General features: G+C 40.2%; 2 protein-coding genes and 1 non-coding gene across 3 annotated transcripts; 2 read left to right on the top strand and 1 right to left on the bottom strand.

Moving 5' to 3' along the window:
* Nucleotides 1–60,838: 60,838 nt before the first annotated feature.
* On the bottom strand, nt 60,839–71,260 carry PURG (purine rich element binding protein G). The gene is made up of 2 exons (XM_055134050.1): nt 71,196–71,260; nt 60,839–71,041 (listed from the first exon to the last, which is right to left on the bottom strand). The coding sequence occupies exon 2, from the start codon at nt 71,033–71,035 to the stop codon at nt 70,016–70,018; it is 1,020 nt and encodes a 339-aa protein (XP_054990025.1). The 5' UTR covers nt 71,036–71,041; nt 71,196–71,260; the 3' UTR covers nt 60,839–70,015.
* Nucleotides 71,261–71,742: 482 nt separating this feature from the next.
* Nucleotides 71,743–268,073, top strand: WRN (WRN RecQ like helicase). Its single transcript, XM_055134049.1, has 38 exons — nt 71,743–71,979; nt 103,194–103,404; nt 105,693–105,751; nt 118,164–118,265; nt 119,511–119,623; nt 128,825–128,970; nt 129,381–129,529; nt 138,942–139,091; nt 140,504–140,576; nt 141,694–141,808; nt 149,596–150,013; nt 151,049–151,129; nt 154,005–154,140; nt 157,526–157,601; nt 159,620–159,687; nt 159,945–160,053; nt 168,306–168,374; nt 170,167–170,249; nt 173,702–173,808; nt 194,871–195,058; nt 197,825–197,999; nt 207,032–207,213; nt 212,039–212,140; nt 212,611–212,703; nt 217,598–217,739; nt 228,323–228,493; nt 228,576–228,658; nt 229,206–229,287; nt 230,053–230,126; nt 232,802–232,877; nt 234,158–234,270; nt 236,788–236,902; nt 241,097–241,225; nt 244,239–244,401; nt 250,752–250,963; nt 256,368–256,487; nt 258,483–258,576; nt 259,929–268,073. Exons 3-38 carry the CDS (start codon nt 105,749–105,751, stop codon nt 259,931–259,933), a joined length of 4,317 nt encoding a protein of 1,438 aa, XP_054990024.1. The 5' UTR covers nt 71,743–71,979; nt 103,194–103,404; nt 105,693–105,748; the 3' UTR covers nt 259,934–268,073.
* LOC129401376 (U6 spliceosomal RNA) lies at nt 142,901–143,004 on the top strand. Its single transcript, XR_008628301.1, has one exon. It is a non-coding gene; the product is annotated as a U6 spliceosomal RNA (small nuclear RNA).
* Nucleotides 268,074–288,358: the final 20,285 nt, after the last annotated feature.

Below are 288,358 nucleotides of genomic sequence, written 5' to 3'. Positions count from 1 at the left end.
CCCCCTCTCTCCCACCCTCCCCCTGCCTCCATAGCAGGCAATTTCCCCCATAATCTCGCTCTACTTTTGGGCGTTATGGTTTGCAATACAGATACTGGGAGGTTATCATGCTTGCTCCTTTATCTACTTTTAGCACACATCTCCCATCCCGACTTATTCTTCCAGCCATCATTTTCTTAGTGATCCCTTTTCTATTCCATCTGCCTTCTCCCCTCCACTCAGGAAAAAGGCTTCCAGCTATGGGGCAATCCTCCTGGCCCTTGTATCTACTGTCCTTGGGTGTCAGCCTCATGTGATGTTATTTCATACTTCACAAATGAGTGCAGTCCCTCTATGTCTGTCCTTCTCTTTTTGACTCATTTCACTTAACATGATACTCTCCATGTCTATCCATTTATAAGCAAATTTCATGACTCCATCTCTCCTAACAGCTGCATAGTATTCCATCGTGTAGATGTACCAAAGTTTCTTTAACTAGTCATCTTTTCTAGGGCACTTGGGTTATTTTCAGATTTTGGCTATTGTGAGCAGTGCTTCAATGAACATATAGGTACAGATGTCATTTCTAATGTGCTTTTTTGCATCCTCGGGATATATTCCCAGAAGTGGTATTGAGGGGTCATATGGAAGCTCAATTTCTAGTTTTTGAAGGACTTTCCATATTGTTTTCCAAAAAGGCTGGACCAGTCGGCATTCCTACCAACAGTGAAAGAATGTCCCTTTTCCCCCACATCCATGCCAGCACTGGTTGCTTTTGTTCTTTTGAATGTGTGCCAGTCTCTGTGGTGTGCATTTTAGATGATTTTAAATGAAAATCAAAAGGGTGTATCAGTATTTCCCAAACCTTGGCCAAAACGGAAAGGAAAGAGGAAGATGGAGAAATAAAGGGAGAGGGGTATTTGTGAGAAAGAGAGATTGCGTGTGTATGAGAGAAAGAGAAGAAGAGGGTCGGCCATGTGCAAGGCAAACGCCCCACCCGCTGTGCTATTGCTCCAACCCCCACACTCCCTTCTCCTTTCCTTTGCTCACAGGATGCCGTTTTTTTAGCAAAGGGCTTTGTTTACCCTCCCCCCATTCTGTGAAGGCACTTTAGTGAAGGTGAATTTTCCTTCTGTTCTAAAGAGGATAACAAGTTCCTTGCTTGATTAATTAGTGCATTCCACCCCTAGATATGATAACTGGCCTAGGAACTGACTGTGATTCGAGCTAGACCATAAACTCAGCTGCAGAAATTTTCTTGGGCCCACTAGGGAGAGTGGTCTTCTTTTCTGCTAAGGTTGCTATGGAGATAGAATATAAGCCTGGAGTTGAAAATGACCATTTAATTTTTTAAGAGTAGGGAGAGCCCCCCAAGCAGTGCTCAGGTGGCCTGGTGGCCATCCCAGTGGTTCTCAGGTTGGCTGGAGGTCCAATATATGGGCCGAAGAATGTGATGCTGCTCAGGGGTAATCCAGGCATCCTAGTGGTAATGGGAAGTCTCCAGGGTTGCCCTTGGAGACCCTATGATGCAGGTGACCAAACTTTTCTTGGCTTATACTGTCTGTACTATCACTCCAGCACCCCCACCCCAATTTGGGGAAAACTTGCCTGAGAATAGAACAGAGAAATACACAGTCACTAGATGAAGTAAAATATCATGATGACATTGTATTTGTGAATCTAGCTGTGCCTGAAATTGAAAGGGAAAAAGTTCTTTGAATTTTCAGTTAGATGAAACAATACATTCTTTTTCGAATACGCTGATCTGAGTTGCTTTTCTTGCGCTTGAGAACCACAGAACTCTAATCAGTGTCTTTTTCTTTCTGTTGTTTGATTTCGCTCACCTGTAGTATTTTTATTATTACTACTTTGGTTTGGGGGCTGCACCTGATGGTGCTCAGGAATTTCTCCTGTTAGCCAAGGGTCAGTCTTGCTAGCATTCAGGGGACCAGTTGGAAATGGGAACCACGCACAGGTTCCCCCACCTGCAAAGCACATGCTCTGGCCCGTTGAGCTTTGGTCCGGGTCTGAATATTTTTATTAGAAGTGTAACCTTTTTTTTTTGCTTTTTGGGTCACACCCCGAGATGCACAGGGGTTACTCCTGGCTAATGCACTCAGGAATTACTCCTGGCGGTGCTCAGGGGACCATATGGGATGCTGGGAATCGAACCCGGGTCGGCCGCATGCAAGGCAAACGCCCTACCCGCTGTGCTATCGTTTCAGCCGCAGAAGTTTAACCTTTTTTTTTATAGTGGCAAAACACATGAAATTTATAATTCTAACTCTTAGAAAGGGTACAACCTGTGTGTGTGTGTGTGTGTGTGTGTGCGCTGCCACATCCACTGTGCTTAGGGATTACTCCTGGCTTTTTCAGGGTGAGAGAAGTCCCAGACACATTTGGTTGCCGAATTGAAGAGGCTTTATTAAGCAGAGCCGGAGAGCAAGGTCTCAATGCAACGAACAGCCCTGAGCCCAAGTCTAGGCAAAGTCTGAAACATTTCTTATCACATTCTGCTCGGCTACATCAATCAATTTTTTCATTAGTGGGAGCAAGCAAGCACAATTACAGTAGAGAAGCTAGATGCTCACGGTTAGCGTTACACGGTTAAAGGAATTTCTACTTGGCAGCTGAAAAGAGCAGCAATAGCTACTTAGTCTGGACCCCAGTTTTCTCAGGGCACCCTGTCCCTGCGTCCTTAGCCATGTCATCTGCTTCCTAGCTATCTTTTAGCAGCCACCTTCTGTGCTAACGTTGCCTTTCTGCTAACTTTGGGTCACCTCATCACATCTCTGCACTCAGGAGTCCCTCCTGGTGAGCTTGGGGGACCATATGGGGTATCGGGGATTGAGCCTGGTCTATCCGCTTGCAAGGCAGGTACCTTACTGCTGCACCATCTCTCCTACCCCCAAAAGGTAAAATATAGAGGAAATATTAATAGTCAAATGTTGTACAACCACTATTATAACAATTTCGCACAACCTTTAAAAACATTTCAGCCAAATTTTCTTCTTTATAAAATTTCTATAAATTATTTAGTCATTTTTAGTTATTCTAGAAGAAAGCAATATGCAAAAAGAGTTTATAGAAGCAATAGCCCAACCTTGCACCACTTTGACCATTAGTCCTTCAACTGTGAAGGACTGGGAAAAAGACATCAGTCTTTAGCAGAATGTTAGTGATGTAGAAAATTTCAATACATGGAAAGCCTTATTAAGTAATAAAACTGGACTAAGACTCAAAATAAGTGCCTGATGGATGAATAAACATTATTGGTTGACCATTACCAAGTCAAACTTCTGAAGTCCTTCATAGTATAGTTTTCTTTCTTTTCTTTGCTTTTTTGCTTTTGGGCCACACCTAACAGTGCTCAGAGATTACTCCTGGCTTTGCATACTCCAGTCGCTCCTAGTGTGCTCAGGGACCAAATGGGATGTCGGGAATCAAATCTGGTTGGATGTAGGCAAAGCAAGCACCTTACCCGCTGTACTATTGCTCCGGCCCAAATGCTACAGTTTTCAATGTTCTCACTATTTTCAGTCTTAAAAATTTCTTTGAAAGCATTTTATTTCATTTTAACCTTTATTTACCCCTTCCTTTCATTTTTTGTTATTGCTCCTCTCAGAGAGCCCGGCAAGCTACTGAGAGTACTGAACCTGAGTGGCAGAACCTGGCAAGCTACCCGTGCATATTGGATATGCCAAAAAACAGTAACAATAAGTCTCTCAATGAGAGACGTTACTGGTGCCCACTTGAACAAATCGATGAGCAAAACGAGATGACAGTGACAGTGACAGTGACAGTTGTGATGATCAGGGCTCTACCACAATCTTGGTTGTGGTGCTCATCAGAGTGGACCAATTTGTTATGGCGTTGGGGATCCCAAGCCACAATGCTGCCAAGGTTGCTCTCCGTCCGCTTATGGGGTAGTTCCAGGGATCAAAGTCGTGCGCCATGTCTGCACAGTAGGTGCTCTCCTACCCCTGGGGCCTCTTGAAAATATTGTAAAACTTGAGAAAGATAAAACAAACGCAGAACAAAGAAAATACAAGATACTGGAGGATTTTCTAGTATAATTTTCATCTTGTATACATATTAGAAGTAATAAGATGGCTTCTTGGCCTGTGGGGGCAGAAGATGGGGACCATGGGGAAGAGTTTAAAGAAAGCTGATGAAGACACTGTCTTAGGTATGTCGGGTACACCAGTACACCCTTCCAAATCCTCAGGCCTTATTGTTTTCCAATTGTGGGGGACAGGGCTTGGTTTGGGTTACCCTCCAGAAGTGTTTGGGGTAACACCCAGAGAGATGTTCGAGGTTGCTCCTACAATGCTCAGGGTACTATGCAGGCTAGGGATAGAACCTGGGACTCCTGCCTGCAGAGCAGGTGCTCCAAACCACTGTGCTGTCTTTCTGGCCCTAGGAGGCAATATTTTACTCCTTCAAACATGCCCATTTCCTCTCTTCCCATTTTACTCAATTCCCCCCTCTCCCCTGACCGATTTTTTCTGCTTCCTTTTCTATTTCAGACTTGTGTTCTGTATCAGGGACAGTGACAGACACCACTTTGGCATGGCCCCTTCTCAATTCAAAGTTTATTCAAGTAAAGAATCTTCATAATAGCCTAAAGGAACTCATAATTCTCCTTTTCTTATGACTCATTACCCAGAAGTTCAGAACTCCTACCCCTGTGCCTGAAATTCCTTGTACATAGTGAATAATTGAAAATCCAATCCGCAGACATTCTTCAATGAATGAGAGAAAAATTAAAATGAATTTAATTGCAATTTTTTTAGAACTTATTTTAATCTTTATTGGTGGACTTCAGATAGCTCATAAAAGGACGTTACATTACCTTCTTTACTTGCAAAACGAAAGCAAGAGCAAATCAGGATTCTATTATATTAGGCTTGATTTCATAAATTATCACAATACAAAAAGTTAATTACAATTTTTGTTGTTGCTTTCTCTTCCATACCCAGTGATGCATAAGAGTCACTTCTGTCTGTGCTCAGGGCTTACTCTTGACTCTTTATTCAGGGATCACTCCTGGCAGTGCTCATGGGATCATGGGATGCCAAGAATTGAACCAGGGTTAGCTGTGCATTCAAGGCAAGTGCCTTAACTACTGAACTATCTCTCGGGACTCCAAAATTCTTGTTAAAGGTGAGTTCAATGTATTTGGAATATTTTTCAAGTTTTAACTAAGGATAATGAAAGGAACTGGTGATTGAAGGCAATTAAGAGCAATTCACAATAACTGAAACATCTCTCTTGTTTGTTATCCTATATACAATGTTTTGTGATGTTGGGAATTACTTGTTGAATGCACATTTGTTCAGTGTGTTACAGATGTTGGAGGCTACCATACGCCTGTGTACAGCATGAAGGTATTCCATGAAAGTGTAAATAATTTTTGAAGTCCTTTACTCGATTGGTCTTATGTCAATAAATCAGAATTTAGAATCAATAAAAGGTAGTAAGCACCTTATTGAAGCTTCTTTTTTTAAAAAACAAACAAAAAAAACCCAAATTTACCTTTTATTGTGTAGTACTTCCCAAACTGTGCTTATGGAGTTTAGAGTTTATTCTTGGTGATTCTCGGTCAGCCAGGCCTGATGGTTCAATGGTTCGTGTGGGATGTGGGTCCCATGTGGGCCCAATGGTGCTGGGTTCTCAGGACTATGTTCAGTGCTGGGGGTTTAGCTGTGATCCTTGTACCTGCAAGGCTGTGCCACTGAGCACTGAGCTGCCTCCTTGGCTAAAGCTTCGCTATTTTGAGGATAGAGATTAAAGAGTGGTTTTAGGAAAGTGAGTGTTGGCTATGGACTCCAAAGGCAAAACTGATATTTGTAAGAAAGTTGACAATTGTTGTTTTTCTATACATTGATTTAAAAAGTATGTAAAAGTACACAGTTTTAGAAAGCCATTGTTTGCTTGCCGCTCCTGGAAAACACCACTTGACCTATTCTCCCCAGTCCAGCCTGGAGACAGTATAAACTACAGACACCCAATATCTGGGGCCCAACTCAAGCTTTGTCTTTGTGAAGTGGGAATCGTGAAAATGAGTGTCTGAGTAGATGAGATGATGAGGAGGACTTTAATGGAAAGGTTATGCACAGTCAGGGCTAGGATTGGCTTCTGGGCAAGTCCATGTTCCAGCCAGAATTGTAGCTGAGAGAGTTGTTCTTCGGAGAGAAGGAGATGAATGGCATAAAAATGCAGCTTAGTCCTCAAAAAAGAAATAAAAATGGCCAAAAGTCCCATGAAAAAATGCTCCACATCGCTATCATCAGGGAGATGCCAATCAAAACAACAATGAGATATCATCTCACACCACAGAGACTGGCACACATCCAAAAGAACAAAAGCAACTGGTGTTGGCATGGATGTGGGGAAAAAGGAATGCTCTTTCACTGTTGGTGGGAATGCAGACTGGTCCAGCCTTTTTGGAAAACAGTAAGGGCATTCCTTCAAAAACTAGAAATTGAGCTTCCATATGATCCCGCAATGCCCCTTCTGGGAATATATCTTGAGGGTGCAAAAAACACAGTAGAAATGACATCTGCACCTGTGTGTTCATTGTAGCACTGTTCACAATAGCCAGAATCTGGAAACAACCCGAGTGCCCGAGAACAGAAGACTGGTTAAAGAAACTTTGGTACATCTACACAATGGAATACTATGCAGCTGTTAGGAGAGATGAAGTCATGAAATTTGCTTATAAGTGGATGGTCATGGAGAGTATCATGCTGAGTGAAATGAGCCAGAAAGGGAGGGACTGACATAGAATGATTGCACTCCTTTGTGAAATATAAAATTACATAATGTGAGGCTGGGTTGGAGCAATAGCACAGAGGCAGGGCGTTTGTCTTGCACATGGCCGACCTGGGTTTGATTTCTCCGCACCCCCCTCGGAGAGCCTGGCAAGCTACCGAGAGTATCTTGCCCGCATGACAGAGCCTGGCAAGCTACCCTTGGAATATTTGATATGCCAAAAACTGTAACAGCTCTCACATGGAGATGTTACTGGTGTCTGCTCGAGCAAATCAATGAGCAACAGGATGACAGTGACAGTGACAATATGAGATTAACACCCAAGGACAGTAGACACAAAAGCCGGGAATATTGCCCCATAGTTGGAAGCCTGCTTCATGAGCTGGGAAGAAAGCAGCTGGAATAAAGAGGGGTTCACTAAGTCAATGATGGTTGCAGGAATCGTTCGGGATAGGAGATGTGTGCTGAAAGTAGACAAAGGACCAAACGTGATAGCCTCTCAGTATCTGTATCGCAAACCATAGTGCCCAAAAGGAGAGAGAGAGAGTATGGGGGATGTGTCTGCCATGGAGGCAGGGGTGGGTGGGAATGGGGGAGGGACACTGGGGATATTGGTGGTGGAGAATGTGCACTGGTGGAGGGATGGGTGTTCGATCATTGTATGACTGAAACTCAAACATGAAAGTTTTGTAACTGTATCTCACGGTGATTTAATAAACAAACAAACAAAATCATGGAACACCACTGATTAGTTAGAGGTGTCCTTGTAGACACAATCCAGTCGTTTAGTAGATACCTCTTAGTGGCTTATCACAATAAAATAGGTTTCCGTAAGCCAGAGGAAGAAGGACACTAGAGGGATGATATCACTCATATGTGGTAAAATTAATGAAAAAAAAGGAATAAGGGAAAAATAAAGAACAGGAATAGGCAATCGCCACACATAATAAACCTCTGGATTCTGACACAGATCTGTGGTTACTCAGTGGGTCTGGGGTGGAGTAGGGGTTGAGGAGGGATGGAGTGGTCTAGAAATGGTCCTAGAAGTGAGAAAGAACAGTGATGGAATGTCTTTGGCACTTTGGTGGTGGTGAGATGCAGACATTGGTACACTAAAAACTTAAGCATCAGTTAACACCAACTCGCCCAGTAAATCCTCAGACAATGACTTTAGTGATACCACAGTGACATATAAAACCAATGATCACAAATTGACTTTTATTGATCTATTTTTAATAATTTCATTTGCTTTTGTGTTGTAATAAACAATAAAAAGTAAATTTATGCCTGCTATAAATAAATAAAAGCATAGGCATTAACGCTAGCATTCACCATACCATTTACATGCTAATGAAGTAATATTCAGCTCTATAAGGCCCAGTTGAGTGGTTTGATTTGGCAGGTGGTCTTCCTCTGACCTGCTGAGGTACTGGCTGTGCTTACTTGAGATTCCAATCTCCTCTGTTGCTTCTTGATTTATATTTTGGTATGAGTTACTGTATCAGAATCAATAATGTTCTTTAACAGATAAATCCTCAACTTCCCGTAGCTTTACTAAGTAATTTACTTTCTGTCCACATAGAATCCAATCTGGGATTTCTAGATGAAGAATAACCAAACGTAATATTTTGGGACTCCAAATTCTTCTGTCTTGGTTCCACTCAAGGCTTGGAGCTTTTTCCTTTCAGGGACTACAAAAATGGGAAAAGAGGAGGGAATGTGTCTGGGTAACTTTTTTTTTGACACACCAGGGGGTGCTCAGGGCTTCCTTCTGGCTCTGTGCTCAGAAATCACTCCTGGTGGGGCCCAGGGGCCCATATGGGGCCAGGGATCAAGCTCAGGCAAGGCCAGAACCTAGCTCCTATAGCATTGCTCTGGGGCCCTGGGTGTTTTGTAAAAATAGGATTAGATTTCACATATCACATATCGCATTTATTCATGTTCCATTTAATGACATTCACTCACTTGGCCACAGCCACATCCAAAGAAGGATGGAGAGGTCCATCATTGTGCCCAGGAGGAAGTAAAAGGTGAATATTTGGAACCAGCAACTCATGTTGATCACAAATCCTTGGAAACTGTCTACTTCCATTTTCTTTCTTTTTGGGTAAAAAAATTAATTCAGGAAAAATGTTAAATATATGTTGGTGGGGCTGGAGCGATAGCACAGCAGGTAGGGTGTTTGCCTTGCATGCAGTCGACCCGGGTTCAATTCCTTCGTCTCTCTCAGAAAGCCTGGCTTGCTACCGAGAGTATTTCGCCCACATGGCAGAGCATGGCAAACTATCCATGGCATATTTGATATGCCAAAAACAGTAACAAGTCTCACAATGGAGATGTTACTGGTGCCTGCTCGAGCAAATCGATGAGTAATGGGATGACAGTGATACAGTGATGTGACAGCACATATGTTTTATGTATTTATGATTTATCTCCAGTAGTCCATGATGAAGGCATGTTCAGGGAGGTTTCTTGCTGCTGTGTCTTCATCTGCTATAACAGGACACAGCAGCGCTTTACGCACACTTAATAAATAACCATTGAATAAAAACAATTCAGAGCTTAATTTATCCAGTACCTTCCTTGTAGTTCAGTCCATTTTCTTTTGTTTCCTGTCCCTTGAATGTCTTTTAGATTGCCAGCTAGGCCCTTTCCAGAGAAGTCTTTGTCTTGGGCTGAATTTAAGTGTGCTTCTTTTCTTCCTTCTCGGCCGTCAAGCGCTTGGGTTGAGATGGGACCTCCAATGCCAATTTACCAGAGGTGGGCAGGAGACAAGACCCGAGGGTGTCAGTAACCAAACTGTATCTTATGGGACATGTCATTATGTTGTGTGCTAGACATTACTTTCTTCTTTTTACTATACATAGATAGTTCCATCCAATATTCCAACTTTGTCTTAGGTGTGTTTAGGGAAATAAGAATGATATGTGTATGCCAGGGGTAATTGGAAGAGGCTATTAACTGTCCAACTGAACCCAGTGTCTCTATGATAAAAGGGTAGTGTAGGATAACATTGGCTTGTACTTTCTGCCTTGCCACAGGGAGCTTAGGTTTATTGGGTTACTCCCATCACAGTGCTCCCATTCCTCTGTGCTTAGTTATAACCTCTTTCTTTGTGCTATGCTTCCCCAACTGGCCAATGACCTTTATCTACTAATCAGACTCTGTTAATTTGTAAATATTGTTTTTCTCTTCTCCTTAAGTTCTTTGCGTAGTTAATTCAGAGCAATGTCCTTTTTGTATAGACACTGGAAGACAGTTAATGCTATGCTTTTGTAACTTGGGAGTTAATGGACTCCGAATAATATTCACTCCTGGGCATCTGTTCTCTTGACTTAAGCCTCAGTTGTCCTTACTTCCTAGCACCTCAAAAAGCAGGGTTCTGACAAGGGACTGGATGAACCCAGGGCAAACTGTGAGCTACCCTGGCATCGAAATGGGCCAGGCCAAGAGCCATAATACTTAATGATAAGTTAAGAGCATGGTCATGGACAAAATCTGTCATGATCCAAAAAGTAATAACTGAATTAGGGCACTGCTCGGGTTAAGAAAGACTGATCTGACCTGAGCACTGTAGTCTGAGATCTATAGTGAGATGTCCCCAGGAGAGCCACCCTACAAGCTCAATGTATCTCTTATTGTGCCTATACAAAATAACTAATATTAAGAAGTAGAATCAAGATCTTAATTAAGATGTTAAGTTATTGGACTAAGGAGAGGAGGAACACCTAGGTGGTATTTCTGCTGTTGAGCCTGATCAGTGGGCCATCAGGAAGGGCTTTGGTATGTTGATTCTGCTACCCACAATGCGGGGGAGTTGGTGAGAAACTAGGGAGAGACCAGGCTGCAAGAGGGAGTGCGGAGAGATGAGTGGGAGAAACAGGAGGAGACGGGAATGAGGGGCAGTGTGCGACTAGAACGAGGGGCTTATTGAGACTGGAACAGGCGCGTGGGGAGAATGGAATAAACAGCAACCAATAACCAACCAGCCTGGCTCTCGTTGCCTCCTTCGTCCGCCCATGGCATCGGCTGTCCTGAGTGGGCAAGTGGTGCGAGGGAGCCACCGGGATCCCCCTAGCCACTTGGAGATAACACAGGGCAGCATGAGTTCCTGTCTATGGAGTTACTGTTTTCTCTCCCAGCTTCCTTTGCAGCTAAACGTGCCATATGCTTAATGTACCCTTACAGAATAAACAGACTTGATCTCTGCTTCTTCTCACTTGTGTAAGAACATTTCAAGTTTTAAAATAATTATTCTTTCTTCTTGCCAGCTGCCGGGAACAGTGAAGATCACAACGAACTTAGAAGTCTCACCTGGAGCCCTTTTGGCGCGGCTGCCTCTCGAGCATGATAGAAGAGCCCAAAAGAGCGCCCTTGGACTCCAGCAGCCCACTGAAATAATTCCAGAATGTGAACTGAGACCTTAAGCCGGGCTTCGACAGTGGGAGCCGGGTATTCCTCAATTTTCTTAACCTCTCTCTCTCAACCCCTTCCTCCTGAGCACAGCACAGCCTCCACCGCTTTTTGAGCACAAAATGGAGAAGCCAAGCCAGCTGAAACGGGGCGTGTGGGAGACCTCAGGGGGCCGGGGGGGCGGTGGCCTCCGCCCACCTTGGATACTTAAACCCAGTTGAACCACGTGTGCGTCCCTTTTGGTGCAGCTGCCACTCGAGCATGATAGAAGAGCCCAAAAGAGCGCCCTTGGACTCCAGCAGCCCACTGAAATAATTCCAGAATGGGAACTGAGACCTTACGCCGGGCTGCAACAGTGGAAGCCGGGTATTCCTCTATTTTTTTTAACCTCTCTCTCTCAACCCCTTCCTCCTGAGCACAGCACAGGTTCCACCGCTTTTTGAGCACAAAATGGAGACGCCGAGCCAGCTCTCTCTAGGTTTCTCCATCTTGTGAGCACCATAAAAGGGTAAAAGTTTGTAGTGATGTTATTTCTGGCTGTACTTTCCCTGGACTTTATACAGAAACCCAAAACCGCGCGGCCGATACTGCGGCCATGCGACCTAATATCATCTAATCATCAGCAATATGAAATGGTTCCTTTTTAACAGGTTGAACTTTGGGGGGAAATCCTAACAAGAATAGGAAGTCTTTTGCTGAAATATTGAAGGCAATCAAAGTGGTAGCCATCTCTCTAGACTGAACTAAGCCATATCCCCATGCCGGCTGAGAAGAAATATCCTTCTTTCTCGGAAAGAAACGCGGCGTGGCGTTAACCATAGTATGATGTCCATTAAGCAAACACAGACCTGGTGGCATGGGAATGGGATATAAGGGAAAAAATTATGTACATGGAATAGCGGGACGCTGGTGGAATCTCGAGCCGGAGCCGATACCAGCGCACTACTTTTGGTTCCAGAAACTGCTTGCAGATATTCTACTAGACTATCAACTAAGCCAGAGCCCCACGCCGGCTGATGATGGGAAATAACCATTTCTTTCGGTTTTTTTCCCTTTGTCAGGCAGCGTGGCGATTACGAAACAGGCATGAACTCGGTGGCGCAGGATGAGGGGGGAAAAAAGAAAAGTTATGTAACAAACAGCGGGACTTAATATCTCTACATTCTCAGCAACGGAGAACTATCAAATGCTTCCTTGGCAGTAGGACTGTCTTTTTGTTTTGGGGGGGAAACCCCAGCAACAATAGTGAGTTGTGTGTTGAAACATGGAATGTAATCAAGATAAAGCGTAAATGAAGTGAAACTTATCACTTACAAGGGCGGGGACTGGGGGGGCGGGAAGGCGTGGGAGGGGGCGGGAGGTATACTGGGGTGGTTGGTGATGGAATATGGGCACTGGTGAAGGGAAGGGTGTTTGAGTATTGTATAACTGACATAATCCTGAGAACTATGTAACCCTCCACATGGTGATTTAATAAAACTTAAAAAAAAAAAAAAAGAAGTCTCACCTGGAGACCTCAGAACAACTCTAAGCCTGGGACCTTCATGCAAGGCCAAGTGAATTGATTTGATAGCCAGTCATACCACTATTCTGTATATTTACAAGCTACAAAAGCGAACTTAAAATATTTCTTTAAAAAATTTTCAAACTCTTTCAAATAATTATGTGTTTCAAGAGTGTGATGTCCACTTGGGCTTTTCTTGTAATAGAGTAGGGTGATAAAAATCATATGCTTTGGGGATCAAACTGCTTTGGTTTGAATACCAACTTTTTTGGGGGTGGGTTTTACATTCAGCAGGGCTCAGAGCTTACTCCAGGCTCTTCACTCAGGGATTACTACTGGCAGTGCTTGGGAGACCATGTTGGGTAACAGAGACTGAACTTAGGTCTGACATGGGCAAGTCAAGTGCTTAATCTACTATATTATCTCTCCAGCTACCCCACCCCCCGCTACTGTCACTGTAACTGTTATTCCGTTGCTCATTGATTTGCTCGAGCAGGCACCAGTAACGGGGTGAGACTCTCCATTGTGAGACTTGTTGTTACTGTTTTTGGCATGTTGAATACGCAACGGTAGCTTGCCAGGCTCTGCCATGTGGGCGAAATACTCTCGGTAGCAAGCCAGGCTTTCTGAGAGAGACGAAGGAATTTAACCCGGTCGACTGCGTGCAAGGCAAACGCCTTACCCGCTGTGCTATTGCTCCAGCCCTCCACTATTGTACTTACTAGAAATCTGGGCTGTTCTCACTTTCATTCTCTTCCTCTCTCCCCCCCTCTCTCTTTCTGGGTTTTTATTCTGTGTGGAAAAAGCAATGCTATCCAGATGGTTATTGTAAGTATAAGATTAAATAATGTAAAGGGCTGGGAGGTATTTAAGAAATATAATTGGCTGCATTCTTTTATTCTAGAAATCCTTATCTATTGATAGCTTTGGCATACAAATATATGAGTTTATTATAGAGATGAGAAATTTACAAGTTATTACTTGTAACTTCTCTCACTCTTTGATCCTTTCATCCCTAGATAGTATTCCTTTCTGTTTACTATATCTTTCCACCTTTCACCATGGAAATTTCCTTATCTAGTGATGATTCTTTGTGTGTGTGTGTGTGTGTGTGTGTGTGTGTGTGTATGTCTATGTGTGTGTGCATATGTGGCAGTGCTCAAGGATTACTCCTGGCTCTGCTCTCAGGGATCACTCCTGGTGAGGCTCAGGTGACCACATGGATCCTGGGGGTCAGACCCAGATCAGCTGTGTGCAAGGCAAGCACCTTGCCCATTGTACTATCTCACCAGCCCCTCTAGTGATGAAATCTAAAAAAAATTTTTTTGCATCACAAATGGACTTTTCTATTTCAAAATAATCTTTCTCAAGCACTGATTTGTGGACTATAAAGCAACAGAATGAGAGATTAACACCAAGGATAGTGGAGATAAGGACCAGCAGGATTCCTCCACGACTTGGAAGCTGGCCTTACATGCTGGGGGAAAAGGCAGCTGAGATAGAGAAGGGACCACCAATCAAAGGGTGCTTGGAGACCTTACCTGATATGGGAGATGTGTGCTGAAAGTAAACTTTAGACCGAACATGATGGTCACTTAATACCTTACTGCAAACCATAACATCCAAAAGGAGAGAGGGAATAAAAGGGAGTGTGCCTGCCACAGAGGCAGGGGGGTGGGGGGTGTGGTGGGGGTGGGAGGAGGGATACTGGGAACATTGGTGGTGAGAATGGGCACTGGTGGAGGGATGGGTTCTCGACCATTGGATGACTGAAACATAATCGTCAAAGTGTGTAAGTCTGTAATTTTATCTCACGGTGTTTCATTAAAATTAAAAAAAATCTTTCTCAAATATCTTTTCATTAGTAGTGCTTAAAAATAGTACTTAGCCATCATATCAACAAAAGAAAAGACAAAAACCATATGATCATATTAATAGATGCAGAGAAAGCATTTGACAAGATCCAGCACCCATTTATGATGAAAACTCTCACCAAAATGGGTTTGAAGGAAGTTTCCTCAATATAGTCAAAGCCATCTACCACAAACCTTTGGCAAGCATTATTCTCAATGGGGAAAAACTAAGAGCCTTCCCTCTAAGATCTGGGACAAGACAAGGATGCCCACTCTCACCACTTCTGTTCAATATAGTACTAGAAGTACTTGTAATAGCAGTTAGGCAAGAAAAAAATATTAAGGGCATCCAGATAGGAAAGGAAGAAATCAAGCTCTCACTATTTGCAGATGCTATGATACTATATTTAGAGAACCCTAAAGTCTCTACCAAGAAACTCTTAGAAACAATAAAGTTGTATAGTAAAGTTGTGTTGCTCTCTTCTGGGAGCATTGTTTTATAATCTCTGGATCTTGGCTGTTGATGGGATTACACGATGCTGGGGGCAGTTTGTGGGTGTGGCTGCCAAGCTACTGGAAAATGGGGGTCTGGGTGGAGAAGGCCCAGTCCTGATCTGAGCAGGCTTGGATATTTCAGCCCCAGGTCCCGCACACCTGGGTTCTTCTGCCGGTTCCTTCGTGCGTGAGGCTCATCCAAACATGTGGAGAGGGGCCTTGAGCATGGTTGTGGCTGGGTTCCGGAGTCTTCAGCTGTTGCTGGGTGCTGGAGGTCTTTGGCCCTCTGAGAGGCCCCGGTGAAGACAGCCAGGTGCAGGGGCACGAGACTCTGTCTTCACCGGGGCCCCTCAGAGCAGGGTGGGTTGAGTTTCCCTCCCTGCCCCAAGCAGAGCTCCAGCAGCCGAAGACCTTAACTTAAACTTTAAGTTTTAAACTTAAGAGATATAAAAGATATATACAAATAGCTTGGATTTTGTACATTTAGGTCCAAGGGCAAAATAAACTTACCTTCATCCAAAAAGTGAATTTGGTTTCAAATCAGCCTTTCAAGGTAAAAATGAGCAGAGGCTTGAGTTTTAAGAAATATTTTTTTTTGTTTGCTTGCAACTGATGATTTTGCTTTGCTCCAGCAAACTTTCTACCATTTAGTGATGAGAGTGAGCGAGTCCTGAATACAAACTAAACATTTACCTTCTTCTTTTGCTTTCTCATCGACCCGCTGATAATGTCCAGAAAAAAAGAGGGTATTGTCCCAAAATAAAAGGAGTCAATCCTTGCTGTGTAATGACTGTTCTTGTTTTGCAGCATTTTTCACAAAGAAGAAACACTGGTTGAAAGGTAAACAAGTTTCTTCCCCATTGTTTATTTCTTTATAATACCCCAAATGATCCGTTAAAAGACAGTGGGTGAAGGGGAGAAGCTAATGGATAATTGCCCTTACTAGATCAAATGATTTTTTAATGAACTATCTGCAGTGAATGGTTGGTTTTGATTGGGTGGAAACAGTTTAAGATTTTCAGATATACCACAAATAGTCTTGGCTGTTCTCAACTGATGATGATGGTGGTAGTGAGGATAGAAGATAGTACTGTTTTAGGGCTGGAGCAATAGTACAGTGGGTAGGGCATTTGCTTTGCATGAGGCCGACCCGGGTTCGATTCCCAGTATTCCATATGGTCCTCTGAGCACTGCCAGTGGTGATTCCTGAGTGCAGAGCCAGGAGTAACCCCTGTGCATTGCAGGGTGTGACCCAAAAAGCAAAAAAAAAAAAAAAAAGATAGTACTGTTTTGTATGTGGGTTTATAGCGATAGCACAGCAGGTAGGGCGTTTGTCTTGCATGAGGCTGACACAGGTTGGATTCCTCTGCCCCTCTCGGAGAGCCCGGCAAGCTACTGAGAGTATCCTGCCCGTACGGCAGAGCCTGGCAAGCTACCCGTGGCATATTTGATATGCCAAAGACAGTAAAAACAAGTCTCACAATGGAGATGTTACTGGTGCCCGCTCGAGCTAATTGATGAACAATGGGATGACAGTGATACAGTGATAACATGCCAGTATTATTCTGTACAACACTTAATGCCAACAAACAAATGGTATTAGCACTCTTATTTGTGTTGTAGTTCAGTGAGGATATGTCCATGACTACACAGTCATGGGTAGCTAAACCTAAAGTGAACCCAGATTTGTGAATTTCAAAGTGGACAGGCCACTGAAGAGCTCATTATTGTGATTATATTGAAATAATCTTTCAAATTATTTCTATGAAAATACATGCCAGTAGTAAGAAAAAGAATAATAGCAGCTGCAAAATGCCTGAGCAACAAATAACCCCTTCCCCCAAATAGTCATCTTTAGAAAACACATAAGTATCACATTTTAACCCATTTAGTCATATTTTGAAGAAACTGCAGAAGATGATTTTTATGTCTGAAAGTACCAGGAATTCCATCAATTTATTTAAACACTCAAAGCATGTGTAAAATTTTTTATGATGATAATGCTGATGTGGTTAGGCGAGGGTCAAAGCAAGAAAAGAAGCTTGGAATGAGAGTGAGAACTAATGTATTTTAGTAGATAATATTCAAGGAAAACAGACCCTTAAACTCTAACCACAGAATTAAAATTGCCAAAAGCAGGGCAAAGGGACCCATGACAACAGTGGACATGTACTGGCACTTCGGGGGTGGATGTAGTATGACAGCATTGAACATGTACATTACATTCTTGCAAACTATTCTTACCTCAACAACAGAAAAAAATTAATTAAAAGAAATATTATAATTTGGGGGGCTGGAGCGATAGCACAATTGTTGGGCTTTTGCCTTTCACGTGGCCGACCCGTGTTCGATTCCTCCACCCCTCTCGGAGAGCCTGGCAAGCTACTGAGAGTATGGAGCCCGCACGGCAGAGCCTGGCAAGCTACCCGTGCGTATTGGATATGCCAAAAACAGTAACAATAAGTCTCTCAATGAGAGATGTTACTGGTGCCCGCTCGAACAAATCGATGAGCAACGGGATGACAGTGATTGACAGGATTGATTATAATTTGGGAAAGCCAATACATTGCTTAGAAGTTTTATATAAGTATAATTAGAGTAATAAAGTAACAAATTATTAGGTTACCTAGCAAGGATATATAAAGAAAAAAGGAGATGATGTATGAGATGTGTTTAGAAAGCCAAGCAGGAAGTTACTGTGCTGATATATATCTTTTTGCTTGTTTTTTGTTTGTTTCTGGTTTTTGGCCACACCCAGCAGTGCTCAAGCCTTAATCCTGGCACTGCATTTAGGGATAACTTCTGGTGGGCTCAGGAGACCGTATGGAATGCAGGGCATCAAACCTGGGTTGACTCTGTGTGAGGCATAAGCCTACCTGCTCTTCTATCTCCTCAGTCCCTATGCTGGGGCTGAACATGTGAACATGTGTCAGATATATTTCAGTTTGGTGGGGGTGGTACTTCCAAGTGGTACTGAGGAGGCTCAAGGACCCTGCTAGTGATTCTTGACCCCAGCAGCTCAGAGCAGGGCCTGTGGATGCCATGATGCTCAGGCTCCGTGGTGATGGGATACTGGGTCACCCCAACGGTGCTGAGGGCCTTTAGGACTGCACCTGTGATGCTCAGGGGGACCATGGAGAGGCAGGAATCAAACTTGGTTTGGGTGCATGAACCACTATCTCTGACCATATGACCTTCTATTTTCAAAGAAGTACATATTTTTCCATCTATTTGATGAAAATACCTTACAGGCAACTTTCCCCTTATGTCTTACTTAATGGGTCTCCGCTTCTCACCATCTCCACAGCTGCTCACATTCAAGTCACCATCATTGTTTTTTCTGGGTTACTACATAAGCCTCAGAACAGACATCTTTGCTTCTGCCTTCCCCTCTTGAAGTCTAGTTGCAATCAAATATGTGTTGCATCATGGCAGGTCTAAAACTCTCCAGTAGCTTCCCTTTATAGAGCAAGAGAAGAAATCCTTACACCAGTAAAAGTCCTTACACTTCTTCTACAAGATCTTCCCTGTTTTACATCAGCTCCTGGTTCTTGTGTTGACTATTCCAGTGAACACTGACCTGTCTGTGGTTCCTGGAACATGGAGGCACCATTGCTGCCTCTAGGCCTTCGCAGTTGCCTTGTCTGCCAGGGAATGCTTTACCCACAATAACCATCAGCTTCTTCTCTTCACTTCATCTTTTTGCTGAAACTCAATGTATTGAGGCATATTCCCTGGGGGTTAGGATTAGCAAGGGTTCCAGGACTGCCTCTGCTTCTTAATCTGCTTTCTTTTTCTGTCATTTCTAGCACTTTTGGTCACCTATCATCTACTTTGCATGGCAGAGCCTGGCAAGCCCCCGTGGTGTATTCAATATGCCAAAAACAGTAACAATAACAGGTCTCATTCCCCTGACCCTGAAAGAGCCTCAGTAGTTGGGAAAGACAAGTAAGGAGAGGCTGCTAAAATCTCAGGGCTGGGACGAATGGAGACGTTCCTGGCTCCCGCTCGAGTAAATCGATGAACAACAGGATGACAGTGACAGTGATACAGTGATCATCTACTTTGTTTATTTTCTCCCTATTCTAGACTGTAAGCCTTTGAAACAAGCACAAACTGTTTAATTTATTGTCACATTTCCAGGACATCACTGTGTCACTGTTCGTCTTCCTGTAGTCTTCCAGGACATGAAAAATAATAAATAACTGTTTCTTCTTAAGAACACAAAAGACAAACAACACTTTAGATGAGTTGGGTTAGTTCCGTAGGATGGATCTATAAGGACATAATCTTAGGTTAAGAGAATGCTTAATATTTAATGTTCTGCCTAAAGTTGTTAGAGCATCTGGGAAGATAGGTGGGAGGGCAGGAGGGAGGAAGAGAAAGAGAGGAAGAGAAAGCAAGAAAAGTGAGCAAGCAATAATTTTTTTGGTGCTCAGAATTTGCTGTACAGCTATTTTTGGTTCACCTTATCAGTGATGAGTTAGACGATAAATGGGTAAATGTGGGACAATGTGGCCTTAAAGATCCCTTTTATCGCACTCCGACACCAAAGTTTGGGGGCACGGATATTCATTGAAGCCAAACTTGTTAGACGGCTGTTGTCATCTTTCCCAAAGAACCCACATGCTGACCCGGGAGGTGGTTAACGAGTTGGAATACATGCCTTGCCTTTAGGAACCCTGGACATTGCATAGTCACCCAGGCCCTGCCATGAATGACCCCTGAGCACCTACTGAGCCCCCAGCACCTCCCGAAGCAATAACACACTTGGGTGTGATACCAAAGCAACAAGAGCAAAGGCGCTGCGCTGCTCTGCAGGCCAGAGACTTAGAGCAGTATCAGAATAGAGGCAACACTAACTTAAAAAACAAGTAAAGGAAAGTTTAATGATGTTAGTCTTCTCATATCCAGCAGTGCTGAGGCCCGGTTGGTGATGGAACATCAGGGCTTGTCCAGTGGAGACATGCCCTCTCTCTGCTGAGCCACTTCCTCACTCTAGAAGCACACTTATTTTGAAATGGAAACTAGGATGAGTATAGGTGATGATTGAAAATATTAAACAGAAGATCAAAAACATACTCCTGGACACCCCTGAATGGCTGCCACTAAGGTTAAGGGGCCTGCAAAAGAGCCTAACAAAGCTCACAGTGATGCTACTGTCACTTCGGGCTTTTGGCAAAGAGAAAAGGATAAGCCCCAAAGGCCTGAGTGCTTGTCTTAGTAGTTTCATTGAAAACACACCTGATGATAAAAGTACCCACCCCAGGACAGAGGAGGAAGGAACCTAGGAAAAAGTGAGGAGAGTTAGGGGTGACTGATGGGAGAGATTATTCCTGCCTGATGCCCTGCAGGCAGCTGGCAACTGATACCATCTTATTCCCATTTCCTTCCGAATAATGGCAAGCCCAGGAGTTTGCCTTATTTATGAGACAACGGAATATTCTTATTTTAAAATGAGGTTTTTTTTTTTAAACTACAGTTTGGTATTTGATTAAAGAAAATCTATCACTTCATTAGTTTTCCAAGTTCCCACTGTTTTTCAGTCCTTCAGAAATTTTTGCTTGGTGAATGCATTTGAACTATGAACTTTTCATAATAATCATGAATTTTCAGAAATGGAGAACTGTGTTGTCAAATTTAAGGAAAAGAACGTGTCATATTTACTTTAGCATTTATCTGTAATTATCATTTTCTGAACTCAAATTACTCAGCTGTCTATCAAAATTTGCAAAGAAAAAAATCTCTACCTTGGCACAATCAAAATAGGATATTTTGATAAATAACTAAATTATATGTTTACCTTCAGTACACCTATTCATTACCTCATAAAGAATGTATTTAATTCTTTGAATATTAAAAAAGCCTTTTTTAATAAATGAACTACTGGTTCATGATTCAACATGAACGAATCTTGATTCCTTTTATATGAGATGTTCAGAATGGGCAAATCTATAGAGTCACAGGCAAATAGGCAAATCTATTTGTAGATAGTAGAAATGTGGTTGTGAAGAGGAGGGCAGGTTAAGGGTTAAATTTGCCTTTGTAACTGCTTGGATGCTTTGAAAGATGTTTTCACGACCTACCGACCTACCTACCGCTGGGCAGGAAAGGGTCACCAAATGGGCCAACAAACTGCTCTAGGAACTGTAAGCAAACATTTTCGAGGAAACAGTTAACAGTAAACAAATGTTGAGATTAGCAAATTAAGTGACCTATGTGTGATTCCCTTTGATCCAATAGGTGTGATTCCCTTTTCTCCCCCAAAAGGATACAAAAACGGTTTGATTTTTGAGTTCCAGACCCTGAGCTGTGCTGGTTTTCAGGCACGCTGCAGGGTCACCGACATGTTGGCTTGAATAAACCCCGTGTGTTTGCAGAGAGTTGTCTCAGTCTCATTCCTCCGGCCTCCCCCAGGTAGAAATCTGCTAGACCTTAACAGTTGCTTTGAGCAGAAAAATCAGTGGTGGGGGAGCTGTCCAGGTTGTAAAAGGGAATTGATCGCCAATGGGTAACTGTTTCTTCTATAAGAGATGAAAAGTTCTAAAATTAGAGTGGGGGCTGGAGAGATAGTATAGGGGATAAGGCACTTGCCTTGCACGTGACTGAACATGGTTCAAATCCTGCCACTGCGTGGGGTGCCCCAAGCCTCTATGCTGATTCTTGAGCATAGATCCAGGAGTAAGCCTTGAGCACTGTCAGGTGTGGCCCCCAATAGCAGCAACAGAAAAGTTAGATGGATAGTTCACCAGGCTGGAGCAGATGCTCTGTGTACAAGAGGCCCAAGTTCGATTCCTGGTACCATATATGGCCTTCTGAGCACCAGAGTAGTCTCTGAGTACAACCGGGCATGGTCAAGTCCCTGAAAAGAAGAAAGGAAATAAAAGTCCCTGAGAAGAAGAAAGGAAATAAAAATACTGAAAGGAAGAACCAAAGAAGGAATTTTAAGGAACTAGCAAGAACTTTTCTTTACAAACTTAGGTTGTTGTTGAGACTGGAGAGGCAGTACACAGGGTAAGACACTTGCCTTGCACACAGACAACCTTGAACTCTGAGCACCACCATGGACAATCCTTGAGCACAGAGCCAGGAATGATCCCTGAGCACTACTGGGTGTGGTCCAAACGTTAGCCCCCACAACTACTATCGTGATGTTTGTTGATACCTTGTAGCTTCCTTTATTTCCTTTTAAACTCTAACACATTTGCAAGGAGGAGTACATACTACTTTAAGTATTGACAGAGCAAAAGCACAGTTACATTCAAAGTGACTCAGTGGTGATACATGGTACTGTTTATATCTCATCTTCAGAAATGGAACGTGGCCAGTGATTTCAAATCCAAATGCAGGGTGCAATGTTTCTGGCATAAATAACAAGTGAGAATCTAAATGACTGATGCTATGCATGTAGTTTTAGCTCAATCATTGAGCCATCTTTTAAAACAGAAACTATAGCATAGAGAAAGAAATTATATTTAAATAACAATGCTCCATCTGTAGAAAAATCAAAGCTGATTACACTAACCCTTCATTTTCTCTGTCCTCATTGTCAAGAGCCAAGGCAAGTTGAGAGGGATGCATCCCTCTGTTTGAATATTTTTTTCTCTATCTACCAGTTGTACAATGAATGAATAAATATACCCCCCCAAAAGCTACATTAAAGAAATCAGTTATGTGAAAGAAAATAACATAGTGTCTAGAGTATGGTGAATATGTGATGAATAAATGATATAGTAGTTTCTTGATAAATAGGAGAGGGTGTTTTCTGCTAAGTGAAAAGCAAACTTCAACATGAAGCTCTCAACTAATATGTGATTACTACTTCCCCGGATGAAAAACTCAGAAAAGAATTAGTAATTTTTTGTATTTAGATGTTTGTGCATTGGGGGCAGGGGAGAGAAAACAGGGTATGCAAGGAGACTATGTATGGAGAAAAGAACATTCCATATGCTTGGTAGGTTGTGGGTCTTTTTAACCTTTCACTTTCTGGTCTCCGTTGAAAACTGTCAGGTAATTTTAAAATTTTTCACTTTTCTGCTCTGAGACCTATAAATCAAGAAGTTATAGAAGCAGTGTCCTGAGAGACAAGAATGTTTTTCAATTTTACAATCCCAGGCTTCAGGCTGATTTGAGAGAGGGAATGAGTGCAGACACATCCCTCCAAATTGTCTTAACCTGCAACAGGGCGGGGAGAGAGAAAGATTAGAAAATGCAGAGAAAACATACAGCCGGTACTTAAATTTCATTGAACACCCACATCTTCCTTTCTGTTCCTCAAGCACAGAGCACCTTAAATCTTACACTTATCAGAATGATAAAGCAGTTTAACAAAGGGGTGTGTTGTGACTTATAATAAATCCCTGAATTTAATCTGCCTTGATGTTAATGATGTGATTTTTCTAAGTCCCTTTTGTAATGGCTGCCAAATTTGCTTTAGAGATTATTGCTCTTCTTATGCACAGTGGGAAACTTCTTTGTTATATAGTAAAATGGACCAAAGGCATCTTTCCAAGTGTAGAATGTGGTGTACCCAGAACCTGAATCCCTTCGGGGCATTGCTGTTCCATGTCACTGGTGGGAAGTGTAAGTGACAAGGACATGTCCTTTACTTTGAAGAAGATACGCTCCATGGGCCACTGACGCGGAGTTCATTGCTGATATGATGGGCCCTTAAATATCTGCTGGACTCATGTCCTCCTTGTCTGGAATGTGTTCCAGCAAGGACCCTGACATCCTCACTACTTATTCTTCATCTGTTGCAGTTGCAGTCAACCTAATGACATCTAACGGCCCAAAGTGTGTTTCGGCAGAAAACCCACAGAATTCAGTAGTGAGTTAGACTGTAATTTGGAAGCATTAAATAGCTAGCATAGCCCTATCACAAGAAGATAAAGGGACACTGTTGTCTGGTCTAAGAGAACATGAACTTATCCATCTGTCTACCTGAAGACCAGGGCGCTAGGACAGCAGGTAGGGTACTTGCCTTGCACACGGCTGACTGGAGTTCAACCCCCGGCCTCCCGAACAACCCAAACCCTGGCAGGAGTGACCCTTGAACACAGAGCCCAGAGTAATCCTTGAGCACTGTCAGGTGGGGCCCAAAAACTAGAGAGAAAGTGAAACATGTACTTAAAATGTGACCCAGCCTCTCCACCACTAGTTGTTTACTAAAGAGAAAAAAAAGCAAATGTACAAAATACTTGAACTACTTTTTGGGGAGGATTTTACTTTTTAAGAGTAAAGGCTGGAATAATTCATTTCCACCGAAAGATTTATTCACTGTACACTGTATTACTGTCATTCCGTTGTTCATCGATTTACTCGAGTGGGCACTAGTAGCATCTCTATTACACTTAGCCCTGAGATTTTAGAAGCCTCTCCTTACTCGTCTTTCCCAATGATTGGAGGCTCTTTCAGCATCAGGAGAATGAGCCCTATTGTTACTGTTTTTGGCATATCGAATACGCCATGGGTAGCTTGCCAAGCTCTGCCTGTGTAGGCGGGATACTCTTGGTAGCTTGCTGGGCTCTCTGACAGGTATGTATATATTTGTTACTGTATTTGGGATATGAATACACCACGGGGAGCTTGCCAGGCTCTCCTGAGCAGGCAATAGATTCTTGGTAGATTGTCAGGTTCTTCAAGAGGGAGTTTGGTTTTATAGTCTCTGGATGTTGACCACTGATGGGATTACATGGCACCGGGGGCAGTCTGGGTGTGACTGCCTAGCTTCTGGAAAATGGGGGATCTGGGTGGAGGAGGCCCGGTCCCGATCCAAGCAGCCTTGGAGATCTCGGTCCCAGTCCCGCACATCTGGGTTCCTCCACCAGCTCCCCCATGTGTGAGGTTCGTTGGAACGTGTGAAGAGTGGCCCTGAGCATGGCTGTGGCTGGGTTCTGGAGGTCTTCAACTGTCGAGACTCTGCTGGTGGTGGGGAGGGAAACGTAACCTGTCCCCTCCGAGGGGCCCCAGCGAAGACAGTCAGGCACAAGGGAAAGAGACTGCATTGCTCTCTTCTGCTCTCTTCTCAACTATATATATATATATATATATATATATATATATATATATATCAATACTATAAATTTAAACACCATTGTACGCATTTTACCTAAACTACAGTAAGAAAAGAAAGTGAGATTATGAAGGATTTTTACTAATATTTTTAGGTACTATTTGATTAAACATATATAATCTGGCCAAACTTGTCTGGGCAATTTCTCAAGGGCTAATGTGCCTTCTCGGCAAACTGGAGCCTAGGTTTGGTCTCCAGCACTTCACTGTCCCTTGAGCACTGCAGGGAGAGACCCCTATACTCTGAGCCAGGAGAAACTCCCTGAACACCACTGGCTATGATCCAACTCCTCCCTATAAAAATATTATTTTCGTGATCAAGAAAATTGAGAAACTTTTATTTTTTATCATTAATTTTGTTTTGGTTTGTTTCCAAGCAGTGCTCAGAGGGGCCAGGGGTCACTTCTGGAAATATTTGGCTGATTTGTGGACTGACCCGAAGGGTTCTGCTTTGCCCAGGGGTGCTGGAGGCACCCAGTCACACTGGGTGGTGCTGGAAGGGCCATGCAGAGTTGGGAAGCTCATGTGGATCCCTGTGTCTTCAAGGCCTGGATGAGCCCTGGCTGCTGACTATCAAAGAAACAAATGAGCAGAACTTGCTCTTAAAAATAGCATATAACTCGTTCTTAAAAAGAATCATTTGGTTACATTACAATGAGTCTGAATTTCTGTACAAATTTATGTAGGTTTGATTTTTAAATATTTTAATTTCAACATATAAGATATGATGATATGAGATATTAATACAGTGAAAATGTTTTAAAATTCTCAAATTGGTTGTTTTTTATTATTTTGGGGGGTTAAGGGTTGGGTCACATCTACCCACCCTCAGGGCTATTCCTGGTTTTATGCTTGAGAGTGACCCCTGGGATTGTTTGGGGATCATGTATCCTGCCAGGAGTTAGCCAGGGTTGGTGGCATGCAAGGCAAGTGCTTTGTTTCCTGTGTTATTGCTCCAGTCACTAGCCTTTCACAATGAAAACTTTTTTTTGACTTTTTGGGTCACACCTGGCAATGTTCAGGGGGTTACTCTTGGTTCTGCACTCAGAAATTATTTCTGGCGATGGTCAGGGGACCATATGGGATGCCAGGGATCAATTCTTATCAGTGGCTGCAAGGCAAAAGCCTACTGCTGTGCTTGTGTTCCATCCCCAACAAGGAAATTTTTGACACCTGAGCTTCAGTGTGTGTGTGTGTGTGTGTGTGTGTGTGTGTGTGTGTGTGTGTGTGTGTGTGTGTATAGTTTTATTTATTTGGGGGTCACAATGGTGCTTGGGCCATCTGCGTGCTTGACCCATTGAGCTGTCTCTCTGATCATAAGAGTGCTCATGAGCATTATAATGTTACTTTTCAGTTTATTGTTTGTTGTTAAGTCAGATGCCAATTAGGCTACTTCTTCAATTTTGAACATAAGTATCAGAACTGTACCTTTCTTAAACTGAGCCAAGTGTACATAAGATTTCATCAATGATTGGTGTAGTACTCTGCAACTATAGACACCGATAGCTCAAATTAAAATTATTTTTCTTTTTTGGTTTTGGGGTCACACCTGACAGTGCTCAGGAGTTACTCCTGGCTTTGTGCTTAGGGATCACTCTTGGTAGGCCTTAGGGGACCATATGGGATACTAGGGATTAAAAGATTTTTTTCATCAGTGGCTGAAGATGAATTCTTTGTGATCACAAGTGTCTTCAGGCAATGGGGTAGCAGTCATTGACAACATATCTACTGGCACCTCTGCCCAAGGGTAGTAAACCTGGGGCCGGAGCGATAGCACAGCGGGTAGGACGTTTGCCTTGCACGCGGCCGACCCGGGTTCGATCCCCGGCATCCCATATGGTCCCCCAAGCACTGCCAGGAGTAATTCCTGAGTGCAAAGCCAGGAGTAACCCCTGAGCATCGCTGGGTGTGACCCAAAAAGAAAAAAAAAGGGTAGTAAACCCAAAGTGCCACCTGTTCTGAATTCCATCATGGAGTTCCATCGTTCCGTCACAGTTCTTTCATGGCCGTGGTGCAAAGGGAGGCTCACTTCAGAAAGACCTGGGGCTCCTCTGAAGGGCACTTTTGGAGAAAGGGCTCCCATTGGCTTTGCCCAAACTTCTGTAGACACATACAGACTGCAGTCTGTCTTCCCAGGGATGGATCCACATTGGCCAACACTCCCCAGAATGTCGCCTGCTCTCTATTCCCCTCACCAGCCTTTGATCCTACTAGCCATCCAGGGGTGGAAGATGTTAGCTTAGACATCCAGGAGTGCAGGATGTTAGCCTAGAAACAGGCACAGAGAGTGGCCAGCACCAGGTAGACTCACACTCTGAAGATTTCTCTGGTCCAGACCTGGGGAAATATCCTGGGGGTAATGTTATTGCAAAAGAGATGATTTAGGCATTTGAGAGGCTATTGAGAGAACACTGTCCTCAAAGAAAGCAGAGTTGGCTGATTACTACTAAGCTTTATTGATGCCAGCAGAGGGATAAAGAGAGGCCCAGAGACTTTAATAAGCTGGAAATGGCTAAGCATGAGAGCCAGAGGGTCCTTTGGGGCAGCTGACAGAGGCCCTTACCTTGGTCAGGAGGGAGAGTATAGAGTTGAACAGGCTGAAGAGTAAATCAAATCTCAGAGATCTGTCACTGTCATCCCGTTGCTCATCGATTTGTTCAAACGGGCACCAGTAACATCTCTCATTGTGAGATTTATTGTTACTATCTTTGGCATATCCAATACGCCACGGCAAGCTACCGAGAGTATCTAGCCTGCCCGTCAGAGATCTGTAGATGTTGGAAATTTAGTCACCACAGATCTTTTAGAGCAAGGTCAAAGTACTGGTCGTACAACATAGTTTGTGCTTCCTGTCCACACAGTTCTGAGCTTTGCTGGGATGGAGGATTTAATGCCTCAAATGGAACACAGGGTGGAGAGTGAAGACATGCAGATGAATGGCCCTTCAGTATATTGTCCCTGCAGGATTCTCTCCTCCTTGCCCTGCTGCCCTAGATCCTTTAGATGCGCAGGGAGCCTGTCTTGCGTCAGACCTAGAAGATCTGCAGAGACCTCTCCGTCATCAAAGCCATGTACTCATTTAGTAGTCACTCTGTCCTATGGCAAAGTTGGAATTCCAACTTACCTTGGACAGCAGCAAGTTGGGAAGGATTAAAATTACATATGATATACCTATCATGAGAGCTAGAAGAATTAACAAGCATATACTAAACACTGGTAGGAGTTTGGACTACATTTGAGTACTGGATAAAAGCTTTGACTTGAACTTTTCTGAGGACACAAGATTTTATTCTTTGGCAAAAAGCTCAGGGGATGGAGCACGTATGCTGCAAGGTGTTTCTGAGTTGCTTTCAGTCAGAAAAGATTCTGCACAAATTTGGGTTGCGGTACAAGCAAAAAAAACAATATATATATATATATACATATACATACATATATATATATGTATATAGGTTCCTCTGCCTCTGGGAGAACTTGGCAGGCTACTGAGAGTTTCCTGCCTGCATGGGAGAGACTCGCAAACTCCCCATGTCATATTCATATGCCAAAACCAGTAATAATGATGGGTCTTATTCCCCTGACCCTGAAAGAGCCTCCAATATGGCACCATTGGAAAGGACAAGTAAAGAGAGGTTGCTAAAATCTCAGGGCTAGGACAAATGAAGACAATATTGAGACCACTCGAGAAATTCGACAATCAACGGGATGACAACGATGATGATATATGTATATATGCCTCTCAGAGAGTCCAGCAAGCTACCTAGAGTATCCTGCCTGCAAGGAAGAGTCTGGCAAACTCCCTGTGGCATATTCGATATGCCAAATACAGTAACAATAACAGGTCTCATCCCCTGACCCTGAAAAGACCCTCCAATTGCTGGGAAAAATGAGTAAGGACAGGCTGCTAAAATCTCAGGGCTGGGATGAATGGAAACGTTACTGGCACCTACTCGAATCAATCAATGAACAATGGGATGACAGTGATACAGTGATACAGGGGTACAAGCAACACTGCTCATTGATTCTTAAGATCAAAGGAAGGGGAAGGGGACTAAGGAAGGTGGGAGTTCTGGAATGTCTCCTGTGAATTTCCAGGCTTCTGACACTTTAGTAAAGTTTTTTTTTAGTGGGTTCAGTGTTCAGGAGTTTCTCAGGGTATCATAACTAAAGTTAAAACAAAGCATTGGTACATCTTGAGTCTCTAAGGCAGCTCAGCACTCTGTTCAGTTTGGGCTCTGGAGAGACGCTCATGCTAAGATTAAAATGTTGTCTGGCTCGGTACTTGACATAGAGAGCTCCTGTTCTGAATGGGGTCAAGGGAAGAAAGGGTTGGGGAGGGCTGGAGTCCTGCGGCTTGGACCACAGGGTTGAACAGCGCTTGTCGGCTTTAGAAATATCAGTTTTTGGGAAATGTACATTGGGCAAAGCTCTTGCTCTGGTCAGGCCCCGAGGTGAATCCCTGGTATGAAGAATAAGACCAGGCCAAGCAGCAGAGAATCAGATGCCTTCTGAGAAACAGCTCTTAGCATGCTCCTGGGTCCTGGGGATGATGCATGCAGACTGCGGTACAGCTGCCTGAATGCACCTGCGTTCTTTTGAGCCTTCTGAGTCATGAAGTCGCATGACCATAAAATCGCTCTTCACTGTGACCAGCATTCCCCCCACACCAACTTTGTTTACCTTTGGCAGGAACTGATCAAAGGCCTGACAGAGCTGAGTTGAGAGATAATACCCTGATTTGGGGCTGGAGTAATAGAACAGCGGGTAGGGCGTTTGTCTTGCACGCAGCCGACCTGGGTTTGATTCCCAGCATCCCATATGGTCCCCCGAGCACCACCAGGAGTAACCCCTGAGCATCGCTGGGTGTGACCCAAAAAGCAAAAAAGAAATTTAATATCTTGATTCTTCTTAAGCAGAGAAACTGGCAGAGATTTCCCCAGAGATGAATGTGAAGTGGAGAGCCCAGGAGCATCCCACTAGCTCAGACTCAAAAAAAGAGAACAAAAGGTTGAGCATACCCCAGGTCCCATGCTAAAGTGCTGCAGAACACCTTCGGCTGCAGAACACCAGGACCCCTATATTTGCACTTGAACTGGTGCGGTATGGACAAAGACACCACACCAGTTCATGTGCAAATATGGAGTAGGCACTTGCTGGCTTTTATCTCTTTTTTAATTCTAACCCATTAAATCCTAAGGCTTCATTTCCCTCCCCTCAAGCTATCTCTGTTAGAATCTCCAAACTCAGGATGCAATGGGGGGTAGCTTTGAGGCCTCCCTCCTGCCTCCATATTGGACAGCAGAAAAGGGTCAAAAGTGTAGTCGTGGGCCAGAGCTGTAGTACAATGGGTAGGGCGTTTTCCTTGCATGCGGCTGACAAGGTTCAATTCCCAGCATCCCATATGGTCCCCCCCAGCACCGCCAGGAGTGATTCCTCAATGCAGAGCCAGGAGTGACCCCTGAGCATCGCCCGGTGTGATCCAAAAAAGAAAAGAATGTGGACTCTTGTTGGGCTTTCAAGGACACTGAGCCATGGGCCCACATTTGCATTCAGTGTTAGTTCCCCATGAGGTGGGAATGACCTCTCCAGATCAAGCCAGTAGGACTAGACTATAGGTGGCTCTGATGCAGAGACTTCCCAATGCCCCTTCTTGTACTCAAAATGCAATATCCTCATCTTCACCCTACGGTCACAGGGGGTCCCTTCCAGCCTGTGGATAGAGGCTGAAAGAACCTGAGCTTGGTTTGGGAGTGCAATGGGTAGAAGCTGAGAATAGAGTGGGGGATCCTGGCTTTAAAAGGTTGGAGCAGAAGGGATTATCTTCCCAGTGGGCAGAGTTGAAAGCCACATACCCGCTCATACACTTGATATGGAAGAAGTGAAGATATTTCTAATTCCTGGGCAGTGCTTGTTGGCCTGGAAATTTGGTCAGGGGCATGGGAGACGGGGACAGAGAGATGTACAGGAGAGGCATGTGGCTGGACATAGGCTGGGGTTGCCAACGCTGCAGAATTTTGTTACGGTGTTAATATCCCTCAGAAAGTTTGTACCAGGGATGGGGCCTGAAGGACCAAGTAGACAACGTGACATAAACTAATTGACACAAATCAGAATGTCGCAGGCAAATTCAGAACCAGCATGATCGATACGTGCATAAAGCAGCCTTGTTCCTGCAGACAGATGCAGCCCCCAGGAGACACACTTCATGTGGAAGGTGGAAGAAAGACACCTATGATGTGAGTACCACACCAACTCAGAGCCGTCAGTTTCACAGAACACAAGAACAGCTTTCTATAGGCACAGCCCAAGGACTGTGCATGGAGGCAAATTCTACAAGCAGAGGATGTAACCCTTCAAGACAAGGGTTAGGTATTAAATGCACTGGATCTAGTGCAGTGCATTCACTAGCAAGACTGCATGCATCCTGAAATCGAGATAGAAGCAGGGTGGCCTCATTACCACCCAATGGGGAAGTTTGTGCTTCCTGTCCCACATGGCACTGGACATTGCAGGAGGCATGTTCATACCAAGAGGCACAGTCAGGACCCATCGAACAAGCGAGAGCTGCCCCCAGGGCCCTTTGCACTACTTTGCCTGGGAACAAACAGGTTAGGTGAAGGGTCACTGTGTGGTCTCCAACAATTGGCCTCATTGCTAGGCAGAAAGTGTGCTGCTTAGAACAATGGGAACAAGCAAGAACGCATGCGAAATCCACGCAGGCACCTCTGGCTCCATCCCTGCCCCATAGAAACTGCCTAATCCGCCGGGCAGCAGCCATGGTCTGTGAGGCAAGAGATTACTGTGAGCTCAAGGGCACTGCTTCATTCCACAAATGTCACTTTCCCCAAGTTTTCGACACAGAAATATACGCTGCTCCTCCAATGAAGGTGAAGAGGTTGACTTCTGCAGTAGAAGCAGGAGCTGGTAGGTAGGAGGAAAACACATCTCTGGTGTTTTCCGTTTCAGGGAGCATAATGGACTCTGGACCAGCTGCTTGGTTCTAAATCCATGGACCTGAGAACTAATTTGCCTCCTTCATTCTTCCCTCCCTAGTTTCCTCTTTCTTATTCTTCATAAGGCCCGACCTGGAGGATCTAACAGATCCTTCTCAATTTTCATTCACTAGCATTTACCCTAATAAATAGCATTCACTAGATAAATCGTTTTCATCTAATTCTACCTTGATGTTTATTTCATGCTGTATACATGCTGGTGGATGTCTAAAGCAGAGAGGCAAACACATCAAGCTAGTGACTGCCAGGAATGCCGAGCAGAGAGATTCCTTGTGATGGTGTAAAGGTGTGTCATGAGGGGAACCCTGCAGGACCTCCTGTTAGCTGCTACTGCTGAAGCAGGATACTCCCACCACCTCTATCAAGAGTCATATTGAGGGGTACTGCATTCGAAACATATATATATATATACAGTTTTATAATTAAGTTACATTTATTTAAAAAATTTTTTTATTAGTGAATCACCGTGAGGTACAGTTACATACTTATGAACTTTCGTGTTTGCATTTCATACAGTGATTGTTTACCCATCCCTCCACCAGTGCCCATTCTCCTCCACCAATGATCCCTGTATCCCTCCCACCACCCCATCCCATCCCCCACCTCCCCACCCTGCTTCTGTGGCAGGGCATTCCCTTTTGTTCTCTCTGCTATTGGGTGTTGTAGTTTGCAATAGAGGTATTGAGTGGCCTTCATGTTCGGTCTATAGTCTACTTTTAGTTTGCATCTTCCAACCTGAAAGGGTCCTCCCAACATCCTCTACTTGGTGTTCCCTTCTCTATCTCAGCTGCCTTTGCCCCCAGCAAGTGAGGCCGGTGAAACTTACATATATATTAAAATTTTTTTTTTTTAATATTTTCCTTTTCTGGGTCACACTTGGCGATGTACAGGAGTTACTCCTGGCAGTGCTCAGGGAACCATATGGAAGGCTGGGAATTGAACCCGGGTCGGCCATATGCAAGGCAAATGCCCTACCCGCTGTGCGATCACTCCAGCCCCGAAACTTATATATTGTTTTTCTTTTTGGGTCACACCTGGCGATGCACGGGGCTTATTCCTGGCTCTGCACTCAGAAATCACCCCTGGCGGTGCTCAGGGGACCATATGGGATGCTGGGAATCAAACCCGGGTTGGCCGCGTGCAAGGCAAACGCCCTCCCGCTGTGCTATCGCTCCAGCCCCCTGAAACTTATATTTTTAATTAAAACATTTTGAGGAGGCCTACCCCAGTGCTGCCCAGGGCTGACTCGACTGAGTGCTCTGGGATTGCTCCCAGTAGTGCTCAGGGGACCATGCAGTGCCAGGGATCAAACTTGGGACTCTTTCATGAACAGTACATATCTTAGTCCCTTGTGCTATCTTTCCAACCCTTTGATTTTTTTTTTAAAAAAAATCAAAGTTCAAAGGAAGGGGAACCAATGCCCACCCTTGGAAATGCCAAGCCTGATGCCTCAAGTCGACAGTTTGGCACTTGAACTGGTGGTGCTCAGACATCCCTAGGACTATGCCTGGTGCCCACAAGGTGCTGGAGATCAATTTAAGGGTTGAATAGGTGAGACAGGTGCTCTGTCACTTGAGCTTCTCCCCAGACTGTATGTGAAAGTTTTGTTAATGATGAACTGATAATTTATCTGGTAGACCAAATAAACAATTTTGTGATAATGATTATCATTAATACTGACAGAAAATTATGTAATAAAATGGCACAGTGTGGACCACCCACAGAATAAGGCATCTCAGGCTGGTGGTGCTGTTCAGGATCTGGGCGTATTCACAGGTGACCAGAGTTATACTCGGTGATGCTCAGGTGTCACTGACATGCCAGGAATCAAACTCAGGGCTTGGGGCTTGCAAGGTATGTGCTCCCTGGCCCCACGGTGTTTTCTTATGATGATCTTGTTTAAAAGGAACATTTTTTGTATTCACCCAGAATGAACTAACAAAACCGTGTTTCTAAAAAACAAACTGAGGGCCCACACTGTCTCCTCCCATGCCTCATGAGTCTTCAGGAGTCATATTTTCATTCAGTCTTTTATGAGGGCAAACATTAAACTTTGGGAAAAATTTAAGTCCTAGATATTACTCACAGGATACAGGAGATCATAATGGGAGATTATGTCTAGCGTTGTTGTGGGTATGGAACTTATGGTTTATTCAAATAGATATTCCTTGAAAGAGAACATAAAAATCTTTTAGAAAAGTGCTTCATGGAAGTACTTGAGAAGATATACAAAGAGATATCTGGGAAGAGGCTGGACATGTGGTTCATGTGGAGAGTCCCCAGGTTTGATCTCTGGCACTGAAACAAACAGAAGACCCAGGTTGGAATGAAAATGCTCATACTACATTGATATGGAGCTCTATGCCTTCATGACAATGCAGCTTCATGTATCCAAGTGTTGTGATTCTTAGGGCACATATTAAATTTCAACATCTTAAAATCGACTGCATGGATTTAGTTATTATGATATTCTGGTATGTTGATGATGTCAGTTTGCCCCAGGAAAGTTTAATTTGCACTTTCTGTCTTCACTTTTTACAGGTGGAGTGGAACTTTTTTTGTTTTCCCTTATGGCTTTGGTTCTTATCCAATGGTGGCCAGGGCTTATTCCAGGCTCTTAATTCAAAGATCATTTCTGGTGGTGCTTGGGGACTATATCTGGAGGTTTTATGTAGTGTTGGGATGCAAGGCGAGTACTTTAACCTCTCCCTGTATTATCTCTCCAGCTCCTGGAGCGGAAATTTTCATGAACTATTAGCCACTGGGTCTTACATGTCAATTGAGTTGCTAAAGAAGTTTTGTAGGCATATTTGTTCCCATGTATGTTATCTCATGATTTGACAGGACAATAAAACTTTGCTAATAAAATCATAAATAGAGACACCCAACTGGCACATTTTTTGGTCATTTCAGTGTGTTTATTTCCAGTCCTAACAGGTATGCTTTTATAGATCCACTATAAACTGGATTTTAGAAAGCCAAGCAGTCAGAATTTAAATTCTGAAAGATGCCACACTCTTGGGAGGCACAAAAAAATAACACAATGAGCAAACACAGAGTAATACCAACTCTTGGTAGTTAAAAAGGCCCACTAGAACTGCCCTGCTTTCTGAAAAATAATCAAGAATCTAAAATAATCACACATATAAACCAGTTTATTAGATTGTCAGTGATACTTTGAGACAAATTCAAGTTGTTTTATTTTACTTCATATAAATAAGAGGAAGGAAAGTTTAAACTTCAAGCTTTGTTCAGCATGTGTGCAGTTAGCATCCACAAAAGCACCATCAGAGATGAAAGAATTAGCACCACAGAATTTTAGGACCTAACTGTTAACATGCATCACTGAAGAACTTTGAACATGAAAACTGTAGTGTTCATGGTATGATCTCTCATAAACAATACAAGGCAATTTATGATTTGTTTTCATACAGTACAATACAATCACCAATCAATGAGAATTTTTAAAGTACAACACAGGACAGAAAACACTTTGTACCCTGTTAACACTAAAGCAGTTACAGATTTAAAAACGTGTTTCTTGTCAGAGGCAGTGGGTTGAAATGATCCCTTCTCCTCTACTTTTAAATTCAGAGTTGAATAGTTACATGATCTCTTAAGAAAGTATTTTCAAATCTATATTTTTCTACCTCAGTGCTGACAAGTGGATTTCCTTTTTCTTTTTTTGAAAATGGAAAGGCTTGATGAATTCAAAATAAAAGAAAAGGAAAACCTGATAGAGTCAAGGTGTACTCTGGTGTGCTGGAAGATATTCCACAAAAGAGCAGTTTGAAAATAATGCCAATGGTGTTGATAACTGTCTTCCTTCCTGTGGACGAATGTCAAGTACAGAAGCCTTGCATTCATGATGAATTTTGGTTAATTTTTTTCACCAAATGCCTTTTAATTTGAAGTGTAACATGAGAGACTTATTCCTTATTCCTCAACTGTTTTTTTGGTGTCAAAAGGTTGTTCCTTATGCTGGATTTGACAACAGTGAAAAGGGTTGATATTCCCCTGTATTTAGGGTAATTTGTGAGCTAAAGAAAAATATTAATTTAAATTAAGCACATATGAAATCTTAAGGGGAGTCTAAGTATTTTTCCCAGTATAAACCCATAATGAGTAACATTGAAAACCTTTCTGTTTGAAAGCATGTAACAAACCCTCAATTTAAAGTTGTGTCTGGACCAATTTTGGCATGGTAGAAGATACAGTATAAGAAATATGAATAAGACTAGATAGATACAGGTATATTCAAATCTCAATGCACTGGTGCCAAGGAAAAATATTTTTACTCACCAAGAGAAGAATATACCTTGAAGCATCTATGCAGACACATGAATCAATCATGTATCTGCCCCACTTCTAATTCTGGAATAGTGATAACAGGGTCATTCAGGAAAAAGTACTCACAGTATGGCAGCGATTTAATGTCATATATATTAAACAGCAAAACATTTTTGAAAATAGAATTGGTTCTATACGGTCAGTTTACAATTCACCATTTCTATACTTGAAATACATGCATTTATTTGTTTTCCCAGTTTTAGAAAAATCTCACTAGGACCAACATCTTTCAGAACAACAATCTAACATGAAACAAAACCTTCCATGGAAAATATTTAGCATCACAGAGGTTTAAAAAACTGTTATTCAGCATCACAAAATACCCAGTAGAGCTACATTAACGATTGTTCATGCCATAACATTAACACACCTTTGGGTTAATAGATATTATTTATTATTTTAGAAAGAAAACAAAGAAACAAACCAAAGAACTGACATGGAATTTGTCTTTAATCTCTTCTAGGTAACAGAAGACTTTTAATCTTAACTCTTTTCTGTAGCATGTATTAATGACAGCAACTATGAAGCAGCATTTACACTTATTAAAATATTTAAAACTGCTGATTGAAAAATGGCCACCACTGAGAAAGAATGAATAAGTGAATTTAGAAGAAAAAAGATTTCATTTTCAATGGATGCCCCAATATAAAGAAGCAAGTTTGATAAAAGTCAGCTTAACCTATAAATGTTAGAAAGATATAAGGTCTAATTTAAGACAAAGTTGAACTTAAAGTATTATTCTTTTTCTGCTGAATCAAATGGTATGAAACTGCTACACAAAGCAGCATGTTCACATTACTGATTTAAATAAAAAAAATTTAGCAGGCATGACTGATTTAAGATTATAAGAAATAAAACTGTTTTTTTAATTTCTTAGGGTTCCAGAAAAAAACTCAACAAAACCAAAATTAGTTTTGATTGCTCTTATACTTGATTGACACTTCAACACCAGAGAGTACTAATTAAAAATAAGATTAAATAATCTGTCTAAAACTTTTCAATGAAAAGACCCCAAAATTTTCATTTTTAACCTTAAGTGATTGCACACCAATTGGACTCAGTGTTTTGCAAAGATCACATTGACTTTTGTTACCCTTGAAATTTATTTCTGTATTATTCATTGGCTATAGTACATAACCTAACTTTTTGCTAAGCTGAAAGTCCAAGTTATCACTTCATAAGAAGTTATAGAAAAACAAATAAGTAGAATAAATTTATAAAAGGGTAAAGAAGATGGGAATTTCGGCAAGTTCTATACAAATAGCTTGTTCAAGGTAATAAAGTGCCTTCATTTCCAAGTAATCTATTTTTCACTAAAACATTTTAAGGCTTTTATAAGAAACCTAACATCAAAAATTTGATACTACATGGGTTTCAACAACCATATAGTTGAAACTGTTAATGAGCACAATTTCATATTATAATCCATATGAGATATTTTTGACAATTAGCAGCTTGAAATTATAAAATAGAATGATTAGTTATGAATTTTTTTGTGAGGAAAGGGGAAGATGGATAATTTCCAAGTGCTGGACAAATGACTGAAATGTGACTTCTAGTGAACAATCTAGCTTATGTCATAATACACAGCAGCCAAAACTGAAAAAATACAATAGAATATTTAATCCCATGGCAAATAAAGCCATCACGTCATTCATGAATATATTCTGTTATCGTCACATTTTAAATGATTGTGCAGCATTAAATGAAAAAGGACACAGACACTCTAAGATAAGTTCTTCAAATGCAGGCACAAAGAATATTTTTATTGCAATAGTTTATGCATAATTCTTTGATGTCAACATCTAATATTAAAGCAGTTATATTTGTTTTCATTTTGCTTATGCTACCCAGGGATGTATAACAGTAAATACTGGTAATCTAATGAAAGTTTATATTACAGTGCTAATCAAGGAAATTTTATTTCTTCTTGTCATTTCTCTTTGGAAGACAGAGTATGTTAAGCATAGTTGCATACTTATTTTGTCAGATCTAGATCTTTTGATAAATTCTGGTGATATACACATCAACTACTCAATTGGCTATAGTCAATAAAAAGTAATAAAATGTTTTAAAATGCTTTCTCAGATATTTAGTTATTTTGGTCAAAAGAATGACTAAAGTCAGGCACAAGATCAAATGGTCATGACACTTAAAATGCTTCTCTAGTATCCACTGGACTGATGTCTTTAAATGAAAGATTTTTGAGATTAGGATGGAGGAGGAAAGCTAACACTCATTGCGACAATAGTTTCAATCAAATATTTCATATAATTAGAAAAGCAGGAAATCTCAGCAGAAAAAAAGTGCCAGTCTTAAAATTGGATTTGTCTTGAATTGAAAGCCTAGTAAAAGTAATTTCTGGAAATTAAAAACAAAAACCAAAATACAATATAAACTTCTATAAGTGCACATTTCTTTACCAAAGTGCCACAAGTGACCACACTTATAGAAAAGTAGCACATGTAATGTAAATGTGCTAGGTTATACTTAGTAAAGTCAAGTCTTTTTCATGATGGCATAGTATGTTGTTTCACAAATTTAACACAAATATATGTAGGAAGATGAACTGCAATTTTCTAAAAATAGTATAGCATTGTTTTAAACATAACTTTTAAGAACCTTTGTCATTATGAAGATATAAAGCCAAACATAGTCAAAATAATCCCATAAACATATGAAAACTACAAGGAAATTTTAGTAATACTTTGTCTTGCAATGCAGAGATGGCTTATGCCTCTTAAAAGAAACATCAGCTTAGTTATCTTGCTTTTAAACTGACTACATTTTATACTTACTCTCTTCAATCACTGAAGTGATAATTTTTGAAAATAGTATTGAACACAGAGGTTTCTAGCCTTAGTTGGTCATTCTGTGTAAGCAGAACAAAAATGTTTGATACATCCGTTATTAACTTCTATGCTTCTAAGTCCTTATTATTCTCAATAGGAAAGCTAAATGGAAATGCACAGAGATAATGTAGTAAGGACAAAAGGATGTTATGGACCAAAGCAATGATATGAGAAACAAACAATAAGCAACTGTGTGGAAGTTCTCCATACTATTCAGTTCAGTAAATCAGAGGAAGACTGTAGAACACAAAAAATCTAATTTAGTGATGTAAATTTAATTGCATTGATAATTACATGAATATGCTAAAAATACATGAAATACACACAGATTAAAATTTAAATATTACCACCCCCACCCTTATCTCTTAAATAGCCAAAGTGATCCTAGGGGAAAGAAAATTGGAGTCATCACTTTTCCCAACTTTAAACTGGATGACAAAGCTTTAGTGATTAGAACAGCACAATACTGGAATAAGGACAGACTATCAGATCAATGGAATAGAACTGAAAACCTAGAGACAGATCTGCAAGTATACGGACAGCCAATCTTCGATAACGAGATATGCATGATACCCGATCATTAACAGCATTGTAAACCACAGTGCCTAAAAGGAAAAACAGAAAAAGAAAAAAAAGAGCCTGCCAGAGAGGCAGGCTGGTGGCAGGAGGGAAACTGGGAACAGTGTGAAGGGAAGTGGACACTGGTGAGGGGATTGGTATTTGAATATTGTATCCTTGGAAGTCATTCAATTGTCCTGCAATTTTGTAATTACTGGCAGTTCAACACATTTTTATTTAAAGAGAAAAATAAATGAAAGGAAAGGAAATGAAGAGGCAAGGAAAGTCTCTTCAACAAGTGGTGAAGTGGTGTTGGGAAAACTGGCTAACCACATGCAAAAAAAAAAATCTCAGACTCTTTCCTAACACTATGCACATAAGTCAAATCAAAAATCAAAATGGATTAAAGACGTTGATATTAAACTTGAATCCCTAAGTTTCACTGAGGATAACATAGACTCTCATGATCCTAAAGGTATCTTTAAGGAGTGAACCCATTGCCCAAGCAAACAGAAACTAGATAAATAAATGGGACTATAGTTTCTGCTTCATGCAGCAACCAAAACAACATGAAGTTTTTACAATCCCTCTTGCTAACACACAGATATTTTCTTGACTTTGCAGGGTGAGATAACTGTATTTACCCAACTTAACTCTTCTAGCAGTCTTATGGCTATGGCATAAATACTGAACACACGTGCTGGAGAAATTGTACCTCAAGAATGGGGCTTGCCTGGCATATGACCTGACTCTGGTCCATCCTGGCTTCTGAGCACAAAGCGAGAAATAGGTTTTGAGTAATGCCGAATGTTGCCCAAACATTCCATCTCCCCTCAATTACTGAACAGATCCATGAGAACCATTCCTACCATATAATTTAACTCTGTTCTCTATTATTCAACATTTTTACAGCACTTTTTGTTTTCAACAGCTCCACAATGAATTATACTCAAAATTTTCCATTTTATCTCTGAAAGGGAGATAAAGTTAATAAATTTATTGTGCAGTGCACTATGTAGCTTTTCTGAGGTATAAGATATTATCTAGAAGAGCCCTGTGATATTTTTCTAGACCATCCTCAGGATCAAAGACTGACTCTCCTCTGCTGTATAGATCTAGACCTAGGAAAGTGTTTAGTATCTACTGTATGTAAATAAACGTGCCGATTAAATGAGCGAGAAGTGAGATGAAGGTAAACAAGATATAACCCTCTAAATATCAACCCTCATTTGTGGCCCATTCCCCTTCTCCCAGCTGAATCAAATACGCTATGCCCTCTGACCTCGTGGTGCAACTGACCTCGGTAGCTCATCTGACCACAAAAATGCTGTGTCTACCCACTCATCCTTCACTTAACTGAGCAGTGACACTCACTCTGAAATCACAACGCAAAGCCCAGGTGGAATATGTCCCCTAGAAGATCAACACTACTGTACTATTACTTGAACAACTCCTCAAACTTAGAATTAATCACCTTTCTTTTTGCCAAGCGCTTGCATTTGACAGATGATTCTTTTCTTAAGCTAATCAGGTATAAAAAGTCAAGAACATGATACGCATAGCTGCAACCTTTAGTATGAGTCTGGAGAATATCAAAAGGAAATGAAAATAATTACACATATAAAAAAAAAGACCTAGGGACTAGGGATTCTCCAATCTTGTGGAAATCAATACCAGGAAACTTAAGATCCTTGAGCAATAGCAATTTAGTGAACTGGACGAATACTGAGGTCAGGCTAAATAACATGTAAAGTCTTTTCTAGCTCTAAAACTCTATTTTGTGCTGAATGGTTCCTATTCTAATAAAGTGAGAATAAAAAGTACTACAAATATATTCTACGTTAGAACAAAAACTAAAGTCAAGCTGAGAAGTTTGACACTTCTGGGTGTGACCCCAAAAGCCAATAAATAAATAAATAAATGAAATTTTGAAAAAAGGAAAGCAGATTTCCAGGGAGACACTGAGTGATTTTATTTCTGAAAAGGGGATGGTAGGCCAAAGCTGTTTGCAAACCTCTGCCTTAGAGACTAGGTTTTACCAATGAAGTACAATTCGTGACCTCATTTCCAGTCTCAAAGAGAGGAACATGGAAGAATTCCTTGTAAAAATGGAAATATGGTTTCAAGTCACCTCTGTGGAAAAACAAATAGTTATAACATTAAATCTGAACCTGTAAGTTGTTGTATATTTTAATCAAAACAGCAATATTATTTATAAAATTACAACTGAGAGGGAACAAAAACATGAACAATTCTACAACTAACAAGGAAAAATCTAATTTTGGCTAACTGGAACCATAAAATCATGAAAGGAGAAAAGACAATTTACTCTCAGCTTCGATTTCTGCTAAACTAAGAATTTTCAAAGTCCTTCAAACAGAGTATGCTCAGTGACAATCAGGCTTATAATTTTTTATTTCATAACAGAAGACCTCTTTACCCTTTTAACATTAAACTGACATCATAACTCAATTTCAAATGGGAAAAGGGCCATATTTTCATTTTCCCATATGGCAACAAGCATTATTGACAGTTGTTTAAAATTAATTACTACAACTAAAATGATGAGCTGCCTAGAGAATTCATGCATACTGCTCAAAATTACTTAATCATCTTTATAGTTTAAAACACATATCCTTGAGGCTTCGTATGATCACACTGCAAGCCTCTTTATGGGTTCTACTGTACTAATGAGATTCTCTTGGCAATTCAAATGTAACTGCCTTCTTATGTGACGTAGGCCAACTACTACACTAAAGTAGGTCATGTTAAAGGGAAGTTTCATTTCAGTATTTCTGGCAGCATCAGAATGAAAAATACAAGAATGGTATAATAAATTAGTAGATGTAAGAGAAAATAAGTATGAGATGGGAAAAGAAAAGTATGTGCAGTTAATGGTGAGCACAAAGGATAAAGAAGCAAGAAAAGAGTGGCAAGCATTGCTTAGTGGGTGAGTGAGCTGTAACCTCAAAAATACTCTCTCAGAAAAGTACCTGCCATAGAGGCAGGCTTGGGGTGGGGGTTACGTGGGTATTGGTGGTGGGAAAAGAACACTGGTGGAGGCGTGGGTGTTGGAACGTTGGATGGCTGAAAATCACGAAAACTCTGTAACTATATCTCATGGAGACACAGTGACTCAATAAAAAAAAAAAACAAGTATTTTAAAAAAGGAAAAAAATACTCTCTCCTTTCATTTGAGGGCCTTTTCCCTTCGACCTCATATATACACTGCAGTCCTATAACTTTTTCCTTGCTGGATCTGTGGAACATTGAAATTCACATGCTAAATTTCCCTACATATAAGAAAGTGCTGACTGTATATTATACTGGTATGTGTATTGTACTGGCATCCCGGGAATTCTGTTTCTGTAGCTTTGTATTTTAGTGTCTTAAAGCAGAGATAGTAAGGCCTGGGTGGGCCTTGAATTCAACAAAGGCCAGTTTGATTTTCTCTTTTATTAAGTTATATCAGAATTCAGACAACTTTTGGTAAGAAGAATTCTCTTGAAAGAAACAAAAAACAGTGAGAATTCACCCTTTAGATCTACCTATACAAAATTTACTATAGCTCCTTAGAATCATGACATAATCTTCACTTAAATTCAGAATTCATTAAATCCTGCTGAAAATGGCAAAAAATTAGTTAATTAGAACTTTAGAAAAGCACATGCAATTTGATGTATCTTTCACATTGCCTTCTTTCATTTATACAATCTTCTAAGGAATTAAAGATCAAAGTGAGTTTCTAATAATAATTGAGTTTAAAAGGTCACTGTTATATGTGTCAATATATTGATAAAAAATAAAAACACTCTAGTCGGCATGTTTTGATAGTTGATATCTCATAAGACACATCTTCTTACTAGATTTCCCCACACTCATTTACTTTCTAAATTCAAAGCAAAACTGCAAAGTGAAAAAGAAAAAAACCCAATTACAGTTCAATAGGTATTACAACTATAGATGTGCCCTTGGCCAGTTTTCAGCAGAATAATCTTGAGTCTTCCAAAAGACTACCCCTTGATGATACAATATTATTTTATTAATTTAAGCAGGGTAGTCTGAATGTTAGTACTGTGACTTAAAATTAACAATAGAGGGCATTTTGTTCTCTCCATTCTTCATACAGGTTTGCTGCATGATTTTTATAGCAGTATTATGTCAGTTAACATATTCAGCAGTGAAAGAAGCCAAAAGTAAAAAAAAAAAAAAACAACCAAAAAACCAGTGTGTTAACTTACATGAAACTGCAGAATAGACAAAACTAAGTTGTAGTGATAAAAATCAGACAAATGCTTGCTTTTGGAAGTCAGAGTGGAGTGGGGGTGTTTGCTGGGAAGGGGTGAACCAGAACTGCTGGAATGAAATGTTTTATGTCTCAAAATTCATCAAAAGTGATTGAATGGTATATTAAGACTTTCTTGTATGATTAAAAAAATTCATCTTAAAACCGTTTCTTTTACAGTATCCCATAAAAAGCAACAATCTCCTAGAAAGGGATCCATGACTAATTCTACACAGAGGATCTGGATTTTATAGCAGTGGAGTGAGCCAGGACAGGTTTAAGAAGATAAAGAAGATAAAGTCTCCTACAAAATGTATTGGCCTCCAGAAAGGATATTAAAACAGCTTATGTTTCAAAAAGAACTCTATAATGCTTTTCTGTAGAAGACATACAGATATGAACACATGAAAAAAACGTTCAACATCTATCATGCAAGTAAAAAGAACACCAGTAATAATGGCCTATGTCAAAATGATTGGACACAATGAGTGTTGGCAAGGATTTGAAGAAAATGTGAATCGAAATAGGTTCTATGGGAAATAGTATGTCTGTTCCTTAGAAATAAAAATTAAAATACTCATGAATCAGCAATGTGGCTTCTAGGTAGTCACCTAAAATATGAGAATACTAATCCAAAAAATGCTGCTTAAGGCAGCATTATTCTCAAGGGCTAAAACATAAGTCAATCTAAATGCCCACCTACAGATGACTAAAGAAGCTGAAGTATTGATACTCAACGGAATGTTAAAAAAGAGAAAAATGGAAGGAACCTGACATGATTATCTTAAATGAAATGAGTAAGGAAGTGAAAGACAGTGACTGGGTTGTTTCAGTCATATGTGAAATCTAAATAATTCAAAACAAAGTGGCAAAAAACCCCCAAAATAACCAACAGACCTCTGAGACTTGGTGAAATCTCTTATGGTTACCACGGGAAGAAAGGACTGGTGCAATAAATGCACAGAGCTGTGCATAGTGCAGGCACTGGTGCCAAGTGCCACGAAGCCTATACACACAGAGGAGTAAGGCTCTAATTCCGACATTCCTTAAAATGTTGAAAATTAATAACTTGATAAAAGAGGGGGTGGTATATATACATTATAGAAGAATAGGCTTTTCAAGTCAGATTATCACATAAAAAATACTAATTTATATACCAGCATAAAAAACAAACATTAGAATTTTGGCTTAAACGCTACTCAAAAGGGATCCTGGCAGTTTGGCCTTCACTCAAGTTTCGCCAGATGAGTGAACACTGACAAAGCAGTAGTACAGTACTAGCTTCAAAACAGGAACTTAAACCTCTAGGTGGGGGGCTGGAGAGAGAGCACAGTGGGTAAGGCACTTGCCTTGACACGCAGCTGACCCCAGGTCAGTCAATTCCTGGCACTGAATATGGTTTCCTGAGTGCCTCCACGAGTGACCCTTGAGCATATCCAGGAGCAGCCCTGAGCACCCCAGGTATGGTCAACAAACTGGACAAAAAAAGCTCAAAAGCCAAAACAAAAGACCAAAACCTTTATGTGGAAGGAAACACAATTTTATCCATGCTACTTTGTGAACTGTCATTTATCACATTCTAAAACTACTTTGCAAATGATCACCTCACCCCCTCAAATTCAAAAGCTCACAGGCCCAGTCACTTTAAAGAAATGCATTTGGAATCAAAGTAGCCAATAGATCCCCAATTACCTACAGAAAGAAACTATTACACCCTATGATAATTCTAAAAAAAAAAATGAAAAAATCAGTTAGTGAATAGTGGAGAATTCTATGGAGCAGAGGAAAAAACAGCAATGACCTGAATAGAATTTATCTGTAAGTGATGTCAACTATTCATGGAAAAAATTCAAACTGTAATCAAAATTCAGATAGCAATTTCTCCTACTTAATTCTTTTTTTTGTAATTCCAATTTGAACCTGCCAAAGAATTACATGTTCTTCCAAATCCATCTAAAATATGTGATTTACCACTCATCAACATCTCCATAAGATTAGAGGGCCAAAAAGAAAAGGAAAGTTTGCAATTTCCTTTGAAAACAAGCTCTTACATTGTTTGGAAATAAAACAAATAGGAGGAAATGATACATATTTTTTTCCTTAATGTTTTCAGAGCATAACACCTGTTCTATGGGAGGAACCAGATGAATTTTGTTGAATAACTAAATGCATGTTCTCATTTTCCTTAATTTGCTGTTTCTTATGTCACATAGTGGCTTCATCCTACGTATAAAAAATTCAATGTGGTTAAATCCTGGGCATATGGTCCCTTGAGAACCACCAGGAGTAATTCCTGAGCACAGAGCCAGGAATAACCTCTAAGCATTGCCAGGTGTGCCCCCCCCTCAAATAAACAAAAAGGATTCAATGTGATTGAACAGAAGATGAATAGGCGCATACTGAATTTTTCTATATAAAAAGAAGACACCCTACTGGATGGGGAGAAAATATTTGCACACAAGACATCAGATAAAGGGCTGATATCCAAGATCTACAAAGCGCTGACAAAACTCAAGAACAACAAAATCTAATGGCCCCACTCACAAATGTGATGAGGAGATAGACACTTTCCTAAAGAAGATGTAGGGATGGCAAACAGAGATATGACATATCATTGTCATGCATGATCAGAGATATGCAAATCAAAACAACACTGAGTTATCATCTCACACCCATGAGAAGGGCACATATCAAAAAAATCTGGAAACAGCCAGTGTTGGCAGGGCTGTGGTGAGAAAGGAATGCTTACCCACTGTTGGTGAGAACATCATGGAAAGAAATATGGAGATTTAGACCTCCCCCCATTTCCCTGTCTTTCTGGGAATTGATGGCCATTTCACAAACTGTCTCTAGCTCCCTATAAACTCATTAATGGCCATGGTCCAGACACTCACATAAATCTTGGAAGAGAGCCACAAGCTTCAGAGATAACTCTGGATACAAAAGTCATCACCAGTTGTATCACCTTATTTAAAATTTTAGAAGTCCTGGACCACATGCTGAAGATTTTATACTCTACTCCATTGGTGTACCATGAGTAGCACACCACATTTGATGGGTTGTAAAGTAGAAGGCAACTGATCTCTCTAAAAAAAAAATTAGCATACAAGGCTCAACGTGTAACAACATGTTAGTGATCTCTTATACAATGGTTCCAGGGTGAGATACAACAATCTTCACACATTTTCCTCTGAGGAAACTTTTTTGGATCATTTTTAATGGATTATTCATAACAAACAATACAAAATAAATTATTTAGGACCCACTTTTGGGGGAGGCTGAGGTGGGGATGGGAAAATCCAAAATAATGGTGATGGGAAGGTGTCACTGTGGTGGGATCGGTGTTGGGATATTGAATGTAATAAATTATTGTGAACAACTTTAAAAAACAAAAGAAATATGGAGATTGGGTTCACATGAGAGTTCTATCCTTAGGTTTTGAGAAATCTCCATATTTCTTGGCATCTACTTCCAAAGAACAAAAACATTAAGTCTAAAAGCACACCTATGTTCACTACAGCACTTGCTACATAATAGTCAGGATATGACCAACAAACCAAATGCCCAAATAAGAATGAATGGATCAAGAAGGTGGGATATACAAGCACAATAGATTGCTATGCAGCTTCAAGAAAGGGAAAAAAATCATGAAAGTTTCATAAAATGGATGATATTATGCTGAGTGAAGTCAGTAAGAGGCAAAGGAATACAGAATGATCTCTCTCATGTGTGGGACTTAAAGATACACAGCAAAGCAGCAAAAAAGGGCTAAAGGCAACATAATGGGGGAGTTGATCCACAGAACTGAGTGTTGGGGGGCTTAAAGGGAGAGGTTTTGGTGTTCTTGGAGAAGGGAGTGAATACAGTGATGATGGTATTGGAATTACATGCCTGCGAAACCATCATTAAGAGTATTGTAAATTATAAAATCTCAAATTACTACTTTTGACATAAAATTGCACAAATAAAAATTGTTATGTTGTAAAACAAAAAACTGATAAAAGATACTCTGAATTTAAAATATTACTTTTAAAAATTCAATTAAGACCAGGGGATGTGGCACAACGGAAAAGTGCATGCCTAGGTGAGAGTTGGTTTTGATATCCTGCACCATCAAAATAAAAGATTCAATTATATTTAAGGACATTATTTGCTTTCTTAGTGTGAACAGAAATAATAAAAACTAGAGAATTCATGGCATAAGTAGTTGAGATGCTTCATGTAAACAAATTAATACTTCTGAGATACTGAGAGCTCCTAAGTATCAGAGGAAAGTAAAACACTAAGTGTTAAAAGAAAAACATAGGGGCTGGAGCGATTGCACAGCGGGTAGGGCGTTTGCCTTGTACGCGACCGACCTGGGTTTGGTTCCCAGCATCCCATATGGTCCCCTGAGCACCGCCAGGGATAATTCCTGAGTGCAGAGCCAGGAGTAACCCCTGTGCAGAGCCAGGTGTGACCCAAAAAGAAAAAAAAAAAAAGGAAAAAAGAAAAATAAAAACATATTCATAACAATATAAAATGAGGGGAACAGTTTAGTGTGAATATGATGGTCTGTCAGAGATCTTCTGTGGGCTATGGTGACAGTGGTACAGAAACTAAATCCAGGGCCTCACACACGGCCTGAACTTTTATCACTGAGTCCCAGCTCCAGCTCCATGGAGCTTCCTTTTGTATCTGGAAACCTAAATTATAATTTAATGATTCCTTTAATATCCTGAAACCAAGAGGGAAAATATATATTAACTCTCAAAAACTTAAAAAAATTTTTTTTTCCTTTGGTTTTGGGCCATACTCAATGGTGCTCAGGGCGTACTCCTGGCTCTGCACTCAGGGATCACTCCTGGTGGGCTCAGAGAACCATATGGGGTGCTGGGGTTGAGCCTGGGTCAGCCACATGCAAGGCAAATACAGCCTTGCCTGCTGTATCATCTCTCCAACTCCTCAAAAAAATTTTTTTCTAGAGAAAAAATGATCCACAATCTTGTAATCATGTTTTTAACTTTGAAATAAACAGGTGAATTTTGGCTGAGAGAAGAAAAAGTTATTGAGAACTTGATATTGAACGGTGGAAGGATCACTTAACAAGGAATAAAGTTCTGAACTCACCCGTTAAATGATTTTGAACAAGACACCTTCAATATTTTTTTTTCCTGTTATACATGTCAGGGATATAATTCCCCAAACTTCTGGGGGCCAAGAGGTAGCTCAAATGGTTAGAGTATATGACCAGCAAGCCAGACGAAGTCCCCTGCATGCACGACCCCTGTCCCTGCCCTCTTCATCACAGGTTGAGGTTCTGCTAAGCCAGAGCAGCAGCGCACAGCCAGACGAAGCAGGGGAGGCCCACGTAGCTGGGCTGAGTATTACTGGGAGGGATCCCCAGGCCTTCTGAAAATGTCTTGGCACTTCCTCTTCTCCCCCCAAAGAAAACACCTTCAGGCAAAAACTTCTTATTTAGACAAGAAAATCTCAGATTGTCAAGTCACTATGAATACTTATACCCAAATAACGGAGGTAATCCTTTTAGCATTGGGGAGAATTGGTCCCCAAATCCTGCCAACTGCCTAATAATCACCTTTTCAAAGAAATGGCAACAAAGCAGCTCTGATTTCCTCCAGGAATAAAAATGTGCTTTGATATCCCTTAGTCTGTGGAAAGCTTTTTCATTTTCTTAATGATGCCTTTTGATGAGCAGAAAACTTTAATATTGATGAAGCCTTATTCATAATTTTCCTTCATAGCTGTGTTTTTGTTTCCTGTCCAAGAACTTTCTGCCTACACAGTTTTGCATTTTCACATTTGACTGAAAACAACTTAGTGATTATAACCAGCCGAACTCCCTTGCTACTGTTAAACCCAAGAAGTCCTGGGTAGAAGGAGGACCTCTTCCAATATTGCATAATTTTGTTAGACTTTCTGAGGAACCATTCAATTTAAAAGGTAGGGAAAAATATCCCCACTTTTTAAAAATTGAATCAATGTGACATACACAGTTACAAAGTTGTTCATGATTTGTTCATGACTGGGATGATTGACCATCCCTTCATCAGTGCACATTTTCCACCACCAATGTCCCCAGTTTCCTTCCTGCCACTCCCCAAACTCCCCTGCCCTGACACAGCCTGCCTCTATCACAGATACTTTTCTTCCCTTTCTTATGTGACAGAAAAATCGCTAGTAGTTTCATGTATGTTAACACGTTTTATTTTCCATAAGGCTATAGACTGACTAGAAGGTTCTGTGCGGGTATAGAAGTTTATGTTTTGTTATTGATGCATCCCTTGTACCTCATCCAGAACGCAGTGAGTCACTAAGTATAAACCAAATGCCAAAACTGACTGAACTTTCCTAACAACTCTATAAAGTTGTATCATTTGCCATGGCTTACACAGTGAGTGACAAATTGGTGCTGAACATCGGACTGACTAACACCAGAGTCTGTTTTCACTACTATGTTGTGGTGGGCCACTGAGATTACTAGATAACTCCGTAGAGACTTGTGTACAAATATGGTTGTAATTATTGCTGTTGCTCAAGGGAATAGAGGAAATGGGTAAAAGCTGTTGCTTTACTCCTCTCAAAAGAAAAACCAAAAGTGGAACTTATATTAATTAAATTCCCTTTTTACTATTCTAGGCATATTAAATATTTATCATCTTTGGAGGGGGGCTTGGGGAAACATCAGGTGGTACTCAGGGGCTTCTCCCATCTCTGTGCTCAGCGAGGAACCGGTGGTGCTCAGGGACTAGATGTGATGCCAGGGATTTGAACCAGGACTGCAGATCCAGCAGCCTCAGCAAGGCACGGAAGGCCTCACCTTCTGTACTTTCTCTACCATCCCGTTTTATACTATAATTATGTAGCACTGTGCAAAATGATTGAACGTGAACTTTGATGACTGAAGAAATAGATAAATTCAAACTGCATGAAGAAGTTAGAATTTGGCCTGCTTATGTCTCAGTGATGCTACAAAACCCTGATTAGCTAAGAATGCCAGAAACCAGGTCATTTATTTAACAGCAATTCTTAGCCAACAGAACTCTGCTCACAATACTTTTGATGGCATTTCATTTTGAAATACAATTGTTTATAGTGTGTATTATTTTTATTTTCTGCTTTGGCAACTACACCATGTCAGGCATGATGAAAGTTTCTGTATATGAGAACAAAATGTGCTCTAGTGTCTTCACTGTTTATTACTGTGATTTAAGTGTGTAACGATGTAAATGAAGATGTGGGTTCTTGAGCTAATCTTATAAAAACTGAGACTATCCCTTTTAATCAGATTTTGAGGAAATTTTCTTCGAGCTTATTAGTTGGTCATTTGTCTCTTGTTCCTAGAAGAGTAGGGAAATTAGTCAACAGTTATTAGCTGAACTTAAAGTGCAAACGAAGCAGTTTCATCACAACTTTTTAAAATACAATTTTCTAACCACTGCTCTGCAGTGCAGGTATCATGATGAGACTTGTCACAGGACAGAAAGGAACTGGTATTCTAGTTAAGATGAGGTTCTGAAAGGTTCGCTATCCTGGGAAGCTCAGGTAGTGAGGTTATTGATCAGAAGAGAGGATCAAAGATTTTAGAACAGCAGCAGAGAGGCTGAATTAGGCAAGTGATTTGTGTCCTGACACGAGCACCAATATAATGAGTTGCTCTGTCCTCTGCCAGGGCCAAAACTGGTAATAAATGCAGAATTTAGCCTGAAGTTTTGACAAATCCAGGGAAATACTTTGAAAGCATTTCAAAAAAAGCCAATTTAAAGTATCCATTAAAAACATTTTAAAATCCAATGTTGATTTCAACTTTACCTTTACAATTTCTAGTGCCATCATAAAAGCAATCCATATATTTTTAAATTTTATTATATCAGGCATATAATATATCAGGTACACTTAGGGAGCTAAGAGACTTACAACATATCATTTAGCTTGCCTGGGTCTGTTTTTCTCACCTGCTAAATCAGACTAATGACACTGAATTAAGCAAACCTAAATCAGTAATTTTATCAGGATGAAATGACAAATACCATGTAAAAGAACTCTGAAAACTATTTTTAATTATAGGTAAGCTATTATAATTTAAATCCTGTTAATTTTACAGAGAACTAGTTCAGTTCCTTACTTAATTTCCTTTTACTAGCTTACGAGTTCTTTCTGCAGTTTAATTTTACTAGTTTAATTCCTTAACCCAATTTACTTAATTTGAAAACATTTCAGAATTAACTACTAGTTAAGGAAAAACTTTCAGGACAAATGGATCATTCGTATCAGTAATTGATGGAGTTTATATATTAATGACTCTTGATTGCAACATGCCAATAGTGGCAGTTATTTATGATTTCTCACTTATTAACAGGGTAGAATCAGGCTTATTTTCTTTGGCTATGACATTGATTGGTAAGATGTTTGTTATTGAGGCCACTGATGGAATCTTGTAAAGCCAGGCATTTGTGAAGATACTGTGTATATGATGAGAGTAAGAAAATTAAAGAAAACTAAAAATCTCGGGCAAGGGGTGCAAATATATGATATGAATGTCATGATTCGTTATCTTCATTATCCTCTTCCCAACTCCCTTACACACAGAGAGATTATATTTTAAGATTAGACATCTTTATGATGAGCTCTGATGGAGTTGCACAATTATCAGTGATCTAGTGTCATTACCAATGGGATATAGTAGGCACAGAGATGAAAAAGAATTACTATTTTCAGCCTAGAGCATCAAAATAAATTTGGAATGAAAAGAATTATTTATTGAAAGTGTGTTGTGTGTAGTTCTCCAGATTTCATTCATGAAATATATTCTGAGAACTACAACAGAGTGTGGGTAAATCTCATTTAAAGGAAAAGTTATTAGAGGGAAAAATAACATGTAGTACATAGTAACAGACAGCTTCAGACACACTTTTCACATATATACCAACACTGTTTAACATATGAAAGTGAATCAGATGAGAATATCTTTTACATTAAAATGTAGCCTTGGCCTGGCACAGAGGAGCACTCAATACCCACTGAGCAAAAAGAGAAACAGAAGTATCTATGAAGCAAGGGAAAGAATATTTCTGAAGACAAGTGTATAATGTACAGGAAACAAACAATTCCATGTTTGCCTACACCTTAATTTATAACTCATTTTTGAAATAAAAATAATATTAGTTATCAGCTTTTAAAATGACCGCTTTCCATACTTGTCATTTTGATTTATTCTTCAAAGTCTGTGATCCTAAAACCACATGATTTCAAGACAAAAGGGAAAAAAAAATGGGGATGCTGCAGCAATTTATGTAGTCATAATGTTAGGTTAAAAGGGGGAAAACAAAAATAACAGTCTCTGAATTTAAACTTCATTTCTAGTTTAATAAAAATATCTTCATTAATATTTTTATATTGGAACTATTTAAAATGTAATATATTTAAATAGTTTAGATGTTATCTAAAACAATATTGTGGGCCACCTATATAAAGAGCCACTTAATGAAAACTTTTGGTATACAGAGTCAAAAGATAAGTTTTACTGAGATTTCAAATCCAAATATCTGTTAAGTTTCTATCTTTCCACCCAAACTGATAAAAGTCATATGAGATTTAGAGGTTCACTTGTGAAAATTTGAGAGGGAAAATCACCCATGGCAAATTCAGGTTAGAAAGATTTAGATTTTGGTTGTGAAATCTTAGGGGGTTTGCAACAGGAGGTTGTTAGATATCAAGTCATTCGTATTTGAGCTCAGGAGGTGGGGGAGAAACAGGCATTCCCAGTAATCACTGCCCAGGAAGCTCATCAATTTGATGATGCTTAATTTTAGATAACATACTTGGATTTATGTATTCAGTCTCCATGCTTAAAGTTAGTCCTAGATATTACCGTTAAGAACAGAACTAAAAAAATCATCATTCCATGGTATTATGATGAATGGTATTAAAACTAAAGCAATCTAACTGCAAACTGGCATGGAACAAAGAAAGGCAGCAATCCAAATCCACGAAAACCAAGGGCTCTAGAAAACTTGGATTAGAGTAAAACAAAAAGGTTTATTTTGGAATCCTCTTCTGAGCTACAAGTCAGAATTTCTTAAGATGAGGAAAAGAAGCTGCAATTTTAATATGTTGTATATACTAATGACTGAACTAAATTTTAAAGGGAGAAACTGGTATCATTTGAATGAAGATTAGAATTTATTAGAGGCAAATATAGAGTTTAAAGCTTAAGGTGGGGCTGGACAGAATCTGGAAAAACCCCGAGTGCCCTAGAACAGATGACTGGTTGAAGAAACTCTGGTACATCTATACAATGGAATACTATGCAGCTGTTAGAAAGAATGAGGTCATGACATTTGCATATAAGTGGATCAGCATGGAAAGTATTATGCTAAGTGAAATGAGTCAGAAAGAGAGAGACAGACATAGAAAGATTGCACTCATCTGTGGAATATAGAATAATAGACTATAAGACTAACACCCAAGAATAGTAGAAATAAGTACCAGGAGGTTGTCTCCATTGCTTGGAGGCTGGTCTCTCATTCTGGGCAACTCAGAGAAGGGAACACCAAGTAAAATGTGGTTAGAGGTCATGTGGGGGAAAGATGATGCGGGCCCAATATAGACTAGAGACTGAACACAATGGCCACTCAACACCTTTATTGCAAACCACAACACCTAATCAGAGAGAGAGAACAAAAGGGAATACCCTGCCATAGTGGCAGTGTGGGGTGGGGGAGATGGGACTGGGGAGGGGGGGAGGGATGTTGGGTTTACTGGTGGGGGAGAATGGCACTGGTGAAGGGATGGGTTATCAAACTTTGTAAGGGAGAAACATGAGCACAAAAATGTATAAATCTGTAACTGTACCCTCACGTTGATTCACTAATTAAAAATAAACTATTAATGAAAGAAAAAAGGTGGGGCTGGAGTGATAGCACAGAGGGTAGAGCGTTTTCCTTGCATTCGGCAGACCCGGGTTTGGTTCCCAGCATCCCATATGGTCCCCAGAGCACCGCCAGGAATAATTCCTGACTGCATGAGCCTGGAATGCACTGGTTCATTGGGGTTGTTGGGTGTGACCCCAAAAGCCAAAAAAAAAAAAACCTCTCAAAACTTAAGGGTATCATGGCATCCTGATGACATGGCACCAAGGCATTCTCGAGATTCTATACTATTTGAAAGGAGGGACTATTGGATTAAAATAATTTCTTTGAAGTATTTAAGAAACACATCCTTGGCATGTCACATGCAGTTTGTGCTGCGAGAGTGGGCTGTCTGGATAATCTGGAATTTTGAGAGCACCAATGAGAACTTTTATAGTTCCAAACCAAGGATGACAAATAGCAAATATTTGGCATGAACAGTTATTTTGTTCCCTCTAGATGCAGATTTAAAGTTTTCAGAACAGTATTTTGGGGCAGCCTATCAACTGTATCACCAAATAAGATGAAATTCATTTGTCATACTTCTCCAGGCACCTAGTTGGAAGCACAGAAAGGATTGTCTTTATAATTGTATACACATACAGTATTTATTTGTAGTAGTAACATTTCGGGCTGGAGTGAGCACAGTGGGTAGGGAGTTTGCCTTGCACACAGCTGGCCTGGGTTCAATTCCTCCATCCCTCTTGGAGAGCCTGGCAAGCTACCGAGAGTATCTCGCTTGCACACCAGAGCCTGGCAAGCTACCCATGTTGTATTCGATATGCCAAAAACAGTATCAAGTCTCACAATGGAGACGTTACTGGTGCCCGTTCGAGCAAATGGATGGACGAGCAACGGGACAACAGTGCTACAGCAACATACATTAGTTAAATATTTGGTAATGTGTTCATGTTTATAGTCTTTGTTGCATTATCTTTAAGCTTTTCAGATTTCTTTCACAAAGGTATTATATGTGCAGTGGAACTTAAGACATGGTAGAGAATCGTGTGAAAGGAGAGGAGACTGTGAAGAAGCGACAGGAAAACGTGACCTTTGAGGTTATGAATTAAGTTTCATATTGGGTCATACTAGATCCCGAATTTAGATATGACTGCCACAGCTACCCTTCTGTCTCTCTAGAAAACAATAACACTTTTTGTTATTCTTTTGCAGCCATAATCTATTTACTTGGAAATATTCTCAATAAAGAAAAGGTAATCACTGTTCTTTTTTTTTTTTTTTTTTGCTTGTTTGTTTGATTTCTGGACCACACTCAGGGGACCATATATGGTGGTAGGGTCAGCCCATGCAAAGCCGATGGCTTAACCCTTGTACTACCTCTCTGAAGTTAGTGAGCTTCTGTTGTTTCTATCTTAAGATAAATTAGCAGGGCAAGGGGGGAAAAAAAGGAGAATGAAAAATTTATTTGCCTCAGTTTTTTTTTGGTATTATTATTATTTGGTGGTGGTGGGGGAGTAGGGGCCGCATCTGGCGATGCTCAAGGGTTATTCCTGGTTCTGCATGGGGACATCAGATGGGATGTCAGGTACTGAAACCTGGTCGATAGCATGCAAGATAAGTGCCCTACTGGTTGTATTATCTCTCCAGTGCCTGCTACAGTTTTTAAAATAAAATCTGGATTTTTGGTAATTTACTTCATCATTGTGCGTCTTTTCAAGTAAACTCATAGCAGGGAATTTAAAACAGCAATATAAGACTTATTACTTTTGTTTGTTTGGGGCCATATGTGGCCGTGTTCAGGGCTTACTCCTGCCCGTGCTAGGGGGTCATTCCTGGAGGAACTCAACGGACTAAATGCAGTGCTGGGGCTCAAACTAGGGCTGGCTGCATGTAATACAAGTGCTTTAGCCCGTTTGCCTCTCTCTGGCCCCACAACTTATCCTTTTATGAGAAAAATATTAAAATCAAGCAATTTTTAGAGATTTTCATATGTAAAAATGAAGTTAATTTGCAGGATAAAACTAAACTCAGTTTGGAGGACACATTTTATAAAACTTAACCAATTTACTCAATTACTAAAGCTCACAATGACTGGGAAACCAGTCATTGTCTTGAAATAAAAGCAGCAGGAGGAACTGATATATTTTCTTCCTTAATGTTCTAAAAACACTAAAAAAATTGAAATCATACTCTTTTTAATTTTTCTGTTCGGGGAATCCCCAGGGCCTCACACAGACAGCATGTGCTTGATCCTAGAGCCAGACCCTAACCCAAAGCCATATTCAATTATTCAGCTTCGTATACTGACAAAAGACTCAAATATAAAAGTTCCAAGTATTAGTCCCCCCAAAACTTGGCCTCTCAGACTGGAAAAGAATCAACAACAATACAACAGAAATAACACTGTACTTGGAGTGTGTCCCAGTATTAAACTGGAAGCGACCATAAATCTTCATTGTCTGAAGCCTGGCCAGATTATAATTCAAAGATATTGTTGTTACTCTTTTCAGGTTTGTGGGTCACACCCAGCTGTTCTCAGGATTTATTCCTGGCTCTGTGCTCAGGGATCATTCCAGGTGGTGCTTACGGGACCATATGTGGTACCAGGGATTGATGCTGGATTGGCCACAGGTGAGACAAGTGCTTTAACCCCCATACAACTTGTTCTCTGGCCCTAACTTCAAATTTCTAACCTGAAAATTAAATTGTAGATACAATACGAACAAGATAACTTTAAATATTTGTTGCCTCTAATGAGCCTTTCAATTACACTTTCTGTGTCAACAATTAATCTTTTTCACGTTGAAAATTCATTAATTATTTTGCAGCACTAATTAAAAAACAGTAGTTGGAAAAAGAAGTTAACGAGCTTGTAGGATAGTCAAATGTCTATTTGTAAATTAATTTAGTATTTCCTATACTTGTGATCTACTAGAATACAGTTATTAAGAGGTCATGTATAGTCATATTAACAATATAATATACATATAAATATTAATTTTGGTTACCACATAAATTACAGTATACCCATAGGTTGGCAAGCATAAAATTATTTTTAAACATTATATTTTCAGATAATATCTCTAAATGAATATTCAGGTAAAGTATTTTAAAATTTAAATCAATGGGTCCAAAATTGTTATCTGAAAAAGTAATTTAATTACCCTAGTTCATAGTTCCTTTTCCCTACATGTTAGATATGACACAGGAAAATAGTGAAACAATTATTTTAAAATAAATGTACATATTTTAATGCTTGTAAATCTTAAGAAATAATGGTAGTATAAGTCTTACTTTATTTATGGTATAGTTAACCTATTTTTGTAATAATGAATTATTTGAGTTATCTGGTGTATATCTCAAAATGTAAAACTTAGGGATCAAGGTCACTTCAATTACTAGTATTCACAAAATCATGTATTAAAAATTCTTAAATACGTAATTCACTTTACTAAGATCACACATCAGAATCATTTAATTAAAAATGTTTCAGTCCCCTTAAAATTTAAAGTTCAGTTTTTCCTATAAAGGCTTTATAATTGCTAATTTCTATCAGAAATATCTTGATAGCTGTCAAGAAATCAGAGTGAATCAGACAGGTTATATGACAAAATTATTAAAAGATTTTTTTACCTAAAATCTAGTCAATTAATTATAAATCGTGTCAAATGTTTATAAACTCAACACAGAATAAGCTATACTCACTCTTCTTTCTATTAAGATGTTACAGTTGTTTTAAACGTCTTCACTCCCTCGTTAGCCAAAATAAAACCACATCAGCTTAAATAGTGGTTCTTAAACTGTGGATGCCAGACCGGTAGCATCAGCTCATCTGGGGATGTGGCAGAAATGCAAATACTTGGTCCTTCTTCAACCTCCCCAGACCCTTGGGGGCGGGGGCAGTCATGTCTAGTTTAATAAACCCTCTCAGTGTTTCTTAATCATGCTAACGTTTGAAAATCACTGGGCTAATGTCAAAATACATGTATCTATAACTAGGGTAGTCCTCTCAGCTTTATCCCACTGGAGTAATGAAAGAGGGCCTCCAGCTGAGCCAGCAACCCCAGGGACAGAGTTCGCCAGGAGAGCTCACCTTGCATGTATGAGGCCCTGGATTCATCCCCTGCCTCTCACCTCCCAGGCTGGGAGCAGGGGAAAGAATGAATCAATGCAGGAAGGATAAGATGGCAGAAAAAGTTGCAAAAATCAGTAATGTTCATGAAATTTATTTTCAAATCAATTAAAAATAACTAATTGTGTTAGATTCATGAGTATACACACACACACACACACACACATATATACAGTGAATAATGATTTGTCTTTAGATGAGATTATCTAATCATCTGATTGACACCTTTACTCTTTTTGAAATCTGAAATAGAAGTAGAGGTTTCCTTCTGTAAACTGTACTAAGAGCCAATTAAATTGTATTTATGAGCACCTTTTCTTTTTTTTTTGTTTTTGGGTCACACCCGCAATGCACAGGGGTTACTCCTGGCTCTGCACTCAGGAATCACTCCTGGAGGTGCTCAGGGGACCATATGGGATGCTGGGAATCGAACCCGGGTTGGCCGAGTGCAAGGCAAACGCCCTACCCGCTGTGCTATTGCTCCAGCCCCTATAAGCACCTATTTTGACCAACTAGATAAACTTTCATAGAAGCAAATGTCTCTTGCTAGTTTAAACTCTACATATAGGGATATAAATCCCAGTAATCTAAAGCAGATGCTTATAGTGGTGATTGGGATATATTATGCGTTGTTAGTTGTGGGGGGGGCAAATTTCAGTTTGGCCTGAGTAGCTCAAAGCTTTGTCAATTCCGGTTTAAAATGCATTTTTCTCTGCAATATTGATGGATTTCTATGTCTGAAAAATTATAATAAAATGGGATTATAAATGGGATTTTGTGAGAATTAGAAATAGTTGTAAGGGGAGTAGCAATGCTCAGTATATGGCTTAATTAACAGTTTTAAATATTAGTAATTCTTGATTATTCTTCCTTTTTTATCACTTTCTCTCTAGAAATAGTCATAGTACATTTTTTTCTAGATTTTAAATTCACTTGTTAAATTACTTGTAAATCATCCTACTCAAATTATTTTTTGAAGATGCACTGTATATTGAAAAAGCAGACCTTTTGGTACTTATTCCAAGTAAAACATCGAAACTTTTGTATGGTAATATGGTGAGGGTTGAGGTTAGTTGAGAAGCAGTAGCCCTTCCATAAACAGTAGTGTTTATAGAATTCTTTCAAAGGGCACGTCCTAAACACTCAAGGGGTAGCATTTAGTCTTTTTTATTCTGTTTCATGTATCACCTGAATAACTGACAGCTGGTCATGGGACTGTGAGGAAAAGTTCTTCCCCACTTCCAAAAGAGTACAGGGCACAGGGAGGAAACCAGGGAAGGGGGTTATGAGGAATGAAGTTTGCAGCTAAGTTTTTTTTAAACCTGATTATAGTAAGGTATGCTATTTTTGACTGCTATTAAACAAGATAATATTCTATAATAAACTCAGCTGAATTATTAAATATACTTTCCCATCGAAATTCTAGGGTGAATCCTTAGTATTAATCATATTTCTAGTATGAAGAGCTAAAAAGAAAACTGCAGTTTCTGAAGAATATTATCAAATGACTAGGAATGCTTCAAATCTTTGTATCTTCCTCATTCTTAATTCATTAATTTATGGTTCTGTGGTTTTATTCTGCTGACTAGTTTTGGCACTTAGGTGGATTCTTTTGGTAATGTTGACTGGAATGTCTGAAATTTATGTAAGAAATTTTATACAAAATGGCAAGGGCAAAGCACTGCTTAAAATATTCTTTTATATCCTGCTTAGATTTCAAACAATACTGAAGAAGCAATCAAAACCCCCAAATATCAGCTGTTTCAAGGAGAAGAGAGAAAAAACATTTCTCTAAAATTTGTTAAGAGACCAATCTGATTACTAGGGCTGAATCACCTCCAGGTCAAAGATTGTTCTTAAGTTGAATGCTTCTGCCACGGAATTTTGTATATTTTGGAATATTATGTGAATTTATGTACATTTTATTAGGTTTTTTGAAATTAACAAAACACATGTGCATAACCACTTCAAAATACACTTTGGTTTCTTAAACACTGTTTTTGGTAAACAAATAGGCACCCAAAAGAGAGATCTGGAAGAAAATGTCACTTTTTAAAAGTTTTCTGTTGACGGAGGCGGTAGCCTGGCATATTAGACGACGGGGCACCTAAATAAATGCCTCTAAGACAAAATCCTTGTGTCTTGCCTCTCTTCCCTTCCAATAATCAGCTTTTGCAGCTTTTGCAGTTTCTCAAGCTACACACACACACACACACACACACACACACACACACACACACACACACACACATGCTCATTTAGATGTTTCATCTTTGTATACTCTAGAACTTTCTTCTAAAGCAGGACAGTGTCCATAGCTCACAGTCCCTACTTTCCTTATTAAACGTCATTATTTATATCGGATGATGCTAACTAGAACTAAGCAAATGGGACCTAAAGCTCTATTTGCTTTTTCAGTCAGTGTATTATTAAGCAATGCCATTTTATTTCAGGTACAATGACATTTTAGGATGTGAATTATTTTTAAAAAGTATTTTACCATGCAGGTTACACACACACACCGCCACACAATTATTGCCATGCCAGGAATTGAACCCAGAGCCTCAACACACGCAAGGCATGTGCTCTACTGCTGAGCCACACCCAGCCTGCCTTGCAGAATAGAAATGATTACAGAATGTGCAGGAAACAAGTGATGCTACTTCCGAAGAATGAGATTGAGCAAGATTTAATGTAGATAATAAAAGTATTTCTTATAAAAATTAAATCATAGGAAAGTTATATCATTAGTATCAAATAATTTGGCTTTAATACAGGACTAGAAACAAAATTTTATTTAGTGTGGCTAGAGACACAAACATGTCATGAACCTTACGCTTCTATATGTTTTTTTGAGTGTTACCATGAGTTGCTACATTATTTGGGTTATTTTTAATATAGAGTTCACTTTACCTTTCCAATACTGGCAATCTCCTATTTCCTTTCACACTCCAGATACTGAATATTTAAAGTTTAGAGGACAGAACCTTAGCTATGAGTATAATGGTGTTCATTTTTTTACATTGGGAAGTCATCCAACAAAAGTGAAATGATCCACAAAGTGCCAAATTATACAGAGGCAGATCAGGTGTTTTTCTTTCTCAAATGCTCTTTTAGGATTAAAGAAGCAGGATTTAGTGTTGAGACTGACTAACCTGCTCCATTTGTTAGACTGATTTCTTCAGTTGTAGGCAAGCAAGTCACTCCCTTTTTCTTCCCTATTTCTTCTTTCACATTTGTAACTTTGGGGTTACAATTACAACACAGAATCCTGAAGAAGAGTATTCTTTTACAGAACCATTTTCTTCAAGGAAAATAAAATATCAAGTATTTGGAGTGAGTCTCAGATAAAAGATATTTTGATTTTAATCAGATCAAGTAAGATAATCTGATTTAATTTGAAAAAGATAAAACCAACAAAGCTTTTCCTTCTTAACCTTATATTCGGGGCAATTATGACTTTAAAGTACACTGAGCACTTTTCTTAGGGATCACATTCTTTGTCTCTACCCCTACTATTTCCTGGACACAACAAACAATGAGTAGAATAATATTCAGCGAAATTAAACATGAGGGAAAATGAAAACTCCTATTCAAACATAGAATGCAGTTACATTAAAGCAGAAATTGTACCCCATTTATATGAATTCTTTCCTTCATATTCATCCCACAAACTAACTTCGTGGTAGCAGCATTAATTCATTATGATACTTTTTATTTACTGTGGATGCCACTGGCCACATAAGAATAGCATTTTTTTCCACAAGGGATATTTAAAAGAAAATAAAGTTTAGAAAACACACATTATTAGAAAGCACTAACATGGGAAACTCCTTAACAAAGAGAAACTATCACAATATTTTTAGCCTAAATTAGAACAAAACTCATTCCTGAAGATGAATTTACCTTCTGTTGATCCCTTTTAATAAGGAGTGATACACAGAAAGCATTTTAAGTAAAAACAAATACTTAGATATCTTTAACAATGTTAAAGATACATTACAGGATAATAATTTATTCATCATTAAAAGAGCAAACTTTTACACTTTGAAAGTATGTTTACAAGGATCCTTATCTTCTATTAACACCTCTCTCATTTTACAAATAAAATCATGCCACCAGTTATGGAAATATTATTCTCCAGTTTAAACCAATGTTCAATTTTAAAAACATTTTCACACTTTCATTAAATTCAGAAACAAGACTTAAAAATTCTTCCTCAACCCACATATTCTTTAGATATATGTTTTTTGATTTTTGTTTTTCTGGTGGCCTGTCCAGGAAGGTTTTGTATTTTTAAAAACTGTAGTCTATAGTTGCTTAAATTTGTTATTACATAGTATCCTTTGGGATTCAAATGGGAAAAGGATCTTTAATTTTTCAAGTTTTTCATGGTGGCCGTTAGAAAAGTGACCTTAATAAATACAGCCCTGATATGAATAGAGAGAACTATGATTTTTTTTTTGAGGAATGAATTGAGAAGCAATTAAAACAGCTTTCTTTACACTTGCAGGAATAGTTATTGAGATAACTTCATTTAACAATTATGGCACTTGCTATCTTATATTCCTCCAAGAGAGAATAGAGGTGATTAATTGTACTTGTACTCTCATAGCTTCAAACTTCCATTCTTTCCCCAAATCACTTTAGTACTATGTGATCTCAGGAATCTGACATTCTGGTTCCCTTACTAGTGTTATTCCCCTTTTTTCATTTCTGAGTTGTTTAAATTGCCAAATGAAGTATTCACTATAACCCTCAGAAATATAAAAGCTCATGTCCATAAATCAAGTCAAATGATTTCAAGTCATACAATTTTTTTATAGTTCTAGTATTCACTTGTATTCATAAAGGCAAGGTCTTTGGATAAAACCAATATGAACAGAATTGCAAAAATTAATTGAAAGTGTTATTTTGTTAAAGCTTTTAAGCAAGTTCTTTCATTAGAGAACATAGTAAATCTACAATAAAACTTAAGTTAAATAATATCCTGACTCTCCTGAACTGTAATACTTCAGGAAAAAGACCAATACTTGTTTTGAAGGAAAGGGTAGTTAGCAAGGCATGGCGGTTAAATAGTTAAGGGAAAGTCAATCTTTATACATTTTAAATTAATTTTTTGGTGGGGGGATGGCACTGGAACTTTGGTGGTGGATACGGTGAATCCTATACACTTATAAAGGTGTTAAGCTACACCCCTAAAATTCTATGATATTGCAAACTAATGGTAAATCAATGAAAAGGAGAAATTTAAGTATCTTATTTTAAAGAAAATACCAATGGGGTTCATTCAAAGTTTTCTTAATGTTGTCTTCATGTAATAAGATACTTCAAATTAACATGGTCAAGTATAGTATAAGGCAAAGTAAAATGTAAATGAAAACTTAATTTAAAATGACAAATCTAGGCCAGGGAAGTAATTCATTGGTAGAGTTTATGCCAAAAAAAATCTAAAATAAATATTAAGAGAAAGAGGACAGTGTACATGTTTCATATGTATGTTTAAAAAGAGCATATGTATATATACATAAGTTTATATATGCAGAGTAATTCTAAATCATACACAAAAATTGGTAAGACTGGTTGCTACTTTCCACTGTTGCTCATCTGTGACATTTGAATTTTGTACGATATATATATTTCCCTGTTCAAAAATATTTATTAAAAGTCACTACTAAAATAAATTTAAATTATTAAAATTTCATATCGAATTAAGAAAAAAAGACTATTTTTTGCATTATACAAGAATGAGTACAAAGAGTATACTAACATATATTGGTTTTCTAGGATCCACATACATAAATTTGGGTTTATTTGTGACACAAAGATGTATCTAAAAACTGAACATTAGATTGGGAAAAATTCATTTTCTCTGTACCTCACTGCTACAGCATTGTGGACCATGGATTGTCTCAACAGCATGCTAATGTCCTTATTCTTTTTCTCTGATAGACTAGCTATTAGTCACCATAACTTTATGAAATAAAAGAAAGCTTTTAGGAAACGTCAGAAAGATTTTAAGTATATTAATTGGCAGTGACAATGATCACACCCATATTATTCTGTTAGTACAGAATCTACTTTAACATCACTGTGTGGTATGCTTTAGATTTGATCCTGCCAAAGATGTTTGGTGTTCTGGTAAAGAAAGACTTCAAACTACATGGTGACTAAGCAAAGCCCTTACATAAAACTTTGAATGAATAGGATTTTATAAATAGTTTCAATGGAAGACATTTGGAAATAAGAAGACAACTCACACTTATGAAAAATTATTTTCAGAAAACTACTTGAATTTCAAATTAAGTCCTATTCAAGTAAATATTAAAATAAACCATAAGATCTAAAGGAATTATAATATACACACAGCTTTCAATGGTAGCTGCTTATTAAAAATTAAGTGTTTGAGGGTGTATTCCAATTTTATCCTCTTCAAATTGTGCAGCTTAGGTCAACGTTTATTTTACTGAAAATATCTGCAAAATTACAATACCAATACATGATTATATTAAGATAGGATGACTATATATAATGTACTCTTATCCACAGATATAAAATGAATGCAGTAAATATAGCATACTCTTGATGAATTGTTAGTACACAGTGTTTCTTAGTAAATTACATACAACCTATTATTAAGCAACGATTATCTAGTTTTCAAATGTACATCTTAGGAAATTTCAGGATGGAGGGATATACTAAATCCCCCAATACCCTTTTTGGTTGGTGAAAGTTAGCTCTTTTGCAAAGTTTGAAATAGTATCAGATTTAGGCTTGTTCTTAGGCTCCTGACATATTCTAAATTTGAAACTTATTTCTTCAGGCAAACTTTTTCTTAAGGACTCCACATCAGCCAACCATACTTTTAATTCTAATACAGTATCATGTATTGTCTTTTCATTAGGAAACACATATTAACAATGAAGTAGAATCATTAAAAAAAATTGTCAGCACAAATTCCCAAAATTAACTTTCAGGGTACTATGGGGAGTTTCAACTAGATATAGTTTCAACTGTTACACTAATCTGGGCTAGAAAAAGTTCTTTTTTAAAAAATGATCCTAGTCCTTAAGAATACAAATATGAACTCTACTTTAAAATTCTTTGTTAAATGTATTGGGATTTGTTTCCAAAGCATTGCCTACCCTTCTCCATTACACTGATTTCATGGAAACTTGTTACTACAGCAGTTCCAATATGAACATATGCATGCAAGAGATCATCCTACAGTCTACATAGTTACTGAAACACATCCCACCTGTCAAGTGGCATAAATGTACATCTTCTATATACAAAAGGTAAAGTGCATTATTAAATTAGTGAACTGACAGATTGTCTGCCTGGACCATATAGCTTTCAAATAGACAAATGTGAAATTCTCCCATTAGAACCAATTGTTTCAAGAGGTTCCAACTAGCTTTTCCACCCTGTCATTTATTTTTTGGCCATGCTCTTTAGTGCAAATAAGCTTGTGTTTGACTCAAGTTTAAGGGACATGGCAGTTTGGGGCTTTAACAAGGAAAATTATAAAATGTGGCAGAATTTTAATACTTTTATAATACATTGCATCGTTTGCATATAAGCAACAGATAAGTGCTGCTTTCAACTGCTAGGAGCAGACTGCCAACTATTATGAGGAACCCGTTTCCAAATTTCATACTATTAGCTTATACTACTATAGTTTTGAGTCTGTACCACATTATGCTCGGATTATTATGTGCAAACATCATCAGTGTTTTAGAATTATACAGTGAACTAGCAATTTTGGTTACTACGTGAATGTTCATTTTAAACTTCTAACATCCAGTTGCCTGAATACTTGAATGTCTTCAAGGCAGGGATCCTATCATTTTGAAGAATACCACGTACACTGGTAACTCCATTTATATTACAAATGACAATAAATAAAATGTATATTGCACAGCTAAGAATAGTAGCTTATTTTAGAAGATACATGGCAGCACATGTCCTAATGCCAGAGTTTTGAACAGGATCTCACTTCGTTATATGGCTAATGAATGACTGGGAATTTTAAGCATCAAAAAACAACCATCGAATCATTGCATTTTTCAATGACTACATTGACTGAAAAAATAGAATAAAGGACTGGCAGAAGGCTTAATGATTCTAAAGTATCGTCAACCGTCAGAATATACTTATCGATCTATTTAATCTGTAGTTTTGAAATGGTAAATACTTAGAAGTATACATACAAGGTAGAAAAGTTGGCTACTTAAGTAATGCAAAATTAAGCTACTAAAATTTATATATAATAAATTAAGGATATTTGTCTAAGTCTGACATAGTATGTATGTGTGTATATATATAACACATATATACACATATGGATATATATAGAAACACATACTCAAATGTTATCAGACTAAGAATGAAAAAATAATTTAGGCTTCATGGATATTATTTTAAAAGGGAAGGTCTTACGAAACAGAGTATATAGTCACTGCAATAGTGATAGGAACACTCAAATACTGGAATATTCACAGCTCCAGTTTGCCAAATTCTGACAGGTCGATTATTATCAATAGGCACTATGATGGGCAGCAATAACAATCAGTAGTACAGTAATTCAAGTGCACACCACTCCTTCATATCGCAAAAAACTACTTTTTATCAAGCCTACTCAGCTATTTTACAGTTAGGACAGTTAAAAGATCCTTTGCTACTTTTAGAGTCTCAACATCCACCATGTGCTATTAACTCTAGGACTAACTTTATCTTCCAACTTTCAGTTGTTCCATAGTGATGGTCCATGTTAAAATGAACTAAAGAGATTCCTTCAAATCACTTGAGGAAACGTGAATAGAAACTAAACCAATACCAGCTGACATGCTGGGTGATTGCTCACCTGTTTTTAAGCAATACTATAAGTGAAATTAATTTTCTTAACCCACATCACAAAGTTTTCTCAGTGATCTTCCTTAAATGTATTTGGGAACAAAGCTCTGAAGTAAAAGAAGACTATGAAAATAATTTTGAATTACGAGCTACATTCTGATCTCAATCCACGCAGCCAGCTCTAATCAATGAGAGCTATATTTGGGGGCTGAAATTAGCTTCTGGCTCTTAAACATGATTAATATGGATGTATTGTGTGGGAGACAAATAAAGCCAAGATAAAAGACAATAATTTCCTTCAGAATAAAATGTAGCTCAACTGATAAAATATTTGTCCATGAACATAGGGTGGGTTGGTACACATATACACAGTACCCACTTGTCTAAAAATTTGCTTAAGTTTGAAGAATTTCTGTGGCTCTTCCTGAAAAAAAAAATAATTTTTTTTAAATATAGGTAAATGGGTGAGTCTTGTGCAAAGTAAACCATTTTAAGTACCATAAAGACAGCACCTTGGAAAATACCTGAATTTTTCTTGCAGATATTTTCATAACCAATCTTCAAATAATATTTTCCCCGGGCTGAAAATTTATATTCCAAATGCTTTTTTTTTTTAGAAAAAAAAAGTTTTGATCCCCTGCTAGTTCCTCCCCCCCCACACACCCCATTAAAACACTTGTAAAAGCCAGGCTTGAACTGAAGTGTTGACGTGACTCTATGGGTAGCAACTGCAAAAGTGCTACTGAAATATATTACTACAGATGCATTTTTGTATCAGTTAACTGGTGCACTAACCCCTCTGAAATAGTGCTAAGGAAGAAGCATATAATACCTCGAGTCCATGATATATTTTTTGGGAAATAAAAATCTCTCACAACTTTCAAATTAGCATGAAAAACTGACACAAAGATTTCCATAGCAAAGCCATAGGGTAGCGCCTCCCACTCGACAGGGACGTGAGAAGTACAGACGGAACTTTGGGAAGCCAATGAACACACATGGTCCAAGAAACAGGAGTGAAGGCGGGTTGGGGACTAGTCTGGGATGATCGAGTCAAACTCTCCCATGGCTTTGCTATGGCGACTACCAACTGTGGGTTCCCACCGCATCTGCCAGCTCTGACTCTGGTAACGCTAGGACCGGCCTTTCCATAGTACTGGTTAATACTCAGTGATTCAACGGACAATCGACATATCTCTGACGCGTTTCCATCACCAAGCGCGCTCCGTGTTCAAAGTCAGCTTCTGCTTCTGCGGCCACTGCCCTCGGGTGAGTTTAGCAGCTTCAGTGGAGTAAGGGGAAGTTTTCGGGGGAAGCTCGTGAGAGAGAGACCCACATGCCCACGGCAGGTCTGTTTCTTTCTCTCTCAGGGTCACGGCCTAGTGCAATGAAGACTTCACGCGGTGGTGTGGGGCGTCAGGACGTCTCCGGGCTGGTCTCAAACGCTGGTCCGGAGCGGCTGGGGCGGCTCAACTAGCTCGGGAGGCTGTTGGTCCCTGTCAGATTCAGCGTCCAACGGGTGGCGTGAGAGCCGGGCTTCAGGGGGCCAGGGCTAAGCCGGGGTCTCACTGGAAAATATAGATATAAAAAAAAAAAAGGAAAAACTTCTTCGGATGACTAGGGATCAGTACTCCTGGCTAACAGGAAGTCCTTTTCCCGATGACCAGGGGTCGGTACTCTTGGCCAAGAGAAAGAACTTCTTCAGATGCTGATGGGTCAGTACTCCGGGCCAAGAGGAAGATCTTCTCCAGACGACTAGGGGCCAGTACTCCGGCCAACAGGATGACCTTTTCCAGACGACCAGGGGTCAGTACTCCTGGCCAAGAGGATGACCTTCTCCAGATGACCAGGGGTCAGTGCTCTTGGCCAAGAGGAAGACCTTCTCCCGACGACCAGGGGTCAGTGCTCCGGCCAACAGAAGATCTTCTCCAGATGACCCGGGCCCGCACTCCGGCAAGGAGGAAGCCCTCCGGACGACCCCGGGCCAGCACCCGCCTGCCGCGCTAGCCGGGACAGCCCTGCTCGTCGGCGCCCGCGCCCCCGCCGTCGCCGCCCGGGTCCCGGCGCGCGCCGCAGAGCCGGCGCATCTCCTCCTCGTAGCGGATGAAGTTCTCGCCGAAGCGCGTCCAGGCGCGGAAGGGCACGGTGATGGTGTTGCGGTAGGGCGGCCTCACCTCACTTACCTTCAGGAAGACGCCGTACTTGTTGGCGCCCACGTCGAAGTAGAAGCGCTTGTTGTCCACGCGCAGCGCGGCGCCCTCGGGCAGCGGCGGCTCGCGGCGCGCGCCCGGCTCCTCGGCGTCCGCCTCGCCATAGTCCTCGAGCAGCTGCGCCAGCGCGTCGCGGAACTCGATCATGCCCTGCGCGGGCAGCACCACGGTGGGCTCGGCGCCCGGGGGCCCCGGCGGGCCCGCGCCGCGCGCCGCCGCCTGGCGGATGCGCAGGAAGCGGCCGCGCTGGTTCTCCTTGAGGTCCAAGAAATAGCGGCGGTGGTCGCGCTCGATGCAGTCGGTCTTGAGCACGCCGCGCGGGGGCCCGTCCGAGCCCGGCGAGCCGGGTGGCGAGGCAGGCGCGGGCGCGGCGGCGCGGAGGCGCGCGTCGCGGCCGGGCGCGCGCAGGCCCAGGCGCGCGTAGTGCTCGATGAAGGCGCCCAGGCAGCCGCGCAGCTCGGCGGCGGCGCGCAGCGAGAGCGTGAGTTTGCTCTTGCGCAGGCTGTCCTGGCGCCCGCGGCCCACCCACACCTCGGCCACCTTCAGGAAGCGGCCGCGCGGGCTCTGCTTCACGTCCAGGTAGAAGCGTTTCCTCTGGATGTCCACGCGCTTCGAGGCCAGCTCCTGGATGTCCGCGGCGCCCGCCGCCGCCGCCGCCGCCGGCGGCCCGGGGGGCGCCGCGGCCGCGTAGTGCGGGTAGCGCGGGGGCTGCGCGGGCGGGTAGAGTCTACTCCGGCCCGGGCCCGGGCCCCCCGCCGTCTTGCCGCCGCGCCCGCGGCCGCCGCCGCCGCCCCTCCGCCGGGCTCTTTCCATCTTCAGCTGCAGGCGACAAACAGACACACGGGTGGGGTGGGGGAGGGCGCGGGACCCCTGCCCGGGACCCCGCCCGGCCCGACGGTGGCGGCGGGTCCCGGCCCCGCGCTGCCCGCTCGCGCCGCCCGCGCCGGCCCCGGCCCCGCCGCCGCGCACTCACCTCGGCGCCGCCCGCGTCCTCATCGCCGCCGCCCCGCTCGGCTGCCGCCAGCTCTCGGCCCCGCCGCCGCCCCCCGCCTGCTCCCCCGCCGCCGCCGCCGCGGCCGCTCGCGCCGCCCTCCACCCGAGCAGCGGGGCAGGGGCATCGCCCGCGGCGCCCACCCCCGCCGCCGCCCCTCCAGCCTCGGTGCCAGCGCAGGCCGGCTGCGGCGGGGAGGGGCGGGGAAGAGAAGGAGAAAGGAGCGTGTGCGCGTGGAAGTGTGTGTGTGTGCGCGCGCGCGCGCGTGTGTGTCGGGGGTGCTCGGCGGCTAGCGGGGGGCGCGCGGGCGACCTCGCCTCCTCCGGCACCGTCGGCTGCGGGGACCCGGGGCTCTCGCGCGGCTCCGCGGGCGGCGCCCGGGCCGGAGCCCAGAGCGCGAGGCGGGAGCGCGCGCGGGGGGTGACAGCACAGGTGCGATGACGAGCCCCGGCGCGGGGGCTGCGCCGGCTTTTCCAGCTGAGGCCGCCGCTGCGGCTGGGGCGGCCCGGCGGGACTACACTTCCCGGCGTGCTCTGCGGCCGCCAGCCCACCTGCGCACGTGCGCCGCGCGGCCCGCCGGGCGCTGGAGGGGCGGGGCCGCAGCGCGAGCCGGGTGGCGAGGGGCGGGTCCAGCCGGAGCTGCGTGGGCAGCGACGCCTAGCCGGGCGCTCAGCCAGCGCGGGAACCCGCCGAGGTTCGGCGTGTGTCGGGGTCGCGCCCGGCAGGAGGGGCCTTGTCGAGGAGGCCGCCGCGCTGCTCAGCTCCGGTAAATGTCGCCCCCGTTCCCCCGTCCCCCGTCCCTGCCGCCGGAACCGCGGGCGTCCGGCAGCCCCCGGGCCCGGGCCTTCCTGGGGATTCCGAAGTCCCGTGCCGCCGTCCCCGGCGGGGCTGCGGGCTGGTTGCCGAGGGGGTCCCGGCCCGAGTCCGGGAGCCTTGCGGGTGGCCAGCGTGGCCGGGGGAGAGGCCCAGCGTCCAGGGCGGGCCCGGGACCGACGAGCATGTCAACAGGTGCGCTGTGTGGACCCTGGTGTGCCCGGCGCGCCCTCCGTCGCCCGGCCCGGCCCTCTCCCGGGTGCTTTCTGGGGGTCCGACTCGGGGTCTCGCCGCCGCTGCTCCTGGAGCCCCCCCATCCCCCCCGTCGGGCGGCACTGGCGCCTGTCGGTCTGCCCCTCACGTACTCTCGGTGTCCTGGAATGACTTTATGGTTACTTCTGGGAGTTGGTCTGTGGACCCTCCCGGCGTGCGCTCGGGACCCCACGGGACGCGGGGACGGAACCGGGGCTTGGCTGTGTGCGAGGCGGCGCCCGCCCCGCGGCCCCGTCTTCCTGGCCCGCAGGCTCACTTCTTGGAATCCCGATGCCTTGCTTTTACTCTCTGAGAACCGCTGCCCCCCTCCTTTCCCACCCGGGTGTCTCTGTAATAAAGGAGGGGGTAAGAGCGTAAGGGTCAGGGCCGCACCTAGACGGCCGCGCTGCGGAGGTCTGGAGGTAGTTTTTAATGAAATTTCATTTTTTAATAAAGTTGTTGATCTGCCGGTTTACTACACGTAGTGTATTCCAGCATCAGTCCCACTACCTTGCGCCCTCCCATCACCATTATTTTCAGTTTTCCCAGCCACCCCTCCAGCCTGCCCCTATAACAGGTCCTGAGCAGTTTATTGCATATTGTTTGTTACAAACGATTCGCTAAAAATGATCAAAAGTTCTTTTCTTAGAAGAAAGCGTGGAAAATTGTTGTATCTCACCTTGGAGCCCTTCAGCCCTTCTGTGAAGATTACTAACGTTCCAGGTTAAGTCTTCTCTGTGTCTCTATCTTGTTAATCGAGATTGGTTCCATTCTTTACATCGCATCCAGTGTGGTGTGCTACTCGCGGTTTATGAGTGTCGTAGAGTTGGAGATGTTGTGCGGTTGCTAATGCGGCTTTGTGTTCTAGGAATTTAAAAATGTTGAATGGGGTGATACATTGGAATTAATCTTTTTACTGGGTGGTGACTTTGGGTATGCCTGAAAGCTCAGCCTGGTGTTGCTGCTACTTGTTGATCTCTCTCGAGATTTATATATGAGCCTCGGGATCACGGCCAGTCACTGAGTTTATTTGGCTCCAGAGGCAGGTCATGGGCATGATTGCCAGGCTTCCGGAAAAACAGGGCGATGCAGGGAGGTAGCCCATCCCCAACTCCATGAGAGCCTAGAAATTTCAGTCACAAAACCTGAATACCTGAGCTTTTCAACAGATTAATTCTGGATGAGGCAGGTCATGGGCTTACCCCACCCCTCCTGGAGTACCCCAGGTGACTGGTGAGGGGTCCGGAAGCATCTCTGCGTCCTGAGATAGTTTTTGAATAGAGAGCTGAAGGACCTGAGTGCTAGCTTTCTGATCCTGTGGGGTCAAAGTACTGCAGAGTCTCAAAGGGGGCTCCTCTTAGTTGGTGTTCAAAGAGGTCAACATATGAGAGCAGAATAAGATAGTCAGAAAAGAATTATAGGAGATGAAATCAGACAGGAAAGAGCACAGGACAGACAGTATAGAATTTTGGAGGCAATTTTGAAAATTTGGGTTTTCATTTTGAGGGAAATGGGGAGTTACTGAGGTGTTTTGTTAGAGAAAGACAATAATCTGAATAATCTAAAACTATTGTGGTTAGAATATGTATAACAAAAATGGGCACTTTAACTTTTTGACTTTGCCATGCCAGGAATCCAAAATAGGGCCTCCCACATGCAAGGCAAGTGCTCTGCCACTGAGGGAGAGCATCTCCAACCCTTAACATGTTCTTCTGCGACCCAGATTTTACTCGTTGTTTTGTACAACTATCACTACTTTTTCTTTCCTTTTTTTTCTTAATTCTTTTTTTCAATCACAGTGAGGTACAGTTACATGGTTGTTCATGATTGGGTTTTAGTTATTACATAATGTTCCAACACCTGTTCCTTCATCCCATTGCTACTATTTCTGGTCGGGTGTTCATTGAGATTTTAAAACTATATTCCATCATTTTCTCATGCTGTGAATCAAGTGTATACTCCTTTGTATGTAAAGTCCCTTGATCTTGCTGCTTTCAACCTTTTGTTTTTGAGTTTTGTGGTTACAGTAGGTCTTGAGCTGTTTTTATTTAGGTCTATTAGCTGGAACATTCTGGACCACATGAATCTGAATGCTTTTACTCATCAACTCTGAAAATTTCTCCTTTATGATTTCTTTGACTAGTGGTTCTTCATCTAATTCGCTTTCTTGTTCCCAAGAGACTCTGATGATTCTTTATCGTTTCTCTTGATAGTTCTCTCATGTGCTTTTTATTTTATTTCAGACTTTTTCTCATTTTCTGTTGTTTTCTCGAGGACTCCTACATATCATCTTATAATTCACCGATTTTTTTTTTTTGGCAGCTGCTGTTACTCTGCTGTTAAGGCCTTTCATTGTTTTTACCTCACCTGTCAAACTCTTCACTCCTGTCTCCTCCTCTTCCTCTTCCTCCTCTTCGCTCCCTCCACCTCCCCATTCCTTCTTCTTCCTTCTTTTTCCTCCTCCTCCTCCTCCTCCTCCTCCTCCTCCTCCTCCTCCTTTGTGAGATACAGTTACAAAACTTTCATGTTTGAGTTTCTGTCATACAATGATTGCACACCCATCCCTCCACCAGTGCACATTCTCCATTCTCCACCACCAGTGTCCCCAGTATTACCACCGCCCTCCCCCTTTATTTTTGCTTTTTGGGTCACACCTGGCAATGGTCAGGGGTTACTACTGGCTTTGCACTCAGGAATCACTCAGGGACCGTATGGGATGCTGGGAATCGAACCTGGGTCAGCTGCGTGCAAGGCAAATGCCCTACCTGCTGTACTATAGCTCCAGCCCCATCTGCCACCCCCCCCCCCCCTTTTAACTCTCCCCATTCCTCTGTGGCAGACAATTCCCCTCATACTCTCTCTCTACTTTTAGGCATTATGGTTTGCAATATAGATACTGAGAGGCTAACACGTTTGGGCCTTTATCTACTTTCAGCACACCTCTCCCATCCTGACCTATCTCTCCAACCATCACTGACTTAGCGATTCCCTCTATTCCAGTTGCCTTCTCTCCCAGCTTACAAGGCAGGCTTCCAACTATGGAGTAATTCCTGGCCCTTGTGTCTACTGTCCTTGGGTGTCAGTCTCATATTCTGTTATTTGATACACAAATGAGTGTAGTCATTCTCTGTCTGTCCCTCTCTTTCTGACTCATCGTTTTATCTCTTCTGATTGCAGTTTTCTCGTTTCTGCTCTCATGCTGTCCTGTACCCATCTCATAGTTTTCTTGTTCTAAAGTTGTTATCAGAGATGTAGAGTTGTTTGGACTTGGTGGAGTTTTCTGGGCTATTACCTTCACTCGCTGGGCTTTTACTCTAATCTGTTTTGTCTGTTGCTGCATGGGAGTTTGTGATTATTTGTGTTCTCTGCCCTGCCCCCCAACCACCAACCAGCACACAGACACAAATACAAACACATCGGGATTCCGATGGCAATAGCATTTTTCTTCACTGTTGAACCTATCTTAGCAAGCTCTTCTGGTTCTGGTTTGTTGTTTTAACTTCTGGGTGTGGATTACAGAGTATCTTTCAATATCATTGTCCTTTCTTCTCCCTCTGGCAATAATTTATTTTTCTATGATTTCTCTCCACCATCATAGTCTTAGAGGATTTTTCTGTGGGAAAAATGAATTGGGCTAGGAATGAGTTACTATTAGCCTGAAGTGGCTAGGGATAGAGATAAGTACGAGTCTGGTTTACAACAAGAGGTCCAAGTGTGTGCCCTGAGAGGTCAGGTAACATCTGTGTGTAGTTCTAGAAACTATTAGAAATGATTCTGGAATAGAGGCAGCATCCAGTGGACACACTTTTTCATTTGATGTGGGTGCTCATCATCAGTGGGTGGCACAGGGAGGTAGATCAGTGCTAGGAGATCTATCTAGAACAAAGAGGCATTCTGTTAGAAGGGGACCCACCGGTCAGAGGCATGAAAGATGCCAAAACTTTTCCCATCACTCCAAACTCTGTTGCCAATTAAGAAAGCGATGATCCTCTTTGCCCCTCTCCTCAGTCCCTGTGAACTTCTATTTCATGCTCAGTAAATTTGCCTATTTCTGATAGGACTGTAGCGATAGCACAGCAGGTAGGGTGTTTGTTTGCCTTCCACGCGGCCAACCCGGGTTTGATTCCTTCGTCCCTCTTGGAGAGCCCGGCAAGGTACCGAGAGTATCTCGCCTGCATGGCAGAGCCTGGCAACGTACCTATGGCGTATTCGATATGCCAAAAACAGTAACAACAAGCCTCATAATGGAGACGTTACTGGTGCCCGCTTGAGTAAATCGATGTACAGGATGACAGTGCTACAGTGCTACATTTTTGATAGTATATTTAAGCAGAATCATGTTTTACTTTGATTCTGCTTTATTTTGCTTAGTCTAATTCCTTCAAGGTTCATGCATGTTGTGTTTGTATTAGAATTTTATGAGCGAGTACTAGTTAACTGTGTACCTTGTGATGGTTTTATTCTTCAATGTGTTCTTCTCTAACCGCCCCACCTCCCACTTCTGGCTATTATGAATAACAGTGGTGAAAAATAACTATAAAATATCTGCTTCAGAACTTGTTACCAATTCTTTCGAGGATGCAGCTCAGAGTGAACTCCTTGGATAGTATGATGATTCTATGCTTAGCTTTTTGATGAACTGCCAAACTATTTTCAACAGCTGCAGCACCATTTTTACATTCAACCAGAAATGTTTCTAGGGTTGCAGTTTTCCCACATCTCAAAAAGATGTTTTTCTCATTGCTTTTGTTTTCCGATCTCCCACTTTTTTTTCTCCCCTTCTCCTTCTCCCTCTTTCCCTTCCTTCCTCAAGTGGTATATTATTATGGTTTTGATTTACATTTCTTTAGCGACTGAAGTTGAACATTTTTTTTTTATTAGTGAATCACCATGAGGTACAGTTACAGACTTACAAACTTTCATGCTTGCGTTTCATACGATGATCGAGCACCCATCCCTCCACTTGTGCCCATTTTCCACCACCAATAGTCTCAGTATCCCTCCCACCACCCCCACTCCGTCCCCCCTGAACATCTTTTAAGTTCTTTATGATTATCAGTATATCTTCTTTAGAAATATTGGTTGAAGAGTGGACATTGATATTAGGGGAAGATTTCAGTATTGACAATGGGTGTCCTGATGTGAACAAGTAAGTGAAGCAGAGCATAGGCGAGATTATTGGAGGAGAGCTAGTCAGAAAACCATCAGTACTTTGATTCACTCGAGCGGGCACCAGTAACGTCTCTATTACACTCAGCCCTGAGATTTTAGCAGCCTTTCCCTACTTGTCTTTCCCAACCATTGGAGGCTCTTTCAGGGTCAGGGAAATGAGACCTATCGTTACTGTTTTTGGCATATTGAATACACCATGGGTAGCTTGCCAGGCTCTGTCGTGCGGGTGGGATACTCTTGGTAGCTTGCCGGGCTCTCCAAGAGGTATGTATATATCTTTTACTGTATTTGGGATATGAATATGCCATGGGGAGCTTGCAAGGCTCTCCCAAATGGGCAATAGACTCTTGGTAGCTTGTCATGTTCTCCAAGAGGGAGAACAAGGCTATTAGATGTTGGGTGGCTGCAAAGCTTCTGGGAGCTTGGTTTTATAGTCTCTGCATGTTGGCCGTTGGTGGGATTACACGGCGCCGGGGGCAGTTTGTGGGTGTGGCTGCCAAGCTACTGGAAAATGGCGGTCTGGGTGGAGAAGGCCCAGTCCCGATCTGAGCAGGCTTGGAGATCTCAGCCCCGGTTCCCGCACACCTGGGTCCCTCTGCTGGTTCCTTCATGCATGAGGCTTGTCTAAATGTGTGGAGAGTGGCCTTGAGGATGGCTGTGGCTAGGTTCTGGAGGTTTTCATCTGTCAGGGCTCTACTTGGGGTGGGGAGGGAAAGGCAACCCGTCTTGATCAGATACTGTGCATCGAACATTGTGACCTCACTGGCCAGTAGAGGATAAGAAAAGTAGATTCTAGATATAAATGGGTGTAATACCAAGGAAGATGGTGGCAGTGACGGTCCATTAACTCCCAATTACAATATTATTGATTTGATTTCTATCCAACAATATAATTAGATATTGAATTATATTTGGTGATGTTGTAACTCATTAACCCTTCATGAATTTCTGTTTTTATTAGACCATAAGGTAATTATTTTCATTTTTCTGTTGTTGTTGTTAGGTAACATTGTATATGGTAACATTGTATATGATATTGTAAATGTTATTTTTATGGGTAAATGTTAACATTTTTATAGGGGTACCATTTTACTATTCACACCAAGTCAGAATGTCTGTAATCTCTCCACGTCCACTGTCCTGCTGCACCCTTTCTTAGCCCATTCCTCTTAAAGGTTTATTATCACTAACTGTTGTTCCTACCCTTTGTTTCTTTATATGCCACATATGAAAGAGATTTTCCAATATTTCATACTTAGAAATTTATTTATAAATTAAATAATTTCATACTTAGAAATCAGTTCTAAAGGTATGATACGAATGCCTAAAGTTATATACATGCAAGGGTATTCATAAAACAGTGTGATAAAATTTGCAAGCAGCCTGTCATCAATAGGGTATAGTTAAATACATGATGAGAAATAAAGTACATGTTTTTCTTCTTCTGACATCTTTCACTTTTCATGACCCACATCAATTTTCAGAATTGTATTCTGTTGTGCATATATACACCAGTTCTTTATGTGCACATCTGTTATGGGCATTTGAGTTTTGGATCTTCCTTATTACAAAGATCATGGTAATGAACATTCATTCATCTTTGCAAAGTAGGATCCTCTACCCTCTTCCCCTTGGGGTAAATATCTCGGAGTGGAATTGTTGGATCATATGGCAGATCTAATTTTAATGTTTCCGAAGAATTCCCATATTGTTTTCCATTGGGAGCGGGCCAGTTTTCATTCAGACCAACAGTTTCCTCACACCTCGCCAACACTTCATGTTTCTGGCATGGACCTGAGTAGGGTGTGTGTGTGTGTGTGTGTGTGTGTGTGTGTGTGTGTGTGTGTGTGTGTGTGTGTTTTGTTTTGGAGTTAGAGCTGGCTGTGTTCAGGGCCTGCTCCTGGCTCTGCACACAGGGATCACACCAACAGTTTCCTCACACCTCGCCAACACTTCATGTTTCTGGCATGGACCTGAGTAGGGTGTGTGTGTGTGTGTGTCTGTGTGTGTGTGTGTTTTGTTTTGGAGTTAGAGCTGGCTGTGTTCAGGGCCTGCTCCTGGCTCTGCACACAGGGATCACACCTGGCAGAGCTTGGGGCCCTTATGCGGCCTTGCCTACTGTACTCTCTGTTTTGTAGGAGCAGCAGGGGACTTATAAAATTTTTCTTAGTTGTCAGTTTGAAATGCTTCACCAAGGGCTTATTACAGTGCAGCTCTGAAAGAAGTTGTTTTATTTTTGGCTTTTGGTATAGGTTTCTTCTTTGACTTCTCTTATCTTTCAGGACTGTGAATAATTTATCGATGAGAAGACAGGCAGAGAAGCTGGAGTATTCTATAACCTATTAATTTCATACTTAGAAATCAGTTCTAAAGGTACGATACGAATGCCTAAAGTTATATACATGCAAGGGTATTCATAAAACAGTGTTATAAAATTTGCAAGCAGCCTGTCATCAATAGGGTATAGTTAAATAAATGATGAGAAATAAAGTACATAGAATTCTGTACAGTTTTGAAAATCAGATCAAGAAGTGGTGACATTTGATTTTACGTATCTCATTTTGTTGTCCACAGAAATGCTTTTCTGTAGCAACTAATAAAAAAATCCCAAATCAAAACTGCTACAGAAGTTAACTTTTTTTTTGCTTTGTTCAGTGGGGTGGTTTGGGCCATTGTGTGGTGCTGGGGGCTCTGGGAACTTCAGGGACTGGCATATATGGTGCAGGTCAAAATGGCTCAGCCGAATGCAAGTAAGCACCTTAGCCCTTCTACTGTCTCTCCTGTTCCAGAAAGGAAAGGTCATTTACTAGCCTACATATTGGACATATCCTGAGCCAGGGGGACCTTTCAGCAGGTTCTGTTAGGGCTCATCCAGGTCTCAGAGCTCAGTATGAGTTCAGTTAGAATAGCTGAGACTCTATTTTTTAACTCTGTGTGTGGACTTCTTGAAGAAGGCATAGAGGTGTCTTCAGGGAGGTTTATTGCTTTTCTTTTTGTTTGGGTTATGCAATTATGATGAAATATTTATTGTTCCTTATGACCATTTATCACAGATTAGCATTTACTTTCAAATTAACTATAATAATTATATTCTCAGTTGCAAAAGACTTTAGGGATTAGGTATGCTTGTTTCATTAAGACCAATTATAAGAAAGCTTCGTGTTACTAACTTGCATTTCTAAAACATTCAGAATTGTGAAATACCATGGTTATTTATTTTCTGATACCCTGCTCAACTTCACCCCTCAATCCTACTTCTTTCTCCCTACCTTTCATCTTATTATTATTTTTTTTTTGGAGGGAGCACACTCAGCCATGCTCAGGGTGTACTACTAGTGTTGTGCTTAGAGATCACTTCTGACAGAGCTTAGGGGTCGACATGGGGTACCTGGGCTTGAGTGTGGATTGACCATGTGCAAGGCAGGTGCTTATGCCAATCATTGTACTGTCTTTGTAGCCCCCTGCCTTTCATCTTATCCTTAGGTAACAGTTTTTAGTCAGTGTCCATTGGTTGGTCTTTTTTTTTTTTTGTCTGTTAATTTTATATCCTTATATTGCACATATAGGTGAAATCATCCAATACTTTTCTCTTACCTTCTGGTTTATGTCTCTTTGCATAATTCCCCTGAGCTTCATTTTGCTGCGGATGGCAAAATTTCATCTTTTTAAAAATAGCTGAATGGTAACAGATTGCATAAATCTATTGCATATTCTTTATACAATCATCTAAATAAGCACTTCTAAGCATTTGCTGTATTTCATATATTAGTAAATAATGCTGCATTAGTCATTGAGGTGGATATTTTTTGAGGATTTTTTTTTTTTTTTTGGTGTCTCAAGTGTTCTCATGAGGTTGGGGATTTCTCCTAGTGATTCCCAGAAATATTTTCTTATATTAATGTTTTCATATTCTTTTTATAGTTGCCTAAAAGTGGGATTAATGAACATATATATGGTAGTTCTATCTTCAGCTTCTTGAGTAAACTCCATAGCAGTTTCCAAATTGATTTACACTTAACAGTGCACGAGAGTTTCTTGCTCCGTACACTCTCTCCAACACTTGTTATTGTTTTTTGGTTTTTTTTTTTTTAAATTTTATTGAATCACCATGAGATAGTTACAAGCTTTCATGTTTGGGTTACAATCACATAATGATCAAACACCCATCCCTCCACCAATGCACATTCCCCACCACCAATATCCCCTGTATATACCCCCCTTTCCCACCCTCCCCCTGCCTCCATGGTAGACAATATTCCCCATTCTCTCTGTCTACTTTTGGGGATTATGGCTTGCAACACAGACACTGAGAGGTCATCATGTTTGGTCCGTTATCTACTTCCAGCACGCATCTCCCATCTCGACTGATTCCTCCAGCCATCATTTTCTTAGTGATCCCTTCTCTATTCCATCTGCCTTCTCTCCTCCTCTCTTGAAGCAGGCTTCCACCTATGGGGCAATTCTCCTGGCCCTTGTATCTACTGTCCTTGGGTGTCAGCCTCATGTGATGTTATTTTATACTCCACAAATGAGTGCCGTCCTTCTATGTCTGTCCCTCTCTTTCTGACTCATTTCACTTAGCATGATACTATCCATGTCTATCCATTTATAAGCAAATTTCATGACTTCACCTCTGCAGAGTATTCCATTGTGTAGATGTATCAGAGTTTCTTTAACCAGTCATCTGTTCTAGGGCACTCGGGTTGTTTCCAGATTTTGGCTATTGTGAACAGTGCTGCAATGAACATGTAGGTATAGGTGTCATTTCTACTGTGCTTTTTTGCATCCTCGGGATATATTCCCAGAAGTGGTATTGTGGGGTCATGTGGAAGCTCAATTTCTAGTTTTTGAAAGACTGTCCATATTGTTTTCCAGAAAGGCTGGACCAGTCGGCATTCCCACCAGCAGTGAAAGAGCATCCCTTTTCTCCACATCCATGCTAGCACTGGTTGCTTTTGTTCTTTTGAATGCAACACTTGTTAGTGTTGCTTTGGATGGAGCTATGAGATAACCTCATGATCACTCTTTATAGGTTTATTTTCATCTGTCTGTCAGGCATCTTTACCTCTTGGAGGGAAGTGATTATTAACACAGTCTATTTTAGAATTTGTTAGTTGTTAAACTGTATAAATTCTTCATATATTGTGGATATAACTCCTTATCAGATATATGATGTACAAGTATCTTCTCCCATTTAGTAGACTTTTTGTTCTGCTTATGTTTTCTTCTGTGTACGTCTTTAAACTTATTGTAGTTTTTTTTATTATGGATTTTCTTTTCTATTGGTGTCAAATTCTCCCAAACATTTCCAACAATAATATCTTGAAACATTTCACCTATGTTATATAGAGGTTTTAATCCATTTTGAATTCATTTTTGCATAGAGGATTATAGAGCAGTTCAGATTCATTCTTTTTTTGGATTGGGGGTTTGGGGCCACACCTGGTGATGGTTAGGGGTTGCTTTTGGCTCTGCACTTAGGAATTGCTCCTGGGTGCTTGGGGCTCATTTGGGATGCTGGGAATCAAACCTGGGTTGTCTGTGTTTGATCAGATGTCGTGACCATGTGTGGTGCCGGGGATCGAACCTGTGTTGGCCTGTGTGTAAAGCTAATGCCCTATGTGCTGTGTTGTTGCTCCAGCCTAGTTTCATTCTTTTGAATGTGACTATACAGTTTTTCCAATAATACTTAAAAAATTGTATTTCCATTGCATGGCTTAAGACTCTGTTGTAAATTAAATATCAATAAAGGTGCACTTATTTCTGATTCATGTCTTTATGTTCTAATACTGTACCAGTTTATGTACTGTCACTTTATTCTACAGGTTCTTTGTTTTTGTTTTGTTTTTGGGCACACCTAGCAGTGCTTGGGGACCATATGTGGTGTCAGGGATTGAACCTGGGTTGGCCTCATGCAAGGCAAGTGCCCTACTCACTGTACTGTTCCTTTACCTTCTTATTCTGTAGTTTGAAGTTAGGTGTCATGATGCCTCCATTAGTTTTTCTTCCTTAGGTTTGCCATAACCATATGAGGTCTTGTGATTTCATATAAACCTTACTATTCTTTATTCTATAAGGAAAGTTTACGTTAAAAATGTCATTGGAATTTTGATTAGTATCATAATAATATGTATGTTAGTTTTAGACAAAATGGAGATTGGGTTAAAAAAAAAAGAATCTTCAGAATTAAAGCACAATTCCAAAAAGTAATTATAACTTTACTCAGTATTGGTCACTCATAACTTAGATTCTAGTCTCTATTAATTCAGACTCTATAAATTCACGGCCGCTTCTCCCAGAAGGGAGCATAAGGGGGCGGTTGAGAGCCCTCCCCACCCCAAGGGACCCAGCTCTGACAGCTGACCTCCACTACCCCACAGCCACCAAGCGTCAGGCCGTTTTCCACACGGTCAGGCCAAGCCTCACACATGAGTGAACATATTCCTGGACTGCATCATCATAAAGGGAAATATATTTATATGTATATATATGTATATGTATGCCTTTTGGAGTGCCCGGCAAGCTACTGAGAGTACTGAGAATATCCTGCCCACATGAAAGAACCTGGCAAGCCCGCGCTCTCCTCCCCTCCATTCGATATGCCAAAAATAGTAATAATGACAGGTCTCATTCCCCTGACCTTGAAAAGAGCATCCAATCATTGGGAAAGACGAATAAGGAGAGGCTGCTAAAATCTCAGGGCTGAGACAATGGAGACATTACTGGCACCTGCTCTAGTAAATCGATGAACAACGGGATGACAGTGACAGTGATTAATTCAGACTACATTAATTCTCATAGATGCATTGCCTCTTTTGTTGTATTTATTCCTAAATTATTTTGGATGTAGTTGTAAATAGGATTGCTTTCTTAATTTTTCTCATCTAAGAATGTAACAGATTATTGTATGTTATTTTGTTATTATTTATTTTTTATTGTTCTATTATTTATTTGAACACCTGAGTGCTCAGTGGGCCATGTAATGCTGGGTATCAAACCTAGGTCTCTAGCATGAAAACTATGAATACTGACACTTTCTTCCAGGCACCTATATATTGATTTTATAACCAGCCAATTTACTCATTGTTGGTAATAGTTTCTTAATAGAATCTTCTTTTGAAAATATTAATTTTATTTTTATAAAGTTGTTCACTGTGATTTATTACATTCAGTATTCCAATAGCAATCCCACCACAATTACACCTTCCCACCATCATTATTTCCAATTTTCCCAACCACCACCCAAACCTGCACCAATAGCAGGCTCTAAGTAATTTAATGTTGCTTCTTATGAATAATTCACTAAAAATGATCAAAAAATATTTTCTTAAAAAAAATTTGAGAAGATTGTTCTGTCTCACCCTGGAGCAGTTGAACCTCTTGTATAAGAGATTACTAACGTGTTGTTACAGGTTGAACCTTGTGTGTTAATATTTTCATAATCGAGATTAGTTCCCTTCTACTTTACATCCCATTCAACATAGTGTGCTAATCCTGGTATCTTAGTGGTATAGAGTATGAGATGTTGCTCCAGGAATTCTAAAATTTTGAATGGGGTGATACAGCTGGAGCTAAATTTTTAACTGGAAGGTGACTTTGGTTATTTAGTTATAACATCGCTACATAGTGAGCTTTACTTCTTTTCCTGTCTGGAACCCTTTTATTTCTTGTCTAATTGCATACATACATACATATATATATATGTATATACACAGAATTATATTTTGTATTAAAATGTTTCAGGGGTTGGAGCGATACTACAGAGTAGGGCGTTTGCCTTTCACGCGTTCAATCACCAGTATCCCATATGGTTCAATCAATACGGGTTCAATCACCAGTATCCCATATGGTTTCCCAAGCACTGCCAGGAGTGATTCCTGAGTGCAGAGCAAGGAGAAACCCCTGAGCATCATCAGGTGTGACCCAAAAAAACAAAAAACAAAACAAAAAAAATTCAATGCTAGCAACTATTGATAGTCTTTTTTTTTTTTTAAAACCTTGGCACGTAAGCTAGAGAATTTGTCATCTTAATACAGAGTTCTTTTTCATTCTTTTGTCGGCATCTAATACCATATGTATATATATTTTATTGAACTACTAATTTAGCCTTCTATTGATACAAGTACTTTTGCTATTACAAACTGATATAATGAACTTTTTAATTTGTGTTTTACTGTAGGGTGTATAATCGCTGATTTGAAGAATATGGGATTTATAATTCTGATAACTCATACGTAATGTCTTTTTATGCAGAGTTCTTATCACCTGGGCAAAGAGAGCTAGTACAGGGCTAAGATGCTTGTCTTGTAATTGGCAGACCTTGGTTGTACCCCTAGCGCTGTATGGGCCCCTGAGTGTGTGTAAAGCAGTCTCTGAGCATCTCTGTGTGTGGTTCACAACCCCTTCTCACTCTTTTCCCCATCCCCACAGAAGTGGTGAGACCAGATTTTATGCTATTGTAAACACTGTATGGCTAACTTCTTCAATTTTTGCTGATACTGGTAAATTGGCATTATAGCTAGTCTTGCTTGGCTATATTCATTTATTGAATTATTCTTTCTTAAACTTTGGGGCTGGGAGATAGTTCAGTGGTTATGGTCCGTGCTTAATATGCTAGTTAGTGATCAGGGTTCAATTCCCAGTGCCAAGTGCAGCCCTTGGCACGACAGAGTCTATACATGACAGAGATATCCTCAGCACTGCGGCCTGGGCAGTAAGTATCTCATCCTGGGACACTTACACTGATCCACATGCCCAGTTGGTTGAGAATCACTGGTAGGCTCCTGACCCCTCCCAAATTAATATTTAAAAATTATACACACTATTCCCTGCATACCTGCATATGTGGATTTCTGTATTTACTTGGATATATATATGTATATATATATATATATTTTTTTTTTTTTTTGGGGGGGTCTCTCATGCTGTGCTCAGGAGGCCTACAACCCTTCCTGGAGATTCTTGTGCAGCTGAGCTGGTGGCTCATTGCTTGTGCTGGAAAATGTGGTATTGTGCATGTCTGGCCAGGGACGACCCACCATCCTGATGGTGCTGGGCCATCAGTACTGCACCCTGCAATGCTGGTGGACCTGTCTTGTGCCAGGGATCCAGCTGGCGTCGCTGGCATGCTAGGCATATACCTTAACCCCTGAATGAAAGTCTGAGGTTTGGATATGCTTTTATATCAATTCAATATATGCATTTTTATTTTTGTTTTTATTTCTTGTTTTGGAGGCCACATGTGGCAGTGCTTAGGGCTTACTGCTTAGGTCTTCCTCTGGCTCTGAGCTCGTGGATTACTCCTGGCTGGGCTTAGGGGACATATACAGTGTTGGGGATTGAATCTGGTAGGTCACAAACAAGGCAAGTGCCCTATCCACTGTACTGTCTCTCTTGTCTTCCATTTCATATTATTTCATTCACTGCTTTATATTGATTTCTGTTTAGCTAGTGAGGTCTTAAAAAATTTCTTTTCACTACTCAAAATGTTTTATCTTCCTTGGGAACTGTAATAAAAATTTATGTGGTTCAATGAAAATTGGCTGATATTTTCTCTTTGTCTTGTATCTTGATGTGTAGGTTTAATATATTTACAGTTTTGAAACTATTCAGGAATTCAATGTGTCTCACATAGTCCTTTTTGGATGTCTTAGTAAGCTTTTCAGGTTGTCTTTAAAATGAATTTTCCATAATTTATGTTAGACTGTTCCTAGGTCAATTGTCATTTTTGCTATTACTAAGTTCAGATATCAATTATATTATTCTTTTATTTTATTATATTGAATCACCGTGAGAAAAAAAATACAAAGCTTTCAGGTTTAAGTCTCAGTCATACAATGATTGAACCCTCATCCCTTCACCAGTGCACATGTTCCACAACAAAGAACCCCAATATACCGCCCTCCCATCCAGCCCCCACCTAAGTAACTAATGATCTTCATTTTATTCTCTGTACTTTGAATACATTCAATATTTCAATAGAGAACTCACTATTATTGTTTGGAATTTTCCTCCAACAATCAGGCCTGTTGAAAAGGCATCATTTAATAATTTCATTGCTGAGAATGAAGATTCTATGGATTTCTGATATTTTGGATTTCTGATATTTTAGTTCAGTTCACAGTCTAGATGCATGTCTGTAAGAAGCCGCTCTGGGTGCCAAAATGGATTAGAAGACCTCTTGGATCATAGTCTGTACGAGCAGAGGGTCCCATGAAATTATTCTTGAATCCCCCCAAATGCCTTGATTTTATGCTGAATTTGGTTTATGAACCACCACTATGGTATGGGGAATATGATTATACTTACCAGTTGTATGAAGAACCATGGGAACTGGGAGAGAATGCAGATTGTTTGAACCACATTGACCTCACAGGTATAACTGGTCATTGTCTGTATTAAATTTATGTTTTTGCAAAAAGGGTACAAGGTGGAATGGATTCTGGTTAGGCACCCATCAATGTTTAGTTTCTAATGAGTCTGATAAAATTTAATCGTAGGCTATATAAAGTAGCAGTAATAAATATAAAAGGAAAAACAGGCAGCCTAAGCAAGTTTTAAATTGACTTACTTGAAAATGTTCTTTGTAGTTTCCCAGTTTATAATGGTTTATTTCAGCTGACTGGCTGTAGCTACTTACAGAACAGAGGAAATTCATTAAAAATAATGAATTATTCAGTGGGATAGTGAAATTCAGTTATAAAGCACTTTACTATGCTGTGGATTCAGTTCAGGTCAAGTCATTTTCCTGGTTTATGAGGAGTGCAGCTTCTCACAGTGACATGGCATAGGAGACTGTCTCCAGTCCTTTGTTAGTAGCATCTGAATGGTACTTTATTTGATATATATATATATATGCATATATATATATATATATATATGGTTGGTTTCATTGACGCTTTATTTCAACTGACTTTATTTAATTTAAGATTATCCTTTATGTAACAACTATTAAGTCAAAACGTGTAATACAATGTCTGATTGTTAGGAAGCTTGATAGGTACTCATGAAGAAATAGTTCTCTCTCCTAAAATAATTAATATTGATACTTTAAAGTTTTAAATTTTGGAATGACTTATGATACCAAGCCAGATGTGAATAGGGTTTTTTTTTGTTTCTTTTTTTTCCTTAAAGCTTTTCTAGTTTGCTCCTTTGTGTTATTTGCAGGGGACTTAAGCTCAGCAAAAATCTAGCAGTAAAAAATAAACTCTTAAAAGTTTAATTAGGGAATTTTGTGGAATTATGAGGACTCTGTCATGGGGTCTTTGGTTCTTTTTTTGTTTTCCTCTCCCCTTCTATTCCTATAAGCTCTTAGAAAAATAAAAGGGAATTCTCAAAAATGGTACAGATTATCTTGAAAGTTATTTATTGGGTATATAACTATATATACATTATAGATGGGAAATATAGCTATATAAAAGCATATATGAACACATATATGAACAGAATGCTAGGAATAATATCACTATATCACTGTCATCTCGTTGTTTGTTGATTTACTCGAGCAGGCACCAGTAACGTCTCTATCACACTCAGCTCTGAGGTTTTAGCAGCCTCCCTTACTCGTCTTTCCCAACCATTGGAGGCTCTTTAAGGGTCAGGGGAATGAGACCTACTGTTACTGTTTTTGGCATATCGAATATGCTACGGGGAGCTTGCCAGACTCTGTCGTGCAGGCGGGATACTCTCGATAGCTTGCTGGGTTCTCCGAGAGATATGTGTATATCTTTTAAGGATAATATAGTCAAAAGAAATAAAAACTAAAGTTCATTGCATTCTTAATTAAATTCCAAATATGACTGGAAGTTACTTCTCAGTAAAAATAATGTAATTTTATAACTGAAAACCAAAGTGTCTAACAGAATCAAGGGGTTGATAAAAAAATTGAATTGCTAAAACATTGAACTGCTTTGGTTTTATAAGCTTTCTGTGGTAGATTATTTAAAAACACTTATTAACACAGTCTTCTGTTACAGGACTTCTTTTTCTAAAATTTTTTCTTTCCTACACACCTGGAAATTTAGGTAAATATTAACTGTTAGATGAATATTAACTGTTGTAAGTTCTAGTTTGGAATCTCCTAATTATAGTTTGTATAGTAAGTATACCTCTTAAGTAAACTTAGAAAATAGGTATATGCTGAAATTTATTACTCCTTTTATCAGATCCAGTATTTTTTTGAATACATGAATCAGTTTTATTTTCTTCATTTGAATTTGGATCATTTAAAATAACATTTTACCTTTAAAGTTTATCATTTAAAAGCACTTAAATGCTTAATTAATTTTTGATAAATGTATATGGTTGGTCCTGTTTGTGTAGTTGGTATTTCTGTGTGTACCCACAAATTCCTGGTTGTGTTCAGTATATACTAAGGAATGAGGTATAATAGCAGGAGAGGATCTATGGGAACCATAGGAACTGGGAGAGTACTCTAGCAAATTTCTGTTCACATATGACTACAATTTAAAAGAGGTGATATTGCCACCTTCCACTGCCAGGGGAAAGACAGCCACTATGTCAGGGGACCATGTAGACCCCAGTAGCCTCCCTCTCTTCCCAGCCTGTCTGGCAGCTCCAGCAGTTAGCAGCTGCCAATTTAAACTCCAACTCAGGTTTGCTGACTGGACTAGGAATGTTTGTATGACTATTGTACTTCATCCACCTCACACACCCTAAGTGCAGGTGGGAAACCACAGGCTCTTATCAAAGCCCCGATACCTTCATAAAAGTCCCAGAGAAATTATACCTACACCTGTATGTCCACTGGAATACCTTTACAGGGCAATGGAAATAGTTTAAATTACAGAAATATAAATAGTAGCCTGTAAGTGTGAAATAGTGCATTAGGTCAGTACTCAGATTATCAGAAATTTAGAGCTCCTTTCTCAGCTTCCACAAACCCCTGAGAACAAAAAGAAAACCAAGTAATTCAGTAGATGGGAACAGAAGTCAAAATAAGTCCTTGAGCACTTCAGAACTCTTAGCCTACATGAGGAGGACCTCAAATCAATAATATTTCAATGTAATGACATTGAAAATGAAGCAGTCATTGACAGTGGAAATCAAGTAATCATCAGGAGAGAAATTCAGTCAACTCAAAGAAGAATTGATTCAAAGTATGAAAGTATACATAGAAATGGAATTTAAATTTGCTAAAGACAATAGCAAGTCACGGGAAGAGAATTCTATGTGTGGAGAACTTTATCAGCAATTTTGAAGACAAACTGCAACTCATGAACAACAATGATGTGGTAGAGGATAAGAGGTAAAAGAATAAAAAGAATATAAGATACCTAATAGACAATAGCCAAGAAGAATCATTTTCGAATAATAGGAATATTCGAGAAAGAGAAAGGTAAGGAATGACTGACTTGTGAAAGAGACAATAACTCAGAATTTTCCCAGTCTTTAGAGGGAGGCTTCTACACAGATTCAAGAGGTCCAAACAAAATAAACTTAAACAAAACAACCCCAAGACAACTTGTAATCAAAATGGCAAAAACCAAAGACACAGACTACTTAAGACATCTAGAGACAAGGGAATTGACAGAAGAATCACAACAGTTCTCCCACATGAAATTGTACAAGCAAGAAAGGAGTAGAATGACATATTCAAGGTACTGAATGAAAAAAACTTTTGCACCTAGAGTTCGCTATCCTGTAGAGCTATCATTTGCATTTGGGGAAGGATAAAAGTATTATAGACAGTGTTTGGTAGAACTAAACCAACTATACAGGAATTACTGAATGGCTGTCTATGAAAAGCAAATGCCAGTAGCAAAACCAAGCTAACTCTCATAGACAGAAAAACAGCTCTTAATGGCAATAATCTCTCTTAATCTCAGTGGATTTAACTTTTCAATTGAAAGACATAAAATGACTGGATGGATCAGGAAACGCAATCTGTGTATTTGCTTTTTATAGGGAACACACTTAAATTAACGGAATAAACAGACTCAGAGGGAAAGGGTGGAAAACAGTCAGACGAGTCAGTGGTAGACAAAGCTGGAACACCCAATACCAAACAGTAGCCAGTGAGAGCCTGAAAAAGCTGGAACACCCATACCAAATAGTCCTCAGTCAGGTCAAGAAGTACTCAGTCTGAACAAAGTACTTAGAGAGAGGGACAGATAATGCTTAATAGTGAAGGGAACAGAAGATCGAGAAGTACTACTCTATGCGCCAAATGAAGGGTCAGAAAGTCTATAGAACCTATGTTCACAGACCTAAAGAAACAATTTGACCAAAAACACAATAATAGTGAGAGATTGTAATTCTCCTCCTTTGCCATTAGATAGTTCAACTAGACAGAATATCAGGAAAGATGTAAGAGCCCTAAAATAGGAGTTAAAAGAACTGGGAGTTACTTGACATATACAGGACCCTTTGTTCTCAAAAGCTAAATATGCATTCTTTAGTCCATCTGGAATATTCTCCAGGATATGTCACATAATTGGTCATAATTCAAACATACTAAATTTGTGAATATAGAAGTTATGCTGAGAATCCTCTCAGTGCCATAAAGACAGAAATCAGTCATGTAAAAAAGATAGGGAAAAACTCTTCAACAAGTAGAAGCTAAACAAAACACTGCCAAACAACTGGATCAAAGAGGAAATTAAGGAGGAAATAAAAAAAAAAACACTCCTGAAACTAATGAGAATAAAGAAACAATCAGAATCTGTGGGATACATCAAAATCTACTAAGTCAATAATTCCTAGTAATGGAGTCTGTCCTATATTAGGAAAAAAGAAAAAGCTCCAATCATTGACCTGGACACATCTTAAACACCTGGAGAAAGAACAACAAATGAATCCCAAAGGTAGTACAAGGAGGGAGAAAATAAAAATTAGATCAGAAATCAGTGATACAAAAATCAGGAAAACAGTGCAATCAGTAGGATGAGGAGCTGGTTCTTTGAAAGAATAAATAAGAAAGACAAACCTTTGGTTATACCTTGCATTTTTTTTATATGATCATATGATTTTTACCTCGTGAGGAGAAAAAAGAGAAAAAGCCCCAGTAAGTCAGGTCAGAGACAGGAGAAATAAAAACAGACTCCTGCAATTCACAATATGGGAGGTTACTATGAGTAACTTTATGCTGTTAAGCTGGAAAACCTGAAAGAAATGTGTAGATTTTTATAATCATGTAGCACTGTAGCACTGACCTCCCATTGTTCATTGGTTTGCTTGAGCGGGCACCAGTAACATCTCCATTGTGAGACTTGCTGTTACTGTTCTTGGCATATCGAATATGCCACGGGTAGCTTGCCAGGCTCTGCCGTGCGGGTGGGATACTCTCGGTAGCTTGCCGGGCTCTCTGAGAGGGATGGAAGAATCAAACCTGGGTCGCCACGTTCAGGGCAAACACCCTACCTGCTGTGCTATCGCTCCAGTACATGTAACATTCCAAAGTTGAATGAGGAGGAAATGGAGAACCTGCACTGGGCAATGACAAGCAAGGAAATGGAAGCAATCTTTAAGAATCTCCCAGGAACAAAAGCTCTGGTCCAGAGGGGTTCATTGCTAAATTTTATCAACTCTTCAAAGAAGACTCACCACCTTTACTCCTCAAGCCTTTCCAAAATACTGAAGTAACAGGAATCCTTCCTAACTGATTTTGTGAAGCCAACATTATACTAATATTCAAAGTAGATAGAGTGCTTTCCTGGGTTTGAATCCTTGTTTGTTGTGCTTTCATACTTTTGGTTGCAATGCTTATCACCAAGTGTTCGATTGCACAGTGCTGGACATTGTACCCTTCTGGCACTGGTGATCCAGTGACAGTGCTGGCAGGAACAGTACTGGCAGGAGCAGTGTGGAACTGTGCTGGGGATCGGACTCAATGCTCTTCCACCTTCAAGGAAGGGGCTTTCTCACCGAGCCACCTCTAAATACCTGAATTGACACTTTTTGACTATGACAGAGTCTTTTTTTTTTTTTTTTTGCTTTTTGGGTCACACCCGGTGATGCACAAGGGTTATTCCTGGCTCTGCACTCAGGAATTACCCCTGGCGGTGCTCAGGAAACCATATGGGATGCTGGGAATCGAACCCGGGTCGGCCGCGTGCAAGGCAAACACCCTATCCACTGTGCTATCACTCCAGCCCTGACATAGAGTCTTTGAAGGAAGGAATTTGGAATAAGATTACTAGGTTAGGTACAAAGCTTACCTATAGGGCAATACAAACTTAAATTTTTTTTTTTAAATTTTATAAAGTAGTTCACAGTATTTGGTTATATTTAATATTAAAACACCAATCCCACCACCATTACACTTTCCCATCACCATATTTCGGATGTTTCCATCCCGAACCCCAATCCCTGACCCAAAGCAGAACCAAAATAATATATTTGTATTGTTTGTTGTGAAAAACCGCTGAAAATGCGGTATTCTTAGAGAGTGTGAAGAGTGTGAAGATTCACCCAGGGGCTATTCAGCTCGTCTATAAGTTTGTTATAAAAAATATATTCCCTCTAAGATTGACTGCCTCCTACTTTGAACCCCACCAAATGTGGAGCAGTATTCTTGGGGGTATGGGAAGGGTGTGTCCAGGAATAGGTTTATTCTTGGGTGAGGCTGGCCCGAGTATGGGGAGCGACTGCGAGCATGGTGGCGGTTGAGTTCTGGAGCTTTTCAGCTGCTGGGACTGGGTCCCTTGAGGTGGGGAGGAGTCTCACCTGCTCCCCTCTTGGGCGCCCGGAGTGAAACAGCCCGGCATGGGGTCAGAGGCAGCATGGTTATGCTCCCTTTTGGGAGAAGGACATGCAATCTTCGCAATACAAACTTTGGAGAGGGTTTTTTTTTTCTTTCCCATTTGATAAACGTAGTCCCATAGTTAATAGGTAAGAATTTTCAAGTGAACATGTAATTTCATTGAGCCTGAGGGTTTTTGTTTTTGTTGTTGTTGTTGTTGTTGTGTCTTTTTGGGTCATACCTGACATTGCTCAGGGTTACTTCTGGCGGTGCTCAGGGGACCACATGGGATGCCAGGAATTGAATGTGGGGCCGCCATGTGCAAGGCAAATGCCCCGCCTGCTCCTGCCCCAGAATTTGAGTTTTGATAAACAGAACCGGTGAGCCAGATAAGGTCCCTAATGAAATAACTCTCAGATGAACTTCTGCTTCTAGATGACCTTGAAAGTACATACTACCCTCTCTTTGTCTTCTGAATTTTAGGCAAGTTTTCTTGATACAAAGCAACACTGGAGCCCGTGTTTTCTGACTTCTTTCTGCTCTGCCTCCTTCCTTCTTCATAGTGTAATTTCTAGAATGAGAGCAATTGACTAACCTTTGCACAATCAGCTAGCCTTTATAATTAGTCTTCCTTTGTGCACAGTGGTAGTGATGAGTTTTCTTCAAAAACAGTGTGAGACTCTGTGCATATACTTGTAAAATTTGCATGACTGCTGAAACTGAGAATTGAATTTGTGCTTTTATATCACAGCTATTCTTTAATGACCGTTTACTAGCAAATTTTAGGATAATCGTAAACATTCTTGCATTTTTTTGTAATGAGAATTTCCAGAATTGTATTTAATCTATTTGCATTTATATAGTTTTTATTTATATATATTTTAATTTTAACATCATGATTTGCGGTCGTGCAACATCTTATGGCCTAGTTCTCCCTCTGGGAGAGCCTGGCAAGCTACTAAGAGTGCCCTGCCCACATAGGAGAGCCTCGAAAACTCCCCATGGCGTATTCATATACCAAAACCAGTAACAATGATGGGTCTCATTCCCCTGACCCTGAAAGAGCCTCCTGTGGGGCACCATTGGAAAGGACGAGTAAAAAGAGGCTTCTAATATCTCAGGGCTAGGATGAATGGAGACGTTACTGAAACTGCTCGAGAAATTCGACCATCAATGGGATGATGATGATGATGAACATCATGATCTACAAAGTTGTCTATAATCTACAGTTGTCTTGGGCATTCAGTGTTCCAACACTCATCCCTCCACCAGTGTGACCTTCTATTCACCAGTGCTCCCAGTTTTCCAACCCCCTCCCCATCTGCCCTTTTAATAGACACAAAGTTGCTTCCTGTTTATTGTTACAGCAAAGTGACAAATGGAATTATTAAAAATAGATCAATAATAGAATTTTTGATAATTGCTATAATTGAGCTTATTGGTGCTAGTTGATCTTATCCTCCTGTATTACAGTTTTCGCTTCCCGAATTCGGTGGGCTCCTATGCCACGTAGCCATCAAATTTGCAGTGCTCTGGTGGGGTCATCAATACTATGAAATGTGGAGGAGTTATATGACTTCCAGAGCTGTGGCGTTGGGCAGATTGAAGAGACTCAGCAGTGAAGTTGAGCTGTTTCTATGTCGGAGGATGGTTGGAGCTGCTGGTACTTCTGGCAGGAAGGGGAATCTGCTGTCCCCAAGTCTGAGAATGCCCCAGAGTCCTCAGCCCGGAGACTGGTCCACCTGGGACAGTTCAGTGGCTTGGCATCTCTTAGAGATTGTTGTAGAGCAGGGCCATTTTTATGCTGGAGGATGTCAGGTGTGGAAGAGGGCTTCTGAGCCATTTGGCAGGGAGGGACATCTGCCATCTCCTGTTCTGAGAAGGACCTGGAGTTCTCAGCCTGGAGACTGGTCCGCCTGGGACAGTTCAGTGGCTGGGTCTATTGGAGGTTAGTTGTGGGGCTAGGCTGCTTCTCTGCCAGAGGATGTCAGGTGTCGATGGGGGCTGCTGGGCCTCCCAGCGGGGGTAGGAATCGACCTTCTCCAATTCTGAGAAGACCCAGAGGTGTCAGTCCAGAGATCTGTGTACCTGAGATGATTTAGCAGTTTGGCATCTTTTCCTATGCTTATGTATTTTGAAAAGAAATAGAATCAAACCAATTTAGGTATCACTGTATCACTGTCATCCCATTGATCATCAGTTTGCTTGAGCATGCGAAACCAATTAGGTAGGAACTAAAATTTGTCTACATTAAATAACATAATTTTACACATTGGACTGCTTTCTAATATTTTTTTCTGGGACTTGATTATGTTCTTTTTTACTCTTTAAAAAATTTTTTTAAAAAGAGTTGGGATACTTTAGTCAGTTTAACCCTCAAGATGTTAGGCAAGTCAGTTACCATGGTAACAGTAGATATTAATTTTCTTAGAGAATTTAGGAACAGAGATATTTCTGAGCTAATTTATTGGAACCAAACTTTTCATGAAGCTGTTATTAAAGCCTGCTCATTCTCTAGGGCAGGGCTTTCTAACTTTTTTATGTGCCACCTTTTTTTACCCAAGAAATGTAACAGGGTGAGTACTGTGGTATCACCTCAGATTAATTATATTTTATTTTTTGAGTGTTTGGTTGTGCCTTCAGAAGCCTTTTACTGTTTCTGGGATTCTTGTGTGCCATGTACGCAGTTCTATGACCTCATGGGGTTCTGACCCACGGTTTAAGAAGCTAGAATCTAAAAACTACATGTTGTAAGTGGGGAAATGTGCTTTTAAAATAAATTCCTGCTCTCCAGAGTGAAGCAGCGTGTAGTTCAAAAGTGATGTGATTAAAAAGCTATTTCGTCTTAGCTTTTGGAATGTAAATGGCCTAATTTTCCTGAATCCAATAACTGGAATATTAAATCTTATTGGTATGATCTGTTGACCTGAACCAGAAGCTTCAGTACAAGTATGTCCTGCTGTCTAATTGCTCTCAGATAAAATCACTAGGATGAGTTACTTTCAAATCATAATTTATAATTTTGGCAGATAATATCAAAGTTTAATTGGCTAATATTGCTAAATGTGTAGTATAGTAAGTCCACTTGTTTATCTATTGTAAAGTTCGTTTTGAGGGCTGAAGAGATAAGTGGGCAGGGCACTTGCTTGCATGCAGTTGACCCGGGTTCCTTCCCTGGCACTCTATTGTTCCCCAGCATTACATTGAGTGATTCCTGAACACAGCCAGGAGTCATCCCTGAGGCCTGCCACATGTAGCCCAACCCCTCCCCCTGCAAGTAAATTTCATAACAAGTTTATAAAAAAGGCTTTATCAGAATTATACGTTAGATCCTTTTATTGGTTTTGGGGTCACACCCAGTCCTGTTTAGGTTTTACTCCTGGTTCTCTGCGCAGAATTACTCCAGGAGGGGCTAGGGGACCATATGTGGTGCCAGAATTTGTACCTGAGTCCATTGTATGCAAGGCAAGTGCCTTAACCCCTGTATTATCTCTGGCCCCTTGTCAGATTTTTTAATTGTCTATTATGGTGATAAGAAATAGCGGTAGTGGGTTAATAGTAGCATTTGACCTGTTTGCGCTTAGGCATTTTGACCATGTTTTATAGCAGGACTATGGGAAACTGACCAGTGGGCCTCATATGACTTGTTACTTGTTTTCATACTGTCAGTGAACTAGATTTTTTTTTTTATTTTTAACTGATTGAAAAACATCAAAATAGTATTTTGTGAACTATAAACTTTCACTTTAAAAATTAAGATTTTAGTGCCTATAAATAAACAGTGTCATTGTTTATGACTTTGTGCTACACTGGCAGGTGTATATGGTTATAATGGGGATAATATGGCCGATGAAGCCTGGATTATTTTCTTACAGAAAAAGTAACCTTGATTGTTCACATAAAGAACCAGTCACTTTTCGGGGAAAATATTCCCTGGCTTCCCAGGGAAGTAACTGTTCTTTCAATTTGGCCTTGACTCTGCTTGAACACATTAATTTTCATACTAGACCATCAAACTAATCCTTTTAGCATTCCGACTGTAAATTATATAGTTGATCCTGATAGTTGGTGAACTGGAGGAGCTGGAGCAGTGCTCCGCTTTGGGTGCATAGGTCTTAGAATTCTGAATTTAGGAAAGTAAATAGCTTAGTGGATGCTAGCATGAGTAACAGCTGTCATGAAATGTGGAGGGAGGAATGCTCTTGACCTTATGCGTTTGACACTGTAGTCTTGAAAGTAGGGGGTAAGGGGAAAGACGTGTACTGCATTATTAGAGTAATTCACATTTTGTTTCCCTTTCCTAGGCCCCCAGTCTGTTTTCTGGATATGCCACTTGAAGGAAATGCCATTTGTTAGCCAATTTCTACTCTTTTGCCATCAGTCATTTTGTAGTTTACCTACAAAAAACACATCCAAGTATTTCAGTCAAAGAATGACTTATGAAGTGGTATCAAATTAAATTTCTCAGGATACCCACATCAGTTGCTAGTGATTTGTTTACAGGGAGGTTACAAAGTTTGGCTTCTAAGTACTCAGTACAGTAGCCAGGATATGGAAACAGCCCAAAGGTCCAGTGATAGATGAATTAAGGAAGTTTTCATGTATATATTAACAATTGAATACTCGATAGCTGTAAGTAAAGATGAAGTTGTGCAGTTCACTGCAACTTGGATGGAACAGCTTCCAATTTTTTTGTTTTGTTTTGTTTGGGGGCTACCTTCAACTGTGCTCAGGGTGTCCTCCTGGCTCTGTGCTCAGGAACTACTTCTGGCGGGCTTGGGGACCTTAAGGGGTTCCAGGGATTAAATCTGGTTGGCCACTTGCAAGGCAAGCACTTTACCTGCGGTACTGTTTCTCAACCTCTGGAACAACATGTTAAAAAAATATATCGGGGGAGAAGGATAAATGTCGAATGATACCGTAACTCATCTGTGGTATGTAGAGAATTGAAGGGAATGGATAGTATCTAAAGAAGACAAACCTTTAGCCTTGGAACACACAACTAAGAATGCAAAGCAGTAGAGTAGGGAGGGCAGGGGGATGGCAGAATTGTAAAGGCTGTGGTTGTGGCTCTTGGACACTTGGGTGAAGGTGCAGTAACCGTGTACATCAAAGCCACAAACATTACGACTATATAACCATGTTACCTAAACTTAAAAAAATATATATTTAGCCTCTCAGGGGGAGAGATGGACATTAGATAGAAGATTATGTAGTTATACCATTTTCCCCTTTCTGTTGAAATAATAGAAGATCTGGCATTCGTGGGCTCCTACTGACTGTTGGTAAGACTTAGCTGGAACGAATGCGAATGAGTGGTTTCTAATCTCTGTTGTAAGAGAGTGATCAGGGGTACAGGCAATGCAAGATTTTGATGGTGTACATATTTCTGTAGTTCTCAGAAATGTATTTTATAGCCAAAGATTTAGAACAGATAAAATTGTACGTGAATATTTATCATGTAGATCCTGTTGCAAGTTACTTGATTTCAGTAACACACAACAGTGCCTCGGGAACACAGTTAGAGTTGTATTGTGACTTTGTCAAGTATTTCTTCTTCCTGCCTTTCTTGTTAGAAAATTTCTGATGTTATGTCTCATGTATGAAGTTTTGGGTTCCTCTCTGGAAAGTTTGACAAAGAACTTTCTTCAAATGCAGAGCAGGAAAACTAGTCTTCAGTAGGAAACTTGCCGCAGGGCCAAGAGTTCGGAGATAAAATAGGGAAGGAGAAAATGGTGGAAAGGAAAGGTGCCTGCCACAGAGTCAGGTTTGGGGTGGGAGAGAAAGTGGGGACATTGGTGGAGGGTTGGGGATGCTGGTGAAGGAATTAAGGCTGGAACATTGTATGCCTGAAACTCAATCATAAATATCTTTGTAACTTTGTAATTCATGGTGGTTACATTAAAACAACAACAAAACCATACCTAAAACTTCCCCCAAGAAGTAAAAGCTACATGGTGTTTTAAATTCTAGGGGCTGGAGCAATAACACAGAGGGAAGGGCGTTTGCTTTGCACGTGGCTGACCCAGGTTCGATTCCCAGAATCCCATGTGGTCCCTGAGCACCGTCATGGGTAATTCCTGAGTGCAGAGCCAGGAGTGACCCCTGTGCATTGCCGAAAAAAAAAAAAAAAGCAAAAACAACAACAACAGCAACAGCAACATAAATTCTTTATAAACAGATTTAATTTCAAATATATTTATTTTCTCTTTGTAAGATCTGACTTTCCAACTAAAGCGTCCAGATGACTTTCCAAGTGATCTGGTTCATGAGTTAAACATAATGGTGACAAAAAGCAGTAATCAGACAATAAAGGATAATCTCAGAATTCAATTTGGTGTTTCAGTTGTTCTCCATCTTTCTAAATCAAGTAATCAAGTAAAGCAGAATTATGAAACAAAATACTCTGATCCTTTTTTAGAAAGCATTTTAAACACAAGCTTTAAGTGTTCGAGGTGTTTTTTTTTGTGAGGGGTGCACACCTTGCAGTGCTCAGAGTTACTCCTGGTTCTGTACTCAGCGGTCACTCTTCATGGTCTCTTGGGCCATATGGATACTGGGTCAGCACATGCAAGGCAGGTGCCTTACTCACTGTACTATTACTCTGGCCCCTTATGTAATTGAGATTTTGAAAGCAACTTTGAGTACAGAATATGACAGCTTTAAAAGCATTAATAGAATTGAATATCAGGCTGAACTTTAAAAATAAATTATAGGATTATATAATTAATCTGAGATACCTTACATATTTGCCAATTTTTGTATTTTCCCCTTTGCCTCTAGTTTGTGACCAGTGAGGTAAAGTAAATGAAAAAGTTTTCACTTTCAATCATTCATTTAGAAAATGTATTAAAAATTTGTCGAAGACAAAGGTAACATTATTCAGAGATGATTTAATGAAGAAAGGTGTTTGTTGTACATCAGTGAACCCATAAATGTTGGTAATGGTCCTCAGAAATTGTCTTGAATCCTTGGAGAAAAATCCGGAGAAAAATGCCTGTGAGAACATTATTTACTTCCTAAATTAGTTCTAAAACAGATTTGTGAAATGTCCGAAGTGAGAAAAGAGTTTTGTTTGTTTGGGTGCTAGAGAGTGAATCCCGGACCTCATGCTTGTGAAGCATGCGCTCCAGGATTGAGTTACAGTCCCTGACTAAGGAAAGAATATTTTGGAACATACAAGATACTAGGTAAAGAGTGGGTATTTGGAATGGATAGGAGTAAGGAATGGGAAGGAATAAAGTGTTCACATAGAGTTCAATACAAATAAAGCAAAAGATACTCTCAATCATTTTCTTCACAGAAAAGTTCTTCTATATTAATGTTTGCCTGTAGTTCTAAATTCCATATTAAATAATGTCATAGAAATGGTGAGTCTAATGAAATCCAGCTGCTGTGGATGAAGAAAACGATTTCATTAACTGTAATATTTTCAGTTCAAAGGAAGACTTGTAAAAAGGAAAATTTCTCTTTGTGTGAATGATTTATACTCTGCATTATATTAAATAAGGGTATTGACCTCAAGGAACAGTCTCTTGGGACCAGGAAATAGCTTAGGAGTCTGGGCCCTATGTTGTGTATGCACAAGGGCTAGAGTGTGATCTCTTGTGCAGTATGGCTCCCAGGACACCACCAGCACTGCAGGACCTGAGCAGCACTGATTGCCATGCCTCTGCTTTGAAGTATCTGCCAGAGTATTGTAGAGTAGACCCTGGGCGCTCACGCTCTGCTTGGAAGGTGCCCACGAATGCTGTCCTTAATGGACATCCTAACAGTTAACTTAAAGAGCTGTGATTATGTGAAAAATGTTTACTAACACAATTTATGGATTCAGATTAAAAATTCAACTTTAGAATAATTTGCCCTGAATTTAAAGCAGTTTAAGTTTAAAATAGTTTTAGACTTTGTATTTCATTCTTGTTATATGGATATAAAAGAAGTAATCTGACTGGGAGTGGAGAGGGAGCTCAACTGGCTATAGTACATACCTTGCATATGGGTGACTTGATTTCAGTCCCTGGCATCATAGGGTCCCCACGTCATTACCAAAAGTGGCCCCATAATACTGAGCTGTGAGTAGCCCCAATTTCTCATGGTGTGTCCTCCACCACCCTGAAAGAGTAATGTTAGTAGAGCAAAATCAGTGTGTACCTGCCCAGGGAGAGCCTTGCCATTATGTTGAAATACTGGTATGAAAAAAGTCATGTGGCTGAAGAGGTAGTACAGCGGGTGCATGCCATGCATGCCACCAACCTGGGTTTGAGTCCTGGCATCCTGTATGCTCCCCTGAGCCCACCAGGAGTGATTCCTGAGTGCAGAGTCAGGAGTAACCCCTGAGCATCACAGGATGTAGCTCAAACACTAAAACCAAAATAAAAATAGTCATCTGTATGTAAAATATATTTACATTACCATCTTTCTTAGTGGGCTGGAGCGATAGCACAACTGGTAGGGTGTTTGCCTTGCATGCGGCAACCCAGGTTCGATTCCTCTGCTCCCCTCTTGGAGAGCCCAGCAAGTTACTGAGAGTATCTCGCCCGAACGGCAGAGACTGGCAAGCTACCCGTGGCATATTCAAATGCCAAAAATAGTAAAAACAAGTCTCACAATGGAGACATTACTGGTGCCCACTTGAGTAAATCGATAAAAATGGGATGACAGTGATACAGTGATCTTTCTTAGTAGAAGAAAAGGAGAAACTTTCAATTTTAAATTTTTTGAATTTAAGCGTGCTTGAGTCACAATTTAATTGTTGGGGTTGTAGTTAATAGTAAAACAGGAGTTATTAGTCTATTGGGGTAAAGCTTTCTTTTTTTTATTTGCTACCACTTGTGCTAATGAAGCTTCTTTGTTATAGTTGCTATGAAGAAAAAATTTCAAAAGGCTTAATCAGGAATTGTTGTAGCAATTTTAAGCATAAAACCTATATACAAAAGTTAAAGTCGTTTGGACATTGTACAGTTTCTAATTAAAAAAGTTGGAAAATTGTAATTTGTAATAAATAGAATAAATTTAATTTTTTTTTATATTTACACTTCCAGATTTCCTTCTGAATATGCTGTAAGAATACTTGCATTTGCTGAATGTGCCATGAAATTGAAATTGTTGACCACTGGTCTAGAGATGTTTACTTATAAATGAAGCCAGCAATCAAGAATCATCATGTATTTGAAGAAAATCAAAAGATATCAAGCCAAATAAGCCATATTGTTGACCCTTTGAGAAAAAATATTTCTGAATAATCAAAATACTGTAAGTAAAATGAGTGGATTCTATAGGAAACTTTGTTATAATAACTGAAAATGATGGGGAAAGGAAAGTTGGAGGCTGGGAATGAAAACATAATTCCTTAAATATTTAATAGGATTACTGTGGTAGAACAAATATGACTGAAAATTACAGTATCTGTTGAGTGAACTGAGTAACTGATGGTCTTAGGAAGCCCACCGAATTTTTTACATATTAAAGAACTCTGAGTGGAACTGTGTCTATTGGGTGAGTGTATTAGACATCTGTGAACAGATGAGTATTTTCTTAATGCCTCAGTAAAATTCTTTTGATTTGCTCTTTTTAGTTTCCTTTTTTTTTTTTAAATTTTTATTTTATCACTATGTGGAAAGTTACAAAGTTTTCAGGTTTATGTCTCAGTTATATAATATTCAAGCACCATCCCTTCACCAGTGCCCATATTCCACCACCAAAATCCCCAGTATACACCCCGCCCTCGCCCCCCACCCCCAACTGTATAACTGATGAATTTCACTTCATTTTCTCTTTACCTTGATTACGTTCCATATTGCAAAACAAAACTCACTATTGTTGTTGGAGTTTCCCCCCAAGAAAGACAGCCCTACTAAGGAAGCATATGATAATTGGTTTTCCATTAAAAGATGGTATGTTTTCAGATTTTAGAAAAGGTCGCGCGGCGGCCGCGCGGCTTGGATGTGTCCCAGTCCCGCAAGCCGGAGCCGTGTTAGTTGCTGCTCAGTGTCGCCAGGGCTCCATCTGGAGAAGGTGTGCAGGCGGCACCTCCTCCGTCCGGTTCCCCGGTGTTGCTGGCCCGGTTTCGGGTCCGGAGCATTTCTCAAGCCGCGTTGCTCACCGGAATGCCTGGCCTTTTCTCTGTTGAATGTGGCAAGATGGCGCCGAGGGTGGGTCGAGGGCGTGACTTCTGGCGGCCAGGACCACTTGGAGGTTGGGCTGGCGCCGCCCCACTCCAGTGGCCCCCCTCCCCCCCCACCCCCCGCGGCTCGGGTCTTTTTAGTTTCTTGAGGATCCTTTAGCGCTGCTAATTGCTGATTAGGTAGAGCTACAACAAAGTAAAAAACAAAAACAATGGTCCACCTAAGAAATTGAACATCTGTGGAAAGAAGCTGATAGAGCCTCTAGAATAGGAAAGTTGTTAAAGCAGGTCTTGAAATGGAATTAAAAATTTTATAATAGAATAAATAACCACCTTTAGGGAAACTCAATTGGAGCATGAAGAAATGTCCTGGGAAATGGAGATGTGGGCAGAGTGGGTTCTTCCTGAGTGCTAAGAGGGAAGGATGTGTTTTAGGATTTTGTGGATGACTGCCACATCCCCCGCAACCCACCTTCCCTACTACAATCTGTAGGGATTCTGATTCTGTTTCTGTCCACATTTTTCCTTTTTGTAACAACACCATTCATATTGGCTTAGGAACCACTAATGAATGGCTTCCTTTAAATTTGATTTTCTCTGCAAACTCTCTGATTCTCTGTGTCCAAATCAGACCTTACTCCAAGGTGCTGGAAGTTAAGACTCCAGCGTATTTGATTTTGAGGTGGTAGAGTTGTGTTTCTTCTCAGAACAAGAGGAAATTTTTCTGATTAAATGGTGAAAGACATTTTTTCCCTAAGGACTCACTGATCTTGAGGAAGTTTTAATGTGTGTCCCTTAGACTCTTTAAAAAACAAAAATCCTTAAACTCTGGGCTTGGGAGAAAGGATTTGTTTATAATTTAAAAAAGTGCCAGAAAAACATTTGCAGTATTAAAATTTGAACCAGAAACTTAAAACATTTGAGTAACAACGTGGTGTGGGAGAGAGAGAGCATTAAGTGATTGGCTTACACACGGGGACCAGAGTTCCACCCCTAGCACTGTAATAGGGTTGCCTGAGCACCACCAGGAGTGATCCCTGACATAGCCAGGTGTGCCCCAAAGATGAAAAAAGAAAGAAAATGGATAAATATCAAAAACAAAATCACACCAAACTCCAATTATGAGAACAACAAAATGACTGTTGCCAGAAGATAAGTGGGTATGGGGTGGGCAAAGTGTGTAGAGAAGGTTATTGGTATGTTGGTGGAAACAACTTTTTATTGGAATCATAATATAACACATATAAACATTGAATTATGCTCTATAACTGGAACATATATAATGTTATGAGTCAATGTTACTTCAATAAAAATTTCAAAAAAGAAATAGAAGACTGAAACATCTACAAACTCCTGAGAGATTGTTACATTCAACCAAACTTATCATCTTCCTATTCAAAAAATTCTACTCATGCAGGGGATTATGGTCCACCTGAAGAACAGTTTGAAGTTCTCTAAACCAGTGTCTCCAAAATGGTCAGTACTACGCCTAGCATGTACTGGGCCCATGAAGTATTTGTGAGATGGGAGTTGTAGCAGCATTGGTTGCCATTGTGGAGTGCTTCCTGTTTGTTCTCTCTCTCTCTCTCTCTCTCTCTCTCTCTCTCTCTCTCTCTCTCTCTCTCTCTCTCTCTCTCTCTTTTATTGACTCACCGTGAGATAGTTACAAGCTTTCATGTTTGGGTTACAATCACACAGTGATCAAACACCCATCCCTCACCAGTGCACATTCCCCAACACCAATATCCCCGGCATATCCCCTCTTTCCCACCCTCTCCCTGCCTCCATAGCAGACAATATTCCCCTTGCTCTCTCTCTACTTTTGGGCATTATAGCTTGCAACACAGACACTGAGAGGTCATCATGTTTGGTCCATTGTCTACTTTCAGCATGCATCTCCCATCCCGACTGATTCCTCCAACCATCATTTTCTTAGTGATCCCTTCTCTATTCCATCTGCCTTCTCCCCTCTGCTCATGAAGCAGGCTTCCAGCTATGGGGCAATCCTCCTGGCCCTTGTCCTTGGGTGTCAGCCTCATGTGATGTTATTCTATACTCCACAAATGACTGTAGTCCTTCTATGTCTGTCCCTCTCTTTCTGACTCATTTCACTTAACATGATACTCTCATTTGTTCTCTTAAAGAAGTTCGATTTCTTGGAGATGCTGAGTGATTTTTTATTTCTTGGAAAGGGTTGGGATAGAAAGTCATAAATTTGGGAACCTCTGAAGGCCTAAACAAATACTTAAGCCCCAGTAGAGATTGAAGGATAATGTAAAACATCATGAAGAGTATAGTGAGCTCCATAGATAATGTGTGATTATTTATGTATTTATGCATGTAGTAAGGATTCTTGAAGTATAAAATATTAGGAAATTTGTTAGACTATAGCTGAAACCTTGTCAGCAAAAAACAGCAGTTAGAAAGATGGAACACATTTCTAGAAATTTGCTTTGCTAGTTAGAGGGAAAGTACAAATGTGGGGTTCTGGTCAAAGGTAGCACTGTAGCACTGTAGTCCTGTTGTTCATCAATTTGCTCGAGCGGGCACCAGCAACGTCTCCATTGTGAGACTTTCTGTTACTGTTTTTGGCATATCAAATACGCCATGAGTAGCTTGCCAGGCTCTGCCGTAAGGGTGGGATACTCTCGGTAGCTTGCTGGGCTCTCCGAGAGGGATGGAGGAATCGAACCTGGGTCTGCTGTGTGCAAGGCATACTCCCTACCCGCTGTGCTATCACTCCAGTCCTTGGTGAAATGTATATGCTTAAATTATTTTATTTAGAGAGTACAGTATTGTAGGATAGGAGAATGTTAAACTTTGACCTTGACAATGAGGAAGGTCATGTTGAAAAAAGTGAATGATTTCAACAGGTTTTAAAATCATGGAAGATTAGTATGGGGAGACTGAAAAAAGTAAATACTACTCAAAGTAAGGTGAGAGAGAAAAAAAATTCTTAAAATGTGAGTCAGATGAATTTCTCTATTGAAAAAGAGACATGTCCAAAGTGGGCTATGCAAAGCAGAACAAAGTAAATAAAAACAAAAACCAGAAAGCAATAGCAACAGAAATCCCATGTCTGTCAACAGTTGCTTAAAGATAGCATTAAGAAATTAAAAAAAAATCTTTTAAAATATAACCACAAGAAAATTGTTGCTCGGATTGAATTATAAACTATTACAAATAGCTCTTGTATACAGTGACCTGTGTCCCTTCAAAGATTAATTTTTTTGGTGGGGGAGGGTTGGGTCATACCCAGCAGTGCTCAGGGCTTCTTCTGAGCTATGTGCTCAGGGATCACTCCTGGCATTGCTTTGGGGGCCATATGTGGTGCTGCGATCTAACCTAGGTCAGCCATGTGCAGGGCAAGTGCCCTCCTTGCTGTACTGCCTTGTGTTCCACCCAAGAATAATCTAAATTTAATTATTAAAATCCTTAATGTGTGTTGAATGCTTCCACTGCAGATTAGCCTATAATTTAAATTATATTTGCTTTAGTTACTTAAATTTTGGAGGGCCATGCCTGGCAGTGCTCAGAGCTTACTTTTGGCTCTGCACTCAAAGATCTCTCTCAGTAATGCTCGGTGGACCGTATGTGGTGCTGAGGATAGAATCTGAGTTGATGGTGTGCAAGGCAAGTGCCTTACCTCTGTGCCCTCTCTCCTGTCCCTTAAAAGTTTTATTTTTGTTTTTGTTTTTTTGTGCCACAACCAGTAGGGAACTTGGGGCTACTTTTGATTCAGTGTTTCGGGTTATTCCCAGTCGTGTTTGGGAGAGTATGTGGTGCTGGGGGTTGAACCTGGTGCTCCACCTGCAAGGTTGGCACTCTGGCTTTTTGTTTGCTATTGATCAGTCCCAGGACCCAAGGAAATTTAATAAAGATGTTTGGTTTGTTAGCAAACGTATTTTCAAATTCTTTGCTTGGAAGCACCTAGAGAGGTTTTGTGTGTGTGTATTAAACAGTACTTACATCTAAAAATTGGACATTTTAATTAAAATAACATTCTAGGTGGCTGTAGGGGAGAATTATTGAAGTTTTCCATTTTGACAGTGTGAATGAGTTATTTACATAATTCCAGGATTTTATAGTTGATTTTATAGAAATGTATATTACTTGTAGAAACTTCAAATTTCTGGCAGTTTTGCAAATGGTCTACTCTGTGAATAGCAAATCTTGTCTTTTAGGTTTATTAAAATATATTTTAAGATGATCTGTGTGCATCAGTCTCTTACTGCTATTGTGAGTGTGTTTGAATTTATGGCAAGTAATAAGCGTATTAACAAGCAGTAGCATTTATAATATTTACTGTTAATAGAATGCATTTTATATAGTATACATATTTTATCTTACTACTGATGATACAGGACGGGAGCGATAGCACAGCAGGTAGGGCGTTTGTCTTGCATGAGGCCTACCCGGGTTGATTCCTCTGTCCCTCTTAGAGAGCCCAGCAAGCTACTGAGAGTGTCCCACCTGCACCGCAGAGCCCGGCAAGGTACCTGTGGCATATTTGATATGCCCAAAACAGTAACGAGTCTCACAATGGAGACGTTACTGGTGCGCGCTCGAGCAAATCAATGAACAATGGGACGATAGTGCTACAGTGCTACTGATGATACAAACGGTAACACCAGGATTTGTGTTGTCAGTTTTAATTCAGTAAATCATAAATTTTTTATCCAATGCCACAGTTTGCTGATGACTATTAGTATAGATGATATATATGAGTCCCAGACTTTCAAATGTAGAATCATAATTATATGTTTTTTCTGTATTAGAGCATGTTATACTTTGGATTAATGGCTCATTTTGGATGGATGCAGAAAGAAAAAGAAAAAGAAAAAAACTGCACAAAGGAAGCTGTGTTGTTTTGGAACCTTGGCCCCTGCCATCCCCCCCTCCACTTTCTACCCATAAATTATCATTTTCTTTTTTTTTTTTGTTGGCAGTGTGCAGGCAAGCACCCTGTCCACTATACTACTGCTCTGGCCTTGATTTGAAATACATTAAAATATATTTTGAATTTCTCATAGGGATTTTAACAAAAAAAAAACCCAAATGTGTTGTTTATCATATTTTTAACATATTGAAGCCTTCAATGTGTTTATTTTATTTTTAGCTCAGATCAAAATTTATTCTGCCATCTTTTTATTTTTTTTTACTTTTTAAAATATTTTTTTATTTTTTTTAATTAGTGAGTCACAGTGAGGGTACAGTTACAGATTCAAACATTTCATACTTGTTTTTCCCTCATGCAGTGTTCGGGAGCCCATTCCTCCACCAGTGTCCATTCTCCACCACCAATGAACCCAGTATCCCTCCCACCCCCCCAATCCCATACGCCCCACCTCGCCTCTGTGGCAGGGCATTCCAATTTGTTCTCTCTCTCTCTCTCTCTCTCTCTCTCTCTCTTTCTCTCTCTCTCTCTCTCTCTCTCTCTCTCCTTTTGGGTGTTGTGTTCTGCAACAGGGGTATTGAGTGGCCATCATGTTCGGTCACTAGTCCACTTTCAGCTTGCATTTCCCTTACCACGCGGGATCTCTAATCACATTTTACTTAGTGTTCCCTTCTCCATTTGGTATGACTTTCCCCCAGCGTGTGAGGCCAACTTCCAAGCTATGGAGCCAACCTCCTGGTATTATATACTACTATTCTTGGGTATTAGTCTCCTACTCTGTTATTTTATATTCCACAGATGAGTGCAATCTTTCTATGTCTGTCCCTCCCTTTCTGGCTCATTTCACTTAGCATGATACTTTCCATGTTGATCCACTTATATGCAAAGTTCATGACTTCATCTTTTCTAAGAGCTGCATAGTATTCCATTGTATAGATGTACTAGAGTTTCTTTTTTTTAATTAATTTTTTAATTTTTAAAAATTTATTGAATCACCGTGAGATAGGTACAAGCTTTCATGTTTGGGTTATAATCTCACAATGATCAAACACCCATCCCTCCACCAGTGCACATTCCCCACCACCAGTGTCCCGGGTATAACCCCCCTTTCCCATCTACCCACTGCCTCCATGGGAGACAATATTCCCCATACTCTCTTTCTACTTTTGGACATTATGACTTGCAACACAGACACTGAGAGGTCATCATGTTTGGTCCATTATCTACTTTCCGCGTGCATCTCCCATCCCAACTGGTTCCTTCAGACATCATTTTCTTAGTGATCCCTTTTCTATTCCATCTGCCTTCTCCTCTCCACTCATGAAGCAGGCTTCCAGCTATGAGGCAATCCCCCGGCCCTTGTATCTACTGTCCTGGGGTGTCAGCCTCATGTGATGCTATCCTACACACCACAAATGAGTGCAGTCCCTCTATGTCTGTCCCTCTCTTTCTGACTCATTTCACTTAGCATGATACTCTCCATGTTTATCCATTTATAAGCAAATTTCATGATTCCATCTCTCCCAACAGCTGCATAGTATTCCATTGTATAGATGTACCAAAGTTTCTTTAACCAGTCATCTGTTTTAGGGCACTCTGAGTTGTTTCCAGATTTTGGCTATTGTGAACAGCGTAAAGCCCAATTTAATACTTTCCACTGACAACAAATTTACATGAACTATCTCAGATACAGAAAATCTGCAGATAAGAAAAGGAGGCAGTAGGGAATTAGTGGCACATATCAATTAGTGGCAGAATCACAATTTAAACTCAGACCATTGGAATCTGGAGCCATATTGTTAAACACATCCCTCCCTCCTCTCATAAATGAGGGATGTACTAGAGTTTCTTTAACCAGTCATCTGTTCTCGGGCACTCGGGTTTTTTCCAGGTTCTGGCTATTGTAAACAGTGCTGCGATGAACATATAAGTGCAGATGTCATTTCGACTATACTTTTTTGTTTCTCCAGGGTATATTCCCAGAAGTGGTATTGCTGGATCAAATGGAAGCTCAACTCCTAATTTTTTGAGAAGCGTCCATATTGTTTTCCAAAGGGGCTGGACCAGTCGGCATTCCCACCAGCAGTGTAGAAGGGTCCCTTTCTCCCCACATCCTCTCCAACAACGGTTGCTTTTGTTCTTTTGGATGTGTGCCATTCTCTGTGGTGTGAGATAGTATCTCATGGTTGTTTTGATCTGCATCTCCCTGATGATTAGTGATGCAGAGCAGTTTTTCAGGTGCCTTTTAGCCATTTGTATCTCTTCCTTGGAAAAGTTTCTGTTTATTTCTTCGGCCCATTTTCTGATGGGGTTGGATGTTTTCTTCTTGTAGAGTTCAACCAGTGCTTTATATACCCTTGATATCAACCCTTTATCGGATGGGTATTGGGTGAATATCCTTTCCCATTCTGTAGATTGCCTTTGTATTCTGGTCACTGTGTGTTTTGTGGTGCAGAAGCTTCTTAGTTTAATATAGTCCCATTTGTTTATCTCTGTTTCTACTTGATTGCTTAGTTCCGTGTCATCTTTGAAGATACCTTTAGCTTCAGTATCATAAAGGGTTTTGCCAACCTTGTCTTCGATGTACCTTATGGATTGTGGTCTGATGTTGAGGTCTTTAATCCATTTTGATCTGATTTTTGTGCATGGTGTCAGGTCGAGGTCTAAGCCCATTCTTTTGCATGTGGTTGTCCAGTTATACCAGCACCATTTGTTGAGGAGGCTTTCCTTGCTCCACTTCACATTTCTTTTTTTTTTTTAAATTTTTATTATATCACCATGTGGAAAGATACACAGATTTCAGGTTTATGTCTCAGTTATACAATATTCAAACACCATTCCTTCACCAGTGCCCATATTCCACCACCAGAATCCCCAGTATGCCCCCGCCCCCCACCCCCCACTGTATAACTGATGAATTTCACTTCATTTTCTCTTTAACTTGATTACGTTCCATATTGCAAAACAAAACTCACTATTGTTGTTGGAGTTTCCCCCTAAGAAAGACAGCCTTACTAAGGAAGCATTTGATAATTGGTTTTCCATTAAAAGATTGTATGTTTTCAGTTTTTAGAAAAGGTCACGGTTCGGATGTGTTCCAGTCCCGCAACCCGGAGCCGTGTTAGTTGCTGCTCAGTGTCGCCAGGGCTCCATTTGGAGAAGGCGTCCCAGGTGCACCTCCTCCGGCTGGATCCCTGGTGTTGTTGGCCCGGATTCCAGTCCGGACCATTTCTCATGCCGCATTGCTCACCAGACTGCCTGGCCTCTTCTCTGTTTAATATGGCAAGATGGCGCCGAGGGTAGGTCGAGGGCGGGACTTCCGGCGGCCGGGGCCATTTGGAGTTTGGGCTGGCGCTGCCCCACTCCAGTGCCTCCCCGTGGTTCGGATGTGTTCCAGTCCCGCAACCCGGAGCCATGTTAGTTGCTGCTCAGTGTCGCCAGGGCTCCATTTTGAGAAGGCGCACTTCACATTTCTTATCAAATATTAAGTGATCATACATTTGGGGTTGTGTGTAGGGATATTCCACTCTGTTCCATTGGTCTGTGGCTCTGCCTTTGTGCCGGTACCATGCTTTTTTAATTGTTACCACTTTGTAGTAAAGCTTAAGGTTGGGGAGGGTGATACCTCCCATCATCTTTTTCCCAAGAATTGTTTTAGCTATCCATGGGCATTTATTGTTCCATATGAATTTCAGGATTTTTCGATCCATTTCTTTGAAGAATGTCATGGGTATCCTTATAGGGATCGCGTTATGTCTGTATAGTGCTTTGGGGAGTATTGACATTTTGACAATGTTGATTCTCCCTATCCATGAGCAGGGGATATGTTTCCATTTCCTCATGTCCTCTTTTATTTCATGGAGTAGCGTTTTATATTTTCTTTGTAGAGGTTCTTTGCTTCTTTAGTTAAGCTGATTTCAAGGTTTTTGATTTCCTGGGGCACGATTGTGAACGGGATTGCTTTTTTCATGTCCCTTTCCTCTGTTTCATTGTTTGCATATAAGAAGGCCATGTTTTTTTTGGTATTGATATTATAGCTGCGACTTTACTGTACAGGTCAGTTGTTTCTAAGAGTTTCTTAGTAGAGCTTTTAGGCTTCTCTAGGTATAGTATCATATCGTCTGTGAATAGTGAGAGTTTGACTTCTTCCTTTCCTATCTGAATGCCCTTAATTTATTTTTCTTGCCTAATGGCTATTGCTAGTACTTCAGTATTGTATTGAAGAGAGTGGTGAGAGTGGGCATCCTTGTCTTGTCCTCCATCTTAGAGGCCCTCAGTTTTTCCCCATTCAGGATAATGTTAGCCATAGGTTCGTGGTAGATGGCTTTGACTATCTTGAGGAAAGTTCCACTAAAACCCATTTTGGTGAGAGTTTTCATCATGAATGGATGTTGGATCTTGTCAAATGTTTTTTCTGCATATATTCATATGATCATATGGTTTTTATCTTTAGTTTTGTTGATATGCTGGATTATGTTGATTGATTTCCGAATATTAAACCATCCTTGCATCCCCGGAATGATTTCACTTGATCATGGTGTATGATTTTTTTGATGATTTGTTGGATTCTATTTGCTAGTATTTTGTTGAGGATCTTTGCATCGGTGTTCATCAGGGATATTGGTCTATAGTTTTCTTTGTTAGTGGTCTCTTTCTTTCCTTTTGGTATTAGGGAGATGTGTGCCTCACAAAAACTGTTCGGGAGGGTTCCTGTCTTTTCAATTTCCTGGAAAAGCTTGAGGAGAACTGGCAACAAGTCTTCTTTAAACGTTTGGAAGAATTCGCAGGAGAATCCATCTGGACCTGGGCTTTTATTTTTGGGGAGACTTTTGATTACAGTTTTGATTTCCTGGATATTTATGGGCCTATTCAGGTATTTCAAGTCTTCTTGCTTCAGTCTTAGGAGATTGTAAGAATTAAGGAATTCGTCCATTTCTTTTAGATTCTCTTGTTTTGTGGCATACAGACTTTCAAAGTAGTCTCTGATGATCTTTTGAATCTCCTTGGTTTCTGTTGTGTTGCCCCCCTTTTCATTTCTGATTTGATTTATTAGGGTACTCTCTCTTTCTTTGTGAGTCTTGCTAGCGGTTTATCAGTCTTATTTATTTTCTCGAAGAACCAACTCTTTGTTTCATTGATCTTTCGGATTGTTTTTCGGGTTTCCATATCATTAATTTCTGCTCTAAGTTTTATTATTTCTTTCCTTTGATCTGGTTTGGGTTCCTTTTGCTGGTTCTCTTCTAAGATCTTGAGCTACGAAGTCAAGCTATCTATATAGGCCCTTTCTTCCTTCCTGAGGAATGCTTGCAGAGCTATAAATTTTCCCCTTAACACAGCTTTAGCTGCGTCCCATAGGTTCTGGTAGCTTGTGTCTTCATTCTCATTTGCTTTGAGGTATTTTTTGATTTCTTCCTTGATTTCCTTAATGACCCACTCATTGTTCAACAGTGAGTTGTTTAATTTCCGGGTGTTTGATTTGGCTCTCCGTGTCTGTGTGTGATTAACTTCCATCTTCAGTGCATCATGGTCTGAAAAGATAGTTGATACAATTTCTATCTTCCCAATTCTATTAAGGTATAATTTGTGGCCCAGAACGTGGTCTATTTTGGAAAATGTTCCATGTGTGCTGGAAAAGAATGTGTATTCTTTCATTTTGGGGTGGATGGCCCTGTATAGGTCTATTAGCCCTGTCTCCTCCATTTCTTCCTTCAGAGCCATTGTTTCCTTGCTGAGTGTTGTTCTTGTCCACCTATCCAGAGGTGATGAGGCAGTGTTGAAGTCTCCAACTACTATCGTGGTGCTAGTTATCCCCTTTAAATTCTGTTAGGAGTTCTTTTAAGTATTTTGCTGCTTGTTCATTAGGTATGTATTTGTTTAAGAGTGTGATTTCTTCCTGTTGTACATATCCCTTGATGAATAGAAAATGGCCTTCGCTGTCTCTTCTGATCTTTTTCAGCTTGAAATCTATGTTGTCGGATATTAGTATGGCCACCCCAGCTTTTTTGAGGGAGTTGTTTGCTTGCAGAATTGTTTTCCATCCTTTGACTTTGAATCTGTGTTTGTTCTGGCTATTCAAATGTTTTTTTGTAGGCAGCAGAAAGTTAGGTTTAGTTTCCGAATCCATTTTGCCACTCTGTGCCTCTTGATTGGTGCATTTAAACTGTTAACATTGAGAAAAATTACTGTCATGGGATTTTGTGCTATCTTTCTGTAGGGTTTGTTGTTCTTGTAGGGTTTTTCCTTGTCTTATAGTAGTCCTTTTAGTCCTTCTTTTAAGTTTGGTCTTGAGTCTATGAAGTTCTTGAGCTGTTGTTTCTACCTGAAATAATAGTGCATGGTTCCTTCAAGTTTAACTGAGAGTTTAGCCGGGTAAAGTATTCTTGGTGAGGCGTTCATTTCATTAAGTTTTTTCACTATATCCCACCATTGTCTTCGGGCTTGGAAGGTGTCTTCTGATAGGTCTTCTGTGAATCTAAGGGGTGCTCCTTTGTATGTGATTTCCTTCTTTGATCTTGCTGCTTGCAGCATTGTGTCTCTATCCACGGCATCCATTATTCTGACTATGATATGCCTTGGGGATTTTTTATTTGGGTCCCTTTTAGCTGGCACCCTTCGGACTCCTTGGATCTGGATGCCCACGTTCTCTAGCTCTCGGAATTTCTTAGCAATGATGTCTTTAATTGTGTGTTTTTTTTTTCATTTGGATTGGTTCCCTGTGCTTCTGGTACTCCAATGATTCTTATGTTGTTTCTCTTGAGGTCATCCCCTAAGACTCTAATTCGTTCTAGAGCCATTTTGAGGTCTTTTGCCATTATTTTTGTTGCCTATATGCTTTGTGCAGCTCATCTTCAAGCTCACTGATTCTGTCTCCGGCTGTAGTCATTCTACTATTGAGGGCTCCTGCTGAGTTTTTTCTTGCATCTACTGATTCTTTTAATTGTGTCACTTCTGTTTGTAGCTTTGAAATTTCTTCTCTCATTTCTTCCCTGGATTATCTTGGTGGACCGTTCCAAAGCTGCATCCATATCCTCCCTTAATTTATTGGATGTTCGTTTCATAGTTGCTTTGAGTTCATCAACCATCTTTACGATTTCCTCTCTGAATCCTTTATCTGAGAGGAGGTTATATTTCTGGGAAGTCCCTGTTAAGGTTTCTGAGATCCTCTCTTCCATCTCTCCTGGCGGTGGGGATTTTCGCTGTTTCTTCATGTTGTTATGGGCTTTGCTGTCAGGCACACTTCCTTAGCTTGTGAGGGGCCTCAGTTGAAGACATGGGCTATGGTCTCTTTACAAAGGACTTCTTCTGCAGCTTGATGTGTTCACTGGGGAAGAGGCGGGGCTCAGGATGGCGAGAAGAGGTGACTGCATAAATTATAATTTCCCCCCCCACAATCCTGGTTGAGATCTTTTTCCCTATCTCATGAGGTAGCTTACATTGCTAGCTGTTAACACTTATCTTGCCAGTGCTTAAGAGTGGTAGAGTTTGTTATGTATGGAGGTTTAAGTGGCTTAAAATTTTTCTTTCCTAATTATTTTTATCCTATTTGTGGGTTTATATTTAGCAAAATGAACAATTAAACATAGATACTTGCTGGGTGGTTAAAGATTTCTTCATAGTTCGTATTCCTAAATATTAAATGTAACAGGTTACTCCCAAGTCATAAAAATTTGTTTTGCCCATGTCTTACCATAGAATATGAGGGCCAGAAAGATAGTACATCAGATAAGGTGCTTGCCTGGCACTTGTTCAGCCGGGTTCCATTCCTGGCATTCCATAATGTTCCCAAGCATCACCAGAAGTGATTCCTGAGTGTAGAGCAGCAGTACAGGAGTGACCCCTGAGCACAACCAGGTGTGAGCTCCAGCCCCCCCACCCTGCTCAAAAGCAAAAACCAAAACAAAACCAAGACAATATTAGTTGGCTAGTATTTCATTGTGTTCATGTGTCACATCTGCTTGATTCCTCTTTTCTGTCACTGGGCATTTAGGTTGTTTCCAAATCTTGGTCATTATGAAGTATTGAAGAGAACATAGATGTGAATATATCTTTCCAATTAGTGTTTTTGTGTCTGTTGGATGCATAACTAGGAGTAGAATTTTTGAATCTATTTTTAATTTTTTTGGGAAATGTTCCTATTTTTCTGAGGATCTGACCAGTTTCCATATTCACCCAATGTATGACGCATGGGTCAGTCATTTCTTCTTTGAAACAGCACTTGATGTGTTTGGTCTTTAGATTCAGGGCACTGTCATAGTTGTGAAGTGATACCTCAGTGTAGGTTTTTGTTTTGGTTTTTGTTTGGGGGCCACACCGTTGGATCTCAGGGCTTACTCCTGGCTGAGTGCCTGGATTCCTCGTGGTGGGCTCAGGACACCAGGGGGGATCACTGAACCAGGGCTGGCCACATGCATTCAAGTGTCCTACCCTCTGGACCCTCTAGCCTGCCATGTTGTTTTGGTAATGGTCATAAACATTCATTTTTATTATAATTTAAGTCACCTGGTTATACTGGTGTTACTGTTAGAGTTCATGGTTTTGAGTATAAAGTTAATGTATCTTGACCATCCCCAAACTGCCCAGACTCTGCACCACTGTCCTTGGGTCACTTCTAGTCTGCCATTTGCCCTCTAAAATCCCTTCCCTAGCTGCTTGGTAACCTTGGCTTTTTAGAATGTGCCTCCTGGCCCTCTGTATGTATAAAGGAGACTCATTTTAGAAGAAGAAACACTAAGCACATAGTTACTAGATCTAGAACATGGCATTTGTTTCTCTCTTTTATATTCTAGCATGCGCTTTCTCTCTTTCCCTACCCTGTCTCTTTAAATTCTAGCTCTTTTGATCTATACTTGGGCTTGGAGATAACTTTCCTTAAATATGTGTGTTTCGTTCTTTAGCTGTTTTAACAAGCCTGTCCTCAGGTTTTTTTTTTTCCCCCCAAAGATTGCTCGTATTTACTCACAAAGTAATTTTGTTTCTGGATTTTGCAACTAGAGCATTTCCATGATGAGTAAAAAAAAGGAAACAGCTTCACAGCGGAGACTTCCTGAGTGGATGTCTGTGCAGAATAAGAAATGTGATGTAGAAGAGAAAAAGGTATGGAGTTTATCAATTAACTTTACATCCTAGAATTAACTTTGCTAGTAAAATGAGGCAATGCTCACTTTGTAATCCTCAATTAGTACTTGAATTAGAATCGTTATTAGGCGAATGAACCATAATCTAGTCATTAAATCGCATAGATTTATTGGGGTAGAGCAATAGGACAGTGGCTAGGATTCTTGCCTTGTATGAGGCCAGCCTGGGTTCAATCCCTGGCATCCCATATGGTCCCCTGAGCACTGCCAGAAGTAATTCCTGAGTGCAGAGTAATTCCTTGAGCATCAATGGTTTGGCCCAAAAGCCAAAAAAAAAAAAAAAAGTTTTAAAACCCATAGGTGACTATAAATGAGATTAAAATAGAATTGAGTTTGCAGTAATAGTTCTTTCTCTTATTTCCCTCTTGTCTTGTTTGTTTGGTTGACCTTACTAATTTGTTCTAGCTCAGGTAATAATTTAGGCAGTATTGACTTTGATGAATTTTGATAATTAAGACAATTTATGTCCTCAGATTTAAGATCTACCTCCCAGTCCTCACTGTTGTCAGGCAACATTATTACATTGAGAAGAGTATATAACTACATAAAACTCATTATTTAAAAAAATTTTTTTTTATTAGTGAATCACCGTGAGGTATAGTTACAAACTTATGAACTTTCATGTTTGCATTTGGTTTACATCCCTCCACCAGTGCCCATTCTTCTCCACCAATGTTCCCAGTATCCCTCCCATCATCCCCACCCCTACCCCCATCACCCCACATCTGGGGCAGGGCATTCCCTTTTGTTCTCTCTCCTGTTGGGTGTTGTAAAAAACTCATTAATTTAAGTGAGCTTTTGGGCAGGGTGTTTTGGGTCACTTCCCCTGGTGCTGGGGGTATTCTTGGCTCTGTGTCCTTAGGCATGATTCTGAAAGGTGCTCAGGAGCCCCTGTGGATGCTGGGGATAGAGCTGGGGTCAGTGCTTGCAAGGCAAGTTCTCCTGTATCTCTTGCTCCTAAGTAAGTGCTTTTATAAAAAACAGGATTAAGACTTTTTGGCAAACGAACTTCTTAGAAAAATAATTTCACTGTGGAAAGCTTGATTTTGTTACATGGTTTTTATGGCTTCATTAGATACAAAGAAATACTTGAGAAAATTTAGGATTATAATTTGGGTGCTTCTGTAAATTCTTTTATTATGTTGAACTTTTTTTATTTAATATGGACTTACCTATTTCTTTCCAAAATTCTCTTTAACTCAAGTTATCTATTCAGAAGAGTGTTTTTGAAGATGATCTCCCCTTCTTAGAATTCACTGGATCCATTATGTATAGTTATGAAGCAAGCGATTGCTCTTTTTTAGCGGAAGATATTAGGTAAGAGGTTTGCTTTTTTTTTCTAGTTCTATTTCATTTTGGAACCTTAGAAAAGAACTGTTTTAGTACTATTTGCAAATGGAGGTGTATTTAAGAGATGGTGATTTCTACATTGTAGACTATTACTGATGAGTTTTCATTTCTGATAATAGAACTTTAAATCACTGAGTTAAATTTGTAATATACTTTTTATTTATGTCTTTCTATGTATTGTAACTTTTTGAGTTTTCCTACCTAAGTTGTTTATAGAACTAATCAGCACATTATATTTTACCAATTTAAGGGGAACAAGGCAAATATTTAATTTCTAAACACCCTCTTATATATTTCATTAAAAATTCAACACAGTATTGAATAATGATTGTGATTGACTCTTACATTTAGTTAGCAACAATTACAGCAAATAAGCCAACGAACATTGGAAATGGTTGCTAGTAGTTTTAGAAATTGCCTTGTCAAACTAGGATTTTACAGTAATTCAATCTAAATCTCTTGGAACAGTTCCAAGTAAATGTAACAAGAAATTCATTCAAAAAACAAAAAACAAAAGAAGGGGCTGGAGCGATAGCACAGCGGGTAGGGCGTTTGCCTCGCACTCGGCCAACCCGGGTTCGATTCCCAGCATCCCATATGGTCCCCTGAGCACCGCCAGGGGTAATTCCTGAGTGTAGAGCCAGGAGTAACCCCTGTGCATTGCCGGGTGTGACCCCCCCCCAAAAAAAAGCAAAAAAAAAAAAAAGAAATTCATTCAAATCACTGTCACTGTCATCCCGTTGCTCATTGATTTGTTCGAGCGGGCACCAGTAGTGTCTCTCATTGAGAGACTTATTGTTTTTGGCATATCCAGTTCCCACGGGTAGCTTGCCAGGCTCTGCCGCGTGGGCTCGATACTCTCGGTAGCTTGCTGGGCTCTCTGAGAGGGGCGAAGAAATAGAACTCGGGTAGGCTGCGGCTAAGTCAAGATACAAAATATAATCAAACTCATTGTTGGTGAAGACTTCCTAGGAAGGACACTAAAGGGATATCAGTCAATTTCTTGACATTTTCTAAGAACTCAGAGAAGTGGAGAGAATGCCTACTAAAAAGAAAGAGAAACTTGAAAATAGGGCAAAGGTCAGCTATACGACTTGGGGTCCCAGCGAGTGCTTGCAGCCATGTGCCCAGACTGTGAACTAAGCTTTTGCTCCACGCCAGCTAAGGGGGGAAATATCCTTCCTTGGTTTTTCTTCCCTCCGGGAGGAATCGGTGCGGTGTCCACCATGTTATGGAACTTTTAGAGAGGTATGAACTTGGTGGCGCAGGAAAAAAAAATGTGTGTTTTAAATGTGAAACAGTGGGACGCTCGGACAGTCTCAGGCCGGGGCTGGTACTGGCTCGAGCTCCGCCGAGACTCAACCCAGGTGGCCATGCCTTTGCACAGCCACCTAGCTGCTATACGACCAGGATCCAGAGCCAGCTATACGACTTGGGGTCCCAGCGAGTGCTTGCAGCCATGTGCCCAGACTGTGAACTAAGCTTTTGCTCCATGATGTTCCAGGAAGGGAAATGATGCTATTTCCAACTTAAGTCTCCCTGGACTTAATTACTAAAATACAGAAATCCTAAACCGCGAGGCCGAGCGACTTTATTTCTCTTCATTCTCATCACTGGAAAACTAATTATCAAATGTTTCCTTGTCAATAGGGCTATATTCTTGGGGGATAAACTCCAACAAGAATAATGAGTTCTATCTTGAAACACCAACAACAATAATGATTTTTGTGTTGAAATAAGGAATGTAATCAAGGTAAAGAGAAAAGGAAGTGAAATTTGTCAGTCTGTGTGGGGGGGGTTAGGGGCTGGAGGCTGATAGGTATACTCCTTTTGTTTTGTTTTGTTTTATCTTTTTTAGGTGATGGAATATGGTCACTGGTGAAGGGATGGGTGTTTGAGCATTGTATGATCAAGACATAAGCCTGAGAACTTTGTAACTTTCCATATGGTGATTCAATTAAAAAAAAATCTTTTATGACATTAAAAAAAATAGGGCAAGAACAGATGACTGGTTGAAGAAACTTTGGTACATCTATACAATGGAATACTATGCAGCTGTTAGAAAAAAATGAGGTCATGAAGTTTACATATAAGTAGATCAACATGGAAAGTATCATGCTAAGTGAAATGAGTCAGAAAGAGAGAGACAGACATAGAAAGATTGCACTCATCTGTGGAATATAGAATAATAGACTAGGAGTCTAATACCCAAGAATAGTAGAAATAAGTACTAGGAGGTTGATTCCATGGCTTGGAGGCTGTTCTCTTATTCTGGGCAACTCAGAGAAGGGAGCACCAAGTAAAATGTGGTCGGAGGTCATGCGGGGGAGGAGTGACGCGTGCCGATTGTAGACTAGAGATTGAACACAATGGCTGCTCAATACCTTTACTGCAAACCACAATACCTAATCAGAGAGAGAGAACGAAAGGGAATACCCTGCCATAGTGGCAGTTTGGGGTGGGGGGAGACGGGACTGGGGAGGGTGGGAGGGACCCTGGGTTTACTGGTTGTGGGGAATGGGCTCTGGCGAAGGGATGGGTTATCGAACTCTGTATGGGGGAAACATGAGCACAAAAATGTATAAATCTGTAACTGTACCCTCACGTTGATTCACTAATTAAAAATAAACTATTAAAAAAATAGGGCAAAGGTGACAAGGCCCATTGTGAAAAAGAAATAAAAACCTATATCCCATGTAAAAAGTTAAGTCCAAAGAATTCTGTATACCAGGAGCGATCCCTTTGGTCTAATTTTTGTTTGTTCAGAGTAGCTCATAAAACATAAAGGAGAACATCCTAACTTACTCATCAGTGATGCTGCAAGGAAAGTGGGAAGGATGTGGAATAGCATTCCTGCACATGACATGCAATCTTGTGAAAAGAAGGCTGCTAAGCTGAAGTAAAGATACAAAAAGCATGTGGGCTTGCCTTGCATGCAGCCAACCAGGGTTTAATTCCCAGCATCCCATTTAGTTCCCAGAGTCTGCCAGGAGTGGTTCTTGGTATACTCCCCTACAAAACAAAAAAGATAAGGTGCATAATAAAAAGGATAAGGTGCATAGTAACTTAGTTTTAGCACAGCTTTTTTTAAGCCCTTGCTAAACATTTCTTGTATATAATTCTATTTTCAAAGAGTAAAATTGAAATGTAAAACCGTATAAGATGTGCTTTTAAACTGTTCAGTGTCCTTTTTCATATAGTTAATACACTGCTCCGTGTGTCTTCAGATGGTCTTGTTGTGAAACTTAGGGAACAGGAAAGGACTCGGAGGGCTGGAGTCTTGCTTTGCATACAGGAGTCCCAGTTCAGTCTCCAGAACTTCATGGGCCCCCAGCTGACAGAAATAACCCTTGAGCGCTAAGTAGAGCTCAGTAGTGCTCACAACAAAACAAAACAAAACAAAAAATAAAACATAGCCTATCTTGTTAGCATGTTTAATAGTTAACTCTGTCTGGCATAGGATGGAGGTTGTAAACTGGCATAAAATTTAAAGCAGGTTCTTGTTAGTGCACAGTACAGTTTTATCTGGGAGCTAGGTTTTGCTTTGGGCTTGGGTTGATTTTTGCAGAGCTGGGAGGGAACCCTGGGCCTCACACATGCAAGGCAAGTGCTCTATCCATTGATCTACATTCCACACTTCATGGTAGTATTTTTTTAAATGTTTAGTTGTCTCTAATGCAGTTTATATGAAATGATTTTTCTCTGAACTGAATACCATGCAGTAATTGCAAAACAAACAAAAAAACTTGGCACTTGTTATGTTGACATTCTGAATGCTTCTTCTAAGTAAATACAATTTTAAAAAATTAGTATTTTTTTTTCATGGGTCTGAAATGTTTTTCCTTTTGGGATTTCCCAAGTGGTACTTAATCTTTATTGAACTCACATTGGCTTATTACACCTATAAGTTTCAGACATACAGTCTTACAATTTGCTATCTGAATATCTTAATCCCTTAGAATTTTTTCAAATATCAGGGCTGGAGCAATAGCACAGTGGGTAGGGCATTTGCCTTGTGCGCGGCCAACCCGGGTTCGATTCCCAGCATCCCATATGGTCCCCTGAGCACTGCCCGAGGTGATTCCTGGGTGCAGCGCCAGGAGTAACCCCTGTGCATCTCCAGGTTTGACCCAAAAAGGAAAAAAAAAAAGAATTTTTTCAAATATCTCAATTCGAATTTTTATTCTCCTCATTATGAGATATAGTAGGTATATGGATGAAAAATTTTTATCAGCTAATTATATGAAAAGATAAATACTGTAACACATGTGACCCAAAATAGGCAAAGCAAAAGACTAACTTTCTCTCAAGAAGAAAAATTTCAGGTCTGGGAGACAAGACAGGGGTAGAGTGCCCTGACCTGGGCCTGATCCAGGTTAGATCCCCGGCACCACACAGTTTCTTTTTCGGGGGCTGAGCGGCACCCAGGAGCCTCAGGGATTACTCCTGGTTCTGCACACAGAAATTACTCGTGGTAGTGCTTAGGGGATCATACAGCATGCTGGAGATCGAACCTGGGTTGGATGTGTGCAGGACAAGTGCTCTACCCACTCTACTCTCTCTCCTGACACATGGTTTCCTAAGTCTATCAGGTACAACCCTGGAAGCCCCAGAGCATCACTGAGCACCCAACACCACAAGGGTGCCTGGGTAATTCCTGCCACTGCAGGGCCCAAGCAGCACCACATCCTTACTTAGGCTCTGGTACTGAAACATTCAAATATTTTTGGAAATTTTTCTACCTACCCATTTTCTTTTATTTTTTTGATACTGGGGATTGAATGTAGTGTCTCACATATAGAAGACTTGTGCTTTGCCCCATTCCTGACTCCTATAAGTTAAAAAAAAATCACGAATCAGGAATCACGAAATCCCGTTAATCACCGATTTCTCGGGCGTGCTCAGTAACATCTCATTTCGTCCTTTCCCTGAAATCTTAGAAGTCCATCTCGACTCGGCCCTCCTAACCTAATGATGTTGCACTGGGGGCTCTTCAGGGTCAGGGGAATGAGATTCAGCTTGTTACTGGATTTTGCATATAAATACACCATGGGAAGCTTGCAAGGCTCTCCCATGTGGGTAGGAAACTCTCAGAAGATTGCCAGTTTCTCCCAGAGGGAGAAGTAGGCTAAAGATATCTTGAGGCCACTTTGCTTCTGGGAGCTTGCTTTTAAGTCTCTCTCTGGATGTTGGCCGTTGATGGGATTACACACACCTGGGTTCCTCTGCTGGTACCTTCATGCGTGAGGCCTGTCTGAATGTGTGGAGAGGGGCCTCCAGCATGGCTGTAGCTAGGTTCCTGTGGTCTTTGGCCGCCGGGAGCTCTGCTCGGGGTGGGGAGGGAAGCTGGAGGCCATCCCCTCCGAGGGGCCCCAGGGAACACAGCCAGGAGTTCGAGCAAGAGACTCTCTTATAAAAAAAAAATAATTAAAAAATTATTTTAAATTGGATTGAAAGGGAGAGAGAAATTAAGTTGTTTGTTAATGGTTGTAGTCTGGAAATAAAATTCAGGTGTATTTTCCCCACTGTATTCATATGATCAATTTTGGGTCTCAGACATGGAACTTAATTTGTCTCACACACAAGGTAAAAATCTGTTATTTGTAATTATATAATACAACTGTTCTCTCCTTAGCATTGTTACACTCTGTGATACTTGTCATGGGAGAGGGTTGAACTACAGTTAATTGTGCTCTATGACTATTCCTGGTTCTCTGAACCCATTGTGATGCTTTATGGACCATCATGTGGTGTCAGGGATCAAGCTAGAGTTAGCCACAGGCAGGGCAAGCACCTTACTCCCTGTACTGTTTCTATGGCCCTTTCCTGCAACATAGCTTAGTGTAATACAGATAAGTGATTTGAAGAATGTAGAGTTGATAAATTGTGTTTTAGGAATTACAGGCAAATCCTGTTGATGGTGGGGTTGACCACATTATTTTTAGTTATTGTTGGTATAGCCTTTACACAGTGCGATTGTGCTCTGCCTCTGCAGTGTATTTGTCCTGATTGAGGGCCTCGTTGAGTTCTTTTGTGTATTTTAGGGTTTTGAGTTTTATTTAGCTGGGGCCAGCTCGAGTGCCCCAGCTAACAGTGTTTGCTGGTCAGTAGGGCTCTCGCCCGTGGTGGGGTTGGGGAGCATCCATGCGTTGATGGGGACTGAACTTAGGGCTTTGTACATGTGCAAAGGTTCAGCATAGTCAGGGATTGAACCAGGGGCTCCTGCATGCGGCCCTTGAGTCATCTCCTTGTCCCTTTTGTACTTTCAAAAATAATCTTTCCTCTAGATTCTTTGTGTTTTTTTTAAAGTCTGAACACTATTTGGTCCTTTCATAATGTCCACTAGTAATCTCCTTTTCTAATTTTTATTCTTTGTAGTTATTTTTTATTAAAATATTTTTATCCTATTTATGTTACACTTTTCTGCTCTTTGTCATGGGTGGCAGTCTTTTCGTTTATTATTTTTTTTAATTGTTCATTGTAATTTTACCTTGTGAAATGAATGTTGAATTTTGTTATCATCAGAAAAAGGGAGGAGACCATTACTCTATCAGGTAGTTAAATTATTGAAAGATTGATTTTTATTTTGTAACTTATTATTCTTTTTTTTTTTTTTTTTTGCTTTTTGGGTTACACCCAGCGATGCTCAGGGGTCACTCTTGGCCCTGCACTCAGGAATTACCCCTGGCCATGCTCAGGGGACCATATGGGATGCTGGGAATCGAACCCTGATTGGCCGCATGCAAGGCAAACGCACTACCCACTATGCCACCACTCCAGCCCCTGTAACTTATTCTTAATTCAAAATATTTTTGGAGTTCTCCAGTTATGCAAGGAGGCCCTGGGACCCTTCCCTCCATATTCAGGCTGGCCAGGCAGGCCTGATGGGTCATTGTTAGGGCCTGGCTCTGTAGTATTGTTCCAGCATGCAATCCTGGGACCACCAGTGCCATGCCTGGAGGTATTTAGGGGGGCACTTGGTACAAGCGTTCAAACTTGAGGACTTGCAAGTGCTACGGATGCTCTGGCCCTTTCGAATATTCTCCCCAGTTCTTGAGATTTATTTCTGAGTTTTGTTCTATAGAACCAGTCTGCAGGGTAATAAAATTAATCTGGGAATAATTTGACTCTGTAATAAGATACAGCCTTTCTAAAGTCTTTGTTCAGAATTTGAATGCCTCTTCCTGCTTTGCCAGCCTTAGGAGTTGTTCGGTAGAGGTCTCCTGGTGCTTTTTGTCCGGCCCCCTGGTTTCATTCTGCGCTTGGGTGTCTTTTCCTTGTTAGCTTCCCCCTACCCAGAGCTCCACCTACAACTATGTTTTAGAGCTCCTGAGTCTCTGATTATGAAACCGGTTTCCTCAACTCAGCACTTTACTTGGTATTCTCTCTGTTCTCTTGTCTGGAATGTGTTCTGGGCAGAAGGCTGGTACAGTGATAGGGATTACCCTTTGCAGAGCACATATTCCTGTGTTGACCATTGTCCATTGTTTGAGAACTCTGATTTATATTTGTGTAACACGCTTGTTCATAAAAGAAAGGGATTTCTGATCACTGTTACTCAGTATTGGCTCAAAGCGATGGTTGAACTAAATTTAAAAAAAATTTAGAATGTAAAAATATGTGAAGTAAGCAAATGTGAATGATAATCTAGAATAAAATAAAATTCTGCATTGTTCATACTTATTTTTATTAAATATTAATAATATTTCCCATAAATTTTTAAGAAATGCAACACTGGACCAGAGAGATAGTTCAGGGGTTATGGCTTTTGCCTTGCATGAGGGTGACCCTGGTTCTATTCCTGGTATGTGTATGGTTCACCTGGCAGAGGTGACCCCTGAGCACAGAACTAGGTGTATAAGTCCTGAGCACTGTCAGCTGTGGTCCAAACCCCACCTTCCTTCCACCAAAAGAGACATTGAAATACAACTCCAGCCCAGTATGTCCTTTCTGATCTTCCCCTCTATAGTTCTTCGAGACAATTGCAATAGGAATTAGTGTTTAGCATTATTTTATGTACCACATACAATAATTTCATGTGATAGTTAAAATTTATCATCAAAATTTCATATCCATAAATATAGGCTATATTTTCCATTTAAAAACTTACAAATTACTTTTAACCTATATAAATAGACTCATCTTTTTGATTCAATAGTTTGCTTTTCTGAGAAAATTTATTTTCAATGTATGTAGTTCAACTTTAGCCTTTATATAATACACCATTGTTCGATCTGGCTACAGTCTGTTTATTCTCTTCTGACAGAAATGTTATCATTTGCATTTTTGCCAGTAAGGGCAGTGTTGCAATGAATATTCTTAAACATTTCTGTCTTTGTGTGTACATACAAGAGCTTCAAAAATCTATGAGAAAAAAATGCCAGGGCATAGTGTTTATGTACCTTAAACGAGATATTGTCAAAGCTTCTTTCTAGAGCATTTTATCATTTCATATTCACTACTACATGATGTGCCCAAATAGATATCCTTTTTATCACTTGATAATATAAAATATAAAGCTCTTAATTTTTGCCAGTGGATTTCTTTGAGCTGATCGACAATTTGGTTCCTTTTTTTCTCCTCCCTCTCCTTCTCTTCCCCCTCCTTTTCTCTCTTCCTCTTCAAGATCATTTGTATTTTTCTTACTGAATTTCGGGGTGGATGGGACTCACCGGTAGTGCTCAGGAGGCCGGGGGGCCTTTCCTGGCGGTTCTTGTTCAGTGAGTGACCGGAGGAAGTGGTGCTGGTCCGCCTTGCTGTTGCCATGCTGGAGTAGCTATGCTGCACTGGTGCTGCCTGGGGCCTCGGAGCCACGCCGAGTGGTGCCTGGTGGTCTCTAGGCAGCCCCTGGTGCATGCACGGCACGTAGGCATGTGCCTTAACCCCTGTGCTATCTTTCTGACACCTTCTTTTTAAAAAATAGGGCAAGGGGTTGAACCAGCATCTCACATATGAGTCATTCTTGTTTTCTTCCACAAAGCCACATCCCAGTTACCTTAATGACCTTTTAAGAAATTTATAATATTTTTTTTTCTCGGGGTTTATTATCAGCTATATATATCACAGGTGTCTTGTCAGTTTTTTCTTTAAACTTTTTGAATGATGTCTGTAGTTCGGAGGAAGTTAAAATTCTAATGTAGTTAATTTTTGGTATTTTTCTTCCTTTAGCAAGAGTCTATCGGATGGACATGTGGTAGGATTTGATATAGAATGGCCACCAGTATACCGCAAAGGGCAACTGGGCAAAGTTGCACTCATTCAGTTATGTGTGTCAGAAAGCAAATGTTACTTGTTTCATATTCCTTCGGCATCAGGTTGGTATTCCTTTTGTTTCATTTCAATAATATTCAGTATGGATACTTATTAATGTAATCCTTCTAAAATTAAGCTTTCAAATTAGTTGGTGCTTCTTAGATCACCTTGTTTTTATTTCAGTATTTGTGTTCTACCTGATTTACTCACATTTATGATTTTTTTAGATGTTTGATTTATCTCACCAAAATGAATGTTATTTCTGGTTTGGAGAGGTAACATTTAAGTCGGTTGCTGTCTTATCATTTAACAACAGCACTTTTTTGTTTTAGATAATAAAAATACTCAGCATAAATGTATTTATGAATTTAAACCTACCACACAAATTTGGATACAAGCTTAAAATGTGTAAGAAATACAAAATAAATTTGTCCTATTTGATAGATAGTATGTAATAACAGTAAAATGTTAGTTTTTCCTCAGGGATTAAAACTGTTGCTTGAAAATGAAGCAATTAAAAAGGCAGGTGTAGGAATTGAAGGAGATCAGTGGAAACTCCTACGTGACTTTGATGTTAAATTGAAGAGCCTTGTGGAACTAGCAGATGTTGCCAATGAAAAGGTATTAGTAATCTACCTTTGTTTCAAGATGTTACTTCTGCATGAGTATTAGAATTTTTTTTTAACTGAATAACTAGTGATTTATTTCCTAATATGATGTAGAATTTGTAGAATGGGTCCAGGACTGTGACTTCACTTAGTGATATATTTTTTAAAAATTTAATTTTAGGCACCTGGTTTATAATATTGTTTTTTGCTTTTCTTAATTCTTTTTTTCATTTTTATTTTTTAAATTTTAATGATTTACAAAGTTGCTAGTAGTTGAGTTCCAGGCATACAGTAATTCAATACCAATCCCTCCACCAACGTTCCCAGGTTCCCTCCCCTCCCAGCCCTCACTCCAAGGCCACCAGTCAATTTGACAGGCGCATCGCAGAGTTTCAGCGGTTCCTGCTTAGAGGTCATGTTTTCAGTTCTATTGACTGTGTTTGGATAGATAGCTATATACCTCACTCTTATCACTGGCATAATTGAAGTCCTGATGCCTGTTAACTCTTTACTTCTTATTCTCTTCTTTATTCTTAATTTTTTTTTTTACTTCTGTGTTCATCTCTTCTCTAAACACTGGAGCCAAGGATGACATAAGTATCCCCCCTTTACTACAGTGTTTTCTCATCCAGTATTCTTTATTCCACAGATAAGTAAGCTCAGCTTCTGTTTGTCTTTGTTCTTCTTACTTCACCCAACTTGATATCTTCCAGTTCCAACCTCGTTGCAGCAAATTGTATAATTTCATCATTCCTTGCAGCTGCATAGTATTCCTTTTTTTTTCCCCCCCCACAATGATCAAACACCCACCCCTCCATCAGTGCACATTCCCCACCACCAATATCCCGGGTATACCCCCCTTTTCCCACCTTCCCTCTGCCTCCATGGCACATGGCAGACAGTATTCCCCATACTCTCTCTCTATTTTTGGGCATTATGGTTTGCAACACAGACACTGAGAGGTCATTGTGTTTGATCCGTTATCTACTTCCAGCACACATCTCCCATCCCGACTGATTCCTCCAGCCAGCATTTTCTTAGTTATCCCTTCTCTATTCCATCTGCCTTCTCCCCTCTGCTCGTGAAGCAGTCTTCCAGCTATGGGGCAATACCCCTGGCCCTTGTATCTACTGTCCTTGGGTGTCTGCCTCATGTGATGCTATCCTAAACTCCACAAATGAGTGCAGTCCCTCTATGTCTGTCCCTCTCTTTCTGACTCATTTCACTTAGCATGATACTCTTCATGTCTATCCATTTATAAGCAAATTTCATGACTTCATCTCTCCTAATAGCTGTATAATATTCCATTGTGTAGATGTACCAAAGTTTCTTTAACCAGTTGTCTGTTCTAGGGCACTTGAGTTGTTTCCATATTTTGGCTATTGTGAACAGTGCTGCAATGAACATATAGGGACAGATATCATTTCTAATGCCAGGCATAAAAGTCAGATCAAAGTGGATTAAAGACCTCAGTATCAGACATGAATCTATAAGGTACATAGAGGAAGATGTAGGCAGAACTCTCCATGACATTGAAGCTAAAAGCATCTTCAAGGATGAAACAGCACTGACCATGCAAATAGAAGCAAACATAAACAAATGGAACTACATCAAACTAAGAGGCTTCTGCACTTCAAAAGAAACAGTGACCAAAATACAGAGAGAGCCCACAGAATGGGAAAGAATATTTGCTCAATACCCATCTGGTAAGGGATTAATATCCAGGATATACAAGATACTAGTAGAATTGTACAAGAAAAAAAGCTCCAACCCTATCAAAAAATAGAGAGAAGAAATGAACAAGTTTCCTCAAAAAAGAAATACAAATGGCCAAAAACACATGAAAAATGCTCCACATCGCCAGTCATCAGGGAGATGTAAATCAGAACAACAGTGAGATATCATCTCACACCACAGAGACTGGCATGCATTCAAAAGAACAGAAGCAACCAGTGCTGGCGTGCATGTGGGGAAAAAGGGACCTTCTTTCACTGTTGGTAGGAATGCCGACTGGTCCAGCCTTTCTGGAAAACAATATGGACAGTGCTTCACAAACTAGAAATTGAGCTTCCATATGACCCTGCAATACCACTTCTAGGAATATATCTTGAGAATAATCTCTTGTTAAGCTGATTTCTTGGTACTTCATTTTTCGGAGGCACCTTTGTGAATTGAATTGTTTTTTAGTATTTTTTGTTGATATGGTCCATTAGTTGATTTGTACATATTGAACAAGCCTTGGTTCCCTAGAATGACTCTCTTCTGATTTGGTAAATGATCCTTTTGATACTGTTGTTGGATTCATTTTGTAAGATTTTGTTGAGAATATTTGTTTCCATATTCATCAGGGACATGATCTGTAATGTTCTTTTTGCTTCTGCTTTTGTTTGTTATATTGGCTTCATTGAAGCTGTTAGGATGGCTGCCTAACATTACTTTGGAAGAATATTTGAGGAAATTAGGTCGTAATCTTCGATGGTTTGGTTGATTTCACTAGTCATCTTGTTTGGATCTTGATTTTTGTTGGGGAGATTTTTAATTACTGTTTCAATTTTCTTATTCATGCTTGATCTGTTTGTCTCTTCCTAATTCAATTTTGGGAGATTATAGAGTTCTAAAATTTCATCTATTTCTTTCTAGGTTCTGAAGCTTAGAATCATAGTAACCTCCTGTGATTTTTTTTTAAATAAATTTATTTATTGAATTACCATGAGAACAGTTACAAAGCTTTTTGGTTTAAGTCTCGGTCATACAATGATGAAACACTCGTCCCTTCACCAGTGCACATTTTCTACCACCAAAAACCCTAGTATACCCCCCATGCCATACCCTCCCCCTACCTGTGTGTCAGATGATTTCCACATTACTCTCTCTCTACTTCAGTTACATTCAATATTTCGACACTAGACCCACCATTATCATTTGGGATTTCCCCTCAACACTCAGACCTGCTGAAAATGCAGCATTAGACAGTTTGTTTTCTATTGCTGATTATGAAGAACATATGATGTTGTAACTGAGTGGTTTTGGAATTCTGAAATTTTAATAATTAACTCTGGAGGGATTTCTGCCAAAAGCTGCTGGGTTCCGAGTTTCACTTGTGTGTCTCTGGGATCTGGTCGTTAAACAGCTCGATCAGTAGCCGGAGGGACTGTTCGTGGGCAGTGACTTGGGGTCTTGTTGGGGCGGGGGAGGACAAAGACTGGCTCCACCCCATCCTGTGAGGCCCCGAGTGTCTTGTCAGTGCTGGCCCATACCTGACTATCCACTGGCCTCTGGAAGATAGGAGCCACCGAGCCACCAGGGGAATAGGCGGAACCTCCTGTGATCTTTCATATTTATCAGATGTCTGTTGTAATTTCTCCCCCTTCATCTCTGTCTGATCGGTTTAGATTTCTCTTTTTACCCTCCTGAGTCTCATGAAGGTTTTTTCAATCTTGTTTATTGATTTGAAAAAACAAGTCCTGCTTCATTTATTCTGTATTGTAGTACTGATTTCCGTATCATTGATTTCTGCTCTCAGTTTTTATTATTTCCTTCCTTCTACTTTAGGATTCATTTTTTATTCTTTTTTTTTCTAGTTTTCAAACAGTGGGGTTAGGCTATTGATTGCAGCTTTTTTGCTACTTCCATGTCAGCCTGTGTTTCTGTATTCTTTCCTTGTAGCATTGCTTTACTGACTGCCAGAGTGTATGGGCGCGCATGAACCTCTTGGGATACTTTGCTTTTGGTATTTTCTGACTTGGGTTGGCGACAGTCTGGTGTTCCCACTTGGGGACTTCCTTTGTAGCATGAGCCTGTGGACTGCATGGTAGCTGGAACCCAGAGCCAGGGGTTGTGGTGGAGACTGCTACAGGGTGTCACTAGGCTGACACCCTATTAGGCAGAGCTCCCGACTGCCCCCAGTCAGCGCGAGGTGTGGTTGCACCTGCCTGCCTGGAGGAGACCTGAGACTACATGCTCCTAAGTTCCAACACGAAACTGAGTTCTGTGAAAAGTCTCAAACTTGAACCTCAGCACAAACCTGTTCAGTGGGGTGGTGCCTGTCAGGGTGGAGTCAGGACTGCAACCCTCTCTGGACTGGCTGCATCCTGCCTGTGCCGTGAGCACAGCCCCCGGTGTGCTGCTGTGAACGTTGGCATGTAACTGATATTCCTGTGTCTTTCATATCCATACCTTTCAGTGTGGCACCAGCATGCTGGGCTTGTGAGTCCCTCTTCTTCAGTCTCTGTTGCGCCCTAACCCCCATGGTGGGAAGCGCTTCTTAGCCCTGGTGTCATCTGCAGGTCTGCTTTCTTCAGAGTGAATTTTCTACCGAGATGGCTGTTTTCTCTCAGGAATTTCCTCAGCGAGGCCTCTTGTGTGGTACCAGGCTCTCTTCAGCTCCTGTGGGGTGCTGGGCTTCATTGCTGCGTTCCTGGGGACGTTTGTGTGTTCTCTGTGTTGGTGAACTCTTCCTTTGTGGATCTCTTGGCGCTCCTTGTTTTAGGCTGTGTTAGGTTCTATCTTTTGAGGTGGAGGGTGAATTAATATAAACTGTAATTTTTTTTGACAATAAAAGAGTTCTGATGCCAGTGTCCATGTGTTGAATGTACAGACAAATCATTTTAGTCTTTCTTCGTTTTGGCAGTCTAGTTCGTCCCCGAGCTTTTTTCAGCCTCTCTTTGCTCATCTTTCTTTTTTTTTTTTTTCTTTTTGGGTCACACCTGGCGATGCACAGGGGTTACTCCTGGCTCTGCACTCAGGAATTACCCCTGGTTGTGCTCAGGGGACTATATGGGATGCTGGGATTTGAACCCGGGTCGGCCGCGTGCAAGGCAAACGCCCTACCCGCTGTGCTATCTCTCCAGCCCCTTTGCTCATCTTTCTTAATGCTGCTGTATTGGGGGCTCTTCCGCTGACAGGTGAATGAGGCCAATTGTTGTTACTGTTGTTGGCATATCGAATATGAGACGGGTAGCTTGCTAGGCTCTGCTGTGCGGGCGGGATACTCTCGGTAGCTTGCCGGCCTCTCTGAGAGGTACGGATGTTTTTAGGGCAGCCTCCAGTTGCCCTTAGACGTGTTACCATGGTTCACACCATGGAAATAATAAATAATAAAATGATTGTCTGTACTTTCAACGCATGGTCACTGGCATCAGAAGCATCCATCGAGGACCTGATAGTAGAAGCACAGAAGATCAAGTACGACATCATTGGTCTGACCGAAACGAGGAGACATCAATCACATCACGCCATCCATTTTCAACACTGGAGAAGAATTGTTCCTTGGAACATGTGACAGCAGAGGCGTTGGTGGCGTTGGTGTCCTTGTCGACACGAACTTGGCCATGAGCATCGATTAATTCGAAAGCCTAACAACCCGAATTGGATGATTACGCTTGAATAGATGTGGCTCACTGCCTGCAGATTCTATCTTCATCGTCTATGCACCAACTTCCAACTATAATGAAGAAATTGAGAGGATCTACATGGAACTGGAGAAGTTCTATAAAGAAGACTACTCCTTCTACAAGATCATTGTTGGTGATTTTAATGCCAAGATAGGTCCGAGAAGGTCGCCCGAAGAACTCCACATTGGGACACATGGCCTAGAATGGAACAATCAGGGTGAGAGACTGTCTGAATTCATCGACCAAGACCATCCATGGTAACTCACAGTTCCAGAAGGCCGAATCTAAACGCTGGACATGGGAGTCTCCCGGTGGATAGTTCCACAATGAAATTGACCACATCATATTCAATCGAAGGTTTTGCCTGACACGATGTCGCTATTGTCCCAAAATTCCAAACGGGATCGGACCACTGTCTCCTTCGTGCAAAGTTCTACTTCACAGAGTGGGGAGAAAAGTCTGCAAAATTTAAGTCTAAGAAGGCAACTCCCAGAATGACCACCAACTGGGAGCTCTTTGGCACTATTGCAGCATCGTAGGAAGATGCTGTCCTTGACAATATTGACGAGGGATACGATCGACTGGTTCAGCACCTCCATGTCTGTGCAAAGAATGGCGAGAGTGAGAAAGCCACAAATAGATGCCTATCTTCGGAAACTCTCGAGCTCATTTGTCAATGTGGTTTGGCGTGAGCCTCAGGTAGCCACAAGCTAACGTCCCAGCTCACAAAGCTGTGCAGAGATGCGATAAAGGAAGACCTCAAAGAGAGAAGAGCAGCAGTGTTTGCCAGTGCAGCAGAAGCCGGGAAAAGTATTCACAACGTTCGCCTTTCCTTCGCCAACTACAAGACCAAGATGACTGCCCTCCGATGTCCCGATAGATCTATCACATCCTCCAGAAAGGCAATGGAGAGGATTATTCCCGACTTCTACTTGGATCTCTTTGACAGCCATGTCCACCTGCCCACATACCAAATTCCACAGGATGGATATGTCGTTCCCAACGTTCTCCCTTCTGAAATCCAACACGCCATTTCATTGGTAAAGACGAGAACAGCACCTGTTCCGGACAAGGTCAGACCCGAACACCTGAAGAATCTGCTGCCAGTACTCATCAATACACTGGCCCAACTCTTCACATGCTACCTGTCTGAATGCAAGGTTCTGTCTCAGTGGAAAACCAGTAGGACTGTTCTGTTGTACAAGAAGGGAGACATCCACGACATCGGCAACTATCGCCCAATCTGCCTGCTGTCTGTCGTCTACAAGTTGTTCACTCATGTCATCCTGAATAGAATAGGCAGAACACTAGATGAAGGACAACCATGCAAGCAAGCCTGGTTCCGAAGGGGATTCAGCACGATAGATCATATCCACACAGTGACCAAACTCATTGAAGTTTCGCAAGAGTTCAAGATGCGGCTCTGTCTGACATTCATCAACTTAAAGAAGGCCTTCGATTCTGTTGAGATTGAGGCGGTCATCGAAGCCCCGGCCAAACAGGGCGTTCAAACTCAGTATATCAAAATCTCTTTGAGCTGTATTGTGGATTTACCACCAGGATCTCATCATTCTACAAGAAAGTGATCATTGGTGTAAAGAGAGGGGTGTGGCAGGGTGATACCATTTCACCGAAACTCTTCAGTGCCGCCCTCGAGAACATCATGCAATGACTGGAGTGGGAAGGAATGAAAGTGAAGATAGACGGTCGGCAATTACACCACCTCCGCTTCGCTGATGACATCGTTCTCATAACACCAAACATTAGCCAAGTGGCACAAATGCTGGCCGACTTCGACCACGACCACGAGTGTGGAAAGGTTGAATTGCAGCTGAATCTCAACGAGACGATGTTCATGAAAAACGAACTGGTCCCTGAAGTTCCATTTGCTCTCAATGGAACGAACCTCTCCGAATGCAGCAGCTATGTGTACCTGGGTCGAGAAATCAACATGAGGAACGACTTGGTGCCAGAACTGCGCAGGAGGAAGAGAACAGCGTGGAATGCATTCAAGAGCCTCGAAGAAGTGGTTAAGAGAACGAAGAACCTCCGACTCCGGGCACATCTTTTCGATTCCACCGTTCTTCCTGCACCAACATATGCCTCAGAGACCTGGGCCCTACACAAACAGGATGAGAATGCTATTAGGGTATCCCAAAGAGGAATTGAAAGAGCTATGCTGGGAATATCATGTCTCACTCAAGTGAGAGAAGGAATCCGGAGTTCTGACCTCTGTCGATGGTCAAAAATCAGGGATGCTGTCTTGTTTGCCAAGGCATCAAAAATCAGATGGGCCGGTCATGTAATGCAATTCAGAGACGACCACTGGACTAGAGCTATTACCGACTGGATTCCACGGGACGTCAGAAGATCTCGTGGCCGCCCACCAATTAGATGGTCAGATTTCTTTGTCAAATCCCTGAATGAATGATTTGAGGCTCTTCCTGTTCCTGGAGCAAGCAGATATCATTGGGCTGCACTAGCACGCGACAGGGACAAATGGAGACGTTACTGGCACCCGCTCGAGCAAATCAAAGATCAACGGGACTACAAGTGATATAAGTGAAAAGAGTTCTGAATGAGTATAATAAAAACTTTTATTGTAAGACATTCCCTTAGTGTGTGTGTTTATATATATGTATATATATATATGTATATATATATATATTTTTTTTTCCCATGTCTTTGGAAGGGGGGTTTCTCCTAGTGTTAGGTTCCTAAGGACCTCTCTGCAGTAGTTCACAAGCCAGGCCAAGGTTTCATTCTGGGTCTGGCTGTGTGGTGCTCTGTGGGTGCACTGGTCGTGGGGCAGCCAGGCTACTCTCTCTGTGGTGCTGGGCATCGAACTCTGGGCCTCGCATAGCACATGCCCCTGATCCCTGTGCTGTCTCCTCAGCTCCATCATGCATTTGCTTAAAACAACAGCTCTTTGCCCTGAATATTTGGTGCTCTTTCACTGAATTAAGATTAAGATGTTATATTTTAAGTTCATCTCTTTAATTCATTTATACCACTACACTTAACACTTTTTTTTTTAATTAAAGAACCATGGTTTACAAGGTTACTGACAGACTGACAGTTGAGTTGTAGGTGTAGAGTTATTCAACACCAATTCCTCCTCCAGTGTCTGTCTCCCTCCTCCAGTGTCTGCCCTCCTTCTCCAGTGTCCACTCCTCTCCTCCAGTGTCCGCTCCCCTCCTCCAGTGTCCGCCCCCTCCTCCAGTGTCTGCTCCCCTCCTCCAGTGTCTGCTTCCCTCCACCAGTGTCTGCCCCCCTCCTCCAGTGTCCGCCCCCTCCTCCAGTGTCCACCCCCTCCTCCAGTGTTTGCCCCCCTCCACCAGTGTCCACTCCCTTCCTCCTGTGTCCACTCCCCTCCTCCAGTGTCCGCCCCCTCCTCCAGTGTCCGTCCCCCCTCCAGTATCCACTCCCTTCCTCCTGTGTCCGCCCTCCTCCTCCAGTGCCCGCCCTCCTCCTCTGGTGGCCACTCCCCTCCACTGGTGTTCCCACATTCCCGTCCCACCCCCAGGCCCCACTCCATCCAGCCTGTAAACTGGACTGGCACATTGCAAAGTGTCAGTCGTTGCTGCTTAGATATGCAGTATAGTTTTTTAAGGGAAAGCATATAGAGCTCTTGTGTGTTAATCTTAAGAGATTTGACCATCAGTTTCATTACCTGTATTTCACATATTTTATTAAGGTAGTCATTGAGTTATATTTGAATGTTTAGCCATATTTTAAAGTTGCATGAAAAGTCGCAAGCCTCCCAGTCTGTTTAACTTTTTAAACAGAATAATACTTTTGTAATCAAGTGTTTCAATTTCTATGTTCAGTAATTTTCAGAATTATATTCTTGTAATGTGAACTGCAGATGAGGTTTTTAGTAATAGGACATTTATTAAGGACTGTCCTTGACTTCTAATTTGAGATCATGTTTTCAGGGTGTTTTTTTTTTTTTTTTGGTGGCATGGTCATTTTGTAGTATTTCAGAATATCTCAAAATAGAAATAATTTTTGTGTATTTATTACTTCTAGTTGAAATGTACAGAGACATGGAGCCTCAATGGTTTGGTTAAACATCTCTTAGGTAAACAGCTTCTGAAAGATAAAGCTGTTCGCTGTAGCAACTGGAATGATTTTCCTCTCAGTGAAACACAGAAGCTGTATGCGGCCACGGATGCTTATGTATGTATTTAAAGATCTTAAGGAGATGATGTGGTCTTCAACTCTGTAATAAGTTACATTGGGGAAAATTTCTTGTAATAGTGGCACAAATTCAACTCAAATATTTTTAGTGAACTTGTTAAAAATGTTTATGGAGAAAATATACCTGATATTTTTCAATATTAATTGAAAAGTACTAATCAGTCAATTAATTGATTATTATAAAGCCAAAATAAATCACAAGTAAGAAGTATAAAATCTCAGGAAACATTAAAGGCTAATGAACTCAGACTGGAAGCACCTAAAAAGCTTAAGTCAATTTATTAAATTACACAAAGATCTAAATATATTCATTTAACCATACTAATTATGAGAAATGAAATTAAATGTGTAAAATTTTCTGAAGCACAGAGGGTATTGATGATATATTTAATTTATAAAAAACTACCATAAACATAGTTATAAAAGTTTCCATGCTGAAACTGACCTTATTTCAGTTTATATTTATGTTAGAATATGATAAACATTTCCAAAAGTGTCTCCACATTTAGTTTTCACACTGCTGTTAGTTGGAAGTATTTTCAGATTTACATATTCATACATAGTGAAAAGTGGGTTTATCTTTACATATAGCACTATTGTTTTTTTCCAAGGTGAAATGATGATTTCCCTTTTACTTTTATTCATAAAAATTGTAAAAACAAATTCAAGCTTTGTAGTACTTAGAGTAGCTTGATTTGCTCATTCCTGTTACTAGTATGTAGGTGGGCTGTTCATATGCTGACCCAACATTATCACCTGACCTAATAAAATATAGTGAGTAAATTGAAAGCAGATTTATCCTACTTGGTTAATTTTTAAAATTCTTATTCCAATTTGCTTTTTTGTTTGTTACTAGGGCCACACCTGGTGATACTCCTGGCTCTGTTTTCAGGAATTGCTCCTGGCAGTTCTTGGGGGATTATATGGGTTGCTAAGGATCAAAACCTGGTCACCTTACCTGCTGTAACTATCTCTTCTACCCTAATTTACATTTTTGATACTTGTTAAAAATGATTTTTTTGTGTGGGACTGGGGAGAGAGAGTACAGCAGGTGGGGTGCTGGCCTTTCATGGGACAGCCCAGGTGTGATCCCTGGCAACATAGCTGGTTCCCCCAGCACCACTCGGATTGTTCCTTGAGCACAGAGCCAGGAGTAAGCCCTGGGTACATCTGACTATGACCCCCAAACCAAACCAAAACCAAAAAGAAACTAGAAAGGAAAAGTTTACACATTCAATTTCATTTCTCATAATTAGTATGGTTAAATGAAAATATTTAGATCTTTGTGTATTTAATAAGTTGACTTAAGCTTTTAGGTGCTTTCTTTTACTGAAGAGACAAACAGTTATAATTTGGTTTATACAATACTTTCCTCTTTATTTTTTCTGTAGGCTGGTCTCATCATTTATCAAAAACTGGAAATTTTGGAGGATGATGTTGCACAAATATTTTCTATAAATAAAGGTATATGAAATCAAAATAAGACTTGTTTTTCACTGAGATCTGCAAAAAACATGTATGTGCATGCTAAGTTTTAGTAGTATTACAACTTCTTTCATTGTTCAAACAGTGTTAGTATTAGCATGAAATCAGTCTGGCCAAAAGCTCAGGGCAGCAGTTTAGATATTTGTGGTAAGTCAGGATTATGCTGCATTTTATTTTGACAATTGGTTATCATTAGTCTTCCACATTGGGGCTTTGGGCTTTGATAATGCAGTGATGCCACCCCTCTCTCTCAACTGAAGATTATATACCTATGCTATAAAGATTTAAATTGTATAAGCTACTTTATATTATTTTGGTTTAACTATAAATTTTCACCAGGGTAAAATAACACTGCTGTTCTCTCAGAAGAATGGGTACTCCGCTTACCTTTGTGTTTAGGGGAATTACAGAGGATAAAAATCTTGAATGAATGAAAAGATATTATTTTGAGATCACATGATAACAATAATGTGTAGTAGCAAAAGGGTATCATTTTATATCACATGCTTTAGAAGAGATAGATATTTTGAAGGACTAAAGGATAAGAGGAAATTCTAAGTAGGAAAGGGTTTGGAAAAGACAAACAAACCCTTGTTTGTTTTTTTGTGGTGTTGAAGGAGAATGACTTACCAGACAAAATGAACTTGAACATCACAGATTAGGAAGACTTGCTTTATATCTTAGTGATATAATGAGAACAACAAAGAAATGCTGTTAGGTAAGTTATGTTTTCCAACCTGTTTAGTGAGTGACAGCCTATGTGGTGGTACATTGATTTCTAATTTTGAAATAGTGCAAATGGGTTCAGATTTTCACCTCAGCCTTTTCCTGGTTTGATACATCTACTGGGTTTTTAATCTGTGTGAATGCAAATCACTTGTAATTTATTATAATATTTAAATAGCAGATATTTGAAAGGGGGTTTGGGAATAGGATTAGTAAGACTTTAGGTGGAATTCATTTAAGGAAAGAAACTGAAAACGTGACTCCCTTAATGATGTGGTAAAATATGTTCAAAAATATTTAAATATGTTAAAAATGTCTTTGCTGTGTGGTGTAAAAGTTGATATTGGTTATTTATTTATTTTTTTTCCAGAGGAGGAACTACCAGCCCACAGTGTGAAGAAACAGCTGACTTCCATGTCCAAGGAGATGATGGATCTGGCTGAACACCTTCCTGATACTTTAAGCAAATGTGAAGACTCACAGAGGTTATTTATTACCTATATAAAAAAATCAATTCTGTATGTTCTTATTGCATTTTCTTACATAGGGAGAATTACTTTTCATTCATGTACATTCACATAATGTGCTTGAATATATACAGAGACTGTTGTTATATGACTTGAGAAATATCTTCCCATTCGTTAAATTGTGCACCTAAAGCTTGAAAGCTTGTCTGTCTTCCTTTTTGTATAGGGCCTCCTCAGGGATGCTGGGGGTGGGATGTGGGGACCATTTCTGGCATGGCTTTTGGGACATCGTTCTGCAGTGCTGCTGGGGCCTGGAGAAGCCTGTTCAGGTGCTCAGGGGGACCATATGGGATGCTGGAATTCGAACCAGGTCGGCCTCGTGCAAGGCAAACTCCCTACCCGCTGTGCTATCGCTCTAGCCCCTCGCATACACAAGGTTTATGTTCCAACTTTTTTTTCTCAGGCACCTCTGTTTGCTTTTTAGGATGTCTTATGAAAAATAAAAATTGTAAGCATGAAGGAAAAATATTTAAAATCAAAATGGTCTTTCCCCCCTCTTTATATACATCTTTTATTTAGTTGTATTTATAGATTTGTCACTTGAAACTTACAAATAAAAGATGTTTTTATACTTAGTAGCTCCATTTTTCTACTTGATTATTATTTAAGAGTTATACATAATTAATTGCCTATTAAAACAAGAAACATTTTATTTTAAACTTTATTATAGCTAATGCTAAACCTTGGCCTATGGTTCTGTGTAACTCACTCTTTTTGGAAGCAGGCCTTACCCTGACCTCAATTGTGGAATAATTTCTTTATTAAATCTAAAGGAAAGGTTTCAAGCAGTGAAAAGTTATAATGTGCGAAATTTTCAGTCAAAATCTTTGTAGAAATTTAAAGCAGTTGATTGGATTTTTTTTTCTTTTTTGCTTTTTGGGTCACAACCGGCGCTGGCTCTGCACTCAGGAATTACTCCTGGCGGTGCTCATGGGACCATAGGGGATGCTGGGAATCGAACCCGGGTCGGCCGAGTGCAAGGCAAATGTCCCACCTGCTGTGCTATTGCTCCAGTCCCAGTTGATTGAATTTTTATGAATTTCACTTGATGTGCTCCCTTTGGCAAAACATACACTAAAATTGGAACGATACAGAGATTAGCATGACCCCTGTGCAAGGATTACACACAAATTTGTGAAGTGTTCATGTTTTTATTGGTTAATAAAAAATTATTTTAAAAAAAGAATTTCACTTGAGGGCTGGGGATGTAGCTTAGCAGTAGAGAAATTACCTTGGATTTGTGAGATCCTGGGTTCAATCCCTAGCATTGAAATTAAACAAAAAACCAATGTCACTCTGACTAATGCAATGTTAATGTTCTTTTTTTTTTTGTTTGTTTTGTTTTTTGGTCCATTTGTGCCTTTTATTTTTATTTATTTAATTTTATTTTACTTTTAATCTGGAGAGGATTTTTATTTCATTTTATTTATTTTTAAATTTTTATTGAGTCACCATGTGGAAAATTACTTTCAGGCATAAGTCTCAGTTTTACAATGCTCAAACAACCATCCCTTCACCAGTGCACATATTCCACCACCAAGAAAACCCCAGTATACTTCCCACCCCTCCCATTTCGGATAAATTTCACTTTACTTTCTCTTTACTTTGGTTACATTCAATATTCAACAAAAAACTCAACTATTATTGTTTGGAGTTTCCCCGCTAGACTCAGACCTGAAAAGTCGCAGCCGCGCAGTTTTGGATTTCTGTATTTTACTAAGTACAGGGAAATTTGTGGCAGAAATCGGATCATTGCAAGCTTGTGCCTCTCATTAGTGGTCCTCATAAGCTGGCAAGGAAAAGGTGAGAGAGAAAAACCTTTCCCCTTCTGGGCAGACATGGGGGCTTAGTTCATAGTCTGGAGACATTACTGCAAGAAGCTGCCGGTACCAAAAGTAGTTTAGCTAGCCTCTGAGATCATTCTCATGCAGCTGCGGAGAGGCCAAACACGTGTGGCACTGGGGTCACATCTCGGCGGAGACAATGTATTCTTTTTTGAATGGACTTTCTGATAAACTTTTTGGAGGGGGGTGGTTGGTAGGGAAGACACACTGACTGGTGCTCAAGGCTTACTACTGGCTTTGCATTCATTGATCATCCCTGTTGGGGGTTTGGCCTGGGGATTAGAAATCCCTGTTGGCCATTTGCAAGGCAAGCTTTGTACCTGCTGTGCGTATATTATTCCAGCCCAGGTTCCCTGTTGACCTAAATTGTGAAATTATAGGTTGATATGGAAATTCAGTTCTTTTAAGATGTTATTTTAAGATATTTTTAAGATTTTAGGAATTTCAGTATTAGAATTTAGTGTTAGAATTTTTAGATTTTTGTTTTTGTTTGGGTGCCACACTTGGCATGCTCAGGGATCATGCCTGGCAGTGCTCAGGTCTACATGTGGTTCCAGATATTGAACCATAGTTGTTGGATATCATTGGTTTGTCTTTTCTCCCTTGCCACAGAGTTTGGGTTTATCTGGTAATAATCTCTAAACAATTCTATACTACATTGGTATGTCCTGCTCCCCTTGCCACTGGGAGCTTAGGTATATCAGTCATGCCCATCAAAGTGCTCCCGAGTCACTCCCATTCCTTTGTTTTTCTGTAACCACTTCTACCAGTTTATCTTCTCTTCCTCTAATCAAACTCTGTTCTGTTCATTTGTAAGGTCAGACCTTGCTAGGACAGTGAACTTGTATTGTAAGTTAATATTGTCTTTCTCCTCTCATGTCTTTTGAATAGTTTACTTTAAAACAACATCCTTTTTGTATGGACAAAGAAAGACATTTATTAATATGCTTTGGTAACATGGGACTTAATTGGCTTTGAATATTATTCACTCCTGGGCATCTGCTTTCTCGACTTAAGCCTCAGCTGCCCTTACTTCCTAGCACCCCCAAAAGCAGGGTCCCGATGAGGGACAGGACGGACCCAGGGCAAGCGGTGAGTTATGTGCTACCCTGGCATCGAGATGGGCCTGGCCAAAGAGCCTAATGTTAACATATTAACTATATGTTAAGAGATTGGTCATGGACATGTCATGTCATGATCCAGAAGCAACAACGAGACTAGGACCCTGCTAGGGCTAGGAAAGACTAATCTGGCCTGGGCACTGTAGTATGAGATCGAGGTGACCCCCAGAGAGCAATTCTATAAGCTTAATGCATCTCTTGCTATGTCCATACAAAATGATTTATAATGTGAATACTTATATGTTAGTTGGACAAAGAGAGGGGAGACACACCCAGGGGATTCAGCTCTTGGGCAGATGTCCTGCTGAAAGAGATTTTGTCCTAGTGAAAGCATCCCCTAAGAGATAGAACTTTACCCCCTGTGGATTGTAACCACACCTATGCATAAGCCCAGCATCCTGGCCCCAGATGGGGGGTGGGGATTTAAGGTGGCTGGATGAGGGGGCTGGGGGCGAGTTCCAGGGCAGATCCAGAGGAGAAGGAGAATGAAGTAGGATCGGGGAGGAAGAAGCAGGAGGAGAATCTGAGGAGAATGGAGATGGGAATGGAATAAACTGCAACTGAGACCAACCGGCTTGCCTCCGTTCCTTCCTTCGCCTGCCTCATCATCGCCATCAACCTCCCCGGGGTGGGGGAAGCGGCTGTAGACTACTGAACGCGGGTGGCGGGAGAGACAGCGCCATTGCCCTGTGCCCTGTGCCTGGCTTGGTGCGGTGAAGCGCTCCTCGCCCCTTCCTTTTTCTTTTTTGTGTTTTTACACAATAGTCAGCCACATACCAAGTTCCTAAACCCTTGTACTGTCTCTTTGGCCCCAATTATTTTATTTTTTTTTTTTTTGCTAAAAACTACTTAATTTTAAAAATAGTTTTGCTTTTGCATTTGTTTGCACTGTAGATTTTGTTAAGCTTGAGCTCAACTTTGGCATGTTGTTAATGGTGCTACTTTCAGTGTGGAAATGATTTGTGAAATAACTTAGCACTTTCAATAATTTATTCCTACAAGTACAGATTTGTATTTGAATCATTAATCTAGGACCTCCAAATATCATGTTAGATTTCATTAGATTTTGATTTTAAATATAGAAAAATGACAACAGTCAAGGCAAAACATTGTTAGATATAAAACGTGTCTCTTCCCAGGCCAGCATTGCTTGGGCCACCACCAGGCTAGCCTGGAAGTGTTTGTGGGGTTTGAGCTTGGGACCTAGTGAACGCAAAGCTCTTACCCCCAGCCAGATGAGCTAGTTTCTCAGATCCAGGATACCTTGTTTTGTTCTCAAATGATTTTCCTGTTAGGTTGTTTGGTTTCAAGCTAGTTGAAATTGATTTAAATATAAGGATGTACAGTTACTTAGTTAAAAAATGTTAATTAGCAACAACAGTTAAAGAGTTAAGAAATTAATTGTAGGGACTGGAGAGATAGTACAGTTGTTAGGGCACTTGCATTGCACAAGGCCCCCGTGGGTTTTATCCCTGGAGCCCGTATGGTCCTCCAAGCCCACCAGGAATGATTTATGAGCACAGAGTCTGAATTACTTCAGGATGTGGCCCCCCCAAAAAAAACAAAAAGAAATTGTGTATACTAAGACCATAACTGCTAATGCCACTGTGATAAAATAAAAAACAAAAACTTTATAAGTCAGCTATATATAAAAAACAAAACTAAGACATAACTGAACTATTATTATAATTAAAAAACAAAAACTAAAGGGTCCACCAAAAAATTCATTCATTATACTAAAACATCTTTTTTATATTTTCTCATTTGTTGTATTTGCCCACGATAGATAGTAATTTTTCTCTTCCAAAGTATGTTTGTCATTTTAATAGTTTTGAAGATGTGAAACAGCATCATTTCCTTATTATAATATAAACTTTGATATGTTACAGCTGAGACTGTAATGTTACTTTCGGTATACTGAAAAGGGTAAAATATGAGATAAAATTTTTCTTCTAACTTAACATGAATTATATTTGGTTCCCAATCTTTTGATTTGCTTTATCAGTCTTTCACTAAGTGTAGGTCTCCTCTTTGGAGTTCCATAGAGAGCTTCTTATTAAAACTACACCTGCAGTTCCATTTTTTACAACTTTTAGTTAATTTCTTTAAAATGTATTGGAATCTTAGGACACTTGAGGATGTGTGAATGAAGACTGCTGGGAGTTTTAATTTCTTCTTTAAAGTTTATAATTGGTTATGTTACTCAGAAAAAGTAAATTAAGTATATTATTTAGAAAAATGTAAAGCCTCTTCCCGACCGCGAGGACGGGAGAGGCAGACTGCAGAGCTGACCTGGGCACAGTTTTCGGGCCGCAGGTCACTGTCCGCCGTGCTGGAATTGAAGGTTCCACTTGGCCGTGAGCAGTTTCCACAAGGAGCTGGTCTAGGGTGGACGTATGCGTGCAAGTCGAGCTTGGCATTTGGCTGTGGCAAGGCTTGGGTCATCTGCAAAGGTCTCTGATGACCTCACCTGGTCTGTGGTAGCAAAGAGCCCCTTGGTCCTTCTCACTCATGGACTTATTTTAGCAAGATGTGAGAGAAACAGACTGTGTAAAAGACAGCGGGGGGGCTGCGGTGGGGGTGGGGGGCGGAGCCATAGTACAGCGGGGTGGGAGGGCGTTTGTCTGGCACACACGGCTAACCTGGGTCTGATCCCCGGCATTCTTTTTTTTTTTTTTTTTGCTTTTTGGGTCACACCTGGTGATGCACAGGGGTTACTCCTGGCTCTGCACTCAGGAGTTACCCCTGGCCATGCTCAGGGGACCATATGGGATGCTGGGATTCGAACCCGGGTCGGCCGCGTGCAAGGCAAATGCCCTACCCGCTGTGCTATTGCTCCAGCCCCGATCCCCGGCATTCTTTATGGTCCCCTGAGCACCGCCAGGAGTGATTGTTGAGTGCAGAGTCAGGAGGAACCCGTGAGCATTGCCAGGTGTAGCCCCTGCTTCTCTCCCTCTCCCATACACACACAAAATCAGGTTTCATAAAACATTGCCATACAGTATATTATTTACAAGGGTTAGAATTAGCCTCACACTATTTACATAAGGAAAATAGTTCTGGTCCTTTGTTGTTACCTTTCACGTGACGTTTGGACACAGTGAGGAAACATGGCAAACTTCTGGAAGGTTCCTTTAACTGGCTATTGTATAAATAATAGTCCCATCACAGAAGCAGCGATAGTGAGCCCGGACCATTCCCACTTTGGAACTGTAGTTATTTGGGGTGGAATCCACTGGTCTGTTTGTTAGAGTGCTTGGGAAGAATGCGTCCATTTACTGTCTAGAAAAGATGGTCCATTTACTATCCAGAGAATGGAATGGTGAGTATTTCTGCTGCTTTTTTTCATGCATTTTTTCAGTGTATTGATATGAATATCAATATATATTGATATGAATATGAATAGCACTGTAGATCCTGGCAAGATCCCTGGGACGTATTTGATATGCCAAAAACAGTAACAATAACGGGTCTCATTCCCCTGACCCTGAAAGAGCCTCCAATACGGCAGTATTAGGAAAGATGAGTAAGAAGAGCTGCTAAAATCTCAGGGCTGGGACAAATAGAGACGTTACTGCCACCCGTTTGAGTAAATCGATGAACAACGGGATGACAATGATACAGTGTTTTGGGGTGTGTATGTGTCATGTGTGTGCATGATTTTTAAAAACGTTTACTTTAGGCACTTGATTTACAGTAAGGTTTCTTGCATAGAACATTCCAGCACCAGTTCCTCCTCCCATTGTGGACTTCCCTTCCCATTGACCCAGTGTGTCTCACCACTACACCCCACAGCCCCTCCCATGATAAGCGTCCCACTGAAGAGCAGTTCTTAGTTTCTGTTGTCTTTGGGTGTATGCCCGTTTCCTGCTGTTTCTTTATATGCCTTATAACTGAGAGATCATGCTGTGTCTGTCCATCTCCTCTGACTAGCTTCGTTCCGCATGGTACCTTCCAGATCCATCCACATAGCAGCAAATTGCAGTTGCATGAGTTCATCATTTTTTCAAGCCAAGTAGTATCTGTTATATATATGTACCATAGTTTATCTAGTTATCAGTTCTTGACACTTGGGATGTTTCCAGATTTTGGCTATTGTGAATAGTGCTGCAGTGAATATAGAAGTATGGATGTCTTTTTTTTTAACATTTTTTATTAATTTTTTTATTTTGCGAAGTAGTTCACAATATTTGATTACATTTAATATTCAAACACCACCATTACACCTTCCCACCACCATATTTCAGATGGTTCCAAAGGATGTCTTTCTGACTAAAGTTTCTTTGCCCTTGGGGTAGATGCCACGTAGTGAAATAGCTGTATCAGCTTCTAGTATTTTGAGAAATATTCCTATTGTTTTCTAAAGAAAAGTATTCCTATTGTTTTCTTTTTCTATTTTTTTTTGTAGTCACCATGTACCTCTGATTATATTTATATTTAACTTAATTACAAAAATAACAGTGTAATAATTAAATTGGATGGGACCAAACTCTAGTGATACTTGGTAAGCATATAGGTCACCTATTGGTAAGCATACAAGTCACCTTTGGCATTTCTACTTGTATAGCATACAAGTAGATAAACCAAGCTGAACTAGGAAGTAAGCTATCAGCTAGCTATGAGCAGATAGTTTGCATTAAGAAATGAAAAACAACTTTAGTCCCGTATATTCTTTAAGTGAAACTCTATTTAGAAATATTCTACTTACTAAAAACCATTAAACTGTACCTGTATAGTGCAATTATTGCTTAATTATCCTTCTTTTTTCTTTTTTTTTTAGGATGTGTTTACTGTTAAAGGATATTTCAGAAAATTTATATTCATTGAAAAAGATACTATTAGGTTCTTCTGACCCCAAGACTGAACTGCACCCCAGCAGTAATTTTAGCTTATTGCCAGTGGAGAATCCAGTTGTTGGTGAAGTATATCAGAAGCAAATTAGAAAACACAAAATTGTTAATAAAGTTGAAGATGAGAAATCTCTTGATAATTTAGTTGAGCATAATGCAGAGAATATATTTGGAGATGAAATAAAACAAGGAGAAAATAAATTTGAAGATCGATTAGAAGACCAATCAAAAACAAATACAGAGAGAACTTGTTTGATGTCATTAGATATTACAGATTATGAACTCCAAATTTTGGAACAGCAGGCTTCAGAAAAAGTTTTGAGAGATATTACTTGCAAATCTCCTGAGGTACTAAATAAAGAGAAAACACTTTTCATTCACTGCTAGATATTGGTTAATATATGTATGTATATCATTATATGCATTTTCCCCCCTATAGTAGACTGGTAGTGAATATTTAAGGCTTTTCTATCCACAAGCTCCTTGCTTTAACTACTCAGTTCTTTCAATGTGGTATAAAAGCATAGCATTTTAAGTAGTTTAAAACTATTAGACAATTGCTATGGCTGGAGCAATAGCACAGTGGGCAGGGCATTTAGCTTGCACACAGCCAACCCAGGTTCGATTCCCAGCATCCCATATGGTCCCCCAAGCACTGCCAGGAGAAATTCCTGAGTGCAGTGCCAGGAGTAACCCCAGAGCATCGCTGGGTTTGACCCAAAAAGAAAAAAAAAAGCTATAGACAATTATAAAGAGATGAGCCTGTGTTTCAATAAAACTTTATTTACAATAGCAAAAGATTGGCTAGATTTGGTTTTCATAGCTACAGTTTGTCACTTCTGACTTGGTATGAAAAGTAGAGTCATAAAATGAAAAGATTGTATGGTGTTAGAGACTTTCATTGTATTAGCTGTATAAGCATTTCCCCTGCTTTTTTTACATTATAGAGTTTCTCTATTTGTGCATTTCCCTTCCCCTATATCTACTAGTATTCCCTTTTCCAAGGTTATTTTTTTTTTTTGAGAATAAATTTCCTCAGGCAGATTTTTATTCACTTGCTACTTTTAGAGTCTCTCTCTCTCTCTCTCTCTCTCTCTCTCTCTCTCTCTCTCTCTCTCTCTGTCTCTGTCTCTGTCTCTCTCTGTCTCTCTCTCTCTCCCCCTACCCCGTTTACTCCCTCCCTCTTCTCCCCCACCCTCCAACCCTCTAACCCTCTTCCCTGCCTTTTTCCTCTATCATGTAAACACATAAATGTCTGTTAAAATTCATCTGTTTAAGAAGTGGTTATTTTACTATGTATTGTGTAGGAACTTTGTAGATAAAAGGTTATAGAATAATTTATGCTTGACATTAATATTTGAAATATTTTCTTTCTTCCCGAAGCATTTGTCTTCCAAGAGTAATGAAGAGGATATGTCTTATGTAATTGAAAGCGATGAAGATTTAGAAATTGAGATGCTCAAGGTATCTTTAAAACTATGAAAAATTACTTGAAGTGCTTTCCAAAGAACATTTGATGAAGTAAAATGTTACTTAATTTTAAACTAGCTCCTGAGTTAATTCTGTTTTTTTATAAGACCTGTGGGTTTGCTAAGTTGAGTTGTTAGCTAATTTTTATGTACTAGAAACTATAGTAGGCCACTAGATTCTGATATTTTCCTGAGAGTGTCTCAACTCTCCAGTACTGAAATATGTCACCTTTCGTTTTCATTCATATATATTCCCTTTCAAAAACAAAAACAAAACATGCAGATCTCCTTTCATTTGTAAGTTCTTTTTTGTCTTAGGTTTTATTAACATCGATATTTTCACAGACTGGAGTGATAGCACCGCTGGTAGGGTGTTTGCCTTGCATGCGGCTGACCTGGGTTGGATTCCTCCGTCCCTCTCGGAGAGCCCGGCAAGCTACTGAGAGTATCCTGCCTGTATGGCAGAGCCTGGCAAGCTACCTGTGGCGTATTTGATATGCCAAAAACAGTACAAGTCTCACAATGGAGATGTTACTGATGCCCACTCGAGCAAATTGATGAACAATAGAATGACAATGTAAGAGTGCAGTGCAGTGGATATTTTCACATTTTATTTATTTATTTAGGTTTTTGGGCTACACCCAGTGGTGCTCAGGGGTTACTCCTTGTGCTCAGTAATTACTCCTGGCAGGCATCATAGTTTGCCCTGTGTATACTTTTTATTATGCATCTTTAGGTCAATGTTACTTTTAATTTTTGAAATGAGCTTTTTTCATTTTTTTCAAATAAATTTATTTATTGAATCACTGTGAGAACAGTTACAAAACTTTCTGGGTCATACAATGATCAAACACCCATCTCTTAACCAGTGCACATTTTCCACCACCAAAAACCCCAGCAGACCCCTCATCCCACCCCCTCCCCCTACCTGTGTGGCAGATGATTTCCACAGTACTCTCTCTGCTTTGATTATATTCAATATTTTGACACCAGACCCACCATTATTATTTGGAATTTTCCCCAACAATCAGACCTGCCAAAAAGGCAACTTCAGATAATTTGTTTTCTATTGCTGATTATGAGTAGCATATGATAGCTATTATGACAATAGCAGCCGCGCGATTTTGGAATTCTGAAAATTTAATAATTTAGTCTAGAGATATTTCTGCCAAAAGCCGCTGGGTTTCGATATTCGTTTGTGTGTCTCTGGGATCATGGCCGTTAAGGAGCTTAATAAGTAGCAGGAGGGGCTGTTGGTGGGCCGTGTCTCCGTGTCTCATGGGGCTGGGGAGGAGAGGGACCGGTTCCACCCCTATTCTATGAGGCCCTGCATGCGTCACTGCTGGCCCGAACCTGAATGTCCAATGGGCTCTGAAAGATGGCGACCACCAAGCTGCCAGGGGCAGTAGGTGGAGGGACCACACCTTTCCCCACCTGGGGTCCCGGTGCTGGTGGCCTAATGGGAAGTCCACACGAATTTCCTCCAAAAGCGGCTGGGTTCTGAGATTTGTTTGTGTGTCTCTCGAAATGAGCTTTATTTTTGAGACGAGTAGTGGATCGTGATTTGGAATGTGGTTTCTGAGTTTAGATACGGTATTGAAGCTTGTCTTTCTCCATGTACTAGTTGTGTGACCTTGGGCAAGTTTCATAATTTTTTTGGATACATATATTTTTGTCGTCATTATTTACTACACGTGAAGTAGTGAGTCCAGAGATTTAGAATTTTAATTTAGATTTTAATTAAAATTAATCAATTAGATTTTAGATTTTAATTCAGAAGTATTAAATATTAGCAGTTATAATATTGAATAATATGAATGTCTTATTATATTCCTGTACTGATTAACCACTTCCCTGAGAAGTACTGTTTAAGTAGTTCATTTATAGAATCTTGTGAACTTTCACAAATAGGTATTATATATTAAACTTCTTAGAAAGCAAACTGAATACCCTTATGAGAGGACTTTTAAAAAGTAGACTTAAATAAAATAATCATAAACATCTTTTTTTTAGCCAGCATGAATAAGTATGCTTTAAAAAGGATGTCTTTTAATGTCAAATTCAAGTGTTAAGTTTAATAAAGTGAGATATGATAATTATGTTTTAATAATTCTCTCACTTTTTAGTAAAAATTTTAGAGATAAAACAATTCAGATATACCAGTTTTTAAATAGATAATCTTCATTTAAGGGATGAAAACATATAATGCCAAGTCAGGATAAAAACAAATATTTGAAATCTAAAATTATTTGAATCTTTCTTTCTCTTTGTTTTCATTTTTGGGCCATACTTGACTGCGCTCCTGGCTTGCTCTGACACTGTGCTCAGGTATCACTCCTGCTGGGCCACTAGTCATTTAACCCAGATCAGCTGCATGCAAGAACTGTTTCTTTGGCTCTGATCCTTATTTTTCCTAATTCTAAAAATGTATTTTATCACTTGCATATAGTTTAAAGTTACAAATTGCTCAAAATCAGTTTGGCTGATATGTTATAGATATAGAGAACCTTATTATAAAACTGATATCAGAACCCACACTTGCCACTTGGATTGAAAACATTGATGATAAAGAGAAAAATGTTTTTTAAATGTTCTAAATTCAAATTTTTGCTTGCTTCCTCAGGGTTTGCTGTATTCTATTAATGAACTTTGTTCATGCTGGAAGTATTCCATCTTTGGCCGTGTGCCGTGAAATTGTTCTTGCGCACACATTCAAACTGGAGCACATGTGCTCTTTTGTGTATTGCTTGCACATCTGCCAGCTCTGAATGAAATTGTAGGCTCTGTTAATAATGCTCCTTATGTATTTAGTGAAAAAAGATAGGACATTGTCAGTGGTTTTGCTTATAACATTTCTTTCAAACTTTCAGTCTTTAGAAAACCTAAACAGTGACACTTTGGAACCAGTTCATTCTGAATGTATTGAGATGGAAAGTAATCTGGATCTTCATTTTGAAGAAGAGGATGATGAGGATGAAGCGATTAAAGAGGAGGAAGAAGACATCGGTAAACACTTTAATTTTGAAATGACTTGTTGTAAGTGATTTCAATTTGATATTCAGTTTCAAACATTTGGGGATCCTGGATTTGGTAGTACGTATTTAATTATGGTTAAATATTTATAGTTAAATCCTATATTAAATTTATATATTATTAAATAATTTTTAATGATATGTATTTTGTTGTTGGTTTTGCAGGGGCCTCACCAGGTTGTGCTCAGGGATTATTCCTGGCAATGCTTGAGGGTCAATCAATCTGGGGTGTCAGGAATTGAAACCTGGTTGGCCACGTGCAAGGCAAGCACCTTCGCCACTTTACCTGCCACACGATCTTTCTGGTCCCGATATGAAACTTTTAATTATGTATTTTGTTTGTCAAATCCAGAGATCATTAATATTTCATTACTAATTACTTGTGTTAAATGTTACCTGTGGTTCAGTTACAGTGTATTCTAAAAGCTGAAATAAGTGTCATAAAATCAGATAGGAAACCTGATTAATTTTTTATTATGTATGCAAACTGTAGTAAAGAACTTACTAAATGACCCTCTCATTATTAAGGTTTAGTGATAGTATCCAAATGGCAAACTGAGACTGTAGTGTGTAGAACCATAGAAATATATTTTGTAGGTAGGGAGTATTATGAAGATATTGAAAAATGATTTTTTCCTTGTTTTCTTGTATTAAGGTCAAATATGGTATCTCCTAATCAGATTAGTTTTCTTTTTCAAACTGGTAAAGGTTTAAAATATAATGATAAATTTTATTTGTTTAGAGATGGATTTTTTTCTTTAGGTAATGTTTTATTTTTATGAATATGTTTTCCTGGTTATTGTGAGCATGTGATCAGTAAAGATCAGTGGAAATATTTATGGTGCACTTTCCTCCCTCTTTATTGTTCTTCATTATTTTGCACCATTATGAAATTCCAGGGACTTAACTCCGCCCCTCTGTGTGTTTAAGCTCATCACACACACCACCTGTGCCCTCGTCCTCCTCTACCGCCCCCCGTGGCCCCTCTTCCCAACCCTCTTGCCCTCATTCCAGTAGCGCTATGGTTTTTACAAAGCTTAGGAGTTAGTTTTGCTGGGATTTGGTAGCTTGCATACTTTTGTCCTTAAATCCTCAACATTTGAATGAAATCATCCAGTGATTGTCTTTCCCTTCTCATTTCACTTAGCATATTTCCCTCATGTTTCATGGATTTTGTTCCCAAGTAGTTCATTTCTCCTTCCAGTGGCGGGGGTGGTAGAATTCTAGGTACACCGCCGCTGCTTTGCGTGTTGATGACCATTTAGGCTGACCCTTGTTTGGACTGTTGTGAAGAATGATGCTGTTAACATGAAGAGATAAAATATCTTTTGGAATTGGTGATTTTATATCTTTTGCATAAATGCCCAGGTGTGGTATGAGTGGATTATATGCTATTTCCATTTTAATTTTTTCATGAGTTTTTGTACCGTTTTCTCTAGCGGTTGCTACATGTTATATCACTTTTGGAAGTGGCTCAGAGCTGTTTTTCTTCACGGAACCTGCCAATATTTGTTGTTTCCTATTCTTTTTGAGATAGGTAACATTATGATATTAGGTTAACATAAAGATAAGTTATATTTATTTTTTGCTTTGCTCTTTTTCGGCTTCTTCTGCACACTTGATATAAAGTAGACAGTGAGAATCAGTTGAGTAAAACTAATGTAGCATTGTACTATGCATTTAGATCTTTGATCCGAAGTTTTTTGGTACAGTGGTGGTTAATAAAATCAAGATTTGTATTCAGATTTTTGTGACACTGTTGTATTATTAAATTTGGATTGGTATATTGATTACCATGGTTTTGCTTAAATGTTCATTGATTTTTGCTTGAGTGAACACCAATATCATCTCCATTGTGAGACTTGTTGTTACTGTTTTTGACATATCGAATATACCACGGGTAGCTTGCCGGGGTCTTCCTTGCAGGCGGGATACTCTTGGTAGCTTGCTGGGCTTTCTGAAAGGGATGGAGGAATCAAACCTGGGTCGGCTGCGTGCAAGGCAAACGCCCTACCCGCTATGCTATAGCTCCAGCCTGCTTAAACGTTAGCATCTAGAAATATGGGGAATTACATAACATCATCTTTTCATAGTGATAGTAAATTGTGAGCCAAAATAAAAGTTCTGATCATTAATATTAAGTAGTAATCAGTGTTCACCTGCAGTGATGACTGGTACACAGAGAGACAAGTTGGTTGGATTTCAAAGGTAGAAAATAGGGCCTAGAGAGGTAGTACAGAGGTTCAAGGAACTGGCATTCCTAGAATTTGGCCACCCCCCAGTTTATTTATTTATTTTTTTAAATCTATTTTATTGAATCACCATGTGGAAAGTTACAAAGTTCTCAGGCTTATGTCTCAGTTATACAATGTTCAAACACCCATCCCTTCACCAGTGCCCATATTCCACCACCAAAACAAAACAAAACAAAAAACAAAACAAAACCAGTACACCTCCCACCCCCCACCCCCAACCCCACCTGCATAACTGATACAATTCACTTCATTTTCTCTTTACCTTGATTACATTTCATATTTCAACCCAAAACTCACTATTGTTGTTGGGGTCTCAACACAGAACCCACCATTCTTCCTATAGTCTACCGCCCCCAAACACGGCCCTATTGACAAGGAAACACCCGACAATCAGTTTTCCACTAATGAGAATGAAGAGGTACAAGGTCGTGCGGCCGCAGTAGTGGATGTGCGGTTTAGGATTTCTGTGCTTTAGTAATCAAGTACATGGAGATCCAAGTGGGGAATTTCATTTCCCTTCCTGGGGCTGCATAAAGCAAAAGCTTAGTTCTCATTCTGGGGACATGGCTGCAAGCACTTGCTGGGTTCAGAAGTAATCTAGCTGGCTCTGGATCTTGGTTGTTCAGCAGCAAAGCGGCCGTGCAAACACATGGCCACCCGGTTTGAATCTCGGCGGAGCACGAGCCAGAGCCGGTACCAGCCCCAGCCCAAGACTGCCCAAGCGTCCCGCTGTCTCAAGTTCAAAACACATTTTTTTTCCCACGCCACCAAGTTCATACCTGTTTAAACGTCCATAAGATGGCGTAAGCCACGCCGCTTCCCCCCAGAGGGAAGAAAAACCAAGGAGGAAGGATATTTCCCCCCTTAGCCGACGTCACCCCCAGTTTAATCCCTGGCACTGTGTGGTCCTCTGACCATTCCCGGGTGCTGGTCCTTAACTCTGCTGAGAGAGTGCTGGGGCTCGAACCTGAGGTGGCCGTGTGTAAGGAAAATGCCTGGCCTGCTGTACTGTTGTTCTAGCCCACACAGAATTCTTTAAACAAAGTCACTGAAATAAAACTCTGTTCTCTGAGATTTTAATATAAATGTCATTTCATTTTTTAGACCTTTCATTACCAGAACCTAGTGTAGAGCAAGTTACTTGCCTCAAGACCTACTTTGGCCATTCCAATTTCAAGCCGTGAGTATATTCTCATTAAATAATTATTGCATTTACTATTTCCTTCACAAAGGAGAAAAGGCAAGTAATTTGTTCATTTAACAGTAAAGCACAGCTTCACTCTATATTAGCCATGCTATGTTTTTTCTTTAAGCGGATACAAAGTTATTTTTAAGTACTAGTTCTCTAGAGTTCTGGGTAGAAATTGGTTTAAAACATTAACAGATGATTTCTAATTTAATGATGATGTTCTTTCATTGAGTATATTTGTGTGCCTGTTTTGTACTTCTTATTGTTCAAAGTGTGCTGGTTGATGTTCATAAGAGAACAATTTGAAGAACAATTAAAATCTTCTGAATTTTAATATAGCAGTTTTTATTTACAGATCAGGGTCATTTATAGTTATCAAATGGGATGAATGAGAATGAGCCCCCAAATAAGTATATTTGAATAAAGTTAGTAAGGCATTTGCTTTTCATGCAGCTGACCTGGCATCTCATATGGCCCCCTGATGCCACCAGGAGTGATCTCTTAGCAAAGAGCTAGGAGAGAGCTTTGCTGGGTGTGGTCCAGAAAAATGTAAATTTTTTGGCAAGATGTTTTCTTTTCTGGGAATTTAGTTCACAGAAGTATTAAAACAATTTTTTTTGTAAAGTTTTAATTTTATTTTTTAATTCTTTTCCTGGGCCATACCTAATTCCAGAGTTTAGCCTGCAGAACTCTGGGAATACTCCTTTTTTTGCTCAGGATCATTCCTTTTGGGGGGCTATATGTGGTGCCAGGATTGTGCCCATGTTGGCTGTGTGCATGGCAAGCATTGTACCCACTATATTCTCCCTAACGCTAGGTCTTAGTTTTTTTTTTTAAAGTATTAAGCTATTTTCTCTATATAAAAGAGAGCAGAGAACAGTTAATTCAGAAGTACAAATCAATGAATTTTAATACATTATCTGATTTAAAACTGAAATGTACATTATCAGTTCACCAGAAGATTGTCTTTCTAATTGATTTTTTTTCTCTGAATTTTATGAGGGGGAAAATTCAAAGATGCAGTAAAATTTTAATAATTTTTATTTGCCATAGATAGCTGTGTGTTATGGATCTGCATGTGTTTTGGGGTGCGTGTGTGCGTGCGTGCGTGCGTGCGTGCGTGCGTGCGTGCGTGTGTGTGTGTGTGTGTGTGTTTATGTATTTTGTCCTCACAAGCAGTGTTCAGGGCACCCAGTGGTCCTTTCGATTCAGTGCTTGCCGGTCCAGTGCCGAGACGGAGGTTGCCAAGCTGTTGGGCTTTGGGGCTGGGAGGCGGTCAGGGCCTCTGGAGTCACACCTGCGGCCTTGTGGTGGCCCTGGCTGGCAGTCGACTATATTTTATCACATACCCATCAATGTGATGAATCCATTTATTTCTTTAGTCATTTCTTAACTTTTCCAAGATTTAAAATGTGGCTCTCACAGCAGGTCGTCGATGTTAGTGCATTCCCCATTTCCCCCGTACTTCCTTCAGATTATACCTCATTTGCTGTCATTCAAAATAGTATTTTTCCTTACATGTAAAATTTAAGTATAAGTGAATGTTTTAACCTTATCTGTATATTTTCAAGTCTTAAGTGTACATGCATACACTTACATAACTCAAACCTCCATCAAAATATAGATTAACCCAGAACATTTTCTCATTTCTCTTTATGTAAAAGTCATTCCTTTTCCTGGAGCATTTCTCTTTATTTAAACTGATGAATTTAATGGCTATTTAGTATAAAGCCTGACATTTATTTTATATTGTAGATGTATATATGTATCTCTGTATATGTTAAAATTTAATACACGGCCAATGAAAATGCATAATTGTTCCGTTAGTTTTAATAGGATCGAGCAAATAAGGCACTCTGTTTCAGGGTTCCAGAGTTCATCATTTTATATAAAAGTTCATAAATGTAAAAGAAATTACATTAGGGAAAGGGAAGAAAACTGAACACATTTCAGCTTGTCCCTGGGGTTTTGTTACTAAGACAAAACAGCTTTTGCTTTTCACCCTCCAGTGTTCAATGGAAAGTAATTCATTCGATACTGAAAGAAAGAAGAGATAATGTTGTTGTCATGGCAACTGGTAAGTTGTACTTAAGCAAATAACCTAATCCTGTAAAAAATAAAACTTTAAAGATTTTGAAATGCTTTAATCTTTTCCTAAACTCTTGAAATATAAATATGATTGGTATGAAAGGTAGGGGAGAGTAGACCAAGGAGATGCTCAAATTTGTGGGTCTTAGTAGGTTAGTCATCATTTTATTTAAGTATAATGTAAGGAAAAACCAAAATACTGAAGTTTCATTTTGATAATCTTGGGTGCATTGTTTTCATTTCAAGGGTATGGAAAGAGTTTGTGCTTCCAGTACCCCCCTGTTTATGAAGGTGGGACCAGCCTTGTCATCTCGCCTCTTATTTCTTTGATGGAAGACCAAGTGCTCCAGCTCGAGTGAGTATTGTTTCATTGTCACAGTGTCTTTTTCTTTTCCTTCAATGAAGGAAACATCTGATTGAGCTGGTTAAAATATATCCCAGAAACACATTTCTGTAAAGATGCCTTTCTCTTTATTTGAAATAACTGGCCCACATGGAAAGGCGTTCTTCCTCCTTCCAGAGTCTACCTGGAAGGCGGTGCTCTCGAGCCTTCGGGCCTCACTGCTGACTCTCGGCCTTCAGGCTGATAGTTCAGTGCAAGGAAGCAGTGCTCGGGACCCTGGCATACCCAGGCACTGGGGGCTTCCAGGGCTGTGCCTGCGAACAGCTTCCTTTTTTAATAACTTTTTAAAAAACTTGAATCATAATTTCAAAATTATGAAGTTATTCATGATTTAGTTTAGTGTTCCAACACCAGTCCCTTCACTGGTGACGATGTACCTCCACAGGTATCCCATTTACCTGCCTCGGTGGCAGGCTCTTTCACTTTAGCTTTCTCTCTCCTTCACAGTGACCACTTCCCTCCACAGTATTGTATAAATACCCTCTCATAAGCTGTCCAACCACCAGTGACAAGTTTCCTACTGTAAACCCGTTCTCTTGCCCCTTGTTGTATTGCCTTTGGGCATTTTGTTATTCGCCCACTGTTTATATCTGGCACATGAAAGAGCTCATTCTATGTCTGTCTCTCTCCAGCTGAATAATTCACTCCTGGTAATAGTCTCCAAGTCCACCTATATAACAGCAAATTGCATTTCATCTTTGCTTTTAGCTGAGGAGTATTCCATTGTGTCTAGGTATACCACAGTTTCTTTATCCAGTTGTCTGTTCTGGGGCACTTGGGTTGTTTCCATCTTTTGGCTATTACAAATAGTACTGCAATGAACGTAGGAGTTAACAGATACCCTTTCTGCATTGCCTGTGGGCCTTTGGGGTTATATTCCAAGCAGTGATCGGATTGCAGTGACTCCGGAATGGAAACTGAATTCCTACGTTTTTGAGGAATGTCCATATTGATTTCAAAAAAACTGGACCAGTTGACATTCCTACCAGCAGTGAATAAGAGCCCCCCTCTCCCACCCTGCATCTGCACCAGCACTGGTTGTTGTTCTTTATGATGTGTGCCAGTCACTGTGGTATGAGATGATACCTCATTGTTGTTTTGATTTGTAGTTCCCTGATGATTAGTCATGCAGAACACTTTTTCATGTGCCTTTTAGCCATTTGTATTTCTTTGAAGTTTCTCTTCATTTCTGCTCCCCATTTTTTGATGCGGTTGGATTTTTTTCTTCAATGTATTTGCCTCTGTGGTTTCTGGGGTTTATGTCAGGCTTGGAAAGAACTTTGCTATTATGGTGCTTTCATTCAGTGATGTTTGGATGCTTGTCAAATCTTAAACTCGCAAGAATACAGTGGCACTGGGTTGCAGCGCTAGCCTCCTCTGTGTATTGCCAACTCTGGTTCCATCCCCAGCACCATGTGGTCCTCTGAGCATCACCAGGAGCAACCCCTGAGCACTGCCAGATGTGATTCAGCTCCCCTCACCCCCAAATAGAATGGCATTAGATGCGAAGTAGCAGAACTCTCCTTATGTTTCCTGGTGCGGGGGCAGGCATGTGGCTCAGTGGTAGAGCACATGCTCTGTATGTGCAAGGCACTCACTGCGTATGTTCCCTGGTACCCACTCCTCAAACACACAAACCAAGAAAAATCCTTCATTTCCTGGTGCTTGTTTTGTAAAGAAAAGTAAACATATACCACCGTTGAAAAACCAGGGAATTATATCTCCATGAGGTTTATGTGATTGTAGTGTTGTAATCTATTAGGACCCATGTCACTTTTTTTCTTTTTAACTCTTTTGGCAACCTCTTACTGTCTGGTTCTCCCTCTGGGAGAACTCAGCAAGGTACTGAGAGTATCCTGCTCATACGGCAGAGCCTTGCTCAAGCGGGCACCAGTAATGTCTCCATTGTGAGACTTGTTACTGTTTTTGGTGTACCGAATACGCCATGTGTAGCTTGCCACGCTCTGCTGTGTGGGCAGGATATTCTCCGTAGCTTGCCAGGCCCTCCGAGAGGGGTGGAGGAATCAAACCCAGGTCGGCTGTGTGCAAGACTAATGCCCTACCCGCTGCGTTATTGCTCCAGCCCACATCTAAGGGTCATCATCATCCTGTTGATTGTAGAATTTCTTGAGCGGTCTCAGTAATGTCTCCATTTGTCCTAGCCCTGAGATTTTAGAAGCCTCTCTTCACTCGTCCTTCCCAACGATGCCGCATTGGAGGCTCTTTCAGGGTCAGGGGAATGAGACCCAGCATTGTTACTGGTTTTGGCATATGAATACACCATGGGGAGTTTGTGAGGCTCTCCCATATGGGCAGGAAACTCTTGGTAGCTTCCAGTTTCTCACAGAGGGAGAACTAGGCTATAAGATACTGCAGGCCTGGGGAAGACAGCCAGGCGTGCGGGCAAGAGACTCTGCACCGCTCTCTTCTGGGAGTTTGCTTTTAAGTCTCTGGATGTTTGCCATTGATGGGATTGCACGGTGCTGGGGACAGTCCCTGGGTGTGACTGCCTAGCTACTGGGAAATGGAAAATCTGGGAGGAGGAGGCCCAGTCCTGATCCGAGCAGGCTTGGAGTCTTCAGCCCCGGGTCCTCTGCTGGTACTTTCATGCGTGAGGTTCATCCAAATGTGTGGAGAGGGGCCTTGAGCATGGCTGTGGCTAGGCTCCGGAGGTCTTCGGCCACCGGGAGCTCTGCTCTGGGTGGGGAGGGAAGTTGGAGCCCATCCCCTCCGAGGGGCCCCGGGGAAGACAGCCAGGTGCGAGGGCAAGAGATTCTCTGAGTCACTCTCTTCTGGGAGCTTGCTTTTAAGTCTCTGGATGTTGGCCATTGATGGGATTGTACGGTGCAGGGGACAGTCCCTGAGTGTGACCGCCTAGCTATGGAAAATGGGAAATCTGGGTGGAAGAGGCAGAAAATCCATCTAAGGGTATGGATTTTTAATTCTATTCCATTGATCTGTGGGTCTGTCTTTATTCTAGTATCATGCTATTTTATTTTACTTTTTTCTCTTTTGAATATTTATTTCCTTTTTCTGAATCACTGTAAGATAAACCCTTACAAAGCTGTTCATGATTAGATTTCATGATTAATCACACAGTGTTCCAACACCCATTCTTCCACCAGTGTACATTTCCCAGCACCAGCATCCCTGGGTTCCCTCCCCCCCCCATACCTCCCACTCCCCTATGGCAGGCATTTCTTTCTCTCTCTCTCTCTCTGTCTGCCCTCTCTCCTCTCTCTCTCTCTCTACCTCTCTCTCTCTCTCTCTCTCTCTCTCTCTGTGTCTGTCTGCCTTTTTGTCTGTTTCTTTGTCTCTCTGCCCACTTTTGGGCATTGTGGATTGCAGTCTTGACACTGAAAGGTTGCCAAGAATATCCCTTTACCTACTTTTAACCCTCAGATCTTGTCCAGCCTGATCAATCCCTGCTATTATTGTCACACTGGTCTCTTCTCTATCTTACCTACCCTCAGTCTGCCATACACTTATGGTTAGTTCCAACCGTTGACCAGTTCTCCTAGCCTATTTTCCCTGGCAATGAGTATTAGTCATCTACTATATATTATTTCTATATACCACAAATGAATGCAGTCTTTCTATATCTGTCCCCCTTCTGACTCATTTCACTCAGTATACTGTGCTGTATTTTTTTTTTTTTAATTCTTTTATTGATTCACCATGTGGAAAGTTACAAAGCGTTCAGGTTAAAGTCTCAGTTATACAATGCTCAAACACCCATCCCTTCACCAGTGCACATATTCCACCACCAAGAATCACGATATACCTCCCCCCTTCCCTCCACCTCCCCAGCCCCCCACCCCGCATGTGTAACTGGTAAATTTCACCTTACTTTCACTTTACTTTGATTACATTCAATATTTAAACAAAAAAATTCACTATTATTGATTTGGAGTTTCTCCCCCCTAAAGTCGATCTGCTGAAAAGAAAGCATTTGGTAATTTGTTTTCCATTGCTGAGAATGAAAAGATACGAGGTCAGGAGGCCCCACTAGCAGCAGCATAGTTTTGGATTTCTGTATTTTAGTATTTTAGTAACTAAGTCCAGAGAAATGTCTGCCAGGAATTGCAACATTGTAAGCTTGTACCTCTCAGCTACTTTATATTCCACATATGAGTGCATCTTTCTATGTCTGTCTCTTTCTTTCTGACTCATTTCACTCATCATGATACTTTCCATGTTGATCCACTTATATGCAAATTTCATGACTTCATGTTTTCTGATAGCTACGTAGTATTCCATTGTGTAAATATACCAGAGTTTCTTTAACCAGTCATCTGTTTTGGGGCACTCTGGTTTTTTCCATATTGTAGCTATTGTAAACAGAGCGGCAATGAACATAGAAATATAGATGTCATCTCTGCTATACCTTTTTGCCTCTCCGGGATATATTCCCAGGAGTGGTATTGCTGGGTCAAATGGGAGCTCAATTTCTAACTTTTTGAGAATCTTCTATATTGTTTTCCAACAGGGCTGAACCAGTTGGCATTCCCACCAGCAGTGAAGGAGTCCCTTTCTCCCCACATCCATGCCAACACCGGTTGCTTTTGTTTTTTGGGATGTGGGCCAGTCTCTGTGGTGTGAGATGATATCTCATTGTTGTTTTGATCTGCATCTCCCTGATGATTAGTGATGTTGAACATTTTCTCATGTGCCTCTCAGCCATTCGGATTTCTTCTTTGGAAAAGTTTCTGTTCATTTCATCACCCCATTTTTTGATCGGGTTGGCAGTTTTCTTCTTGTGGAGTTCAACCAGTGCATTGTATATCCTTGTTATCAACCCTTTATCGGATGGGTACTGCATAAATATCCTTTCCCATTCTGTACATTGTCTTTGTATTTTGGTCACTGTTTCTTTTGATTTGCAGAAGCTTCTTAGTTTGAGATAGTCCCATTTATTTATCTTTGTTTTCACTTGCTTGGCCAGTGGCGTGTCAGCTTTGAAGATACCGTTGGCTTCAATGTCGTGGAGGGTTTTGCCGACCTTATCTTCAATGTACCTTAGGGATTCTGGTCTGATGTTGAGGTCTTTAATCCATTTTGATCTGATTTTTGTACATGGTGATAGATGGAGGTCTAAGCCCATTTTTTTGCATGTAGCCGTCCAGTTTTGCCAGCATAATTTGTTAAACATGCTTTCCTTGCTCCACTTCACATTTCTTGCTCCCTTATCAAAGATTAGATGTTCATATATTTTGGGGTGTATGTCAGAGTATTCAACCCTATTCCATTGGTCTGCAGCTCTGCCTTTGTTCCAATACCATGCTGTTTTAATGACAACCGCTTTGTAGTAGAGTTCTTCGAGAAAATAAACAAGATTGATAAACCCCAATAAGACTCACTAAGAAAGAGAGAGAGAGAGAGAACCCTTATAAGCCGAATCAGAAATGAAAAGGGGGACATCACAACAGAAACCAATGAAATTCAAAAGATCATCAGAGACTACTTTGAAAATCTCTATGCCACGAAACAAGAGAACCTAGAAGAGATGGATAAATTCCTCAACTCCTATAATCTCCCAAGGCTGAACCAAGAAGACCTGGAGTACCTGAATAGTCCAATTAACATCAAGGAAATTGAAATGGTAATCAAAAGTCTTCCCAAAAACAAAAGCCCAGGTCCAGACGGATTCACTAGCGAGTTCTTCCAAACATTTAAAGAGGACCTTTTGCCAGTCCTTCTCAAGCTTTTCCAGGAAATTGAAGAAACAGAAACCCTCCTAAACAGTTTCTATGAGGCTCATATCTCCCTAATACCAAAAGCAAACAAAGACACCACAAAAAAAGAAAACTACAGGCCAATATCCCTGATGAACACAGATGCGAAGATCCTCAACAGAATATTAGCAAATAGAATTCAACAACTCGTCAAAAAGATCATACACCATGACCAAGTGGGTTTCATCCCGGGGATGCAAGGATGGTTTAACATCCGGAAATGAATCAACATAATCCATCATATCAACAAAAGAAAAGATAAAAATCATATAATCATATCAATAGATGCAGAGAAAGCATTTGACAAAATCCAGCATCCATTTATGATGAAAACACTCGCCAAAATGGGTATAGAAGGGACCTTCCTCAATATATTCAAAGCCATTTATCACAAGCCTATGGCAAGCATTGTTCTCAATGAGGAAAAACTAAGAGCCTTTCCTCTGAGAACAGGGACGAGACAAGGATGCCCACTCTCTCCACTTCTGTTCAATATAGTACTGAAAGTACTTGCAATAGCGATTAGGCAAAAAAAAATTTTTAAGGGCATTCAGGTAAGAAAGGAAGAAATCAAGCTCTCACTATTCGCAGATGATATGATACTATACTTAGAAAACCCTAAAACCTCTACCAAGAAACTCCTAGAAACAATAGACTCGTATAGTAAAGTTGCAGGCTATAGAATCAATACCCAAAAGTCCATGGCTTTCCTATATGCAAATAATGAGAGAGAAGAAAGTGACCTGAGAAAAGCAATCCCATTCACAATTGCGCCTCAAAAAATCAAGTACCTCGGAATCAGCTTAACAAAGGAGGTAAAGGACTTGTATAATGAAAACTATAAAACACTACTTCAGGAAATAAAAGAGGACACGAGGAAATGGAAAGACATCCCCTGCTCATGGATTGGGAGAATTAATATTGTCAAAATGGCAATTCTCCCCAAAGCATTGTACAAATTCAATGCGATCCCTATAGGAATACCCTTGACATTCTTCAAAGAAATGGAGCAAGTGCTCCTGAAATTCATATGGAACAATAAGCCCCCACGAATAGCTAAAGCAATCCTTGGGAAAAAGAAAATGGGAGGAATCAACCTTCCCAACTTCCAACTGTACTACCGTGCTGTTTTAATTACTACCACTTTGTTGTTCTGTTTGAAGTTGGGGAAAATGATGTCTTCAGTCTTTGTTTTCCCAAGAATTGTTTTGACTTTAGACGTGAGGATATTGTTCTATAGGAATTTGAGGAGTGTTTGATTGGTTCCTTTGAAGTATGTCCTGAGTATCCTTATGGGGACTGCTTTGAATGTATATGATGCTGGGGGAGTATTGCCATTTTGATGATACTTCTCTTAGTCCATGAGCAGGGCTTATGTTTCCACTTCCTTGTGTCCTCTTTTCTTACCATTTGTAGTGTTTCGCAGTTCTCTTTGATTAGTCTGTTCATCCCGTTTATGTTAATCTGATTCCTAGGTGTTTGATTTTTCTCAGATTCAGCTGTGAGTGAGATTTAAAAAAAAATTTCTCTCTTCATTATTTGCACATAGAAAAGCTATGGACTTTTGTATGTTGATTTTGTAACCTGGCACTTGTGGTTTCTAGAAGTTTCCTTTCTTTTCCGAGTTCTTTGTAATGCAAGGTTACCAGTTGGTCTCATCAGGATTTTGCTTAGAAAACATGTTGGTAGTTCACTTTGCTTATCCCAAATTCTTTCTTCTCTTTTGCTCATTAACTTGGTAGGAAGTAAATATATGAAAGTTAACTTAGAACAAAAAAATGTTTACTTTTATTTTTTTTACTGCCTTGACTCATTATTATGATTCATTTGCCAAATGGCATAACATTATATATTTTTAAGCATTTTATTAAAGAACCATGATTTACAAAGTTAATGATAGTTGAATTTTAGACATACAATGTTCCCACCTCCAGTCCCAACTTCCCTCTACCAGTGTTCCTCCCCCCCCACCAGCCTGCCACCTAGACAGTCATATTGTAAAGTTTGGTTGTTGTAGTTTGGATCTGATGCTTTCAGTGTTGTTGAATGAAAAACTTTTAAACTTCTTTTGTTCTGATTTGCAGTCTTTTTGTTGTTTGTTTGGGGCCACACTTGGCAGTGTTCAGGACTTACTCCTACCTCTGTGCTCAGGGCTTATTCCTGGTTGGGCTCGGGTCACCTTATGGGGATGCTGGGGATTGAACCTGGGTCAGTCATCTGCAAGGCAAATGTTCTACCATCTGAACTATTTCTCCAGCTTGGAATCTTTTTGAAAAAAATCTTACTATAAAATTTATCTTCTAACAATAGTCCTTGAAGGAGTTTATCAAATTAGTGAGTTACAAAAGGAGTAAGAAGTACAGACAGAATGTACATTATTTTATTTTTTTTCATTCCTTCTTAAGAATGAAATTAGTTCGTATTTATGATGTATACTTGACTGTAGAATATTTCTTTTTCTTCTTACAGAATGTCCAACATTCCAGCTTGCTTTCTTGGATCAGCACAGTCAAAAAATGTTATAACAGATCTTAAATCGTAAGTGTGAATTTATAGGGTTTATATGATTACTACGTGATTATGCGTTTTCATGCTTTTTTTTATTATCCAAAAATCCATATTCTAAAATCAGTTATATTCAGGTCTTAATATTATCTGTAAGATAAGTTCTGTAGACAGAGATTTGTAAAATTTTGGTTTTAGTGAGAATTTTAAAAACTTTATTTATTTTTGTTTTTTGTTTTTGACTGGATTAAACGACTGCGTTTTTGCTACGCACCTTATCTTTACAACACTGTCTTTTGGGGGTATATAGTTGACAGGGCTTGCCATATTCAAATATTTTTTAAGATGGCAATCTACCTGTCCAGGACAGGAATTAATCTTTTTAAAGTAAATTTGTTTTTCTAAATTTTATTTTATTTGTGTAAAGTTGTTCAAATATTTGATTACATTTAATATTCAGACACCAATCCCACCACCATTATACCTTCTGACCATCATATTTCGAATGTTCCCATCCTGAACCCCAAACCCTGCCCCCAAAGCAGAACCAAAATAATTTATTTTGTATGGCTTGTTATGAATAACCCATTAAAAATGATTCAAAAATGTTTTTTTTAGAGGAAAGTATGTGAAGATTGGTGTATTTCACCCAGGAGCCATTTAAAACCCTTCTATAAGAAATTAGTAACATGTTATTAAACGTTGAGCCTTGTGTGCTTATATCTGTATAAATATATTTCCCCTTTAAGATTGATTGCTTTCTACTTCAAATTCCATCAAATGTGGTGTGCTACTCTTGGTATATCAGTGGTGTAAAGTATGAGATGTCCAGGAATAGATTCTCTCATGGGCAAGGCTCATCTGAGTGTGTGGAGAGCGGCCGTGAGCCTGGTGGTGGTTGAATTCTGGAGGTTTTCGGTTGCCGGACCTGGCTCTTTTGGGGTGGGGAGGGGCCTCACCCGATCCCTCTGGGCTGCCGCAATGAACAGCCTGGCATGGGGTCTGGAGATATGTCTGTGGTGTATCCTTTAAGCAAATTTTACTAAATTTTATATTAAGGGTTCACAAATGATGTGTAGTCCTCATTCAAAGAAATTAGCTCACTCTTAGGAAGAGAGACTGGAATTGGGTGTTCAAAGTATATTAGGTTTCTCTTTATTTATAGTTTCTGTGTGCCTTTTTCAGTCTGTTCTCCTAGAATGTAAATAGACCCTGCTTTTTTTTAGTCACAGAATGTGACTCTGCCACTTCTCTTTTACATATCACAACCCTCGTACCTGGATGAGATTGTTTCTTGGCAGACCTTTGGGTTCTAGGACAGAGACTAATTGGCTTGGTTCTGGTATGGTGTCTTTTCTGAGCTCTCAGAATCCACTGGAGAATTATGGGTGTTGTGCATTTGCTCACGTTGAGGGGCAGGGATAGGTTAATGGCTTCATTGTCAGAGAGGGCTGAAGGTTTCTGGGTGGATTGCTAACACATTAAAAGGTTCACTGTAGGTTTGTGTATTTAATTAAGCTCTATACCTTTGGAACTTGATTGCTGGAAGTCAGAACCTAATTTCTAATGTCACCTTAATTCTGATTTGTCCTGACAGTATTGCCTTTTTAAATTTTGATGTATGAAGGGAAATCACAGAACTAAAATATGAGGCTACTACACACATGCATCATTATGTTCAGTTTTCAGTAAGTGACATGATGTGCTATTTAAAAATGTATCAGTCTTAGGGATTTACAGTTGTAATTAGGAATTTACAGTTGTAATTTATTGAATGATTGCTTTTATAAATTGTAGTATATTTTTACTTCCTGTTTATTTTTAGAGGCAAATATCGAATTGTATACATAACACCAGAATTCTGTGCTAGTTACTTGGACGTACTCCAGCAACTTGAATCTAATATTGGTAAGGAGCCTAAAATCTTAAAATGTCGTAAAGATTTTATTGATTTAAATTATCCTTTAAAATTAAAATCTATGGATAGATACTAATTTTTATTTCTCTTCAAGTTTGCTTCAAACCTTATCTCCTCTTGTATACTCTTAACAACGTAAGTCTGAAAGGTTAATATCAAAATCTGTTGTAAATTAATGCTAGTGTAATAAAAAATGGAAATAAACATTATGTCTCTAGGAAATTTCTCTGATACTGCTGGTGTCTTTCCTGTTTTATCCTGTAGGATTCTGTTATTTTCCTGCCACAAAACTTAGATTCCTGTATTATAATTGGCTAATTACACTATTTGTTTTCGTATGCTAGACTTAATAAAACATTCCAAATGAACACTACCATTCTTTTTTATTTATATTTGCAGTGTAGTACCTGGCATATAGTAGTAGACAGTTAAATGTATAATGAAAACAATTACACACTGTATTCTTTTAGTATATGTTAAAAACCAAAAAAGAATGAGAGCAGAAATTATCATTTGATTAAATATATTATGAAAGAATGTGTTCACCAGATGTTAAACTTTTTTTTTTTTCAATTGAATCACTGTCAGATACAGTTACAAAACTTTCATGTTTGAGTTTTTGATGTTAAACTCTTACTGTCAGGTTATATATTTGTTTTTATTTTTTATATATTTAATTTTTTTCTTTTTGGGTCACACCCAGTGATGCACAGGGGTTACTCCTGGCTCTGCACTCTGGAATTACTCCTGGCGGTGCTCAGGGGACCATGGGATGCTGGGAATCGAACCTGGGTCGGCTTCATGCAAGGCAAATGCCCTACGTGATGTTCTGTTGCTCCAGCCCCTATATATTTGTTTTTAATGGAAAAAAAATCTAATGTGTCTTATGGATTATTTCATAGGTTTCTTATTTTGTTTTCTTTTACTCTATGAAATTAGTAATTTTAGTAAATTCTAGTTTAGTTGTATGTTTCCTTTTAGAATTATGTATTCCTCGTAATCATGAATTACCTTTGTTTTTAGAAAAGTGTTTAGAATATGTTGTGTAACTAACTTAATAACCATAGTGATAATAGTTTTACAGTATTTTTAAAAACAGCAATTTTTTTATTCTACTCTCTTTTATGCTGAGCCCTGTCTTTACATTTTGGTAACAGATATGTTTACCATCTAGATAGGGGCTACCCACATTGGTTGGCTCAGTGGTTGGGGGTCACCTAGGTCAGCACAGTGCCTTTAGGGGCAGTTGGGGAACCCAACACAGGGCCTCCCAGGTGCTCGTTATGTGCTCTGCCACTTGAACTATTTCCCCAGTGCCTACTTTTCCACGTGTGGGGGAACTGAGGCTGAGAAGCTGACCAAGCGGCTCCAGGAGAGGCAGGTAGTGCATGGGGAGCCAGTTCTGCATTTGGGCCGCCTGCTTTGCAGCACTTATATTTCTCAGATCAGTCTCAAATAATGGTCATTTTCTGAAGGGATGTTTTTGTTTTTGGCCCAAATTGGGTTTTTTTTGGCTCATGTTTTAATTTAGTAATTGAGGACAGAGGTAATATTGTTTTTACTTTGAAAATCAGTTTACTGTAGAATGTGTGGGTGTTGTCCTTTGTCTTCAGAGCATTTCAGAGGATCTCTTGTGTGGTATGATGGGATCAATCATGGGGAGTGAGTGATACACTTAACCTTAATAGATATGATATTTATCTAGTAACTAAAAAAAATTTCTTTGACACTTAATCCATGATATAAAATTGAAGATATTACCAAAAAGGATAAAAAAATTTATTTGACACCTAATCTATGATACAAAATTGAAGATATTACCAAAAAGGAGTAGAACAGCTTTTTATTTTTTTAAAGGTCGGTTTTATTTTATATAGTGTTGTTCAAAGGGATGGTTTTGAGGATATTATATAAAGCAGATATTTATTTCTGTGTGTAATTTATGGACGGGAGTGATACCATAGCGGGTAGAGCATTTGCTTTGCACACAGCTGACCCGGGCTCGATTCCTTCTTCCTTCTCGGAGAGCACAGGCAAGCTACCGAGAGTATCCCACCCTCATGGTAGAGTCTGGCAAGCTCCCTGTGGCGTATTCGATATGCCAAAAATAGTAACAACAAGTCTCAGAGTGGAGACATTACTGGTTCCTGCTCGAGCAAATCGGTGGACGACAGTGCTACAGTGCTACAATAATTATGAAAGCTGGAATCCAAAGGATATTTTTCGAATTATGTATAAATTATTTTTTCTTTTATCTTTATTTGGATTACTTATCCTTTCTTTACGTGTAATATATACATATATGATATATATTCTGCATCAGTCTCTTCCGGGAGCTTTGTTTTATAGTCTCTGGATCTTGGCCGTTGATGGGATTACACAGCACTGGGGGTAGTTTGTGGGTGTGACTGTCAAGTTACTAGAAAACGGGGGATCTGGGTGAGCAGGCCCAGTCCTGGTCTGACCAGGCTTGGAGATCTCAGCCCCGGGTTCTGCATACCTTGGTTCCTCTGTCGGTTCTTTCATGGGTGAGGCTCGTCCAAGCATGTGGAGAGTGGTCTTGAGCATGGCTGTGGCTAGGTTCCGGAGGTCTTCCACTGCTGGGTCTCTCTTGGGGTGGGGAGGGAAACTCAACCCATCCCCCTCTGGGGTACTCTGGTGAAGACAGCCTAGTGTGGCTTTTTGCCATCATGCCAGGCTGTCTTCGCTGGAGTCCCCTCAGAGGGGGGTGGGTTGAGTTTCCCTCCCCACCCTGAGCAGAGCCCTGGCAGCCAAAGACCTCTGGAACCCAGCCACAGCCATATTCAAGGACACTCTCCACATGCTTGGACGAGCCTCACCCATGAAGGAACCGACAGAGGAACCCAGGTGTGTGTGGGACCTGTGGCTGAGATCTCAAAGCCTGCTCAGATCAGGACTGGGCTTCCTCCACCCAGATGCCCAGTTTTCCAGTAGCTTGGCAGTCACACCCACAAAGTCCCCTGGCACCATGTAATTTCATCAACGACCAAGATCCAGAGACTATAAAACAAAGCTCCTGGAAGAGAGCAACACATTTTTTCCTGGAGCAAATATGGCCGTGCGACTTCTTTATTTCTATTTTTATTTCTTTTTAATTTTTATTATTATTTATTCCCCCCCCCCCGCCTCACGGCAGAGCCTGGCAAGTTACCCGTGACACATTTTATATGCCAATAATAGTAGCAACAACATGCTGTTTTGTGTTCCTGGAGTGAGCACACGCCAATTAGGCTGCACTGCATGTGACAGGGACAAATGAAGACGTTACTGGCGCCTGTTTGAGCAAATCGATGAACAACGGGATGACAGTGATACAGTGATACAGTGATGATATATATTTAACCAAAGAAATTGACAGATTCATATGAATTTGTTCTTTTTGATTTTAATTTTCCCTGTTTCTGTTTTTCTCTTTTTATAGGAATCACTCTTATTGCTGTGGATGAGGCACACTGTATTTCTGAGTGGGGACATGATTTTAGAAATTCATACCGATCTCTGCACTCTCTGAGGAGAGTATTCCCCTCGGTAAGCTTTGCCAGCCTCAGTGACTAGGAGTGATGTGCTTAGCAGAGAAGAGTCCTGCATTACAGAGTGTCCAAGGCTGAGGACGTCTCAGTTAAGAGTAGATAAATGGATGATGTTAGCTAGAAAAAGATTTTTTTAAAAATTCTAACCCTGGTCTCCTCTTAATGGATGTAATTGATTTAAGAATACTATAGTGCAGGGACTGGCAAAGATTTTATGGAAGAGTTAGAGAATAAAATTTTAGATTTTGAATCACAAAGAAATGCTTTCTTTTTACAACCATTTAAAAAGTTTAAAACTGTACTTTGCTTGTTTAACATTGAAAAAAACCAAACCAAACCAAGATATGGGTCTGGTTTGACTTATAGAATCATTTATTCCTAAAAACTCCGGTTGGCTTCCGTTCTGTCTCAGTGATGTCTCAACCCATGTGACCTTCTGTTGTAGGATATTGGGAAGGCAGTGTACTCCTCTTTGCATCACCTTCAAAAAAATTTAAAAATTGAGCAATTCCAAAGAGGTTTTAATGCAGCTTTTACTACTAAAATTTCTGTCTTTACTAATTTTAATGAATAGCAAAGTTTCACAAGAATGTTCTACATGAATTATTTATCTTACAGGAATTGTTTGAATATTTGCAACATTTTTTTCCCTTAAAATTTCTACGAATCTTGAAGTCGTAGGAAATAGTGAAAAGCAGAAAGGGAGGTCCTGTATATCCTTCACCCAGTTTCCTTGGTGAGGTTTTGCTTGACTCTAGTATGATATCAAAACTAGGGAGATGGCACTGGCAATGTCTCCACAGATTATTTATTTATTTATTTATTTTTTTATTAGTGAATCACCGTGAGGTACAGTTACAAACTTACAAATTTTCGTGTTTGCATTTCACTCATATAGTGATCATTTACCCATCCCTCCACCAGTGCCCATTCACCTCCACCAGTGCTCCCAGTATCCCTCCCACCACCCCCACCCCATCCCCCACCACCCCACCCTGTCTCTGAGGCAGGGCATTCCCTTTTGTTTTCTCTCCATTTCGGTGTTGTAGTTTGCAATAGAGGTATTGAGTGGCCATCATGTTCGGTCTGTGGTCTACTTTCGGCATGCATCTTTCAAACTGAATGGGTCCTCCCAACATCCTCTACTTGGTGTTCCCTTCTCTATCTGAGCTGCCTTTTCCCCCAGCATGTGAGGACAGTTTCCAAGCTGTGGGGCTCCTGGTTCTTGCTACTACTCTACTACTTCTGGGTGTTAGTCTCCCATTCTGCTATTTTATATTCCACAGATGAGTGTGATCTTTCTATGTCTGTCTGTCTCTTTCTGACTCATTTCACTCAACATGATACTTTTCATGTTGATCCACTTATATGCAAATTTCATGACTTCATCTTTTTTAACAGCTGCGTAGTATTCTGTTGTGTAGATGTACCAAAGTCTCTTTAATCAGTCATCTGTTTTTGGGCACTCAGTTTTTTTTCCAGATTTTGGCTATTGTAAACAGTGCTGCAATGAACATACAAATGCAGATGTCAATTCTACTATACCTTTTTGCCTGACTGGGATATATTCCCAGAAGTGGTATTGTTAGGTCAAATGGGAGCTCAGTATCTAATTTTTTGAGAATAGTACATATTGTTTTACAAAAGGGCTGACGACTGGTTCATTCCCACCAGCAGTAAAGGAGGGTCCCTTTCTCGCCACATCCCAGCCAACACCAGTTGCTTTTGTTCTTTTGGATGTGGGCCAGTCTCTGGTGTGAAATGATATCTCATTGTGCTGCATCTCCCTGATGATAAGTGATGTAGAGTATTTTCTCATGTGTCTTGTAGCCATTCGGATTTCTTTGAGAAAATTTCTGTTCATTTCCACCCCTCATTTTCTGATGGGGTTGGATGTTTTCTTCTTGTAGAGTTCAACCAGTGCTTTGTATATCCTTGTTATCAACCCCTTATCAGATGGGTATTGGGTGAATATTCTTTCCTATTCTGTAGACTGTCTTTGTATTTTGGTCACTGTTTCTTTTGAGGTCAGAAGCTTCTTAGTTTGAGGTAGTCCCATTTGTTTATCTCTGTTTTCACTTGCTTGGCCAGTGGCATGTCATCTTTGAAGATACCTTTGGCTTCAGTGTCATGGAGGGTTTTGCCAACCTTGTCTTCAATGTACCTTATGGATTCTGGTCTCATGTTGAGATCTTTAATCCACTTTGACCTGACTTTTGTACATGGTGTTAGGTAGAGATCTGAGCCCTTTTTTTTTTTTTTTTTGCATGTAGCTGTCCAGTTTTGCCAGAACCATTTGTTGAAGAGGCTTTCCTTGCTCCACTTCACATTTCTTGCTCCCTTATCAAAGATTAGATGATCATATATTTGAGGGTGTGTGTCAGGATATTCAACCCTGTTCCATTGGTCTGGGGCTCTGCCTTTGTTCCAGTACCATGCTGTTTTAATTATAATCACTTTGTAGAAGAGATTGAGGTTGGGGAGGGTGATTCCTCCCATGTTCTTTTCCCAAGAATTGCTTTAGCTATTCGTAGAGGCTTATTGTTCCATGTGAATTGCAGGAGTGTTTGCTCAATTTTTTTTGAAGAATGTCAATCCTTATAGGGATTGCATTGAATTTGTACAATGTTTTGGGGAGTATTGCCATTTTGACAATGTTAATTCTTCCAATCCATGAGCAGCGGATATCTTTCCATTTCCTCGTGTCTTTTGTTTATTTCTTGAAGTAGTGTTTTGTAGTTTTCGTTGTACTAGTCCTTTACCTCCTTAGTTAAGCTGATTCTGAGGTATTGATTTTCCGAGGCATGATGATGAATGGAATTGCTTTTTTCATGTCCTTTCTTCTCTCTCTTTCTCTTATATTGGAAATCCATGATCTTTGGGGTATTAATTTTATAGCCTGCACCTTTACTATACAAGTCTGTTGTTTGTAGGAGTTTCTTGGATAGAGGCATTAGGGTTCTCCAAATATAGTATATCATCTGCAAATAGTGAGAGCTTGATTTCTTCCTTTCCTACCTGAATGCCCTTAATTTCTTTTTCTTGCCTAACTGCTATTGCATGTACTTTCAGTACTATATTGAACAGAAGTGGTGAGAGTGGGCATCCTTGTATTGTCCCTGATCTTAGAAGGAAGGCTCTTTTTTTTCCCCATTCAGAATGATGCTTGCCGTAGGCTGGGAGTAGATGGCTTTGACCATATTGAAGAAAGTCCCTTCTATACCCATTTTGGCTAGAGTTTTCATGATAAGCCAGTGCTGGGTCTTGTCAAATGCTTTTTCTGCATCTATTGATATGATCATTTGGTTTTTATATTTTCTTTTCTTGATATGATGGATTGTGTTGATTGATTTCCGAATGATAAACCATCCTTGCCTCCACGGGATGAATCCCACTTGGTCGTAGTGTATGATCTTTTTGATGAGTTGTTGAATTCTTTTTGCTAATATTTTGTTGAAAATCTTCACATCTGTGTTCATCAGGGATATCGGTCTGTAGTTTTCTTTTTTTGTGGTGTCTTTGTTTGCTTCTGGTATTAGGGATATATGAGACTCATAGAAACTGTTTGGGAGAGTTTCTGTTTCTTCAGTCTCCTGGAAAAGCTTGAGGAGAACTGGCAACAGGTAGGTCCTCTTTAAATGTTTGGAAGAATTCACTAGTGAATACATCTGGACTGGGCTTTTGTTTTTGGGAAGATTTTTGATTACAGTTTCAATTTCCTTGATGTTAATAGGACTATTCAGGTATTCCGGGTCTTCTTGATTCAGCCTTGGGAGATTATAGGAATCCAGGAATTTATTCATTTTTTCCAGATTCTTTTGTTCGTGGCATACAGACTTTCAAAAGAGTCTCTGATAATCTTTTGAATTTCTTTGGTAACTGTTATTATATTCCCCTTTTCATTTCTGATTCTGTTTATTAGGATTCTCTGTCTTTCTTTATGAGTCTTGCTAGTGGTTTATCAATCTTGTTTATTTTCTCAAAGAACCAGCTCTTGGTTTCATTGATCTTTCGAATTGTCTTTTGGGTTTCCATGTTGTTGATTTCTGCTCTAAGTTTTATTATCTCTTTCCTTCTGCCTGGTTTGGGCTCCTTTTGTTGGTCATTTTCTAAAATCTTGAGCTGTGAAGTCAAGTTATTTATGTGGGCCCTTTCTTCCTTCCTGAGAAATGCTTGCAGGGCTACAATTTTCCCCTTAATGCGGCTTTGGTTGCATCCGACAGGTTCTGTTAGTTCGTGTTTTCATTCTCATTTGTTTCCATGTACCTTTTGATTTCTTCCTTGAATTCCTTCCTGACCTACTCATTGTTCAACATTGAGTTGTTTAATTTCCAGGTGTTTGATTTGGCTTTCTGTTTCTGTACATGATTAACTTCTTTCTTCAGTGCATCATGGTTGAAAAGATAGCTGGTACAGTGTCTTATCTTCCTGATTCTGTTGAGGTATGTTTTGCAGCCCAGCAGATGGTCTACTCTGGAAAATGTTCCATGTGCACTGGAAAAGAATGTGTATTGTTTTTTTTTTCTTGTATATAAAGTCCTGTATAGCTCTGTTAGCCCCCTCTCTTCTTTTTCTTTCTTCAAAACCAGTATTTCATTGCTGAGTTTCAATCATTTTGATCTATTCAGAGGTGATAGGGCAGTGTTGAAGTCTCTAACTACTATTGTGTTGCTTGCAGTGTCCTTAAGGTCTGCTAGCAGTTCTTTTAGGTATTTAGCTGGTCCCTCATTGGGTGTGTACACATTTAGGAGTGTGATTTCTTCCTGCTGTACATAAATCTTGATTAATAAAAAATGGCCTTCACTGTCCCTTCTAATCTTTTTCAATCTGAAATCTATGTTTTCCGATACTAGTAAGGCCACCCCAGCTTTTTGAGGGAGTTGTTTGCTTGCAGGATTGTTTTCCATCCTTTGACTTTGAGTCTGTGTTTCTTCTAACTGTTCAGATATATTTCTTGTAGGCAACAGAATGTTGGGTTCAGTCTGAATCCATTTTGCCACTTTTTGCGTCTTGATTGGTGAATTTAGACCATTGACATTGAGAGAGATAATTGTTATGGAGTTTTGTGCCATCTTTCTGTAAGGGTTTGTTGTGCTTGTAGAGGTTTTTCTTGTCTTACAATAGCCCCTGTTGACCTTCTTTTAGATTTGGTTTTGAGACTATGAAGTTCCTAAGCTGTTGCTCATCCGCAAAATAGTGTATCGTTCCTTCGAGTTTGAATGAGAGTTTAGCTGGATAAAGTATTCTTGGCGAATTGTTCACTTCATTGAGTTTTTTCACTATATCCCACCACTGCCTTCAGACTTGGAGGGTTTCCTCTGATAGGTCTGCTGTGAATCTAAGGGGTGCTCTTTTGTATGTGATTTCCTTCTTTGACCTTGCTGCTTGCAGTATTGTGTCTCTATCCATGACGTCCATCATTCTAATATGATATGTTTTGGAGTTTTTTTAATTAGGGTCTCTTTTAGCTGGCACCCTTCAGGCTCCTTGAATCTGGATGCCTGCATCCTCCAGCTCTGGGAACTTTTTAGCAATGATTTCTTTGCCTGTGGCTTTTTCATTGGGGTTGCTTCCCTGTCCTGGTTCTCTGAGGATTCTAATGTTGCTCCTCTTGGAATCATCCCCTAAGACTCTGATTCGCACTAGAGCTATTTTGAGTTCTCTTCCTATTGTTTGTTGTTGCCTATAGGCTTCCTGCAACTCATCTTCAAGCTCACTGATTCTGTCTTCTGCTGTAGCCATTCTATTGTTGAGGACACCAACTGAGTTTTTTATTTCATCTACTGAATACTTGATTTGTGACACTTCATTTTGTAGCTTCTTTATTTCTGCTCTTATTTCTTCCTGTATTTTCTTGGTGTCTGTTCCATTGTTTCTTTCATCTCTTCCTCTAATTTAATGGGTATCTGTTCCGTAATTTCTTTGAGTTCATTGAACATCTTCAGTATTTCATCTCTGAATTCTTTATCGGAGAGGTCATGTTTGTGGGAAACACCTATTGAGGCTTCTGGACTCCTTTCATCATCCTCTCCTTGTGGTGTGGATTTGCACTGTTTCTTCATGTTGTTGTGGTGGTATGGAGGAGTGACCTTCAAGATCACTATCTCAAGGATTCTGGCTGGGCTCGGTCGATGGTGGTCGCCTTTTTATTTTCCTCTTCTAGAACATGTCCTTCCTCTTAGATGGTCCTCTGTTCCTTACCTGAGGCCTCAGGTGATGCTTTCGGAGTGTGTGCTTTTTTACATTGGGCTTGTAGTGCTGCTTGTATTCATTGGTGTTTTGGTGAAATTGGAATAGACTAGCGGCTTATTGGCCTACTGGGCTGGGGATAGCTAGGATGTTATTCACGGATTTAGGTAATGAAGACTGAGATCTAACAACAGATTGCTGGATTTGAGGAAAGTAACTTTGGGCTCTAAAAGAGGCCACGCCCACTTCTTTGGAGGCCTCGCCCCTGCAACATAGGCCACACCCCTTGCCCAGCTGTAGCTGGTTCAGAGGCGCTGTCTGGGACGTGGGAAGTGCAGGTTGGGGGAGGTCCCCTTCCTGGGCTGGAAGAGAAAACGGCTGCGGTGCTGGGGAATGGCGTGCTAGCCAAGTGGCAGTCCCGGGCTGGGGGCGCCACAGATTATTCTTGTCTCACCAATTGCACAGATACTCCTGAGTCTGTGTATATGTGTGCTGTTCTGTACAATTTTATGTGGGTTTGTCTGATGCTATTGAAATAAAGATACAGGACTCTTCCATTAACAGAAGGCTTCTCGAAACTGACATTTTAGGCCACACCTGTCATACTGCTCTCTCCACCTTCAGTCCATGGTGATCTCTAGTTCTTTCTCTGTCTATAACTTTGTTACATCAAGAATATTACATAGATGAAATCGTGCAGTTTTTTGTTGCCTTTGAAAGTGACTCTTTGCACTTTCTTGAGTTCATTCAAGTACTGATGTCTGTTTAAGTTTGTTTTTCTTAATTGCCATCTTAGTATGGGTTCCACCATCATTGGCTTAACCATTCACCGGTAGATGAGCTTTTTATGGTCTTGCAAGTCTGGGGCTCTTTTGAATATCACTGCCGTGAAAAGACACTTATAAGCCAACAGCATTTATTTATTTATTTTTGGCTTTTGGGTCACACTCAGTGGTGCTCAGGGGTTACTCTGGGTGTAACTCAGGGAATATATGAGATGCTGAGGATTGAACCCAGGTTGACTGCATGCAAGGCAGATGCCCTTTCTGCTGTACCACAGCTCTGACCTCAAGTAATTGAATAGTTAACTTGTGAACTAGAGATTGTTCTTCTTTTGGATATATGCCTGGGAATGTCATAACGAGGTTGTTATAAGTACATGATTAATTTAAGAATTTTCATTTTTATTTTTGTTGTAACGTTGACTTTTATTACTGTGTATGTTTTTGTTTCCTATCTCTTCAAGAGTGTATTAATACCATATCTGCCGACAATTTCACTGACCACCCACCACACTTCTCCAGACACCCCCTTCCCTGGTCTCCATTCCCACTGCCCTCCGGAGGCCTCCATCTGCATGCAATCCCCAAATTTAATATTTTGTTTATTCCTTTGCTTTGTGTCTTTAGTTCTGCACATGAGTGAAATCATCTGATGTTTGTCTTCTGATTTATTTCACTAAGCCTGATTCCCTCAAGTTCTATCCATGTTGCAAGTGCTGACTTCATCTTTTTTTAACATAACTGAGTAATATTTTCTGGTTTGCATATACTCTAGAGATTTTTAATGGACACTCGTTGGTGAAGTAAACATATAATTCTATATCCGTTGTTTATTATTGAGGGCAAGTTATCTTGAGCTCATCCACATTTTTTATTTTGATGTTCCCTACCCACATTTTATAATTTTGGTGTCTAATTGCTTCTTACTGGTTTTATTTTCAGTTTATAGGCATTCCTTTTGTTTCTCTTGTGAGACTGGCTTAGTAGAGATGAATTCCTCTAGCCTTTGTTGTTTTTTTTTTTTTTTAAATGTAGGAGTACTAGTATTTATTCAGCCATTTATTAAGCTGATTGAATTGTGAGTGAACTCCACATTACTTTTTTTATTCAGAATGTTAATTTATTTTTTATTACTATTTTTTTAATCACCGTGAGATAGTTACAAAGCTTTCCTGTTTCAGTTTCAGTTATACAATGATTGATCACCCAACACTCCACCTGCACATCTTCCCACACCAGGGTCCCCAGTATTTCCCCCATCCTGCCCTGCCCCCTCCTATATGGCAGATAATCTTCCCATACTCCCTTTTGTATTGCTTGTTATGAATAGCATAAAAAGTTGTGTGGCCTTGAGAGTAGCCGTGTGCTCCTGGAATTCTAGAAGTTTTAGATAATTAGGGTCTGGAGAAATCTCGGCAGAGAGTCGCTCAGTTCGGACATTTTTAATTTTTAAAAAAATTTGTTTTTATCAATTTATTTACTGAATCACCAGGAGAACAGTTACAAATCTTTCAGGTTTAAGTCTTGGTCATACAGTGATTGAACACCCATCTTTTCACCAGGCACATTTTTCACCACCAAAAACCTCAGTATACCCCCCATCCCTCACCTTACCCCTACCTGTGTGGCAGATAATTTCTACATCACTCTCTCTCTACTTTGATTACATTCAGTATTTCAACACCAGACCCATCATTGTTATTTGGGATTTTACACCAACACTCAGACCTGCCAAAAAGGCAGCATTAGACAGTTTGTTTTTTGTTGCTGATTATGAGTAGCATCTGATGTTGCGGCTGTGGTAGCGGCCACACAATTTTGGAATTCTGAAATTTTAATAATTAAATATAGAGGGATTTCTGCCAAACGCCACTGGGTTCTGAGATTTGTATGTGTGTCTCTGGGATGATGGCTGTTAAGCAGCTTGATCAGTAGCCAGAGGGGCCGTTCGTGGGCAGCAACTCATGGGACTGGGGAGGACAAGGGCCGGCTCCACCCCCATCCTGTGAGGCCCTGAGTATCTCGTCACTGTGAGCCCATACCTGACTCTCCAGTGGCCTCTGGAAGATGGCGGCCACCGAGCCATCAGGGGGAATAGGTGGAGGGACGACACCTTTTCCCATCTGGGTTGGCCTAGCACCAGTACCCAAATGCGAAGTCCAGATGCATTTCTGCCAAAAGCTGTTGGGTTTCCCTATTCCTTTGTGAGTCTCTGGATTATGGCCATTAAGCAGCTTGTTCAGTAGCCAGAGGGCTCAGAGATTCTTTTGTGTGTCTCTCCATCATGGCCATTAAGGACCTTAAGTAGGAACCAGAGGCAGTTTGTGGGCATTACCTCCAGAGCCCCATGGGGTGGGGGGATGGGGGATGAGAAGGACAGGCCCATCCTCTATCCCTTGAGGCCTGGACTTTGTCTTCACTGAACCCACATACCTACATTTCTTATTGGGTTCTGGAAGTTGGCAGCTGCTGGGGCTTTAGGGGGCAGGACAACGCCTGCCCCTTTTGAGGCACCCAGTGAAGTCGGCCTGGCTCAAAGTCCAGAGGCATCTCTGGGGTGAGCTGCTCGGTTTGGAGATTCTTTGTGTGTCCCTGGATCATTGCCCTTGTTTCCATCTTTTCCAGAGAAATAAACTATTGGCATATGCCCTACGGGGCACTCCTGCTTGCCCTAACTGCAACTTCTGATCTCTCTAGAGATTTTTGGGTCTCTGAAGTAAGGCCAATAAATGAGCTTGTATGGCTGAGTCGGAGGTGGTTTGTGGGCGTGGCTCCCACATACCTTTAATTTCTGGGTAAACTTGGTCCCAAGTTGTTGGGTCTGGCCAAAGGCTCAGCAGCAGTTTTGGGATATCTGGAAGTCTGAAGGCACCATTAGGCTGCTGATGCACCCGCCCCACAGGTACAGGTTGACCTGCTGGTGGCACCATACCCCCAGCCTTTGTTCTTGTAATTCCTTTATCACTCCTCAACTATGAATGATAGTGTAGCTGGGACAGTATTTTTTATTTAGTTTACCCTTCTGGTCTGTAAGAATTCTCTGCCATTCTTGGTTGACTTTCTCTCCCCCACCCCCCCTTCCAGTTTTAGGTTTTGATTACGGTTATCCTGGCTCTGTGATTGGGAGTAGCTTCCAGATCAAACCTGGGCCTCCTGCATTCAAGGCATGTGTCTTTTTGAATGTTTTTTTTTTTTTTTTCTAGTTTACTATCTCAGCTTCATGTAATTAACTTCTTAATCCTCTTTTATTTTTAAGTTTTATTTATTTATTTACAAACTTGGTCACAGTTTATTACATTCAGTATTCCAACACCAATCGTATTCTATTATTTTAGTTCAATTCTTGTGTTTTTTCTCTTTGATTTTTATTTGGAATTTGCTCATATTTTCTCTGTATTTTTTTTTAATGCTAAGTTTGTTCTTCTACTATTCTAATTTTAGTGAGCATGATAAAGAATATTTCCTTGCCCCACACTTGGAAACTGGCCTCACATGCTGGGGGAAAAGGCAGCTCAGATAGAGAAGGGAACACCAAGTAGAGGATGTTGGGAGGACCCATTTGGGTTGGAAGATTCGAACTAAAAGTAGAGTATAGACTGAACATGAAGGCCACTCAATACCTCTATTGCAAACTACAACACTCAAAAGGAGAGAGAAGAAAAGGGAATGCCCTGCCACAGAGGCAAGGTGGGGTGGTGGGGGATGGGGTAGGGGTGGCGAGAGGGATACTGGAATCATTGGTGGAGGTGAATGGGCACTGGTGGAGGGATGGGTAAACGATCACTGTATGAGTGAAATGCAAACACAAAAGTTCATAAGTTTGTAACTGTACATCACAGTGATTCTCTAATAAAAAAAAATTAAAAATAAATAAATAAATATATAAAAAATAGAATATTTTCTGAAGGAGCCAGAGCTTTAGCACAACAGGTAGTGTGTTTGCCTTGTATGTGGCCAACTGGGGTTTGTATTCGGCATTCTATATAGTCCTTCTGGCACTGCCAGTGGTAATTACTGAGTGGAGAGCCAGGAGTAAGCCCTGAGCACTGCCCCCAAAACGGAAAAAAAAAACAAAAAACAAAAACCAGAGTATTCCTGTGTATTCTTCTTCAGATGGTTCAGTTCTGTTGTATTACAACATTCCCCAAGGGTTTAGTCTTGATTCCAAAATTGGGTGAATTTATCTGTCTTCTTATTTGGTTCTGTACTCTGTAGTTATTGCTGTGAGTTAGGCTAGAAATGTTTCCTTCCCAGTTTCATCAAAACTCGTTGTTTCATAAGTCATCAGAACTTGATGTTAGAATCCAAGGTTTCAGATGTTGGGCTTTGGATGTTTGCCCGAGACACAGAACTTCCTGTTGAAGCAGAAGCCTGCTCCACCATCAGAGTGGCTGGAGCTCTAGAGGGGTGTGGCGGTGAGGGTAACCCTGCACCCTTTCTGTAGGGAGGAGACCAAAAGGTAGTTGTGTAGAGCCGGGTGTACAAGCCTGGGCCTCTGTGGCTCCGTGAGCAGAGGCCGCTGTGAGCTGGAACCACTGGGAATTAAGGCAGACCCGGCCAGAAGTGCTTGGACTGGAACCTCAGAATGCAGCGGACTCCTGAAGGTCCTGCAGGCAGTCCTCGCAGCTTACCTTAATGCAGAACCTCTGGTGTGCCGTGGGCCAGGCTGGCTCTGTCTCAGCCCAGGGAGCCCCAAGAGGGAGCCTCGATGTGTCTTCAGCCCAGAGTTTCCACAGTCAGGTCTTCCCGGAGGTGCCCTTGCCATTCTCCAGGGCGGTGAGTCCTGGGAAACCCACAGAAACACGCTTGTGTTGGGGAGCTTGCTCAGTGGGTGCTGGCATTGGTGAGCCCCGGGATGGACTTGGTGCTCCCAGCAAGTTCTCTGGTTTCCCTGAAAGGAATGCGCATGCTGCTGCTGGCTTGTGCGTGTGGCCTGGTGTTCACTAGGACCCACCAGGTACTTCGGAGCCCCGACAGAGGGGTTGGAGATGTGTCTTTTGACCTGAGTGCCTGTTTTATCTTCACCAGTGTTCCTTCCACCAGTGCACATGCTGTGCGGACAGAGAGCCAGTGGGTGGGGAGTCTCCATATTGTCCTCTCCTCCTCCTGCTTCTCACACTGAGGCTTCAGTTTCTCACAGTTCCAGTGTGTCTGTGTCCCTTCCAGCGAACCGCTCCCTTTGTGCTCAGATTCAGGATTTTTGCTCCCCAGAGTTCTGATCTCTGAGGGGAAGCCTCTCCTTTTCTTTTTTTCTTTTTTTTTCTCTTCAAAAATGATTTATATAAACTTAAGTGCATATTTTCATTTTACTCACTTTTTAAAAATAATCTCTGGTTTTAATCATTTTCTATTCAGTTAACAATAGATATGGAACAACAGTATCCACATTTTTTTTAATTTTTATTTTTTTAAATTTATTCTTTTATTGAATCACCATGTGGAAAGTTGCAAAGCTTTCAGGTTTAAGTCTCAGTTAAACAATGCTCGAATACCCATCCCTTCACCAGTGCACATATTCCACCACCAAGAATCACAGTATACCTCCCCCCTCCCCCCACCTTCCCAGTCCCCCATGTGTAACTGGTAAATTTTACTTTACTTTCACATTACTTTGATTGCATTCAATATTTCAACAGAAAACTCCTATTATTGATTTGGAGTTTCTCCCCCCTAACGTCAACCTGCTGAGAAGAAAGCATTTGATAATTTGTTTTCCATTGCTGAGAATGAAGAGATATGAGGTCGAGAGGCCACACTAGCAGCTGCACGGGTTTGGATTTCTGTATTTTAGTAACTAAGTCCAGAGAAATATCTGCCAGAAATTGCATCATTGTAAGCTTGTACCTCTCAGCTACTTTATATTCCACATATGAGTGCAATCTTTCTATGTCTGTCTCTTCCTGACTCATTTCACTCAGCATGATACTTTCCATGTTGATCCACTTATATGCAAATTTCATGACTTCATGTTTTCTGACAGCTACGTAGTATTCCATTGTATAGGTACACCAGAGTTTCTTTAAGCAGTCATCTGTTTTCGGGCACTCTGGTTTTTTCCATATTGTGGCTATTGTAAACAGAGCGGCAATGAACATAGAAATGCAGATGTCATCTCTACTATAGCTTTTTGCCTCTCCGGGATATATTCCCAGGAGTGGTATTGCTGGGTCAAATGGAAGCTCAATTTCTAACTTTTTGAGAATCGTCCATATTGTTTTCCAAAAGGGCTGAACCAGTCGGCATTCCCACCAGCAGTGAAGGAGAGTCCCTTTCTCCCCACATCAATGCCAACACCGGTTGCTTTTGTTTTTTGGGATGTGGGCCAGTCTCTGTGGTGTGAGATGGTATCTCATTGTTGTTTTGATCTGCATCTCCCTGATGATTAGTGATGTTGAACATTTTCTTATGTGCCTCTCAGCCATTCAGATTTCTTCTTTGGAAAAGTTTCTGTTCATTTCATCACCCCATTTTTTGATCGGGTTGGCAGTTTTCTTCTTGTGGAGTTCAACTAGTGCATTGTATATCCTTGTTATCAACCCTTTATCGGATGGGTACTGTGTAAATATCCTTTCCCATTCTGTAGATTGTCTTTGTATTTTGGTCACTGTTTCTTTTGAGGTGCAGAAGGGAAGCCTCTCCTTTTCTGCATGGGAATGAGGGCACACTCTTCTCCCGTTTCGGTCCGGAGGGCTGGGGCTCAGCCTTGCACTCCCAGGAAGAAGCTCCGTGTCCCCGAGCCTCCTCCCAGCCTTAGCTCATGGGGCCCAGGAATGCCCCAGGCAAGACCCTGTGTGGCTCCCCAATGGTTCACATTGCCTTTCCTTGTGGAGATGATCATCTTTGAGTCTCCAGTTTATCTAATTTACTTTTTCCCGAGGCAGGTTTTCTGTGGAGAGGAATTGACTCTGGGATCCTGCCAGTTTGTCGTCCTGAATTCGTGCAGACCCATGTTTAGTTTTTAAGAAGCCAAACTCTTCCAGCTTGCCAGCAGTGTGTGAGGGATCCAGTTGCTCTCCTGCTTCACTCACATTTGGCATTTCCACCATTTTTAATTTTAGTCGTTTTGATAAGTGTGGGTTGTTATTTTGTGTGTTTAATTTGCATTTCTTTAACAGCTAATGATGGTGAATATCTTTTCATGTGCTAATTGCCTCTGATGAAATGCCTGACCTAATTTGATTTTTTTTTACTGTTGAATTTTAAAGAGTCTTAAAAGTATATTGTATAAGGGCTGGAGTGGTAGCACAGCGGGTAAGGTGTTTGCTTTGCACACGACCAACCCAGGTTCGATTCCCAGCATGCCATATGGTCCCCCGAGCACCGCCAGGGTTGATTCCTGAGTGTAGAGCTAGGAGTGATCCCTGTGCATTGCCAGGTGTGACCCTAAAAGCAAAAAACAAACAACAAAAAAAACAAAAGTATATTGTATAAATGAAACCTCAGTCACATATCTAGTTTGCAAATGTCTTTTTTCCAAGTCTTTTCACTCTCTTCACAATATTGTTCACGTGGCAAACATTTTTTTTAAATTTATTCTTTTATTGAATCACCATGTGGAAAGTTACAAAGCTTTCAGGTTTAAGTCTCAGTTATACAATGCTTGAACACCCATCCCTTAACATTTTAAGTGGAGGAAAAAAAAAGTATTTCTTTTCCTTCACAAATTGTGCTATTCACCTAGCCTTGAATCCTGAAGACTTTGTCCTATATTTTTTTTCAAAACTCTGTTTACTAATCTTTTTTATCAAAGCCCATGATCTGTTTTGAGTTGTTATATTGCCTTCTCGAGTACAAGGTGTGAGGTTTTAGTTGTGATTGGCTTTTGGGTGCCTGTAGATTTCCAGGTCTAACCACTTGCTGGAAAGAGTGTCCTTCTTTAATCTGGAAGAGTGTGGGCTCAAGACAGGTCCCAGGGAATCCAGCAGCTCTTCTGTGGTTCTCAGCCAGCTGACTGGCAGTTCAGTGTGCAGGCTGGAGGACGTAGTACTGTGTGGGCCCTGCAGTGCCAGGATTACTCAGGCCACGCCAGAGGTGCTCAGGGACCTCTCCAGGTCCGCACCTGGGCCTGCAGGTACTGCCACCTGTGATGAGTGGGATCCGACAGTCAGCAGCATGCGAGGCATGTCCCTAACTCCTATACTGCCTCCTTCTCCACGGCTGACTTTCCATGGAAGAATCCCGACATACTCGGTATCTCTGTACACAGAAGACCAGCAAGCATCTCAGTCAGACGCAGAGCATCTCAGGTGTCTTCCAGATAATTCTCTCTACCCAGCTCTGCTCTTACCTCAGTCTCTGTCCGTCTCTTGGAGTCTCCACTCCACCTTCCTGCTCTTGTGTCACATTTGGAATTACTAAGTCTTTTTTCCTCCTCATACTTCATCCCACATTTAAATTCATCCCAGTATTAGGAAACCTCATGGGGCCAGCAGATGTGTCCATAGAGCATCTAATCACTTCCCTCTTGGTCCCTGCCATTGCAAGGACACAAGCTACCATCTGTCTTCACCTAGGCTATTATTGTCATCCTGCGTTTTTTGCCCTTTTCCTCCATCACTCTAAGTAACATCAGAGAGATGCTTTTTAAATATGTCAGATAGATCAGATCTACTGATCCAAACCCTCAGCTAGGAAGTCTTTTCATCTTAAAAGCATTATTTCTTTGTGTGTGTGTGTGTGTGTGTGTGTGGGTGGGTGGGTGCTGAGGATTAACCTAGTTGTATGTAAGGCATGTGCCACCTCTGAGCCAAATCTCTAGCCTTTTCCTTTGCTATTTTATTTTTGATTTTTTAAATTTTTCTTTTTTTTTTTTTTTTTGCCTTTTGGGTCACACCCGGCGATGCACAGGGGTTACTCCTGGCTTTGCGCTCAGAAAGTACCCCTGGCGGTGCTCAGGGGACCATATGGGATGCTGGGAATCGAAACCGGGTCGGCCTCGTGCAAGGCAAACGCTCTACCCGCTGTACTATCGCTCCAGCTCCCAATTTTTAAAATTTTTTTATTTTAATTTTTCTTTTTCTTTTTGGGTCACACTCAGAATGCACAGGGGTTACTCCTGGCTCTGCACTCAGGAATCACTCCTGGCAGTGCTCGGGGACCATTCCTTTGCTATTTTTTTTTTAAATGTACTTACTGTTTTAGTTGCTGGTCACATTTTATTAATTGTGAGCTCCTGCTAGAATATTCTTTGTGTGGAGCAATTTGTTTTTTTGTGGTTTAGCTTAAGATAGCACTTGAAGCTTGGTAGGTTCTCAGTAAGTAGTTGAGGAAAAATTTTCTCATTGCAGAGAAGTTCCTTCCTCACCTAAGAAGTTGGAGGTACAGTGGGACAACTGCTGTATAGAGACTGCTTATTCTAAAGCAAATACTTTAAAAGAAGTATCAAATAGAGTTTCTGCCCTAAAGTCACTTTATTGGGTAAAATAAAATGAGTCTCATATGAGTAGGAATAGTAGTGTCGGCTAATGAACGTATAATAATCGAGAAAGATGAATAATGTTAATAGATTTGTAATAGAGCAAGAAGGTATTTGGTGAAAGAATCTGGGTGTATTATTCCTTGAGGATGGCTTTCCATTAATTTAGAGTGGGTTAAAGTAAGCTTGTGGTAACTGGGAAAATTGCTTTCTATAATCCTTTACCAGGCATTTGATTTCTAGAAAGATTGCTTTAAATATTTTATGCAGTTCTTAAGCACTTTCAGTTTTGAATAAAATCTCATATTATGTCTCTCTGGTTGTGCACTCTACTGGGTCATTTTCATTTCTTGGGAGGATTTCATACAGCACCAGGTGCTCATGAGAGATCCGCCCTGACCCGCCCCGCCCCCCAAGGTGTTTTTACTGAGTGGTGGAAAGTGCCACCTGGTGGTTGTGGACACCATTTCCTTTACTGGTCTCCGTGCCTTCCCTTCGTCCACTTCTAATTACACTTGGTAATTTTACGGTGCTGAACAGCAATGCTTCACACCATGTTACTTCATTGGGCTTAAAAATAGCAGAGGAATCACCAAGCCATTAGCATGAGGATTCACATTTGGAGAGAATTGGTTAAAATGAGTCTTAAGAATTAGCAGTCAGACTGAAAACTCTACATCAGTCTTAAGATTTTAAACAATTCAAATAATAGGAACTGTGGGATCATGAGTTATGTTGGTTATTTTCCATGACCTTTTCTCCAGACCTTTCACAGATACCATTATATACTATGCCCTCAGTAACTGTGGAATGAGTGAATGAATTAATGCTATGTGACACGAGGGAGTACAGTTTGAACTAGCAGCATGGTCCAAACTTAGAAGCAGATGGAGTACTTATAATTCCCCGAATCTGTGGGTTTTATGCCATTGAAATATATGAGTATAATTACCTAGTCATATATACATATATACTTATATGATTTCTCAAATTATACTTACAAGATTAATTTATATTTTGTTTCTTGTTTTAATAAAACTTGGAATTAACAAACATTTGCAAATTAAAAAAATAAGAGCTTCATGAGTTAACTTGATATTCTGCTAGGTGACAATTTATCATTCAAATTTGTTTGCTTTGTTTGGAAATTATTTGGGTGTTTTGTTTTATGCTGCATCTGACCCCAGAAGCCTAGGAGGTTGTTCCTGATGGTGCTCAGGAGAGCATACAACACTGGCGATCAAATCCAGGCCTCCAGTATGGAAAGCATATGCTTACCCCCTGAGCTGCCTGTCTAGTCCTCCTGCTGCTGGAAAGGGTGTAAACCATTACAAATTACACTCTAATGACAACATAAACAGGGAGTGTCTCTCACCAGTTTGTATGGCCACTTTTCTCCTAACAAGCCAGGTTCTTATTTTTCATTTTACTGTTTTTTGTAAGGACAACTCCCAGGGAAGCTTGGATGCCACCAGGACTCGCCTAGTAATGCCTGTTCTAGAGGGTGGTGTCCTGCCATGCCAGGGCTAGACTTGGCCTTACATGCCAGGCAGATGCTGTACCATATGAGCGATCTTCCTAACCCCAGAGCGTTCTTTTTCTTTTTTTTTCTCTTTTCCCAAGATTTTTTTTATTGAATCACTGTGAGATAGACCCTTTCAAAGCTGTTCATGATTAGGTTTCAGTCATATAGTGTTCCAACACACCCGTCCCTCCACCAGTGTACATTTCCCAGCACCAGTGTCAGGCCTTCCTCCCCCAACTCACCCCAGCCTGCCTCTCACAGGCATCTCTCTCTCTCTCCCTCCATACCTCCCCCCCCCTCTCCCCTTCCCCCTGGTTTATAAATCTTAAGTATTATAAAACACCACATGGTTTTAAGTAAAGAGATTCTGTTCTGTCTAAAAATGTTTAGAACTTCTGAAGTGAATATAAGCAATTATTGCTTACATTTTAATATATTCCATTATTTTGTTTTCCAGTTGTGGAAGTGTTTCTTTTTCGTTTTTTTTTTTTTTAAAATAGATGCCCTTCTCAGTAATGCTTATGCCTCAGGCCAGCAAGGGTCTGGCTATATTTGGGGGCTACTGGAACCCCACCTTGTAATGCTAGCGGTGAGGGTTGGTGAGAGTGGGAAGCTGAGCTTGTGGTCTCAAAGCCTTGGGCTTATTAAGCTCCTACTATCCCACTAAATTATATCCCTGGCCTGGAAGCAGCATTTAAAACCAACTTTCTAGATTATTGGAGGTGAAAGAGTAAATTTGTAATTTTTCATTGTCAGTAGATCACTGAAGTAGTGATTTCTATTTTCTTATGTCCTAGAGCAGCAAAGTGGGTTTTTTTCCCTTTTGTTTTTGCACCACACTTGGGGGTGCGCAGGGCCTCCTCACGGCAGTGCTGCTGGGGCTCTGACCCAGGACTCCAGCACAGAAAGCAGGTGCTCCAGCCCTTCGAGCCACGTTCACCAGTAGAAGAATTTTTAAGTTAGAAATTTTAAGTCATGGACTCTTACCCGTTTCTAATTTTGGTGAAAAATGGAGGCCAGTTATGGTGGTTTGCTTTGCACGTAGCAGACCCAGGTTCGAATCAGTATTGAGCACTGTCAGGAATAATCTGAGCAGAGATCCAGTAGTTAGGCCTGAGTATAACTGGATGTGGCCCAAAATAAACAAAAAAAATTCTCTCCCCAAATGCATTGTCAGGTCTCGGAGTGGGCCCCTGTGCCTGGAATTCTAGCACAGATATTTTTTTTTTTTCACTGCAGTGACACTATCCAGGATTGCAGAACTTCTCGAATGCTTACTAGAAAATATGTCTAGCACATTACATATTTTATCTGTATTTTTCCTGCATTTGATCTTCACAGAGACTATGATATTGTTACTGTTATTGTTGTCATTTTATAGATGGGAAAAGCATAGCTTAGAGAGTGAAAGAGAAAACGCAATCTCACATCTTCTTAGTGACAAAGATTGGATTTAAACTTGAGTTATCTGATTCTAAGCCAGATTATTTTCAGTGTTATGCAGTATTTTTCCTGACTTTTCAGTTAACTTCTTCAATAGTAATCATGTTTCATTTAAAAAATGAATTTCCTGCCAGTGTATATACATTACATTTTGTGGGAATAAATGAAGCACTCATCCTGAGCTCTTTTTGGTGTGGGGGACACACACAGCTGTGACCAGGGCTTACTCCCAGCTCTGTACTGCAGAGTTGCAGGATATCTGGTCATACTGATAGTTTTTCCATTTTCAAAAGTACTTTCAAATTGTGTTACTTTACTGAACTTTGAGACACCCTCCTCCTTTTCCCCGATACACACTCACTCTTAGTTGTCGTAGTGTCTGGGTGGTGATGCTGGGGATTTCGGTGTCAGTGTGGCTCAGCATAGGTGACGTTGCTAGGGAACTTGTGGACTTCGCTCAAGGAAGGCGTTTTACTGCTGAGCCACACTCCCAGACCCTTAAGATACTTTCTAGTTAAAAAGAACTGTGTTAGTTGTAAAAGTAGTTTAAAATTTTAAATAAATTGTGTCTTGTTTTCCAAGTTCTATAACTGCCCTTTTGCCAGCTGTACATAGGATCTCACTCACAAGACACTCGCATTGACTTTTAAGGCAGATGCCCTGTGTCTCAAGAACTCTTCAATGAATCTTATCTACTGTATGCTTAATGGGTCAGAATTATGTCAGAAACTCATTTTTGGCTATAGATGACTTAGGAACAAATTTTAAGAGAATTGGTATTTTTTTTCCCTGATTTTGAAGTGTGAGAGGTTACTTAGCCCGCCCGAAAAATCGGTGATTAACGGGATTTTCGTGATTCGTGATTTTGAAGTAATAGCATAGTTGGTTTTAATTCCCTGTGTTAAGAGGGACAGAGTATTGTCTAGTTAAATGATGTTATTTTGCTTTAGAATTTTTAAAAGATTACGTATTCTAAAGATTACGTATAATGTACAAGAGTTTTCTGTGTACCTACTTTGCTTCCTGTTCAGGGAAATAATGTTGAAAACTAATGATAAAAATGAAAAAGTCTTATTTTAATTCTCTGTACTGTTGGTTAAATAAGATGCTATTTAAAAAAAATTATATTGATTTATCATTAGTTTTCAGCATTACATGGGACTAGAAATAGAGCACAGTTCTGGTTGCTGGAGGAGTAAGTCATAAAGATTTTTTTTTAATGTGTAGAATGTTACGATTAACATAGTAAAACTAGAAAGAAATAATTTGAAACTTTGTTCCTGGATCTGAGAAGCCATTTATCAGTATATGAATCAAAAAAGAAAACTCATTTTGCATAGTTAGATTTTCATTGAATTAAATAATTTATAATTTGTGAATTACATATTAATTAAAATACAATATCATTTTATTTATACTAGCATTATAAATGTTAAAATAACATGGAGAGGTTGTTAATATGTATGCTTAGTTGCAACAACGTAAATCATACTTAGACCTCTAAGTATTATTTTATGACTTGATTTTATTCAGAAGACTTGAAATAATTCAGAAGTTTCATTTCTCTTTAAAAAGCGAATTAAAAATTATTTTTGACATAGCACCACTTATAATTGTCTCATTAGTTTCTTTGTAAAAAGACAGTAGAAGTTTTGGGAACTAATTAGCTACTTCCTTTTTGAAAAAAGTGGTTTTTCTTCCTTTAGGTACCAATTGTTGCACTAACTGCCACAGCAACTTCTTCAATCCGGGAAGATATTATTCATTGTTTAAAACTGAAGGATCCTCAGATTACTCTTACTAGTTTTGATCGGCCGAACTTGTACTTAGAAGTTGGACGAAAAACTGGCAATATTTGTCAGGATCTGAAGCAATTTCTTGTCAAAAAGACAAGGTGAGATTTCATATTGATGTTTTAATAACTTCTTATTTTACTCTTTCTTTCAAATACATATTTATTTCCCTGATTTTAAATGTTGCCTAATTTTGGTTTAAGTGAAGCATGGTGTTATATAATCAAGATGGTGACTAAGGAAAAGGTCTTAATCATTTTAATGTTCTATACTGTCGCTTAAATAAGATGCTCCTTTTTTATTGATGTATCATAATTTTCAATATTATAGAATGTAAGCAGGTACAGTGTAACCCGTCTCTTCTTGTAAAGGTTTACTACATACATCACCAGAGGTCTAGCACCGTGCCACCAGCAGAAAGACCCCCTGTCTTTACCATACTCTTTCCTTTCGCTCTGCTAATCAGTACAGTTCCCAGCAAGGCTCAGAGTCAGTTTGTTTGCTTTGGTTCAGTTCATTGATCTTTCTTTTTTGTGTCTGTGTGTGTAATCCAGTTTCTTTTAATGTAGGAAGTAGTCTATAGTCATAGTATTAATTCATATACTATAATACTATAGATACATAGAGCAGAGCTTGGATATTTGAGTCCTGTCCCTCAGGTACAGCCACTGTTGCTGTGCTGGCCTTTAGCGCCACGGACATCTCTCACTCTATACTGGATGGCTTCATAGTCCCAGTTTTGGTTGATGTTAATCCAGAAATAGTTTCATAGCCTATTTTTTTTTCTGTGATTGTTCTCCTTTTATTTAAAATATTGGGGCTGGAGCGATAGCACAGCAGGTAGGGCATTTGCCTTGCACGCGGCCGACCCGGGTTCAATCCCCAGTATCCCATAGGGTCCCCTGAGCACCGCCAGGGGTAATTCCTAAGTGCAGAGCCAGGAGTAACCCCTGTGTGTCTCTGGGTGTGACACAAAAATGTATGAGACATTACAATATTTAATATTAATATCAATGTATGAGATATTGCAATATTTATATTTTGGCAAAGATTTTCAGTTTTTGAAAGTATTTTTAAATAGCATTAAAATAATTTATATATTTTTTAATATGTTTTTTTCTCCATAAAATTAGTCCCTTGTGACTTTATATGGAAAAACATTTGGGCACTATCAAAAGTTGCTTTGAGTTTATTATTTAATAAGACTCTTAGAGTGGAATTGCTAACTAATTTTTCTTGCTTTATTTGGTTTCCAAGGACTTTGCCATAGCCCCTCTTAAAGATTTTATATGCATTCAGTTTTAAATGTTGGCTTGACATTTGAAAGTCTGAATATATACAATAAGCATTAGATTATCTTTCATTATAATGGTTTTACTGTGAATATATGTGTGTATATATAGCTTTTGATGTTTTTTATTTTTATAAAATAGATTTCTAAAATCAAAATTGGATCAAAGGGTATACCCATTAAACAATAAATATAATGACCTTTTGTCAGTCTAAAATAGTATACATTATTTGATATTGATTAGGATAGCATAAATATGTTTCTATAAATGAATTTTTTTGGGGGGGATCACACCTGGCGATGCACAGGGGTTACTCCTGGCTCTGCACTCAGGAATTATCCCTGGCGGTGATCAGGGGACCATATGGGATGCTGGGAATCGAACCCGGGTTGGGCGTGTGCAAGGCAAATGCCCTACCCGCTGTCCTATTGCTCCAGCCCCTATAAATGAATATATTGAAGAATTAAGTATTCTATGGAAATCTTCATTTATACTTAAGCTTGGTTTTCTAATATATTTCCTATAACATAGTCTTTAGTTTACTTACAGTATCTTTGAATTATAAAATAATCTTTCTGTGAATTCTTTTCTTTGTAATTAACAAATCTAGACATGACTTTGTGATCAAGATAGAGTAAAAGTAATATAACAAATTTTATTCACTTTTCTATATAGTTATTTAATTTTATCACATAAAATAAGAGTGCTAATCTAGTGCTTTGCATTTCTAAAAGTATTTGTATCAGTGGTTTATAAGTTTTTATTAAGGCTTCAGCTTAAGGAAACATGTTTCTGATTATAAGTTTAATTTGCACCAAAGATGCGTTGAATGCTTGGGTGGTTTAACACATTTTTTCCCCCTCATTTGACTTTCCTAATGTTGTTTGGTATTCTTTTTTTCTTTTGGCTTTTTGGGTCACACCAGCAATGCACAGGGGTTACTCCTGACTCATACACTCAGGAATTATTCCTGACAGTGCTCGGGGGACCATATGGGATGCTGGAAATCAAACCTGGGTCGGCTGCGTGCAAGGCAAATGCCCTACCTGCTGTGCTATCACTCCAGCCCCCCATAATGTTTTAAAATTAAATATAGTTAAGTTTGTCATTTTTTTCAATTTTTTGTTTGCTTGTTTTGGCCTCCATTTGACAGTGGTCAGGACTTACTCCTGGCTCTGTGCTCAGGGATCATTCCTGGTGGAGCTCGGGGGACCATGGAGTGGTGGGTATTGAACCCGGCCACTGCCTTTAAGGTAAGCACCTTACCCAGTGTATCTCTCCAATCTCTGTAATTGTTTTCTATATGCTTGAGTATTTTATTCTTTTTGATTTTGGGCCACACCTGGCAGTGCTGAGGGTGTATTCCTGGCTCTGCACATAGGGATTACTCCTGGTGGGCTTGGGGGACCATATGGGATGCTGGGGCTCAAACCCAGGTTGGCTGTGTGCAAGGTGAGTGCTCTGCCCACTGTACTATTGATCTGCGTTGAAATTTAAAACTTGTGAAAAAATAAAAATAACGTAAAACTAAAACTAGTCTAAATAATATATATTTGTGTGTTTTTTTCCCTTTAGTTCTACCTGGAATTTTGAAGGCCCAACTATCATCTATTGTCTTTCTAGAAAAATGACAGAAGAAGTTGCAGCTCAACTTAGGTTGCTGCAGTTAGCCTGTGAAACATACCATGCGGGCATGAATATTAAGTCAAGGAAAGAGGTGCATCATAAATTCATGAGAGATGAAATTCAGGTGTGAGAATCAATTATCATTACTCCATATACCACATCATAGATGTGGTTATTTCTTTAATAATTATTTGCCAAATCTTTCTTGAATACTTTGTAAGTGTGTGTTGGGCATAAAGAAGTGTGTTATATAATATGAACAGACTGCTTTGGATTAGGACACACTGATTAGATACACGTAGGTTGCTAGTTACTAAGTTAGGTTGCACAACGGGGATGGTCCATCTAGAAGATGTAATTTGCGTAGAGTCTGAACATGTGGATAGAAGTTTGTCCAGTGTGCTAGGAGATGAAGTGATGAGGGAGCAGTCATTGGTACTAGGTTTCCAGGAAGAGGCCTAGCAGGTGCCGAGGCTCTGTGATACTAGAGTGCACACTTGATTTAGAAAACTATGAGTAGTTTGGATTGTGGGAGGGGAATAAGAAGTCAGAATGACAACATAGTACTGTAATAGTTAAAACAAAGAGAAAGGATGATACAAGAGAAAAGTTGCATGAAATAGTTGGCCAGGTTATAATGGCCTTAAAACTTGCAAAGAGGCAGGCAGGAATTGGTATTAGATGCCTGTCATTTTTCCAGTCTGTGTACCTTAGAGATTCTTAATCTAAGTGAGTTATCTAATAGACATAGCAGATTTAATGAGAATAATTCATGTTGAAATTGATGTGAAGGAGAAAGGGTTCCTAGGGTCTCCTTATCTCCAAGATAATATTCCTTTGGGCTCCCAGTAATCCTCAGACCCCTATAGAATATTATTTGAAAATCCTCATGACAGAGTTTTCTGTTTTTGAACAAGGTCATGCCATTATGGAAGCATAAGGTTTCAGCACTAAGAGGGCTGACTTTGAGAGGGAAGTACTGGAGGGATAGTACCAGTGAGATGACTGTGAGGAGTTACTGCTGAGATTATTGTAGTGATCGCACTGGTTCAGTGGGTTTTATTGAACAGAACATTTGAGAGGATGTCAACTCAAGCCACATGGATGGGTTTAAGGCAGCATCTTCACACTGTCAACACTGTGTCCATAACCTGTCCCTGTGGGCAAGCCTTCCTCTCAAGATCACTTCTCTTAACTAACCTTAAGCATTTTCTGTCCAATTTCTTCTCTCTCTGATCCTCCCTCTGATATGTGGGGGTAGTCTATCCGCACAAATAAACAAGTTAATTTTGTTTAAACAGCTTCCCTCAAGTGTGTTTTATGCGCTAAATAATCATTGTTTGATGTGTCTTGTTGTAAGACATATCTGCATGAAAACGTCTTTTCTCCAAAGATAGGATCATTACTCCAATTGTCTTGAATAGAGATTTTGTTAAAGATTATTAAATAAAGTCTATTAGGTTATTTAATCCATTTGCTGTATCCAATCAGTGATTGGACTTCTTCAATACGATTTTTCCCCTGTTTTATAAAAATTAAATCACAGTAATAATATACATTTACAAAGTTGTTCATAATTGGCTTTCATTTATATGGTATTCCAACACCCATCACTTCACCATTATACTTTTCGCACCACCAATGGTCCCAGTTTCTCTCCCGTGCCTCCCATTCCCCGCCTCCATCCCCGCTCCTACCACTGTGGCAGGCATGCTTCCTCCTTCCCTCTCTTCCTCCCTCCCTCTCTTCCTCCCTCCCTCTCTCCCTCTCTTTCTCTCTCTCTCTCTCTCTCTCCCCCCCCCCTTATAGTTTGCAATACAGATAATGAAAGGTTATCAGGTATATATATCCCTTTACCTGTGCCCTTTTCTTCCCCATTCACTCTTGTGGCAAGCTTCCAACCATTGACATGTCCTCCTGGCACCTATTTACCCTCACCTTGGATGGATTTATATATATATATATATATATGTATGTATGTATATTATATATCTTTCTGTATTATCACTGTCATCCTGTTGCTCATCAATTTGCTTGAGCAGCATCAGTAACATATCCGTTGTGAGACTTGTTACTGTTTTGGCATATGGAATATGCCACGGGTAGCTTCCCAGGCTCTCCAAGAAGGGTGGAGGAATCGAACCCGGGTCGGTCTTGTGCAAGGCAAATGCCCTACCCACTGTGCTATCGCTCCCACAAATGAATGCAGTTATTCTATACCTGTCCCTCTTTTTCTGACTCATTTCATTCAACACGATACTCTACATGTACATCCATTTATAAGAAATTTCCTGAATTCATTTTTCCTAACAGCTGCATAGTATTCCACTCTAGAGATGTACCATAGTTTCTTTATTAAGTTATCAATTCTTAGGCTCTTGGGTTGTTTCCAGATTCTGCCTGTTATGAATAGTGCTGCAGTGAACATCGAGGTGCAGATAACATTTCTGCTGTGTGCTTTTGGGTTACCAAGGTATATTCCCAGAAGTGGTATTGCTGGGTTAAATGGGAGCTCAATTTCTAATTCTTTGAGGAATGCCCATATTGTTTTCCAAAAAGGCTGGACCATTCAGCATTCCCACCAACAAAGAATGAGAGTCCCTTTCTCCCCGCATCTGAGCCACCTCGGATTGGTCCTCGTTTGGATGTATGCCAGTCTCTGTGGTGTAAGATGATATCGTATTGTTTTGATTTGCATCTGCCTTAATTTTTTTCACGTGCCTTTTGGCCATTGGATTTCTTTTTTGAGAAAGTTTCTGTTCAATTTCTCTCACCATTTTTTTTATGAGGTTGGATTTTGTTTTTTGTAAAGTTCTACCTGTGTCCTATATAACTTTGACATTAGCCCTTTATCAGATGGGCATTGGATGAATAATTTTTCCCATTCCATGGGCTGCTTTGTATCTTAGACGCTTAGAAGCTTCGTAGTTTCATGTAGTGCTATAGCACTGTTAGCACTGTTGTCCCATTGTTCATTGATTTGCTTGAGCGGGCACCAGTAATGTCTCCATTGTGAGACTTGTTACTGTTTTTGGCATATTGAATACACCACTGGTAGCTTGCCAGGCTCTGCTGTGCAGGTGGGATACTTTTGGTACCTTGCAGGGCTCTCCGAGAGGGACAGAGGAATTGAACCCGGGTCGGCCACGTGCAAGGCAGATGCCCTCCGTACTCACAGTGCTATTGCTCTGGGCATTAGTTTTGCGTAGTCCCATTTATTTATCTTTGCTTTCACTTGCTTCATCAGTTGTGTTTCATCTTTGAAGGTGCCTTGAACTTCAATGTCATGGAGGGTTTTGCCTACGTTTTCTTCCAGGTACCTTAGGAATTCAGGTCTAATATTGAGGTCTTCAATCCATTTTGATCTAAGTTTTGTGCATGACATTAGAAAAATGTCTGAGTTCATTTTTTTGCATGTAGCTCCCCAGCACCACTTGTTGAAGAGCTTTCCGTGCTCCACTTTACATTTTTTGCTCCCTTATCAAAGATTAAGTGATTATGTATTTTGGACTCTGTGTCAGGATATTCAACTCTATTTCATTGATCTGCAGGTCTAATTTTTTCCCAATACTATGCTTTTTTAATCACTACCACCTTTGTAGTAGAGTTTGAAGTTGGGGAAGATGATGTCTCCCATCTTCTTTTTCCCAAGGATTGCTTTAGCTATTCGTGGTGGTTTATTGTTCCATATAAATTTCAGGAGTGTTCGGTCTATTTCTTTGAAAAAAGTCATGGGTATCCTTATAGAGATCGCAGTGAATCTATATAATACTTTGGGGAGTATTGCCATTTTTACAATGTTAATTTTCTCAATCCATGAGCAGGGTATATGTCTCCATTTCCTTGTATCCTCTTTTATTTCTTGGAGTAGTGTTTTGTAGTTTTTCTTTATGTAGGTTCTCTAGTTCCTTAGTTAAGATAATTCAGAGGTACTTGATTTTCTGAGAAATAATTGTAAGTGGGGTTGCTTTTTTTCAATATCTCTTTCTTTTCTTTCGTTATTTGAATATAGGAAAATCAGGGACTTCTGGTATTGTTTTTGTAGCTTGCCACTCTACTAATATAAATCTATGGGCATTAGGAGCTTTTTGGTAGTGTCTTTAGGATGCTCTAAGTATAGTATCATTCCATCTGCAAAAAGTGAGAGCTTGGCTTCTTTCTTTCTTATCTGGATGCCTTTGATATCTTTATCTTGCCTAATAGCTATGGCAAGTACCTCTGGTACTATATTGAATAGAAGTGGTGAGAGTAGGCAACCTTATCTTGTGCTTGATCTTAAGAGGGAAGGCTTTCAGTTTTTCCCCATTGAAGATAATGCTTGCTGTGGGCTTATGGTAGATGGCTTTGACTATATTGAGGAAAGTTCCTTCAACTCCCATTTGTTGAGAGTTTTCATCATGAATGGTGCTAATTCCTGTCAAATGCTGTCTCTGTGTCTATTGATATGATCATATGGTTTTTACCTTTTCTTTTATTGATATAATGAATTACATTGATTGACTTGCGAATGTTAAATCATCCTTGCATCCCCGGAATGAATCCCACTTGGTCATGGTGTTTGATCTTTTTGGTGAGTCATTGGATTCTATTTGCTAGTATTTTGTTGAGGATCTTTGTACCTGTGTTCATCAGGGATATTGGTCTGTAGCACTGTAGCACTGTCGCACTGTTGTCCCGTTGCTCATCGATTTGCTCAAGTGGGCACCAATAACGTCTCCATTGTGAGACTTGTTACTGTTTTTGGCATATTGAATATGCCACGGGGAGCTTGCCAGACTCTGCACTGTGGGCAGAATACTGTTGGTAGCTTGCTGGGCTCTCTGAGAGGGACGGAGGAATCGAACCTGGGTCGGCTGCGTGCAAGGCAAACGCCCTACCTGCTGTGCTGTCGCTCCAGCCCATCAGTCTGTAATTTTCTATTTTTGTGGTGTCTCTGTCTGCTTCAGGTAGGAGGGTGATATTTGCCTCATAAAACTGGGAATGTTTCTGTTTCTTTATTTTCCTGGAAAAGCTTGAAGAGGATTGGCGGTAGGGCCTCTTTAAAGGTTTGAAAGAATTCACTAGTGAATCCATCTGGGCCTGGGTTTTTGTTTTGGGGAAAACTTACTGCTTCAATTCCCTCAGTGGTGATGGGTCTATTCAGGTATTCCAAATCATCTTGGTTCAACCTTGGGAGGTTATAGGAGTCCAGAAATATATCCATTTCTTTGAGATTCTCTTGTTTCATACCGGAAAGATTTTCAAAGTAATCTCTGATAGTCTTTAGAATTTCTGTGGTTTCTGTTGTTCCCCCCTTTCATTTCTGATTCAGGTTCTTAGGGTTCTCTCTTTCTTTGTGAGTCTTGCTAGTGGCTTATCTTATTTATTTTTTCGAAGAACTAGTTCTTGATTTAATTGATCTTTTGGATTGTTTTGGATTCCATTTTGTTAATTTGTGCTCAGAGTTTTAGTATTTCTTTCCTCTGCCTTGGTTTGGGACCCTTTCGTTGGTCATTTTCTAAGATCTTAAACTGTGAAATCCAGTTGTTTATGTGGACCCTATCTTCCTTCCCGAAATGCTTGCAGAGCTCTAAACTTTCCTCTTAACATGCTTTTGTTGTGTCCCACAGGTTCTGGTGGCTTGTGTCCTCATTCTTGTTTGTTTCCAGACATCTTCTGATTTTTTCTTTAATTTCTCTTTAACTCCTGGTTGTTCAGTAGTGAACTGTTTAATTTCTCTGCTTCTGTTTTTTCATGTGTGATAAACTTCCACTTTAAGTGCATTAAGGTCTGAATATATAGTCAATACCATTTCTATCTTCTTTATTTTATAGAGGTATGCTTTGTGTCCCAGCTTGTGGGGTATCTTGAAGAAGGTACCATATGCATTGGAGAAGAATATGTATTCAGCTTTTTGGGGATGAAAAGTTCTGTATAGATATACTAACCCTCTCTCTCCCATTTCTTTCTTCAAAGCCAGTATTTCTCGCTGAGTTTTAGTCTTATGATCTCTCAGGAGGTGACAAGGTGGCATTGGAGTCTCCGGCCACTACTGTGTTGCTGCCAGGGCCCTCCTCAGTCTATCAGCAGTTGCTTTAAGTATTTTTCTGACCTCTCATTGGGTGCATATATGTTTAGGAGTGTAATTTCTTCCTGATGTACATGTCCCTTGATTATTAAGAAATAGCCTTTGCTGTCCCTTTTAACCCTTCTTAGCCTGAAATCTCTGTCATAGGACATTAGTATGGTCACACCGACCTTTTTGAGAGTTGTTTGCTTGAAAAATTGTTTTCCAGCTTTTGACTTTGAGTCTTTGTTTGGTCTGACTATTCAAATGTGTTTCTTGTAGGCAGCAGAATGTTCGATTCCGTTTTATAATCCATTTTGCCACTCTGTCTCTTAATTGGCACAGTTAGTCCTTTGACATTGAGAGAGATTATTGTCGTGGGGTTTTATGCCTTCATTCTATAGAAATTTGTTGTATTTGTGGGTTTTGTCTTGCCTTACAGTAGTCCCTTCAGTCCATCTTTTAGGGTTGGTATTGATTCTGTAAAGTTCCTGAGCTGTTGTTTACCCATGAAGTCATATATGATTCCTTCAAATCTGAAAGAGAGTCTAGCTGGGTAAGGTATTCTTGGTGAGGCATTCATTTTATTAAGTTCTTAACTATATCCCACCATTGTCCTTGGGCCTGGAGAGTTTCGTATGATAGGTCAGCTGTAAATCTAAGGGACGATCCTTTGTATGCAATTTCCTTCTTTGATCTTGCTGCTTCCAGTATTGTATCTCTGTCTCTGACATTTGATATTCTGATTAGCATATGTTGTGGGTCTTTTTATTGGGGCCTCTTTTAGCTGGTACACTTTGGGCTTCTTGGATCTGGATGCCTGTGTTTCCAGCTTTGGAATCTTTTCAGCGATGATTTCTTTAACTGTTGCTACTTCATTGGGGTTGTCTTCTTTCCCTTTTTAACTCTGATAATTCTGATACTGTTTCTTTTGAATTCGTCCCATAGTTTGAGGTCTTTTTCCATCTTCTGTTGTTGCCGTATGCTTTCTGGAGAGCATCTTCAGGCTCACTGATTCTGTCTTTGGCTGTTGTCATCCTCTTGTTAAGGCTATCCATTGAGTTTTTCATTTAATCTACTGAGTTTTTTATTCATGACATTTTTGTTTGTAGTTTTCTTATTTTTGCTCTCATTTTTCCCTGTATTTTATTGGCTGTTTGTTCCCCTGTTGCTCTCATATCTTCCTATCCCTGTGTTTTCTTGGATGTCTGTTCTGTTGTTTCTTTGAGCGCATTGAACATTTTCACCATTTTATCTCTGAATTCTTTATCAGAGATTTTGTGTGTGGGTATTCCATGCTGGGGCTTCACTCCTACTTCCCCTCCTCCCCCCTCCCCATGGTGGGGTTCTGCGCTGTCTTCCCATAGTGCCTGTGGCAGCCTGGGGGTGGTGGGGTGGTGGTCTCTTTTTTCCCCTTTTAGGATATTTTCTTCCTTTTTGATGTTCCTTTGTAACTATGTGAAGCTGCTTTGGAGATGGATCTTAGGGGTTATATTGGGGGAGTTTCTACTGAAAAAGCCATGACCTTCTTGTTTCCCTGTGGGTGGGATATAGCAGAGTTCCACTGGTTTGAATTTTACTCATTTGCCTCCTAGAAACTTGCCGAGGGTCTGCACAGCTGCTTCTGTCCCCATAGCTGTTCCTGAAGCTCTCAATAATTTTTTTATGGTACTCAAATGTTCTAGTTTTTTTATTCATGTTCGTAATCCAAAGAATGAAATTGTTCTGTATTGTTTAACGTAAAAGTGCCTTTCCTCATTTCTTCTGTATTTCTGTTTTCTCTTCTCAACTCCTTTAGTCTGTTCTTTTGAGGGTACTACTGTATCTTGAAGTAATTTGTTTATATTAATATTATTTTGTCTTATTTGCTTATTAGTTTTCAGGATTATTTATTGATTTCCTATTTATGAGAGGTGAAAATTTAGCCTTCACATTTCTTCATGCTCTCTTTTCTTCAGTTTATTTATTTTTTTTTTTGGGTGGGGGGGATTTATACCTGACTCTGCACTCAGGAATTACTCCTGGCAGTGCTCAAGGGACCATATGGGATGCCAGGGATTGAACCCGGTCAGCCATGTGCAAGGCAAATGCCCTACCTGCTATACTATCACACCAGCCCTGCTCTTTTCTCCTCATACAGGCATTTCCTACCCCCTTTCCTCCCATTATTGATATCATAATTTGGTCTGTGATTAATTAGCAAAATATATAGCCAACATGAATATAGATCTTCATATATATTCAATGTATATTCAAACAAAAGCATATTAAAATATATTTATAAATGTGTTTTTATGTGTTTTACTCATAAACTGCATAGTATATTATAGTTAATTTTCTTGCACTTTTGTGTCTGTATTACTGATACAAAGAATTTTGTGTGAGTACTTATCACTAATTCTTCCCTAAATTTCCCCTATCATTGAAACATAATCCTGGTGTTTTCATGTATTCTATATATATATATATATATATATATATATATATATATTTAAATGCAGAGACAGGGTCTGGAGTGATAGTTAAGGGATTAAGGCACTTGCCTTATTTGTGGCTGACCCTGGGTTCAGTACAGTCTCTGGCACTGCATATGGTCCCCCTAGCACAACCAGGAGTGATCCTAGAACACAGAACCAGGAGTAGCCCCTGTGCACCACTTAGGATGGCCCACAACTCCTCACAATATAAATTTTAAAAGATACAAAGGCAGATTCATCTTTTCATACTACATCTTTAATGAGCTACTCCCTTCCATTGTAGAATAATAATTAGAAAATATTAAAGTACTGTGAAATCAGTTTCTTCATATTGGGCTAAGGTTCTTGATGTGTAATAGTCATATGTTATATAATAAATATTTAAATTTGATATCTTATATTCATAGAGGATTCACTTTATTTGCTAATTTTTATATTGACAGAAGCCCTGTTTTCTGGTGACCAATCTTTGCAAATTTTGTAGATAATTATTTTATCTATAATTGGTCAATAAAATTATTAAATTCAGTTTTATTGTATAGAGATTAGTTAATGAACTAATTATTCTAACCAAATAAATATAAGATGTTTAGTTTTGAAAAATTTGCCAAGCTGTGTTATTTTTTTTCTTAGTGCATCGTAGCTACCATAGCTTTTGGAATGGGAATTAACAAAGCTGACATTCGCAGAGTCATTCATTACGGTGCCCCTAAGGAAATGGAATCGTATTACCAGGAGATTGGCAGAGCTGGTCGAGATGGACTTCCAAGTTCTTGCCACCTACTCTGGGCTCCAGCAGACATTGCTTTAAATAGGTAAAGACTTTTTGTTTGCTTTTACCTGTACAGATTTCTTTCTGTTCATTTGAAAATATTGGGAAGCAGGGGGTTAAAATAAAAATTTTGTGCAGGTGGATTTAAAGGCAAATGTATACAAGTGCATTCAAAGCCAAAACAGCTTAGACGATATCTGAAAACAACAACTGTGTGGTGTTGATGCCCAGAAGTGACGACCTTTCAGTCATATGTCATTTAGTGTAGAGTTGTAACTTACTCAGAGCCATATTGGAAACATAACACAATTCCATGGGCTGCTTTGCCAGGGTGGGACACTTTTCTCTGCATTTCCTTTCAGGTTTTTTTGTTTGTTTGTTTGTTTGTTTTTCCTTTTTGGGTCACACCCAGCGATGCTCAGGGGTTACTCCTGGCTCTGCACTCAGGAATTACTCCTGGCAGTCCTTGGGGGACCATATGGGATGCCGGGGATCGAACCCGGGTCGGCCGCATGCAAGGCAAACACCCTACCCGCTGTGCTATCGCTCCGGCCCCTCCTTTCAGGTTTTGATATGTGCTCAGCCATAGTTATTTCTTATGCCACTTATTTTGTTACTATTTGTTATTCATTTTAGTTTAACCAATTATTTTGATATAAATTGTTATTAATATATCAAATGACATACCAGATTCTAGTTCTTTTTACCATTTGTTTTCTTTTTTCTGTAAGAAGCCAGCTGTTCTTGACCAAGAGTGACTAGCCATGCTGCGCTGTACTAATTGACTGCCATGGAAAAAAAGATTGTGTTTGGTATTGAGTATGGGAAATGCATTTTGTTTAGGCACTAAGCAGACTTGAATGGGGGGGATTGAGGTTGCACTTGCCCTGGCTGTGACTTGAGAACCATATAGTCCCACAACAGAACTGGGGTCAGCTGGGTGCATGGCAAACACCTTACCTCTGAAGCAAATTTTTTGTTGACACTTTCATGATATTTATATTGAAAAAGAAAATATCTTGCCAGCATTATTTGGGGAGGCTTTAGCAACTGATTTCCTCATTTTCAGGGAGAATATTTCTCATCTTTGATAGCTCAAAATGCAAGGGTGAGCGCATGTGTTTTGCTTACTGGAGCCCTGGGTTCTGTCTCTGATGGTGCATGGTCTATTGAGCAGCTACTGGGAGTAACCCCTGAGCATCATTGGGTGTGACCCCGAAAGAAAAACAGAACATAACAATTGCAGGAAAAAAAGTTTCTATGTAGCAGTTGATAGGCTTGCTGGAATGAGGTATTTTCAAAGTGCACTTCAGTGTATCTGAGTAAGTTGAGCTCTTGGATAGACAGAGCATCCCATTTTTATTAAATGGGTAAGAGCATTTAATGTAATTTTACATTTTGTTTTTCATTGTTACTGTTTTTTGAGTGCCTTCCTTCTTTACAGCATTATACTCTTTTGCTGGGAAGGAAATCAACTGTTTTAAGCCTGTTTTCATAGCGATTATAGCACTGTAATGAGAATGGCAGATAGTAGAATCACAAGCTATATATACAAGAATTTTATCCTCTTTTTGTGATTGAAAATTTTAGTGGAGTTTGAAAAAAAAGTCATGAAAATATAGCTGGAGCAATAGCGCAGCAGGTAGGATGTTTGCCTTGCATGCTGCCGGCCTGGGTTCAATTCCTTTGCCCCTCTTGGAGAGCCCAACAAGCTACCGAGAGTATCTTGTCCATACAGCAGAGCCTGGCAAGCTACCCGTGGCGTATTCGATATGCCAAAAACAGTAACAACGAGTCTCACAACAGAGATGTTACTGGTGCCCTTTGGAGCAATGGGATGACAGTGATACAGTGATGCAAATATATACATAAGTTACAACTATTAAATACTGTGAAAGAAAGATATATTGAATAGTAAGTGTAAATAATGGGTGCATAGTGTTTACCAAGTTAGACAAGTCAGATAACGATTTATGTATATTTTTAAAGGAAGTGATAGTTAAGCCAAAATTGAAAGAACTGTGAGGATTCTTTAGTTTAAAATATGTTACGAATGTTAAGCTCCTCCTGAGTAGTCAGTAACTTTTGTTTCTTACCGTAAACTAAGGAGTGTTCTTAAGTAGGATAGTTATTTTTGTTTTGATTCTAGTGTCTATATTGTGTTTTATAATGAATTTTAAAATAAAATTATTGGAATAACCCAGAGCTGTGCATACTGCTGTTAAATATATGACTGTTAAACATAAATCAGTTCCTCCCAGTTTTGCTTTTGTTTGTACATTATGTTAAATGTGCTGAAGACACAGCAGCCTGAGTTTCGGATTGTGGCTGTGAACATTCAGTCAATACAGTTATTGTTTTGTGTCTCCAAGATGTTTATTTTCTATTTTACTTGGGGGGCTGGGAGCCACTAGGGTACTCCTGGTGGTTCGGGCCTGGTGTTTTTGGTGTGTAGACCCTCTGGGCCTAGGGCCATTTTGGTACTTATGGGGCCCCCAGGACACACCCAGCAGTGCTGGAGGCTATTAAGGCTATGTCCAGTGATGCTGGGGTGGAGAATATACAACTATAGGGATTAGACCTTTTACATGACAGACATTTGTTCCAGCCCTTTGAGCTATTTCCCTGCTCCTCAAAAGAAATTTTAAATGGTTGTCTCATTGAGATGTAACAGGAAGGACAGAGATCAGGTGTCCAATATTTGTGCTGGTAAGCTGATACTTGAATGTTTAGTGTAGACAAGTAATGTTTTACATACATCATTTTATTAGAAGTTAATTATATGCTTAATTAGATTTAAAAAGAATTGACAAAGGTTGTGTCATTCTTGTCAAAAACCAGTTAAAACAGCATTTCAGACTAAATGAAATTGCTGACTTTTAGCTGAGAAGGTTGTTGTCATCAAAAAGATTTTAGAGCTTTCTTATGCACGAGTCTGAGGACTGAGTTTGTTCCGAGTGGTTCAGTCATCAATGTATTGCACAGTTTTACATTTTTTATCATAGAAGCAAAGTCTCAGTGTTTGCAATTGCTATGATTTGGACAGTCAAATCTAATAAAAAGATACTGTTTATTTTAAAGGAATACTCTATAAGATAAAAATTTACTTTTCAAGCTTCAGCTAATTTTGATATATGATATTATTTTTGAAATGTTTTTTCTGGTTCACTTATTTTCATTCTGTAGAATATTATACATTAGCAATTTTAATAGTCCCCACAGAAGAATAAATATTCATTTTGATTTCCTGCTAAGAGACATTGTAATTTAAAAAAAAAAAAACCTTACACTAATGAGGTAAGTTAAATATGGGTCATCTCAGTAAAAGAGGATCTAGTTCTTCCAGTGTATTTTTTCTTTGTTGTTTCTATTCGAGGAGAATGTGAGCTAAATTGAGAAGCAAAGCAAAAAGATAACTAATTCTTATTCCTCAAGGTAAGAAAATTGAGATCAGATGGTTTAATCTAGGAATTAGAATCAATATTTGCAAGAGAGTTGGAGAAAAAATACATGCAGTTCATGGTAGTTGGTGTCAAGTGATGAGAATATCTTGACCAAGAGCTCCCCTGTGCTGAGATTTTCCAAATCTGGCTGTAGAGAGATCAAAAAAGCTGGAGCTAAGACTTCACATCATTATGTGGGACTCAGGGATCAAATATCCAGGGCTCTGTGCAGGGCACTGTAGCACTGTCGTCCCGTTGTTCATGGATTTGCTTGAGCGGGCACCAGTAACGTCTCCATTGTGAGACTTGTTACTGTTTTTTGGCATATCAAGTACGCCACAGATAGCTTGCCAGGCTCTGCCTTGCGGGTGGGATACTCTCGGTAGCTTGCCGGGCTCTCCAAGAGAGACAGAGCAATTAAACCCGGTCGGCCACATGCAAGGCAAATGCCCTACCCACAGGGCATGTTCCTAAAATTAAGCAAAACTGAAAAAGTAAACCACGATTTTTCAAAACTTACTTAAATGTTGCTCCCCATTACTGTTTTAGAGTTCTAAACTTTTAGAGTTCCACGGAATATTGTTACCAGAAGGTTGAATGGTCAGAATGTTAGTAAGCAATTTCTATTTTAATAAAGAGTAGTATCACTTAATTATCACAGGGAAAGCATTGTTTTCTGTAGAAATCGCTGAAACCTGCTCAGCTCACACCTCTCTTTATTCTTGGAAGGATATACAAAACTGTTTGAGAGATTGTCTTTGGATATCTGGTACTCATGGAATTTCATGACAAAAAACAATAGGGACACAATGAGTTGTATCAGTGCTAACTTGTTAGAAGAGCAAATACATATCTAGTGTTATTTGACTATTTAAAATAAATTTAGTACAGTGAAAAAGTGATTAATAATTGAAGAAGAACCTTTCGTTACTTGTTACTTTCATTACATCATATTCTGTGATATCCTTGTTAGGCAGGAAGATAGATTTTTGAGTTTGAGAAGAGCTAATGGGGTGAAGGGTCATATTTATGTTTTAGTCTCTTTCAGTATTCTTTACATAATTGGAAAATATTTTTTAATGTAAAATAATCCCTTTTTATTGAGAGATGGTAAAAATTCATATATAGTAGAAAGATTACTCAAAGCATATAATATATAATAAATGGGAAAAAATGTAGTTTACAGTATTTTTTTTTCAGGGCATATAAAAAACTGATTTGAATATTAGGTGGAGTTCTTTGAAAAATAATTTTAATAAAGTCATAAAAATGCTTGTCTCTTTTGGAAGTCATTGACTTTTTGGAAGGGGACATAATAACAGGTTTGTGGATGTGACAGGTTTTGAAAAATAAAAAGTGATAAATGAAAAGTGATAAAACAATTAATACAATGTTATGTATTTCTGTGATATTTCTAATCGACAGGAACCGCCTTAATGAGATAAAAGATGAACAGTTTCGATTATACAAATTAAAGATGATGGCAAAGATGAAAAAATATCTTTATTCCAGCAAGTGTAGGCGACAGTAGGTATTACTTACTTTATTTCACCAAATGACATGAATATGTAGATGGTGATTTTTTGTTGTTGTTGTTTTGTTTTGGGGCCATACTAAGTGGTGTTCAGGGTTTACTCCTGGCTCTTTGTTCAGGGGTCACTCCTGGGGCTGTGGTCAGGGACCCTATGAGATGCCAGGGACCATATCGGATGCTGGGGTCTGCTGCTTGCGAGGCAGGTGTTCTTCCTGCTCTGCTGTCGCTCCAGCCCCTACAGATGCTGATCTTTTAAGAGAAAAAAGTTTGTAAAACAGAAGTATTTAGGAGCAATATTTTACTAATGTTAGGTATGTGCTGAAATTGTTTTTAAATGCAGAAGCCAAATAATGAGATCTCAGGTGAATCAATTAATGATGATTTTTATCTCATTATTTTCAGCAATGAATTTAACATGTATGTTTTTGTTCTTTTATTTAATTTAAAATTTTCTCTTGGGTAGAATCATCTTGTCTCATTTTGAAGATAAACAACTACGAAAAGCCTCCTTGGGTATTATGGGAACTGAAAAATGCTGTGATAATTGCAGGTCCAGGTAAAGATTGCTTTTTTGCAAATAGATAATTCTAAATGCCTTTGTTTCCTTTTCAATAGATTTTAAATGATTTTTTGTTACCTGATACTTTCCACAATTATAAAACAATTGATTTGTATATTTAAATAGAAGACAAAGGCAAAAATATTTTTTGTTTTATAAATAGATAAATAAATGAAATACTCAGATTCAGTAAAATTTTCAATAGCTATATTAAATGTAAATCATCTAAAAACATTCTGTGTGAAGGCACAGATTGGTGAGCGAGTTAAAAATACATTTTAACTGTATGTTATCCACAGACACACATATACAAGCTCAAAAGAACTACAGATACAATTATGCAGGAAAATTTAAAATAAAAAGGTAAAAACTACAAGCCATGAAAACACTAATTAAATAAACTTGGGATTTTGGGGCCCATTCCAGGGTGTCCAGGAGGCCTGGTGCCTCATTCTAGCTGTTCTTGGAGGTGGAACGTGAGGGTCTCGGGATTGAGTGCTGCTGCCTCTGAATGCCAGGGATTACCCCGCACACCTTAGTGGTCCTTGGGTCTCCAGGGTTCCTTTCAGCAAAAACTTGGGGAGCTGGAGAGACGATACAGGAGTTAGGCATCTCAGTTCTATTCCCAGTACCTCGCCGTCTTCTAAGGACATTACCCAGTGATGAAAGGATAATTCACCAATGTGTGAATAGTGTTTTAGAGAAATTCATACTCAGACATACTCATGCACATGAGCACACACAGATGCAGTTGTGTGGACTGACAAATCTGGTTGGGCAAGAAGGCAGGAGTGTTGGACAGGATTTCTGCTGTATTCGTGGGTCACAATTTCTTGCTCTCCAGTAAACCTCAGGCATTTTAAAATAATGGACTCTCACTTTAAAAGATTACAGCATCATGATGACTTCAGTATCATCGTTAAGTAACCAACAAAATCAGTAGGAAATTGATAAGAAGATAGAAATGAACAGTTACCAGTAGACTGGATTTAATTGCCTGGTAAAGATCTCTTCAAATAACAAAAGCAGAATGCATTTTTTTTCAGTGATACATGGATAGCCTTCATGAAAAATAGAACATATTCTGGGCCATAAAATGATCCTTTAAGAAATTTTAAGTTATATTCTTATAAAATATTTTTCTAACTGTAAAGAAATGAAATCAGAAACCAGTAACCGAGAGAAAAAACAAAGTCTCAAACAAACAAATAGTATGCTACTCAGTAATCTAGTAAATCTTATAGTATATTAGAAAATATTTGAAGCTGAATGAAATTAAAGTATGAAGTAAGTGGGGTTGTTTGGATGAATGAAATGAAATAAAATGAAAGTATGAAATAAGTGGGGTTGTGGATTGGCAAGTTACTGAGAGGAAAATTTACAAATAATTGAAAATGAAAGTGCAGATAATAAAAGCTTTATACTTAACTGCACTTGTAAGGTGTCATAATCTATTAACAAGAGAAGCATTAATAGATAATCTATTTATTTATTTTTTTTAGATAATCTCTTAACTGTGATAAATAGTTCTTTTCCTAAGAGCACAGAGTTGCTCTAAACACAAAATTAAGATACCTTACAGATGTATAAAACACAAGTTGATAGACTGCCTGAAAGGAATCAACAAATTCACCATGAATATGGGAGAGTTTGTTGGAATTTTTAGTTCATTGTAGATTAAACTACTAATTAGGGAGCTGTAGAAAATTTTTCCAATGTACTGAACAAATTAGATTTAACATGTAGTATACAGAACTCTATGAGGCAATTAGAGCAGTGTATCTTAAATTTTTTTGAGAGTATAATGTTAACAGTATTTCAATACTGTTAAAAATGATTTCTCATGCACATAATTTCAATACCACACCCATCACCAGTGTTGCCACCTCCCAGAATCCAGTGCCCTTCTCTCTTTTAATCACAAGTCCCCTTCCCCCCACCTTGCCCCGCCCCCTACCTACTCAGTTGTGTTGGTCAGGTCTCATGTTTCTTTGCACCTTTGCTGCTATTTGTCTGTGTACCTTAAGTCCCACGTGTCAAGAGAGATGGTTCTGTATCTGTCCCTTTCCTTTGGACTGACTTCACTCGGCATGCTAGCCTGTAGCGCTGTCCATGTGCGGCAAAAGACGTCCCAAGCATACGTGAGCAATTATAAGAAAACTGAATAGAATGAGGATTGACAGACTGGCCAACTCCTTTTGCCTGTGTCCTAGGAATAAAGTCACTTGGAGCTCAGGCGTGCCTTTTGTGTTGTCTGTGGCTGTTTTTACAGGACTTAGTAATGTAAACAGATAAGTGACTTACAAAGCCTCCACTCCATACCGCCTGGTCTTTTATAGGAAAGGTTTGCTGGGCCCGAGAGGTTGCTCAGTGGTTGGGCGCTGCCTTGCCTGCTCAGGGACCTGTGTTCAGTCTTGGCACTTCATGACTTCCAGAGCACTGGGTGTAGCCCTTTCAAGCTTGCTTGGGTATCACTTCAGGTGCTCCCTGAACTTCAGGAAGTCTCCTCCTCTTCTTGCCCCTTTGCCTCCAAAATGATTTCTTTTTGGATGAGGTTTTTTTTTTTTTTTTTAAGGTTTTATTTTAGACACTGTGGCTTACAGTGCTGTTAATGATAGGGCTTTAGGCATAACCTAGTCTTGTGGCACACCTTCTCCAGGCATCCCTTTCTTTCCGTCCTCATCCCTGTGTTCCCTCCCCTTCTGTCCCTGCAGCTGTTCCCTGTGGTGAGCTTCTGACTGAAGGCCAGTTCTGTTTCTTTTTCTTTTGGGCATTTTTTATGCCCCCCTTTTTAAAATTTCTATCCCATATATGAGACAGATCATTCTGTATCACCCTCTCGTTCTGTCTGGCTTCACTCAGCATGATACTCCCCAAATCCACGGTTTGATCTTTTCTTCTAGCTGAGTATAGTACATTCCATTGTGCAGATGTACTATAGTTTCTTTAACCAGTCACCTGTTCCTGCATGGTCTGATTCCAGATGTTGGTTATTGTGAACAGTGCTCCAGTGAATGTAGGAGTGCAGGTGTCTTCTGAATAGATAGAATTTTTTCTTTTCTTTTCTGACTCTTGGAGTAGATGCCCAAATTTGGAATTGCTGGGTCATGAAAGTTCAATTTCTGGTTTTTTGAGAAGTGTCCATATTGTTTTCTAAAAAGTCTGGACGAGTCAATATTCCACGAGCAGTGAATGAAGGTCCTTTTTTCGCCCCCACAAATTATGCCAGTGCTAGTTATTTTTATTCATGGTGATATTTGCCAGTCTCACTGGTGATCTTGTATGTATTTTCCTGATAGGTGACATAGAGCATTATTTTATATACCATTGGGATATCTGTGTCTTTTTTGAGGAAGTTTCTGTTCATGATTGAGCCAGGAATAAGCCCTAAGCACATCAGGGTATGACTCAAAAACAAAAGTCAAGTTTTTTACCCTTTTTTCTAGACACTTAGTGTTTTAAAATTTTCTACTCTCGATAAAAATTTCACATTTTCTGACTACATTGCAGTTAAATGATAAGAAGGGCATAAACACAAAATTCTTATTCATTTGAAAGTTACTTTAAGTAAATCCTCAGAGGAAAAACTCAAGCTGGAAATAAAAACATCTTTAGAACTTAATCATAATTACAATAATGCTGAAAAAACTTGCAAAATGGTGTGTTAGGTAATACATTGTGGAAATTTGGCAGTTTTTAATAGTCTTGTTAGAAAAAGAAAATTAACGAGCTAAGTATTTTACTAAAGAAGTTAGAATAGGGAAATAAATCTAAACATAGTCTTCTTCCTGCCATACTATTTCTTGCATAGGAGAGTTGTTTTTAGGTAAGAAAATATTTTTATATAAATCTTTTATTAGTAAACTTAGCACAAACACCTAACATTTACAAATATTCATCAAGGGGGCTATTTTAGCTGGTACCCTGCTCTTGTTTCTCTGCTTGTTGGAAATTTCCCTCTTCCTCCATGTTTTTATGTGCCTCCTCTGATTCTTGTTGTAGGGTGCTACTCCCACAACCAATCAACAAAGCACACCTGTGTAATATTATAGGGTGTATTTCATGTTTCAGATGTTTCACTTGCTTTTGGATGTGATCTTTTTTATTTTTATAGTTTCTGAAGTAGTTGCAACATCTGTGTGTGTGAGTGTGTGTGTGTGCGAGCGCGTGTGCACGTGTGTGCGTGTGCATGTGTGTGTGTTCCTCCCCAGTGATGCTGCTTGGGGCTGGGAACTACTGCCTCCTCTTCTCAGCCTGTCTGTGTAGACCTGATGATTAGGTGCTTGGGCAGTGATGTGGTGCTTTTGGGTGCTGAGGTTCTAGGAACCCCAGGGTGTTCAGAGGCCATGAGGTCTATGCTTGTTGCTCAGGGGCCTTGCGAGGCTGGGATGGAACAGAAACTTCCTCACAAAAGACACAGATAGCCAAATGGTATATAAAATAATGCTCTATATCACATATAAGGAAAGAATAAAAGAAGAAAAATAAATATTGTTTCTAAAGCTTGATGCTTGGACTAAAAAGCCTTCTTTAGAGAAGGGATCACTAAGTCAATGATGGCTGGAGGGATAGCTTGGGATGGGAGATGTGTGCTGAAAGTAGATAAAGGACCAAACATGATGGCCTCTCAGTATCTGTGTTGTAAACCATAATATCCATAAGTAGAGAGAGAGGGTAAAAGGGAAATTGTCTGCCATAGAGTCAGGGGGAGGAGTGGGATGAGAGGGGCGGCGGGGAATGGGGGAGGGACACTGGGGACATTGGTGGAGAATGTGCACTGGTGGAGGGACTGGTGTTTGATCACTGAAACTCAAACATGAAAGTTTTATAACTGTAGCTTACTGTGATTCAATAAAAAAAATAAACCCTCTTAAATATTGTTTTTATTTAGATTAAATTCTTGCTTTGCAATTGATGATACAGAGGAGACTCAACAGGACTTTGGTCCACAAGCATTCCAGTTATTATCTGCAGTGAACATCTTAGGAGAAAAATTTGGAATTGGCGTTCCAATTTTGTTTCTCCGAGGATCTGTAAGTATATCCGTGAGTCAAAAATTAGCTGTATTATGATGACAGCTTTGCTTTACTTCCTAAGAACTCTTAGTCAAACTTAGAGTTTAACTCTAAGTTAAACTCTTAGTCTTAGCTTAAGTTTCAGCTAAGCTCAGTGTTCATTACTTTTGATCAGGTCTGTGTATTTCATATGGATTGCTGTTTCCATGTTCCTGCCTGATGTTCAGCTCAGTCCCTCAATCTGGAAGCATTGTATTCGTTTATTATTTTGCTGTTGGATGAATGAATCCCTAGACTGATTTTCTGAGGATAATTAAGAAAAGTTAACTTTCATTGTCAAGGAACAAATAGAACAAAATTGGATTTTTTGGTATCCTGAATCATAATGAGTTGGTGAGGGCTTGTGAAGCAAAACTTTTAATTTTAGTGATTATGTGCAAATATATATGTTCAATAAAAATTATTTGTAGTATTTTTCCTTTTATAAAACTTTAATTTCAGTGATTATTTGAGAGTAAGTTCAGTAATAATATTTGTGGTATTTTTTCTTTGCTTTTGTAACATTTCTTATTATAAATCTTTTAAACTATAAAAATATTTTCTTTTGCTTTACCGATGAAGAGTCAGTTCAGCTACTTTTTTTCTCTTTTTGGGTCACACCCAGTGTTGCTCAGGGGTTACTTCTGGCTCTGCACTCAGGAATTTCTCTTGGTGGTGCTTGGGGAACCATATGGGATGCCGGGGATTGAACCCAGGTCGGCTGCATGCCAGACCATATGGGATGCTGGGGATTGAACCCAGGTTGGTTACGTGCCAGGCAAATGCCCTGCCTGCTGTGCTATCACTCCGGCTCCTCAGCTACTTTTTTTAGGACTGGTGTGTCACTCAGAGTTGTGGGTACAATATGAATAAGTCATGATCTTTAAAGTCAGAGTTTTTCCAACAATAAGGTATTATCTCTGTATTATCTACAGAGACTGGTAGACATAAAAAAGAACTAGAACAACTAGGGCTGGCATAGACATGGGGAGAAAAGGACTCTCTTTCACTGTTGGTGGGAATGCTTACTGGTCCAGCCTTTTTGGAAAACAATATGGGCATTCCTAAAAAAACTAGAAATTGACCTTCTGTGGTATGACCCTGCAATACTCACTTCTGGGAATATATCTTGAGGGTGCAAAAACACAGTAGAAATGACATCTGCATCTTTATATTTATTGCAGCATTGTTCAAAATAGCCAGAATCTGGAAACAACCTCAGTGCCCAAGAACTGGTTAAAAAAACTTTGGTACATCTACACAATGGAATACTATGCAGCTGTTAGGAAAGATGGAGTCATGAAATTTGCTTATAAGTGGATGGTCATGGAGAATATCATGCTAAGTGAAATGAGTCAGAAAGAGAGGAACAGACATAGAATGACTGCACTCATTTGTGGAATAGAAAATATCATAATATGAGATTAATACTTAAGGGCAATAGAGACAGAACAAGGAAGATTGCTCCATGGTTGAAAGCCTGCCTCATGAGCTGGGGGAGAATGCAGCTGGGATGGAGAAGGGATCACTAGTCAGTAATGGTTAGAGGGGTCACTCGGGATGGGAGATGAGATGTGTGCTGAAAGTAGACAAAGGACCAAACATGATGGCCTCTCATTATCTGTATTTCAAATCGTAATGCCCATAAGTAGAGAGAGAGAGCAAGAGGGAAACTGTCTGCCATAGAGGCTGAGGGAGGGGTGGGATAGGGGGGGATTGGGGGATACTGAGGACATTGATGGCGGAAAATGTGCACTGGTGGAGGGATGGGTGTTTGACCATTGTATGATTAAACTCAAACTTGAAAGCTTGAAATTGTAGCTCCTGGTGATTCAATAAAAAAAGTCAGTTTTTGTGTAGTGATATTTTTTCTAGGGGGAAGTAAAATCCCCAACAGACATGTATATTGGGTTTTTGGTTCACACCTGACTCTGCTCCGTGATTACTCCTAGCTCCATGTTCAGAGTTCACTCTTTTTTTTTTTTAATTTTATTGAATTTTACTGAATTTATTGAATTGGGGTTGGAGCGATAGCACAACAGATAGGGCATTTACCTTGCACGTGGCCGACCCAAGTTCGATTCCTTTCTCCTCTTAGAGATCCTGGCAAACTACAGAGAGTATCTCGCCCACATGGTAGAGCCTGGCAAGCTACTCATGGCATATGCAATATGCCAAAAACAGTAATAACAAATCTCACAATGTTACTGGTGCCCACTTGAGCAAATTGATGAACAGTGGGATGAGAGTGATACAGTGACAGTGATTATTGAATTACCATGAGATAGTTACAAGCTTTCATGTTTGGGTTACAATCTCACAATGATCAAACACCCATTCCCTCCACCAGTGCACATTCCCCACCACCAATATCCCAGGTATACCTCGCTTTCCCACCCTCCCCCCTGCGTCCATGGCAGACAATATTCCCCATACTCTCTCTCTACTTTTGGGCATCATGGCTTGCAACACAGACACTGAGAGGTCATTATGTTTGATCTGTTATCTACTTCCAGCACGCATCTCCCATCCCGACTAATTCCTCCAGCCATCATTTTCTTAGTGATCCCTTCTCTATTCCATCTGCCTTCTCCCTTCCTCTCATGAAGCAGGCTTCCAGCTATGGGGCGATCCTCCTGGCCCTTGTATCTGCTATCCTTGGATGTCAGCCTCATGTGATGTTATTCTATACTCCACAAATGAGTGCCGTCCTTCTATGTCTGTCCCTCTCTGATTCATTTCACTTAGCATGATACTCTCCATGTCTATCCATTTATAAGCAAATTTCATGACTTCATCTCTCCTAGCAGTGCATAGTATTCCATTGTGTAGATGTACCAAAGTTTCTTTATCCAGTCATCTGTTCTAAAGCACTCGTGTTGTTTCCAGATTTTGGCTATTGTGAACAGTGCTGCAATGAACATGCAGGTACAGATATCATTTCTACTGTGCTTTTTTGCATCCTCAGGATATATTCCCAGAAGTGGTATTGTGGGGTCATATGGAAGCTCAATTTCTAGTTTTTGAAGGACTGTCTATAATGTTTTCCAGAAAGGCTGGACCAGTCGGCATTTCCACCAACAGTGAAAGTGTCCCTTTTCCCCTACATCCACATCAGCGCTGGTTGCCTTTGTTCTTTTGAAAGTGTGCCAGTCTGTGTGGTGTGAGATGATATCTCATTGTTGTTTAGGTAGCTAAAAGAAACAATGGAAAGCAATGCCAATAAAATATAAGAGGATTTGAAGGTAGAAAAGCGGAAAATACAAGCAAAATTACAGACGGAAATGTCAGACATCATAGAGTTCACTTTTTCTAGTGCTTGAGTGACCATATGTGATGCTGGGGGTTGAACTGACTGTGTGCAGATGGCGCTTTACTCTCTGTCCTAGGTCCCTGGTCCCGGAATATATACTTTCTGACTTATGTTTTTTGTAAGGTACAGCCAAATATTATATATTGGTATGAGTTGAATGAATTAAAAGTAGAGCATGGAATCCTTTCCTAATAGGTATGCTTGCTTCAAATATTCTTAAAGGTTAAGGTTGAGATTCTCACATTGAGGTCGAATTCTTAAAATAAGCATTTATTTGTGAATACTCATATTTTATGTAAATATTTTCTGAGTATTTTGTTTAGGAAGGTAGATGCTATTTATGAAATATTTCTAATGAAATTTATTAAAATCTTGTTAACTTTTTAGATATTATAATGTTTTTAGAGAATTTAAATGGAATTTGAAGTTTTGTCTTTAACAAGTTTGAGTAGAAATTTAATAATAGAAATATTGCCTGAGGAGCTTGTTTTTAGCTGCTCTGTGTGTTACTGTGATTTTTTTTTTTTAGATAAAGATTCTGAGTTGCAGAGGATAGATTTTTATTTCACAGATCTCAAATGTAATTGAGGTCTCTGAAAATTTTTTTCTATTTCTGTGATCTTTAAAACCAGTGTATCACAGTTAAAAGTATAATTTGTAAACATTTTTCTTTATTATTCTAAAGGATAGTTTTTTATTTCACAGGTCTCAAATATGATTGTGATCTATGAACATTTCTTCTATTTAAAACTTGTGTATCCTGGTTGAATGTATAATTTATAAAAATTATCCTTCTTTTAATTTGCTATAACCTAGCAGTATCCAGTATCAACAAATAAGTGTAAGTGGGCTTCTTGACAAACTTGAACTGGTCACAGGAGGGATCAGGTTTCACTTATTACTTGAAAACCAGTCAGACTACTTATAGTGACATTCTCTTCTGGGAGTCCTCAAATTAAGAAGTTTCTTCTTTGTGAAATTTTATACTACCCTTGCTAGATAGAGTTGTAAAACTTTTTTAAAAGTACCACTTCATAAAAATTTATAGACACTGGGTGCAGTGAAAATGAGACACATTTCCCTCCTTCCCCCCAATTCAATGATCTTAGTATCTACTGGGATATTATTTTAAAAATAATTGTAATTTCTTTGGGAATTTAGTAAATTGTCCACCCGAACTAGTTTCTGAGGAACTAATATCTTGTAGGTAATTTTGATCTGTAAGATAAATAGGAAACTCTAGAAGTTTTTAAAAGAGATTTTATATACATATAATTTCAGCATATATGATGCTTACACAAGATATTTTTATTAGTATTGATGATTATAGAGCCCCTTTAGGTGATTATTGATGGAGTTTTTAATTTGTTTTTAAAGTACAAATTTAGATTGACATTAGATAGAAATGTCATGTAAGGAACTTTATTTTAGTTGTAAAGATTCATCACAGAAGAATTTCTAAAGACCCTACATGAAAAAGATATGCAATTAACTTGATTTTATAGGTTAGAAAGCAGAAGTAGTCATGACTTTGCATAATAAGGAGAGAGTAAAGCTTCTTTCCTGATCACATCAAGATTTTGACTTTTATTGTGGTTGCAGAATTTTAACCTTTTTGGTAAAAGGTGCTTTGGCTCTAGTCCAGTGTACAAAATCCCTTAAAATATTCAAGCTGAAGGGGAGGGTTCTCTGTTTAATTTTCTAGACATATTATTGTTTGATTGAAGAATACTCCTAGAAATTATACTCCTTTTTGGGGTTCTGTTTTGCGTTATAGAACAAGTACTTCAGTAATAACTATTGTAAGGCCTTAAGTGTCAGCTGTGAGTTTTTTGGTCTGTTGTTTTTTAGGCAAGTGTTAAAAATATAATTCGGTAAAAACATATTTGAACATAAACTATGGACTTATTTTGTACTTTAGAAATACAAGGATTTAAAGCTTCTTGAGTTAGAGTGTATGACTTATTTTTTATGGGGTTGGTTCGGGGAGCTGCCTTCTGAGCAGTGCTCAGGGGCCCGGGGCCAGCAGGGCATCCAGAGGTTCTCGGTCACCTGACAGTGCTAAGGTATCTATGTGCCATGGAACAAGCCTGGCTCCGGTACGTGCATGGCACGCTAGACTGGCACTACCTCCCTGTATTATTTCTTTGGCCTAGATTTGTAAAAAAGTAGTTACAAAATATCTGTTTTTGTGTAAGGCACTGTCTTCTTTTCGGGGAAAATTCAAAGCTGAAATAGATGAGACTTAGCTGGTAGGGGAGGTGGGTGTTGTTTGGGAAGAAATAAATGCTGTACAAAAATTATTAACATGTAAACTGTTTTCAAGTTCTGAAGAAAGATTGTTAATAACTATGAAATCAGAGAAGTCTTGTGTAGTATCATTTCTGTTTTGTGGACAGTATGGTGGATTTTGGCATCAGAACTAGAATAAGGAGAGAAGGATGAGGGGCCTTTTTAGCAGAAAGGATGACTACAAAACTATATATAAATTTTGAAGTAGTAGATTTAGATGAGCTGCAAATTTTAAAAAGTTTTCTCTATCAGATACTGCTGTACAGGTATTTTATTAGAAAATGATACTTTGGATCATGTATGGCCTTCTCACCTTCTTCAGTCTAATTTATCTTTAGTTAGTAAGTTGAAGATACATCTATTCCTTGACATATCAACTTGACGCCCATTGTTTTTCTAACCTGATGTTTTGGAGGTGCCACGGAATGATCTTTGGACCATACATATGAGACCTGAACACCACTGAGCTTGATCCTTGGCTACATACAGCTTGGTTTTTAAAGCAAAAGAGTGAGGTGATAACTTTTCTTTTTGAGATGTCATTCCATAGGGATATGAGCTCTTCCACCAAACAGACTATTGAGCCAACCACCTTATTTCACGCTGGCTGATACCAAGTCCCAGAAAATTTAATGACTTTCCCCAGGGAATATTCTTACATACTAGAATCAGGATAAGCAAGCAGCTTTCCTGTCAACCTGTTCCATGCATTTTTTACTTAGGCTTTTTATATGCAATTTGATTTTTTTACCTGTTAGATTGAAAGATCTAGAGATGCTAGAATAAAGATTTGTGATTAATTCATAGGATATACATGTATGAAATTGGGTCCTCCTTCATAATTAATGACCAAAACTTCTTTCATAATAGCTTTATCAGCTTCTAAGCTTTATCAGTGGAACAACGGAGTTCTACTCCATTGGGAGGTTAACCCAGAAGTTAACTAGTTAGCTAGACTTTAAGCAATTAGTAGAGATACTTAACTTAGGAGGAGTATTCACTAGACATTTGTTGTTGACAGTGATCTGTTTTTTTTTGGCGGGGGGTTAACTTGATTGACTGGAATTCTAGCTGAAAAGGGAATATTATTTCTAAAAACCAAAAATGCTTAGTATCAAAGAGCTGAGATATTTCATTCTATTTACAGTGATTGCCATGGAAACAAGGCATTGTAAATTTTTTTAACATAGTACTTGGTATCACAATAATTACTGATCATGAAGAGAAGGGAAAGTTACTCTTTATTTAACAAAGAAGTATCATTGCTTCATACTCGTAAATATGTCCATTTCCTTTAGGTTTTCTTTGGCTTACGAAAGGAAAGACCAGGGAAGTAAATTTTTAGTGTCCAGATTGCTATTAAGTGCTTGTCAGGTAATTTAATACCTTTGGTATTACTAGTTTGCAAGCAGTAGAAATTGCTATGACAAAGGTAAGTCCCAAGCAGATACTTTGCTACTATCTGTATTTAGGCTAATGCTGTTACAAGTGTTGCAGAGTAAATAAGTCATGGACTTTGCTTTTCAGTTAAGAAATACAGATTGAATTAAAGAATCATCTGTCAACTAATATAAGAGTTAATGTTGGCGGGGCCTGACCTGGTATTCAATCTATACAACATCCCTAAAAAACAGAAAGTCTTTGTTGGCAGGTGAAGAGATAGAAGCACATATTAATAATTCTCAAAGTTGGGAAGTTCTGTGTATTTGGTTCTGTGTATATAGTCAGCACATCAGTGTATGTCTGTGTGCATGTGTGTGTATGTACTTAACTAGATACTGGTGTCACCATATGTGTGTGTTTCTGTGTGGTAGAATAATAAGAGATTTAGACTAATTGGAGGCTTGTGTTCCAGGCCTAACTGCTATTTGACATCGTCGAGCCTCTGATCATTTGTAGGAGTCAGAATGTCTGTCCAGATGAAAAAAGCTGAATGTTCCTTCTATCTCTGAAATTCTGCATTCTTTAATTTTAGTCTTTCTAACCAAATCATCCCAAAGCCAGTTAGCCACCGAGTAGTACTGATAAAAAGGGAAAGGTGTTTCTGTACCCGGGCGTTTCTGTTTTTTTAATCTAAGCTTGATACTGAGGCACTGCTGCACATACTTCTGATTTAATTTCACTCCAGCCTAAGTGTTTTTGTGTGAGAATTCTACTTTATATCGGCTATTTCGCTTTCAATCACGTATTTAGTGTTCCAAAAGAACAAAGCAACCACAGCATTCTCATGACTTAAATAAAGCCAGTATTCTCTCTTACTTTTTTTTTTTGTGGGGATTTGTCCACTGTCCCTGGGGGCTCGGTCCCACGGGTTTTCCTCGTGCAGAGCACTGTGCTGCAGCCTCAGGTCGCCTCTGCTCTTAGACAGCAAGGAGTGCGGGCTGTCTGCTGCAGTCCACCGATACATTCTTTGGTATACACTAATAGTTAGACCTTTATTAAAGATAAAAATAGGTAAAAGATAGAAATATTGACTTACATAAAGGTTGTGTCTGTTACTAAAAATTTTGATTGCATTTAATATTGAAAAGTTTAGTAATCTCTTGATAAACCACCCGGTAACCTCTTGATATGCAGTACCTCGTGATAGATTCAAAGGAGGAACTTTTTTAAACGTGAATGTAACCCTAAAGTATACCACTTATATTAGAAAGCCTCAAGATACTTTATGTGATTTAAACAAAGAAATTAACTCGCTCGATCTGTTTGTTGCTAAGACAACACTGCATGTTAGTTCCCCAGGGGTGCCGCAGACTCTTCTGTGAACAAGAAGCTGTCTGGCAGTTTGAGAGTTGCCATTATAGCTCCTGAGGCCAAACTGCTCTGACAGAGAGCTGGAGCGGTTAGGAAGATCTGGTCTGCCTGCTCTGGTAACCACCAACCCTTGCTCTAATCTGGTTACAAACTGGATGCCACTCTTGGTAACAAGAATGCTAGTGGTCGTATTCTGGATTCTTTGCTAACAAGTCTCATAGAAAACAAACACCTCTACAGTTATTTATAACTGCAAAAATAGCAGAGGTATCGCTTTTTCCTCGCCCTGCTTGATTAATGGAGCTTAAATATGTTTGATTAATGAAACTAAATCATATCCAGAACTGTAGCTGAAAGGATATTTGAGAAATAGTGTTTGTGACTTCCCAGATTCTGTTAGGTGTTATAGCAGGTAGACACTAGAATGATGTTTGACTTCGAATCTGCAATTTTTGATAAAATCCTCTGTTGGTCTAATTCTGTATACTTTTGAAAGTAGAATTTTGGTGCTAGAGAGTACAGGGGTTAAGATGCTTGCCTTGTATACTGCTTACCACATTTTGAGCTTTGATCTGCAGCATGGCATATGTTCCCCTCAGCCCTGCCAGGAATAATCCTAGAGAACAGAGCCTAGAGTCAGCCCAGAGGATAGAGCCCAGTCAGCTCAGAGTATAGAGCCCAGAGTCAGCCCAGAATGTAAGAGCCAAGAGTCAGCCCAGAATGTAAGAGCCAAGAGTAAGCCCTGAGTACTGCTTGGTGAGCCCCAGAACAAAAATGAAAACAGACACCAAACACTGAAAATAGAATTTAAATGTGTGGGATAGGTAAAATTTGTAGCATGAGGGCAAAGTATATGAAAACCATTGGGTGAACTTGGGCAAGGCATCTCTGTTGAAGGACAGGAGAATCCCGATAATGTGCTGGCTTTCTCAGCATTTCTAAAACTTGATGGCTATGGAGAGTCTTCTGTAGGGATCTTCTCATCATTTAGGAAAAAGTATATTTATTTTGTCAATTTGGGGGCTGGAGAGATAGTGCCTTGGGTATGTGCTCTTTTTGCCCCGTGGCCGGCCCTTGTTCATTAAATCTCTGGCATCCATATGATTCCCTGAGTCTGCCAGAAATATGAGCCCAGCCTGGATCCTGCCCCCCACCCCATCCTCTCCCCCAAACAAATCCTCAGTTTTTCATGGACCTGCTTTTCCTGATATTTCTCAGTGCAGCAGGTAACTCAGAAATGAATGCATAAGTCTAACATATCACAAGAAGAAGCACAGGGCAAACAGCCTTGCACTGGAAATGGAGTTGCCCCGCCCTCCCTGAGTCTCTGCCATTGGATCGTAGACTTAACACCTGTGCTTCCCCCTGATCTGTGGTTGGTGGTCATTGTTTCCACGGGTCAGGGGATAGCTTTGTAGTGTTTCATCTCTAGTGCCACATGGTCATGGGAACGGTCCCTAAGCACTAAGCCAGGAGCAGCACCCACTACCACCAAAACCAGAAAAAAAAAAGCTACCCACAAGCTAATTAAACAAGGCAATGGTGTATGTGGATAAAATGTCTAAATATCAAAGATGAAGCGTTAGAGAGCCAGAGGGATGGTGCAGTGTATAGGGTCTTTGCCTTGCATGTGCTTGACCTGGGTTTGTTCCCCAGAATCCCATATGGTCCCCTGGGAATTACCAGGAATAATTCCTGGGTGAAGTACCAGGAGGAACACCTGAGCACCTCTGGTGATATATCTCCAAGCCCAGCCTCTAAATCATATGTGAATTTTTCTGCCATTATTTAGGAGATGAGGGGAACATTGTTTTGATTATATATTTATTTGTGACAGTATTCAGAGTCAGCAAGATGACTCTAAATTTTTCTTGGTTAAACTGAAATTTAGAGTCCAGGGATATGACTCAATGGTAGAGTAATTGTCTTACTGGTGTGATGCCCTAGGTTCCATTTCTGGCACCTCATGATTCCCTGAGCACTGCCAGTGGAGTAGACTCATGAGCTTTGAGCTAGAAGTAGCCTCTTAGTGCGCGCGCGTGCGCGCAAACACACACACACACACACACACACACACAGAACTCAAGTGAAATTCCAAAATTTAGTTTTAAGTCTAAAGCATTAATGAATAATTTTTTTATTTTGCTTAACCTATTGAATTAAATAAGCACTTTTAGATATTGACTTTTATTCCTAATTTCAGTATTCCCAGCGCCTTGAAGACAGATATCGAAAGCACAGTTTTTTTGGCATTGGCAAGGATCACACAGAGAGTTGGTGGAAGGCTTTATCTTATCAGCTTGTTATTGAGGGATTCTTGATAGAAGCTTCTGGGAAGAGCAAGTATGTGAAGATTTACAAACTTACAGAAAAGGTAAACAATGTTGGAGTCTACCTGTGTGGTTTAACTTTTCTTGTTATATTTTAAAAGATTTCTCTTTGTGTTATTTTGTTAGGGTAGAAATTGGCTTGATAAAGCCAGTACAGAGACTGCTCGGAAACTTATCCTTCAAACTAATGAAGAATTATGTTCATCGAGGTATCTACAAAGGTTCTTTTTTATGTTTTTTGCTTTGTTTTGTTTTGTTTAAATGATTCTGTTTGTGCAAATTATAGGTACCACACAGGTAAAATGAATCAAAACACTGGTTTGAATGCCTCTGAAAGTCCATTTGGAGTAGGGGTCAGAGGGAGGAAGATAAATCCTAGAACACTTTCTTGTCTAATACCAGATGGTTGAGTATAGTATTTCGAAGTGACTTTCTCACTGATCTTAGAAGCAGCAACGAGAACACTGTTGATTCCCATACCCCATTTCTTCCTTACCTGGAAAAGAAATGGTGGGAAGGAAATTACTTATTACTCATTATTAATACCCTCATATATATTATAGATCATTTATTAATTTTTCTAACTTAAACTTTCCAGAGCTTATCCTGGGGAAATATTTTTTTATTTAAAAAAATCAGGGATTTAAAAAGAATAATTTAATCTCCGCTGCCTTTGTGAGAGTGGAGGCATGATGATTCATGAAGGACATAATTGCATTTTAACATTTGAGATAATTTAATTTTATTGTTTTTCAGTTCTAAAATTGTGTCTTCAGGCAGTCGTAGTCAACAGTATTTCTCCAGACAAGAAGCAACTGAATTAAGTGCAGAGAGGAAGGTATGTTTTTATTGAAGGGACAGTTCTTATTTATTTTATTCTTTACTGATGCAGTTCCTGTTTAAAAATATTAGATTTTAATTTCCCTTCAGTTAAAGAGGAAAATTCTATATATAGAAAAACGTAAAATTTAGAGAAAAAGGTGTTAGGATGGTATTCAGTTTGCGGTGCATAATTTCTGGGGTTAATAGAACAGAAGTATTTGAGGAGGTAACTTACTATGATTCTTTAAGAATTTATTAAAAACGATTTGGTTTACATGTTATAATCTTTATAGTTGATAAGAAAAATAAGCCTCATTACTGTTTTCATTAAAGTTATGTGTGTATGTGTCTGTTTTATATCTCCACACACACAGTAAACAAATGTATGCATACACAGACACTAATGCTTAGCATTGCCATCTTTATTAACTATTGTAGATTAAAATATTACTCACAAGCTAACTAGAACAGTGGGGTAAAGGACAAATGTACTGAATTAAACTTTCTGGTAAACTTTTTTTCTGCTTTATTAAAGTATGCAGAAAATAATTGAATTATATTTTAACTTTGGCTTTCGTTGTCTCAGTGCATTCTTATGGTCATATATTCTTTATAGATTTGGGAGGGATACTACATTGGGTTATATTTCTAATGACCTTTAAGATACTAGAAATCGATTATTTAAGAGCTTATTGCCAGGTAATTTATTTGATTTGGTTAAGTCAGAAGAAAATATATGTCAGCTTTTGTATAATATTTTTTTTTGTATGTTTAAAAACAGTCTAACTTGGAGAAGGTTTATTCTTACAAAACATTTGATAAGGTGTCTTCTGGGAATAACAGTCCTAAAAAAAGGTACAGAGTTCAGTATTTTAATTTTCTATACTTGCTTTATCATTTTTTTCTACTTTTCAAAAAATTTTTAAAAGTTGTCGGGTCATTTCATTGATGTCAAGAAATGAAGGTTTAAGTTTGAGTTTCTAAACATTTACCAAATGATTCCACTCATAAAGAAACAAGGCAGGGGAATAGACAAAGCCCAGCAGAAGCAAATCCTTCAAGGCTCTGTGGAAGAAATGAGGTTGCCTAAGAGAAGGACATCAGGGAACTGAAGTGGGAAGGGCTGAGTTGTCTTGGGAGGTAGAGGTGGGTGTGCTATGGTCACATGCATTTTGAAGAGGTGTGAAATTATACACTTGAAAACATGTCTTATAAGCCAGTGTTACCTCAGTGAAAAACAGAAATAGCCACAGGGGCTTAAAACACTTGCCAGCAAGTGCAGGGCCATTAGTTCACACCCTGATGCTGCGCTGAGGCAATCTTCACTGCTCTGCTTCTAAGGACCCTTTGGCAGAAAGGGCCCCAGTGGCTGGGAAGAGAGCACAGGGGGCAGAGCATGCTCAGGGACCCTGGTTCTGTTCCCAGCAATACATGGGCCCCTTGTGTAGCTCTGAAAGCACCCAGGCTCTGTGAGGTGGCCCTGGCAACCAGCCATTACCACTCGCCCCAGTGTTAAACCATCTGGCTGGTAGGCTGACTCGGTCTGGGGGGTGTAGCCCCAGACTCTGTGAGCATCGCCTGGAAGGTTCAAGAAAATGGTTCCGTGACTTTATTTCTTTACATTCTGGGTTTGTGGCTATACCCAGCGGTGCTTAGGGACTTTTTCTGACTGTGCATAGGAGTCATTCCTGGTAGTGCTCAGGAGAGCGTCTCTGGTGCCGGGATTGAACCAGGGTGAACCACCTGAAAGGCAAGAGCCTTGGCCCCTGCACCATCTCTTTAGTCTCCTGACTCATGACTTTAAGAACTGCTCAGGGCAAGTGAGGCCGTGGGTTTACCCGTGCCTCTGTATGTGCTAGAATGGTCCTGTCAGCCCCCCTGTCAGGGGATCTCGGGTGAGGAAGAAACAAAATAGGAAACAAAAGCGAAAGCACAAGCCTTCAGTGTTAAAATTATTAAAGCAGTTGTATAAAGTAGTAGTATTAATGTTACTTTGCTAACTTCATTATTGGGTATATTTGTCCACCTGACTATGCCAAATAGTAAGCATTTTACAGATAGCCTATTTATCTGTAATTAACTATTATTTACTGCTGTTTGCTATTGAAGAGACCAAGGGCTAAGAAGTTTATTCATTTAAAAGCAACAACTAATAGCTGAGTTGGCTTTCAAGTAGTTTTGTAGATCTTTAATGTCTAAGTACTAATTATGTAAGAAATACATATTTTTGCTTTATAAGAGTCTTTATGGCAGTATAAAATGGTAGATTAATGATGGTAGGGAATAAAGGTAATACACAGATTGCTCTTTTAAGTTGCATATTTGACTTGTGTGTGAAGAATGTTTAGGATTATGGAAGGTCTTTAATAATGCATGACAATCTGTTCTTGTTTCATGGTTACAAGTATTTCCACTTACCTCTGGTGATATTCATTATATTTATTTTGAATTTCTCTGTACTTAAATTAGCATTTATAGGTATAACATTTAAAGTGTTTCCCTCATAAATTTTTGCTTCAGTGGTATATTATCCAGAATTTTGTCAGTATAAATGATACTAAAATTTCTTTGAAAAATATTTTAAGCAACCATTTGCAGATGGCATACTCTATAGAGTTCCAGAAGTAGTTTTTATTTTGGTCCACACCTGTGGTGTTCAGGGATTACTCTGGCTCTAGCTCAGTGATTGTTGTGCCAGGCAGGTGCCCTGCCTGCAGTACTATTGCCTTAATCCCAGAATTTTGGAGAAAATTGTGAATAATTCACCCCGTGAGTTATTCCTCAGGAACCCAAAATTAGACTATCTTAGGGATAAAAATCCTTAGATTGTAAATCTTAGATGTATCCCTCTTGTTTTTAAGAAAACGTTGAACCCCTTGGACTGGGGATGTGGCGTAAGTGGCAGAATTCATGCTTTGTAGATTCTGTGTGAGACTACAGGCTTGATTGCTGCCACCAAATGGCCCTGCTGAAAGCCAAGTGTTGGCCCCAAGTGTCCCCTTGCCCCATCAGTATCACCAGATGTAGTCCCCCAGCAACAGCAAACATGTTCTTCAGTACAGATACTGAATTACTTTCCCCAAAGCATTTAGCTAAGGGAGAGGGTTGTACCTGTGCTGCTCTGAGTCAGCACCACTTTGGGATGAACTACAGTTGCAGCTGAGACTTTTCCTGTGAGCAGCAGGGGGTGACCCAGCAGTGGTTAAGTGCTTGCTTAGCATTTGGGAGGCCTGGGCTCAATCTCACCATCACATGGTTCCCCTTGCATCTTGCCAGAAGCACCCCCAAATACTATAGGGTGGACCGCAAAGGGAAAAAAATTCTAAACATTCCATCTTCAGAATAGCCATATCTGATCCAAATTGTTCAGAAGTAAGCTATAAGTAAACACCAAATTGCCTTACTGGCATTGTGAAGACTAAATGTTAATGATCACTTTTGTTAAGATATTCTTATTTGTCAGGGTGACACGAATAGTGAACCAGGAGGGAAAAAATGCTTCCATTATCTGTTTTCTGTTAAAAATTTAGCCTCATGGTGGCGTCATTGGGGAAGTCTTCCAGATCTTCAGAATGCGTGATCTCAGCTCAAGAGCAGGAGACTCAGGTAAGGGTTTTGTAAAGTGGCCTTGTTCTATGGAAGGATAGTTAGGGTTTGATGCTTGCTTACACTTATTTAGCCAGTATGTGGTTGAGGTGGGGGAGGGGGGTGAGGTTGGGTCATACCTAGCAGTGTTTGAGGGCTGTTCCTGACTCTGTTCAGGCATGACCCTGGGTGGTGCTCAGGGTACCATATGGTACCTGGGATTTGAACCAAGGTTATGGTTACCATAGCATCTACATGCTTTGTCTTCTGTACTCTGTTGCCAGTATTTTTTAAATTAATTTTATTTTATAAAGTTCACAATGATTTATTACATTCAATATTCCAAAACCAATCCCACCATGATTACACCTTCCCACCACTATTATTTCCAATTTTCCCAACCACCACCCAAATCTGCCCCAATAGCAGGCAGGTCCTAAATAATTTATTTTGTATTGCTTGTTATGAATAATTCTCTAAAAATGATCAAAAGAGGTTTTCTTAGAAGGAAGTAAGTGAAGATTTTTGGAACTCACCATGGAGCCATTGAGCCCTGTATAAGAGATTACTAATACGTTGTTACAGGCTGAATCTTGTGTGCTACTAATTTTTTAATCGAGATCGGTTGCCTCTACATCACATCCTATCCATTGTGTGCTACTCCTGGCACATCAGTCGTGTAGGGGATGAGGTGTCCAGGAATTCTAGATTTTTGTATTGGGTGATAAACTGGAGTAACATTTTTAACTGGATAGTGACTTTGGGGTCTGGAGGCATCTCTGCAGCTTGTTTCTCTCTTCCAAGATTTATTTGTGTGTCTCTGGACCCTGGCCTGGTAATGAGCTTATATGGCGCCAGAGGCAGTCTGTGTGTGTGACCACAGTGAAGAATGTTGGTGGGGAGAGAGCCCATCCCCGACTCTGAGAGCCTGGAGATTTCGGCCACAAAACCGGTGTAGCTGAGTCTTTCAACAGATCCACTCATGGATGAGGCTTGTCCAAGCCTTGGCGATCAGCCATGAGCATGGTGGCAGTCGGGTTCTGGAGGTTCTCGTTGCCAGGGCTCTGTGGGGCAAGTGGGGAGACTCACCTGCCCCGCTCTGGGGTGCCCCGGGTATGACGGTCAGCCTGTGCTGCCAGTCCTTTTACAGTTATTCTTTAGTTGAGAGTCTGAGTTAGTGTCTATTTTTATCCTGAGAGAATGTTGTATTGAAGCTCAAAAAAATAATGGACTTGGTTTTCTTAAGCACATCTGAAAATGCTGAATTGTTAATCTTTGCTTTTATTCTTTTTTTGGTTCAGACTGTGTTATATTGCAAATTAGTAGAAGCCAGGCAGAAACATGCCAGTAAAATGAATGTTCCCCCAGCCATTCTGGCAACAAATAAGATATTGCTGGATATGGCCAAAATGAGGTAAGTCATCTATTTGGACATGTTTTATTTGCAAATAACACTAACATACATTCTTTTGTTTGTTTTGTTTTTTTGTCTTTTGGGTCACACTTGGCATTGCTCAGAGCTTACTTCTGGCTCTGGGCTCACTGAAGGATTCAGGGGACAGCCTGGGGTCCCAGGGATCAAATCCAGGTTGGCCGCATGCAGGGCAAGTGCCCAAACCACTGTACTATCCCCCCACCCCTGTGAAGTTTTTTACTGTGTGATAGAATGACTGACTTCAGCTGTCAGCTTAGTTGAGGTATATCTCAAATCTCTTTTCTGAGCTTGAATTTCTGCATGAATAAAAACTGCATGTTTTCAGGATTCATATCCAGAGTGTATATAATCCAGTCCAGGATTCATGAAAACCAGTATGTGTATTTTATGCAAAAACTGAACTCTTATAATTTTTTAAGTTTTGTTCCCATTCATGTAGGTTTAAAACTACTATTATTTTTACTTTTGTGTATGTATCTTCATCTTCCTCTTATTGTCATGGTTTTTGGGGTTAAATGTTCTTGTGTGTCTTTTAGGACCTTTCTCACTTTCCTTAGAGATACACTGTTGTCAGATCATTACCCTTTGACTATTGCCAAAAGTCAAATAGTCAAATGTTTCTTCACTGTGTTTTTTTTTTCCCATTCCTTTCTCTTTTCCATCTGACATGTAGGTGGCAGATTAGCTTTACTTTATCATATTGTACTTCTGCTTAAGTAATTTCCCAGTCTTTTTAAACCTGACAATTCAAGACCTTTAGTTCATAGACCTAAAGTTTTTTTTTCTATACAATTCACTAAATTTTGAAAGGTTAGAGTTACCTAGATTACTTACCACATACTGAATATCCCTTTTCAACTTCCATGTACTTTCTTTCAGTGTTATTTCTGTTTTGCAGTTTCCTTGATTGTCCCAAATTCTTGTTAGGAAATCCTTAAGGATTTTTGTTATACTGCTACATTTTGGAATCTTGTTTCATATCAGTAAGTCAGTTCTTCCCTATGGAATATTATTAAAGATCTTTAAAATTCCAAGGATGGCATTTGTCAAACAGTATTTTCTTTTTCCTCCTTATTATTGGTATACATGTGTTAGAGTTTCTAGATTTAATATTCTGTGGCTAAAGATATTTTGTTCCTCATCTCTGTGTCTTCCAAAGCACTTTTTACACTGCCTAATAAATACTGAATGGTTAATAAATATAAAGATGTTATTTTCAAAGACTAATTGGCTGGTGGTTATATTGGTTCTATTTGTCTTCTCTGTTTCTTTTCAGGAAGTGGTTTCTATCACTAAATTTATTCAAAAGATTGTTTGTTTGTTTGTTTTGAGGCCACATCCAGCTGTGCTGAGCGCTTGTCCCTGACTCCATGCTCAGGAATCACTCCTGAGAGTGCTTGGGAACCATATGTGGTACTGGGGGTCAAACCCAGTTTGTCGTGTTCAAGACAAGACTGTGACCTCCTCTCTTTGACCACAGGAGATACTAGGACAGAGTTTCCTAAATCTAATAACATTTGAGCATATATCTTGCAGCAAATATTTCATTAAAAAATTAATTTGGGACTGGATTGATAGTTCAGTGGGCTTGAGTGCATGCTTCACATGTATGAGGCTAGACCCTTGGCACTTCATGGTCCCTGAACACAGGGAGTATCTTCTGAGCACCACTGAATGTGATCCCCTGCCCCAATTTTTTTTTCCTAAGGCTGGGGAGATGATATGCTGGGGTGCATGTTTTATAAGCAGGAATGCCGGGTTTGATACACAGTGCTTGACGGCTTCCTGAGCACCAGTGGAGCAGCCACTGAACCCAGAGTAGCCCCCAAGCACCTTGGCGTATGTATGACCCTAGAACCAATATGGGGGGGTTTGGGAGAAAGTCCAGGAGTTAAACCTCTTGCCTTGCAGGTGATCAGTACTTCATGCTGTTCCCTCCCACCCTCATCCCTGCAAGGTGTGACCCCTGAGCACCACCAGGCGTGGCCCCAAAACCAAAAAGAAAAGTTTTACACCATACTTTGTTGTCTAAAATACACATTGAGAGGAATTGAAATGATCATTAGATTGGTAGTTTCTAAGAAAAAGGATATCATGAAGTCTCAGGGAATTGACATTGTAAGAAACCTCAGAGGTGGGGCAGAGACATATCTCCATGGTAGAAGGTCAGCTTCACATGTATGAGGCCCTGGATTCAGTCCCAACAAACACTCACACCCCATAAAAGTAATGAGTTAAAAGCCTAAGTTAGTGAGGTTTAACTCGTGTAGGTAAATACTTTATAGGTAGTGAATGGGATTTCTTTTTGAGTGTTCTTATTTCTCTCAGTTACTATCAGAGCATCATAGTTTTTTTTTTCTGATCTATAACAATAATATAACCTGTATTGTACGTTGTTTTGGGGCTATTAGAAAAAATGTTTACTGAACATCAATATGAAGCTATGTCCCTGAGATGATTTCTTAGCTTTCTTGACTTTTTTTTTTTCAATGACAGACCTACTACTGTTGAAAATGTGAAGAGGATTGATGGGGTTTCTGAAGGCAAATCTACCATGTTGGCCCCTCTCTTGGAAGTTATCAGAGATTTCTGTCAATCAAATACTATTCAGGTAAAGTACACTGGATTGCAGGAATTTGGAGAAAAAAAATCCCCCTTTTGACCATGTCAAAAGCACCCATGAAAAGTATTTAGACTTGGAGTGATAGGACTGCGGGTAGCATGTTTGCCTTGCATGCAGCTAAGCTGGACTCAGTCCCCAGCACTCCATATGGTTCCCCATGGACCCCACCAGGTGTGATTCCTGAGCACTACCAGGTGTAGGCAGCCCCCAAACCCCCAGCCCCCACCCCCCCGCCCCCCCCAAAAAAAAGAAGAAGAAGAAAACACTTTCTTTCCACTATGGCTACTTAGAAGATGAATTCAGGTTATGTCTCATAAAAACAGAGTATAAAAACAGAGTAGTTACATTTCACAATGTATGTACAAAAGTGGGGGACTAGACTCCTCATATCTTTCTACTTTGTTAGAATTGTTTAATTTAAACACTGCATTTTACTTTGTTCTGGAGTCACACCTTGCATAACTCAGGGCTTCCTCCTGGTGGTGCTTGGGGAACCATGTGTGGTTCCAGGAAGAAACTGGGTTGGTAATGTGCACAGCAAGTACTTTAGCTCTCGTCCTGTCTCTCCCAACAATACTGTAGTTTTGATTGGCTAGTTCTTGTACCTTCAAAGTTGTGAGACTTGTTACTGTTTTTGGCATATCGAACAGGCCATGGGGAGCTCACCAGGCTCTGCTGTCTGGGCAGGATACTCTCGGTAGCTTGCCGGGCTCTCCAAGAGGAACACTCGAGCAAATCGATGAACAACAGGATGACAGTGCTACAGTGCTACCGTCAAAGTTAGATATAAATGAAAGCAGCATTTTTCCTGCTGTCTCTCTGTAAGCGGCCCGGCTACCTTGTTTCCCTTACTGTTGGCTAACAACTTTCCCCTTCAACCATGATTTTTTTTTTTTAAATAAAGCATGTTATTTCATGTTCCCTTCAATCATCATCACATTTTCATCATACCCTCTATTTTAAGTGAGCCTTTATATAAGGATCATTTAGGTTTAGTTCTTTTAAAAAAATTTTTTTTTTTTTAAAAAAAAAAAAACATGGTGCCCACTCAGTGTCTGTGTTGCAAGCCATAATGCCCAAAAGTAGAGCGAGTATGAGGAATATTGCTCATGATCAGGTTTCAGTTATACAGTATCCCAACACCTGTCCCTCCACAAGTGTGCATTTCCCACCACTCAAGTCCATTCCCTGCCCACTGTCCCCCTGTTACCCCTGGCGGTGCTGGAGGACCATATGGGATGCTGAGAATCGAACCTGGGTTGGCCGCGTGCAAGGCAAATGCCCTACCCGATGTGCTATCGCTCTAGCCCCAAGGGTGTTATCTTTTTTATGAATTAATGCTATTATTTAATAATGAATTCACTTTCCCTCCTACTCCTTTTTCAAGAAAGGAAATTGAAATCAGGCAAAAGTACTCCAAAGAATAGGTATAAAACCTTTTCAAACTTAGAGAAAATGTTGATTCCTGTTTTGAGGAATTATACTGGACAATGCAGGTCAAGAATATTACTGAATAAATATACTCTAATATTTTTTAAGCCAGTATTATCCTTTTAATATGTTTACTTGAAAATTTGAAGTAAAACTTAATACTGTCATAATATAAATCAAAAACTGTGAGGGCATGAATATTAAAACTCATTAAGCTGATCATTTAAGAAAAATATTTTCTCATTCCTCCATCCTTCTTGGAGAGCCCGGCAAGCTACCGAGAGTATCTCGCCTGAACGGCAGAGCCTGGCAAGCTCCCCGTGGTGTATTCGATATGCCAGAAACAGTAACAAGTCTCACAATGGAGACGTTACTGGTGCCCACTTGAGCAAATTGATGAGCAACAGGATGATAGTGACAGTGATAAAGTGATTTTCTCATTTAAAATATTTAAATCCTTTCTAGAAACACATATAATGAAAATTTTGATGCTTAACTTTAAGCCCATCTCTTCCTCCAAAGATAGATTCAAGTTGACATCTACTTTGAAAAGTTTATAAAGATAGAAAACTTTAAGTACAGTAACATACTGTAGTTAATATTGAAACCTGTAATAGATACTAAATAATTAGTCTTATGAATGTATAGGTATCATTTTGATAGAAATTTACATTTTATTTTCATATCTTGTCATTTGAAGATTTTAATAAAAATGATATTGAATATTATTGAATATTATTTTACTGCCTGATAAGGAATAGAAATAAGTGGGTTTTTTTTTTAATATACCACTTAATTTTATAAGGAAGAGCCTGGCAAGCTCCCAGTGGCGTTTTCGATATGCTAAATACAGTAACAATAACAGGTCTCATTCCCCTGACCCTGAAAAGAGCCTCTAATCATTGGGAAAAAACGGCTAAGGAGAGGCTTCTAAAATCTCAGGACTGGGACGAATGGAGACATTACTGGTGTCTGCTCTAGTAAATTGATGAACAACGGGATGACAGTGATACAGTGATTCCGTGATAATTTTATAATTTGAATTATATGACCCAAGGCAGAATCTTTTCTAAAATTTCTATAATTTTATTTTGCATATGCAAAAATATTGGAGCTCTGCACATTAATACAAAAGCTAATTCCAGTAAAGTAATCCTAGGATTGGGGATTTCGTGTTCTTAGTATATTTGCCTATATAAAACTGATCCAGGTGCATAAATTTCTGTTTTTATTTTTGAGCCTATTTATTGCAGGTTTTTTCTTTTTATTAACCTTTGGCTCTGTAGTTCACAGTGTTTTTCATATGTAGCACTTTACCTTCTTTGAGCTCCTCCCCAGCTTGAAAGCTTCCCTACACCACTGTTGCATTTTCTCTCCTCATAGCCACCCCCGTCCGTGTCCCCAAAAGGGCATGCTTCCTGCTGAAGACCCTTCTCAGGGTCTCTCCTTGGCCTGTGCTGTTTCACTGTGACGAGTTCTTTAGATCCCATGTAGGAGAAAGATCATTCGTGTCTGTTTCTCTCCCTCTCCTTCAGACCAACCAGCAGCTCCATTTTTAAATCAAAAATGTTTCTCTTTTTTAACATTTCCTAAAGACAGCCTGGAAGCCTTAGCTTTCTGTTTGATTTGTCTGTTTGCTGAATTGCAATATGGGAACTGGGAACTAACCTACTCACCTTTTGCTTAGGGTGGAAGTGGATGAGTGTGGTTTACAGAGAATCTCTTTCTTTTGGATTTAGTTTTTTTTTCCTTTTTCTTTTTTGGGTCACACCGGCGATGCACAGGGGTTACTCCTAGCTCTGCACTCAGAAATTACCCCTGGTGGTGCTCAGGGGACCATATGGGATGCTGGGAATCGAACCTGGGTGAGCCGAGTGCAAGACAAACACCCTACCCACTGTGCTATCACTCCAGTCCTGGATTTAGTATTTTTAAGTTATTGTTTCTTGGGTTTTAGAGAGTAGAGTTGGCATTTTGGAGGCAACCTGTTCATATATTTTTAGAATCATACATGGTACAGTTATTTCAAAATGATCATGGGCTTTTTAAAAAATACTTTAAAGTTATTTCAAAATGATCATGGGCTTTTTAAAAAATACTTTTTTTTTTGTTTTAAACATCTCTTAAGGAATCATATTTAAGAATTTATGGAGTACTTCAAGTGTAGGGCCACAACTTATATGTATCTTTTTAAATGAATCCTGTCTGGAAGTTGGAGAGACACAGTCCAGGAGGTAAGGCGCTTTCCTTCCATAGATCAGCTCCTGCTGACCCTAGACACCGGGTCACGGGGGCACCACCAGGGGCACTCCTGAGCCCAGAGCCAGGAATAGCTCCCAGCTACTGCCATTGTGACCCAAAAATTAAAAACAATTTTTTAAGTAGTAATATATTTCCTTATGACATTAGCAGAAAGGGTAGGTACCTTGATTTGAATATTAATAATTTATTCTTTAACTCTTCCAGAGGACTAGATAACAAATTTAGAGCTGCGTCATGTCACTCTTTATTTTCTTCCCTCTTATTAGCAAAAGGGGACTTAGAAATTTTTAATCCTATAGCTGTATTTTACTGAAGTCTTATTCCTTCTAGTCATATCTTACCTTTTAAAGTCAATGTATATTTTGAAAAAAGCATTTCTGACTATCAAGAGGCTTTAATTGTATTTTTTCCAATTCCTAGTAATCATATAGACATTATACCTTTAAATGAATTTTACTGATCATCTGCGTTATGTTTAAAACTTTCTAGACAGACATCTTTTCAAGTACAGAACCTCAGGAAGGACTGAACAACAGACTGGGGGCAAAGGAAGCTTGTTCACTATCACCGTCCGTGTCCAGCACAGACTCTTTATTCCAGCTAGAGAAGATGACTTTGGTAAATGTCACTTTCTAGAGGGAGGGAATATTTAACTTAAATGTGTTTATTAACTTTTGAATATTATAGCTATATCTTAGGAAAAATTTCTTTTAATTGTACAAGTATTATTTATTTTTTGCATAATTATTATTTTAGAAAGATTTTAGTCTTGGGCACCATTACTCAATACTGCTAGTGATAGGGTTTTATGCATACCATGTTCTATTTATACTTCATGTATTACCGAAGTATATTTATTTGTAATTATTATATTATTTCAATCATGAATTAAAAATAAGTTTACTTGTATCACTTGTCATCCCATTGATCTTCTATTTGCTCGAACGGGTGCCAAGAACGTCTCCATTCGTCCCTGTTGCATGCTAGTGTAGCCCAGTGGTATTTGCTCACTCCAGGAATACAAAGAGCCTCAAACCATTCATTCAGCTTTTGATGAAGTCTGACAAATAAGTTAATAATTAATAAAAATAAAATTAATAATTGCACGGCAGAGTCTGGCAAGCTCCCCATGACATATTTGCTATGCCAAGTACAGTAATAATGCTGGGTCTCATTCCTCTGACCCTGAAAGAGCCTCCAATACAGCACTATTTGGAAGGATGAGTAAGGAGAGGCTGCTAAAGTCTCAGGGCTGGGACGAATGGAGACATTACTGACGCCCCCTCGAGCAAATCAATGAACAACAGGATGACAGTGGTACAGTGATATGGTGAAGATTAATAATTAAGAACTATGAATATGTGTCCCAATAATAAGTAATCGCCAAGATTGCCTAAATGTAATCGGAAATTGTAGAGCAGGGTGAATGGCAAACACATATATTCTGAGCAGGCTTAGATATTTGAGTATCCTGTACAAAGATGCGTAGACTGATCTCTGGAAGACTGTCCAAGGAGCTAGAAAAGTGTTGGTTGCATTTGGTTTGTTTTGGGGCCACATTGGGTGATGCACTGAGGAATTACTCCTTGTGGTGCTCAGGGCACCCTAGGGATGCCTGAGATCGAATGTGGCTGGTCCACATGCATGGCAAGAGCCCTGCCACTCTGGCCCCTAGGAATGTTTTAAAAAGCAACAAACTTGCTTTTTTCATTCTATACATTTCTATTTTAAACTTCATAATGATCTTTGGACAAAATGTGTTAACTGTGAAAAATGGCTAAGCCTGATGTTTCTTAATTGTTCTGCTATAAATCCATGAGGCTTTTGGGGTTTTTAAACATACAGAATGGAGAGTTATCTTAATGGAATAAGAACAGAATGAGGCGTCTAGTAACTTTCATTGACCTGTGCTCCACCCTCTTTGACACTAAATTGAAAAGGGCGATGTGGCTCACTGTCTTCGTGGCTGATCTCTGTGCCTGTATACAGTAGGCTTCGATATATGGTTTTATTGTGATTAAGGTTTAATATAAATAAAAGAGTCAGTAGCTTGTCTTAGTAACTTAATAGATATACATTCAGTTAGTCAAATCCCTTAATTAATACAAAAGCCATTACACAAGTAACCAAATAATTCTTTGTGCTGTTTTTGAAATAGGATAATGGGAACCTCAAGTTCAGTTTTTTAATTTAAATAGTAGCTATGCATATGTTAAATGTGCTTATCACTGTCACTGTCATCTCCTTGCTCATCAATTTCTTTGAGTGGGCACCAGTAATGTCTCTCATTGAGAGACTTATTGTTACTGTTTTTGGCATATCCAATACGCACGGGTAGCTTGCCAGGCTCTGCCGCGTGGGCTCAATACTCTGGGTAGCTTGCTGGGCTCTCCGAGAGGGAAATGTGCTTATATGTACATAATTTGATTATATTCTCCAAAATTTCTGCACAGAATGCATTCCAGTACGTAGCTCTGATAGGTTTCATGTATTATATTACAAATTCATACTTAAGGCTGTAAAGAGTGATATATCTATTTCTTTTGATATTGTTGGTTATATTTTATCGTATAATATGATGGCATAATTATCTATACCTCCCAGGAGTCTTAGGGGGTCTTACAAGTTAACCACAAAATTAAACATGCCTAAGGACTAATTAATCAGGAGCAATAATACAATTAGTTTTAGGTAATTTGATGCCTGGTATCAAGTAACCCTGAAATTAGGCACACATGGTGCATACTGTCTGGTAGAAAAAGGTAGAAATTTAATGGAAGTAATTTTAGACCAATCTTTGAAGGTTGAAAATTTGGCTTGCATTCTGTTCTGTAAAAATGCCCACATTCACACAAATACAACTCAGATTCAGACTCAGAATAAATTTAAAGCATATTGAAATAATTTAGAGATGAGTGACTATAAAGTTGAGTGTTTAAAAGAGTATGAATACTTAAATAGGCTTGGGGCATCATTTGTTTAAAAAAGTTATATATATATGTCTGTGTTTGTCCTAAATTTAACACACTGTTCTAAATTTAACACACTTCATATTAGGTTCATGAAATGAATTTATGATGAATTAGGAAATGATAGCCATTGTTAAATTGTGGTTATTTTTATGAATAGATTGGATTTAAAGTATCTATAAATATTCCCAATAACTATTTATAGAATCCATGCGGAGCCTTACATTATTACCAAACAATTTAGTATTTACTTCTTGGAATTCATTCATCTAAAGTACCATGTGTTTTTCAAATATCAGAAATAGTCGGTTACACTTTGCTATATAATTTATTCAAAGGTGTGGCAGCTGTCAGACTTAGAATCACAACTGTTTGATACTAATAGTTTTTAAATTAATCACAGAAGGTAAAGGATTGATTTTTTTCACGGATGCCTTGTGAGTTTGTTTTATTCAAAATAATAAGTATTAACAGAATATGTAGCATTCTTTAATGTTTTCAAAGAATAGTTTTCAAAGAATAGTTGAAGTGAAAATTTAAGCCAAAATTGTATCCATTGTTTACTTCTCAACATTTATTTCCTTATGGTTTTGTGTGTTTTATTTCCATACCATGCAGTAGAGCCTTTGGAAACTCACTGCTGATTTTATTGCTGTCTCTAGAAGCGCGTGACTGAGAGCAGGACTCTGCCCCTCATCTCAGTTGGCAGGCCCTCATCCCAAGCGGGAAAAGCTGGCTACCCACTCCAGACGGAGCGAGCGGGCCTGACTCCAGAGGTTCAGAAGATTATTGCTGATGTTATCCGAAACCCTCCCGTCAACTCAGGTGATAACCATGATCCGCCTCTACACTCTTAATGACTTGAGTCATTGAACCCCGGTGAAACAAACAAGCAAGCCACTAATATTTTCCATTTTAACAGCATTAACTCTTTATGTGGCTGTGAAAACTTCAGTCTTGTGATGCTTTGTTTTGTTCAGAGAGCAGTCTCTCCTCCCGTCGTCATGCAGAGAGAAGCTAGTATAAGAAATTCTTGCTTCGCTGCCCATCTTCAGATTATGATGTCTGGACCTATCTCCAAATATTACACTTTTGTCCTTTCCTAATTCCACCTAATCACTGAAAAAAAACAAACTTCTCCTGCCATATTCATATCTTATACCTTGCTGACTTTTGGCTTTTCTGAACCTTTCTGATTCTTTGTCATGGTTTTAAGTTTCTAGTTAGAAGACTCGGTGATGGCAGTCACTGTGGACAGAGAAGGGTGGGCCACGTTCTGCAGCCCTTTGTCATTAGCAATCCCAAGAGCTTCCTTTTGTCATTTTGCTGTGGAACTTCAGCTGCAGTTACAAAATATTGAGCGAACTTGCTTTCCTTGTGGGATTGTTTTTAATATGCCTACATTAAAGTTATGATTTGGTTTCTATGAAGGAAAGAAACACTGAAAGTGCTGCTGATTTCTTTCTGAACTATCTAAGATTGACCCTTAAGCAACATGAAGGTGTGGAGAGTGACGACATTCATTGTTGGTTGGATCTATGAATGTGGAACCAAATAGAGAAATATCTATAAATAATTGGATCTGTATACTTCACATCTTTGTTTTCAAGGGTAGGATTTTAGATTTGGAAAAGAAATTAGATATCATTACATTTTCACTTTCTAATTTCTACCCTGTTTCAGAGAGAATAATCTGAGAGTATAGAGTTTTGAAATTGTTTTATAGCATATCAAAGCTAGTGACGATGAATTTTTTCTTAATTTAATTTTGATATAAATGTTATATGTCTAATATAGATACCTATTTTCCTCACTTATGTAATACTTTATGTAATACTAACCATTTCTTTGAAAGAAACATGAAGTTTCTAATTTTCATACAGGATTTTGGTTTATGAATCTTTGATTGATGAGTAAAATGAAATGCTTAATTATATCCAGGTTAATAGAAATGGATCTGGTTATTTTCTACCATGTCTAGTGCCCTTTATGTTCTGAGTTTACTCCATTTAGTTTCTGACATTAGATAATCTTTAAATTAAGCAGTGTCAAAAATCAAAGAAAATGGGGCCGGAGCGATAGCACAGTGGGTAGGGCGTTTGCCTTGCACGCGGCCGACCCGGGTTCGATCCCCGGCATCCCATATGGTCCCCCAAGCACTGCCAGGAGTAATTCCTGAGTGCAAAGCCAGGAGTAACCCCTGAGCATCGCTGGGTGTGACCCAAAAAGCAAAAAAAAAAAAAAACCAAAAATCAAAGAAAATATATAAGCAAGAAAATTATAGTCATTAAAAATATCAGGTACCAAATTAAAATCTTTGTAATCCATTAATGACTAAAACACTAGTGAAAACATGTGCCTTTGGCCTGGGGAGATAGGTGGTCAGTAGATTGGAGCGTGCAGGACCCCAGTACAACCCAGCCCAGTCACCACCAGGATTAATTCCCAAGCACCACTGGGTGTAACCAATAAACAAAACAAAACCAAAAAAATTGGAAAATAGAAATCAAACATTTGTCTTTAAACTACACACTAAGGGATATAGGGACTACATTTTATTCAGCTATAATTAATTAAGTGAAATTAAAAAAGATGATAAAGAATTCTTAGTATACCATTTTTCTCATTTTTTTATTAATGCACTGTATGTAAATTGTACTCAAAAATATGAAAGACATGTTATTTGGCTTACTACAAGTCAAAATTGAGAAAGTTAAAAAAGGTTATAACTATCATTTATACATTTTATTTCCTTTGAAATAGATATGTAATCTATAAATCTATTAATCTAAAATTGTACTTTTGAAGTTTTTAAGAATAAAACATTTGTTCACTTACTGGCAGAAGCATTATTGAATTTTATTTTTAAATATTTCATATTTTTGGTGTTTGAGCTACAGCTGGCAGTGCATGGAGGCTACTCCTAGCCTGCATTCAGGACATACAGTGCTAGGGATTGAACCCAGGCTTCTTGCATGTAAAGCATGCACTCAGCTGTTGAGCTGTCTCTGGCCCTGGGTTTTAATGATAAATGTACTGCATTAATGATTAATGTCTTGGGTGTTATTCCTCTTTTCTTTAACTGTAACTGCAATACTTAGCACATTGACATTAGTGTCTACCATCAGTGGCTCACACTTGGAATGTGGCTTAATTTACACAAATTGCATCACCCATGTTAGTGTGTTAATTCAGGTTTTAATGAGCAAGTTTGATTGGTATTTAAATTTTATACAGTCTTTATTTGGGAATATTTCTGTACATTAATATAATTTTGTACCTAAAAATAGGTTATTTGAGAATTCAGAAGTTTCATCTATAATTTTCATGATATCTTATTTGCTAAGTAGATTTTATCTTTTAGCTCTTAATATTTAAAGGGATTCTAAACCTTTTACTTCTTTTAGTTCATATTTATATAATTTTCAGCTGCTTTGTGGAATTTATATTTTAATTCTGCTTAATAGTAAATTAAGCAAAACTTTTAATGAGGCGCCTAGATTACATTTTGAGTAACCTTGTTTCCCCGTTCTTTCTGCATGATATTGGAAAATTAGGGGTGGCTTCTAAGGGACCTGCCATAAAAGTAGAGGAAATATGATCTCTTTTAAAGCACTAAAGGAGTTCAGCCAGTGTTCATTATTTTTGTTTCTAGTGGATATTTTCGGCATTTACTTGCATGGGAAGTAGGGCCGAATGCATCTTTAACACCTGATGCCACTCATTTATATATAAGGAAAGTAGAATGCCTTTAAAATAAAAATATAAAGGGTACTTATAGAAGTATGTAAGTAAATATGTGAACTTTCTGGTTATATCTAGAAATACTGTTGATAGCATAATAACTATACACTTATTACACCATTAACTTAATTTAAAATAAAATTTTAATTTTAGAAATAAATGGATTCAAATTGAAGCACTTCATTATTTTTTCAAACTTAACCCGTGATACTGATACTGTGTGATAGTTTATGATTGTGTGATTTTTTCAGAGGAAAATTGGTTTATAAATGTTGCATGACAATATGAGGAAATTAGGTAGTTATCCAGTTTTAAAGATGACAGACAAGGCAGTTAGAGTTATTGACAAGTGGGAAAATCTATGATTTTTCTAGAGCACTATTGCTGAGAAAGGTATGTGAGCCACATGTACAGTGTTAGATTTTCTAGTAGGCATCCATCTTAAAAAGTAAAACAGCTATGATTAATTATAATTATGTAATCTAATTAACCCAGTATATTTAAATATTCATCATTTCAACATGTAATCAAATTTAGAAATTGCCAATGAGATATTTATGTGCTGTTAAAATTAATCCTTTGAAATTAGTTATGTGATTTACATTTATAATATTGCAATCCTAGTGCTAAATTTCGAGCTTGATGGATAGCACAGTGGGTAGGGCCTTGCATGCTGCCAACCCGGGTTCGATTCCTCTGCCCCTCTCGGAGAGCTCGGCAAGCTATCAAGAGTATCCACCCGCACGGCAGAGCCTGGCAAGCTACCCATAGCGTATTCGATATGCCAAAAACAGTAACAAGTCTCACAATGGAGACGTTACTGGTGCCCGCTCGAGCAAGTTGATGAGCAATGGGATGACAGTGATTGTGCTAAATTTTATTTTAAAATACTTGCTGTGTATCAGGCTTTCATGAAATTTGCCACTAAATAGGTAGATGAAGGTACTAAAGTTGTTCAGTATACATAAATATTCCTGATAACTAAATGCAGTACGTTAAATTCATTAGAATTACATAGAAATAACAATTTGGTTCCTTAACCACACTAGCCATATTTTAAGTACTTGGTAACTGCATGTGGTTGGTCATTATTGAGCTGAATGGTTAAGTCTAAAGGTAATTGGGCCATATATGTTAAAATGTAAAGTGTTTAACCTTAAAAGTGTGTTTAACCTTAGCACTTACTTAGCTAGAAATTAGAAAAATGGGAGGATCTGTGTAATTTAAAGTTCATGAGACATTTATTTTTATTTTCATTTTGTTTATTTGGTCTTTGGGCTACACCTGGTAGTTGTCAATGTTCTACTGGATGTGGTGGCTGGATGCTCAGGGGCCACTCTCAGTGGTGCTCAGGGGACCACATGTAGGGCTAGAAATTGAACCCAGGTCTCTGCAGCTCAGCCCATTGGGCTACCCACTTAGCTCGGGAACATTTTTTTCCTTAAAGAAAAATAAACTCAAAATAAATTCTGAGTTACACATACAGATTCCTTGGCTGTTGAATATAGTAAAGCAGTAAAATTGGCATGTGGGATTAGTGGTACAATGCAAGGAACAAATCATTTTGGTTTGGTTCATAGACTGTTTGTTACCTTAAAGATTTAATTATATTCAGGGGTTATCTTGACTTTGAAGCATTTGATTACCAGGAGGTTTACATTTTAATACTGTCTTAATTTTTATTAACACTGTACACTTCTCTTCCTGACTTTTTCACCTCAGCTGCTGTATTTTGGGGCTGTCACACAGTGAGTGACATAATAGGATCTGTAGAGTAAGGAAGAAACAGGGAAAATAAAATAATAAAAATCAAAAGCTGTCATTTAAAGACCACTTTTTCATGTGACTTTAAAAATAACGTGCTTCCTGGCTATTAATTAGAGTGGAATGTCAGAAAGTGTAACACTAGTTTTATGCACTACACACAGGTGAGTGAAAGGCTCCCAGCTGCTTGGTACCTCTGTTCTCTAAACCAAGCTCTCAGATGAACGTCATGTTGTAAAGATAAGCCTGAAACATAAAGAATGGCTTCTAGGAGATTTGTAAAGAGACTGACACCTCTGACACCTCTGAATCAATTCAATTCTGTTGGATTATATTTTTAAGTATATAGTTTTTAATAATTCTTAATTAAAAGTTTCAAATAAAAATCAAGAGTCAGAATATTCATAATTTTTCTATATAAAATTATATATGAAAAATATATTTCATTATTCCATTATTTTTGTTGGTGCAATATTTTTTGTGATTCTTTTTTTAATTTAAATTTATTTTTTAATTGAATTACAGTGAGATACACAGTTACAAAGTTGTTCATGATTGGGTTTCAGTCATATAATATTCCGACACTCATCCCTTCACCAGTGTACATTTCCCACCACCACGGCCCCAGTTTCTCTCCTGCGTCCGCCCCACACCCCATCGAAGGCACCCCCCTCTTTCTCTCTCCCCCTCTTCCTCTCCCCCTTCCCCCCTCTCCTGCTTTCCCTCCCCCTCCCTCCTTCCTCCCTCTCCTTCTAAGTCATTTCACTTAGCATGATACTGTCCATGTCCATCCACATATAAGCAAATTTCATGACTTCATTTCCCGAACAGCTGCATTGAATTCTATTGTGTAGATGTGCTGTAGTTTCTTTATCCAGTCATCTGTTCTCAGGCATTCAGATTGTTTCTATTTTCTGGCTATTGTGAATAGTGCTGCAATGAACATCGAAGTGCAGATGGTGTTTCTGCTGTGATTTTGGGCCCCAGGGTGTATTCCCAGAAGTGGTATTGGTAGGTCAAAAGGGAATTCAATATCTAGTTTTTTGAGGAATGTTCATATTGTTTTCCAAAAATATACTGTTGGGTTATTTTTAAACATGTTTTTTCTTAATACTTAAAATAAGACAACTTTCCAAGATTACTCGTTAGTTAATTGGCACTTAAAAGAAGAGCTATCTTTCAGGATATTGTGATGTTCATTTGTAAGGTCCTTTTTATCAGCATTTTGTTTAAAGGTACTAGCTACTACATTAAGAATAATTTGTAAGAAACTAATTTGTAATTGCTATTTAGAATTTGGAGTTTAATTTCCTTTAGGAAATTCTCTGTTAATTGTGATTAACAAAAATTTCTGTTTATTTTGATTCACATGGAAGTCTGTAAAAGTCAAAGGAAAATTTTGAAAATCTTTTCAAATTGTGAGCTACACATGCAGTCAGTCACACCACTGATATTCTCGATCTGGGAATTTGAAGGTACAGGGGTTGCAGGAGAGAGGGATGTGTGTTTACACCATTTCTTTCCTTTAGGACCACAGATCTTTGAAAGAGTGGAACATTTTCTTAGTAAACCTTCCTCCCTTCTTTCTAAAACATATTTCACTGTTTGTAGCAGTTAGGTTTTCTATTATAGTCTGCATAATTTTAAATTAAAAAATTCTTTTACAGATACAAGTCAAATGAAACTAATTAGAACGTTAGTTCCTGAAGACATTGATACATATCTTATCCACATGGCAATTGAAATTCTGGAAAAAGATCATCATAATAAATCTTTCTGCCAACCTTCATATGATTCCAGCATAAAGAGGTGTTACCCTGACTCTGAAGAGGGCTGTTCAAGTTCAAAGAGAAACAAGGAAGACGGCATTAATAGCAAGGTGTTAATTATATGTACAGTTTTTAGTGTATAAGATTATTCAGTTTGTATATTCTAATACTAGGATAAGTTACTATAAGAAGTCAGTGTACTGTACTTTGCTTTTTGTAAATCTAATCTGATAAGTGATTTTATCTATTTATTTGTTTGTTTGGTTTTTATTGAATCACCATGTGGAACGTTACAAAGATTTCAGGCTTAAGTCTCAGTTACACAATGCTCGAACACCCATCCCTTCACCAGTGCACATATTACACCATCAAGAACCACAGTAAACCTCCCACCCCAGCCCCCCAACCCCCCCACCCCCCACCCGGCCTGTGTAGCTGATAAATTTCACTTTACTTTCTCTTTACTTTGATTACATTCAATATTTCAACATAAAACGTACTATTATTGTTTGGAGTTCCCCCCCCTCCCAAAGTCAGACCTGCTGGAAAGGAAGCATTTGACAATTTGTTTTCCATTGCTGAGAATGAAGAGATATGAGGTTGTGTGGTTTTGGATTTCTGTATTTTAGTATTTTAGTAACTAAGTCCAGAGAAAGCATTTGATAATTTGTTTTCCATTGCTGAGAATGAAGAGATATGAGGTCGTGTGGTTTGGGATTTCTGTATTTAGTATTTTAGTGATTAAGTCCAGAGGGCTTTCTGCCAGAGGTTGCATCATTGCAAGCTCATACTTCTCTGCTACTTTATATTCCACATATGAGTGCAATCTTTCTATGTCTGTCTCTCTCTTTCTGACTGATTTCACTCAACATGATACTTTCCATGTTGATCCACTTACATGCAAATTTCATGACTTCATGTTTTCTAACAGCTGCATAGTATTCCATTGTGTAGATGTACCAGAGTTTCTTTAACCAGTCATCTGTTTTTGGGCACTCCGGTTTTTTCCAGATTGTGGCTATCGTAAACAGTGCTGCAATGAACATAGAAATGCAAATGTCATTTCTACTATACCTTTTTGCCTCTTTGGGATATATTCCCAGGAGTGGTATTGCTGGGTCAAATGGGAGCTCAATTTCTAATTTTTTGAGAATCAACCATATTGTTTTCCAAAATGGCTGAACAAGTCGGCATTCCCACCAGCAGTGAAGAAGAGTCTTTTTCTTCCCACATCCACGCCAACACCGGTTGCTTTTTTTTTTTTTTTTGAATGTGGGCCAGTCTCTGTGGTGTGAGATGGTATCTCATTGTTGTTTTGATCTGCATTTCCCTGATGATTAGTGATGTCGAGCATTTTCTCATGTGCCTCTCAGCCACTCGGATTTCTTCTTTGGGGAAGTTTCTGTTCATTTCATCACCCCATTTTTTGATCGGGTCGGCAGTTTTCTTCTTGTGGAGTTCAACCAGTGCATTGTATATCCTTGATATTGACCCCTTATCGGATGGGTATCAGGTAAATATCCTTTCCCATTCTTTAGGCTGTCTTTGTACTTTGGTCACTGTATCTTTTGAGGTGCAGAAGCTTCTTAGTTTAAGGTAGTTCCATTTATTAATCTCTGTTTTCACTTGCTTGGCCAGTGGCGTGTCAGCTTTGAAGATATCATTGGCTACAGTGTTGTGAAGGGTTTTGCTGACCTTGTCTTCAATGTACCTTAGGAATTCTGGTCTGATGTTGAGGTCTTTAATCCATTTTGATCTGACTTTTGTACATGGTGATAGGTGGAGATCTGAGTCCATTTTTTTTGCATATAGCTGTCCAGTTTCGCCAGCACAATTTGTTAAACGTGCTTTCCTTGCCCCGTAATAAGTGATTTTTTTAAATGACAGAGGGAATATAGTTAATCTATTTAGCTTGTGTGAAGTGTCAACTTAAAATTTACATCTTCTCATATGAACTGCATAGCTTGGAAGTTCATTATTAACTGTTAATAATACTGGTTTTAAGTGTATGGCGGTTTGTGTGGTGAGTGAAACTGAAAACAAAATTTAGGTAAAGCACTGCCAGGCAATTTCATCATTCTGACATTCTTTGTGCTCTGTTCCTGTTACACTGAATGAGGATAATTACATTCCTATTACATTGATGATATGAGGGTAATTGCTGATCAGGATTTTGGGCACATCCCAATATGTTTTTATTTTTAAAGTTTCATATTTTATTCTTTCAATAAATTCTTACGGAGGATCTGCTATATAATAGGTATGATTCTAATTGTGATGCAGTATTTTTTAAGCACTTTTAACCATTTCTATCGATGTACTGGGATTTCTAATATTGGTACTTAAGCTTTGCACGCACACAGTGTTCCAGCAGCACGCCCATCACCAGGACACCTGCTCCCTGCACCTGTATCTCAAGGGCCTCTCCCAGCCAGGCCTTCTTTGTAACTCTAATTCTGATGACTCTGGCAATTTGTTGTTGGTCCTTACTATGTTTCTTTATATCCCACATATGAGGAAAATTTTTTTTTATTGTGGAGGTGTTGACATCTACATATACACAGATAAATAAAGCTAAACTCCTGAAGTTTCTCCAACATGTAAATTAGGAAGTTGATAAGGAAAAGTTATTTTTAAAATACATGCCTTTTTTATAGGTAAATAAAATTTTAAAGTTATTGGTGTGTATAATACTTTGCTCATACATTTAAAAATTAACATGAAGTAGAGAAATCCTATATATAAAATTTAGTAATAGGAGAATTAGGAAAAATTTAAGGAAAACCTGAATAGACCCATAAAACTATGAAAGTCTGTTTTATCCTAAAGAATAGGTATTGACTTTATATTAGGAAATACAGATAATATTTAAGTATCTGTGTTAATAGGTAACAGCTTGCAATGAAAAATCTCTATACATACAACAAAATCACCTGAATAGATTTAGTACATTCAGTATAAATGAAACATCAGTTCATTATTGGAAAAGAATAACTTCCTTAGCAAGTTGGGGGTTAACAGAGCTTTCTTAATCTGGTGGAGAATAACTGTAAGTGCCACGAGTGAATGCCACACTCAGTGGCCAATGAACGAGAAGCTTGTTGGTCTTTTAAAGAAGTTCCTTAACGCTTCTTGGAAACTGGCTTCAAGGATGAACTGCGTAAATGGCTACTGTTCGTGGAGCTCTGAACTAGGGAAGGTTCATCTGAACTAGGGAAGGTTCATCAGGAACCAGGCACCTGTCCTGCTGCCCAGAGACTGCACTTCCTGGCTGTGGCACTCACCCATCTTCTTAGTTGTGATTGCTCATGGGAGTTGCAACCCTTGGTATGGTGCCTACCTGCTGTCCAGAGAGAGAACTTGTAGCACTGGGGATCACAGACTGCAGATCTGTGTGTGGGATGCTGGTCCTTGGAACAGTGTCTCGTACCCTTGGTCTCTGCAGTATCCTGCGGCTCTGAAATATGGAGTTTTTAATTTAATACAGAGTTATAGTGTTCCAGCTTGGATTTCAGGGAAATTTTCTTTCTTTCTCTCTTTCTTTCTTTCTCTCTCTCTCTCTTTCTTTCTTTCTTTCTTTCTTTCTTTCTTTCTTTCTTTCTTTCTTTCTTTCTTTCTTTCTTTCTTTCTTTCTTTCTTTCTCTCTCTCTCTCTCTCTCTGTCCCCTTTTTCCTTTCTCCTTTCTCTCCTCTCCTCTCTCCCTCCCTGTCTGTCGCTCACTCTCTCAATCTTAGATTTAGTTTTTTGGATTGTACCCGGCAATGCTCGGAGGTTGCTTCTGGCTCTAGGCCTGGCATAGCTAGGGACCATATGTGATGCTGGGGACTAAACCTGGTCAGGTGTATGCAAGGCAAGTGCCTTAGGTTCCCTTCGTCTCTCCAGCCCTATCTTCGTTTCCTTTCGATTTAAATTGCTTTTCCACCTTCCTCTTACCTCTTTTTGGACATATTCTGGTTTTTATTGCATTTCCCCCTAATCATTTGTATTTACTGCTTTAACTTCCCCCTTTTATTTCTACTTCTTACCTGACCTCCCCCCTCAGTTTTCAGTTTTTCTAAGTTTAAGATATTCTGTCCTTTGAGTCATTTTCTTTATGTGCTTCAGCTCACGTTGGAAGGTTGCAGTTTTATTCTGTATATTAGCAGGTATTGCAGATGTCTAGAATTGGGCCTCAATATTTTTCTATCGCTCACTTTCATTTGAAGTTACTTTTCATACTTTCAAAAAAAAGTTATGGTTCAGGATAGTGTTTTCAAATTTATAGAGTTTCAATTCTGTTGATAATTTTTGGTATAAAAGGGGCTGGAGCGATAGCATAGCTCTTGAGCATTGGCCTTTCATGCGGCCAATCTGAGTTCGATTCCTCCGCCCCTCTCGGAGAGCCCAGCAAGCTACTGAGAGTATCGAGCCCGCTTGGCAGAGCCTGGCAAGCTACTCGTGCATATTGGATATGCCAAAAATAGTAAGTCTCTCAGTGAGAGACGTTACTGGTGCCCACTCAAACAAATCGATGAGCAACGGGATGGCAGTGACAGTGACAGATAATGTTCAAAATACAGTTAGTTGGTGTCTGAGAGATACTATTCTGTGACTTATTTGAAATTTCTCTTTTCTTTGTTATATTTGTCCTGCCTGACTTTGATTTCCCCCATTGCTCTGTTCCCTTTGTTAACCCTTGGAAGGAAGGGAGCTTTTGAGCTGGTTAGGAAAGCTCATGAGTGCAGGTGCTCTGGTCATCTGCAGCCCTGCCGTGGGGTCTGCTGGGGCACGTGCTGTTGAGCTGGGCGAAGGCAGTACCTTTGGGGTATTGTTCTGAAATTAATTTAATGTGCTTTCCATTATGTACCTGTTAGCTTTTGGGGATTTTACTGTTCACAGGTCCCTCAGGATGTGCAGATGATTTCTTCCATATAAATGTGGAATACGTAGGTCTTATGGCTCTTGGTGTTTTTGTCTCCACGTTCTTATAATTTGGGTTTTCCGAGAAGATCTTTAGGTTTTGTTTCACTGTAATGTTGGTGGACTTCTAGTCTTGCTACCCAGTTTACCTGCTTTTCTGCTAAATTCAGAAAGATTTTTAAAAATCTTATTTTACTGCATAATTTCCCAAATTTTATGCTAAATTTTGAAAAATAGTGACGAGGTGATCATTACATGAAGCTTATGAAATATTTTTGTGTGGATATTACTTAAAAATAGGATGCTGAATTATGTGGTGTCCTGCTAACTGCTGCCCACTCCCAAACCCTTTCTTGCATCACTTGTTTTTTTACTTGCATGAAAGTGATCTATCCTGTGCTGTTTCATTATCAGTTCAAATATAAATTGTTATTTAGAGTCTGCTGTAAGAGCCTCAGAAATGCCTGATGGGTAATATTGCTGAGCATATTATTAAAATTCAGTCCTTCAGAATTATTTTCTTAAGTCTTGCTTTTTTTAGATACAGGTTTTTTACTTTGCAAAAAAAAAATAGTACATACTATAACTATCTTATATTCCATACAAATTTTGAAGGTCAATGAGAAATGTTTTGATGATGTTGCATTGAAAGAAGAGAGTCACAGGCTGACTTCTTGGGGGCAGCCGTTCAGCGATTCAGAAATAGAGGATCTGTTTACAGATTGTTATCCACAGGTATGATTGATTTAATAAAATAGATTATAACTAATATCTGGGACTACACTTGTGCTTAGGGCTTACTTCTGGCTTGATTTTCAGGGATCACTCCCATGGTGATAGGGGACTTACGACATGCCAGGGCTTGAAACCAGGCTGGTCACTTTACCAGCCCTACCGTCTCTCTGGCCCCAGCACTGGATTTCTTTAATAACTTGTGACATATAACAAGTTTAACCTTTTTCAAGTACAAAACTTTCATTTTCTGCCAAGAATTATTTTTTCCCCATTGAAATATTTGGAAATAATATTTTTGGGGAGGCCACACCTGGTGATGCTCAGGGGTTACTCCAGGCTCTGTGCTCAGGGATTACTTCTGAGTAAATTACTCCTGAAGTACTTGGAGGACCATGTGAGGGTGCCAGGGATTGAACCTGGGCCAACCGTGTGCAAGGCAAACACTCCCTACCAATTGTACTATTTGCTCCAGCCTCCTGGAAATAAATTTTTTTAATTTAAATTTCATTGAATCACTGTGAGATACACAGTTACAACGTTGGTCATGAGTCACTGGGTTTCAGTTATACAGTGTTCCAACAGCCGTTTCTTCATGAGTGCTAGAAATAATTTTTAAATGTTGAAAACATGTTTTTTAAAAAGCAAGCAGTTGATGAATAATACATACTTATGGCCTTCTTTTTTTTTTTTTTGGCTTTTTGGGTCATACCTGGAGATGTTTAGGGGGTTACTCCTGACTCTGTGCTCAGGAGTTACTCCTGAAGTGCTCAGGGTACCGTATGGGATGTGGGAATTGAACCCTGGTCAGCCATATGCAAGGCAAATGCCTTTTCTGCTATACTATATTTCTCTGGCCCATGGCCTTCATTCCTGAAATGGAATAAACTACATATTTGTATGTTAGATTAATAGACACTTTGTCTGAAGCCTCATTTTAAATGAGCCCACCTTATAAAGTTGATCAAATACTTGCAGGAAGTAACTGTCAGATTTCAAGTGGTTTGATTAAAATCAGGTTTCATAATAATTTCTTTCCTATGTTAGTTTGAGGATCTAATGTTTAAACTGAGATAACACAAATGAATACAATTATAAGTTTAGGGACCACTTAGTTACTTAAAATATTTTTTTCACATGCAGATGGTCTAGTATATAACTTCTGTGTTTAAAAATTTTTTTTTGTTTCCATTTTTTTTGACTCAGTAATCAAAAATTTCATTTGATATGGGTGCCTGAAAATCCTGCTAGGTATCACGCACATACTTGTCTATTTTCCTTAGAAGTGGATCTCTAGTTTTTACTAGAGTCTCGAGTATCTTTAAAACAAAAGTCACTGTCACCGTTGCTCATCGATGTGATTGAGCGGGCACCAGTAACGTCTCCTTTTTTTTTTGAGACCGTTGTTACTGTCTCAAAACAAAAAGTACTTAAAAAAATTAACTTGGTAAGTGGCTTTTGAGTATGTGCTATCTCTCACAACTTCTAAGGTAATGGTGGTGATCGGGCTGCTCTTGCAGGCCAGCATTGAGATAGGGGAGTTCCACGTTCTCCTAGTGGCCACTCTCTGTGCTTTTTTGCCACACGCGTGTGTGCCCAGAACTACATGGGTCTGTGCACACATTTGCAGGCACCACTTCATCAGACATTTTTCTGAGAAAAGATTTGCTGTTTTGGCCAACCCAGAGTAAATATAGCAAGGAACATAGATGTGGAGTAATGTGCAGTTCTTTTCTTCCCTGGTAAATGTTGGCACTTGAGTGTCTAAGAGTGGCTTGGAATAAGATGACAGGTATTAGCCTGAATAAATGATAGAGCGAGTTTGGGGTTTTTTTTTTTTGGTTGTTGTTTGGTTTTTTCATTCAGATGTAAATTTTATAGATGGCATCATTTTGTTTAGTGAGGGAAGGGTGCTGGGTGTATATCCAATAAGATGTGTTGTTCTGCAAAAGGGAATAACCATATTCAATGATGAAATATTTCTTTTTCTTTTCCTAGACTTACTCTGAGACTTCGAAGGAAAAATTACCTGCCCGAGGAAATTATGTCAGAAAAAAAACAGTAGCCAAAACCAAAAACAAGGGTCTCTTTGGTTAGTTTGGCAATTGTGAGAGAGTTTCTGTCTCACTGTATTATAAGAGGAGTTTTTATTTTATTTTTGAAGAGTAATATATCAGTTTTTGAATTAAGAGACTCCTCAAAGTAAAACTCAACTTATTCAACAACTTCTATCTTAAAACAATTTTGTATGAAGTTTATATTTGTGTCATTGAAAGCCTGAGATTATCATTGAATAAAATATTAAGTATTTTGCCATTAAGATTTATTTAAGAAATTGTGCCACTGCCTTGTTTTATAATTTCTTTATCCTAGCAGTCTATTTGGAAAATGTAATGCTCAGTGATTTCATCACTAGCAGTTTTTTGATGAACGTGATATTTTCCAATACTGTGAGAATTCGCCCTATAAATGAAGAACGCATAGCTAAGTTGTCCTTACTCTCTGTAGAAGAAGGTCACATTGTTAAATGGTTTGTGAACTAGTTCAGTAATAGTGAAATATTTGGGGCTCCATGTAAGTAAGGAAAAAGAATAAGGGACACCTGTTATACTAAGCAACTGTACACTTTATTTTTATACACTATTTCTATAATTTTAAGTAATCTATTATATGACCTTTAATTGACACTTTTCATGTAAAAATAATTATGAATAAATATTATAGAAGAACTAGAGAATCCAGCATGGACGAAAGACAAAAAAAAAAGTCTTTCTATCCCCATTTTTTTCTCATCCCACCAGTTCCATTCCAGAGGCAGCTACAATTAAACATCGGGCTATATTGTTCTCTAGCCGTTTCTTCCGGTTTTGTATGTTTTTGACTGTTATTTCGGAGTGAAGCATAGCTCGTGGTGCCTAGGGATTTACCTCCTTTGCCAGCCCCTGAAAGTGTTTTTTAAAACAGAAATGGGATTATGGTATATGCAGTTTCTGTATATTTTTTACTTGATATTTAATAAAATTTTTCACATCAGAATGATGCTGATGACTTCATTTGGTAACTATACTCTGTTTGAGCGAATATACTTTTCTACTGACTTTATCACTTATCCCCCATATTTCATGATATTTCTAGAAGTAGAATTAGAGTCAGACATAAACATTGGTTTTTTACTTTCATTCCACTTGGTGATGTACTGGACAAGCTTTATCTTTGTTATTAAATATTCTTCCACAGAAGTTTCCCTGCTTGGTTCATATATCAGAGCTTGGCCCCTGTTAGGGACATCTGCAAAGCCAAAACTAATCAAAAAAAAATTTTTTTTTGCCTTTTTAAAAAATTGATTCAGTGATATGCATTTACAAAGTTGTTCATGATTGGATTTCATCATATAGTACAAAACTAATTTTTGAATGCTATGATGTGACTTGCCTTTTAAACTAGGTTGATTGCTGCATGTGGGGTATGGAGCAGTGAGTGAAACCTCTGATATATAAGTGCAAGTCAAGACAAAAGCACAGATGACTGATGCCTCGGATTCCCAGTCCCTGAGTGCACATCTCTTCAGTGTTCCCTGTGAGCAAGTGGATCAAAGCATGTTGCCACCTGCCAGCACATGGTGGTTGGCTCTCAGGTGCACTCCTTGACTGAGCAGTGAATTGAAATAGCTCACATTCCCCTGTGGAGCACCCTGTTTTTGATCTGTTTCTGGTCCAAATCGGACAGCGTTCAGGACTTACTCCTTACTCTGTGCTGAGGGATCACCACTAGTGGGGCACAGGGGCCCGTATGCAGTGGCAGAGAATTCAGCCTGTATTGACTGTGTGTAACAAGTGCCTGACGCCTGAAACGATCTCTCTGGACTCAGTTTTACTAACAAGAATGATTGACAGAAAACTGCAGTTGGTTATTCACACTTGGATGTTTGATGGAACAGATTCATTGTTTCACTTCAGGAAAAGTTGATGTCATTTGTTGCCAATGGTGAAAGTTTAGATTTTTTGCAAAATTAGTAACCCTAGAAAACTTGTGTCTGACACTGAGATCTTGACAGTTTCCTTGATTTTCTGATACGGTGGGTAAGATGAACAAATGTGACTTTTGGGTGTATTACGTAGTGATTTTTAATCGGCATTGGAAGATCAATGTAACTAACAGATCAGTGTTTTACAGATGACTGAGACGTGATGTTACAAGATAAGACAGAAGAAAGGTCCATTCAGAGTACAAGATGGACCACTAGAGGTATTGATCACAAATCACAGACAATCTTTTAGAAACTAATATATTCCCATTTTTAGTATAATATTGATAAAGAATGTACCTAAAAAAACTAGTAAAACCATCCTTCCTTTTCCAAATACTGCGTGAGGCAAACGTTTTTTGAAACAGATCAGAGTATCCGGCCATTCTTAATTTATTTATAACAATTGAACTTTTATTTGGAAAATTTTTGCCTAAGGTGACAACTGTTTTTTAATTATTTTTTAAAGAATAAAAGGAACGGGGGTCCCTGCCGGTTCCTACGTGGCCGGTCCTGCCTGGGTCGTCCAGCATCCGTCCAGTCACTGCACCTCCCCGCCTGGCTCCCTAATACTGCCCCTGCCTCCAGGTAATCGGACCACTTCCCGAGCTCCGCCTCCCAGGTCCCCGCCTGTTCCTACGCAGCATCCGTCCAGCCCAAGAGGATACTGGGGGCGTGGACTATATCTCGGGGCATGGTCTCAAAAGGGGCGTGGCCTCCTGCCTGAGTGGCTGCAGTTATTATTTCTTGCTTTAGCATAGTAGGTATAGTCTGTTTCTTTCAAAATCACCCTAGCCATCTCAATCACTCTATTCCAAATAGCCCATAAGCTTATTCTAACTTCACAAAAACTATCAGTGAATAATAGAAACTGCGCAAAACCTTGGTAAAGAGAACATAACTTTAAACCTTCACTAGAGACCCCACATCAATCTGGAAGAGGGCCTTAGAGTAAGGAAGAACTCTAGAATAGGAACAAAGCTGCCATCAGCAATAGCACAACCAGAGTTCCCCTCCTCCCGCGGCAAGAGGGAATAGGAATAGACAACCACAAGGTTCCAACCCTATACTTCCACAACAATATGAAGAAGCAGCGAAAATCCCCTCCACGAAGAGAAGAAGAAAAGATTCCAGAAACCTCAACAGGGGCTACTCAGATCTATGACCTCTCAGATAAAGAATTAAGAGAGGAAATCTTGAGGAAAGTTAACAAACTCCAAGCAACCATGGAACAGATATCTAATAAATTAAGGGAGGATACAAATGAAGCATTGGAATGGTCCACCAAAAAAATACAGGAAGAAATGAGAGCAGAAATTTCAAAGCTACGAGTAGAAGTCACACAAATAAAGGAATCGGTAGATGAGTTAAAAATCTCAGTAGGAGCCCTCAACACTGGAATAGCTACAGCCGAAGACAGAATCAGTGAGCTTGAAGATGAGCTGCAGAAAGCTTACAGACAACAACAAATAATGGCAAAAGACCTCAAAATGGCTGTAGAGTGAATCAGAGTCCTTGGGGATGACTTCAAGAGGACTAACGTAAGAATCATTGGAGTACCAGAAGCACAGGGAAGTAACCCCAATGAAAAAATACAGTGAAAGACATCATTGCTAAGAAATTCCCAGAGCTGGAGAAGGCAGGCATCCAGATCCAAGGGGTCCGAAAAGCACCAGCAAAAAGAGACCCGAATAAAAAGACTCCAAGGCATATCATAGAATGACGAATGCTGTGGATAGAGACACACTTCTGCAAGCAGCAAGGTCAAAGAAGGAAATCACATACAAAGGAGTGTTGGAATAATTCCCCTTTTCCAGCTGCCTTCTGGAGTTAATTTCAGAGGCAGTTTCCCTTTTGTCACAGAAGCCTAGCTGATCTTTGACATGCAGATTTTAGGTGCCAGCCAGGCCTGACTTGACATTGTAGATTGCAGGCTCTGGCCTAGCCTAGTCTTTGGGATGTAAATCTGAGTGCTTTCAGCCCAAAGAAGGCTTCGGTTTTGGTTTTGTATCTTCTTTCCGGGGCCTAGATTAACGGCCTGCAGATACAAGAGAATTATGTTGCCTCAATGTTCTTCCTGTAAGATCTTTTGGTGCCTTTGGTGACGTCAATGTATTAACTTTGGAAGGGCCATGATCAATAAAAGGGGTTCGGAGAGGTGAGGGGGCGAGTGTATAGAGGTAAGATTGGAATAAACTGCAAGTGAGACCAACCATCTTGGCTCCGTTCCTTCCTTCGCCTGACACATCATCGCCATCAACCTCCCAGGGGTGGGGGAAGCGGCCGGAGGCTACCGAAGTTGGGTGGCGGGAGAGACAGCTGCTGCCTGGCTCGGTGCGCTGAGGCGTCCCTTCCCTCGCCCGCGCCTTTTCTTTTTATACAAAGGAGCACCCCTCAGATTTACAGCAGACTTATCAGAGGAAACTCTCCGAGCCCGAAGACAGTGGTGGGACATAGTGAAAAAACTCAATGAAATGAACGCCTCACCAAGAATACTTTATCCAGCTAAACTCTCACTCAAACTCGAACCATACACTATTTCTCGGATAAACAACAGCTCAGGAAATTCAGACTCAAAATCAAACTTAAAAGAAGGTCTAAGGGGGCTATTGTAAGACAAGGAAGAACCCCATAAGAATAACAAACCCCACAGAAAGATGGCACAAAACCCCATGACAATAATCTCTCTCAGTGTCAATTGCCTAAATGTATCTATCAAGAGACACAGAGTGGCAAAATGGATCCGGAAACTAAACCCAACATTCTGCTGCCTGCAAGAAACACACCTAAACAGCCACAGCAAACACAGACTCAGAGTTAAAGGATGGAAAACAATCCTGCAGGCAAACGACTCCCTCAAAAAGCTGGAGTGGCCATACTAGTATCCAACAACATAGATTTCAGGTTGAAAAAGATTAGAAGGGACAGTGAAGGTCATTTTCTATTTATCAAGGGATATGTACAACAGGAGGAAATCACACTCTTAAATGTATACGTACCTAATGAACGACCGGCTAAATACGTAAAACAACTCCTAACAAACTTTAAAGAGGACATCACTAACAGCACAATAGTAGTCGGAGACTTCAACACTGCTGTATCACCTCTGGATAGATCGACAAGAACAAAGCTCAGCAAGGAAACACTGACTGAAAGAAGAAATTGAAGAAAGGCCTAATAGACCTATACAGGGCTTTACACCCCCAAAAGAATATACATTCCAGTGCACACGGAACATTTTCCAAAATAGACCGTGTACTGGGACACAAAACATACTTCCAGAGAATTGGAAAAATAGAAGTTGTATCAACCATCTTTTCAGACCATGATGCGCTGAAGATAGTAGTCATGCACAGACACGGAAAACCAAATCAAACACCTGGAAATTAAACTACTCAGTGTTGAACAATGAGTGGGTCAGGAAGGAAATCAAGGAAGAAATCAAAAGATACCTAGAAACAAATGAGAATGAAGACGGGCTACCAAAACACATGGGATGCAACTAAAGCCATGTTAAAGGGAAAATTTATAGCTCTGCAAGCATTCCTCAGGAAGGAAGAAAGGATAGATAGCTTGACTTCACAGCTCAAGATCTTAGGAAAGGACCAGAGAAAGGAACCCAAATGAGAGTGAAGGAAAGAAATAATAAAAATTAGAGCAGAAATTAACGACATGGAAACTCAGAAAACAATCTGAAAGATCAATGAAACCAAGAGCTGGTTCTTTGAGAAAATAAACAAGATTGATAACACATTAACAAGACTCACAAAGAAAGAGAGTGAGAGAGAACCCTAATAAACTGAATCAGAAATGAAAAGGGGGACATCACAACAGAAACCAATGAGATTCAAAAGATCATCAGAGACTACTTTGAAGGTCTGTATGCCACGAAACAAGAGAACCTAAAAGAAATGGATGAATTCCTTGATTCCTACAATCTCCCAAGACTGAACTAAGAAGACATGGAATAGTTGAATAGACCCATTAATATCAAGGAAATCGAAACTGCAATGAGAAGTCTCCCGAAAAACAAAAGCCCAGGTCCAGATGGATTCACTGGTGAATTCCTCCAAACATTTAAAGAGGACTTGTTGCCATTTCTCCTCAAGCTTTTCCAGGAAATTGAAAAAACAGGAACTCTCCCAGTTTCTATGAGGCATATATCTCCTTAATACCAAAAGCAAAGACTCCACTAACAAAGAAAATTACAGACCAATATCCCTGATGAACACTAATCCTCCACAAAATATTAGCAAATAGAATCCAACAACTCATCAAAAAGATCATACACTATGATCAAGTGGGATTCATCCCAGGGATGCAAGGATGGTTTAACATTCGGAAATCAATCAACATAATCTATCATATCAACAAAAATAAAGATAAAAACCATATAATGTCAATAGATGCAGAGAAAGCATTCAACAAGATCCAATATCCGTTCATGATGAAAACTCTCACCAAATTGGGTTTTGGAGGAACTTTCCTCAAGATAGTCGAAGCCATCTACCACAAACCTATGGCAAGCATTATCTTCAATGGGGAAAAACTAAGGGCTTTCCTCTAACATCGGGAATAAGACAAGGATGCCCACTCTCACCACTTCTCTTCAGTATTGTACTGAAAGTACTAGCATTAGCCGTTAGGCAAGAAAAATATTAAGGGCATTCAGATAGAAAAGGAAGAAATCAAACTTCCACTATTTGCAGATGATATATCTAGAGAAACCTAAAACCTCTACTAAGAAACTCTTAGAAACAATTGACTTGTACAGTAAAGTCACAGGCTATAAAATCAATACCCAAAAATCCATGGCCTTCCTATATGCAAACAATGAGACAGAGGAAAGGGACATGAAAAAAGCAATCCCGTTCACAATCGTGCCTCCGAAAATCAAATACCTGAGAATCAGCTTAACTAAAGAAGCAAAGGACCTCTACAAAGAAAAGTATAAAATGCTACTCCATGAAATAAAAGAGGACATGAGGAAATGGAAACATATCCCCTGCTCATGGATAGGGAGAATCAACATTGTCAAAATGGCAATACTCCCCAAAGCATTATGCAGATTCAATGTGATCCCTATAAGGATACCCATGACATTCTTCATAGAAATGGATCAAGCAACCCTGAAATTCATATGGAATAATAAACGCCCACAGATACCTAAAACAATTCTTGGGAAACAGATGATGGGAGGCATCACCCTCCCCAACCTTAAACTTTAGTACAAAGTGGTAACAATTAGAACAGCATGGTACTGGAACAAAGGCAAAGCCGTAGACCAATGGAACAGAGTGGAATATCCCTAAACAGAAACCCAAATATATGACCATCGAATCTTTGATAAGGGGACAAGAAATGTGAAGTGGAGCAATAAAAGCCTCTTCAACAAATGGTGTTGGCATAACTGGACAACCACATGCAAAAAAATGGGCTTAGACCTCAATCTGATGCCATGCACAAAAATCAGATCAAAATGGATTAAAGACCTCAACATCAGGCCACAATCCATAAGGTACATCAAAGACAAGGTCGGCAAAACCCTCCATGATATTGAAGCTAAACGTATCTTCAAAGATGACACGGAACTAAGCAATCAAGTAAAAACAGATAAACAAATGAGACTATATTAAACTAAGAAGCTTCTGCACTGCAAAAGACACAGTGACCAGAATTCAAAGGCAATCTACAGAATGGGAAAGGATATTCACCCAATACCCATCCAATAAAGGGTTGATATCAAGGGTACATAAAGCACTGGTTGAACTCTACAAGAAGAAAACATCCAACCCCATCAGAAAATGGGCTGAAGAAATGAACAGAAACTTTTCCAAGGAAGAGATACGAATGGCTAAAAGGTACATGAAAAATGCTCTGCATCACTAATCATCAGGGAGATGCAGATCAAAACAACCATGAGATACCACCTCACACCACAGAGAATGGCACACATCCAAAAGAACAGAAGCAACCGCTGTTGGAGAGGATGTGGGGAGAAAGGGACCCTTCTACATTGCTGCTGGGAATGCCGACTGGTCCAGCCTCTTTGGAAAACAATATGGATGCATCTCAAAAAATTAGAAATTGAGCTTCCATTTGATCCAGCAATACTACTTCTGGGAATATATCCTGGAGAAACAAAAAAGTACAGTCGAAATGACATCTCCACTTACATGTTCATTGCGGCACTGTTTACAGTAGCCAGAATCTGGAAAAATCCTGGGTGCCCGAGAACAGATGACTGGTTAAAGAAACTTTGGAACATCTATACAGTGGTATACTATGCAGCTGTTAGAAAAGATGAAGTCATGAGCTTTGCATATACGTGGATCAACATGGAAAGTATCATGCTAAATGAAATGAGCCAGGAAGAGAGGGACAGACATAGAAAGATTGCACTCATCTGTGGTATATAAAATAACAGAGTAGGAGACTAACACCCAAGAATAGTAGTATATAATACCAGGAGGTTAGCTCGATAGCTTGGAAGCTGGCCTCACATGCTGTGTGAAAGTCATCTCAGATAGAGAAGGGAACACCAAGTAAAATGTGATTGGAGATCCCACGATGGAAGGGAGATGCATGCTGAAAGTAGACTAGAGACTGAACATGATGGCCACTCAGTACCCCTATTGCAAACCATAACGCCCCAAAAGAGAGAACAAATTGGAATGCCCTGCCACAAAGGTGGGGTGGGGGGATGGGATTGGGGCGTGGGAGGGATGCTGGGTTCATTTGTGGTGGAGAATGGACACCGGTGGAATGATGGGCTCTCGAACATTGTATGAGGAAAACACAAGCACGAAAATGTGTAAATCTATAACTGGACCCTCATGGTGACTCACTAAAAATGGTGACTTTTTAATTAATTTATTTAAAAAGAAATTAATTAGGCCATCTTGCCACATTGAACAGAGAAGAGGCCAGGCAGTCTGGTGAGCAACGCGGCCGGAGAAATGCTCCGGACCAGAATCGGGGCCAACAACACCAGGGATCCAGACAGAGGAGGTACAGCTGGGACGCCTTCTCCAAATGGAGCCCTGGCTACACTGAGCAGCAACTAACACGGCTCCGGGTTGCGGAACTGGAACACATCCGAGCCGCGGGGGGGCACTGGAGTGGGGCAGCGCCAGCCCAATCTCCAAATGGCCCCGGCCGCCGGAAGTCACGCCCTTGACCCACCCTCGGCGCCATCTTGCCACATTGAACAGAGAAGAGGCCAGGCAGTCTGGTGAGCAGCGCGGCCGGAGAAATGCTCCGGACCGGAATCTGGGCCAACAACACCAGGGATCCAGACGGAGGAGGTACAGGTGGGACGCCTTCTCCAAATGGAGCCCTGGCGACACTGAGCAGCAACTAACACAGCTCCGGGTTGCGGGACTGGAACACATCCGAACTGTGACCTTTTCTAAAAACTGAAAACATACAATCTTTTAATGGAAAACCAATTATCAAATGCTTCCTCAGTAAGGCTGTCTTTCTTGGGCGGAAACTCCAGCAACAATAGTGAGTTTTGTTTTGCAATATGGAACGTAATCAAGGTAAAGAGAAAATGAAGTGAAATTCATTAGTTATACAGTGGGGGGTGAGGGGCGGGGGGTATACTGGGGATTCTGGTGGTGGAATATGGGCACTGGTGAAGGGATGGTGTTGAATATTGTATAACAGACATAAACCTGAAAACTGTATCTTTCCACATGGTGATATAATAAATTTTTTTTAAAAGAAATTAAATAAAAAAAGAAAAAAGAAACATTTTTCTTTATTTTCTTAAAAGTGAGAGAATTTACTTATTAAATGTAATTGTTTGGGGGGCTGGAGCGATAGCACAACGGGTAGGGCATTTGCCTTTCACGTGGCCAACCCAGGTTTGATTCCCAGCATCCCTTGTGGTCCCCCGAGCACCGCCAGGAGTAATTCCTGAGTGCATGAGCCAGGAGTAACCCTTGAACATTGCCGGGTGTGACCCAAAAAGCAAAAAAAAAAAAAAGGTAATTGTTTGGGATTATGGAATATTATTTAGGCAAATTCTGAATCCAAGCTCTGTATCCATTGTATAAATGATGGCACAGTTACTCATCTCTATTGACTATGCATCATAGAACAGGGTGAGGGAAGGAACAACCATATTTCACATCACCCCTGTTAATGTTTCCCCTGTTAAATCTTCTTCCTTTTTGAGGTCTTTCTTGGTATTTCTTCTCCAGGTTTGTCATATATTTTTTAAATTTTTCATTTTTATTGAGTCACCATGATATAGAGCATTACAAAATCATTCATGATTGTGTTTCAGTCAGTGTTCTAACATCCATCCCTCCACCAGTGTAATTTCCTAGCACTAGTATCCCCAGTATCCCCCCTCCCCCCACCTGCCTCTATGGCAGGTACCTCACTTCTCTCTCTCTCTCTCTCTCTCTCTCTCTCTCTCTCTCTCTGTTTCTTTCCTTTTAGGCATTATGGTTTGCAGTACAGATGCTGAAAGCTTAATGTCTACATCCGTTTACCTGCTTTCAACACTCAGTTCTTGTCCAGAGTGATCATTGTCAACTGGTATTGTCATAATGGACCCTCCTTATCTTAGCTATCCTCCTCCTCCCAGACTGTTGACCCACCATTAACCAGTCCTCCTGACCCATTTTTCCCTGGCCTTGGATATTAATGCCATACCTTTTTTTTTTTTTAATATTCCACAAATGAATGCAGTCATTCTATATCTGTCCCTCTCCTTCTGACTAATTTCACTTACCATGATACTCTCCAAGTCTATCCATTTATAGACAAATTTCATGACCCCATTTTTACTGGTGGCTGTGTAGTATTCCATTGTGTAGACGTACATGTTCTTTATACATCTTTTCTTGGACACTCAGGTTTTTTTCAGATTCTGACTATTGTGTATAGTGCTGCAGTGAACATAGAAGTGCAGGTGGTGTTTCTGCTGCGTGTTTTGGAGACCCCAGGGTACATTCCCAGAAGCGGTATTGCTGGATTGAATGGAGCTCAATTTCTAGTTTTTTGAGGAATGTCCGTATTGTTTTCCAAAAAGGCTGGAACAGTCGGCATTCCCAGTAGCAATGAATGAGGGTCCCTTTCTCGCCGCATCTATGCCATCACTGTTTGCTTTTGTTCTTTTGAATGTGTGCCAATCTCTGTGGTGTAGATGATATCTCAGTGTTGTTTTATTTTGTTTTCATTTTTATCTCACTGATGATTAGTGATGAAGAGTATTTTTTCATATGCCTTTTGGCCATTCGAATTTACTTTTTGAGGAAGGTTCTGTTCATTTATTCTCCCTGTTCTTTTATGGAGTTGGGTGATTTTTTTTGTTTTGTTTTGTTTGGGGGGGGTTTGTTTGTAAAGTTCTGCCAATACCTGTATATCTTTGATATTAACCTTTTATAAGATGGGTATTGGGTGAATAGTTTTTCCAATTCCATGGACTGTCTTTGTATCTTGGTCACTGTTTTGAGGTGCAGAAGCTTCTTAGTTTTATGAAGTGTCATTTGTTAGTCTTTGCTTCACTTGCTTGTCAACAGTGTTTTATCTTTGAAGATGCCTTTAGCTCAATGTCATGGGGGTTTTATCTGTGTTTTCTTCCATGTACTTTATGGATTCAGGTCTGATGTTGAGGTCTTTCATCTTTTTTGATCTGACTTTTGTGCGTGGCATTAGTAGAGATCAGAGTTCATTTTTTTACATGTGCCAGCCCCTCTTTTAAACCAGATAAGAAGATCTGTAAAAATGTGAACCACTGTTACTCTTGTCACTGTTTATTCTGTGGGGGGGGGGAGGCTGAGGGTGGGTATTTTAGGGGCTGCTTAGGGCAGGGTTTGGAAGTCCACACTGCATGTTCGTGGTATCAAGCAGAGCCACGAACATCGTGGACAGGACACGGCATCAGAGTTTCACTTTGTAGCCACCTGCCCGCCTCCCGAGGTCACCCTGTGCAGTCACGTCCAGGCCCTGCCCTTCACTAGCTGTGTGACTGAACAAGGTACTTAGTGCTCCGAGTGATACTTAAATTGTCGGCAAAATGAAGAGAAATTGCTGGGCTGAAGCTATGAACATTCAGCAGGTCTTTGTGTGACTGGATGCAGCTGTCATGGTTTCCAGTGAGAAAAGCACAGGGTCATCAGGCGGGTCTCCAGGGAGTCATTTCTCCTTCTTGGATGTTCTTCAGTTTTCCCCTTACTGTGCTGGTTGGAAATCCAGCATGTCAGCAGGTTTCTGAAGCTGTGGTGGCAGGTGGGTTCGTCTCTCAGGAGCTGATCCAGGCCTTGGTTATCCAGGTTCTCAGAGTCCAAAGTAATCCTTGGTAGGTATGGGCCACCTACTGTGTGCCAGCCGCTGTTCAGTGTTTTCTGTTAGGTGGGGTCCAGTGGGGTCAGTACGGCGGTGGGAGAGGGGTTGGGGAGGCCTTGCTGAGGGGTTCCTGTAGGCTTGCCGGCCTGTCACTTTGAGGAAGCCAGCCCGCTCAACCCTGTGCACCAGCATTGGTCAGGGGGAGGGAACGGGCAGAGCAGCGGGGCAGTGAAACGCAGCAGAGCCTTTGGCAGTGTCACTGCAGGAACAATCAGACCACTCTTGGCCTGTAAGGAAGTCACAGGAGAGACCACATAATAAGAAGTCTGCCCAGTGATTTGACTTATAATAAAGTTTGGGTGCGGAGAGCAGTAGCACAGCAGGTAGGGTGTTTGTCCAATCCTGGCGCCCTATATGGTCCTCCACACCCCACCAGGGAGTAAGCTCTGAGCACTACTAAGTGTAGACCCCAAATGAAAATAATAACAAAAAAATATAAAGTTGTGTGTGGAGGGGGGTGTGATAATTTAAGGGCACTGTGCTAGGTTTTCCAAAGTACCAAAAGTAATGGGTACTTTTTATTTAGCAAAGGATACAGGGATGAATATTCCAGAAGGTTTTATGAAAATCATTAAGATATTTTAAAGTTTGGGGCTGGAGCGATAGCACAGAGGGTAAGGCATTTGCCTTGCATGCAGCCAACCCAGGTTCGAGTCCCAGCATCCCATATGGTCCCCTGAGCACCGCCAGGAGTAACTCCTTAGTGCAGAGCTAGGAGTAACCCCTGAGCATTGCCGGGTGTGACCTAAAAGCAAAAAAAATTGAATAAATAAAATAAAATATTTGAAAGTTGGGAACCAGGGAGATGGGTCAAGCGGTAGAACAACGCCTTGTATGTTCCAGACCTGAGTTGCTCCCAGCATTGTTTGCCCACCCTTCTGTTCTCTCCAAGCACTGCAGGCACCTGGGACTGAGCACTGAGCCATCAGATCTGCACCCCCACACCAACATCCCCCTGCTGGCCCCTCTGGGAATCCTGAGCACTGCAGAGTGTGGCTCCTCTGATAAAAAGCTGAGTAGAAGTATCTTAAAGGTGGAATATTCTAGCGTAGGAATTATCTGTTAAGACAGCCTCAAGCACCTGAGAGCAATTGCTTTTAACAGTATATTTTAAACTGTTTTTGTAATATTTTATAGTCCTTAAATTGCTTTTAATGTGTATCTAGAGCAAGAGGAGTAAGGGGAGAGAAAGGCATCTGTTGGAACTGTGGGACTTATCATCCCCTCCTCCCAGCCCTCCTTATCTTGGGTCATAATAATTTAGTAATTTAAAGCTCATTATTTTTGTTGATCATGGTGACTCCCCACTAGGACTGGAGTGATAGCAGTGACTGCGGGTAGGGTGTTTGCCTTGCACGTGGCCGACCTGGGTTTGATTCCTCCACCCCTCTCGGAGAGCCCGGCAAATACTGAGGGTATCCTGCCCACACAGCAGAGCCTGGCAAGCTACATGTGGCGTATTCCATATGCCAAAAACAGTAACAAGTCTCACAATGGAGATGTTACTGGTGCCCGCTCGAGCAAATCTGTGAACAATGAGATGGCAGTGTTGCATAGCTATTTTTATTGAATTGTTTGAATTTTGTTTATTTTCAAGGTTATTTACCAAGAGATTTTTTTAAAAAATTTTATTGGCTCAAGTCCACCATCTACTGGTCGAATTTGGTAATTCCTGTTTCTGTGACAGGAAAATGAGACCATTTGGTCTAGGTTTTGTTTGGTCAGTGCACTTAGCAATTTTGCAGCTTTCTGGGTGAAGAACGATGTGGAAACTAGCGAGTTAATGCAGGACATGGAATGCGTATTTTGTCATGGTCAGTGGAAGCTTTTAACTTTCTAACACCCACTCAACAGTTAAATGACATTGATTGGAGAGCAAACTTGACAGGCTGCGAGAAGGAAGTGGGTTCACACCCCGCTGTTGTCTTGGGGCTGCAGAGAGAGGGAAGGGGGGGGGCTCTTTGTGCCAGCACCCACCGTCTCAGCATGTGGAGAGAAAGAAGGTCGCTGACTGGAACTTGAGAGGAGCTTCTAGAAGGAGAATTCTGACCGAAGCAGCAGGACCGCTTCTGAGGTTGTGTCCAGACCAGGGAGGAAACACACGTAAGGACGGATGAGGGGACAGTGGAAGACCTTTCTGATGCGCTGAGGGTGCAGGCCGGGCTCAGAACAGCACTTGAGGGAGAGACAAGATCTTTGGTTTTGCCAGAAGGTCAAGTTTCAAGACAGGCAGTGGGAGAGTAGTCCTGGCTGCCGTGTGCCGGGTCTGGCCATGCGGTTACGCTGCGTCTCCCGTCTCCCTGACTGTCCTCTCCCTTGTCCCTCAGTTCCCTTTTTGGTGTGGACTTTGGCTATCCCTACTTCTTCCTCAGCTCAGTAAAGAAGCATCACGTTGTCTTCATGTGATCTTAGCATTTCCTGCCAAGGTTGCTGGGTTTGTTTGAAAGGCCTCATGCAGACTCGGGTTCATATGTCCTTCTAAAAGTTCAATCCACCTCCTTGATGCAGGTTCCCTTCTGTGGCATCCAAGGAAGGGACACTTCTCTTCCTCCGTCTCCATGTCTAGAATAATTCTGCTTCTGTTACTTTTTCCCGGGCGTTCTTCCTTGTGTCCTGTGACCCCAAGGTTCTAAATGATGGGGGCGATCATCGCCAACCTAATTCTGTGGTAATCACTAACCGCCTGCGAGGGTTCCATGGTCACTATTGAGCAATAGATGTGTGTGGCTAGTGCAGCCGAGAAGCTAAGATGTCAGTATACTGCAAGTGAACTTCGTTTGCATTTAAAACCACACGTGGCTAGTGGCTCCCCCACTGGGCAGCACATGTTTGCCCTGTGAGGGAGACGGTTCCTCACACTGCAGTTGCTGTGAGAGTGGGGAGTTGGGCTGCCTCACAGCTCTATGCCCGTGCTGCAAGTAGGTTTCAGCACGTAGTTGTGGCACAGTCAATAATGATTTGCCCCCAAAAACGCAGATGTTGGGGTACATGAGGTTCTACTAAGTGTATCACTAGAAGGCCGTGAATACCAAGGGGGACAGTAACGCTGACCTTTACAGTGGCTCTCAGGCCCCACTCACCTGGCTAGTGGGAATTTAGTTCTTTTACCTTCAGATCTGATCTCTCCAAGCATTGCCAGGCAAATGTGCTTGTGTATATGAACTAGTTCTCATCTGCTGGGGTTGGGCCTAATTTAAGCCACTAGCCTGGGTTGTGGGGACAGGACGTGTCGGCCTCTTGGTCTCAACTGCTGAAAGTGCTGTCCCAAACTGTCCGTGATGGCCCAGTGATGTATCGATGCCATCAGTTACATTGTCCTTTGTCGTGGGAAGCCCTGTCCCATCCTTGGTAATTTTCTTCTGCATTAGCTTCATGGTAGATCTCCATGAGTCCCCAGACACTAATGATTCCTCAAGGTGAGGGTGGGTGGGTGAAGGATCTGGCAGTCAAAGCCTCTCTCTCTCCCAACAGTAGAAATCCTACGTTAGTGCTATTTAAAGAAGCTTTAGCAAACCAGCCCAGCAAAGACTCAAGGATTCAGAATGAGGCAGTACTCAACGCACATGTCTGAGAGATCTGAATTGTGAGCCCTTACCTGCTCCCCACGCCCACCCCTAGCCCCCATGAGCTTCCACAGAAAACTTACAGTTCCTGTCAGGATTAGCACAAGACTACAGCGATGGACCAGCAAAGAGGGTCTGTGTTTATCAGAGACTGGGAAGAATTAGCATCCCTGGCTTTTGGGTAGTGACTTTGGGGTAAGTGTTCTTTGCAATTCTCCCTGATGAATGCTGCACTATTCTTCCAGTCCACCCTGTGTGTGATTCTCTGGCGATTGGCACAGGTGCATATGTGTGTATGTGTACTTGCAGGCACGTGCACATGAAAACACACACACACACACACACATTAAAGCCTTATGTGTGTATGTGTGTGTGTGTGGGGAATCCAATTCTTAGATGTCCATTTTTGTCATGTTAGAGGAATTCAGTCAAGTCAATGGCTCTGTTTGATTATTCTATATGTGAACTGTGCTGCAGGAAGGAAATCAGAATGAGCAGAAGGTGATTTATTTGTTTATTGATTTATGAGGCAGGAGAAAAGTATGCTTCCTGCTTAGCTCTGGTCTCTGCATGTCAATAATTGATTTTGTTTTTAAGAATAGCAAAAGGGAATATAAAGCAGTGTGTGTGATTAATGGTAGTTGTTTTGTTTTTATTTTTGCTTAACAAGCTAACGTAGCACCAGGTAGAAGTAAATAGTCTCCGTTCAGGGTGCTGGAGGCATGTCAGGAACCGAGAGCTTTAGGAAGCTTCTGTCTGGCTGATGTTTGAGGATGCTGTTACCTCCGGCCGCTTGCTACAGCCACGTGAAGCTGGGCTCTCCCATGTAAAGAGCAGCAGAATGGAATCTGCCAGCTCTGTCTTGCAAAGTAGAGTGTGTCTCAACTGGTAATCTTCCTTTAATTCATGGTGAGAAAAAAATGGTGGCTTCTCACAATCCAGAAAGGGGCTTCACAGTTTTTTTCTCTTCAGGGCAACCTGGAGAATTCAAACCATGGCCTTGTAGACAGATGACCCTTGATTTTGTCTCCAAACCTAGATTGTAAATGCCTTAACGATAGAATTGCAGCCTTCGGGAGAGCGTTCCTGAAGCCCAGAGTAGCCCCGTGCTGATTGCCATCCTGGCCCCAGCCTGCAGTGATGGCCTGAGTTACGCTCTGCCAGTACATGCCACAATTCCACCACTTTTATATGTTGAAGATCTAACCCCCCGCCCCCAGCCCCAGTGACACAGACTGGAGAGAAGGTCTTTGAAGAGGTGATTAAGTGAAAACAAAGACATTGTATCCTAATTGGGATCTTTATTGGCAGAAGATTAGCACACAGACACTCAAGGAAGGCCACCACACCTGGAGATGAGAGATGAGAATCTATCTGCAAGGCTAGAAGTGAGGCAGTTTACCTCCTCCTTACCTGTCCATCTAACTTCATTCCTGGTAGTTTGTGTTGCTCTTGTAAGTGCTTCATAAGTAGAAATGTATCCCATTACATTTTTAACTCATTTTAATAAGACATAACCTTTTTGGGAAAAGAACTGTTAGTGATTTCATTGATTCTTTGATCTAATAGGTAGGCTATTATTTTATGTGACAGAAAAGATTGGTTGTCTTATTGTGACAAATAACTTATTTGACAATATATCTCAGTTCTTCTTTTCTAATTGCACTGGAAGAACCTAGAGTAATTGTGATGAAATCAAGTGTACTTATGTTGTTTTTCTGGCAGAAATTTTACTTTGCCATTGATTATATAGTGATTTCTGACAACCCCCATCTACTGTTTGCAGTAAATGTAATTCTATATATAAGCTCTTACTTGTTTTCAGATTGAATATTATATATTGCAAACATTTCTATTGATGACTGTCTGATTCCTTATTTTTTACATTTGGTTGTCACTGTCATTGTCATCCCGTTGCTCATCGATTTGCTCAAGCGGGCACCAGTAACGTCTCCATTGTGAGACTTGTTATTGTTTTTTGCATATCGAATATGCCACGGGTAGCTTGCCAGGCTCTGCCATGGGGCCTCAATACTCTTGGTAGCTTGCCAGACTCTCCGAGAAGGGCAAGAGGAATCAAATCCCGGTCGGCCTTGTGCGAGGCAAATGCCCTTCCCGCTCTGCTATCGCTCCAGCCCACATTTGGTTGTCACTGTCACTGTCATCCATTGCTCATTGATTTGTTCGAGCGGGCACCAGTAACATCTCTCATTGAGAGACTTATTGTTACTGTTTTTCACATATCCAATATGCCACGGGTAGCTTGCCGTGTGGGTGAGATACTCTCAGTAGCTTGCCGGGCTCTCCGAGAGGGGCAGAGGAATCGAACACAGGTCGGCCACGTGACCTGTTTGGTTGTAAATATGACAAATTATAAACAAATTATAAACAAAGATTTCCCCTAACATTTAACAATTCTTTTTTTCTATGGTGGTGAATGTTTATTTATATTATAGACAGACAGACACTGAGAGGCCATCACACTTGGTCCTTTGTCTCCTTTCAGTACACATCTCCCATCCCGAAAGATCCCTCCAACCATCACTGACTTAGTGGTTCCTTCTCCATCCCAGCTGCTCTCTCCCCAGCACTTGAGGCAGGTTTCCAACCATGGACCGATCCCCCTGGCCCTCGTCTCTACTCTGCTTGGGTGTTGGTGCCATACTGTGTTATTTTGTATTCCACAGATGAGTCTGAGCAGCTCCTCTGACATTGTGTCTTAGTTCTTTCTCCCTTCTCTTCTCTGCTGTGGTTGCCCTGTCAGGGGAGGTGCCTTTGCACATTGAGCTGTGGTGTTCGCCAAGTCGCACTCCCAGCTGCAGGGGCTCGCATGCGCTGTGTGATGTGCCCATGTACCGTTGCTCAGTGTGACTGCAAATAGCTAAAGGTACTGCCGGTCTCAGTGGAGACAAGGATAGTGTTTGGCACATGTGGGGCGCCCCGGGGTGAGAACGTGTAGCCTCAAGTTTGCAGGGCAAGTACCTTAGCTGTGGAGCCCTCTCTGGCTCCAACATTCTTTCTTCTAATGCATATTGATTTTGAATTTCAAGTTTTTTGGGCAAAGATTTTTGTTTTGTTTTGGGGGCTGCACTCGGCTGTGCTTGGGGTTTACTTCTGCCTCTGTGCACACGGAAAGCTCCGGCAGAGGCCTGGGACCTGGGACCGGATGAGGTACCAAGGATCTAACCCAGGCCTGCCACTGGCAAGTCACGTGCTCTGTGTTTGCTGTGTTACATCCCTGGCATCGTCCAAGCTTTTCTCAATGTTCATTAGAAAAAACGTGGATGACAGTGTGAAGAATATGACTTTGATGTCAGGTGGCATCTATTTCCCAGGTGAAAAAGGGAAGCTGTTGTCATGACTGTAATTTTATCTGTGCTGAGTATATCTGATCACTTTGGATTAGGGAAATTACTTCTTCAAGACTGATCCCAGCCCAGAATCCCTTCCGTTTCCCATTTAAGTACTAATCCGACACGACCCTCCTGGGATTCCGAGGTCAGACGAGACTGGGAGGTATGGCCGTAGACAGCCCTTCATTTCCTCTCAGAATCTCAGCACCTAGAGACACAAGACATCATGCAACATCCTCCACCTCCTGTAAGTGCTTCACCTCCAGGGCAGAGTGATGGTGCTCCCAATGGAGGTGGTGGTGCTCCCAGTGGAGTGGTGCTGGAAGGGCTGGGGGGAGCAGGGGGGCCAGCGTGGTGGAGCTGTCCTCCTGGGGTGAGGAGCAGCTGGGGAGAGTGGTGGCCGACATGGGGATAAACAAGCTCTGAACTCCTTTCTTCTCCCAGATGTCTCCCAATTCCCAGAAATGCTCTGGGTTGCCACTGTAATTTTTTAATTACGGAGATGAACTCTACCCTATAGAGTGCTCTGATCAAACTGGTATCGCCTCACTAATTATTGCTAGTCCATACCATTGCGAGTCTCCACAATTCGTAGGCCAGAGCCCAACCTGCTGACCCGTCGATACGTTGGCTCAGAGTTCTGTCAAGTGAGCTGAGATATTGATTTATAAACAAAATGATGTGCTGCCCAGCACTGATGATATTAAAAAGGTAGCTAATTCAATTGAAAGCAATAAAGAAAATTGCCTTGCATTTGGAGATATGGAGATGTGTGATTTCGAGCCTCTCAAGCTTCCGAAGACTCATTTCTTCTCATGGAGACTTATTTAATTTAATTCAGAAGCTTCTAACCCTGAGCTTTGGGGAAAATGATGCTGTAGGTGTTTGTTGGTGATGTCATGCCTTGAATGTATTCAGAACGCACTAGCTTAATGAGCAGGCTTATAGATATTTTCTTCCTGGTTTTCCTTTTAGAACCCAGGGCCTCGCATATAGAAGGCTAGTGTTCTACTAAGCCACATCTGCAGTTCTTTCTGGACATTTTCTTGACTTAAATCACCTGGTATGAGAAGTAGAAGTTGAGCTGGCTTTATACATTTTGCTAGAGTTAATAATGCAGATGTATTCACTTTCAAGCCTCCCATAAATGGATGCAGTCACCCTGTGTCTGTCATTCTCCCTCTGACCCATTTCACTCAGCATGATACTCTTCATTTCAGTCCATTCATAAGCAAATTTAATGATTTCATTTTTCCTGGCAGCTGCATAGTATAGACACACCATTGTGTAGAGGTGCCATAGTTTCTTTATCCAGTCGTCTGTTCTTGGCACTCAGGTTTTTCCAGATCCTGATTGTTGTCGAACAGTGCTGCAGTGAACATAACAGTGCATATGGCTTTTCTGCTGTGTGTTTTTGGGCCCCCAGGATATATTCCCAGAAATGGTATTGCAGGGTTGTATGGAAGCTCCATTTCTAGTTTTTTGAGGAAAAATCCATATTGTTTTCCAAAAGACTGGACCAGTCAGCATTCCCACTCCCTGAATCCACACCAACACTGGTTGTTCTTGTTCTTTTGGATGTGGGCTTGTTCTGTGGTGTGAGATGATGTCTCACTGTTGTTTTTATTTGCATCTTCCTGATGATTAGTGATGAAGAACATTTTTTCATGAGCCTTTGGTCATTTGTATAGAAATCAAACTCAAGAGAAAATGAAATAACCCTACCAAATTTGAAACTGCTAGGTCAATTGCCAGAGTAGTGAATTCTGTTGCTTTTTTCATTACAGTTTTTAATCCTAAACCAAACTACCTCTTTTGTTTGTTTTTGTTTTTTGGACACACTGGCTGTGCTCAGGGTTTATTCCTGACTCAAGGCTCAGGAATGACTATGGAGGGGTTGGCAGATCCCAAGAGACTGAGCCAAGGTCAGCCACGTGTTAGGCAAGCACTTTATCTGCAATAATATCTCTACAGTTCCAACTTTTCTTTTGGTGGGAGAGGCCACACAGCATGAGGCTTGGGGGAATCCTGTTGCTTCAGGAATTTCACCTGGGGGGGCAGCTTGTAATGCAGGCACTCAGTCTCATTGAGCTGTCTCCCTGACCCCAACATTTTATTTTTAATTGAATTACTTTGAGATACACAGTTAAAGTTTTCATGATTGGGTTTCAGTCATACAGTGTTCCAGCACCCATCCCTTCATCAGTGTACATTTCCCACCACCAATGTCCCCAGTTTCTCTCCCACTGTCACCCCTTCCTAGCCCTAACCCCCACACAGCCTGCCTCTGTGGTAGACATTTATCCTCCTTCTCTTATCTCTGTCTCTATGTCTCTCCCACCCTCCCTCCCTCTCCATTTATTCTTTTAGGCACTGTAATTTGCAATACTGTTACTGAAAGGGTATCATGAATATCACTTTATCTCCTTCAGCACCTAGTTCTTGTCCAGAGTGATCATTTCTAACTATCATTGTCACAGTACGCTCTCTCTGCCTATGTGTGGGAAGCTTCTGACCATGGACCAGTCTTCCTGGCCCTTGTTTTCTCTTGTCTTTCGGGTATTAATCTTATACTATGTTCTTTTTTTTAATGTCCCATAAGTGAGTGTAGTCATTCTATGTTTGCCCCTCTACCTCTGACTGACCCCAATTTTTAAAAATAAAGGTCTAAACTGACCTTTTATATGTCTGTTTATATTGTTTTCTTAAAAATAAGTATTAAACAGTGAATATAGAGAGATATTTGCATAATACTGAATTTACAGATTTTAAAAATAGAACTTTACTGGGTCAGGACATGTTTCAGCAGAACACTTGCATGTGTGAGACCATGAGTTTGTCTTTCTGGCATTGCCAAAATTAGAACTTTCTAAGGAGAAAACATTATCTTATCCCAGCTACTACTCTTCTCTCCATCAGCCCCCCCCCCCCCCCACTCCATTGCTTTTTAAAAAGTGGCATTTATTTTAAAATGAGTACTGGAGCAATAGCACAGCGGGTAAGGGGGTTGCCTTGAATGCAGCCAACCCGAGTTCGATTCCTCCACCCCTCTCGGAGAGCCCGGCAAGCTACCGAGAGTATTCTGTCTCACGGCAGAGCCTGGCAAGCTACCCGTGGTGTATTCGATATGCCATAAACAGTAACAACAAGTCTCATAATGGAGACGTGACTGGTGCTTGAGCAAATTGATGAACAACAGATGACAGTGCTACAGTGCTATAGAGGTTTTACTGAATATAGTATCAGTTTCATTTGTTCTGGTGAAAATCCACACTCATTTTCTTGGGTTTGGGTATGGCAAGTGATGTTTAAAATGGCCTCCTGGACATTCTGGGAATTTTATTCTGAGATTTCGAATACCATTGAGGTCATGTCTCTTCACAGGTCGAGGCCAGTGTGTGGGTGCTGCTAAGACACTGTTCCTTTTCTCCAAGTTAACCCTTTGAACACAACTTAATTGCATCTCATAGTGCTGGGTGGAGGTGGAAGTCTCCAAAGGGTGCTGAAGACATTGGAAATCTGAATGATGTTTAATAATAATAATAATAATAATAATAATAATAATAATAATAAACTCAGGGAAAACAAACAACAAAGTTTGTTTTTAGTAGTTTTTATTTGTTCGGGGGCCACATGGGCAGTGCTCAGTGTATCCAGGGACCACTCCTGGCAGGCTCAGGGGACCATATGTGGTGCCGGGGCTGGAATGTGGTTCAGCCACATTCCAGGTAAGGAGTTTACTTGTGTCCTATTGCTCCAACCCCTCCGTGGTTTTTCTTACTCCTCGAAGGCTGTTTTTTGGTAGCTCTTATTAAGAAAGAACATTGATTGGCTCTTCTTAATTTTCCTCGTGTTAAACTCAAGTGAAATTGAATTGGATTTTTTTTTATTGGCATGGCCCATTTAAGTAAACATCATTAAATCTATCCATCACCATGCTGGATACTCAGCAGACACGGATCCTTAAACACAGACAAATGCTCTCTTTTGGGGAGAAGACAATATGTTCTTTTCTAACTCTCTCAGTGAAGTTGCTCCCAAGACCTAACACTTGGAATGTGTTTCCCCATCAGGGTGATATAGCAGCATGTCAGGCGGAGAAGGGGGGCTGCCTAGGATTCCTTGGGCCAGAGGACCCCAAGTGGCTCTGCCAGCAGAGCCCCTGGAGGTGCTTGCTGCCTGGACCATCTTCTCCCCTGCAGTTAATCGGGATGAAGGAAGTTTGGTTGCTTCCAGGGGACACAGGTGGACCGAGTAGGGGAAAGACCTGGCATGGGGCCATCCTAGGAACTATCTGGCAACGTTGACTGGAAAAATGAGGAAAACTAAATGTAAAGAAACTTGAAGTGTACCTCAGGAGGCCCAGGGCTGAGGAAGGAATTCCTAGAAACTTCTCTGCGAGTGTGGAACCTTTGAGAACTTTCTAGAGAGCCCAGGGGAAGCAGCACCACTGTCCATGCACTGTGAACATCTGGACCCCTTGGGGGATACTCAGGCAGCAAGAATTTCTACATCCTCTGTTATTGCTGGCACCTGCTAGCTAGAGGGAAACTGGAGTGTCCATGGAGGAGGTGAGGTAGGAGAAAAGGCAGGCCACCCCCTCTGGAGCCAGCAAAAACAGCCAAGGATGGTGATTAGCCATAAGGTCATTGAGTCCTTGTCTGGGGGTTTGCTGAGCTGTTTGTTGTTGAGCTTCTTGTGTTGCTGTTTTTGTGTATTGCTTGTGTGTTCCTTTCCCATCAGTCAGGGCATGCTCCTGCCAGGCTCTCAGTGTTGTGGGATCCGGAGATGTCTCATGGCTGCACACCAGGAACAGCAGGGTCTGGAGAGCTGAGCCAATGGACGAGTCTTCATGGCAGCAGTGCTGGGATGTGCCATCGCTGCCAGAGCTCCTGGAATTGCAGGACTGGGGGTGGGGAGAGGTTGCCTATCCCCACACTGACCAGACCTCAGTGTCTTCAGCTTGGAAAACGGTGTGCTTGGGATTTCTGTTGGTTGGCTTTCTCTGCAGAGATTAGTCGTGAGGCAGCGGAGTTGGGCTGTCGGCATGCAGCGGCTGCCAGGGCCTTGGCAGGTTGGAGAGTTGGCACCCCCTTCCAAGCGCACCCCGGAGTTTTCAGCTTGGAGAACAATGGAAGCTCCTTTTTAGAAGGATGGATGACAGACCACTGGGTGCCAGAATGAACAGTGAGTTTCTTTGCAGGCTGGTTGTCCGCAGTGGCTCACCCTGTCTCACCTGCAAACATCAGTAAAGGGTTAGACAATCGGGGGAAGAACATAGTTCAGCTGCTCCTCTGAATTTCTCTGGGCCAGTTTCACATAGGCCACCGCTTTCCATAATAAATCTGAAGCCAGGCCAAGGACAACTAAAGGTGAGGTAGTTTGTCCTCCTCTTGCCTTTCCCTAAAAAGCTTCATCCTAAACCTAAGTTTAGACAAGGTGTGCCTCAGAATCAGCCCACCCAGGGCTTCTAGTGTAATTCTGGACCCCACTACTCTGCAACCCACCCTTCACTCCCAGTTCTTTCCCTAGAGAAGACTTTTCTTGTGTCTGTGCAGATGAAATGGTTGTTTTCAGGACATGAGTCCACTGTCTTCCACCCTGCCGGTTGTTGCCAGTATGACTCTTGACTTGTCTCTAAATCCATTGGCCCTCGAGTGACAACAGAAGCGAACCTGTGTAGTTCTGAATCTGTATATCAAAAGGTCAGAAAGTTCGAACTGCTAAAAGCACACCTGAAAAGCACACCTAAAAGCACACCTGAAATATTTCTGATGAAAATGGATTATATCATCATCTAATTATACAAATAAATGAAAAATAAAAGTTTAGGAGACTTTTTGAATGGAGACTAGGAAATACTTGAAAACTAAAGGAGGCACTAGTATTACCACAGTCTTTCTTTCTATTGTCAAGTTGTTAAACTTGAAATTGGAGACTGCATTGAGAAAGCAAATTAGAATGTGTATTAATTTCACTTGGCTGCAGGACACTTGGATATTTGTCAGGCTGGGTGCTGCTGTGAGGGTTATTTGTGGACAAGATTAATCCTGGAATCAAGAGACTGAATAAAGTAGATTGTCTTCTCTTATGAGTCTCATTCACAGCAAAGAGCCTTCGTAGAACAATAAAAGCCTTGAAGAGAGCAAACTTTCTTTGGTCTGATTGCCTTCCAACTGGGACAGGATTCTTTCTAGGGAGTGTGATGGGCACACCCAGTGGTGTTCAGTGGAGAGAGGACCAAAGTGGGGGCACCTGGAGAGCATTGTAAAACCTTTTGTGTCACTTCCCTGGCCTGGAAGAAGATTCTTTCTTGCCTTTGAAGGAGACATGGGCTCTCTCATGCCCGCACCTGCTAGTCTGACTGGGAGACAGATGACCGATGCTGGGCCTGAGCTGGAAAGGTGTGACTAATGTGTGGCACTAGCCTGACATTTTGAGATTTGTAAGTTTCCAGATGAAATGAGCCAGATCCTTATACTAAATATGTCTCGCCTTTATGTAAATAGATATGAAAATCTCTCTTCTATTCCTTGGAAGAACCCTAATATAGAGGGTAAATTTCTTTGAGCCAAACTTTAACACCTAACTGTATCACTGTATCACGGTCATCCCATTGTTCGTTGATTTACTCGAGCGTGCACCAGTAACGTCTCTTTTCCTCCCAGCCCTGAGATTCTAGCAGCCTCTCCTTACTTGTCTTTCCCAATGATTGGAAGCTTTTTCAGGGTCAGGGGAATGAGACCTATCGTTACTGTTTTCAGCATATTGAATACACCATTCAACATGCTCTGCCCGTGCAGACAGGATACTCGGTAGCTTGCCGGCTCTCCAAGAGGTGTGTGTGTGTGTGTGTGTGTGTGTGTGTGTGTGTGTGTGTGTGTATTACTCTCTATGATTTGTTGCCTACTGTCTGAACTCCATCAACTATGGTGTGGTAATTATGGAAAATGGGTAGGAAGTGTCTTATAATGTCCAGAAAGTGGCCTGGTTGGGTAGTGGAGGTCGGCTGCTGGGGCTGGGTCCCTTGGGGTGGGGAGGGTTCTCATCCGCCCCCGTCTGGGGGGCCCCGAGTGGAAACAGCCTGGCATGGAGTCCCAACACCTAACTGAACATTCTGAAAGAACTTTAGAACAAAAACATGACAAAAAGACAAAAGCCAACGAAAACTTAGCAGACTAGAGGGCTCAGTGGCCCACTTCCTGACCAACCAGTACCGTAGATTTTGTAAACAGAAAGGACACCGGGAGGGGCAGGGTGGGGGGCATTCTATTTTAGTGACTAAAAATTGACACAAAGAAAATCCTCAATCCAGATCAATACGGGTGCTCCGACGAAGCACTCACTGTCTTGCCATACCCGAAACACTCACGATGAATGAACTCAGAATGTAGGTGGTATCTTCATCAACTCCTGGAAAATACAGGTGTTACTGTTTCCACATGAAACTCATTTCCTCTTACATCCCTTTCCTCAGAGTGAACATGCCCCAAAGAAGTAGGTATTGCAAATAACCCATAGTTTTCCTTCTTGTCTCCCATACCTCAGCCATAAACCTTGAAGCCTTGATCAAAAACCATTTTTTCCTGATTTTTGATACCACTGGGCTGGAGCGATAGCTCAGCCGATAGGGTGTTTGCCTTGCACGTGGCCGACCCATGTTCGATTCCTCCACCCCTCTTGGAGAGTCCGGCAAGCTACCAAGAGTATCGTGCCCGCATGGCAGAGTCTGGCAAGCTACCCGTGGCATATTCGATATGCCAAAATAAGTAACAAGTCTCACAATGCAGATGTTACTGGTGCCCACTCGAGCAAATTGATGAACAACAGGATGACAGTGACAGTAACTTTTGATACCACTCCTGCAAATGTAATAGGGAGAGAGACTGGCTTGGCAAATGGGGCGATACTGAACACATTTTCATGTCCCTCCATCGTAGGGCAAAACTTCTCCAGCAAAGCTCACTGTTTCTGGGGAACAAGGTTTTGCAGTCATTACTGACTGAGATCAAACACACACACAAACAAAACCATTTCGGCCTGCCACGGAACCTCCCAGGATTTTGTGACTCTCTCTTCCTTGCAGTACTCTAAAAAATTCCAAGATGCACATGCTTGTGGGAGGGGGAGATGCAATGTGTGTTGTGTTGTGTTGTTTGCGGGCTCTTGGGGCAGTTCTCTCTCGTGCGCACCGCTCGCGTTCGGTGCTCTCAGGAGCTGCTGTGTATGGGCTGGATCCGGATGGCTCCTCCTTGTGCTCTGCTTCTGAGTGTGCCACTGTGCTCTCTTCTGTCTGTCTCTCTATCTGTCTCTGTAGTCTCTCCTCTGGTCTTTTCCGACCTCTCTCTGTCTCTGCTTCTGTGTCTTCTCTCTCGCTTCTGTCTTCTCTGCTGTTTCTTCTCCTGTGTCTTCTCCTTGCTTCTGTCTTGCCTCTGTCCTCTCCTTGCTCTGTCTTCTTCTGTCTGTGTCCTGCTGTCTCTTCTTCTGTCTCTGCTGTCTCTTTTTCTGTCTCCACTGTCTCCTTCGCTTCTGTGTCTTCCCCTCTGCTTCTGTTACAGTCTTAGTTTATATAGAAATCACATAGGGCGGTAACATAAAGGTGGGTTGAACATTAACAAATCAACAAAGAAGGGTAAGAGCATTTCTCCAGGAGATTAACAAAGTCTCATCTAAGGAGATTACTCCAGATTACTAGTAGATCTGCTCAAAAAAAAAAAGTAGTCCGCTTAATTAGTTATAGTAAATCTACTTCTAATATTTCTAGCAATGTCATTCTGTATGAGCACAGTAAGAGATATATCAGACTTAAAGTTTGGTTCTTCCTGAGGACATCTCACTATATATTCCAGACTACAGTCCTCAGGCCAGGTTAGTCTTCCTAACCCCAGCAGGGTCCTAGTCTCGTCTTTACTTTTGGATCATGACAGCATTTGTCTATGACCATGCTCTCAACTTATATAGTTGAGTATTGTGGCGCTTTGGCCTGGTCCATTTCAATGCCAGGGTAGCTCACAGCTTGCCCTGGGTCCATTCTGTCCCTCATTGGAACCTTGCTTTTGGGGTGCTAGGAACTAAAAGCAACTAAGTCGAGAAAGCAGGAAAAGACTATTTGGATCTTTAAGATTTATCCTTATGGCCTGGGATTTGCTTTCCTGGGCTGGGTGGAACAGTTGGAGTTCCGGACTCTTAAGCCCCTTACAAAGACTATCATTCTTTTTTGTTTGTTTTGGGGCCACCCCCAGGGTGCTCCTGATTTGCTCCTGCCTCTGTGCTCAGGGATAACTCCTGGTGGCTCTGGGGGCCATGTGGGGTGCCATAGATCAAACCCAGGTCAGCTGTGTGCAAGGCAAGCTTTCACCCTGCTCTACTATCTATTGCTTCAGCTCCAAAGAGACTACTATTCTTTTTGCCATAGAAGTTCCATTTTTTTTTCTTTTTGGGTCACACCCGGAGATGCACAGGGGCTACTCCTGGCTCTGCACTCAGCAATTATCCTGGCGGTGCTCAGGGGACCATATAGGATGCTGTGGCAGTTGACCTGCAAGCACTGGCCACCTGACTCCTTCCAGGGCTATAATTAGTTGCCTTTTGTCAAGTGGCAAATAGCATGTACCTCACAACCAGGAGGTCTGTCCTTAATTTGTGAGAGAAATGAGTGACTCATTCTTTTTGCCTGTGTATTTTTCAATAGCTAAAGCTTCCTGAAGCTCACCCTAGGGAACTTCATTCAGGCTTCATATTAAATTTATCTTTATTTCTGAATGACCCTTCAAACTAGTCGCCAGTTCCCGGGAAGAGCCCGGCCTCTGGCTATCGAATGCTTCCCCACTGGATTTCTCCTGCCAGCAATGGCTCTTCTCCTAGACCCCAAGATAATCTCAGATCTTGTTGGCTAGTTATCTGCAAGTCTTTCAAACCCATCTAAATGTTTTTAAAATTTTAATCCTTTTTTAAGACACTGTGATTTACAGCACTGTTATTGGCAAAGTTTCATGCAAAACACATTTCAGCAACAGTGCTACTCCCTGCACCAGAGGGTCACTTCCCTCCACCATCGTCCATCCCCTCCTTTTCCTCATCCCTCTGCTGGTGAGCTTCCTACTTACATGAAGACCAATTCTCAGTATATTGTCTTCAGACGTTTTTATTCCTCTATTGGAGCTATAGCACAGAGGGTAGGACATTTGCCTTGCATGTGGCCGACCCAGGTTAGATTCTTCCGTCCCTCTCAGAGAATCTGGCAAGCTACCGAGAGTATCCCGCCCACACGACAGAGCCTGGAAAGCTCCTTGTGGCATATTTGATATGCCAAAATAAGTAACAAGAAGTCTCACTATAGAGACATTATTGGTGCCCGCTCAAGTAAATCAATGAGCAACGGGATGACAGTGACAGTGACAGTGATGAGAGTCATGGCCCAAAAGCAGGGCTGGGGGAATGTGTGAGGGGCAGGGTGGAGTGGGGAGGGTAAAACCTAAAAGGAAAAAATTAATCCTTTGAAATGAATTATATGATTTACATTTATAATATCTCAATCCTAGTGCTAAATTTCAGGCTGGAGTGATAGCA

The sequence above is a fragment of the Sorex araneus genome, chromosome 1 (genome assembly GCF_027595985.1).
Source record: "Sorex araneus isolate mSorAra2 chromosome 1, mSorAra2.pri, whole genome shotgun sequence".
Classification (NCBI taxonomy): domain Eukaryota; kingdom Metazoa; phylum Chordata; class Mammalia; order Eulipotyphla; family Soricidae; genus Sorex; species Sorex araneus.
This window is presented reverse-complemented; position numbering and strand designations above follow the sequence as displayed.

Coding starts and splice junctions, on each gene's coding strand:
- PURG (XM_055134050.1), bottom strand. CDS start 71,035: ATGGAAAGAGCCCGGCGGAGGGGCGGCGGCGGCGGCCGCGGGCGCGGC.
- WRN (XM_055134049.1), top strand. Junction 157,602..159,619: donor GGCCATTCCAATTTCAAGCC/GTGAGTATATTC, acceptor TTCACCCTCCAG/TGTTCAATGGAAAGTAATTC. Junction 234,271..236,787: donor CTGGATATGGCCAAAATGAG/GTAAGTCATCTA, acceptor TTTCAATGACAG/ACCTACTACTGTTGAAAATG.